Genomic DNA, 258,868 nt, shown 5'->3' on the forward strand with positions numbered 1-258,868 from the left:
AAGCCCAGATGACAACCCGTATGTCACATCCGCTCCTACCTACCTTTGTTCCCTCAACATACAAGCAAGATTTTCTTCAGACTGTAAGTATTTATCCTACAGTTGTTTATTTAGTTCCTTATTTCTGAGAGTATATATATACAAAGTGTATATACTACTTTTTGTGGAGAATAATAGGTTAAAGGTTGTCCAAATACATTATCAAATGTATGTCAGATTTAAGTACTCAAGTATGTAATTCAGTCATCGTATCCTCATACAACAATAAGTGATTAGATAAGAATGTTTTATTTTTCCACTACATTTATTTAAAAACTTTAGTTACTATTTAAGAATAATACAACATATTTTACTATAATCTATAGTAGATTAAGCTAAACAGCAATATTAAGATGCATCATTTAAGGTTAGCAAATTAGCAAGTTGTTGCATCAATACTTATGATCTAGTGAGACTTCTTTTGTTATTGTATTAATATTGTTGGTGAAGTAGAGGATACAAATATTGTTTTAATTTAGCAATGACTTGCCTGAATCGTGAAACAAACAGGTACTTTATAACGTGTGTTTATCCCTTCCCCTCTAATCCTGACCCTTGACCCTTTATTGTCTGGTAAACCAAGGACAGCATTTTCAAGCTCCAACAACCACAATCTCGGTTCATGTAGGCCTACTAATTGTCCATACATCTCTGTATGAATGAAGTGCTTTAAACAATATATCTCATTAATGGTCTCGGTAATAACAGCACTTGGGCAACGCCAAAATAAATATACAACTTTTTAAACATCAATAAAATACACTCATGGCATAAACTACAATTCACGTCAATGTCTCTCTTAAAAACCCTTCCCATGACGTCACTGTATACGGCCAATCAGCGCCATGGGAATCTCTCTCTCCCTCTCTTGATCGCTCTTTGTGCGTACGTGCGTGCATGCGTAGGTCCGTGCGTGTGTGTCAACTAGTTGTTAGCTAACGCTAGCTATACAGTTAGCTAGCTTGTTGAAACATTTTAACATAGGCTCCGTTTACACCAAGAAACAGCTGTCGTCCGTCATGAGAGAGGACCTCCGCTCCCGCTGCATGTCTGTCAACCTTTAATACCAAAGAGGATGGGGGGCCCTCAGGAAAAAATGACAAGTTAGCCAACGCAAGCAAAAAGTAAGCTACAGTTTTTGGACAGGCTCGCTAGCATCCTGAGAAGGAAAGCTCTGAGATTTTGCAAGGACTGGATGCGGAAGGAGGATATGAGCCAAGCTGGACAACTAATGCTAATTGTAAGGTTTGAGCCAAATGTGGAAAACATTTTAATTTAAGCACAATTATCAAACCTATCAAGCTAACATTAGCTAACGACGAGGAACTAACACTCGCCTAGCGACCAGCGGTTAAGCTAACTTGTTGTTTACGGTTGGCGTTACATTTCCCCTGCTAACGATAGGGACATTACCCAGGATGAAATGCTGATGTATGCGGCCTAGCATTAGCCGGTAACTCGCGTCAAGCAGTCCAAAAATGTGTAATGTTTGTCAGTCAGTCTGCAGTATTATGCTGCTGCTACCAATCGAGTTTTTATATTCACCGAGGTGGTTGAAGGCATTGTTGGTTGAACAGTTAGCATTTTACGGAGAATAAATGCACAGAGATATTCGTGGGCTAGGCTAAATTGCCTGCTAGCTTGCTAATGTCAATCAGAAAACTTAATCTAGCTGGCACACCATTAGCCTGGAGATGAGAAAAGGGAGTTTTAAGCTCTGTCATCCTCTTTGAAATCTGATAGATATATCGACTATTTTATATAGCTTCCCTGATGATTTGTTTTGGACAGAAGACATTGAATTGACAAACAAGTTTTTAATGATTGATTGTAACGTTAGCGTGTGCCAGTGTCAGTTAAAGGCATTCTAATCTGTGTTTTTAATACTTAAACATTCTACAACTCTATTGTAGTAGCAGCTCAAATTATTATTAGTGGTTGATCCATGGTAGAAGTTATACATGAACAAATATATAACGTTGTATATAAAACTCAAATATAGTCCCATTGATATGGTGATAGTTTCTGACTAATTAAAGATCAGTTGAAAATCAAAGGAAAACTACAATGTTTCGTTATTATCATTTCGAATTTAAGGAAGTAGCTTACTCAAAGTAAACAAAACAACTAGAAACACTCTTTAAAGTGTTTATCTCAAGATTTGATATGTGCATGTGGACAGTTTAATTTTTTTTTAATACATCTAAACCTTTTTTGTGACTTGCAGTGTACTTTTCTGAGCAATAATTTGCGTCCACTGAATGCAATGTTTAAAATGTTTTGATCTTTCTTACAGATGAATGTTTTTTCATACATTCAGTGGGTTACCAATGTGCCAAAAAGTCCCTCACCCGATTACCCAGCAAGGCTAGAGGGTGGCAGCGTTGGTGCAGGGAGAGAAGACATACTGGCTCAAGAATATGCAAGGACTCTTGACCTCAACTGAAGTGTACATATCCAAGACACAGAACTGTTGTCCTTGATGAAACAGTCTCTGTTAACCTGCCATTCCCAATGGAAGTGCCATCGTAGACACAGGATACTGTGGCTCGAACTGTTGGACAGTTTTTTTTAACCACGGCCTCGGAGGAAGCATTTTAGCTTCTGGTTAAACTCAAAGGTGAAGATGGGTTCCCAAGCGCTTCAGATATTGCGGCAGGGTGTGTGGGCTTCCCTCACTGGAGGCTGGTATGTGGACCCGCATCAGAGCACGTTCTCCAACTGCTTCCACCTCTACCTTTGGATATTTCTCCTGGCCTTTCCCTTTCTTCTGTACATGGTAAGCACATTTTCACAGCAGGTTGTTTGTAAGTGTATCCATATAAATTAAGGAACAACTAAATTCAAGCACATAACCATATAAACTATTTGTATGCAGTACATGGTTAATACATAGCTTATTTATATGATATTTAGATCTCTAACAATAAAAATGGCATGAGACTACACAAATATTCAACGATAAACACCTGTTCGGATACCACAGCATTTGCAAAATGAGGTCACATTTAAAGGAAACTGTGACTGTTTTGATATTGATTTTATAATATCCGTATGAGCTGTGTTAACATTCAGTTTCATTAGGATATCTTGGTGGCAGCAGTGACATGGAGTCCATTATGGCAAGCAACACATGTGGTGACACAACCAGTCAGATTCAAACAAACCCCCAGTTTAACCTAGTTATTATAAGTTCAAATTAAAGTGAATGCATCACATCATCTGTTGTTACTATAAAACCATGTGTATGCAAAACAGCAGTAGGTAGGTCATACACGTTTTACCAGGGAAGGATGCAAGAGCTTATGCAAATTCACAACTGACAGTGTGCAAACATTATCATCCTAGTTCTCCTATGTTTAAGTGTTTTAAACAATGTCAGTATTTCCCCTATATACATTCAGCAGCGGCGCTGCACACCTTTACACCTTTATCTATTTAATATAGTTGTAAAAAATAAAGTAAGAAATCATTCCAATGTGTACTATAGGACAGTACAAAAAAACATTTTAAAAGGGGAGTGATTAGTAAAATGCATAAAGAAAAAGAAATAATACTAACTAGGTAACATAAGATAAGAATAAACAAGTTTAAATGATTTGTTATTGGTGATCATATTCTAAAGATGTTTGGATTATTGAAAGTATACAGCTCCCTTTCATATGAGTGTTGAGAGCTGTATCCATAAATTCATTTTGTGCTCAAAGTGCACCAGATTGATGCATTTAACTTCAACATTTAAAAAAAAATCTTCCCCCGGACCCCCCTAGAGGATGTGAGGTCCACCCCCAAATAAAGCAGGTTAAAATAATTAAATTGCATACATTTTATTTTGATTGTTTGTTATGTGGATACAGTATAGTATTTGTGTTACTGTATGTTCAATAAAGGTGATTTAGCAAAATACACCTGTAGAGCCTCAAGAGCCTTTCTTGTGCTGGCAGACACATAGAAACATATTGGCGGGGCGCACTTCGCACGCACACACACTAAAAAATTCCCACGCGCTCCGTGCTCACATTTTGCTAGGCCCGCGTGTCTTAGCACCGCTGCTATGACTCCATCCTAGGGGAAACACTGAATGTGGATTTGTTTGACATTGGCCTAACGTATTGTGTTGCATAGTTGCTGCTTAGTAGTGACCATATATTGGCCAAATATTTAGTAAGTGAAAGTGAAATAAGTAGGACCGTTTTTTACAACCGGGTTAAAAACTAAATAACCTTAATAACCTATTCAATTGTATTGGTAAATAATCTAACGTTTGAATATTTGAACAACTATTTTCTAGCTTCTTAAGAAGTGTCATGGTATTATAATCAAGCTGTCCAACTTCCTATTTGAAATTAGCAATAGACATTTTCTTTTATAAATGTGGAATTTACTGTTTGCCAGCTGCTGTCAAATGAATGTCTCAGTTACTTTTATTTTGCTTTTCCACTCCCTCTCAGGCTCTTCCTCCTAGCTTGGTGGTTGCAGGCGTATACTCTGCTGTACTGGCAGTCTTTTTCACGGCCATTAAGGTGGTGAACTTCAGGCTTCACACTATGTTCGACCTTGGAGAGATTGTAGAGAAGAAGCATGCCTCACTCACAGCAGAAGCGCCAAAGACAGAAGAAGGAGATGAAGGTTCAGGTGCCCATGATGGGAATCACCGCAGGTAAGATGTTTTCTGACTCATTTTTCGTGAACACTTATTAAATCCCAATGCTTTGACATGCTACATTATTTCAATTGTCTGTATGTGTAACAGGGATAGTCATGTTGGTGTGGAGATGACTGTGTTTCGGAAGGTCAACTCGACACCCCCTGTGCGCTGTAGCTCCCAGCACTCTCTGTATGGATTGAACCAGGTGTCGGTGAGGATCACAATATTTTATAACAGCAAACAGTCTTCATTTATCTCCTTCCATAATTTCTCCAATCCTACTAATTGGAACATACTTATTTTTTTACTTCCTTTATTGATATATGTAAATATTAGTTAATTTGAGTTCACTAACCCGTTATTTTTTTTTGTTTATTTTTTAAATTGTCCTTTAAAATTCAGGAGTTTTTACCCCAGCTGGAGGATACAGGGGGCACTAAGGGTAAATATATGTGGTCTTATGTTTTCATACTGCTCATGAATCTAATTATGTCCTTACACACGTAAACCTAAGCGCCAGATCGATGTGAGTTTAACCTGTGATGAATGTGCACTATTTTTGATTGACTTTTTTTCCTTTTACATCAGATATCAAAGAGTTGATGCGGGAGCAAGGAAGCAATAATATGATTGTTACGTCAGCTCACCGGGAGATCTTACGCCAGAGGTCTCAGGACACCATTAGTAAGTTACAATATTAAGGGAGCAGAAACCAGCATCATACACAGTCAACACTGTCTAATCCTGCCTGTATGGAAACCAGTCACGCTCACATGGAGATTAGGCTATTGGCATACAAATTCTGTAAACACCCCATTGTAGACATGGCTCCTTCTACTGTCCATCAGTACAAATGGTAGTGCATGCATGCAAGTGTATAGGAAAGCAACACAAAAAGCAGTTGTTGGTCTTTGTTAGTGCATATGAATCTGATTTTGATCCGTTTTACTGTACAGGGGCCCCCAGTGTGGTTCAGTCCTGCATTGCTGCTGCTCTTGGAGGAGATTTCCCCGGACTCATGGGAGTGTCCGGTGGCTTTGAACCTGGAGTCTGCTTGTCTATCCCCCCTTCACCCTCCAGTCAAGAAGATGGAGGCGAGAGAGAACAGTTGCAGGAACTGAAGGAGTTACCAGAACAACTGTCTTTACAGAGTCCTGAGGACAATGGGTTGGGGGCTTATTCTCCCCTCGGGCCCTCTGCTGAATCTGAGAGCCTGGGGGATACTCCCCTCAGCCCCCTCATAAAGAGCAGCTTAAGTGAGGAGCTGAGTGAAAATCTCCTGGGTTTGGGCCTTGACTCCGTGGCGTTTGCACCTGGCACCGAGCACCCGGGCAGCCGCAGTGGAGTGGCTCTGGCTGCCGGGTCCACAGACAGCTGTTTCAGTGCGGGCGGAGCCACCACAGATCGAGAGACGCTAAGCACGGTTAGCAGTTACCGCAGTGAAAAGACTGATTCCACTCAGCTGGAAAGTCCTTCATTCAGCCAGCCACGGCCTGCAGACGGACAGGCTTATGCCTCAGCACCAGCAATAGGCTCCAAATTCCCAAAACCCTCAGACGATCCAGGAGGACAGGGTGGCAGTGATACTGATAATCTGTCTGATAGTGTGCTGCTGCGCTCGCCTTCCAAAGAATTCTCCCACAGCCAGGGGCTAGACAGGACGCTTGTTGAGGGAGAGGATTTGTCCCCAGTACCCTGTGATATTGCACACCACCGGCCTCGCCAGAACTCTTCCCCTTCGAGTAGTGGCCACTCAGAGGTTTGTGATTTAGACAGAAATGTCACTGTTCCTCCTCTTCCCCCTCCTCGGCAGGCCAATTCAGTGCCCTCAGGGCTGGCCCTGGGTCTAGTGTGTTCTGAGCCTGCTCTGCCCATATCCTCGACCCCCTTTTTACTGTCTGACCAGTCTGCTCTGCAAGCCCAGCAGGTTGTGCGCCCCAAAGACTTGAAGCTGCTGCGGGCCAGCGGCAGTAGTGTGGGGCACAGGCCTGGCCGTAGGAAAGCTCCACGCAGGCGAGCCGGAGCAGGAAGTAGTAGTTTCGACTGCGGCTCTTACAGGCGTCACCACAATCATAGTCAACACAGAGATTACATCCCAGTGCGCAGCCGACTGGGGGCCAAGGCTTACAGTGAAAGTTTGTTTGAGGATTCCAGCGACGAGGACGACGGCAGCGACATGAGCGCTGGTTCCAGTCTGGGCTCTCAGCGCCGGTACAGCTCTGATGATGACGATGATGACGACGACGACGATGATGACGACTCAAGTTCCTCTACCTCCTGCTACTCCCCGGACCTCGCTAACACTGGCGTTGCATCCCCCGCTGCTACTCAACTGCCCACTCCAAGGGAGGGGGATTTACCTGAAACTGCTGGCCCCTCACATTCTCGTGCTGCTCAGCGCTCTTCTAGCACTGCTAGTGCTAAGACTCATGCAAGGGTGCTCAGTATGGATGGGGCAGGTGGAGGCCAGAACAACACTGTGGCTTTGCCTTCTACTCTGCTTACAATGCCCTCCACCCCTGCACCTCGCACTCTCACCATCTCTAAGTCTGATCTGGAAGCCCACACCATCCATACTGACGGCTTTCCTGGAACTCATCATCATCACCATCACCACCATCATCATCGACTAGATTCTCTCGGAGGCTCTTGGACGGGTAACCAGATGGGCTGGAGGGCTGAAGAGCTCGTAGAAGAGGGAGCTGTGGGAGGAGGTGAGTTATTGTGACCTTATGATCGCTGTCCACACTGTGTGCTTATGTTCTATAGCGTGAAGGTAGAATCCTGGGATGTTTTCCATGTTAAAGGATCATTTATTGTTATTCTGAAAGTATGGCACAACACATGCTCGTCCATTTATATTCCATAAGGAGAAACAAGACAAAACACAACAAAAACACTAGTGTATTCCTGTAGTGCAGTTTTCTTATTTGCATCAGATGCCAGATCTTGATAAACCTTCAAATATTTATTTTCTGACATATGATAAAATATATTGGCTAAGGGCAAGTAAATAAGATAAGAAAAGGCTAAAAAAAACAGAAGGCAAACAAATCACATTGTGTTGCAAGATTATAAAAACTATGTTCAACAATTTTTAGTATTAAGGCATTTATTGCTAGCCAGTGAACTGCTAGTTTTACAAGAGTGCTTGTAATGAAATGCTTCTAATGTAGCAAGCTATCATCTAACTATACAGCGGTTACTGAACCACTATACATGGCGCAGAAGTATATGTTTACTTGGAAAAGGTTTTACACAACTACTTTTAAAATACAAATGTTACAATTGCAAAAGTAGATTCCAGTAAAGGGGCTAATGTTAATTATCTTGTGAACTGTGCATTGAAACTGTACAGGGTTCTTACGGTCATTAAAAACCTGGACAAGTCATGGAAATTCAAAATGCTAATTCCAGGCCCTGGAAAAGTTATGGAAAACAATATTTTTCACAAAGTTTTGGAAAAGTCATGGGCATTTAACTAAAGTTGCATCAAATATAATTTATATTTTATCTAATCGCCGAAATAGTAATACTATAATGATAATAAATACTGTATCGTATAGTAATGAAACTTAAAATGGCATTTAACTGACGAGGTATTTTGCTGGTGAGAGATGTTAGTTAGTTTTGATTTGTTTTAGATAGGCACAACATGTTTCATATGCAGACCTTATTTTCCTGTTCCATGTTAAAATAAACCATTTTCAGTGGTACCGCTGAGAAAGAGTACTTTTTGTGGTCATGGAAAATTAGGTAAAGGTCATGGAAAAGTTATTGAAAATAATTTGTGAAAAAGTGTATGAACCCTGACTGTAATATAAACCTTTGCATTGATGTAACCGATAACCCTTCTCCAGCCATGGGTCCGGAGGATGGGGGTAAACACGACTCAGTCAGCAGTGTGAAGAGGACCCAGGCCATCCGCAGGAGACACAATGCTGGGAGCAACCCTACACCGCCCCCCTCCACCATGGGGTCCCCTCCCAGGTGAGTCAAGGACAAGTGAGGGTTATAGCCAGGGGTGCACACAACTTTCTCAGTGAGGTACTCGGATGAGTACCTGGAGTAAGTGTTTGGTACTCCAACTTCTGGCGATTGTCAACGGGTGGTAGTAGAGTACAGAGCTTCGTGACCGCGGAGCGTGTGAACGTTGTGATCAGCTGTTTTAGCGCAGGGCTGCTGTACAGACCGACGTTAACAGCAGCCCTGTCTGTGCACAGCACACGGAGACCGGTGATCTAACCGCCTTCTGGAAAAGCTTCACAAGTAGGCCTACGTCGGTACGCAAATGCGCTTTGTGACACAAGTGACGGTACGCATTTCAGATTGTTGCCGCGCATGCGTACCTGCGTACCAGTTATGTGCACCCCTGGTTATAGCTGATGCCTTACCTACACATTGCAGTATTCAAATCTATCTACAAGATTAAAGCTGATGGATGTAATCATTAGTAATCGTAGTTGAATTAACTACTGTGTTAAGGGGAAATATTTTGGGGAATTTGTCATAAAATTAATATTCTCAGCAAGTTTTGGTTTTAAAATATTAATTTAAACTACTTGGCAAGACTTATTAAATATTCAATTTAATGTTAGACACTAATATTCAACCCATGCTTTTGTTCCTGTAGCCTTCAGGACCTCCAGCGGGCTCGGACCTCCTCTCATTCGCGGACCCGCACTCTTCCCTCAGCCTTACAGTTCGCCTCCTCACTCCTACTGCCCCGCAGCGGCATCCATGAGGCCTCCACCTTCGACGACACAACAGAGGGGGCCGTGCACTATTTCTACGACGAAGGTGTTGAGTCATAGGAAAATGAGAATATTGGGAACTCTCTCAAATCTGGACAAATGTATCGTCTATAAATGTGTCTTTGGAAAATTACAGCTTTCTGTCTTTTTTTTTTGTAACAGGAGTGAAGAGGTCCTACACATTTGGACCAGCTGGAGGTGGTTATGAGGATCCAGTCCAGTAAGTTATTAAGTTATTACTAGTTTAGCCTTCAATAGAGTGCCACAGTGACGCGTCCTAAAACCCGGAAGTAAACTCCTTCCGGTTCCTTCGACAAAAACGCAATGCAATTTCTCCATAGGATTTTGGAAAGTAGCTGGAAATAAGGTCTGTGGTTGAGACACATTTAAGAGGCGGATCACGTTTTTTTCAGCCGGATAATATCCACATGTCTACTCTACTTTTATAATTTTCGAATCATAAAGCTAGTCGCCAGAAGCAAAATGCTAACGTTATGCTATAAACAAACTACAGCAGGGTCGCTGCTTCAATGTCACGCCAACTTAAGATCCATATTCAAAACTACAGATTCGAAATGGTACAAGTTGAAGCGTTTGTTTGAACAGTTTGCAGGAGGCAGGTACTTGCTTTCAAGCAGAACAGGGCAAACAAACTTAGCGTGAGTGTTTACGTGTTCGGTGTAATGACGTACAACGGTCTCGACAACTTCTGTAGTCCTATTCAGCCACTTGTTAACAACCATCGTTTTTCAGAAATCCCCAGTGGGGTCACTGCTGATGTATTTAATGTCGTAGAACAAAACGTGATCCGTCTCTTGAACGTGTGTCAACCACAGACCTTATTTCCAGCTATTTTCCAAAATCCTATGGAGAAATTGCACTGCTTTTTGGTGAAGGAACCGGAAGTGGTAAAATGCTAACTTAGTTTTAGGACGCGTCACTGTGGCACTCTATTTGATTTAAAACTAATTGTGAATAAAAGCCATAATGAATGCCTTAACATTGCAGGGAGAGGGAGAGGGAGCGGGAGAGGGAGAGGGAGAGACAGTCCCAGTCGTCGAGCTTCACCTCCACTGAGGTCCAGGAAGGGGCTCCAGCCCTGTCCATGCTCCAGCCCAGACCTGTGGTTTTACAGGGCATGCAGGTGCGCAGGGTGCCTCTGGAAATGCCTGAGGTTAGCAGTCTATAAATGTTTGATGCAGCAGATTATTCAAGGAAAGATTGTCATGTGGATAAGTCAGGACTCTCTACATCAGAGCACACTATCACAGATTTTCCTTGTTGTTGGTTTTTCTTCTGAATTAATCACTCATTTCTCACCTCATCACTAGTTTGATCTGGATCATGAATCCCTACAAGAGTCCCAGGAAAACACTCTAATGATTGAGGAGAAAGCCAAACCCAAACAGTACTATCGCTTCTGGGTGCTGCCCGGAAAGTGGCTGAGGGTTCGATACGACCGATTAGCTCTCCTGGCGTTGTTGGACAGGTACGCAAGACTGTTGGAGTGGAGGAGAGATGACATTTAGTTTGGTCTCTCGCTCTTAACCTTATATTATTCAATGATGCGTTTCATGTCCATGCTTATTGATTTCTCTGCATTCTCTTCCCAGGAACCGGCGTGTGGCAGAGAACGTGTTTGCTGTGGTGCTGGCCAGTCTGGTGGCCTTCTTAGGGTTCCTACTGCTGTTCCAGGGCTTTTTCAGGGACATCTGGGTCTTCCAGTTCTGCCTGGTCATTGCCAGCTGCCAGTACTCTTTACTGAAGGTACATTATTTCTGGCATTTCTTTAACTCATCCAATTACTTTTCCGGATGCTTCTTTTGTCCCCTGGGTTTCTTTACTACTGATTACAATGTTGATCTACAAACAACTCTACAAAGACCCTAAATAAAACACGGACCCTTTTTTAAATCGGGTTTACGTCCTTTGACCGAGACAATAGGTTTGTAGTCCAACTATATGGCTGCAAAGATAATTGACAAACAAATGTGGTGTTACTTCATTCATAAGATTATTTATAGTAGCCACAACATGTAAACGATTGCTCCAGTAGGTTTGAGCAATTCCATGTCTACCCATCTTTCAACAATAAAATCATTTGATCTTTTCCATACAGTAATTAAGCCACATTTTGTTTTAATACTGTACACCAGGGCTATTCAATTAGTTTGGAATGGGGGCCGGTTGATGAAAATGATCCAAAGCAAGGGGCCGGGAAAAAGATGGCTTGAAATATGAGCAATCATATTAAGAGCTTCAGATACAGTAAATACTACAACAGCATAGTGGAGTGCATATATTGTGTTTAATTCAATCAAACAACATAGCCGCAAGGCCTTTCTAGATCTGAATGGCAAGTTCAGAACTCAGTAGGCCTACATGTGAAGCTGATTTAACCATCAACATCATTTGATTGAATTTAGGTGAAATGATCTAATCATTCACAGAGATGCAATAAATGACAGGAGTTGTCACTACAGTAGCTAGTAGGTGGGTTCAAAACCAGAGCCCCGCCGAAGTTTTCAGGCAATGTCTTTCCCTCTATCTCTCAATTTAACACCTTCTCTAGAATAAAGGCACTCTGGCCCAAAAAGAAACCTTTAAAAAAAATACAATTTGATTACTTTTTAACATTATACTCAAAGGGCCATCACCCCGGGGCCGGATTTGAATAGCCCTGCTGTACACTATACAATAAACCCGTTATATGATTGTCTCCACCTTTTTGTTTTTGCTTCTGTTGTTTTCTGTAATGCAACATTTGAAATCTGTAAAGCTTAATTTCTCTGCCTCTTTGTTCCAGAGCGTACAACCAGATGCAGCTTCTCCCATGCATGTGAGTATTGGTTACACCTTTTGATCTGCTAGAATGTACATGAAGAACAAACTAATCAAGAAATGTCATCTTCCTGTTGCAGTGTGTTTGTGACTCACCTTGTTATCTGATGTTTGACAGGGCCATAACTGGATCATCGTGTACAGTCGGCCGGTCTACTTCTGCCTGTGCTGTGTGCTGATCTGGATCTTTGACCAATCAGGGCGCTTTGGCAACCTGCAACCCTTCTCTCTCTACGGAGTCACCTTCTTCTCTGCACACTTCCTGCTCTGCATCAGGGACATGCTCATTGGTTAGTTTTCAAACATGAATACTTCGTAAGACTAACACCTTGAAAATGTCTATATTTGATGTTTGGAGTGGCACTTTGATTGGAGATTAGCCATTGTTGCATGGATAATAATAATAATAATTCCTTACATTTATTATAGAGCTTTTCCAGATGCTCAAAGCGCTTTACAAATACACATTACACACATATCATACATGTAACGGTCATGTACTGGGGACCACAGGAGCAAATTCAGGTGAAGTGTCTTGCCCAAGGACACATCGGCCTGACGCAGTGGTGGCGGGGGCGGGTTTCGAACTGGAGTTCCCCAACGCCCGCCACCCTTGATCTGATGATCAACGCACAGCCCACTGCGCCACTCCGGATAGCCGTCAAAATATGTTTTTCACCCATACATTTTAACCATGGCTTAATCTATCCTTTAAATTGAAAACAACTAATCCAACCCATTGACACTGCTTTATAGAAACCTTTACAATTATAGAATAGTAGTTTTCTGGGTTCGCTTCAGCACCTTAACCTTTTTCTCCTTATCTTTTTTTAATGTGTTCCTTTCTTTGTCCTACAGTGTTTGCCTTGTGTTTCCCGGTCATTTTCCTGTTTGGGTTGCTGCCTCAGGTCAACACGTTTGTGATGTGTCTGCTGGAGCAGATTGACATGCACATTTTTGGTGGAACTGGTAAGAACATGAATAGACAGACAGACAGGAAGATGGTGAGATGAGAAATATGACTGAAATCGTAAGACTGTCAGTTTAGAAACGGCGCATATGTTGTGTCAGGGATTAACCTGATCTTTTCTTTGTCTCTCCTCAGCCACTACCAGCCCCCTCTCCTCTCTGTTCAGCCTCATGCGCAGCCTGCTGGGGGCTGCTCTGCTCTATGGATTTTGCCTCGGGGCTATCAATGTAAGTGGAACAGAGACACTCAAGTAGGAAGTATTTTTTTTTTTTTTGAGAGATATTCTGATCTTAGAGGGAATTGATGAAAACAATTCTCTTTTTAATATTGTTTTGTTTACTTTTTTTCATCAGGCACCCTGGGGGGACGCCCATGTGCCAGTACTGTTCTCTGTGTTTTGTGGCCTCCTCCTGGCCCTATCCTACCACCTCAGCCGCCAAAGCAGCGACCCCACCCTCCTCTGGTCAGTATTTTGTGTTTCACATTGTCCATGTCCTAAGCTATTATACAAATTAAGTTATACATCCATGATTAAACATTTAAAAGTACCTGTAGCGGAGTAAATTAGAAAGTCAATACGCACTTCTAAAGATTCTACTAACCCAAAAATGAAATGCAGTATATACATTTTTGACACACATTGCTAAAAAATTATATTAAGAGTCATATATTTACGTCAAACCTGTTTTTGTTTGAACACATTTTAACCCATGGCTTTTCTAAACAGGGAGAATTTCATTTTTTTGTGGAATTTCCAACATATATCTACAAGTACTATATAATATGCTTTGAACACGAGTGTCCTACACACAGAAGTGTGCCTGCTTTCACTTTCAATCAATCAATGTCATCAATCAATGTTTATTTATATAGCCCAATATCACAAATGTTACATTTGTCTCAGTGGACTTCACAGTTTGTGCAGAATATCAGTATGACAATACGACACCCTCTGTCCTTAGACCCTCACATCGTACAAGGAAACACTTCCAGAGAAAAACCCCACAGTTTAAAGGGGAAAATGGGAGAAACCTCAGGGAGAGCAACAGAGGAGGGATCCCTCTCCCAGGACTGACAGACGTGCAATAGATGCCGTGTGTAAATCGAAGAGATAATACATTTTACAGCATAGGTAGACCAAATGTTTGGAAATGCATGTGTCTATAATAAGAAGATGAATCCACGAGGATGTCAACAATCCTGTGGGAGCCATCAGGGAAGTAGTATGATGAGTCAGGCAGGACCGCAGAGACAGGTTCAGCCACGACTCAGGATCCCGGCGTAGATAGACACCAAACATTTTTTTGGGGGAAGCTGGGTTATTGGGAACATGAGAGTACAGACAGACAGAAGGAAGAAGTAAGGTGTCCCCCGACAGTCTAAGCCTATAGCAGCAAAACTAACGTGTCTACGTACATGCACTCCCTTAGGATAGGTTGAGGGAAAGGGGTAGCAAGTAAGGAACAGAGGTGGAGAGGCACAGCGTGTCTGCGTACATGCACTCCCTTAGGATAGGGTGAGGGAAAAGAGTAGGAACTGAGATGTATGCACCACATCTATACCATGAGCGCATTGCTCCTAAAACGTTTTTTTGGCACTGACACCAATCAACAGTGACTTTGATCCTACACCTCAGCTTTTCTCACAGTTGCTTTTTGTATGTTTTTTCCTCTTACATCAGGTCACTGGTCCGGTCTAAATTATTCCCTGAGCTGGAGAACCGAACCCCAGAAGAGCCCCCTGTGGAGATCAAGGACCCTCTTCCTGAGAAGCTGCGTAACTCTGTGGTAAAGATCAGCGCTCACTCGCCTGCACACACACACACACACACACTGCAGTTGGATAGTTTCACTCCTGATTTCATGGTGTCGTTTTTACAGACCTGTACCTTCTCACTGTCTCTTTGTAGAAAGAGATTCTTCATTCAGACCTTGTCATGTGTCTCCTCATGGCTGTGATCACCTTCGCCATCAGTGCCAGCACAGTGTTCATCGCTCTTCAAGTGAGTTTGAACAGAATTCATGATCCTATACTTAATACACATTTCTTATTTTTGTGAAAAATGTTAACGCATCTTTCATCTTTTCCTGCTAATTCATCTCTTTTGATTTTGATCCACAGCCGGCTCTTAGCGTTGTCTTGTACATCCTGGCAGGAGTGGTAGGCTTCATTACTCACTATCTCCTGCCTCAGCTCCGTAAGCAGCTGCCGTGGTTCTGCCTGGCTCACCCTGTGCTCCGCTCCAGAGAGTACAGTCAGTTTGAAGTTCGAGGTCAGTGTCTTGATTGCTCTCTTATCTACGTTCACATACACAGAAAGAAGCAGAGGGAACTATCTTAAAAGTATAAGAAGAAACTCTACTATATTATCAGTCTGAACTCAAAGTATCCCCACAGGAAAAAGCTGCATGGAGCAAATGAAAAACAGCAAGATTTCTATATAAAATGCTATTTCAAAAAACACCTAACCTCAATTGTCTGTAGGGGAGCTTCATAGATTGCAGAGTCATTATCTTGAAACTATAAAAACAGCTGAATAGCGCTGATAAACTGCTGAACAGATCAGTAATATCAATAATACTAAGTAGCTGAATTATAATTGTAAGAGATGCAATAGACGCACAGCATTAGGTGAAGAAGGTAATGTGTTTTTTGGTGTGTAATATTTGGTGTTTTGCTCCGTCCCAGATGCTGCTCAGTTGATGTGGTTCGAGAAGCTGTATGCCTGGCTTCAGTGTGTGGAGAAATATGTCATCTACCCAGCTGTGGTGCTTAACTCCCTGACGACAGAAGCTCGAGCTGTGGGCCAGAACCACAAAGAGCTGGACATCTAGTAAGCCTTTCCACATTCTGTCTGCAAACCTTTTCACACCCATTCATCATACCTTTCCATCTCTGCTCCCCGGGGATATGTGCTGTTCTCTGTCTGTGTGCTAGAACATCAAAACGAATTGAGACGCTGTACCAGCACACAGGTGTATCACTTCCTACAGGTTGTGCTCGGAAAGCACAAGATAAAACTAAAATACATTCTCTCACTTGTTTCCTTTTTCCTTCCCATCTTCACCTTGTACACCAGTCTGTATTGTATAGATGTCAGTCTATGTAATGGTGGTTCCATTGTTCAGTTAAACTGTAGCATACGTGTCACTGATTTCCCCTCTCTCCCTCTCTCATCCCCCCAGCAGTCGAGCTCTCTTCATCTCAGTTGCCGGCATGAAGCTGATGCGCTCGTCGTTCTGCGCCCCGTCGCAGCAGTACGTCACGCTGTGCTTCACCACACTGTTCTTCCGATTCGACTATCCACACTTCTCAGAGACCTTCCTAATCGACTACTACTTCATGTCCATTCTCTTCAGCAAGGTCAGGATCATGCATGCAAATTAGTTGCTTTTCGGCGCCTCCCGCTTTTTTAACGCTGATTTGGGTAACTTGTGTAATTCGTAGAGAACCGAAGAGTTTGTTTTGGGGACGGACAACTTCTCACTTCAAAAAATGTTTAAGAAATCTAGACCGCAAAATAATTAAACAAGCGAGTGCCTGTTTCTCCTGGCCAAGGACAGGTTCCTTGAACACAACACGAGCGTAACGTGTCATCACGTGGTGTAGTGCTGACGGAGAGCATCAGAACCCCGCTCCAGCACTTTAAATATTGCACTACCCATAAGGAGCCGTACACATGCCGCAGTCTTTGCGTGGCTGTGTCTTTAGTTGTAAGCCCAGTGGCGATCTGTTGTTATTAGCATCTGGTTAGCTAGCTATGCTAACGAATATAAAGAGCTTTTTCTACAACCAGGTGGAAGAGAGCTCTCTCCTGACAGACTGAGAGGCTCAAATAACCTCAGCTCAGTGAGGTTAAGGCACACCTTGATATGATCATTATAGTTGTAAAAAAATAAGAGACTAAATGAAAAACAGGTATAAAATACTATATGACAGTAACAAAAAAGTTGTTAAAAATAACAAGAATACAGTTTGAAAGGGGAGTGATTTGTAAAATGATCCATAAAGAAAAAGAAATCTGCTTACTGTTCTGTTTCATATGGGTGTTGAGAGATGTATCCATAGATCTCTTGATTTTGCTCTCAAAGTGCACCAGATTGATGCTTTTAACTTCAACATTTAAAAAAAAATCTTCCCTAGAGGAGGTTAGATCCATCCCCCACTTAAATCATGTTCACATGGATAGGAAACTAAATACATTTGCACACATCTTGTGTGTCTATCTTTCTGTTTTGGTGGTCATACCACAACCGTGCACGAGTCATGGAAAGATATCTGGATTAAGAGGTTGCTTTTTCTTTGCACAGCATGAAAAAAAGGCCAAATGAATGGGCTGTGATTTTAGTATTTTTTTAAGCAGAGGTTGAGTTCAATAATTTGTACGGGCCCTCGGAGGATGTTGTAAAAATTGAAATGGCCCTTGAGAGGAAAAAGGTTCCCCACCCCTGCTGTAAATAATAATAAAAACCCTTAATTTATAACTTAACATCTCTGTTTCCTATTGATCTGAGTATATTATAAAGAATAGCCAGTTAATTGAAGCATTATAGCACAGGCCTTTGTCAGATGGTATATTACGCTGGTTTTTTCTTAAGCATTTCATAGCACATTCTGTTATATGATTGTATTGTATTCTACTCTAGAAGCAGTTATTTTTCATATTGGGCATCTTGTCAAAGTTGAGTTAACTACTGCCCTCTCTGGTTAAAGATTACGTGATGTCTGTGTAGTGCTGTGAATACATTTGTGGATGTTGTTTTGAAAGTCTTTGTAATTGTCAGATGTGGGACCTGCTGTACAAGCTGCGCTTCGTGTTGACCTACATCGCGCCCTGGCAGATCACCTGGGGCTCAGCCTTCCACGCCTTCGCACAACCCTTCGCCGTTCCCCGTATCCTTTTCTCACTTTGAGTTTACGTCAATGATTATCAGGGTTCTTACGGTCATTACAAACCTGGAAAAGTCATGGAAATTCAAAATGCAAATTCCAGGCCCTGGAAAAGTTATGGAAAACAATATTTTTCCCAAAGTTTTGGAAAAGTCATGGAAATGTAACTAAAGTTGCATCAAATATAATTTATATTTTAGCTAATCGCCGAAATAGTAATACTATAATGATAATACATACTGTATCGTATAGTAATGAAACGTAAAATGGCATTTAACTGACGAGGTATTTTGCTGGTGAGAGATTTTAGTGGCTTTAGCGTGTAGAAGCTAGTAAGCCTACTATTTGATTTGTTTTAGATAGGCACGACATGTTTCATATGCAGACCTTATTTTCCTGTTCCATGTTAAAATAAACCATTTTCAGTGGTACCGCTGAGAAAGAGTAATGTTTTTGGTCATGGAAAATTAGGTAAAGGTCATGGAGAAGTCATTGAAAATTAGGTAAAGGTCATGGAGAAGTCATGGAAAATTAGGTAAAGGTCATGGAAAAGTCATTGAAAATCATTGGTGAAAAAGTGTATGAATGAACCCTGGATTATGTAATGTTCACTTCACTGTATTATACCACCTAATTTCCTTAACTCATGTTACTTCAGACTCTGCTGTGCTTTTTGTTCAGGCCATCTTTTCTGCCATCTTTTCCACTCCTCTAAATCCTGTCCTGGGCAGTGCCGTGTTCGTCACCTCGTACACCAGACCTGTCAAATTCTGGGAGAGAGACTACAAGTATGTAAAAAATCATCTGTGCAAATATGACATATAATTAATATAAAAGCATTATTGTTCAGTTATAATATAAATGTGTCATGTTTGCAGCACCAAGCGCGTCGATCATTCCAACACCAGACTTGCCACTCAGTTAGATCGCAACCCAGGTATGCCATAACAAAAAATATATATTCTCCCGTCTAATTCTCTTTGTTTGGCTCGTATTTATTCGTGCTCCCTTGATGGTCTTTCAGGTGCTGATGACAACAATCTGAACTCTATTTTCTACGAGCACCTGACGCGCTCCCTGCAGCACAGCCTGTGTGGAGACCTGCTGCTCGGCCGCTGGGGGAACTACACCACAGGCGACTGCTTCATCCTCGCCTCAGACTACCTCAACGCTCTGGTGCACATCATCGAGATCGGAAACGGCCTGATCACCTTCCAACTGAGAGGGCTCGAGTTCAGAGGTCAGCAGCAGGGGATGATGATGGGGGGGGGGGGGTTGACCATATTTGGAGGCTTGTAAAATGGAACAGTTTGAGATGTTTACCTGCTGTTTTAACGTGTCACTACTTGGTTATCTCTCAAGTGTTACCCCAGAATAGCATTTAGTTATTCAAATGTGGTTATTGTAGCATAGTAAATAGCACTCATGTAAATGTGGCAGCTGGTCAAACTTCTGTGAAATTTGAATCATTTCTTTCAAATCTAAAAACCCTTTGTTATTTCTTTAATCAAATTATCTTTAAAAATGAACTAAAGTTTGCTTCAGTCTCTAAAGACATGACAATTAAGCAGTCTACAATTATAAAAGTTAAAGAGTTATCTCGAATATTTCTTCTTATGAGAATACTCTGCTTCTTTAGCTGACCTACATATTGTACATATCATATTCTATTTACATGTATATAGACTTTTTGCACTACTTTTATTTTGTATTTTATTATATATGTTGCATTGTTAGAGGAGCTCAGGTCATAAGATTTTCTTTGCCATTTCTAGACCGTAGCTTTGTGCACATGACAATAACACTCTTGAATCTTGACCTTGACCTGTTCTCCCCTGTCCAGGTACCTACTGTCAGCAGAGGGAGGTGGAGGCCATCACAGAGGGTGTGGAGGAGGACGAGGGCTGCTGCTGCTGTGAACCTGGTCACCTTCCCCACATGTTGTCCTTCAATGCGGCCTTTGGACAGCGCTGGCTCGCCTGGGAGGTCGCCGCCACCAAGTACGTGCTCGAGGGCTACAGCATCAGCGACAACAATGCTGCCTCCATGCTGCAAGTGTTCGACCTTCGTAAGATCCTCATCACATACTATGTCAAGGTAAGCCATAGATCAAGAGTCTTTTGTTGTTCTTTCTTAATTAAATGCTTTTGCTAACACTTGAAATGGCTGAATTTCCCTTTGTCTACACAAAAAATGTATATCATTATTTACTATTCCCATTGCTTTAGCATAACTATTGTAGCAATGTGAAATGTGCATCTAGTCACTTGTTTGTCTCCTCCAACAGAGCATCATCTACTATGTGAGTCGATCTGCTAAGATGGAAGAGTGGCTGACCAATGAGACGGTTCAGGAGGCTCTGCGGCCGTGTCTCGGGCCCAACTACGTGGACAGTGACCCCACCTTCAACCTGAACATCGATGAGGACTACGACCACCGGGCCTCTGGCATCACCCTCTCCTCGTTCTGCATGGTTTACCTGGACTGGATTCAGTACTGCAACAGCAGGCGGCAAACGGTTAGACTCAACATTTACTCTAGAATCCCACATGGGTCTTACTGTTATTATATATTGTTTACAGAAATGTTATCTTTATTATAACTTGTTATCAGAATACATATTTAACAATTTTTTGTAGTAACTGTAGAACAAAACATACACTGTTATAATTAATGTTTATTTCCATTTTGTGTTGTAGCCGGTGACTTGTGAAAGAGATTCTCCACTCGTCAACCTCTGTTTTGGTCTGTGTATCCTGGGAAGACGAGCTCTGGGCACGGCTTCCCACAGCATGTCTGCAAGGTAAGGTCCCACCCCCCCCGCTTGTCTCCGTGGATAATAACCCCCTGTCACTGCCCGATATAAAAGAGTTGTTGTTTATCCTTTTGACAGCTTGGAGCCATTTCTCTACGGCCTCCATGCTCTCTTCAAGGGAGACTTTCGCATCACGTCTCCCAGGGATGAATGGGTGTTTGCAGATATGGACCTGCTGAACCGAGTCGTGGCTCCAGGAGTGCGCATGTCCCTCAAACTGCATCAGGTATGAAGAGATAAAGAAAAGTTCCCTTAAGGCAGCGTTTCTCAAAGTGTGGGGCCCGCCCCACTGGTGGGGCGCAGAGATGTGATGGGTGGGTCGCGAATGGACACGATGAACGGGAGATTATTTTTGTATTAATTTTTTGGACCTCAGGCCGGAATCGAACCTGAGTCCTCGCGGGCGGTAGTGGACTGTTACAGCTGGAGACAATTGCATAGCAGGCCCTTTTTCTATATGTTTGGAACTCATCCCATTTGAGGAAAGGATTGACACCATTGCACTTTTATTTTCTCTATTTCTGAACTGTTATTTGTTATTGATTTTCTCCGTTTTTGAACTGATGTTATTTGTTATAGGTATATTGTTATATAACGATACATTTGACAATTTTAAGCTTGGCCTACCATTTTATGGGAGCGACAAGGGGAATGACAGAAAAAGTTGGAGGACCACTGGCTTAAGGTAACAATCATGACAGTTTTTTGTCCCTGATCTTACACCAAACTTGCATTGTGTGTTTCCCTCAGGATCACTTCACATCACCAGATGAGTATGAGGACCCTATGGTTCTCTATGACGCCATCACTGCCAACGAGGAGAAGATGTTGATATCTCACGAGGGCGACCCCGTGTGGCGCAGCGCCATTTTAGCAAACATGCCTTCACTGCTCGCACTGCGCCACATCATGGATGACGGCAGCGACGAGTACAAGATCATCATGCTCAACAAGAGGTTCCTCAGCTTCAGAGTCATCAAGGTTACAGCTCTCTCTCTTTATTACGATACGATAATACTTTAATGGTCAGATCAAGTCTGAAATGTGACTTTCATCACAGCAGCTCCATTTGTAACATCAACATAGACAAGCATCACCTGCTGTCTCCTCGTCTCCGGCTTGTTTTTAGGAATCAAAATAATCCATTTATCCCGGGGGAGATTGGGCTGAGTGACAGCTGCTCTATTTTATACTGACATTTGACAGAGATGTGTATAGGAGGGTGTTAAAGTTACATATGTCCAATAAAAGATACAATAAAAATGACAAAAACAATATAGTTAATGGAAAAATGTACATATTTAATAAAATATAAAATATGTATTTTAATTGATTATTGGTACATTTTTCTATGAAATGTAATTGCTTTATTTACACGATGCTGCTCTTTCTGCCCTGGACGTATGTATGTAGTTGTTTATATTCAGCCGTTCCGCCTCCTGCTCTCCTCTCACTTCTTCTTCTTCTGCTCCTGCAGGTGAACAGAGAGTGTGTGCGGGGGCTGTGGGCGGGGCAGCAGCAGGAGCTGGTCTTCCTGCGCAACCGTAACCCAGAGCGCGGCAGCATTCAGAACGCCAAGCAGGCCCTGAGGAATATGATCAACTCCTCCTGCGACCAGCCCATCGGATATCCCATCTACGTGTCCCCCCTCACCACCTCGTACGCCGGGGGGCACAGCCAGCTGCGCTCTGTGTGGGGGGGGCCTGTCAGCCCGCACAACATTTACACCTGGCTCATCAGCAGCTGGGACAGGTACGTGCTTTAGACTTGATGTGATAAATGCAGTGTTTTGGGGACGGGGTGTAATCCTCTTTTGAAAGCTCCTGAACCCTTGAAAAATCTCTCACTTATTCACTCTAGATTTCAAACTCTGATCAACAACACCGCCCACCCCCCCATTTTACTCCACACTTGGATTAGGACTTATGTTTTTGGTTTTCTTTGTACTGTTTCAGTTCATATTTTATGTAAAGCGTCTTTGAGCATTAGGAAAAGCGCTGTTTAAAAAAAATCCCATGTCTTATTATCGTAATGTATGACTGGTCTGTGCAGGCTACAGAAGGGTTGTGGTGCGGGATGTAACAGTGGAGGTAACATCGAGGACTCAGACTGCGGGGGGGGCTCCACCTCCATCTCCACCAACCCAGCAGTCCACACCACCCACAGCACCCCCGCCTCCAGCATGCCCCAGCCGCACATCACTAATCTCCAGCCTTTCATGGGTAAGACCTGAAACCAACCACTGCTTCGGGTGTTGTAAACCAATATAGTAGCAAAGTTATTTTTTGTTTGCTGAAATAATTCAATGTTTTACCTTGGTTAAGAAACACTTATTTTGCTTTTCAGGTACAGACAACCCTGTAGGTCCAACCCAGAGCTGGCCTCGCCACCCCCAGCCCCTCCCACTAGCTCTGCTCAGCCAATCAGAGGGCAGGATGGAGGCAGGCCTGCTCAGCTCCTTGCAGCGAACGTCCTCCATCCAGGGGCTCCTGGGCCACCAGCTGTCCAGCTCCCAGCTGTCCTTCAGCAGCTCTCTGCTCCCCCCCCCTCTGCCCGGCCCGGAGCGCTTCTGCGTCCCGAGCCTCCTGGAGACCTCGGGCCACAGAGCGGGTCAGCGGGCCGGCTTCGGGCCGGGCGGGGGGCTTCACTACGAGAGCCACTTCGGCAAGTGGAGCTTCTCAGGCAGGAAGGGCTTCAACGGACCAGCTGCAGTGGAGGGGGAGGCCCTGACAGTTCAGACCCTACGCACACAGGTGAGGAGCTGCTGTCACTGTTCACTCACATGTTACTTTAGTTGTCCGGGCCATATAAATTAATGTTGTTTTTTTTTTTAGATATGCTATGGAATTTGAATTATTGTATTCTAACTGTATTTGAGTCCTTGTGTTTTGTACCCATTCATTGGTATTTTCACATTTATCTTGTCATTTGACTATATTCTCAGATATGTTTGTTGTTTTTGTCGGGGAATAATTTGCCCTGCATGTCCTCCTTCGCCCTCTGACGCAGCTGACCAACCTGGAGCAGCCGTTATCTCCCATAAGGAGGGGCTGCCCTAGCATATTGTTGATGTTGCCAGTTTATGCCCGGGCAACTCTCGTTGATTATTACACTCTGAACTAGTTCAAACCTGGAGCTACAGGAGGGGTCTTCAGAATTGATTGTGGCATCTCAACCGTGTGGTCAACCCGTGGCCCCGTGACATGTCTTGTGAATTCTCCGGCCGTAGCTCCAAATAAACCACCAGTGTTTGCGATCAAAGCTCCAGCTCTCCTCGTGTCTCTCTGAGTCCTGACTCCTATTGCTTCAGAAGTTTCCCCCCACAGTTTTTACATTATCATTCATGTTTGTTGATTTGAGAAGCCCTCTGAGACCAATTTTGTTTTGTGATATTGAGCTATATAAATACATTTAAATTTGAATGATGAACTTAAGACTTATCAAAGAAATCCAGATTCTGGAGTCGGTACACCTAATCCTCTAAGACGACAATCAATCAGCTCACATGGCCTGTGAATCGTTAAATTACATATTACATATTTTGCATAAGATTAACTTGCTTCTTTCCGTGTTCCTTGGATCAAGAGAAATACTATTCACTAAGAAAAACCTTCTGCTTTTACAGAATCCATCTTCACGGTGTGCAAAAAGAAGCATCTGTGGGATGTATTAGTATAATGAATGAACAGCAAACAGTTCAGTTGATATCAATGTTTTCTTTAAATCTTTCCAGCCTCTCCCCCCTGCACCCCTGCAAGAGCTCAGTCTGAGCCAGGACCCTCTGGGAGCCACTCGGACGATGGACCCCACCCTGCTGAATGCAGCGGACCCCCCCACCCCCCGAGAGGAATCCACAGAGCTGCCTTTACTCGAGCACCTGCGCTGAGTCTGCACTGGGACTGGAAGCATGCTGAACTGATCAGATCATGAAATGATTTCAGCCAACCTGTTTATCCCAAAGTCAGCTTTCATCACCATGTTCTCATTCTTCACTTTGTTTCTGACAAAGGCACTCGGCGTCTCTATGGACCACCTCTTGGTTGTAACCGTATCGACGGGCTATGAAGGCCTTTGCAAATATAAGGGATATTTTGCCTGACGATTGAATATTTTTTATATACTGGAAATGAGGATCGCCTCTGTCTTTGTCCTCACTTGAGTGCATAACAATTTAAAGAAAGCGTGTATTGCTGTATGTGCAGGGGGAGGATGTGTGGAAACCACCTTTCGCCTTTTGTTTTGTGTCCACTTCTACAATCCTCACCGGGCCACTGCTGCTGCTTCTTCCCTGCACATTATACATATTCAACGAGAAAAACACCCCCCCCCCCCCCCCCCCCCCCCCCCCCCCCCCCTCCCCTTCTTAGTCATCTGGCCTATTTCCCACAGAGGTGCCTGACAACATCCACAGTTCTGTCTCGGAGCAGTTTCCTCAGAGGAACACGCTGCCCCCGTCCCGCCAACACGTGGTGCTTCAGCGCCGGTTTACAGAGGACTCGAGTCCTGAATGTGACGACACGGAGACGAGGGATGACTTCAGACAGAGCGGGAGCCCAGGATCAGGAGGTAGGGCGACTCCAATCTGTGAACATTGTGTTGATCACAAACCTAAAACAACTGGGAAACTTAAAGCCTTTTTCTTTATTTCGGTAAGTGGAATGTCATTTTCTTTTCTTTTTTTAAGAAACTTTACTTGAAGAATCACAAGTTCCTCGGTTTAAGATGCACCAAGTCTGATTTTCTTTGGATGTCTGATCAGCGACGCCCTCTACGATCAGACCCAATCAGCTTTCTCGATAGAAGGGACCCAGGCTGCTTTGTGTGGGGAGCTCTGTCCCCCCCCCCCCCCCCCCCCTCGTTACTATACTACTGCTTCTGCATCTCCTGCTACTACTAATATACCCACTACTACTGCTGTTTCGACAACAGTCAAATCCAGCGTTTTAGTTGGAAATAAAGTTGAATAAATACTGAAAGCAAAGGTGGTATATTTATTTGATTAATATTGTCTTACAGATATCTTTAACGGGGTTTGTCAATATGGTGTGATGATGTATCGAATTGGAAATCTGCCTTCAGTCAGCTGTACCCCCCTACCCCTCCCCCTCCCTCAATTTGTTTGCTGTCATCACTTTTGTATCATCTCACCAATGGCTGTCTTTTTTATTTGTTATATAACTGGAAGAATTGCTAAGAAGTCACTTTAAGTTGGTTTCTTTCCCACTCCTGCACTCTCTCCGTTCCACCGCTGCGAAAAGCAAATGAAAACACTGATAGGGGGTTGAAGTCTAGCTAAAAGAAGCCTGAAGTCAAACCAAACTCAGCCCGGTGTCTTTGTCCCGGTGTCTTTGTCCCGGTGTCTTTGTCCCGGTGTCTTTGTCCCGGTGTCTTTGTCCCGGTGTGTTTTCTGCAGTGGTGGAATGATTCTGGAATTAGCCTTGTGTGCTATTTTTCTCACTAAACTATCTAATGTTCCCTTTTTAGGAAACTTTAAAAGGAGGTCAGCGTTCTCAGGGTTTATATTGGGAAAGAAATTGACTTCCTCCACAGGAAGACTTTTTGTTCCAAAGGACGAAACCCAAAATGGGGATTACACATTTAGTTCAAAGTAATGAGGCAGGTTGAGGATTGAATTGCGATGAGATGTAGCGTTTCCCTCAACATTGTTTCCCCATGTTCAGCTTCTTAAGACAAGGCAGCAAGGGACAGAGTATAACACTTCCCCATTTGAAAGAAGTTTTTTTTTTTTTTTTTTTTTTTAGCAGCCATGATACTTCTGTCAGCTGTGAAGAAGCTGCGACAGATGTGCATTATTCCTCTCTAAACACGTAAGAAACTCCCTCCACTCAGGAACAACAGAGACTTTCTGATCAGTGCTCTTTTATCATTCACTCGTAACCAAATCAACAGGGACTTGTGTTTCCATTTCCTTTATCCTTTCTTTGCTGGGAGTGTGGAAAGCACAAGTTAACAGACGGACCTGGTTGTCGATAAAAAGGGATTTCACTATCTCTGATATTATGTACAGCATGTTTCGTATATAAATATATATTTAAAATATAAATCTATTTTATTATTATTGGATTTTGGGTTCTTTTACATTTAAGACACTATTTTGAGGTTAAGGGGAGGGTCTTGTGTGTTGACCTATCAGAGGGGGAGAGGCACTCTTCACATTGTGCAGTCTGGGAAGAATCAATTTAACACTTCTTTTGCACAAAATGTATCATACACCATCCCACTTTGTTGTTGTTTTATTATTTTAGTTGTTGGGAGGGGGGTCTTTTATTTAAGAACTTTAAGTCGATGTTCAATGTTCTGTACAGTTTTTTTATGTGATTATTTTCCTCCTATTTAAATTAAAGGGTTTTTGTGTCATCGTTTGCAAATCAACTGCTGTGAGTGATTTCTTTTTATAACTTCAACTAATTTATAACGACTTAGTAAAAGGTGCCAAATGTATCAGCAAAAAAAAGTCATATTAAATGTCTAAAAACAACATGGTATAGTGTGTTTGAAAATATTAGTAAATGTCATAGTATGTCAAAAAAAGATATTAAATTTTAAAAAAAAATAGAAAAAACTAAATAATACAGTGTGCGAGAATAGTCATAGCATAGTATGTCGAAAAATATATAAGAATGAAAAACAGTATCTCAGAGAAAAGGTATTTATATGAAATGTATAAAATAGCGTTGAAGTGTCAGTCATTTTAGAGCGTTTTGAAAATATTAGTTAACGTCTTAGAATAGTATGTCAAAAAATGTATTGTATGAAACATGAACATATTAGAGTATTTCTAAAAAAAGTAATGGTCTGTCGAAAAAAGTTATTATCCAACATTTCAAAAATATCATTGTATAAATGTCGAGGAAATCCTTTTCAACATTTTGAAAATATCCGAAAGTAAATTCGTAGTATATAAAATATTAGAAAAAAAGTATGTCTAAAAAATGTCAGTATGTTGAAGACTGGCGACCCTCTTGTTGGTGGACTTGGTGAAGGTGGCTCCATATCATGTGTAGGGATGCATATCGTTGGCTTTTTTACGATACCGATACATATCGTGATACTTTCATGTTGCATAAGGGAAAAATTGAAGCGCTTTATGATATAGTTAACATGTCAAATGAATATTACAATTAATTGTGGGACTTCGACCTTTTAGTACTGAACAAACAATGAAAAACACGTTTGACAACACAGGCTTGAAGACTGTACGTTCCTGTACTCTAATTTGATGTGACGGTAGCAAATGTTTTTGAGAGGTTGGATGTGTTGCCGCCTTTCCCAGAAATAAACTTCTTGCAGTGGTTACAGACCCCACCATTCAGACTGGCAGTGGTTACAGACCCCACCATTCAGACTGGCAGTGGTTACAGACCCCACCATTCAGACTGGCAGTGGTTACAGACCCCACCATTCAGACTGGCAGTGGTTACGGACCCCACCATTCAGACTGGCAGTGGTTACAGACCCCACCATTCAGACTGGCAGTGGTTACAGACCCCACCATTCAGACTGGCAGTGGTTACAGACCCCACCATTCAGACTGGCAGTGGTTACGGACCCCACCATTCAGACTGGCAGTGGTTACGGACCCCACCATTCAGACTGGCAAGACGCGCAATCTGATTGGCTGGCGGTTTGGGCGTGAGTTTAAAGTTATTACGCCTCACTTTATATATAAAAAAAAATCGAAAAAATAAAGAAAACCGGATCTGATTTCGGTACGGTATACCGTTACCGGTATTTCGGTAATGCCGGGAACTGGTATGCACCCCTAATCATGTGACCCAGTAAATCCAAAATATAGATTATTTGTAGTACTACACTTGACCAGCAGGACTCTATGAACATCTACATATTCCATCTATTCAATATGCCTACGACCTTGATACAATAAGAGACCAAAAGAGATGAATTGTTATTGCACATTTTTAATTGGTCTCAAGATACAACAGTGTTCTATGATCCAATACAGCCGCTAATAGATTTAAACTCTAACACATCCTCTACCTCCAACATCACAGCATTTTAAAGAGAACATTCTTGAGTGCTGCGAAACCACAACACGTACGGTTTGCTTTGGTGCTGTCGTGTCTCTCGTAAATTGAGATTATTACTACATAATACAAGAGTTAACAGAAGAGACTCCCAACATCAGCGGTGTGAAACAAAGCATGAGCATCACAAAGGGGAGGAAATGTTCTCCTGGCAAAACACAATTAGTTACCGATGGTTGAGGGTGTTTTACAAGGATGAAGAAAGGGAGGATTTGCAGAGGGGTTCTACTTCAGAGAATACAAAAAAGAAGTGAAATTTTAAAACAATTATTCTCATCATTTAACTTTTCCAATTTATTCAGCCAGTCGTCCCAAATGGAAACGCAGCATATCCTCCAAGCTGTGCTTTTGACCATTTTCATGATCGAATTAGACCGTTTATAAAATTAACAAATGCTATTTTATTCATTTCAGCACAAGTTTCTTTTCGGACGAGCAGAAAGCATTGTAATAACCCTTTTATGTTGGGACACAGGTGTTTAGGAGGACTTCACAATACCGTTTCTTCTTTTGACATTTTAACAGCACATCCATCGCCTTTAAAACCGTTAAGATACATTCATGGCATCTCTGAAGAAAGAAATCCTGGCATGACATTGAAGCAGATCTGATCAAATATGTTTAAATGTAACTACACTTTTAAACTGTAGCTATACGAGTCATTTGGGATAATTGCTGACTTTTTTTCCTGGCACAATTTTGTGAGAAAAGGGCAAAAATGCTAACTGTAATTTAAGTTAAGTGGCACATCTTCTATTCTTTAAAGCATTTGAAACATTTGAAACTGAATTCAAACCTGTAAACAGAAGCTTTGTTTTCTGTATTCCCTTTGCATTAAATAAGCATGTCAATTAATCAATACTTACATTAAAGAAAAATCATACGATGAACAGTTTTTAGGACACAACTGCAATAGAATTCATACCAAACTGAGTTATTCTGACATTACAGCATCATAATCCACTAAACAAAATGACAAAATATGCATTCGCCCAATATTTCACAAGTAGGCTTACATTTAATTTTTTTTAAATATCAAAAACACCACAAAACTAGTCTCTGTCAGACATTCATTATTGTAAAACTATGTCAATTATTTAACATTTACAAACAGTAAAAAGTATTGTCTAGTAGACAATGATAATAATTATACAGCCATTTGAAACAAAGACACAAAATTGGCCATATCGCTTTGGTGGAACATTTAGTCTTCATCGGGTTATTTAAATGGGTCCAAATTGTTTCATCATTTCCATATAAAAGGACAGAGGAGCAGCAGGTATATAGGAATAGAGAATATGCAACACACACACACACACACACACACACACACACACACAAATGTCAGCAATTAGGTATTTGCACTACACCCTGGCTCTTCAGTGATTCATGCTCTTTTAACCAAACTATATTCTGTGTTACAATTTCTCGATTTTACACATCAAAGACTGTTTACAGGACACACACACACACACACACACACACACACACACACACACACACACACACACACACACACACACACACACACACACACACACACACACACACACACACACAGTGCTGTTTCTGTCCTCATCTGAGTGAAAATGTCCCACCAAAGTGAAATCTTCGCATAAAATGTACAAGAAACAATACAAACATCGATTGTCGTACCTAAACGTGAAGTTTTACTAACCTGCACTCAGAGTCATCAAAGTATGTGACACTCATAGAAGAACATTATTTTTAAGATTTCATAATAATAAGACTTCTAAAAATACTGTAACACTAGGTTAATCTCTTTACGTACATTAAGATGCACCAATACTTGCTTATAAGTAGTTAGGCAAAAACAATGTGCATTTTCATGTTAAATTTCTACTGACACACACATCATGTCCTCTACAGTCGGACTAGAGAAGCTCTCTGTTCAGAGGCTGTGATTTAGTGCCGTCTGCTACATTTGAATGCATGTAAATATTTCCACACTAATGGTAAAGTCAGCAAGGTTTTACATTCAAATACATACAGGGTGTTCACACCCAAGGCCGACGGACGATATTAATCTGATATACTTTTTTTAATCTTGAACGGTAGGTCCAGGCATAACGTGGCAGATTAAAGTATCTTTTTAACATCTGTACAATCTGCAGGTTTCAACCATTAATGCAAAGTGTACACAGTGGCCACTAAAACCATGTCAAGTATATATTAATATTTGTATATATAAATTCCTTCAGGTACTTTTTATTTCATCCAATAAATATAGTATTTTTTTCACCGGAGCCAACTTTATCCTTCAGCACATCCTGGTCCCCAGATTAAATTGATAAAACAATTTGTTCAGAAATATAAACTAGTAGGATTTTTATCTATATTTTCGCTAGTAAATCTCCTCTGAAACCTCTCCTGCTCAAACAGTTTGATTGCTGAGACACTAGTGAACACTCCTCACCAGCATAAACTGATTATATGTGCATATACTCTCTATCATAAATAACTTTTGATTGCTTTGTTGTCGAGGACATCCCCTCACTAATCACTCTGTAATGCATCTGCTCGGCTGTCAGAGCACAAACACTGAAAATATAAATAATAACATTGAACAAATGAAAACAGGAAGCAACAGTCGTTTCCAAATCACTGTAAACCTAAACTTTTAATGGATTATTGCTTTATTAAAATTGTGAAGACGCATCATTAGTCAAATTAAATAGTTTAAACTAGTTAGCTGGTATGTTAACTTAGCAGGAAGTGATCCCTCCTGAAATAAATCATCTTATTAGACAAGGCATTGTGATGTATTAAAACATAATCATTGTTACATAATATTTAATATAGTTATGGATTCTATTTATCATACAGATATTTGTGAGCCATTCCACTTCCTGTTTCATATTGTTATTAAAAGGCCCAACAAGCCATCTGCTATGTCATTAAATATTTTCCTTGGTCACCATATGTGATGCTTAAGAGATTGTTTTCAACACTGCGCTGTACAAAAAGGAGAAAATTGTGCTATTGATAGAAGACTTCACTGAGCGTTTGTGTGGATGCAGGTGGAAAGTATTGACCGAGTCCTAAAGACGTGCACGGATACTCTCACGAGGAACACAACGAAGCTCTCACTCTTTTTTTGGCTTCGGGGGAAAGAGGACGTGTGGTAGGAAGGAAGCTACTCATCATGAGAGGGTCGACCTTTGACCCCCAGGCCTCACATCTGGCCGAAGAGGATGGAGCAGAGCAGGAAGATGGAGTAGAGGAACAGCAGACCCAGGCCCAGCCGGCGGTCCAGCCTCCAGTTGTTCAGGTGGACGCTCATCACCTGAAACAGAGGCAGAGGTGAGGAGGAGCCAAAAAGATTCACCTGAGAAAACATTTCTGACAACATTATCGTTCTACTATAGTATTTATAAATGGTGGATAGGTAGAGAGATTGTCACCACTTATTCTGATGTGGAAATGTAATAGAGCCAGAAGGATAGAGAGGCGAAGTCCCGCCCATCTACTTCCGACCCATGGGACCTTATTTCGGAAAAATTATGTATTGAAGTCAATGGAGAGAAAGATTATCTTTCGATCCCGTTTGAATTGTGCCACGAATTACACATATGATGTTTGTCAATCTTAAAAAATCATTTCCATGTCAAAAAAGTCACAGTTTGTCGTAAAACTGTTGAAATATAAGACTATGAAAAATACGCAACTAGAAAGACTACAAATCCCAGAATCCCGGTCCCGCATGCTGGCTCTTACGGAACCGACTAACTCCCCTTGTATGTACAGCTCTCAACATGCCCAGACTTGGAGTGATTTTCACCTCTTTTAATACTTTCCGCCTCATTCTGAAAGAAAGAAGTGAAATGTGCCAACGTGACGGCCGTCTAGGTGTGTGGTGCGAGACGGGAGATGTAGTTCATTGAGCGGTTTCACACAAAAAAAAGTGTTACTTCACAGTTTTACGACACATTTTTTTTTTTTTACTTGCAAAATTATCTTTTAAATTGACAAACATCATATGTGTAATTCGTGGCACAATTCAAACGGAATCGAAAGATAACTTTTCTCTCCCCATTGACTTCAATACATACTTTTTCCTAAATAAGGTCCCATGGAGGTCCCCCGGAAGGGGAGGGGCTTCGCCTCTCTATACTGGATTTTTTAAGGCTGATGTCTTTTTAATGAGGGTTAAAAAATACAGTAACTATAAATCGAGTGCTATTCATTTTATTGAAGAGGCCCTATTATGCTTTTTGGAGTTTTCCCTTTCCTGTAGTGTGTTATATAGATTTGTGTCCATGTAAATGGTCTGCAAATGCTAAAATCCCAAAGTTCCCAATAGAGGAAGTTGTCTCTCCCACACACTCCCCCCTCTGCCTGAAACGCCTCCATTGGACTCCTTTTACTTCCCCGGCATAGTGACATCACTTTGTAACACTAGCGCTTCTATTGGCTAACGCTCCAACACATTGTACGTGATAGGCTAAGAGGCGTGACATCTCTTAGCGGTTGACCAATCACAACAGAGCTGTCCAGCTAACCAATCAGAGTAGACTGGGCTCTGGTTTCAGACAGAGGGTGAAAAGAGGTGCTGCAGCACAGGCAGTATGAGAAAAATAAAGAGATTTCTGAACATTAAAGCTTGGAGACATGTCCCAGTAGAGACACTACATAAATGTTGAACCTGGAAATCAGCATAACGTGCCCCTTTAACATAAGCGTATCAATTCGATAAGTATCCCCTGAATCTGCATTTACTCAATGGACCACTTGGTTGTTCAACATGCTGTTAACAGTAATACATAAACAGTAGTGCATATAAAACTGCATGGTTTGAACATGATGTCAATTACAAATCTACACAATTATTTTAGAAACAGTTTTTGCCTTTTCACACTGAATAGGAGATATTGACATGCAGGTAAATTCTCATTAGATAAATGCAGTTAAACATATTTTCAATTTTCATAAAACAGGTTCTCCTCAGGGATCCAATCATACTGATGTATCTTGCATGCTGACACAAGATATTAAAACTGATTTCCTTACCGTCAGAAACACAGATGCCAGCAGCAGCACGACAGAATACACCAATCCTTTATTATTGATGTACACCTATAGGGAGAGAAAAGGAGGTATTACATTTGCATGACCACATATGAGTTAGTATAACCCAGAATCTCAGTTTCTATCGCCCTCTCATACACATGCAGACTTCAGTAGGTCACAAATAAGAAGAAAAAGAGATGTATGGGAGATATAGAATATGCATACTGATGATCCGTGCTCCACCACGAGGGTACGCAGAGCCCAGGGGAAACCCAAACCCAGCAGGATGTCAAAGATATTGCTGCCTATGGAGTTAGACACCGCCATGTCCCCCATGCCTGGAAAGAGATGTGAGAAATGCAGATGTGACGCACGTACACCACAGACAGAAAATAATAATGATAATAATAATAAAGCTGTATTTATATAGCACTTTTCATACGACACATGCAGCTCAGAGTGCTTTACAAAATGACACATCACAAGATAAAAACAAACAAGAAGAAATTCCCCTTAGATTATTTGTTAAGAATTTTAAAAGGTACAAGGTTAATAGACACAAGGAGGTCAAAGGTATGATCATTCAAATAAAATTAAAATAAATAATGGTTTCTCTCCGACAGATAAGACACAAGACAACTGAGTCGATGCAACAATAAAAAGCCCCATAAAACAAAGTGTACATATAGGTACAACAGAAATACAAATAAAACGATTAAGACCTATAAAATAAATAAAACAATATAAAGGTAGGTAAATAATCAAATCTAAAAGAACATTTAAAGTGCGGGGTTGCTGTGTCTTTAGCTGTCGTTTAAAAATGTCCACTGAGTTGGCCTCTCTGGGCAAATAGGCAAAGATAGGTGTTTACCTTGTCGAGCTACAATCAGACTGGCCATGCAGTCCGGCACGCTGGTCCCCGCGGCCAGGAAGGTGATGCCCATGATGTAGTCTGGGATGTCTAGTGTGTAGCTGATGATGGTGACCTGATGGAAACATTAGGATGCATCAGGGTCCACTACTGCTTTGAATCTGTTATTAAGGTTGTGTTTTATATATTTTATCTGTGTTGTTTTTATGAATTTTTACTCTCTAAAGCAGGGGTGTAAAAACTCAAAATAAAAAAATGGGTACTAGTCGAGGGCCGGACTGGTTCAATGTTTATTGCAAAACTTATTGAAATGAACTTATTGCACATATTAAACCTGGAACTAACAAAGCTTAAATGATTGCCTATAAAAACAACATTAAACATTAAATAATCAGTTGCATTCATTTCTCATGGCTCTATCTGCAGAGTCATTTCTTATGATTACATTTTTCCACAGGCCAACAACAGCTTCAAAAAAACAATTCCCCTCAAAGATAAAACCAAACATGCCCTGTTGTCACAAGAAAAAAAGTGCAGAAGGAAACATCCATGTAAACTCAGTGTGCTGCTCTGTGATGCTAGTTCAAGCCAGATACTTGGCATCTCATCTTGGGTGCAAGTTCATCAATGTTTGGGGTCAGGCTCTGAGCTGAGGAGACCCTCAGGATTGAGTGAAGGTGTGCGTGCAATATACCGGCGGGCCAGATCTAATGGTAATTAGAAATTATTCTGCGGGCTGAAATTAAATCCACCAAGGGCCTGATTTGGCCCCCGGGCCTTGAGTTTGACACATGTGCTTTAAAGTGTCTTTGAGTTTCAAGAAAAGCGCTCTATAAATAAAAATGCATTATTATTAACTATACATATTAAGCATTTTAAAAAGGTGCTAACTTGAATTACAATCACCCTCTGTCCTGTACACCTTTTAGCTGACCCCTGATTTGTAATAAAAAATACATCTATATATTGCTAGATGTTGTTAAGAGTACAAGGCATTCTTGAGATAAGGTGTTTTAAGCCTTTTGTTACTTCAGGCCCACTGATTGTAACAATTTTGACGAGGCCCACCTCAAAATCATAAAATGCTTTGTACATTTAAAAAATAAATCGTATTTATCATGTGATAGTACCGCAGTGGGCCTTTAGATGGCGCTATGAGGCTGCTGTAGACTATAACTGTTGTGTTGCAATAGACCAATATGAAGTGGCTTTAACAGTTTTTCTTAAGAATCAAGCTTGCGTCCTTCTTCACTGCCTCCTTACCATCCACACCATGAGGTAGGAGAAGATGGCGATCCACAGGGTGGAGGCCAGAAACGTGACCATGAACCAGCGGTGCCAGCGGGGCCGGATGCAGTTCGGCACGGTGCAGTACAGCAGGAGACCCAGAGGCCATTTGATCAGCCACTTCACCCGCCCACACCAAGTACCTGAGAGGAGCAGGACGGGGTCAAGAGGGCGCATGGTTTTAAAATTCTAATTCAAAGGTTTAATTGTCATATGCACAAAGCTACAGTGTAGAAATGGCAATGAAATTCTTCTGACCTGAGCTCCTACAACATATATAATAAAATACAAAAATACAAAATAGTGTGCAAAAAGTCTATATACATGTCAATAGAATATGATATGTACAAGAACAGAATATGAAATTAAATAATGTACATTAAGACAAAATTAAATACAGTTTATTGCGGTGATAAAATGTTAAAGCAGGGATTAGCTACAACATTAAAAATAAATCATCCTCTTAAGTCTTACTTTTCACAGATCCTCCTCACCTGGTATGCGCACAGGACTAAAAATCCCATCTTCTTCGTCCTCCTCCTCTGTCTGGCACACCTCAACCCCCGGCTTTTCTCCTGACTCTGCGTCTCCTATTGCGGGAGTCTTGCCTCCGTTCTCCACGCCGCAGGAGCCCGATCTCTTCAGGCTGTTGCTGGTCGACCCCCCCCGCGACACCGGGCCGGCCTCGCCGTCTTTCGAGCTCTGGATCAGCCTCTGTCTCTGTGAGAGGAGAGTGGGAGGTTATTATGTCGTTAAACTCTGAGAAGATATAATGTGCCTTAAAGGTCACCTATTATGCAAAATCCACTTTTTCATGTCTCTTCTACATCAACATGTGTCCCCTCTGTGTAAAGAGACTCTGAAAGTTTCAGGAAAAAAGATTCTCTCTCTTTTTGTCCTGATCTATTTATATAAAAACCTGTCTGAAAATGAGCTGATCAGATTTTGGCCACTTTATGATGTCATAACGATTTTTTTGGCTTGTGTAACTATTAGCCAATCACCAACCAAGGTAACCCCCCCCCCCCCTTATCACCTGAATCTCCTTCTAGAGTTCTTTTTAACCAAATATCTCTCAGAGGGGCGTGGGGAGTGGCTCCTTATTTTCATCTAAAGTAACAGACAGAGAATCAGCACTTTTGAAACAGGGCTGAAACAGAGGGGATTATGGGATGCTGCAATGATCTGTTTGGTGTTTGGAGCCAAACACTTCAGAGACATGTTTTGTATATATCTGAGTGTGAAGTCAACTTGGAGAATCCACAGGAGAGCAAAGGGTTAAAAAGTCGGGCTGATTGACAGAGTGGCAGCTGTCTGAAATCAGTCCCTAATTGCTAATCAGCGTCGCTGCAGCTTTAAAAGCACCACACCTGAAAGGAGGGCGGTAATTCAAAGCTGGAGAGGGACAAACTAAAAAGCGTGCGTCCAGCAGCAGCAACAACAAACCAGCAGAAGAAAACTACAAAGAAGCAGCACTGGTGCAGCCATAAAAAGCTGGAGAGGCGGCCGGTGAGAAACGAACTGTGTGGAACTAATGTGATTTGTTTATTGAGAGATGTGGTTTGATAGAAACGGTTTGAATGCTGCTAAAAATTCAGTCTATTATATTTGCATTTTTAATGAGACTGCATAAGTTAAAAACTGTTTAAAAACATAATTCGTAAAAATACACTAAAAGGAAAAACAATATTCACAAGTGTTAAAAAATATATGTAAAGCATGTATTTTTGCATTTATTATTTCATGTGCATTGTATTTACAGTAATTATTTTTATTTTTCATTTAAGGTTTTTCACCTTACAACCTTACGCTGTACTGCAAACAACAAAAACTAAAGTAAAGAAGAACTCAAAAGAAAACAAAGTTGTGGTCATTGTATGAGTGAAACCCAGTGAAAACCTCCTATATGGACTGTACCATCCCTTTCAAGCGGGGAAACTGCAAAAATACCCAAGGGCTTGACACTGAGACCTATAATATATTGGTGAAAAACAGTATAATAGGAGACCTTTAAATGTGCCTGGAAGTACCTCACTGATGAGCACGCGTCCTGCCATGGAGAGCCTGGTGCGGGGGGAGAAGTGAGGGCTGATCATGACGCGCAGCCCGGCGTCGGAGAAGGACAGTTTGTGAGGGTTGAGGATGAGGAGCTCATCCACCATGATGACTGGAGCGGCCTCTTGGTTGTGGACTTGGCCTGTAAAACAAAACGTTGTAAGTAAAACACATGACAAATGGAAGCAACGTTTTATACAATTATACTGCTGGGAAAATACTGAATGTGCTCTTCCAATATCAGAGTAGCACATGATAACAAAGGCCCTACGTAGCTGTGTACGTAACAGGATGTATGATTACCTAGAAGAGCATCAGGACTGTTTTAGGCATATGATAGCTATGTGATTAACATGATGATTCAGCCTCTATGGAGATAGACATATGACTGTCATATATATGAATACTGCTTTGAACCGGTATTCTGCATCTTGTGACTGAATAACACCCTCTCTTATATATCAGCATGTGAAGGACACTATTCGGGGAACTAATTGTCCCATGCAGCTCTGTGTGTGATGACTACTTCCATTCTTGCAAGGATAATAAATACATGTATCCTGATATTGAAGACCAAGCCGGTGACGAGTGATATTTTTCCTAACATATACAATTTCACTTTTTTCCCATTTCCTGACCTTTGTTGAGGAGCACCATGGACGTGTTGCAAGCAGTGGCGTCCTCTGCCATCTTGTCTTCTCTTTGGATGTCTGCTGATCCCAAGCAGCACGGCCCGGAGGTGCTCAGCTGCAGCGTCACAAACGCCAGAATCTGGGAGTTGAACCTGCAACCAAACAGATAGCATTTGCTCACATCCATTTATACCATGAGTACAGAGTGTCCTCAGAGTTTAGACAGTAGTAAAGGCATGATGACTCTTTAGTGTTTCGGTAAACTCACTTCATGATTATAATGTAGATCCCATACATGGTCATGAGAAGCAAGGACTCCCACCTGCACAGCGAGGAAAACATGTGTGAGTCTGACGTAAACCTCCATTCAATATTATACATCACATATAACACAAATGGTAATATAAATTCAATATTTTATGATCTCAATTATAGAGCATAACATATTGTATGATAGTTGGAATCATAGATACATACTGCACTTAACGTATTGTGTAAATAAATGTATCCCTCCACTCAATTAACTAGATTTTCAAGTGTGTAAAGGGTTTTTTGTGTCTTCAAGACATGGAGACAAGACCAGGTTTGGTTATTTCCCACCACAGATTTCTCTATTTCTGTTTTTATCCCTTCTTTTCTCACTGGTTTGAAATAAAAAGGGCTTAGTTAAGAAAAAACTGACATATTTTTCCAGGCCAATTAGACTTAGAGCAGATTAGTTGAGTTGTTGAATTTGAAACAGTCTTTTCGTCATGAAGTTAGCTGTCTTTGTCTCTGTTTATGAATTGTCTTTACGATCGCTTAGTCATATGTATAACTATAAAATATAAACACAGCCCTTAGGACACGGTAAAAGATACCGGTGAATGAACACAACGTTACTCGAGAAAACACTTCATTAACCTCCCAAACAAACAACAGTTCCACTAAGCCACCATTGCTCTTACGCAGACTTATGTCTCAGATAGACGGAGCATGCAGGGATTTGGCAAAGAAAGCTAGGACACAAATCTGAGCGAGTGTATTTAGAAGACCCTTTGGTGAGGTGAGATATACTAAGACAGCTGAGGCTTGGCACACAAGGACTCAATAAACAGCCTGCCATATATCACTGATGAATCCACTGCAACAACCCACATTAAGTCCACGTATAAATCTTCCCTTTCATTTAAACTGCTGACACATACAACAATGGAGACCCATCTTTCTTATTTATTTTTACAATCATAGGTTGACAAAACAGAAAACATTCAGGAGAGGCAGCTAAAGCTAAGAAGACCTAAAAAAAGAATCTCACAGCAAACCGAATCATTAATCATGTGTGTGATGACCTATGGGGATGACAGCTCCTCCACACAAATTAAACAAATAGCAATTAATAAGAAATCACAGATTTTAAATTGAGCGTGTTCCTCGTCACCTCGCCTAACTCTGAATTGAGCTGACGGGAAATCAATATTCAGATGTTTTGTCATTCGAACCAAATCTATTTGACATGTTCAACTATCACTGATTGTGAGACATGTTGACGCCCCATCTCCATGATTGTAATTGTCCTTTCAGGGGGGAGTACTTGACACCAATCAGAGAGGCCATTTTAGATCTTTGTCGGTATGAATACAGATACCTACTGACCCAGAAAGAACAAACAGAACTTAAGTAAAGTCGACTCACCAGACAACTGTGGCATCATAGATTACCTAGAGAACAGAAAAACAGATTCTTTAAAAGACAACGTGGAGGTTGAAACACAATAATTGATTATTTGACAAAATGTTCCATCTCACCATGATGAGAGCCAGAACAGAGAGGATGTAGTATGTGGAATCTCTAAAAAGAGACCACCACGTTAAAACCACTGTCTGTGGAGAAAGGTAAAGAAAAGTCAGTGTTCATTCACTCAGGAGCAGCTGGGCGACAAATGTTTAACACAAAGTTTTCCCCACATGGCCCGCAAAGATCCCACACAGTCCAATGATGACCAGGATGTTGAAGACGGCAGAGCCAACAATCGTCCCGACTCCAACGTCTCCTTTGGTGATGAAAACACCTGGAGGGAGGAGAAGAGGAAGTCACATGTGTGCATTTTATATCTGGCTTTGTTTTGTTCAAGATGAGATAAAAACCCTGCAGTCTGTCATCTCAAACGGGTCATCTAGCTTTCTATTTGGAGTTCACTTGTCACTAATCTCAAAGAAAATACCTAACAAAATAGAAAATCCCTCCGGAGGTTTTCAATTAGACTATGCTGACATCCTATGGAGGGTGTTTGCACTGCAGAGGCTGAAAGACTATTTTAAATTCCAGCATTTCTCAGTTGAAATGTTCAAAAATAAGCGAGAACACATTTTAGCATGCTTTAAATGTGCCACTGTTACTTGGTCCGTGATTGGATCAGCTACTGACCAATGAGAGACGTGAACAGCTCTGGAGCAGAGCTTCCTGCAGCCATGAATGTTGCTCCGGCCACATCTTCACTAAGCTGCAGGTTCTGAAACATGAAAACAAAAATAATAAAAGCTCAGAATAAAATGAAAAATAAACCAATAAACTAATAAAATAGTATCTGTAACAATAGTCGTTAGCTCACCTCAGATATTTTCTCAAGAGACGGGACAAAGTAGTCATCGCAGACGAGGGCCAGAGCGTAGAACATGTAGATGGCCTGGACACAATAAGAAAGAACGGGGTCACACTCTCACTAAGTTATGTAGGTCTTGTTTTGTAAAATATGTTGTTGATTTCAGGGGATAGCTTGCATAATACTCACACAGAGAGCATGCAGACAAACGGCCCCCTTCTTCCTCTGCTCCTTGGTAAAAATGTCCTCTGGAAACTCATGGATGGCTGAAGGGGAATAGACATAATGATGTTAATTTTCTCAGGGTTCTCAGTTACACATAAGAAGAGCCTTATGCTACAATCTGCAAACGTAATAAAAAAGCCTGATTGTCTTTGTCATCAATTCACTGAAAAAACTAATACAATAGGTAGAAATAGTCTGTAAGAAAGTGATATAACATATACTGAAGAGAAGTATAAGCACAAGGCTAACGTCAAATAAAAGATCTTAAGACTATGCAAACCTAAGGCTTGTTTTTCTAAAATGTTGGTAAATGATGCCAAGATGATGAATCCACATGACAGGTGTTTCTTATCAAAATGGCGATCAGTGTATTATAACACTGTCATGCTTTGGGCTGCTCCCAATAAAAGGCCACTCTGAAATGTGCAGAAGATTAACACAACCAAATGCTGAAGATGAGCAAGACTTCAGTGAATTGGAAAAATGGGATCAATAACAAATGTGTGCATTTTAAATATTCTGTCCTGTAAGGCATTTGTTCATATTTGAGGCGTAAACGACACTTTGAGAATAAATGACATTTTTATCGTCTTGCACATTTTTGAAATTACCAGATTAAATCATTTGCCTGAGTTCCTGTACTGTTGACATTCAAAGATTATTTCTTAAAGTATTGCTAACTATAAATACAAGCCGTTATTTTTAAAATAAATAAAAATATTTTAAAGAAGAGTTTTTCTTTTTTCAAAATGTGTGGCATCATATAAAATAAAATGTATCTCCTGCATGGTAAAACCCACAAGAACATCATGTTTGTCTTGAAGTGAAGTGTGAGACAGGAAGTGAAACTGGCAGCTGCTTCCTGTCCTCCGAGTGTTAAGAAGAAAAAAGGGCTAATGACAGCCTAGCTCCCCTCTGCTCCCTGAACGTTACAAAGGAGAGCCTGGAGAGTGTAGTGCAGATCTCATTCTCAACTCAGAGCCGAGCTGGATGAATTTAAACTACTGGGGAGCATGGAGCTATAAATAGCTCTTCTGCTGTGAGACAACAGTAGGTCGACAGGCACACAATAAGCAGAGAGCAGCCGTCACGATGCACACTGCACCGCGGCTGCATGGAAACTGAACAACAGACTGCGTGGATTAGGAGAGGGTCCCTGGTGATCGAGGACATGAGATTTGATCTTTGACATGGCAGTGTGAGAGGCGGAGGCCATATGCTCCAGAGAGGGGACAGTCATTTGGCTATGTTCAGTTAGAAAATATAAATGTTTGTGCAGCAATGTTTACAGATTTGTGTCTGTGCCAGAGCGAGCACTGTCGGCTTATTGTGCCATAAACTGAGGCCCAGTGCTCTCTGTTCCCCTCTCTCTTAAGAGGAACAATCCTATTTTCCTTGTGCCAGCTGTCATATTCTATCCGCTAAATCATCGAGGCTTAGCATGTAAACTTTCTGTCATCTTATCGCACGAAACAGGGAAGCCTGAATGCGAGCTGCACAGTTTGAGTCTTCTCCTCTGAAGCTGATCAGCGGCTGGACATCTGGGGCTTTATTTTTTTTTCACCTTCTTCTCTGCGTCCCGGCGCTGGAAGATATCCAGTCTCCTTTCTGCCCCGAAACATAAACTCTCAGGTTATTCTGTCGCTGGAAACCGAGGGCTGCAACATGTACCTCAGATAGATGCTTTGCGGAGTTGCTCTGGTGAAGGCAGTTGCTATGGCGACACTCTCCCTGGGGGCAGCTTTTTTTTTCCCTTTTTTTTTTTGGATGGGTGGCAGTAGGAAACCAGAGGCAAGGCAATTGCCTGAACAGTGAGAAAGGGGGAGGTGAATATGTGTTTCCCATGGTTTGGGGTTTATGAAGAATGACAAAAAAAAAGCTAAGTGACAGCAGCTCCGTCTAAAAATATTTATTTTTCCTTACAAACCCTCAGGAGAGGTCTGAGAGAGCGAGGCAGGGGAGGGAACGGCAGGGAGATACACAGCGTCTCTCAGCGCACTGGTTTACTAGAGGCTACTGGACAGGAATGTGCTTTGCCCCGATTTCACAACACAACACCACACACTGAAACACAAACAGGTTCAAGATGATCACGTGCAACTTTCCACATTAGGGATTTAAGCCAGATGTGCCTTCAGCTTGATGAAGTCACTCGTTTTGTAAGCAGAGGTCGACTGTTGATGTGCTCGTACTCTGACAATAGAAGGGGTCTCTGTACTCGTCACCTCTCTCTGTGCTCGGTGTCTTTCTACCGTCAGAATCATGAAATGTTCCCACAACGCTGTCACCTCTGATCCAGTTCTGTCTGTCTTCACAGCAGCTCACATCAATGGCTTTCACTCCAAGCTAGAGTGCTCTTTAAAAGATCCTTCACAAGTAGCACCTCCTTAACCTTCTTCTATGTATTGTACACATAGTGGTGCTATGTGACATGTGAAGCCTAAATGAGCTGGTTATCTATGATATGAATCACCTTGCACAGATAAGTTTAAACTTCATTCATTTTGATCAAATCAGATGTCTTATTTTCAGAAGGTATTGAGGTTGTGTGATGATTTCTTCAAACGCCACCAGAGGCGACGCTTTCATCTGCTCAGCTTTGAGGTTGCATGTGAAGTGACAGTATTGGGTTAGACGTGCTGACTGGAGCAGACCTCTCCAAAGACACCAAAATATCTTTTTGGGAAATACAGATTTTTTTCAACATCTTTTCAAAATGAGTCTGTGTCTGTTAAAGGTTCAACTATGCAATGATTAACAATCGAGAACAATTCGACTCCACCATCCAAAACCTTTTCCAAAAATGTGCAGAACACCGGATGATTGAACCACTCTGTAAAGATGGAGATCTGGAAAAATACTAGGACTCCTTTTAGACATTATTATAATCCTGTTACCAAAACATATTATATAATATATAATAAATATATATAAATATTCAACATTATTATTTTTGGTAATAATGTGTTTTATGCAAAGTGGATTGCCGTTACCTCCACTTCCTTTTTCACATTTTAGTCATGAATGAATGAAAAATAATGAACAGTCTGGGGTACAGCTGGATAAAGAAGGTTTTCTTTTGCACATCACAAATTCACTAGTCATTTTTTTAAATCCAAGACACCACTTATTTTGTCCAAAGCAGATACAGTAATTGTATGCAGACTGCAGAGCAACAAAAGGACAGAGGTAAATTAGACCAGAAAATAAGGACACTGAAAGTGAACAATGATTTAATATATTAACTCCACGGCATTGGAAAAGCCAGGAGGCACACATTCAAATCACACTGTTCAGAAGCAACGCATAAATGTACCCCTAATGCATCTTCCTCTAACACACTGAGTGTCTGCTAGAGAAACGTTTATTAGCTTTTAGTTGAATTCACTACAAGATTTATAGCAATCATAAACCAGTGTTGCCTATTTCAAAAAGCTGCTAAGCATTAACCAGACACTGCTTTATGTTGGGGTCATTTTGTTCACATAATAGTGACATATAATCATTTCTGTCTTGATTATATGAAGCAAATGCAGTGTTGATATAAGGTAAATCAAAAGAGGTTCAAAGGTGTGTTACATACGACAGGTCCTATCTTCCTTCTGTATTTTATCTGAGTCCAGATCAATAAGGCCAGTGCAGCAGATTAGATCTTTAAGTGAAAGCCTTATAAGGTCAATGCCGAGCATATTCTTCAGAAGGCAAGGAGGGAGATCTCCACTGAGTGAGAGCTGATGTGAGGCGCTGAGCTCTCTGTGAGTCAACGTGCTGCGGGGGGGCTTCAGTGGAGCTGAATGAAGGGGCAGTGGGCGGTGCAGAGTAATGCTATCGATCTGAGAGGCTGCGGGCGTCCTGGAGTCAAGCTACGCCATCGACATTCCATGTATCAGCCCAACTGGCTTTGGAGTATCGAGCACTCACCCTCTCACACACACACACACACACATATATATATATATACACAGAGAGCTCTGCAATGAGCTTGCATTTTTCATGAGGAATCAAAAAATAAATATTTCATCCAGGTGTGTAATGTAAATTCAATTATGCAGTTGTTCTTTGATATGCTTTCCTTTGAGGCAGTTTCAATAAGACGATGATGAAACGAAAGCAAGGCTTCCAACCGCACCGACCGCCTCGCCTGTCAATACATACACTCTTGTTACACTGGTGTGACACGAGGGCTCAGACAACACCGTGTATCATCTTCAGCGTTGTGGGTGACGAAATACAATGTAAAGACAAAGGAAAGGGTTTTTTAATCCTCTTTTTAATGACAATCAATCATTTTATGAGGAGGTTTATGATAGGCTTTAAATAAAGATGCCTATTTGTGGACAGAAAGTGAAAAAGTTCAATCAGTATTCTGAAACCCTACAAATATTGGTTGCATTAACTACTGATTGCTTTGTATTACATCCATAATCTGACTGCCCTGAATAACCATTGGAAGACAATTTCTGTAAGATTATCTGCCAGATTCCCTTTCGCAACACTTTCCCAAAACCCCCTGAAACATGGCTGTGGAAAAAGAAAACCTATTCTGAGCCGACGGTCGCTGCCAAAATAAACAACAAAACAAGCCTCGGCGACACACACACACACAGTATGAGCCACTTTCTTCATTTACATCATTTGGATGCACCCCCACCCCCCTCTACTCAGGGTCTAATTTTAGCTCCTTGGACCTTTTTAATGCTTGAAAGCCAGAATTGTCTGGGTTTCAAAATGTAGCATTCAGTCGCCTAGCAACTACGGTCTCTCCGAGGCTTGTCAGATGAAGGCGGGTTGCACCGTCTCCATCTTGTTAAGCACTGAGGGGATGAAGAGAGAGAAAGAGAGCTCGGGGCTGGACGTTACGGTGCAATCCCCCAGATAATATCCCCCCCGAGGTCCAGGGCAGGCTTTTTAATCACACCACAGATTATGTAATCACTGTCTGCTGAGGAAGAGGGCGGCAACCTGAGCCTGGTGCCTTGCTCACTGCTGCGAGACACTACCTGTCCAGCCCTTTGTTCGCCTGCTCCTCTCCCGTGTATTAGTACGGGGAAGTATCCACCCGCAGCACGGTGGTTTCTTTGTAAGAGATAATGAGGAAGAGCCGTTTGCAGCCAGGATCTCTATAAAGGTTAAGTGTTATATCGGGGAGCAAAAACACAAATTGCTGTATATAGCTCTGCTAGAGAGAGCAATCATTTTCTCTCTCAAGGGTAGAGAAAAAAAACACCTCTAATGCAATGTCACATAGGAGGAGGTGCGGTGACTGTGAGGAGGCTGTAATGTGTGAATCTACTACAAACCAGTCCCTGATGAGTCCGTGTCCGCGCACCTCTCAGATGTAAGCTCTTCAAATACAAACCCAACGATGTGTCACTGAATTGTGTGATTATTTTATCAGATGAGATTATCAGGAGCTTAAACTGTTTGCTATATGCCTATTTAAGATTAAAAATGGCTTTAGAGATTGGAGATTTTGGAGATAAATTACACCTACAATGCACTACATTTCATACAGAGAAGAAGCCAGATGCACATTATGTAAACATGATCTTCTCCATCTGCTGTCAAAAACTAAATATACTGGAAAAGTTCTGGGAATCCTCTTAAGATTCTGAGATGCCTGTCTGACATTGTTGCAAGGAGGAGATGTCACGAAAGCGCCTTTCCCTCAAATCTATTTTTAAAAGCTTAAAATTATTCATTGCGCGCAGGCTTTTTTTTTTAGGTTTCACATTCTCACCAGGCACAGTACATTATAGGGTGGTACTGAGAGGAGTGTTGTCGGAACAGCTCATTTGCATGGTATATTATTAGCATAACTCGATTTGCATAAATCTCTTAGGGAATACAATAACCATGCCCTTCGCATACAATGCAACATTGTGACTGCCTGCCTAATAATAGCAGTGCCTTAGAGCAAATGCAAATTATGAGGAGATAGAGAATTGTATTGTGTCAGTGAGGTAAAAGATTTTTCATTGTGCAGCCGTGTTATTTTATCTACTCTGTATTATTCTCCCCAAAGAGATTTCCTCTCCGATCTGAATTTTTTATAATAAAACTGTCAGCAGTGATGAATGCGGCTCATGTCAGCCAGCTAATCAGCCTGGGAACCAGAGAAACAGAGCTCTGATTATGGCTGTCGATCGGCTGCATGTCTCGTGATAATAAGGAGACGTTTGAATCTGTCAAAACTATTCAGGGTGCATCCAGACTCCAGAAACAACTTGAAGGAAACTTGGCGTCTGCTGAAGACAGGCTACCGTAGAAAATCAAATCTGACTTTCACTCTGGCAGCCTTCTCTCTCTCCGTCAGTGCACAAGCTTGACACTGACCACATACACTCCTGACAATAGACACAATGCAGCATGACCTTTCAGTTCACCTGCAGGGGAGAGGCAGAACTCTCCAGGACACTCCACTTTCCTTTGTATACCCCCACACACCACACATGCATGTAAACTTCGCCAAACCCCTCCTGACCTCCTACACTTTCAACACACAAAGCATCCAAACTAGCTCCTACTGTTCATCAATGCAATGCACCCTATGCAGCCTCTATGGTCTTGTGTGTGTATGCAATTCCAAATACTTCCCAAAACACAAAAATAGGCATGGGGAATATAGAATAGAATAGGGAGGGATGAAACCCTCTTTAATGGTCACACATGCAGAGCACACAGCACACAGTGAAATGTGTTCTCTGCATTTAACCCATCCTAGTACCAGGAGTCTAGTACTAGGAGAAGTGGGCAGCTATTGTACAGCGCCCGGGGAGCAATGGGAGTGGGGGGGGTGAGGGGGTGTCCGGTGCCTTGCTCAAGGGCACCACGGCAGGGCAGGAGGTGAACTGGGACCTCTCCAAGTAGCAGTGCACACTCCATATTTAGGTCTGGTCGGGGACTTGAACCGGCGACCCTACGGCTCACAGTCCAAGCCCCTACTGACTACCCAATATTAAGATATTCTGTTTGATATGATACACACTTCAACAGCACCACAAAGCATCCAACAAAAAGACTAAATTAAAAACTGTTCAGCACAAAAGCAGGAATTAATATGTCTATATCTGAATGTTGAGTGGAGCAGTGATGACGATTTGTTTAAAGGCCACTCCGGAAGTTAGCATGGCAAGGGCTCCCTTGACAAAAAAGCAATGGGATTTTCTCATTGCTTTTCTGTAAATTGCTAAAAAATAAGCTTTGTGGCTAACACACATTGATGATACCTGATACGTTTTGTTCAGCAGGATAATCCCCACATATCACTTTTTTTAAGCGTAAATAGAATCAGCAGAAATAAAATAAATAACATCAAAGTCAGACAAATGCACATCACTGCCGCTAAGCTAAAGGCGGCTAATGTTCGACGTAATGACGTTTATACAGTCACTTGTTAGCCACCGCCATTTTGAAGCCATTTTGAAGCTTCGGACATTTAGGGGTGGGGTATTTACTGACTTATTTGATGTCGTAGTACAGAACGTGGAAATGCAGTAAGCTTGTGTTAACCACAGACCTTATTTCAGGCTTCTAACCACAAACCTGGTCAAAGATAATTGATCTTGAGACTCGAGATCTGGATGTGGCAAAATGCTAAGTCTTTCTGGGTTTTAGGACTCATTCGTGCAACACATTGTGATATATTGTACAGGCTTTTATAGAATGTTTTATCGATATGGCCGACACTGAACAATGAAGTGTTGGACTGTGGGAGAGTTTGCTGGTCTGACCTCAAGAAGCAGAGGTCATCCATCCAGGTATAAAACAGTGACTAACTCACCTGCCCGCTGGTCCTCGCTCTGGTTGTCTGACTTCTCCTGCATCAGCCGGCGAGTCCATCGCAGCTCCTCACCGCTCACGCCTGGCCCAAACACAGAGGACTCCGTCTCTGTTACAAAACAACACCAGAGTCATTTTAGCGTCAAACCAGCCAGGCACATTTGAACAACAAACCCTCGAAGAACTCAATCTGTGTGTCGGACCTCTATTCTTCATGTTTAATTGTTGAGTCAATAAAAGAGCTGAAGAATAATGTTTGTTTGTTTGAAGTTAAACTGAACAAAACAAAAAGTATAATTGGGCTTAGTGATTACAAATCTTTTATAAAAAAGAGAACTATTAAGCCAAATGTGACAAAAAGTCCACAGTTTCTATAAGCCCAATGTCTCTCAATGTTTTGTGTCTCTCTTTTGTGTCTCTCAAAGGTAGTGAATCCTCAAATGTGAGAAAAGGAAAACAGTGAAATCATTGGCATTTTTGTGTGAGAAATTACCAAAAGTTATCTTCATTTTCTGTTCAATTTCCAAACTGATTTGATTCAGAGTTTCTCTTTGCAATCAAAGAACCTCTGACTGAACTATAAAAACCACATTTCTTATTTTACAAGGTGGCCTTTTTAATAATAAAATAAAAATGAACTTGTCCTCAATCGGTACTGTTACGGCAACTGTTTTTGTCAATGTAGTAATTGTCTCCGGAGTTATTCTTGTGTCAGGTCCGACTCAACAGCAGTTTAATGTGTCTGGCTCTTGAAGATAGCGACACGTTCAGTAATTCAGTCCTAGCTGCCGTCAGCTGTCCTGAGCCATCAGCACTGAAATCTTTATGGTGTGTATTTCATTCCTCGAAAGCTAATCTCTGTGTGGGTTTCCGTTTTTACAACAAACGAGGAACTCCTCATAGATATATCTGTTTTATCATCTCTCCTATGGGGAAGAAAATACAGATCTCCTTCAAAACCACCCAGGATATCTTTCAGAGAAGACAGTCAGATGTTATATATGTATGTATTATCTCTACACTCTACACTGTCCTTTATTTACGAGGCAGCTTGGTGCTTGTATCTGATGCATTTCCTGATTGCTAGGCGTCGTTGAGTCCCTTTGTAGCTCGCAGCTCAATGAAGCTGTTTCATGAGGGCAGCGGTCGTGGCTGAGAGGAGACGTGAAGGCTTTCATGTCGAGCATCAAGAGGAGCTCTCCCCGTATGAAATTCAAATGGGTTTTTGCCACAGATGGCTCTGCACCATTTTCACACTTATCACTGGGAGAAGTATCTAGCACCCAAACCACATTGTGACTCATTAGGAAAGGGAGAGATAAAAACATGCTAATTCTGTTTCTTCTCAAGATTCAGATCTTGTTAACGCACAAAAAAAAGAAAAAGAGATGGGGATGCAGAGCTCCTCTATAGAGCTAGAGAGACCCACTTCTCTGGTATCATATACATTATAACAGTTGCAGTGCTGACATATTCAAGTAAAACATATATAAAGGACTTGTACAGAAAAGTAAAGTCTTAAGAACGCACCTCACCTGTAAACTCATCTGACATTAATTCCTTGATGAATCTGAACATAAATAGACAAGTTAGATGCCGCCTATCACAGTGCGCTGAGATTTGTGACTAACTGTAAAGCACTTACTCATCACTGTACCCTGTATGCCAGGGCAGGTCTGCCTTCACTTACTGTACGGAGGCTCAGTCATTGGTACTTGTTCATCTATAAAGCCATGTTGGGTAAACTACCATCTTATATCTGCTCTTTGATCTCACAGAGAGTGGCAAGTAGCTATTGCCTGAGATCCCAGGATGTGTTTTTATTACATGTGCCAAGTGCTAGGACTGTTTTAGGTACTAAAGTTTTTATGTGCGCTGCTCCTCTAGCTGGAACACTCTGCAAAACATTTTGAAACTGAGCATTTTGGTTCCCCTGCATCATTTTAAAGCTCGGACAGATGAAATGTTATTTGATACCTGTCATTGTGAATAGGTTGTAATTTGTACCCCTGTAATTATGTTGTATGATGTCCTTTTAGTTTTCTGTTGTTTTTATGTGTAAACAATGTGCTGCAGGTCTCCCTTGAAAAAGAGATTGTTGATCTCAATGGGATTTTACCTGGTTAAATAAAGGCTACAAACAAACAAACGTTCAAGTCTTTATTCACTAAGCTTGCATTCAGGAGGCGTGTGGTGCAGTGGGCTAGTGCGTTGGTGTTGGGATCAGGGGAGCACAGGTTCAAACCCCACTGCATGTCGTTGTGTCCCTGGGCAAGACACTTCACCCCAAATTGCTCCTGTGGGGATTGCCCACAGTATTGAGTATGTAAGTCGCTTTGGATAAAAGCGTCTAACAAGTAACATGTAATGTAATGAAACGTAATATATATCAAACAAACATGGGATACTTGCCTCCTGTGCAGTTGTCATTATAAAAGACTCTCTTATTAATTTCCAGTCCTTTATAGTTTCCAGTACGTTAGAGCTCTGGTGGTTCTGTTGCTTAAACTAAACATTGTTTGACTAAGAATATCTTTTAGCTGAGGGTTTTAGCAGCACCTCTCGTCCTGAGATCAACTTGATCCACTACGCTGATGACACACTTATGTAATATATAGCATTTACTGCTTTAAATAGCCAATTTTACGCTTTTCCTGAAGGTTTGGCTCATTTCATAACAGTATATGATATGAAATGCTTCAACTACAATCCTCCCTGAAGCTACACGAATCTATTTGAATTTGACTTAAGATCACAATCTCACACAGTTTTAACTCCCAGAGCTTTGCATTAATGTTGCTTATCATTCTGGTGATCCATGGTGTTTAAGCTAACATTACTGTTACAGTGATTGTTCCTCTAGATAAGACCACCTAAAAGGCTTCGAATGTAAATATAGAAAAATAAGTAACGGAAAGGATCAGTGATGAAAGTTGATAAATCATAATATGTGGTGTTTGTATCTAAAATACTTTAATCCTGCTGCCTCATGCCTCAACGTAAACACACCGGTTCAGTGCAGAAAGGTAAATGTAAATACCATAATGTTAAGAGTAAACACCGTAATTCATTGTTCCTATCTCTACACATCAGAAAAAACGCAAAAATGTAGGGACCTCCAAGTGAAATGCTTACGTTTTGAGATTATTTCTCATGTCTTTGTATTGATGTAGAGAGACTCAACACTGCATTAATTTATTTTGTTGCAACACAGACCAAAAGAAGTCACTGTGGCATTTTCATTAAACAAAACCTATTTTATCTTTACAATGCCTGCAAGACAACATTTTATTTTAAAACATGACAAAGCAAAACAAGTCTAAAGTCATACATATGTCACTTTCCACGTTGAGGTACAGTAGAAGGAAAACCAGTGTTTGCTCTTTCTTTAGCAGAAACAAGACATTTGATCCTGTCAATTACACATCGACTGGTAAGACCGGCTTCCTCAGGATTTACCCCAAACAGGGTCAGTGTTTCCACAGGACAGGTCTACAGGCGGGAATCTAAATGTCTCTGATGGTGACATAATCAAAAGTACAAATGCAGATAAGATTGGCTTATTCTGGAAATCAAGTCTTTATTAAAAAACGAATATTTGTATTTCCGTCCCACACACTGAGCTCCATTTCCACATATATTCCCACTGACATTTACACTGAACATTTAGGAAGTGTCGTGTTGCAATAAACAGAGAACTGATGAACATTTGTATTAGATTTTCCCTTAAATGGGGGCTCAGCCACAGTTATTCAAAAATCTGAGAGAAGACCAGTTCACAACTCCAGTGTGGGACAAAGTTCAAATCAGGATTATGTCACGAGGGCAAGACTTTATTGTACAGTTATGACGCTTTAAGGGATAATAAAGTATCTTCTTCCTTTAAGTCTACGGTTGTTAATACAACATTTTAGGATAGCTACTTTGGCTTGATTTTCCGATATCAATACAAATTAATTTCCTCTCTAAATACTTTGACTTCTACAGTATGGGAGCAAATATAAAATTATTCTGATGGCATTTGAATCTTTTTGTGTGTCTGCAATGAAAGTAATTTTGTGAATATTTCCAAGGTGGAATCACACTGTCAGGGGAGGAAATAATAGTAACTTTAAGGCAGCTATGATGATCCAAATCTAAATTGTTTTAATGGATTCAAATAAGATGTATTTGAAAGGATGGCTACTAGTGAAAAAAACTACTGACATTAAAGGTGGGGTAGGTCATTTTGGAGAAACCAGCTCGAGTGCGCTAGAATTTGAAAATACACAGCCGGAAAAAATCTGCCACTTCCTTACAGAGCCCCTCCTCCAACACACACGAACGCGCACATGACCAATGAGGGCACGAGATAAGTTTGTGCACAGATGGAAGGCTGACAGGCAGGTAGGCCATCCAGTTATTTTAGCCGGGCCGGCTCAGATGATTGGTCGTGCTTTTTACAGCGCCACGGCTTCCACAGATGACATTTTTTAATGTATTTATTGTCAAAGCATTTAATATATTCATTGCTATCGGGATGTTAAGAGCATTCCATGGAATATAACAAAAAGTGTTTCTGAAATAAATGACATACCCCACCTTTAAGCCTGAAGGGACGCCTAAACGCAAAAAGGTAAATATCAGCATTATGCTCCTTGTCATAAACAATTGTTGCTAACACTTTTCATATGTGCACTTTAAAAGATGACCATAAAATCAAAAATCAGTTTGTGTCAGTTCAATGTTTACTGAACTGTTTAAAAGCTAAGCTAAAGCAAAGAAGGGAAACTGTCGTACCTTTTCAATCAACGCTCAACTTTAGTCTGTCCAGTGTGTTGACATGGGACACACAGGGATCATTAAGTGTCAGCTGTTAGAACCACGGCTGCTGCCTTTTATAAATATCTCAAAAGGAATCCACCACTTGCTTGCACAGTGTAAACAAAACGGAGATATGTTTGAGATAAAAGGTTTGCTAGAGAGGCTTGAATGTTGTGTAAAGGATCAAAACCCCACGTTTGCAAACATGAAAAATGGTTGGCGATCTTCAGCAAAGAAATGTGTTGAATTTATTCATTGCTTCCAACAATGATTGCAATTGTTTTACTCTTGAAGTGTTTCCTTCACAACTCCAACATACATTTTCCATCAAGTTAATGGTGTTATTGTAAGTTATTATGATATTAATCCAATGTTTTTTCCTAGGGTCGACCCACATTGATACGGCACATCCATAAATGGTTGTGCAAGCCATGTTGTTCAGGATGCTACAGTATGTGTAATATTTTCCAAGCATTGCAAAAAGAACCTGCCTGTCCCCGTTACAAACAGCAGACCACATGCCTTGCCGCGTGCTTTTATAAGGTTTAAGTTGAGCGGCCTTGATCTCGGTTCAAAAAACCTCTTCTGGTTGATGGTCCACTCATACTCTAAAGGTGAAGTATAAATATTAATGACATGGATCATTCACTGGGAAACTCTTGCAGTACTCGCATGCAATACTAGGGTGGTACCTACATTTGAATAAAACACATCCTGAGAGTTCAATCATTCATATCATTCTAATGCACAAAGGATGACAGGGAATGGTGTTGTCGGGGCTGAAGCTGCGGATGAGTGTGTGTGACCGTGTGTGACAACATCAGCAAAGGTGATGAGAGGATAATGAGCGGGGTGGGGATGCCTTTAGGTGCACTGCTGAAAATGAGGCATCATCTAAGGAGGAAACATCACCTCATCCTGGCTATGAATGGATTATGATGCTGGGTTATAAATAGAAGGCTCCAAGACAAATAACAAGGATTTACTATTTATCTATTTATGCTATATAAAACCTATTAGTCTCATTAACAGCCAGAGAAAAAGGCAGGAATTAAAAGGGCAGGCAGTCTGTTTCAGAATACGTCAGATTCACAGACACAGTGTTCCTGCTGAGACAAAATAACCATGGTCGATCCACAAATAACTAAACCCAAATGATTGGATTTATACATGCCACAATGTCTGTCTGCTTTATGTAATCAACAACCTGTCACCTTCCTGCAGTGTGAGCGGAGCACATTGGACCAGAGGGACAGAAGCTGGGAGACTGTTAGGAGTTAGAAAAAACTCAACTAAGATTTCAATATTTAGAGCAGTGATTCAGCCGTCTCACACGCAGCACTATTTGCTACTTCGTCTTCGTAGACCATATTTGCCTCCAGAAATGGCCCCATTCTGCACAGTAATCAGAAGTGTGCTTTTCAAATGATGCTCCTTTCTTATTTAGACAATTACATGGTGGTGGTTTGATGGATGAATGTAGCACCTGTCAATTGTAATATTTCTACACAAGACACTTAAGATGTTCTTATGTTCAGCCTTATTACAGATGACATTTGGATCTATAGATAAGGGGAAGGGGAAGTATATTGGATCCTTGCTCCAAATGAAGACAAAGCACCACATGTTGTGCCCTACATTATTGTTAATGCATCAATTGTCTACTCATTTATCAAATGTAGCTATCTATTAAGACAGTGACAGTTAAATGTGGATCTGTTTTAATAGGGGTAAGACAAAATTAGAATTGATTTGCTTTTGATTTCATTCTAATACAAGAAATATAACTTTATGTGCAGCATCAATATAAAAGGTGGGCTCCTGATAGCAGCCCCTTTAGGGCCACACACATAAAATGTCTAGATTCACATAAAATACACACATTGTGCACGCTGTATAATCAGTAAGTGAAGCATGTTGAATGGTGCATCCTTAATTTCCCAGTGTGTCTAATAATATCCATAGGATTATAATTGTTGTGCACGCTCGCAGGCGCGCGCAGCCTGTAGTCTATATTAAGGTCTCACCTGGTGCCTGGAGGACCTGAGCGATCCACATGACAGCCACCAGCCCGAGTCCACAGCAGCAGAACCGCTGGAAGGGCCGCCGGTGCCTCGCTGCGGCTCTCATTCCTCAGCCGGCCGCATATCCTCCAGAAACATCTGTTGCTCTCTTTTTTGACACTTGTTTCACACTTTATCTGCAAACAAACAGCTCCAGCACCAGCAGCAAGCGACTTCTCTGCCAAGTTGTGTAAAAAAAAAAACTATCCCCGCAATGACAAGCAGTGCTTTCCCCCCCCCCCCCTCGGAACTAAGAGCAGCCGCTGAGCTGGTTCACTCCGACAAACCTCCGGGTTTCACATAGCGAGGAAACGCGTAAAAAAAGCTTTCTGCGTTCATGTGTTCAGTCTGAAAGGTCGACAGCAGATCCCACAGTGAGGCTCAGCAACAGGAGGCGACATGCTCCGAGCTCTGTGTGCCTCCTTTTCTCTCTCCCTCTCTCTCTCTCTCTCTCTTTCTCTCTCCCACTCTCTCTCCCTCCCACCCTCCGTCTCTCTCTGCTCACACACTGTGTTTCCCTGTTTGGCCACCAGGCGGCGACAAACTCACGACTCCCTTTGTGACACCTCCGCCTTTTTTGTTTAAAGGTAGGGTAGGTAAGAATGGAGAAACCAGCTAGAGTGCGCTAGAATTTGAAAGTAGGCTACACAACCGAAACAAATCTGCCACTTCCTTCAGACTTCCTTACAGAGCCCCTCCTCCAACACACACGAACGCGCACATCACCAATGAGGGCACGAGATAAGTTTGTGCACGAGATGGAAGGCTGACAGGCAGGTAGGCCATCCAATTAGCTGACCCGGGCCGGGGCAGATGATTGGTCGTGCTTTTTACAGCGCCACGGCTTCCACAGATGAAATATTTGTATATATTTATTGTCAAAGCATTTAATGTATTCATTGCTATCGGGATGTTAAGAGCATTCCATGGAATATAACAAAAAGTGTTTCTGAAGTGAATTACCTACTCCACCTTTAAGTCTATTGACCCTTGCTATGGGAGGCTAACCATGTTTTCACTCCCATGATTAAATCATACACACTAAAAAGCCCGTGTAGCCTAGCAGTGGTGCCAACAACAGATCCTGAAGAGCCATAAACACTACATGTCATTTTCCATCTTACCTTCTCTGCACCCAACAGCTCTTGATTAGCAGAACACACCTGGTGCTGCTAATTAGATGTAATAGCTAAGTGAAAAGAGGAATCAGCTACACCAAAATTCAAACTAATAATCAGTCCCTCATATAAATAAAGTGTAGAGAACCTTAAACAGGGAATACATCAGTAAATCAGTAATGTTTTCAGGTTTTAAGAAATCTCCCCCTAAACTGATATGTGATTATGACATCTTTATGTGGGGAGTTCTTGTCAAATAAAATAAGTGAACCTATTATGTTTAGCATTTGGCCCGTACATTTGCATCCTCATAAAACATTTGGGAATTGTTTTGAATTGTCTTCTTCTTCTTCTTCTATGCCTTTGTGGGTGCATTACCATGCTTTCTGTGTGTGTTATCGCCACCAGATGTCAAGCAGTGGAATAACAAGTGCATGGGTGTGGATGTACGGGATTAAGGTGGAGAGATAACAGCCATAATAATCATATACTGCTATATAGTACAAACCAAAGTAGGTGAGGTCAGATAAAAGTAGGTGAGGTCAGATAAAAATGTGTTTACAGTTTGGACGTTACTCAACAAGAGATTTCACCTTTTTTCCCTCATCTTTTTTACTATACTCATTTCCAGCTCTACTTGTATTGCTATAGATAACAATGCTATAAGTGAGGGGCCATCCCTGCTGTCTGTTTTATGAAACTGACTTCTTGTCACATGGAGACCTTCCAGAAACATGGTGAAGATTAAGAAACACTGCGGCATAGCGGTCTGCTGCCAGTTTCCCAGAAAGTAGGCCTATATTAAAGTACACAAAGCCTTTTGCATAAACGTGCATGAACTGTGCAGTGGAAGTAGTCTGTTTTATGTCTCCTACTCAAAATTAAGCGCTTAAAAAATACCTTCACTTCAGTAAAATGATAGCCGAGAAAGTAGCCTCGTACTGCACCAGGCCTGCAGTGTCCTGGAGTTTTTCATTCTTTAATGTTTAACTGAGTTTATGACAAGAGGGCGGGACTCATGGATTTATGACGTACATGGCTTGTTATATGAGGTGCATCATTTATTAACAGGTTGCATTCTGTACAAAGTGTTTTTTCCACAGAAATGTGTTGAACCTGCATATTAGTTTTGTTGCTACAGAGTCCTAAAACTTCAAGGTCAAAACATAAAGAAGTTTTGCATTTTTAAATCCAAGTATAACTAATGAAACGTGTTAAATTGTTTATATAATTGCATGTTGGGGTGGATACATAAACTATTGGGCGTATTTCTAAACTTTACACTAACACCTAACTTGTTTGTAGTTGTAGATGTGTAGTATGGATCAAAGCTAAGAAATCTGACTCATACAAGTGATGTCAAGTCTAATTTATGGCAGGAAAACAGACGTGATGATGCAGGCAGACTCACATTAGGCCTCATACTGGTTGTATGGGGCAACAGTGGCCTGGCCCCACACACACACACACACACACACACACACACACACACACACACACACACACACACACACACACACACACACACACACACACACACACACACACACACACACACACACACACACACACACACACATGGCCTCTGTATTTACAGAACACGGGTGAGTCAAACTGCCGTAAAGCCCTTGAGCTGTGTGTGACACATCGCCCCTAGTGAAGAGTCCGTCCTGCGCTCCAACCCCAAATAAAGACATCGGCCAGCGCATTGTTGTCACCAGTGCTCCTCCTGCTGTCAGGCCAGGGAAGATGAAGCGTTTTTCTGCGGCTGGTGTTTAGGAAAACCTTCCAGAGCACAGAGTCCTGGAAAATGTTTGTATGCTGTATGATCATGGAAGCAGCTTTGGAAAGTGTATTTGTCTTACCTCGTGCTATTTCAATTCAGGGAGATGGGAATGTGCATCCAATCAAACTGTTTTTAAACTCTCACTTTAAATCTCTACATATGTCATACAGGCTGGTTTTATATGTTGATACTAACTATAAAGATAAATCAGATTCAACTGAGGGGGCTTTATAGTTTACTGTCAGCATTTTTCAGATGTCACATGACAGAGGATATCTATACAAACAAAGCTGTGCTACAACTTTTCAGCTATTCTGGGGAGATTTGAAGGGTCAGGGACACCAGCGCCCCACTGTGCTTGTTCAGCTGATCTGAGTGACAAACAGGAAGTTAAACTGTCATGTATTTGGATCCTTTCAAAGTGTGGTGGTCACACAGAGCTCCAGTTCTTTACTGCTGCACCCCTTCAGCGTCCACATGCATTGTCACAATAAGTCTTGCTCACAGTCACGATTACAAGTTTTCTCAACAGTCGTATTATTCTAACACATTAAAGTATTTTCTAAAGCAAAACCAGATCATTCAGATAAATATGAACGACTAATGAGCCGTGTTATGTTTTCCGTGTGTTGTGATATCACCTCAAACATCTGATTTAGAGCATGAAACAGTTTGATTGTGAAGAGATGAGTGTTTTCTATTCCTCATTCTCAGCGTTGATGGTTTTCATTTCAGCTGTGAGATTGATTTACAACTGGAACATCACTGCAGTATACTCTGGGTGTAGAGAACCACTCATATATACGTTTCAGGTAAATAATGAGGTTTGGCTGATCAAGTCTAAGATGAACCATAACCATTTCAGCTATTTGCTATTCTCTACACACTGTGTCCTGTCTGATGCCTGTGCTGTATTCTTCCTTGGAGAATTAATTTGCCGTGAAGATCCAGATCTAAAACGAATACTTCTTTAAAAGTACCTCAAGCATGACCTTCCCCATGTGTAACCAAGTATATTTAATCTAGTACTCTACTGAAAGCAAAGGTGTAAAATATCCCAGAAGCTAGCAAGATTCAGTTAAATTAAAAAAATATCCAGCTGAAAAACCCAGCCCAGTGTTGCTGATTCTTGTCCTGTGATAGTAGCAGGCACTTACTCCAACATAAACAGGCTGTTGTTAGTACTCACACCTGTTCTGTGAGTAGCTTCATGAAGACTGGTGAAGGGCATTGAGAGCCGGGCAGAGTGCGAGCAGCTGGTAGTTTGTTCAATCATTTTTTCCTGGCTGGATGAAATTCTTGGAATAATATATAATAAAACAAGTTATTTTACATTCATATAGGATTTGGCGTCATCTATCATTGAGGTTGCAGATTGATACCAACTCATTACCCATCTGCTCACACGCCTACTTTCATATTGTTTACTCAAACATCTGCATGGATTTAGATGAAACCACTAAACATGATATCCCTATATTTTAAAATGTGCTCCATGACAATATTAAGGAAAAGTTTAGACCATAATAAATCAGGAACACAATTGTTAGGGTTAAGCCATTCTTCATAAAGGGGACTATAGATAATTTTGTTCAGGTGCTAATACGATTTTGAATGCAGGATTTTTTAGTTCTTATTCCACTGCTGGACTTTCCCTTTTATACCAAAAATACATTTTTGTATACCTATGTAAATCTACATTTTTTTTATTAGAACCACATTGTGAGTCAATTTCTATTTGCACATATTTCTTTTGCTTTCATTCTATTTTATAAATTGACATATACATTTTCCTTTTGCAGCCAATCGGATTTGGCCATGACACCCACTTTGAGAAAATAATGTTGATGCCTTAAATCAACATTGTTTTAGGAAACAGACAGAAGGGATGGCCCCTCACTTTTAGTATTTATATCTAGCAATATAAGTAGAGGTGGAAATGAGTATAGTCTATATGAAAAAGATGAGGGTAAAAAAAGTGAAATCTCTTGTCGTGTAACGTCAAAACTGTAAAATCATTTTCTCCCTGTGCTGCTTTCAGTTGAAGATTCGGCTCTATTTCAGCTCCAGACTCCAGTCCAACATGTGAGACCATCAAGACGTCTGCTCCTGGACAAATTATCCAAATGTGTAGTCCCTAAAGTCGTGACCATATCATATTCCTAATATGACAACATGAACAATAATAATTTAAAAAAGGGTTTAAAGGTAAAACACTTTTCCCTCTTGGTAATTTCACTCATGCAAATAATTAAAAACGTAACATATCATTGCGCTTTTAATCGTTTTCTGTTCAATCTAAATTAAATAGAGGTGTAAAGTAAGAAATTGATTGCTTGAAGTCTTAAATAATGTGCAAATGTTGTTTTTTCTCTAAACTACCCAATTAAAACCCTTTTTTTCCATAGTGGTCTTCTCTGCTGTCTGTGTTGGATAGAAAATATTTAAAAATCTCTGAACTTTTACTCGATTAGTTTTAGTTTATCCTGTTATCTGTCTTTCAACAACACCGCCCAGCATCATATTTCTAAGGAAGCTCGCCTGCCTTCGGGAAATTTGTGGCGCCGTTGACAAAACATCTGTATCAACTTATTTCCATATTAGTAGATGCATGTGATGCCCAAAATATTGTTGTTTCTCCCCCCCTCCCTCCTCATCCCTCTGAGGTCATTGAGCCACAATCAGATTTGTTTTTCTCCAAATACTCCGCTGGATTTTCTTAAACCATTTATTTTTAAATACCAAAATAATCATTCCTTAGAGGAAGCGTATACGCCATTCAACACATTCATATTTCAACTGGATTTCAATGCATCATCAGTCATTTTCAGCACTGTTTTTCCTTTTAATTTGCTTTTAAAAACCATATATTTGTCGGTTTGCTTCTTGAACAATCGGTACTCAACGAGCTTATGGTAATTCTTCAGACCAACAACACACATCTATTATTATTATCTGTTCTTTCGAGTGTAACTTAATGACTTTTTCCTTGCACGGCGGATGAAAGACCAGATGTTGTCACAGTCTCTTAGAAAATCCTACATCTGCCACAAAAAACCCTCAGTTAGTGAAACCAAAGACAAAGAAATGAGGTCACTAAGCTGGGTTAGCATACATTACATTTTCTGATAGGCACAAAGTCAAAGAAATAAGCCTTCACATAATCAGAGCTATGGCTGAAATAGCTAAAAACTATAATAATAAGACCCAAAGTCACATTTAGCAAGATTAGCAGATTTTGTCATATCATGGTTGATGGTCTCTTACAAAAGAAATGTATAACCAACCTTTCCTTTCTGCCCTGTTTCACATTTTGTTTTCCTCAAGCCTTCCCTCCAGTTTAAACAGCTACAAGAAAATCCACATTTGCATGATTAATAAGTTACATTTTATACATACACACATACAGAGGGGAGCCTGGAAGTTGCTTGGCACATTCTCATGCTGGACCAACCTCCTACAATCTAAATAACTATACTGTACAGGACACAGTAAAACAGGTCTTCCCACCCACCCCCCCCCCCCCGTCTCCCTGTTGAGTCGCGAGGCTTCAGCATGTACAGGAGAGGAAGCAGGACGCCTGCATTAGCACTTCTCTGCATAATCGTCCTGCAAAAAGGAGGGCATACACAACCCCAATGCACTAGTTAACATGGAACAGCTGTACATACAGTATCGTCACATACTGATAAAGTTTAGATTCATAATTTAATCTGTATATACTGTTAATATGCTGGTACCAGGTATTCACAGTGACTCTAAAATTAAATTACAAGAGGAAGTTTTGTACAAGAAACAAGAGAGTCTGAGTGAACGTTTGGCATCCCTTTTTGTCGGGGTTTAGTTTGTGGACAGTTCGGTTTTATTTCGGTGGGATTCAGGAGAGCTGCCTGGGCTTTTTTCATTGGCACTGGAGGAGAAGAGCTCCGACTCCTCTGAACACGCATTTCAGTATCAGCGCCATCAGCAGTGGACACAAAAAGGTGAGGTAAGGGGCGAGATCATATCCACCTCCTTATGTTGACATAGCCTGGGCTAAATGAAGTACAGTACAGTATGTGCCCCATCCAGTGATGATTTAACAACAAAAAAGTGCAAGAACGACACAGAAACACAGTTACTCACACATCAGGGTGGAATGGTAAGACGTCACCTACCTCTACCACTCATAAGCCATACTAAACAATTACCCGAAATAGTCACTGTAGACATCCGCCAAACAATATTCTGTATTATCTCCAGGTGCTTTATTCTGACACCTAAAGCTATTTTGCCAGCTGGAGAAAAAAGAAAGCTGCCTTTTGGCGTTTGTGTTTCAGGCCAGCAGGAGGAGGTCTTCTACAGTATGACTGCTACAATAGTGAGGTTAGAAGAAAACAGCTACAGGCAATCATGGGAGGAAGCTGAAGCAGTTCTTTTCCTGCCATTGTCTGCGTCTTCACGAGAGGTTTGACCCTTTTCAGTATCCCTTTAATACTGTTTTCATACATACTTCCAGGAGGAATAAGCATGCTCGGTTCTTTTTGTTTCCAGTTTACTTCCTTTTCATGTACGAGCTTTTTAAAGATAGTCTCTCCCTAATAACTGAGACGTGAATGGGCAGAGAGTGATGTCCTTACATAACAGGCCTTGCTCTGAGGCTAGTCAGTTAGCATCATTACATCTTTTGAAGTAGAATGCTGCCTACAGGCCTGTCATTGTCACGTTCCCTTTTTTTTCTCTCAAGGCCTTCCACACTATCAGCGCCGGGGCAGAGCCACACTCAGACATTGCGACTACACGCGTGGCAGAGAGGAGAGCAATTACTACCGTTCACATATATTATCGGTGATATATATATACACTTTTGGTCATTTCAGATAAGACACCACCAAACATGCTATACAGTGTCTCTCAGTCTTAATTGCCACTTTTTATGCAAGTGCTATTTAGCCAAGCTTGTCAAGTATTTGAAGCAAGGTACAGGAAGAGATGCACACAAACAGACGCACACGCACACACACATCCACGCACGTGCTGTATGGCACACACTGAGAGAAGCACTCTGGCATAGCAGCAGCCCCAGAGCTGGTCAGTCTATGAATGTTGAAAAATGTATTTTCTTTCTTTTTTATGGGTTGATTTTGCATACTCCCTCACCAAAATGCAGGTCCAAGATTCAGGATTTAAGACTGTGATAATACACAGATCGAAGAGGATGCGTGTGTGTCTGCCTTACGAGCAAAATAAGTATACTGAGCGTACAGTACAAGCTAGTACGGTTTGCATCTCTACGCTGATGTGTGTGTCTCTGTGTGAGGCTAACAGGGCTTGTTGACGTTGCACAGCAGCTCGGTGACTTTGATGAGGCGAGCCACCGTGCTCTGAGACTCCTCCTGCAGCCGCTGGTTGTTCTGCCGGAGGCTCTGCACCTCGGCCTGCAGCACCGCCTTGTCCTCCTTCTCCTGAAAGACATCGGCACACAACAAAACAAAAGCCGTCGCTCAGATCGCTGTGGCAGGCACGGGAGGGGAGCGACAGGTACAGCGGTGGCTTTAAGGAAACTAGTGGGCACACATAAACACAGAGCTTGAAATAAAACAACAGCAACAGTGTAGACCACGCTGCAGTGGAGGAAAAGAAACCCACAATCCAAAAACTGAACTACTGAGACACTGAACTGATCATTTCTGTGGTGGAAAATCAGATTTGAAATGACAGGAGTCAAATTTGGGTTTAAGGCTGCTGGTCAGACTGAGTAAGAAACAAATCAGCGGCTGTAGGGGATGATTGTTTTTCATTATTGATTTATCAGATGATTATTTGTCAATGAATGAAATGTCACGTCAAGAAGTATTGAAACATTTACAACATATTAGCCCAGAGCCCAAGGTGACAGCTTTAAATTGTGCTTTCCGACCAACCACCCAAAACCCAAATATATTAGATGTACTGATTATATAAAACAGAAAAAAAAGCAGCACATTTGTTTCATTCGTTACTTCATAAACGACAGACGATTTATCGGTTATTTTAATCAGTTTAATTTTCTTTTGAGCAACTTACTGTTTGAGCATTAAATGGGTATTTTATCATTATTCTTGAGTGTTCATAGACTCAATGAATTGTTGAAAATATTCATTGGATGAATCAATAATGAAAATAGTATAGTTAAAAATAAATAGAAAATGTTCCATATAGTAGGGAGAAATAATATGTTTATATAATATGTGTAAACACAGAGACAAATACAATATTTACCAAAAGTTCTCAACACAAGATCGTGAGATGTGGTTGACATCTCGACTTTGTGTTGAGAATTTTCCATTTCTGTTTCTGAATTTAAGAATAAGACTAAGGAATTCATTACATACAGTACTTTTACATACATACATTTTTAGAAATGTACTAGAAAATATTGATAACAGCATTAAAGGAGTTGTCGTACATACATTTCTTTTAAAAGTATGATCTTTTAATATTTAAAAAAAAAAATCTTAAATGTTACTGTACAAATTTACAACAACATAATAAATAAATAAATGCTTTTTGAGTGTTTTTTTGTATTTAATGCATCCACAGTGAGCCCGCTGGAACTTAAAATGGCCGAATAGCCGGGAGGTTTTCTACACGTAAACAAAAGCCTGCATGAGAAAATACAAATCGTCTCGCACAGAAGCGATAGAAGCTGAACAATCGAAACTCTTTCTCCTACCTGCTTACTCTCCCGTGGGGCTCACTGAAAAAGTAACTACAGAACAGAAGAAACATTCATGAAAGTCAAAGCACCTTTTGCAGGTCATCCTGCAGCCTCTTCAGCATGGACTCCAGCTGAGACACCTTCTCCTCCAGGTGGCCTGGAGAGTCACTGCAACGAGAGAGGCAGTGACACTTCGTCAACAGCAATCACAGCATTCAGAATCAAAAGGGCAGACATGGGTTAACGAGCAACGAATCAACAAGATGGATGTCTTCACTGTTGCATTTCATATTAAGTATTGTATTTCTTTAGTAAAGTTATATTCTCCTGTTATCCAGCCATTCTTCGTTTCATACGGATTCAACTTTTCAATTAGTGTGATTGGTCGTCGAGCCGTGGCAGAGCTGAAGACTTCATTCCCGTTCCATTAATGTTCAAATTATAGATCAATTGATAGTAATTGCTAACGTTGACAGGCAGACCCTTTTCAAGTGAAAAATACCATCCCATCATGCATTTCCTCTGACTGCTGTTATACAAAACAACGCTCCTTGTCTCCTTGTGATCGGAACAGCTTGATAATGCTTTGGATTGAAAAACATGACATTGTCGACACATTTCTTCGGGATTTAAATGTATTTTTAAGTTTGAAAGTTAACCATCAAGCCAAATATATTTGTGTTATGATTAGTTTAAAGCAGGGGTGTCAAACTCAATTTCATCGCGGGCCACATTAGCATTATGGTTGCACTCAACGGGCCGGTGGTAACTATATAAATATACATATATAAATATATATAAAATAATGTATTATATGACATTATTGCCTCTGAATTGGATTATTATCGGATAGGATAATAACTTAGTAATTAACTACGTCTGAAAGCAGAAGTCCAGGGCAAATAATTGCAAGTTTCTTCAGTGCGCATGTCACAAAACGAGATGCATTGTGGGACATGTAGTTTATGGGCAACCTGCTTCTGTAAAGTGGCATGTAACCGTATAATAAACGTATTATATTCTTTGCAAGCTCTTGCGGGGCCACATAAAATGAAGTCGCGGGCCAGATTTGGCCCCCGGGCCTTGAGTTTGACACCCCTGGTTTAAAGGGACCGTGTTATCTTTCTGGGGTTTTCCCTTTCCTGTAGTCTGTTATATAGGTTTGAGCGATTGACCAATAATAGCAGAGCCCGCTAGCTAACCAATCAGAGCAGACTGGGCTCTGGTTTCAGACAGAGGGTGAAAAGAGGTGCTGCAGAACAGGAGACATGTCACAGTAGAGGCGCACAATACTAATGTGAACCTGAAAAGGAGAATAATTGGGCCCTTTAAAAGCTTATTTGTACAATTTATCCAAAAGTGCAATTTCAAAGAGATTATTTTTGCAGATGTCTCTTTTATTCCACACATATCATCTGAATCTAATTCTGTTATTCACCTATTTTTATATTCTGACCTGTACACTACGTGGGAGGATATAAACTGTGCTTGTAAATCATTCAGACCTCTTCTAAGGAAAAGCTTCACATTGGTGCTTGCTTATTTGTTATTGACCCATTTTTCTGTTTTACTTCTGACCGATAGTTCTGCTCACTTGCCATGTTGAGACACAGCACGGAGGAGAGAATAATGCGACGCAGGGGCTGAAAAAAAACCTGGAATAAAATGGATCAGAGCTGGAGTTTAACAAAAAGAAGACCACAGCAGTGAGTCAGACAAGCTGTGCGTGTGCATGCAGAAGTGCATCGCTGAGTCAGCATGAGCGCTCTCTTTATGGGGGGAGAAACCATCGCATTGACTCAAACAGTTGGACGTGGCCGATAAAGTCTAAATAATTGAGAGAGAATAAAGAAGTAGAGCTGAGGAAAGGGACGTGTGCAAAGACTCAGTCAAAAAGAAAACCAAGACACTAAGGACAGAGGTATGGAACCGTCTGGATCCCCCTGAGTGTTCTGTAGCAACCCACCTGTCCTTTGAGTCTCTGAGCTTTCCGTCCGTCTGGTCGACTCCGGCTTGGGAAGGGTCTCCGGCTTTACGGTCTGTGGGAGAGAACATCATCCACATTATTGTAGTTTAAAATAATGAAAAGAAAAATCGGAGGGAGACAAAAGTACGGATAATCTTTCTTAGTATATGCTGAAATATATCAAAGCCAACTTTAGTGTCAATTCCTCTATTTGTGTTACACAGACAGGGGGATCGAAATTATTTTTCTCACCATCCCTCATACATACAAGCCTTTACAGCCCCTTAAATATATATACACTTACTTAAGCAACTAACCTTCATTTAGAGTGTGGATCCATCATACTTGTGTTTTTTTTATATAGCCAATAGTACACCAATTACTGAAAATCACACTCGAAAACCCCCAAAAGTACCTACTCTATATAAGTAGAAATTAAAAGTACTTGTGTTTTATTTGAGTATCCTCCTCTGATACATATTGAGAAAAAATGACCTTAAACTATTTAAAACCCTTTTGAAATCGTCACAAAACTGACCAGTTGACATTTAACAGATTTCATTCTTTGGACATATGAGGATCTTATAACAATTATGCATTGCTGTGGATTAAACAAGCCAGTATACAAATGTAAAAAAATAAGCACAACCTTTAACATCTACACAAGGAAAATGCAACATACACCTCAATGCAGCAGTAATACTAATCCAAATATTACATTTTCATTTAGCTGACGCTTTTATCCAAAGCGACTTACAATAAGTGCATTCGACCAAGAAGATACAAACTAGAAGAAAACAGAATCATATAAGTACATCAGGTTTCACAGAGCCAAAACATTTAAGTGCTACTCAACTAGCTTTAGATAAGCCAGTCCTTTGTTAGTATCTAAGTGCGTTTTTGTTGTTGTTTTTTTTTCATTTTATTGCTCGAAGTGGAGTCGAAAGAGATGAGTTTTCAGTCTGCGCCCGAAGATGTGTAAGCTTTCTGCTGTCCTGATGTCAATGGGGAGCTCATTCCACCATTTTGGAGCCAGGATAGCAAACCCACGTGTTTTTGCTGATGGGAACTTGGGTCCCCCTCGCAGTGCGGGTGCAGCGAGCCGTTTGGCTCGACCAATTATTATACACAATAAGTACTTTTGATTTTTCTTTGTACTGATAATACTTACACATATTTACTTAGGTAAGGTTTAATTGCAGGTCTTTTACTTGTAGTGGTGTTTTTCCCAGTGTAGTTTTTGTACTTTAACTAGAGCCAAGGATAAGAATACTGCTTCCACCCATGATTACCACAAAGACATCTTATTATACTATATTACAGTAAGAGAGGTGATCTTGCACTAATGTACATTCCCAAAGATATTGAAGTGACTGTTATTTTGTATATATTGATTGTTGTGCTTTTATCTTAATGTGTGCATATGTATAAATGTGTCTGTTGATTGTGTATACATAGGATATACATATTTTATACATATTTTTATATATATTGTATTTTTGTATGCGGGATTGTGGAAAACGGTATTTCGATCTCTCTGTCTGTACACACAAACTGAAAGATTGACAATAAAGTTGACCAATTATTATATAGAACGAGTACTTTTGATAATTTTTTTAACTGATAATACTTACACATATTTATATAAGTAACATTTAATTGCAGGTCTTTTACTTGTAGTGGTGTATTTCACAGTGTTGTTTTTGCCCTTTAACTAGAGCCAAGGATAAGAATACTGCTTCCACCATTGATTCTAATCAAATCAAATCAAGTTTTATTTATAAAGCACATTTAAAAGCGATTTTTGGTCGAGCCAAAGTGCTGTACATGTAATAAAAACACATTACTACAATCACAATAAAAGACAATAAATTACAACAGATATATAAAAAACACAGGGAAAAGTCAGGAGTCGTGCTCCGCTCTGACTAGAAGGCCAGGGAGAAGAAGTGTGTCTTAAGAGTAGATTTAAAAACCCCTAGGGTCTGGACCGACCTCACATGGAGGGGCAGAGTGTTCCAGAGCCTAGGGCCAGCAAAAGACATTACCACAAAGACACCTTATTATACTATATTAACCCTTGTGTTGTGTTCAAAAGCTGTTACCGTTCATGGTGTTCGCGGGTCAATTTTTACCCATGATTTATCTCAGTCCAAAACACAAAACAAAAATGACTATCATCCTATATTGTTTTAACTACATCATAACTAACTTATTATGCATTCATAACCGTACAATCCTGTTGTAATTTAATGTTATGGCTCAAAACACATTACACCACATATTGCACACGTGCATATGTGTGTTCAGGTTCAAGTGTTAGTGTACATATTCTTTGAGAAAGGTTGAGTTCCCGTGGGGGGAGGGGGGCAGAGGGAGGGGAGACCAGGTGCATGTTGCGAAAAATTATTGTTACAGTTGATGAAGGGGGTGGGGGAGGGGCGTCTAAAGTCAAAGATGAATCTTGATAGAGAGGCGAAGTCCCTCCCTTTCCGGGGGACCTCCATGGGACCTTATTTAGGAAAAAGTATGTATTGAAGTCAAAGGAGAGAGAAAGATTATCTTTCGATTCCGTTTGAATTGTGCCACGAATTACACATATGATGTTTGTCAATTTAAAAGATAATTTTGCAAGTCAAAAAAATAAAAATGTGTCGTAAAACTGTGAAGTAACACTTTTTTTTGTGTGAAACCGCTCAATGACCTACATCTCCCGTCTCGCACCACACACCTAGACGGCCGTCACGTTGGCACATTTCACTTCTTTCTTTCAGAATGAGGCGGAAAGTATTAAAAGAGGTGAAAATCACTACAAGTCTGGGCATGTTGAGAGCTGTACATACACACAAGGGGAGTTAGTCGGTTCCGTAAGAGCCAGCATGCGGGACCGGGATTCTGGGATTTGTAGTCTTTCTAGTTGCGTATTTTTCATAGTCTTATATTTCAACAGTTTTACGACAAACTGTGACTTTTTTGACATGGAAATGATTTTTTAAGATTGACAAACATCATATGTGTAATTCGTGGCACAATTCAAACGGGATCGAAAGATAATCTTTCTCTCTCCATTGACTTCAATACATAATTTTTCCGAAATAAGGTCCCATGGGTCGGAAGTAGATGGGCGGGACTTCGCCTCTCTATTGGGCCAAATTTGACCTCGAGTCACCCAAAACAATGCTGATGGGCCTTCCCAGACCCGAACACCAAATTATCCACTTTTTTTTTTTAGAGACCTTCAGACTTGGCAGAAATGGTCAAAATCAGTTTTGTAGTGTTTATAAAGCTGTTGTGGAGGATATCATGAAGCCTTGTTCCGATAAAAAAAACTAGAGCGTAGTTATTATATAATTTTAACTTGAAACGGGTCACGGGAGACCCGAACACAACATAAGGGTTAAGGTAAGTGAGGTGATCAATATCTCCAGTTCCTCACCCTCTCGGGACAGAGCCTCCAGGATGCTGCGGCAGGCGGTTGCCAGGTCTGCGATGGACTGCCACTCCTCCTCCGTGGACTCTGTCGTCTCTGAGAGAACTGAGAGAGAGAGAGGAGGAGATGTGTCACGCTTTCTAATTAAACAAACCTGAGTGAAGCAAATACAACACAGCAGGGACGATACAGTGGCACCGCAGACTTTAATCAGCTGTTCTACAATAACAAAGAGCCACCACTGGGGGATGCTGCTGTGTTAGAGCTGGTCACAAACAGGGGCAGAATACAGAGGGGGGGGAGGGGGAGGAAATGTTATAATGCCTGCAGACTTTATAAGACTTTTATTTGATATATTATATTGGCAATATAATGTTCTACCTTTTGGCTGCTACTTTGATACCTATGTTCACTTATAATGCTGCTACTTATTTTCTACCATGGAAGTGTACTTATTTGATTTGAATACTTATCTTATTTATTTTAGCTTTTTATTTTGCACTGTCCCTTTGCTGTGAAAATGTAAATGTCCCCGCTGTGGGACAGATAAAGGATTTCTGATTCTGATTTACATCACTTTAAAAATAATTTAATACAGCTTACCAAAATGAAGTAGATTGAAGTAAAAATGTAAGATCATGACCCAAATTGAATTTGAATTTAGTTGTGCTGTGATTTCAACCATCTGTCTGTCTATCATTTTAAAGTGTTTTTGTACTATTAATCTCTTGTCTTATTCTGTAGGAGGGGGGGGGGGGGGGGGGGGGTTAACAAAAATTGACAACTTGCACACCTGTTTTTTATTTGTCCTTGAAACTGTATGTGTTGTTTAAGAAAAAGGAAAATAAAGTTAAAAAATAAATTTAAAAAATAACATCATTTTTTGTAAATATCTGCAAATCTAATCCTTCATTTAAATTGCTCCTTTTTTCTAGATCTATGTAGGCCTTTGCTCTGATGGTTTTGCATAAGCGAGGACTTCCTGTGAAAGAACGCAATGTAAAACAATCAGAGGCGGCCCCCGCACAAAATCAGATGAGAGGACGAGCCAGCGTGCTCTTATGGCGACTAAATGATGAGTCTCAGGGTCTCAGCGGAGGCAGAGCAGATGGTGGAAGAGGGGCTCCTTGATTTGGGGCTGCCTAAAACTCCACCTCCCATCTGTCCCCCTTTTATCCCAGCCCTGGCAGGGGGTGGCAGCAGAGCAGGGGTGATATTAGATTAGCGGAATAGGGGGCAGCGGGGATGAAAGAGGAGGGACAAAGGGGGGATGCAGTGGGAGAGGGCAGGGAGCATAATGAAGAGAGGGGTTTAAATCTGGAAAAAAGGGACTCAAATCAGGCGGGGATGATTCGCTAACATGTGTAATTGTTCCATTTTGGCTTTATAGGAGCAGTCAGCTGTCTGAGAAGGGAGCTTTGTTTTAAGTGCATGATCAGGGTCACATAACAATGCTCTTTGTCTCCTAATTCAAGATTCAAGGCTTTTATTGTCATGTGTACAGTGTAGATATATCAATGGAAATCTTAGGTCACAGGCTCCTCCAGCAGTGCAACACAATATAACAGATAAAACAGATAAAATAGTGCAAGTCTAACAGTCTTATGGCCTGTGTGTATTACACATGTATTAATTGATGTAACATGCCATTCCTTTTGTTAATAAGATTTGTGATGTACATTAGCAGGAAGTACTTACTCTTGGTGATGGAGTTATGAAGACTTAGGGCTCGTGAATTTCTTTCGGCGCGGTCTAAACACGACAGGCGGGTCGACGAGTCACTCACCGAAGCTTTGTCATCGCCAAACTCAGCGGCCATGAACTGAAGACAGAAGATATAAAGGGGAGAGGACACTGTCAGAGAGGGGAGGGGGAGAGAAATCACTCAGATGTCCTCTCGTCTCCGTCCCTCACCTGCTCGTCCTCCAGGGGAACTTTGGGTTTGACAGCCAGGATCAGATCAGGCGTGGCGTCCCTCAGCTCGCCGTCGTTCTCGTAGATGTGGCGTTCCCCCTTCAGCCCCACGTTGTCGTACACGTGCCTGACAAGGTGGTGGAGGTGGTGATGGGGGGAAAAAAACACAAAGCAAATCTGCTGTTGATGCTTCGTGACATTTTGTTTTCATCCAATCCAGAGGACAAAGCAGAAACTGGAGCACTTAGACAAGTAATCTCCGACATGGCTTAGATTTAGGCCTGATTGATGTTTGCTACGCTACACTCACAAAATCATCTATCAAAAATATCATATCTGATGCAGTTTGGGGTCAAAATATTCTGTTCTGCTTTGCGGGAAAAAGCATTTTAATATTATCCTCATGAATATTTCCTTTATGCACAACTTCCTCTTCAATCTCTTGTGGCTTTTTCAGAGACCTGATGAGAAATGATTTGTTCGACAGATACAAATATGTTAAGCTGTTTTAAAATATGACTTTATCTCTCTTCTTGGAGCTTAAAACTTCAGTTCGACTGCCAGATAAGGACCTTGATACTTAAGAGGATGAGGAAATAGTGAACAGAGACCATAATATAAGTGATTGGTTAATAGAAATGTGTTTTTTGTTGTTGCTGCCAACCATTAATGGTCTGGACAAAAAGATAATCGATACTGATGAGCTGGATTTATACTGTGCAACCGTTAAAAAGTTACACAGAAGAGTAAAAACAACATATCAATGGAAAAAGGATAATTGAAGTGAAATGTTCTAATGTAAAGCATCATTCTCAAATGTTTGCATTAGGTTAAAATGTTCAGGCAGAGTGACACATCCCTCTGTGTCCTTTCTCCATGCCTTGTCCTTCGCAGGAAAAGTGACGCACCGAGTGAGATTGAATTGTGATGAGTCAGCCTCAGTTTCAGGATATGTTCGGCCATGCTTGACGATTTAAAAGCACTTTTACCTGATGGTCTCACAGTGTAACTACAAAGATTAAAACATCTTGTTATGTCTATTATCTCTCCCCCACTTACCTATCACACGTGTCGGTGTACGAGCAGCTGCGTGTGAGATGTGAGACGCCTCCTTCTTGGCTCTGATTGGCCGGCTGGTCCTGCAGGGAAGTGGCTCGTAACAGAGGGAGGCTGGGGGGTGTGAGGAGCGACCCGGGACTTCTCTCACTTTGCCCTTCATCACACGACCGCCCTACGTCCTCTTCGTCCTCCACCTTCACCTCTGTCACATCCGCTTCAATGACCTCACTCGCCTTCAGCGTATCCTCTTTCACTTCCTCTTCCTCCTCCTCCTCTTCCTCCTCCTCCTCCTCCTCCTCCCCCTCTGCTTCCACCTCTTCCTCTTCCCTCTCGTCCAGCACCCAGGCCTCTCCGGACTGATCCTCTCCGGGTTTACACTCCGCGTCCTTGATGGCCTTCTGGTAGAGCTCGGAGAAACTTCTGCAGCACACAAAAACAACAACAAGCTGAGTAAGAAGAGAGTCATCACGCCTCGTCCAGCTTCTCATCGCACTATTTAGTCATCTCGAAGCCAAAAACAAATACGAGGCGTGGAAACAAGTGCTATATTTGTCTATTTTATTCCCTTGGAGATTACAGAGCAACACTTCCTATCAAGACGTTTTTGTGCTTTGTTGTTACAGAACAAGCATATCAGGACTCAAACATAAATGAAGCGGTAGGATCCTCTGAGGATGCGGCTGCTGCCAACTTTGAAACGCCGCTCTGAAGCGAAGCGCTCGGTCCACAGCTGCTTCTTGCCCTCCCTCTGATTTCAGTTTAATGACAAGTGTGCTGTTTACATTGGGACCGACTGTGCCAGTGTGATTAACGATGATTAGAGGGATTGATTGGTTGTCAGACAGCTGGTGTGACACTGACTGCGGGCCGTCATCAGTGACCCTGGAGTGACACCTCTCCTGCTTTACTGAACTTACTACTAGCCCCCTCCTCCTTATTTGTCTACCTCTCTCTCACCCTCTCACTGGGACTACTCTCTGCTTTCTGGAGCATTCTGTATATGAACCCTTTCATTGGAAAAAATGCTGCTCCAAAAACAAGTTAAACTATAATGAAAACAAGCTGTTTTTACTTGAAATAAGTACAAAAATCTGCCAATAGAACAAGTGAAAATGTGCTTGGTAAGGTTTCTTGAAATAAGACAGGATATTTAGATAAACCAGATCTTGTAATTAGCTGGGAGAACTCATTTTGAACTATATTTGACCAGAATCAGGAAATGTTGTGTTACAATATGAGCCGCAAATGCTCAAAGGTGTTCTGTTATCTGATGTTAGTTGGTGATTTTCTGATAAATATGTAAACAAATATGTGTTTCATCTGAGATACAACTCAAAATAAGATTTTTTGACTCAACAAGATGATGCATTGTCTAAAAAAAAGACCTGACATCTCACTGCAGTGTTACTTCTGAAGTTATTATGTCTTGTATCAGGTGTAAAGAGATATTCTGACTAGATATTAGACAAATATACTTTGGATTTCGTGTTTTTGTAGTGTTCTAAACACAGATGAAATGCACGCTAAAGGGTCATTGAAAATGTTTTCTCTCACTGATTGTGCTGTTATGTTAAAAAAAAAATTGTTTGTTTTTCATGTATTGTCTCTTGATATCTGTCTATGTTGATGTTACACATGGAGCTGCTGTGATGCAAGTCAAATGTCAGACTTGATCTCGCCAATAAAGTATTATCGTATCGTATCGTATTCTCTGTGTCTGTTGACCCCAAAGTGCCCTTGTTAGAGTTCCCTCTCCTTATCCTCAACCTCACCCACCTGCGAGGCTTGCCGTTCTCGTCCGGAGGGATGACGGTGATGTGGATCTTGTGTGCCGTGCGGAGCAGCCGGACCCTCTCGTCGGGGCTCAGGTGAACCAGCGAGTGTCCGCAGAGCCGCACCACGCGGGCCCACAGCTGCAGGCCTCCGCTCTCAGCGTAACAGAACCGCTGTAGCTCCGTCACAAAGCCCTCCTCGTTCATCAGGAAGCCGGGCTGCCCCACCCCGTCGCGCAGGGGCGTGACCTCAAGAGCCTCACAGCCCCGCGTCACCAGCTGTGGATGAGCATAAGAAGGGAAAGGAATCAGAAATATGTATACCTTTTAAAGCAAAACATTAAAGATCTCCTATCATGCTATTTTTAGGCATATATTATGGCTCTCAGATATATACAAATATATAAAAAACATGTCTATGATGTGTTTTGCTCAAAATACCAAACAGATCACCCATTCTAGCCATGCCTCATATCGCTCTATTTCAGCCCTGTTAGAGAAGTGCTGATTCTGGGTCCTTAGCTTTAAAAAAACAAAAAAAGAGGGGGGGGGGAGCTTATGCCTGCTCAGAATTCTACCGAGATACTCAGCTAAATGCTGCCGTGATGAAACGCCATATCATGTTCACAACCACATCAAGGATTATTTCTGAAACAGTATGGAGCGGGTTTACCACAAGGTACCTTTTTATATCCTTTTTACACATACACTCACCAGTGTTAGCTCTCAGTGTTAGCGATGCTTGCTAATGTAAACAAAGACCATATTACGTCCAAAACACGTTGCGCATTGTTTCTGATAACAACGTTTCTGATAGGGCCGTGGACGTAAAGCCAGCCCACATTTCCGATATGACGTCATATCGGACGCAAATCTGGATCTGCTCCGTTTTTCCCCCGGTTTTTGAGATTTGGGTACGGAGGAAAAGAGAGAGGGTTTTGTTTTCTGGCACTTTGTGAGTCTCCTGACACACCGGGTACACATTTATGTATAAAAGACATAGAAAAGTGAATTTTGCATGATAGGAGACCTTAAAATCCGAGCACAATCACCCACCTCTAGCCTCTGCACCACCTCTCGTATGTCCTCCGCCTGGCTCTCCATCACACTGATTGACACTGACTCCCCACGCTCGTAGAAGATATCCAAGTAGGGCCCCCCCTGCTTAGTCTCTGTCACCGCCTTCCAGCCGATGACATCTCGACAGGAGCAGTTGAACACCACCCTGCGCGTGCACCTCTCAATGAGCACCACGGACTCAGCGGAGACCCCGAGCAGACAGGGCAGTCTGTGCTCCCCCGCCTCCGTTTCATACCCGCTGTTGACCATCACGGCCCACACCAGCGCCCCCGCACTGTGCAGCTCCGCCCCTTTGGCGCCCTTCAGCTTGTCCTTGCGCTTTCCTCCCAGAGAGAGCAGGGGGAACTTGGTGGAGGAGTCGATGGGCGTGGTGGTCACATAGTTTTCTGCCAGGTCCTTCAGGTATTCCTGCCGCGTGCGGGTGGCCATGGAGCGGAACTTCTCCGACTTCTCTGCAGCGTTTTCAGCGTTCACCGCCTTGGCCAGGAGGAAGTCTCTGAAGGCGGAGGAGCGAGGGAATCGTGCGCCCTTAGGGAACAGGGGGCCAAATAACGGCATGTCTTTAGAGCGTGTCACAGCCACCCTGAGAGGGAGAGAGGGAAAGAGGAGTGACAGAGTAAGAGACTGGGTGCAGCAAGATCGATCAACGTCTTGTTCTGGAGGGCTTCACTGGTGTGAAGTGCTCTCTAGAATTACAAACATCTACAGTGAACCTGCTGCAGGGGAGCACAGATCTGTGTCCTGAGCTGCCCCACAAGTGCTATAATGTATTCAACGTGTGAAAGAGAGCACATAGTAACAACAATCCCAACGTTGGAGCCCACTGGCTGGAAATGATTTTATTGATATGTCAGCCTGTAATACGAGGGAATGGTATTTTTGGGGTGTGAAAGGGTGTTTTTAACAGACCTGTAATAGGTGTTGTCAGTGCACGGCTCATGAACCTGGATGATGATAAAGACATGTTGGAAATGGGAGCGGATGGTCTTTGGCGTGAACGGCAGCGCACCCGGCTCCTGGAACACGATCGTCACGATGTCGTTACCGACGTGTCGCTTCCTCAGCAACTGGAGAGTAAAAACACAGAGAGAGAGAGAGACAGTTATTAAACCATTAAGAGAGAGTCGTTATAGTAAAGTGAGATGAGCCATATAAAGGTGACACAGTTTGACGTGTTTTATATATCGAGATTCAGCAAAACAAGGTTTTAAGAAGGATTTTAAGAGATAATCTTAGTAGGGGAAGCAGACCTTCTTTCATTTCTTTAATTCTGGTGTGCAACAACAATTACATTATTATTGGATATCATGTATTTATCAAGCAATTTAAATGGTTAAATGTAATGTTTTAATATAATGCATTGTTGGATGCAGTGTTCATGTTGTAGCAACAGTATTTACTGTATGTAGTGTAAACATTTGTTTATGCATTTTCCTTGAATACAGAGGGGGAGTAGTTGCAAAGGAATTAATGAGCATTAACTAACACTAATGTGCATCCATACACAAAAATCAAACAAATCAATGCTTAAATAAAGGCTTGATTGGGAAAATAGTTGTTGTAAAATAAAAATAAATAAAAATAAGTTTCAATATATAGGTTTCAATATTTTTTAAATAGGCTTGCATGACCATGTGATCACAACTCAAATCGAAACCATACTGTACTTAGAAAAATACAGAATTGTGTAACTAAAAGTTCCTTTATTGCACATTTTGTATGACAAAGTAAAAAATAGAACTGAAAAAAAAACCTTACCTAAAAGCGGACAGTTTGTGGAGTAATCTCAGGGCTTTGTCACTACCATGATTTGTTTTATTTAAACCTTTAATCTATATAAGCATGTCATGTCCAGTGTCTTTTGTAATTACATCCAACAGCCTTAAACCGCACATAAAGAAATAACGTCAGCTGTGAGGCGACTGTGAAACCCTTCCTGGTGGGAGTGAACACTGGGGGGCAGGATTTTTATGTCATGCTTTTTACAGAATAAAGAAAATGTTTTAAGAATTAAGAAGAACATGACAGTGTGAACAGAGATTGGTATTGAAAGGTTATACCAAGACTGATTTTTTATTTTTACGAATAAGCAGTGAAGCAAAAGTAATTCCGTGAATTCTAAGCGATGAAATTGGTATTGAAGATACACAAAAGGCAGGAGGAGGGAATCAAATCTCTGGTGAAATATATATGGGTTTTATTTTGTACCTGTTGTGTGTTGTTGGATGTGTAGGGCAGCATCGTGGACACATGGAACATAATCTCATAGTCCTGGTAGCGCGTGTAGAGGGAGTGTGTCCCAGTTGAGTCCGCTACACAAGGACAACACACACAGAAAAACACATCACACATCGAAACAGACATTGGTCAAAATCAGTCCGCGTCTCTGATTGAACGAGTCAAACTCTCCGTCTCATTTGCTGTTCACTGAGTGGAGAACAGCTCTGAGATAGCAGCAGTGACTATGCTGTTTTGCAGGCATTACTCAGATTACATGTGTCTAGATAGGGGTTATCTCATGCTTTCAGCGGGGCACTGATGCCCTTCGGATAATGATCCTGCGACAAGGTGAGATACAGCCAATACGTGTGGGTGTGTGGTGTGATTTTTTTTCATCAGCTCACTCTTGTTGTCCAGTTGAGCTCGGTATTTCTCCCAACCCTTCAGCCGCACGCGCTCCCCGAGCAGGTCCAGGAACTCTTCGAACGCCGGGCCCGAGCTCTCGTTGTTGTACATGTCTTCCTCCGAGCTCTGCCCCGCGCGGCAGTACATCACCCCGACCTTACGCTGGAAATTCAGCTGCGTGAAGAAGACAGAGAAGTAGAGTTTATAATTACCCTGCCGAGACCTTTCATCTGATAGGGCATATTGATCATTTGACATCTTACTCGCAGCTCAGAAAGCTTGTCTGGAAGAATGTACGCTGTGAAATGTTATACTCCTGCACAGCACACATTACACTAATAAACCTATTAATCCCCTTTCATATTAATGCGAGAGTTCAGGCTGCAAAATGCTTCAAACTGAGAGTTTATTTAAAGAAGTTGTTCAGTCCTATTGTGAAGTAATTAACCTGAAAGGTGAAGCAGGTGTGGGTTTAAATGGTTAATTCTGCAATTAAATTTAAAGGGATATCAAAAATTAATTGTATTTTAGTGGTATAGGACTTAAATGACTATGTGATAAACAGAAAGTAGTGTATGTATTTAATTAGTCTGTCTTAGATGTCAATTGAGAACAACAGAAAAACTGTCGAATTGAAAAATACGGACGGATTTAACCTTAAGGAACAAAATTAAATTGAGGGGAAAAAAGTCGTTCTGTGTACGACTACACAAACATATTGAGCCCTTTATATAATGGAAAACGTTTTAATGTTGAAAAGGTGTCAGGGTGGCACATTTGAAATCTTAACACACCTGATTGATCACTGTGGAGACTTCAGAGTGTCAGCTTTTCCAAAATAATGTTTGAGTCTGACCTTTGTCACTATCCGATGTCCTGGAAAGCTCTCTGTCTGACACATCTTTGGCGTCAGCAGACGTATCCGTACTCACCCCCTGTTCGTCCAGCTTCAGCAGGGTGTCCCGGACCTTGGGGGAGTTTGAGGCCAAGCGAAGGCAGTGCAGGTTCAGTTCAGGCATGATGAACTCCAGCAGCCTCTTTGGAGACAAGCCCCGAGGGGTGGTGTGACGCGCGGCAGAAGGCACGGACTCCTCGAAGATGGATCCTCGCAGCGTCTTCATCTGAGGAGAGTCATCACATGCAGTCAGATCGATTTAACACACACTGAACTCTGAGGACAGAAGAGCGCCGGCTTACCTCTGTGGTGCGAAAGATGATTCGGTAATTGTACTGAGCTCCGCTGGATCCATCTTTCTCCTCCCGACGGAAACTGATGGCCACTGGACCGAGGCGATCGTCCATCCCGAAGAAATTCTGGTGTTCTGCGATCACAATACAATCATACGTGTATAAACACAACTGTGTCAGATCTGAAGCTCATAGAGCACTGTTTGACAATTACTAGAGTGCAGAGGGGGGTTGAATCTTATATTTTATTTAGATCCTCCCCAGAGTTATGAATATTTTCTTTGAACCCTCCTCTTAATGGCAACACCCTCCCCCCTAATATATTCACTATTTCATTCATTCCTTTATTTATACTCAGGAGAATATTGAGGGGCAATCCCCACTTACTATTCGAGTCAATTACAAAAGAAACAAGGAAATAAACAAACAATATTCAACACCATTATAACAATAATGAAAGCCAACATGTGATAACAGAAGATGTTTTTGATAGATACGATGGATTTTTAAACATATCAATTATAATACTGTATGCAAAAAAATAGTACTGGGCAATTACGGCTGTATCTAAAAAATTATATTTATATTTATAACCATGTCCTTTTTCTGACCTCCTCTCTCCTTCTATTTTTTACACAGTCCATAAATGGTAATATAAGATTTTCTTCTTTTGAACATTTGCAAAATAAATGCTCTGATTTATAATTTTTAAAAGTGATAACAGCACCCTCTGTGTACTTCCACTTTTGTTAAGCTAGATAGATATTAAGTAGTATTCCTCCTTTCCATTGCCTAAACAGAACCAGCAGGAATTGAACTTCACTACACGTACCTTTCATGTAGAAGTATTTGCGATAGTAATGGGCTCCCAGGTCTGCGTGCTCTATAAAGTAGTTGCTCTTCCCCTGCTGTTGCACGTGACTCTCTCTGGGCTCCTCCAGGACCGACACTGCATCGTTGGGGGTCCTCAGGCAGAGCCCCCTCCTCTCCTGGGACTGGTCCAGCCCCACCTGCTCCTCTCCGCCCGTCTCATTGCGGAAGTGTGGGCAGCTGAGCAGGAGTTCGTTATCGTTGCCGTCGCCTTCGTCCAGCAGCAGCGACTGCTCGGGGTCGTCTGCGTTGACCCCGTTGCCCCCCCCTCCCTGCGCGGGCGAGGACGGGTTGGCCTGGGACAGGGGGCGCAGCTGGGAGGCGGCCGAAGCCCCCGAGGTGATGTTCTTTTTCCGTCCGATGCTGTCTCTGTTCATGGCCGCCTCGGTGAGGTCAAACAGGATGCTTTGGACATCATAGTGGGCGAAGTTCCTCACCCAGGCCCCGCCCCCGATGTTATCAAAGGGACCCGGTTGAGGGATATGGGGGGGTTTGGCCTTCTTACTTAGACCTTCAGGCTTTGGAGGCTTGGGGGGTTTTGGGGAGTCCCCTAAAGACCCAATCAGACCCCGAAAGAATCCATCCGGCTCTGGAGGGTTGCCCTGCAGTCCCAAAAGCAAGAAAGGGTCTTTGAAGCGCAGGGCGTTCGGACTCAGGGGCCCCTGATCGTCTGTGCTCAGCTCCTGAATTTGAGTCTGTCTCTCCAGTGAGGACAGGCTGCCGTATTCCCTGTGTAGCAGCACCCCCCCATCCCCCTGAGCCCCCGCACCCACCTTCTCACCAACCACCCGGGCTGTTTTCCCCCCTGCCTTCCCTGAGGAGTCCAGGTCTCCCAGGGTGACGTCGCTGTTACTCCTCTGCATGATGTGGCCCCGGCCCACCGACCTCAGCGTCAGCCCCACGCGGCTCGGAGTCAGGCTTTCTCCGTCAACTACATCGGTCTCTCTCCTCGGAGGCCACTCCACTACGCCTGCCTCACGCTTGGGGTCAAAGTTGACGGTGGCAATAGGCGGCCGCATGTTCTGCCGGCGGAACTTGCGGATGAAGAGGTCGTCTGACTGCATGGTGCCTGAGAAATACACACCAGTCCAACAATCGTTTTCCCCACTCTGCTCCAGAGCGTTCTGCTCCTCCAGGAAAATGTCTGTCCTGTTCTCTATGGTGCTGGTATGAAACAGGAGCGATTAAAAAACCCCACAAATAAGCTTCTCATTCGCACAAATTACAATCTTTTAACTTTTTCCACCCTTGGGCTCTCATAGACGTGTCTGTGAGAGGCCACACTTTGTAATGACAAGTCAACAAGTTCTTAAGTGCAAATGAAGAAGATGGAGGAGAATATGCAGCTGTGTCTGTTGCGAGACCCCGACCCATGAATCAGTCCTTGTCCTGGAGAGCAGATGCGTGTTTTGGTGGTGCTCCAGTTGGGGGTTTCTCATTCCTGCAGCGTAAGGATGAGAGGATCATCGCCCGAGTCCTCTGTATCTGAGAGACTCTTTTAACCCTTCTAACATGGCGACCATTCAACTGCACTCTTCAGTGCCTGCTGCTTCCCTTTTGGTGCACCTGTAGAAAAACACAGAGAAACATCTTTATAAACTTCATCTTTCCAATCGTTCACCCACACTGCCACTATCTTAATCGACAGCTTTATACTCAACCCTGAGCAGCTTGTGAGTGAGCACACAGAAACACTGAGAGGAGGGAATTGGCTTTGATAAACAAGTATTGAATTTTAACAATAAAGCAGCAGGTAGGTCTGACGCGCTGTATTGTTGAGTAATGCCTTGTTTTCTTTCATTATTATTCTTTCCTTTACACACTTCCCGTTCCAAAAGTTTCCTAAAATAGTTCCATAGCAGACTTAATGCTCACCACGTCGCCCTGCACACGCTCACAATAGACACAGTATTAACACAGGGGGGGGGGCTTCCTGGCCCTCTGACACTCTGCCAACATTCGAGAAGTACAAGTAAACTGTCTCTCACCCTCACATACGTTCACACCAACACACGCAGCTTTGTTAGTTCACTTCTGCACCAGTAGTTAAGAGTACAACCACAGAAATATTGATACCAATACAGTATTTCAGATCAGCTGTTATTCATCATTTTGAGTCATTTAAAGCAACAGTTTTGCCCTAAAGAGAATCCGCCGGTGCACTTCCCTTTTTTAAGCAATAATATAGTTTATAATTCCTTGTTTTGACTGCAACTCACCAACAATGTGGGTTTTGTTTCAGCCGGTTCCTGTTATCATTCGTTGCAGATGGCCCCGTCTTTGACAAAACTGACGTCAATCGACTCAAGTTGAAATCAAGGTGCGAGGCTTCTTCCTGTCTAGCGTTTTCACATGCATCTCCTCTCTCACGCTTGCAGCCTAAAGAGCAGGTGCAGTGGTGCAGAGCTGCTACCAGAACAGCTTCACACACACACACACACACACACACACACACACACACACACACACACACACACACACACACACACACACACACACACACACACACACACACACACACACACACACACACACACACACACACACACTATAGGAAGTCACAAGAAATCTTTGTTTCCCTTCCTTGCTTTCTCTCACTATCTCCCCAGTTCCTCACAGTTAGACAATCTTTCAGCGGACATTTCTATAAGGCTGCAACCAAAATATGGCTGTAACGCATCAAAGGTTATGCGTAGTTCTATGAGTGCATCATGAAATGCTTATGTGCGTAGTTATGTTACCATTCGTACCTTGTAGAAGCTATCTCTGACACGGTTAGCAGGAAGTGTTTCTCGCTGCTGATTTTGCTCGTGTCTCTTTAAGGTCTTTGTTTTATTCTGAAGTGGATAATGTCTGCTTTTTAAAACGTGGAAAAGAAAGGCTTTTATTATGCTCGTGACACGTTATTGTTCTATATTGTCTGATGCAACATTTGATCATTTTCAGCATTGTCTTCTGCGGCTCTATTCTATAACAAAAGCCTGAGCTGTGTGACATCAATATTTAAAAGTCTCCATTGAATGGGCAAACAAAAACATGTTTATAAGTAATATTTCATTCAATATAAAAACGCCTACAATCTCTCAAAAAGCTTTAGGTGTAAAGTATTTTATCGGAAAGCTTAATCAAAGTAGGGGCTGGGAAGGTGTAGTTTTATTTTGTCATAACTGTCAAAATGTGCAAATACTGCCATTTGTTGTAGCTTGTGCTTATGTGCAAGCAGATACAATGAGTGTCAAACGATCATATAGATAGATATAGTGTTACAAATAGTGGTTGTACATTATTCAACAATAAGTGTGACATTTTACTCCAATAAACTTTAATTCATGTGTCTGATCGAACATGATGCGTTATTATTTTGTTAGCTTGAAATGATACAGACAAGGAGAGCAATACAAAATGTGATAACCGTTTTTTAACATCTCTTACTAGTCCAGGCTTCTCTTGAATCTGACAATTCAAGAGATTTCGGCCATGTTTGGTTCCCTATCTGAGACACTGGGTCACATAGACGCCTCTGTGCACTTCCTGCATCGTGCCAGGGATGCGGACATTAAAACCCCGCTCATGTATATTCCTGGGAGCCTTTGAATGTTCTCAAACATCATTACCCATGTGGGCACAAATGATGTTTGTCTACGCCTTTCTGCAATCATTAGGTGCAGCCTCATCTGCATGTTTTCCTTGAAAAGGTGCGAGCAATCAATTTTCCTGCTGTCTCTAAGTGGGAGTGTTGATTATTGGCAGCATTTTATATTTTTGAAAGGAATCGCAGATTACCTTCATGTTGTTCCAACAGCAAACTGAACTTCAAGAAACACTCGCACTCTCCACCAATACTTGGACCCTTATCACTCACTCCCTTTGTGTAAATCACATACTGCTGAGCTTCTTTAAACCCCCGACCCACAAATCAGTCCTTGTTTCCATAGCAACCGGTATAGTGCCACCCTTTTTCAATGTGGTATCCAGTCGAACAATGCTATAAAGCTCACTAAGAGGGGAATAAGCCCCCTACCAAACAAACTCAACACTTATGATATATAAACTACGACAACAGAGACAATATTTGAGTCTTGTCATGGTGGTGGTTGACTAAACAAATATTTTAGAGAGTGTAAACATGTTGTCTCCATAGATATACTGGTTCTGCAGTGGCAAAAGAAGATGATAGGCACATATAAAATAAACAGATGGACATTTTAATTGTACAAAAACATAAAAAAGCTGGCACTTCACCAGGAAACACATGAGCATGTTATATTTTAGCTATGCTACTAGCATGCCTCTAGGGATGGTCTAATTAGTTAATGTTAGCATGCTAATGCGCTAAACTACAATATATAACAGGGAGAAGGTTATAACCTGCTTTACATCAGCATGTTAGTTTTGCCTTTGTGAGCATGTCTGCATGCTGATGTTAGTATTTAGCTCAAAGCACAGCTGTGCCTGAGGTTAGCTTCACAGAGCTGCTAGCGTGACTGCAGACTCTGATAGTGTGTAACAAGAGCACAGTGTATTCAGCACTAACCATGTTCCTTTAGTGTTAAATCATAATCTACACATGAAGCATATCTCTGTGAAAAGCCAACAGTATGCCAGAACCTCCATAACACAGCCAAATTACATTAGCTACCTTTCTTAATATGACACAGTGAGCTGTTCGACACCAGTGATATAAATTGGCTGCCTAAAAACCTCTTAATGTGAAAAATAGTTTAAAACTTTTAGTTTTTAATGAGCTGTAGCTCCTTAGAACCTGGTGCTGACTGAGAAACGGGGATATTATACAATACTTGTAGAAAAAAGAAAATAGTGTTTCAGATGTGGAATATTTTTTAGGTTTTAGGAATGAATTGTAACCAGCTTTGAAGAGGAGCCAAACAGAACTTGGATCACCAAATCATTTGAATGATTCACATTTACATAATCTGTCCGGTGTTTTAGCATCTATCTGTTACAGCGATATTCAGTTATATTGCATCTAGGTTTTACCACTGCAGTGATGGTAATAAACACATTCCCTTTGATTGAAGCATATAAACAGAAAATGTTACTTTGTGTGAAGAAGCCAAACGATTTAAAAACATTTTCTTACCATTATTGATATGTCACTTCTTCAATCAGATCTTTAGACTTTAAAATCCACATGAACACCAGATCACGTCGACACTGACCTTTCTTTGAATAGGAAGTGTCCTCTGACTGCGTTACCTCTACAGAGAAGTGTGTGATATACCTCATATAGAAGTACAAAGTGAAGAGGAACTGTTGTGTTATGTCCCTGCCCCCGCAAGTTTCAGCTCAATCTATTACAGGGAACTCAGTGTCTGTTCTCTGTTTTCTGCTGCATGTATTAGCCTGACAACTTAAATGTCATTGCATATCCTCCTAATGCAAAAGCAGTGAATCAGTGAAGCTAATTTTAGATCCTAAAATTGCTAAAAATAAAACCACATCAATTATTGATCACTACCATAATGTTTTTCGCAGGGTAGTCTTACAAGTCTGGCTTTGACAAAACCCTAATACGATCATAAAAGGATAATTTTGTACCAGCAGGACTGACAAAGTGGCAATAAAAAGAGAACTTGAGGATATTATAAAAGCTTTAGTCAATAAACAGCAACAGGAAGCTCTTTCCACAGCTTTTAATACAGCTGAATGTTCTCTGATAATACAAGTGTATCACTTTTGCTGTGGTTATAATGGAGTAGCTGCATCTCACTGGTTTGAAAACTGATTCCAAACCGGACATAACTTCAGTCTTGATCCCTCTAAATACTTCTGGCATGTTGAACTTAAAATAAACCTGTGCAGTAACATATTTTTTAATACAACTTAAAATAACTAATTATGGTGCAGTTACATTGTTTTTTGACAAAATAAGTATATCATTCTAAATCAGAGAAGCAGGTCAATGCCCGTAGAAAAATCACTGATATCTATTTTCATCATATCTGGTAGCAACAACTACCGGATCTCCTATAAAAATAAAGCAATTACTCTATACAGTTATAGTTATAGCTCTCGCCCACGTTTGCAGTAAAAGCTCTTTTCTCAATGTCAGTCAGCGCAGCAGTTGATGAAAACCGTGCATGACCTCTGATGCTCCCTGAGCCACAACTGTACCGCCACATCAACAGAAATGTGACCCTTCACTAGGCAGGGACCACTTACACGCTTTGTATTGAATGTTTCTGAGGAGGGACTGCACAGAATTTGATTTGCTGACTTTTTGGCATGACTTAAATCTCCATCATCTGGTTGTTTTTGACATACACGTTCATTGATATTACCATATGTTTCCACAGCCTATAGAAACAAATCTCCTGCCTTTAATCCACAGTGAAGCACATTCACCACATGAATCCAATCATGGATTATATTGTGACATGCATTCATATGGTCAGACTATTTCAATGACAACTGTTATGTTAGACTAGAAATGTTCTTACCATTACTGATATGCAACGTCTGTGCGGTGCTGTCTTCTTTTTTTCTCTCTTTTGCCACAGGATCAGTCAATAAGAGATGACCCAGACATGCAGCTGATGCTCTCCAGGATTGTTTTTAAAGATTTGGAGCGTTCACTACTAAAACACTTGGGAAAACGCTGCCCTTCGAAGATCCTCTCGCAGTACCAGCGCCATCTCCGTCCCAGAGAAACTCAATAATGCATGTGCACAGCAGTGTTTAATCCTGCGTCTCAGAGCTTAGAGCTATGTTAGCAGCCAGTGGACAGCAATCATGCCAGTATTGCGCTCACATGCTCCGGATAAACAAGACTTTATTTTAGTGCCGAAATATTCAATTTGTTTTTCTGCTGAGCTCAAGGTGAAATTAAACCGTGGAGCTGCATCATTTTATCTGCTTTTAGGGATTATATCTATGTTGCTTCCGTTGTTTTTGTTGCACCGGATTCACTTTAAAGGGCTTTTACTGCCCGGGGTTGATGTTCGGTTAAACTGATGACAGCGAATGAGGTCCACTTCCATAGCAAATCCAGGACAAGGTTAATGGGCCTCTGGTGTACAGTATCAGGACACAAACTGAAGTCAGCGGAGAGTTTGCATCGTTTTGGGGAAGTCAGGGTCGCTTGACTTATTTTGCACTCGCTCATGCAAGTCTGCGTCCTGTCAAACAGGAAGAGATGACTGACTTTTGGACCCTGAGAGGATGCGTGTCGTCATCGTTTCTACTCAACACTTCCACACCTATGGCTGCCCCGCTGCAGCATGAATGAGAAGCTTTCTGTCAACTTAGCCTCAGCCTGGTGCTTTGAAATATCTAACGCTGAAAGAGAGATGGCGTGCTGATAAAGACAATTGAGATTGGATCTGTTTTTCTCTTCAGGTGAACAGGCGGAAATCGGCTTAAGAGCTTAGCAGCAATTAGATGTGATCAGTGACAAATGTTGTGCGCTTACTGCAGCCTTATCAACTCTATCACATCGTTGCAGCAACTGTGCAGACTGGCAACCTTATGTCGTTGTTCTCTTTCTCTAAGAATTGAGGACTAAAGATGTGAAATGCACCTCATGCCTCTACGTATTTGGCAAGCGGTCTTTCAAAGCAGGTCACTGTTCGAGATGGAGAAACTGGCAAAGCGAGGTTACTGCACCTCAATGACTATCTAACCAGGCGGGTAAACGTCCACTATCTGGATGTCAGCTGCTGTAGTGTCGCTGTCTATCTTTGTAGTTAAAAGCTGCCCTGCCGATTCTTAACCACAAGGTCTAAATCATCTCCTAATAGTGATTGATTTGGGGAAATTTAAAGCCAGGCTCAGTCTCACTCTCATGTATTGATCCCACACAACCCTGTTACTTTTGGGATCGGGTTGCATCGCTGCTCTGCTGCCGATGTGTCACACTGAACTGACTGCAAAGCTTTTAGGAAAGTAAACATGTATTAATGTGGCTGGATCTGAGAATGAGTTCATTTTGAATGCACAGCGTTTGCTCTAGGCATCCTCAATGTACCCCAGCTAACCCCTCCCTCCACCACACTGCGGACAGTGAACTGGGCCAAGTCCAGAGGCTGCTAAGTGGATGGTACTGCAGCACTCTCTTTTTTCCTACAAGTTTGATCTCCTCTTATTTATTCAGCCAATTTACAAACGGCAGTCTAAACTATTGGTCCCCAAAGACACTTAGACTTAGCAACCTGTGCTCAACGGGCCAATTTAAACAAAAGAAGATAACTGTCAAGGTGGCATGAAAAAGAGCAGGTTTTCAAAAGGATTTATATTATTGTGAGCAATGTTTTGCAGACTGACACTCCAGCCAAGTATGACTCTAACCCACAATTTGATCCTGTCATTGATAATCATTCGTTTCCCCGCATGCGAGCACTTCTCCACACGTTGCCTTAAATTGGACACATGTATCATCACTTCTACTTTGAGTTCTGGGCCTCATGACGTTTTCACAACACTTCAAGGTGATACTGACAGATAGCAAAATAGAAAGTTACGTCATTTGAAGAAGTTGTGGTTATTTCCTTCACATATGCCAACTCAGGCATAACAACTTATATAAATATAAAGCGAACCATGTTTCTCTTCTCAGTTTAGCTACAGCATATTGAAGCTAATCGGATCTTTTAGGGTTAAGGTTTTCCCTTCAAATAGCTGTCCAAAAAAAGGGATACTTACTTTACTATTTCAAAGAAGTGGCATAATAAGCTCCTAAAAGTCTGGAGTAGAAAATATTTCAATGAATGGAAATGTGAAAGGATCAATCAGCGAAAAAGAGTCAGTAAAATGCTTGTCTTTGTGGGCATCAGTGCTGCTGTATAACACTGTTGTTATGGTTGTATTTGGAGGTCAAAGCTCCCTCTGGGCTCCACAGCAGGATAAAGCATCATCTCCTCACAATCAAATACCTTTTCAAGGAGAGCTGTCCTACTTTAAATGTGTCCTTCAAAAATTGAAAATAAAGTCTTCTGCCTTATGAATTATTAATGAGGCTGGGCGAAAGGGGCCGAGGGTTACTATGACGTTAATAATTCATTGGCTGGATGCTCCCTTGTCCACTCTCGGACCGTCTGGGATGCACACGCAGACGCACATAAAGACTTGTTATGACTTATATCCACGTCTGTGTCTGACTTCCTTGTGCACGTGTGCCTCACGTCTTACAGTAAACCGATATTGTTGAGGTCATGTACCGGCGCCTGGTCCAGTTTCAGTTCTTTTTTGGGGCTTTTTTTTGTCAAGATACAAGGTTTTTAATAATAAAACAGTTTGCTATAGTAGATGACTGGCACACTGTCACTGGGTGCCTGAGCAGCACATGTGAATGATTCACAAATCTGAGCATGTAGACACTATTTTGTATTATGTTTTACTCATGGGTCATGCATGATCAGTGACCCTACCCCTTTTGGTAAATACAAAGAGGAAGTATTCTCAGAAACGCTCCGTCAATAGTATTAATACCTTACTTCCTCTTGTAATAAATAGTACAACAGAAAACTGATGCACCTTCAAATGCAAATTTAAGCACCATTGTTTCGAACAAAACCTACGTGCTGTTTTGCAACCAAAAAAGAACCTAACTCTATTGTTTGACGGGCTATTTGCCATGACATCAACAGTGTGTGCTGGCGGAGCACTGCCACTTCCTGTGTGTCTGGAAATACACCTTGTGGCCGGCTATGTGTGTGACGGAGGGGCAGGCAGAGAGATTTGAGGCCTAAATAGGAGATATTTGAGTACATGTGTGTTTTTGTGTGCCTTTGCTGATTCTACAAAAGCCTTATAGATGAAGCACAAGGTCCACACAGTGACAGGAAGAGCAGCTGTCCCTCTTTGACCGTGCTGTGTGTGTGTGTGTGTGTGTGTGTGTGTGTGTGTGTGTGTGTGTGGTGTGTGTGTGTGTGTGTGTGTGTGTGTGTGTGTGTGTGTGTGTGTGTGTGTGTGTGTGTGTGTGTGTGTGTGTGTGTGAGACAGGGAAAGGAACTGACTCTCAGCTTCATGACTGCGTCTATTATGTTGAGACAGGGTTCACTGTAGCTCCTCCGTCATCAGTGCAACCAGCTCTGAGGCAAAGGATGGGAGATATTGCTTTAATAGCTGTTACCCTACCTCGTGTACTTTCAGAGGAAGAGCCGCTGACCTCCTCCGCTTCCTCACTGTCCCTATTGTCTGCCAAAATGTAGCTGAGTGACTATGAAATGGCCGCAACGCTCACACTACCCAAAGTAGCCCCCCATTCTCAGCTACAAACCTTTATTTATGGGAGAAAATCTGTAAAAGCCGTATTCAGTTACTCTAAATAAGTGCTTATAACTTGAGGGTGCTGTAGTGGGGAAAGGCCACTTCGAAATGGTTGCTATCATTTTGAGGAATGGACTTCTGTCTCTTATTGACAGAGCTCTGGCATCAGTAAAGCCTCCTCTCACATTTGACAGAGACATAAAGATCTTTCCATGGAAGAGTTGACTTCTAACAGGAGATGACTGTTACAATGATAGCCTGAGTGATAATCAATTGAATAAATGGATCGTCAACAAATGTAATATCCTGTTTTCCTCACCATAAAACAAACAAATAATCCAAGTATGCTATCTCACTCAAATGGAAGGCGTATCTGTCTGTCTTCCCTTCGATTTCCTCGAAAACTATTAATTGGATCGACTTCACACTTGGCGTGTGTGTTGCTGAGGACCCACTTCACACTTGGCGTGTGTGTTCCTGAGGACCCACGGCCCGAGTTTCAGCTTTTTTAGATTTAAGGAACTTATTGAACAGTGTGTTATGTGCTTAATGTTGAACAATCGTAAAGGGGTGTTCATTTATTATCTTGCTGATAAACTTCTGTTTGCCACACAGCTCATTCTCGTCAAGAAACAAATGACCAATTCCCATTGGCTTTTTTGTCAGGGAACCAGGGCAACGCAAACAAAATGTGTCATCCCTGCATCCTAATGGCATTCTGGATACAGCTTTTGTACCCTGATGACACATATACTCTAGCATTGCTAGGGGATGCAACTATTCCATGGCAGCTTTATTGCTCAGGGTTATGGAAGTTGTTTGTATGAGCGGTTGCAGGTAGTTAAGCAATACCGGAGGAAAGGCAATAGGCCTGTTCTGAAGAGGCATGTTTTTTAACTGTACTGCAGTAGTAATTATAAACAATCTCCACAAATAAGCCATTAAACATCTTGAATAAGCACTCTTGCAATAAAGTATAACAAGGACGTTAGAGAGTAGATGAACCGCAGAACTGTGGTCAAACTAGCACCACCAAAACCTGCATCTTTAGAGTAAAATATAAAAATATATATTCTGTATTCACTATAGATCTGCACATTGCAGATAAGCACTGTCTGCAGTTTCAGCCTTTCTTGCCTGGTGGCCTTGTGTCATGTTCACCAGCGGCTCTGCACCTTCTGACCTACATAAACACGGCTCATGCACCAATACGCCAGCTGTGGTGATGCAGAAACCGTCTGATTGACTGTGATGCTACATAGTCTATGACCATAAGAAGGAGCAGGTTGTGTATGAAAACACACGACACCGTGCGTCACCAGGAGACCGCGATGCATCGTGTGAATTACTATAGCGTGCTCTAATGCTTGCATGGAATGATTCACTAAGCCATTACAGAAAGAACCGGCTCAGAAGTTTATCGGTGTGCCTGGGGCCCATATATTTCTGTTTTTATTTATTGAAAGGTATGAAATTGACACATTAACAATGTGATTGCAAGGCACATATTTGTGTCATGTTAAATAGAAATGGCAGAGAATGTGAGAAGTGTGGCAGAACTCCAAGCAGACGTCAGCGAGGGGTTTCTGTTTGGTGCTGTAAGGTTAGACACTCTGAAAGCCTCTCTCCTCTCACTTCTTCATTATCGCCGCCTTTTAAATGTAAATGAAACAGTTGAGGTTGCAACTTCCTCCTCATAGTTGTGACAGAACAAAGAGGCCCCTCAGTCTTAAGTAAATACATTGATGGTCTCTAATATTTCCAGAATAGAATATGAGGGTATTTTTACACTTCTCTCCGGGATGTTTTCAGCCTTTTATTATCTGCCAAGTATGGCGATGAAGTGACATGGTGCGAGCATGAATGGTTGGTCCTGGTCTGCTTTCAGAGCCTCTGAATGCCCCTGAGTGCACTCCTCCTGTAATAGCAACGTGAACAATGAGAAAGAGCCACTGCACCACTTGATGGTTTAATGTATGTATGACATAACTGAGAGGGACATTGTGATTAAGAACAATAAGCTCCGATGTATTTCTGAAAGGGGGCATTTTATAACATGCAAACGCGGATTATGTTGAGAGATTTTGAGTATAAAAGCAGATGCTTACATAAATATGTGTCATGAAGGAAGCAGCTTCTGCATATTTTAGGACTATTACATCAGGGTTTTGTTGAAAATCACATTTTTTGTTCTCTTTTACTGGCTCAATTGAAAGTACAATGATTATCCAAACCATTACGACATCATTTATTTAAACAGGACCAATTCATCAACAATGAGAACGTTCTTTGTACTTGAAGGACCTCGTTTCCTTGTTCACACAGTCGATGGCTTTCAGAAAGGATATTAATGACTACTATTCCTTTGTGTCATTTTAAACATTTCACTGAATTGTCCAGGGACATTTTTAAAGTCTGCAAATGGACATTTTTCTAAAGAGACTAGAGACTTTGCTGCCACAGAGAATTAACTCCCACAATGATAACACTGAATATTTGTCATAATCTCAACAGAGCAGAGCTGAAAGAACTACTAGACAGAAATAAAACCGCAGCAAGCCTCGGACCAAACCAATGAGGCCTGAAACTTTAAGAGCAGTGGTCAACAGGGGCCAGGTGACAACAGAGAGCCCCAGCTGTGAGGATCCACCGGAGGCTTACACTGCCAACATCCTGCCATTTGATGAGGAGGAGGCCCCCCCTCGCTGAGCCCCCCCACAGGGAGCCCGCCGGGGTGTAGCCGTGCAAAATGGCTCCAAATGAGAGGAATGATAGGATGCTGACTCAGAGCAGAACAAAATCTGCCCGGTAACCTTGCAACGTGCAATCATAATGACTGAGTGCAAAGACAGAACAAAGTCACTTTGCTGGTTTCTATGCTGGGTTCAGACATGGATGTTCTGTAAGTTTCAAATGAACTTTTTTGTAATCTGTTTTTTTCTTGTATTATCAAGTAACGGCTATTGGCTGAAGCTGATGTTTTGTGGACATGGAGATTTACAAAAGCAGGACAAACAATGTGAGCTAAAGTTTAAATCCTTTTAGACAAAAAGCATCAGTGACTCAATCTTACCGCAGAACTGTGATGCCGCTAACACGCGGTTATCATCATTATTCAGTGCAAGCACATACCTGCATTTCAACGGCAAACGACAACAACATGGCTGTGTTCGGAAAGTCTTAAGTATCGCTCTATAATTTGCTTTTACAACAATAATGACTGTTTTTAATGGCAGGGGTTGCAGTTGACTGATGGAGCGTTTAAGATTATTTGAACGGCTCTGCTAGACAATAGGAACAGAATCTGAATCCACAATATGACACACACACACACATGTACCGTACACACACACAAGCTCAGTTGGCTCGTTTGGTGCAGGAAATAAAAGTAGGCCGATCGATTGAAGAGTCTCCTCTGACTCGGCTCCCCTCCTACTCAACCTGGAATAGCACCACAGAAGAAGCCTTTCAGAGGAAGAGCCGGCCCTCGGATGTAAGTTATTAATCTAAAATAGCAGAACTCTTGCGCATGTATGCTATTTTGGGTCATGGACATTTTCGTTTATATCTAAGGGCTTGGGCCAAAAAAAGTACGGGAGTCTTTTCTGTTGGGTTGTTTCACATTTTAAACTTGAGCTGTGTTAGCTCCAGTGCGACTGTTCCCTCAGTCAGGCAGAAACCACCGATCGTCAAGTGTCAAATAAAACTCAAAATGTGCTTATATTCTGAATTTCATTGTATCAAGCAGAAACGATAAGTGAGGTAAGAAAACGAGTTTCTATTCATTTATTTTGCTATGATAGTAAACTATATAAACTTGGGTTTTACACTGTTGGGTAAAACAAGAAATCTAAATATCAACTTGTGCTCTGCTAAATTATGATTTAATCAGCCAAACTATAAAAAAGTTAATTGAGAAAAACAGATTAATCAAAATGGCAAATTCTGAAATGAACTCATTATTTTCAGCCCTAATCCACACATCTATTATCTCTTATCATCACTGAAAAAAATATGTATTCCTTACTAATAACATAATGGCTGACACGTTACGGTCATACATGTTGGAGGTGATTCAATTATGGAAAATAACGAAAACGAACGGGCGCTAATTGCTAAACTACTTTACCAATTGAGCGCATTTCATTATGATTTGGGAAACACTTCTTTACGAGAGAGGGCAATTAATAAAGCAGTAGTGTTTGGCAAAAAATCAATCATTCCATTTTCATGGGGATAATTATGGACTAAAAGTGGCTTCAGTTATAGCAGTGTTACTGTAAAAGGCCTTACATGTTGAATCTGTGCCACTGCTTTGACAAATAACACTCTGGATTAAGGTATGGTTAGTATTTTATAGATAAAAGGTATACTGCTTGAGTAAGAATTCGACTATTCTGACACATACTGCCGAGTAAACGCAGCGCCGTGTTTGGCAGCAGAACAAAAGTCAGTGTTGGCTGATCAGCTGCATACTGTTAGCGCCGTGATGTCATGCATTCACCATAAAGAATAACTGCATGTACAGGAAAACCCATTCAAAGTTGACCCTGATGGAAAACATCACACCCTCCTGCCAGTCAGGAACACTCACACAATGCCTTCAGGTCACACTCACTTATCCCTCCTTCACGTCAGGTGGAACTGCATTTATTGTTAAAAATGCTAATGTCAACCACAGTGAATACCACATTGAATGAGGTAGCTATGCAGCTCAATGTAAATTAAATGGCCTGTCCTCTGAGTGCACTGGCTTATGTAAGCTGCTTGTCTCCACCCCCCCACCCCCCCCAGCTCTCCATCCCTGCCTTTCTTTCCCTTCAGCAGCCTTATCCATCCCCTGAAACCCAAATGTCTCGTAAACACACAGCCCCGTCCTAAATTGGAGAGTGCAGGGGGTAGAGAGGGGGCTGAGGAGGGGGAGGCCTGACTCACGCAGCCCTCATTTTTCTCTGCCACCTTGAAAACAACACCCCAATCCCTTGGTTGTGGTTCTCCATGCCATCATTGTTTGTGCACAGTAGACTCACAAAGCTCTCCATCAACACAAACTGGCCTTTTGTTGTCTTAGAAAATCAAAGATCTAGGAAAAATAAACCCTGTTCTTCTTTTTGTTACTGCATCTTCTTTCTCTCTTGTCTCCCCTTTCATTCTCTCAGTGTCCCTCCATCCATGCCTCCCCTCCCCACCTTCTCCCCCTCCTCCTCCCCTCCTCCTCCCCTCCACCTTGCCCTCATCTCTGAGTCCTGCAGCCGAAAAAAGCGCTCCATGGCGAGGCTTTCGCAGTGGCGTCTTGACAATGTCACAACTGCGTTTTCTGAGACAATCCCTGTCTCATCGGAGGGTGCACAACGGAGAGAGACAGGAGAAGATGATGTGGGGGGGGGGGGGGGGGTTAATGTCGGGAGAAGGAGGAGGAGAGGGGAGGGTGGAGGGGGGGGGGGGGGGGGGGGGGAAGGCCGGGGATGAAATGCGACAAAGGTTGTGAGCTGGATTCAAACCTACAACGTCGCGTGTAAATGCTATGTGAAGGGCTGGCTGAGTGAAAATGCATTTGTAAGCTGGCAGCGACACAATGCGTAGAGAGGCAGAGGAAGGACAAGCTGGACGGGGATATGATAAAGCCAAGCCATTATTTAATATCCTCTACACAGCTCTCACACATTGTCTCTGAGCATAAGAGCATGCCTGCACAGAGGTATGTGGCAAACACGGTGTGCGGATCCATCCATCTGATTTCATTATCATCAGGAAGAGGACACGGGCAGGCAGGAATGTGAATCCTCAGTAACCTCATTACAGAAAGAAAAAGGCTTACCTCCACATTTCAGCTCAGCTCGACCCTGCCTTGTTTCATCCTGTTCCTCTCTGCCGACTCCCTCCCCTTCTCTCCCCATGACAGCATTTTTCTGCTATCTATCTCCACGGTGAGGCTCTTTCTCCTCCTCCTGCTTCAGTTCCTCCCGTCTGCCGCTCTCTTCCTCTCTCCAAGCGTACAAATAAAACAGAACCGACACACAGACACACACACACTTCCCGATCTCTGTGTCTACCGGCTCTTCTATTCTGTTGTTGAAGTCAAGAGGCAGGTTGATTTGTGCCGTCCTCCTCCTCCCTCTTTCTCCCTCTCGCGCTGATTCTATTCCATTCACATCGCACTAAAGCCAACCCCCTCTTTCTCCTCTCTCTCTCTCTCTCACACATACACACACACACACAGGCTCTCTCTCCTCCCCCCCTCATCTCCTTGTCAGAGAGAGGTTGAGGCAGTGACGGACAGCAGCGGCCAACAGAGTAGAGCTCCCTGTGACTGCAAATTAAAAAATGTGCTGAATCAAGGACTCAGGATCCCCCTTAATAAACGTTGACACGCACACGCAGAAATGTGGAAGATTAGATGCTGATGCAACACTGTATCAAGATCCAACAATGTCAATTTCTCTGCCGAAACCGACACTTCTGCACGAGGGAGATAATAGCAGACTCGGGGGCATAGGTTAAAATGGCAGTGTGTGTGTGTGCGTGTGTGTGTGTGTGTGTGTGTGTGTGTGTGTGTGTGTGTGTGTGTGTGTGTGTGTGTGTGTGTGACAGTCTGTTTATTTGTAGAGACCTCTGTGTACTCCCCAAACGCAGCCAGTGTGGGTCGAGACCATAACAAACAATCAACCTGCTTTAGAACAATGAGAGCACAGCAGTGTAACAACACAGCTTGCCTTTTTGCTTCCCCCTCAGTCACTGCATCTTTAAAAAAACACATACCTGATCATTTGGGTAAAACCATTTCATGATTTTAAGGAGAGGAGATGAATCCCTGCAGCAGGGCCAAGTGTCCGGCACCATCCCCCTAATTACTGCATGGAGTCCCGTCCTGGACGTACCATATGGCTGTGTGTGTTACCAGGTCAGTGGCTCTGGTCTGTTGGGGGAGGAGGAGGAGAAGCCTGCGTTGCTGGTGGTGTGTGCCTTCAAGAGATAAGAGAAATAAAAACAGAGGCACGAGTTGATAACCAGTTTTCTTAAAAACAGGAATACCTCAGTGTATGTCCATCCGCGGTCACGAGGTGTTTCTGCAGATTGTAACTTCCTCCGGTATTCAGAGTTGTTCCAATCTGAAATACAAGACAATACAAATTATTATATTATATTAATAATTCAAACCAAACATTTCCATGTCATAACTCGTGGATTTTTCACAAACATGAACTAAAAGATTTAAATTAAATCTAAGTTTGAATTTGCTGGCACTGATTTGAATTCTGATGCCTTGAATACATTATTCACTTGATTTATTGGGATTAATTTTTGCTAGAGCACAACTTGTGATGCTCTGAGCCAGAGGTCATGTTGGACCTTTAGTGCTACAGTGACACCGTGTGGAGATAATCCATTAAGACTCTTTCCAGCTCAGCAGAGGAACACATTTATCTTTCTGAAGTTGTCTCATTACACATTTTATTGTATGTGCAAAGGCAGTCAATAGGGTCTCCTGAACCTAGAGCACGATAACAACCAAGACATATTCTCAAACCTTTGACAAACTGTTGAAAAACAAAATACATACTTTACTACATATCCTGATAAAAACTAAGAAAACCAGCAAATAATGACAATAAAAAGCTGAAAATGTTTGCCTGAAAAGTGACTCAAACAATCATATTTTCTTGAAATAAATGTGTTGATTTGATTGATTAATTTACTAATTCCTTCAGCTCTGATGTTTTAAAAATACAACCAGTAGGTCATGGACATATATAATGCTACAACACATGTACTAACCATATTACATGCATACTTAGCACCACCACCTCCATGTTTTCATTTATTTTAATATTTATAGATACATAGCAGTCCCCTATTAATATATCTCTATTTGATAAACATCTTTGTATTATACTGTATGTAGATTAGAGCATTACATATATATATGTTAGCCTCCTTACATCTCTTTAAGACATCTATTATCAGATGTACTTTTGTTTGACTTGCATTTAAAGTATTTTAAATTGTACCAATAATAGTTTAATTACTAATCGTTTTTTGTTAAATGTCCTTCATTGTGGTGCTTTGGCAACACATGTCACACGTTTTGCAGAAAAAACCTATTGAATTGAACAGAAATGAATGAAAGTAAAGTAAAAACACATGAAGCCACATATGAATATAATCTCAGAGGCCCAGATAACACACCACCTGGCTCCAGTCAGGAATCCGGAAGAGGAGAAGCTGCCCAGGTGAGTTATGTGCTGCTGTGATATTAGATTAGTGTGAAAGTCTCCTGCTGTGGCTCTGCAAGTGGAGAGGGAAAGGGTCTGATGGGATGGAGGGAAACTCAGCAGAGAGCAGAGATATAAATAGTTTCCTATGTGTTTTAAATGTTTTGTTTTATTTTCATATATGCACCAAAACACTAAGTCAAATTCCTCGTATGTGTTAACCTACCTTGTAATACACGCAGGGCCGCCCCTGCAGGGGGGTCTGGGGGATTCTCCCCCAGGAGATTTTTTGAAATACTAACATAAAATACACATTCTGGTACTCTCTTGAGAAGAAAAATACATAAATCTATTACTACACATTTAAAAAAATGAATGCCATTTTAGTTTGTTGTTACTTTGTTCTGAAAGCTGAACCTGCTGCTCCTCACAGAGAGAAGAGGGAAGAGGCTGTGTGAATTACTTTACATTGTGGATAAGGGTGGATAGCCCCCATTGTTCTGTGGGTCAAAATGAAAGACAGCCCACACACCTATCAATCATCAAACCGTGGGGTCTTATTTCATTACGTGTTGATTTCTATCAACACGTAATGTTGTATCGATGTATATAGAGATGTACTACAGCAAAAGTATTCTCCGTCGGGACTTCCTGCAACAACACCACGCCGCTATCGTGATTCTGATTGGCCAGAAGACATTATCAAAGATGTTTTATTGAGAAGACACTACGTGACAAAGGTTTTCAAAACCGTTTCTAGTCTTCGGTATTTCCAGACAAGTGGCTACTGAAATCAATCTCACTAACTGCTGTCTGTACAATTTACTCCGCGCCAGTTGGCGGACTTTATTTTGCTTACTTTAACATCATTTTTCATGGTGGGGCTAAGCAATTTCTTGGTATGGCTGTAGCCTACCCCAGCCATACCCTGGCGCCGCCACTGCTTGTACTTGAGTACTCAGATCTTGTACTTGAGTAAAAGTAGAAGTACTCAGATCTGGTACTTGAGTAAAAGTAGAAGTACTCAGATCTTGTACTTGTTAGCTAAAACTAATGATGAAAGAACTGAAAACACAGACTAAAGGTAATGTGTGTATATGTAGTGACGGTGGAGGAAGAGACTGCTAAGGAAAAACTCAATTTACAGTGAAATGAAAACATATAGAGTTTGAGTTTATCATGTGCAGGAAGATAAACAAAATGGTGAGGATAACATCGGTCCAGCTCAGGCATCAATGGTTCACTTTTTATTTGATGTTTTATTTGTTCAATGGTGGGCTAGAACTTTGAAATCATAAATCAATGAAAGAAATGTGTTTTGGTGCCAAACATAACAAAAAAGTCCATTCATATTCTGGGAGAATACAGTAATAGATGCAATAAATGCAGCAGGGTTAATAATCCAGAAACAAATGTATATATATAATAGGGAACAATTGAATGCACAGTTAAAGGTGGGGTAGGTAAGTTTGAGAAACCGACTCGAGATCGCTAAAATTTGAAAATACACAGCCGGAAAAAATCTGCCACTTCCTTACAGAGCCCCTCCTCCAACACACACGAACGCGCACATGACTAATGAGGGCACGAGATAAGTTTGTGCACAGATGGAAGGCTGACAGGCAGGTAGGCCATCCAGTTATTTTAGCCGGGCCGGCTAAAATGATTGGTCGTGCTTTTTACAGTACTACAGCTTCCACAGAGGACATTTTTTTATGGATTTTTTGTCAAAGCACTTAAGATATTCATTGCTATCGGGATGTTAAGAGCATTCCATGGAATATAACAAAAAGTGTATCTCGAGCCGGTTTCTCAAACTTACCTACCCCACCTTTAACACTAGAGTACTTAAATACCTCAACACTTTAACTTCAGAGAGGTTTTGAATGCAGGATGTTTACTGGGTTATTTTCACACTGTGGTATTCATGTTTTCTATAACTTTGTTGAGCTTGTTTTTAGCTCTATTTCTATCTCACTGAACAGAGTCCCTGGATGTGAACTGGTTCAGCTGATAAGGCTGGTTATAAAACAAAGAGGGAGGAGTTGCAGACAGGTGAAGGTGTTAAAGTCCAATTAAGAAGTCAGACTGCTAGACGCCATTTTACAGCTGGACGGAGCAGAAGGAGAACAACAGGGTGAGTGTTAACACCAGGATCTGCTTTAAACACATTCATTATTTACTCTGTTAGACTGATAACATAACTTCTTTGTTAGAAATCAGCGTCCTAGAGTCCAATGAGACTTCTGCAAACTCTTTTTATTTCCTGTTAGCTGATTCATCAGAGTTACATAACATGTGACAGCGCAGTCAAAATGGAGAGCGGCCTGTCTGAAGCATCTGAAGTCTGACCAACCAAGTTTATTACTATGCTGGTTTGGATTGAAAAAAGTGTGTTATTATAGTGTGTGTGTGTGTGTGTGTGTGTGTGTGTGTGTGTGTGTGTGTGTGGTGTGTGTGTGTGTGTGTGTGTGTGTGTGTGTGTGTGTGTGGTGTGTGTGTGTGTGTGTGTGTGTGTGTGTGTGTGTGTGTGTGTGTGTGTGTGTGTGTGTGTGTGTGTGTGTGTGGTGTGTGTGTGTGTGTGTGTGTGTGTGTGTGTGTGTGTGTGTGTGTGTGTGTGTGTGTGTGTAGTGTGTGTGTGTGTGTGTGTGTGTGTGTGTGTGTGTGTGTGTGTGTGTGTGTGTGTGTGTGTGTGTGTGTGTGTGTGTGTGTGTGTGTGTGTGTGTGGAAGATGAGTGATTTAAAAGATGAGGAAGAGGACACACCTTCAGTCTCCAGCGGTCTGTCTCTGAAGAGTGACTGGTCTAAAGAATGGTTTCCAGACTTCAGAAATGAACCTGGACCCTCAGACACAAAGTAAGAGTTTCTGCTGTAAACTAACCTGAAGAGGATTCAGCTTTCATAAAACCTAATATATTAAGGATATTTCAATATGCAATCATTGTATCTGTGGCATTACATGGTTTTAAATGGCACAAATATTGATAAATACTAACTAAAAACTAAATATATCGTCTAACATTATTCACTACTTGGGCATGTTTGTGTATTATTAAGATGTTTATTAATAATAGTGATAACCTGGTGAGCTGGTTGTGTTTAGCATTAGCAGATATAATAATAAATTATATTTATATAGTGCTTTTCTGGAATTCAAAGACGCTTTACTAGGGCTGTGCAATTAATCGTATTTTAATCGCAATTACGATTTTGGCCTGCCACAATTACGAAAACAACATAATCGAAAAAAACAATTATTTTGCTTTGCTAGGTTGTGACTGCACTGCAACATATTTGATCGAATTAATTTTGGTCTCATTTATTTGTATTTATCATATTTATATATGTTTAGTAGCTTGTGGAAGTGCGCTCCAAAATATTTGTTGATCTTGTTTATTGGTATTATTTATTATTTTGATATTATTTATTTAAATGTAAATATAAATGTATCATTTATTTCATTTATTTTTGTATTGGTTTTTCAGTTGAATTATACGTTCAGGGTAATCAACAGTTAAAAAGATACTGTTCAAATTATTATTTGTATTTGTTTTAAAGTTCAATAAATGGATGTTTTTTTAAAGTCAATGAATAATCGTATTTAATAATCGTGATATCAATTATTGACCCAAATAATCGTGATTATGATTTTTGCCATAATTGCACAGCCCTAGCTTTACAGTATGAGGGAGGGTAGACAAACAAGGACAGGCAAAACAAAAGAATATATATATATAACAGAGTTTTGTGAGATTACATGTAGAGTCAATGCAAAACCCCAGATCTGTGTCTGGCAACACACAGGAAGTGAAGATGTGAAATTCATGTCACCTGCGTATTCGTGCAGCGTGAAACATTTCATCTTGAGTGTAAAGTGACGCTCTGCCCATTGGTGAGAGTCAGCTCCACTAATGTAAAGTGCTATAAAGGATGTGTTCATCTCCACAGAGCGAAGAGGAGGAGTCCTGCCAGTCAGACCAGAACTGTACGAGGTAAGAGGCCGAATTCATGCAGCGCTTTATTCCTCTTCCTGGTTCATTTGTTTTTGTTTAGGTATACTGTTGTAGAGCATAGACATTAAGCTGTTTTATAAAACATTTAAACTCTGTTTTTTAATTAGATTCTCAGCGCATTTTCCTGATTCTCTCATGTTTCCTTCTCTTTCAGCAGATAGTGGTCTGCAGGAGGTTTTAGATGAACATAGGCTCAGTCTGAAGAGGAGATGTGAACGTGTGACTGAAGGAACTGATGAAAGTGAAACCCTCCTGAACAGCATCTTCACTGAGCTCTACATCACACAAGGCCAGAGTGAAGAGGTTAATACCCAACATGAGGTGAGGCAGCTGGAGACAGCTTCCAAAAAGAAGACCCTCCATGACACTCCAATCAAGTGCCAGGACATCTTTAAAGCCTTAACTGACCAACAGGCTCACATCAGAGCGGTCCTGACCAACGGAGTCGCTGGAGTTGGAAAAACCTTCTCAGTGCAGAAGTTCACTCTGGACTGGGCCGAGGGTTTGGAAAACCAAGATGTCAGTCTGGTGATCCCGCTCTCCTTCAGGGAGCTGAACCTGATCAAAGGTGAGCAGTACAGTCTTCTCAGGCTGCTCCATGTTTTCCATCCAACCTTACAGAAGGTCACAGCAGAGCAGCTGGCTGTCTGTAACGTGCTGCTCATCTTTGACGGCCTGGATGAAAGCAGACTTTCTCTGGACTTCAGAAACAATGAGGTTGTGTCTGATGTCTCTCAGCAGTCCTCAGTCGACGTGCTGCTGACAAACCTCATCAGGGGGAAGCTGCTTCCCTCGGCTCTCGTCTGGATAACTTCCAGACCTGCAGCGGCCAATCAGATCCCTCCTGAGTGTGTGGACAGGGTGACAGAAGTACGAGGCTTCACTGACGCCCAGAAGGAGGAGTACTTCAGGAAGAGATCGAGTGATGAAGACCTGTCCAGCAGAATCATCTCTCACATCAAGAGCTCCAGGAGCCTCCACATCATGTGCATGATCCCAGTCTTCTGCTGGATCACTGCTGAAGTTCTGGACCACATGTTGACTACAGACCAGAGAGGAGAGCTGCCCAAGACCCTCACTGACATGTACTCACACTTCCTGCTGGTCCAGACCAAGAAGAAGAAGCAGAAGTATGAAGAGGGACATGAGACGAGTCCACAGCAGCTGACGGAGGCTGACAGGGAGCTTCTTCTGAAGCTGGGGAGGCTGGCGTTTGAACATCTGGAGAAAGGACACATCATGTTCTACCAAGAAGACCTGGAGCGCTGTGGTCTTGGTGTCACCGAGGCCTTGGTGCACTCAGGAGTTTGTACAGAGATCTTCAAAAGAGAGAGAGTGATCTTCCAGAAAACAGTCTACTGCTTTGTTCATCTGAGCATTCAGGAGTTTCTGGCTGCAGCCTACATGTTCCACTGTTACACCAACAGGAACACAAAGGTACTGAAGGACTTCCTGAAGAGTGACTATAAACGCAGCAGTGATCAGGATTACTCATCCCTGGATGTCTTCCTGAAGAGAGCCATGGAGAAATCCCTCAGAAGTAAAAATGGCCACCTGGACCTGTTTGTCCGCTTTCTCCACGGCCTCTCTCTGGAGTCCAACCGGAGACTCTTAGGAGGCCAGCTGAGTTACAAAGACAACCAGCCAGAAATCATCCAGAGAGCCATCAGCAACCTGACGGAGATGAACAGTGAGGATATCTCTCCTGACAGGATGATCAACATCTTCCACTGTCTGACAGAGATGAAGGACCACTCAGTACATCAGGAGATCACAGAGTTCCTGAAGTCAGAGAACAGATCAAAGAGACTCTCTGTGATCCACTGCTCTGCTCTGGCCTACATGCTGCAGATGTCAGAGGAGGTTCTGGATGAGTTGAACCTGAGTCAGTACAACACATCAGATGAGGGACAACGGAGACTGCTTCCAGCTGTGAGGAACTCCAGGAAGGCCAAGTAAGTCCAGATGTGATTAACTTTATAAACTAATGTGGATCAGAAGTTTAATTATTCAAATGAACACGATAACATTTCTGCTGTTTAAATACTGAGAGCAAAATAAACCAACACTGTTCTTCTATTTATTTATAATAATAGTTAAATTGAAGCGTTCCTCTCTTCATATTGAGTGATGGAGGCGACATGTCAAACACATGAAGGACTTTAGAGGTTTCTCAGCATGTGATCACACCACACAGCAGGACTTACAGTTATCAGAGAAAGCACTTATTACTTTCTAGTAGTTTCTTTATCATTAAACACACGTCTTTATCACAATGTGTTAAGAGTTTAAAATAAGATCTATATAATGTCCCACCAATAACAGAGTTATGTATTAATGCTGATATACTGGGAACATCTGATGGTATTCAGATGAAAATATTGAAACTTTATTGGTTTGTTAATTGTGTTTGTTTCTACAATAAATGTTCAGATGCTCAGAGAAGCCAAAACATCCTCCATTCATCATTCACATCCACATTGAAATATGTGCATCTCTAATATTGTGATTTAATTAATTTAATTTCTGTTTCTTTGGTAACAGTCAGTGACAGCAGGAGCACAGACATGTGATCAGATCACACTGACAACACATTCAACTCTTATTATTATATATCATATTAAATGGACTAACAGCAAATATCAATCAGAACATATGTCAAATATTTTTTCTTCAAATGCTTGAGGTTAATATAATGTTTCCTCTTTTTAACACATGTTGTAATTTATATGTTATTATAGACTGACTGGCTGTATACTCTCAGAGACTGAATGTGAAGTCGTGGCCTCAGCTCTGAAGTCTGACCCCTCCAATCTGAGAGATCTGGACCTGAGTGAGAACCCTCTGCAGGATTCAGAAGTGAAGCTGCTGAGTTCTGGACTAAAGAGTCCAAACTGCAGACTGGAAGCTCTCACGTCAGTTCACTGACTGCAGTTCATATAAATCTATTTGTGTTTATGATTTACTGAATTTCCCTGAGAACAAATAGAATATTATTGTTATTTTGTCCACTGTTGCTAATGACTGAATATTGATCAGAATAACAAAGAGAAGGTGAATGTGTGAGGGAGAGTGTTTGAGCTTCCACAGACTCACTCTGTGCTCCATGAGTCAGTGGAGATGCTGTCAGTACTGATGAGCTGTGAGGGAGATGAAGGAGTTGTTAAACATCTGATCAAAGTTCCAGATTATCAATGGATTGTTTCTACATCATCTCTGACATTAAAACCCTGTTTAACTCTGATCAGATTATTAAACCTGGAGTTATTGCAAACAGGAACATTGTTTTCTAAAGTTACATCATGTTTTCTTTATTCAGACTGTGGGACTGCAGTTTGTCAGAGATCAGCTGTTCTGCTCTGGCCTCAGCTCTGAAGTCCAACATCCATCTGAGAAAGCTGAACCTGGGTTTCAACGATCTGCAGGATTCAGGAGTGGAGCTGCTGAGAGATCTTCTGGAGAGTCCAGACTGCAGACTGGAGACCCTCAGGTCAGTAAGGGGTCTCTGCTGGTTCAGCAGTATTGTATTAAACACAGGGAGGTGTTTCTCTCACTGGGGAATCACAACAGATCAGTGATGTTACCCACTGACTGCAGGCTCTCTCATTCTTCCATCAACTATAGAAGGCCAGCTGGAAATGCAAAGCCACACTTTAGTAATCAACTCTCTAACAGACATATGGGGTTTTACAGAAGAGTGGGAAAGGTAGTCTGTTTTTTATTTGAATGTTTTTTATGTGATGTTTTTTAGTTTGTAGACTAATGACTGGCATATCATCACATCTGTATGTCATCATGCTACCATGAGCAGCTGGTTAGCTTGACTTAGCAAACAGATGGGGGAAAACAGCTGGCCTGGCTTGGTCTGTTTTTTGTTCTTTATCCTTTAAAGGTAGGGTAGGTAATTTTGGAGAAACCAGCTCGAGTGCGCTAGAATTTGAAAATACACAGCCGGAAAAAATCTGCCACTTCCTTACAGAGCCCCTCCTCCAACACACACGAACGCACACATGACCAATGAGGGCACGAGATTAGTTTGTGCACAGATGGAAGGCTGACAGGCAGGTAGGCCATCCAGTTATTTTAGCCGGGCCGGCTAAAATGATTGGTCGTGCTTTTTACAGTACTACGGCTTCCACAGATGACATTTTTTTAATGGATTTTTTGTCAAAGCACTTGATGTTAAGAACATTCCATGGAATATAACAAAAAGTGTATCTCGAGCCGGTTAATCAAACTTACCTACCCCACCTTTAATTTTCACACAATTGTTCATTTGAGCAATGCAGACTTTTAAAAATATGAAAATTAGAATCACAAGAGAAACAGACAAGCTAACTCTCCAAAATATGTCTTTCTATCCATTATGAATAATCACGCAAACATAACATCTAGTAAAATGATGTTCTCCTCCAATGCATGGGTCTATCCCCAGAGAAGGACTTCTAGCAGCTCTGCAGTCACAGAGCAGAATAAGGGAAACCATGCCTCCCACATAGCCTACCACAGTGTGCCTATGGGATGTGATTGCGTATTGAAGTTATTCGCCTTTGGTTATGGACCAATCTTGGTGCTCCACCCCTTTTTACCAATTGTACCTGACCTACCAAAAAGGCAACCTTAAGAGCTGAGATGAGATATAACAGACTAACTCTGTGCTCCATGAGTCAGTGGAGATGCTGTCAGTACTGATGAGCTGTGAGGGAGATGAAGGAGCTGTTAAACATCTGATCAAAGTTAAAGTTCCAGATTATCAATGGATTTTTTCTACATCATCGCTGACATAGAGTGGTGCAGGGATGACGTATTTACCCGGAAGTAAGCTGCTGGTTCCCTCGACAAAAAAGCTATGGGATTTCTCCATTGGATTTTGGAAAATAGCTCGAAATAAGGTCTGTGGAAAACGAACCTGTTTGATAAATGCACGTTTTGTTCAGCCGGATAATCTCCACATGTCTACCCTACTTTTATAATGTTCGAATCATAAATGTAATGGCCAGAAGCAAAATGCTAACGTTATGCTATAAAGGAACTACAGCCGAGTACAGCAGCACGACTTCAACGTCACGCCAACTTAAGATCCATATTCAAACATACAGATTCTAAATGGTACAAGTTGAAGCATTTGTTTGAACAGTTTGCAGGAGGCAGGTACTTGCTTTCAAGCAGAACAGGGCAAACAAACTTAGCATGAGTGTTTACGTGTTCAGCGTAATGACGTACAACGTCCTCCACAACTTCTGTAGTCCTATTCAGCCACATGTTAACAACCATCGTTTTTCAGACAAGTCAACTCTTCAGAAATCACCAGTGGGGTCACTGCTGATGGGTTTAAAGTCGCAGAACAAATCGTGATCCATCTCTTAAATTTGTATCAAACACAGACCTTATTTCCAGCTATTTTCCAAAATCCTATGGAGAAATCCCATTGGCTCTGAGACGAGGGAACAGGAAGTGGTGAAATGCTGACTCACTTCCGGGTTTTAGGACTCGTCCCTGCAACACTCTATTAACTAGGGATGGGAATTTGAAAGCAAATTTATATTCGAATATTCGACCCCCAAAAAAACAGTTAACCGAATATTCGAAATGTACATATCCTATAATATATATATTTTTAATAATAAATGCATTTCGTTTGTTGTGTAGGACTCTCCGTTAGAGCGTAACATTCAGGGGTTAAGTTGGTGTTTGATATGTGGGGGGGGGGCTCTCTGTGGAGGTGCGAGGGTATATATTAAATTATTAATATATAAAAAAAAAAAAAGGTTTACAAATATCCAACCTTCAAATTACTATTTTAAATCAACATTGCTCTGCACACTTGCTAAAGATCATTTGTGTGGAAATCTCAGTTCATTTGTAGGGCTGCACGAGTATAGCCAGAAGTATGTGAGTAAATCTCACTGCAAACTATTTCATCATCACCAGATTCAGTGATCATAACTCAGCTTTATGCACACACACACATTTAGCATGGCTTAGGAAACGGGCTCCGTGTTACAGGACGGGTCGGGGGGGTTTGGCACACACACACACACACACACACACACACACACACACACACACACACACACACACACGCACACACACACTGATCGCAGCAGAGACACGTTCCTAAGCCGAAAAACTATATCTGGTCACAGAGATCTGCTATTTTAAATTAAAGTCAACACATATCGACCTTAAATATAGTCTATATTAGAACGAGAAAAGTTTTAACATATATATATATATTTTTTTGTAAACATATGACAAATGTGCGAGGGTGATGACGTCAGAGCATCGTCCTCTGTGCTGAGCCCTGGTAACGTTACACGTGTTTTTTTGTTGTTGATATTTTTCTTAAGATATTTTAAATGGCACGGTCGTAAACATTTAGTTAATCCATTTGATAATATGAAATCAACTTAGGCACCCCTCCCATAAAAACAATAATAATTACAATACAAATATTCATAACTCATATTCCAATACCTGAATCATTTTGAATATTCGATGAATCATTCCCATCCCTAATTCAAACCCTGTTTAACTCTGATCAGATTATTAAACCTGGAGTTATTTCTAACAGGAACATTGTTTTCTAAAGTTACATCATGTTTTCTTTATTCAGACTGAGTTTCTGCAGGTTGTCAGAGATCAGCTGTTCTGCGCTGATCTCAGCTCTGAAGTCCAACTTCCATCTGAGATATCTGGACCTGGGTCACAACGCTCTTCAGGATTCAGGAGTGGAGCTGCTGAGAGATCTTCTGGAGAGTCCAGACTGCAGACTGGAGACCCTCAGGTCAGTAAGGGGTCTCTGCTGGTTCAGTAGTATTGTATTCATTTTAATTCAAAAATTAAAAATGTTATAGATACCATTGCTCCAACTAAGGTAAAGGAAGTGATTAGCAAGAAAATATCTCCATGGAGAAAGGCCATGACCGTGAGAACAGAAAAAAGAGAGTGTCGAAAAGCTGAACGTAGATGGCGAAAAACAAATCTCCAGGTTCACTTTGAAATCTATGAAGAGAGACTTGGCCTTTATAATTTGGAATTGAAAAACGCACGACAGTCTTTCTTCTCTGACATCATTACCAAAAACAAAAACAACGCACGTGCCTTGTTTGCTACCGTCGACAGACTAACTAACCCCCCAGTGTCAGTAGCCTCTGAATTTCTATCCACCAGGGCGTGCAATGATTTTGCCTCCTTCTTCACTGACAAAATTCAGAAAATTAGACAAGCAGTCAGTGCCTCTACATCAGGTACAGCAAATGTTTTGTCCCTATGTCCACCTAATATCAATTCAAACACCATGACACAATTCCATCAGATTAATGGTAAAAACTTAGAGGACATTATTCAACTTCTGAAATCCTCCTCCTGCTGCCTTGATATTATTCCAACAGGATTTTTCAAAGATGTTTTTCCTTGCATGGCCTCAGATCTACTTCATATAGTAAACACATCTCTTCACTCAGGTATTTTTCCAGAGGCCCTGAAAACTGCAGTCATTAAACCGCTCTTAAAAAAGAATAATCTAGATGCCTCAGTAATGAACAATTACAGGCCAATATCAAACCTGCCATTTCTAGGTAAAATCATTGAAAAAGTAGTATTTCAACAGTTGAGTAACTTCTTGCATTTAAATAACTCTTTGGATGTGTTCCAGTCAGGATTTCGTCCAAACCACAGCACTGAGACTGCTCTTGTAAAGGTCTTCAATGACATCCACTTAAACACAGACAGTGGCAGAACTTCAGTGTTAGTATTATTAGATCTCAGTGCTGCATTTGACACTGTTGACCACAACATATTACTAGACCGACTAGAAAACTGGGTGGGACTTTCGGCAACAGTTCTAAATTGGTTTGAGTCCTACTTAAAGGACAGAAAAAACTTTATTTCTATAGGTAAATACACATCTGAGTTGACAAATATGACATGTGGGGTACCTCAAGGCTCCATCTTGGGGCCTCTTCTCTTTAACATCTACATGCTACCACTGGCTCAGATAATGAAAAACAACAAAATAAGTTACCATAGCTATGCGGATGACACACAAATTTACGTAACAATTTCACCAGGAGATTATGCTCCAATTCAAACACTGAGTAAGTGCATTGAACAAATCAATGACTGGATGTGTCAGAACTTTCTCCAATTAAACAAAGATAAAACTGAGGTAATGGTTTTTGGAGCCAAGGCAGAACGTATAAAAGTTAGCGCTGAGCTTCAGTCTGCAATGTTCAAAACAACAGATAAAGCCAGAAATCTAGGTGTAGTCATGGACTCTGACCTGAGTTTCAACAGTCACATTAAAACAGTTACTAAATCAGCCTACTATCACCTAAAGAACATATCTAGGATTAAAGGACTAATGTCACAGCAGGATTTGGAAAAACTTGTCCATGCTTTTATCTTCAGTAGACTCGACTACTGCAATGGTGTCTTTACAGGCCTCACTAAAAAATCTATTAGAAAGCTGCAGCTAATTCAGAACGCCGCTGCTCGAGTCCTCACTAACACTAAGAAAGTGGATCACATCACTCCTGTTCTGAAGTCTTTACACTGGCTTCCTGTGTGTCAAAGAATAGATTTCAAAATATTGTTGCTGGTTTATAAAGCTTTGAATGGTTTAGGCCCAAAATACATGTCTGACCTACTGCTAAATTATGAACCATCCAGAACCCTCAGGTCTTCAGGGACTGGTCAGCTTTCTGTCCCCAGAGTCAGAACTAAACATGGTAAAGCAGCATTCAGTTATTATGCTCCAAATATCTGGAACAAACTCCCAGAAACCTGCAGGTCCGCTGCAACTCTTACTACTTTAAAATCCAGGCTGAAGACTTTTCTTTTTGCCGCTGCTTTTAATTGAACTATTCACATCTTAAACTGCACTGTAACTTTTAACTTTTATCCATGTATTTTTTCTTTTAATCTTTATTTTATTATCTTTCCTTTTTAATGACTGATTTTAAATGCCATTTTTAAAATGTCTTCCATTTTTGTAAAGCACTTTGAATTACCTTGTGTTGAAAGGTGCTATATAAATAAACTTGCCTTGCCTTGCCTTAAACACAGGGAGGTGTTTCTCTCACTGGGGCATCCCAACAGATCAGTGATGTTACCCACTGACTGCAGGCTCTCTCATTCTTCCATCAACTATAGAAGGCCAGCTGAACATGCAAAGCCACACTTTAGAAATCAACTCTCTAACAGACATATGGGGTTTTACAGAAGAGTGGGAAAGGTAGTCTGTTTTTATTTTAATGTTTTTTATGTGATGTTTTTTAGTTTGTAGACTAATGGCTGGTATACTGTATCATCACATCTGTATGTCATCATGCTACCATGAGCAGCTGGTTAGCTTGACTTAGCAAACCGATGGGGGAAAACAGCTGTTTTTTTTCTGTTTTTTGTTCTTTACCCTTTAATTTTCACACAATTGTTAATTTGAGCAATGCAGACTTTTAAAAATATGAAAATTAGAATCAGAAGAGAAACAGACAAGCTAACTCTCCTCCAAAATATGTCTTTCTATCCATTATGAATAATCACGCAAACATAACATCTAGTAAAATGATGTTCTCCTCCAATGCATGGGTCTATCCCCCGAGAAGGACTTCTAGGAGCTCTACAGTCACAGAGCAGAATAAGGGAAACCATGCCTCCCACATAGCCTACCACAGTTTGCCTATGGGATGTGATTGCGTATTGAAGTTATTCGCCTTTGGTTATGGACCAATCTTGGTGCCTCACCCATTTTTTGCCAATTGTACCTGACCTACCAAAAAGGCAACCTTAAGAGCTAAGATGAGATATAACAGACTCACTCTGTGCTCCATGAGTCAGTGGAGATGCTGTCAGTACTGATGAGCTGTGAGGGAGATGAAGGAGCTGTTAAACATCTGATCAAAGTTAAAGTTCCAGATTATCAATGGATTGTTTCTCGTCATCTCTGACATTAACTAGGGATGGGAATTTGAAAGCAAATGTATGTTCGAATATTCGACCCCCAAAAAAACGGTTAACCGAATATTCGAAATTTACATATCCTATAATATATATATATTTTTTAAATGTTAAAGAAAAATATATATTTTTAATAATAAATACATTTTTGTTTGTTGTGTAGGACTCTCCGTTAGAGTGTAACGTTCAGGGGTTAAGTTGGTGTTTTATATGTGGGGGGGCTCTCTGTGGAGGTGCGAGGGTATATATTAAATTATTAATATATTAAAAAAAAAAGGTTTACAAATATCCAACCTTCAAATTACTATTTTAAATCAATATTGCTCTGCACACTTGCTTAAGATCATTTGTGTGGAAATCTCAGTTCATTTGTAAACTATTTAATCATCACCAGATTCAGTGATCATAACTCAGCTTTATGCATTGCACTCGCATACTTTTAGCAAGGTTTAAGAAACAGGCTCCGTGTAGGACGGGTCGGGTGGTCTCACACACACACACGAGCAATTTGGGGTGAAGTGTCTTCAGGGACACAACGACATGCTGACTGCAGTGGGGCTCGAACTTGCTATCCTCTGATTCGAAGATCAGCGCACTAACTCCCTGCGCCACACGCCTCCCTGAGAGACCCGTTCACTAAGCCAAAAAACTATATCCGGTTACAGAGATCTGCTATTTTAAATTAAAGTCAACACATATCGACCTTAAATATAGTTTATATTAAGAACGAGAAAAGTTTTAACATATATATAGTTTTTTGTAAACATATGACAAATGTGCGAGGGTGATGACGTCAGAGCATCGTCCTCTGGGCTGAGCCCTGGTAACGTTATGCGTGTTATTTTCTTTTCTTAATTAAGATATTTAAAATGGCACGGTTGTATGCATTTAATTAATCCATTTGATAATAAGTAATCAACTTAGGCACCCCTCCCATATTCTTTTTTAAGTACAATACAAATATTCATAACTCATATTCCAATACCTGAATCATTTTGAATATTCGATTCATCATTCCCATCCCTAATTCAAACCCTGTTTAACTCTGATCAGATTATTAAACCTGGAGTTATTTCTAACAGGAACATTGTTTTCTAAAGTTACATCATGTTTTCTTTATTCAGACTGAGGGGCTGCAGGTTGTCAGAGATCAGCTGTTCTGCTCTGGCCTCAGCTCTGAAGTCCAACATCCATCTGAGAGAGCTGGACCTGAGTACGAACGCTCTGAAGGATTCAGGAGTGGAGCTGCTGAGAGATCTTCTGGAGAGTCCAGACTGCAGACTGGAGACCCTCAGGTCAGTAAGGGGTCTCTGCTGGTTCAGCAGTATTGTATTAAACACAGGGAGGTGATTCTCTCACTGGGGAATCCCAACAGATCAGTGATGTTACCCACTGACTGCAGGCTATTTCATTCTTCCATCAACTATAGAAGGCCAGCTGAACATGCAAAGCCACACTTTAGTAATCAACTCTAACAGCAAGGCCGTAAAATCACATGCGACCCCAAACACATCCTGTTTAGAGTTTGAGTTGCGGCAGAAGGTATAGATTACCAAACTGTAAATTGAACAGGTATAAGTTTTCCTTTATTCCACTGTCAATCAAGCTGCTGAACAGTCAGAAACAATTGTGATGATGCGGTGTTAGGAGTTGTTGGGAGGTGCAATGTTTACAGTGTAGTTTGTGCAATCGAGAAGGTTAAATAGGGAAAGTGCAATATGTGTAAATAGGTATGAATACAATAGGGATATGTGCAATTTGACGGACACTATGCATAGGTGCAATAGGGAAAGTGCAATATTTGATTTGTGTAATACAATAGGGAAAAGTGCAATATTTGATTATGTATGAATGCAATAGGGAAAGTGCAATATTTGATTGATGTATCTGCAATAGGGAAAGTTCTGTACCTGTATGTTGCTTGTTTGTTTCTTTGCCATGTGATATGTGATCTCTGTTCTGTATCTATGACTGATTGTCCTAAATGTTTTATGTTTATTATCTCGATGCCCAAGACAAATTTCTCCTAAAGGAGACAATAAAGCTCTATCTAATCTAATCTAAAACAGACATATGGGATTTTACAGAAGAGTGGGAAAGGTAGTCTGTTTTTTATTTTAATGTTTTTTATGTGATGTTTTTTAGTTTGTAGACTAATGGCTGGTATATCATCACATCTGTATGTCATCATGCTACCATGAGCAGCTGCTTAGCTTGACTTAGCAAACAGATGGGGGAAAACAGCTGGCCTGGCTTGGTCTGGTTTTTGTTCTTTATCCTTTCATTTTCACACAATTGTTAATTTGAGCAATGCAACATTTAAAAAAATATGAAAATTAGAATCACAAGAGAAACAGACAAGCTAACTCTCCTCCAAAATATGGCTTTCTATCCATTATGAATAATCACGCAAACATAACATCTAGTAAAATGAAGTTCTCCTCCAATGCATGGGTCTATCCCCCAGAGAAGGACTTCTAGCAGCTCTGCAGTCACAGAGCAGAATAAGGGAAACCATGCCTCCCACGTAGCCTACCACAGTCTGCCTATGGGATGTGATTGCGTATTGAAGTGATTCGCCTTTGGTTATGGACCAATCTTGGTGCTCCACCCCTTTTTGGCCAAATGTACCTGACCTACCAAAAAGGCAACCTTAAGAGCTGAGATGAGATATAACAGACTCACTCTGTGCTCCATGAGTCAGTGGAGATGCTGTCAGTACTGATGAGCTGTGAGGGAGATGAAGGAGCTGTTAAACATCTGATCAAAGTTAAAGTTCCAGATTATCAATGGATTGTTTCTCGTCATCTCTGACATTAACTAGGGATGGGAATTTGAAAGCAAATGTATATTCGAATATTCGACCCCCAAAAAAACGGTTAACTGAATATTCGAAATGTACAAATCCTATAATATATATATATATATTTTAAATGTTAAAAAAATATATTTTTTTAATAATAAATACATTTTCGTTTGTTGTGTAGGACTCTCCGTTAGAGTGTAACGTTCAGGGGTTGAGTTGGGGTTTGATGTGTGGGGGGGGGGGGGGCTCTCTGTGGAGGTGCGAGGGTATATATTAAATTATTAATATATAAACAAAAAAAGGTTTACAAATATCCAACCTTCAAATTACTATTTTAAATCAACATTGCTCTGCACACTTGCTAAAGATCCTTTGTGTGGAAATCTCAGTTCATTTGTAGGGCTGCACGAGTATTGCCAGAAGTATGTGAGTAAATCTCACTGCAAACTATTTCATCATCACCAGATTCTGTGATCATAACTCAGCTTTATGCACACACACACATTTAGCATGGCTTAGGAAACGGGCTCCGTGTTACAGGACGGGTCGGGGGGGTTTGGCACACACACACACACACACACACACACACACACACACACACACACACACACACACACACACACACACACACACACACACACACACACACACACACACACACACACACACACACACACACACACACACACACACACACACACACACACCGGAGCAGAGACACGTTCACGAAGCCGAAAAACTATATCCGGGGAAGATATTTTCGTTTGGATTACTGGTCTGGGGGAAGCTCGCGTGTATGTATGTATGTATGTATGTATGTGTGTGTGTGTGTGTGTGTATGTGTAATTTTGCATTTGTGTGTATTGTGTTTGTTTCCCGGGGAAAACACTCAGGAGAAACACCGGCTGTTGTTATGCCTGCTGTGACGTCAAGTTACTCCGTTCTCCGCTTGTAATTATGCCGTTACAAGCTTCAAAGTTGTATTTATCATCTGGATTTGCCGAAAGAAGTTTAATATTCTGAAAGCCAAGACTTTGTTTATTTGAAATCAGATGAAAACAAACTGTAACGGAACCTGCCGTGTTTTCTATGATTACTATACGCCTTTCATTCATAATGTGAGCCGGAGGGAGGGGGAGCTGCGCTGCGGAACAGCAGAGTGAGAGCTGTCTTCTTCCCTTTACAAGCTTCAAACATGTATTTATCGTGTGATTTTGGAAATAAAAGTTTCATATTCTGAAAGCCAAGACTTTGTTTATTTAAAATCAAACAAAACACCCAATCCCCGAAAAACTATTTTTTTTTTACGCGTTTATTTTGAACGCCGTTTATATCGCCGTTGCGATTTCCGACTGATTTCGATAGAGCAGGTCACATACAGTATGTAATCAACTTAGGAACCCCTCCCATAAAAACAATAATAATTACAGAACAAATATTCATACCTCATATTCGAATACCTGAATCATTTTGAATATTCGATGAATCATTCCCATCCCTAATTCAAACCCTGTTTAACTCTGATCAGATTATTAAACCTGGAGTTATTTCTAACAGGAACATTGTTTTCTAAAGTTACATCATGTTTTCTTTATTCAGACTGAGGGGCTGCAGTTTGTCAGAGATCAGCTGTTCTGCTCTGGCCTCAGCTCTGAAGTCCAACATCCATCTGAGACTTCTGGACCTGAGTCTCAACGCTCTGCAGGATTCAGGAGTGAAGCTGCTGAGAGATCTTCTGGAGAGTCCAGACTGCAGACTGGAGACCCTCAGGTCAGTAAGGAGTCTCTGCTGGTTCAGCAGTATTGTATTAAACACAGGGAGGTGTTTCTCTCACTGGGGAATCACAACAGATCAGTGATGTTACCCACTGACTGCAGGCTCTTTCATTCTTCCATCAACTATAGAAGGCCAGCTGAACATGCAAAGCCACACTTTAGTAATCAACTCTCTAACAGACATATGGGATTTTACAGAAGAGTGGGAAAGGTAGACTGTTCTTTATGGGATGTTTCTAGTTTCTAGTTTCTAATGACTGGTTACTTCCTGTAATGCAGCTGAGAGCTGTGGCAGGCAGTCGTAGTGTTTGCAGAGAAGATATGATGGGATGTAAAGCATGAAATCAGAGGCCTGTACTACGAAGCTGGTTCAACCTAACCTGGATATGTTTGAGTTAGCCGGTTGGCCCAATCCAAAACATACGCGCTCTCGCTAAACTACTACGACACTGGTTATCAAGTGGATCGCTCAAGCCAGCCGTGTCCTATCTAGTTAGGTGCGCGTTCACATGAAAGGGGTGGTATTTGGAGCATTCGACCAATCTCAAACACGGACAAGCGTACTGACAGCGCAGCGTCATACTTCCTGAATGAAAAGTGAACTTTAATATTAGTCAAATATGAAGAAGTTAAACTTTAAACATCCATGACTTAAACACTTTATCCAGGATAAAAGCCACATAGCTGCACCTGCAAGGTGAATACACAACACAAAAGAAAAAGTGTTTGAATGCGTACATTAACAGGTTTATGAAATCACTGCCCCGTCCAAGACACGAGTGGATCTGACTTTAATTAGGAGAATTTGACTCGAGTGTTTCGTCAACTTAATGTGTTGCTTAAAATAATACTTCTGCATACAGTATGTGACACTGTGAGTGTTGCACGGCCAGATACGGCTCAAGAAGCTGACTCAAATAAGGAAATATATGATACATTATGATGTGATATGATATGAATGATAATGGGACACATCGACGTCTGCACTCACAGTGCCGCGGACTGTACTTAATGTTACTCTGATCCGGTTACTTATGTTGTGGCAGATATTTAAGTAAGCTTTCTTAACGCTAATATTATAATAGTCAGATTGCTCTGAAGATGGGAGGGGATATTCTATTAATTTTCACGTTCACACAGTCAGTTGATTTTGGCCGGCCGTCTTTCCTGCAACGGCAGTTTTTCTGTATTTCCTCTATCCTGTAATATGAATTGATCGCTTTAAACTCCGCACACACGGAGCTCTGATTGGTCAGCAGGCGGTGCTTTCACTGAGTTGATCTCTTAGCCTGCCACCTAACCTGCTCCGGAGCAGGTTTGCCGCTCAGCATAAGTTACCATGGAAATCTAGCCTGCTAAAAAGAGAACCAGCGTCGTAGGACCGGAAAGCCCGAGATTTCCCTGAAGTTAGCCGGCTAAGCGAAAATCCAGCTTCGTAGTACAGGCCTCAGGACTCTGAAGCTGACTCAAAGAACACACACTTATTTAAACTTGATCTAAAACTGTTAGATTGTGTTCGTCCCTACAGGATCACAGATAATGAGACGATCAGAGCCACGATCCAGAAGACCTGTGAGTACTGAAACCATATCCTCCATTCAGCAAGATATGAAACTCTTTAATGGAGCGTGACCTCAGAGGAAAACAACACTCTTGTTTTTCTCTCTTCATCATTCTGTCTGTTTCTCTTTTTGTTTTATCATCATTATTCTCTCTCTCTCTCTCCTTCTCCTCTCAGGTGACAGGAAGTGAAGAAACACAGAGAGGTGAGAGGTCGTACCGTGTGAAGTTTAGTCATTGAGGTTTCACTACAGAATAAAATGTAGTTATTGGTCAGTGTTTTCTGGGATTCAAGACAAATCTGTAAGCTCAGGTTTTATTTGTTCAGTTTATTTATCACGGGGCGAGTTTGAGACGTACAGAGGATCGTGGAGGCATTTTGTATATTTATATAACCATCCTTCTTTCATTTCATGCCATGTTTGCACACGTCTGCACAGCCCTCCACTTTAAAATACAACTCTCTGTAGTTTTAAATATATTGTCATATTTTCATTCTCCTAAGTGGTGTAGCTTTTAAGGTTCTTAGTATATTTACATTTAAATTTGGTGTAAATACTTGTCTAATTCTTTTTTTAATGGTAAATAGTTTCTTAAAAATACTGATTTTTATTATCTTTATATTTTTGACCTTCTATTGCAACTTATTTTGTTATGTTGTTTATGTTCGCACCACCAGACACTAAATCTACTTCCTTGTGTGTGTAAACGTACCTGGAAATAAATGTGGTTCTGATGAGGGGACTGCATTCAGGAGAACCTCTGCTATACAGTACACTAACCTAGGATGGGGTCAGCCTAACATAAACATTGATACGTTCAGATAACAGGTTCAACCAGCAGGGATTCTGAACCAGAGGCCTGTAAATACTCAGGTAGAGCACATCAAAATGGTACTTTAGTACAGTACATGAGTATATATACTTAGTTCCTTCACACCACTGTCTGTATATACAGTACAGAGAGGTGAGAGCAGATCAGAGAGAACAAATACTCTCTTCTATCAGTTGAAGAAGCCCGTCTACAATCTACTGTTGGTTTTATAACCAAAGTATTTCCCTGTTTCTCTTCCAGGTCCCAGAGGGTTACCTGTTGACCCGTGTCCATCTCAAAATGGTCCGCAGGCATCCCATAATCCTGCGTTTGGGGTGGAGACGTTCTCCCTGTAATCAAAGCACTGGGTTCTCTTGGAGACGCTCTCAAAGTCTTTGAGGACAAAGTCAGGAAAAGCCAAGAAGAAGAAATTATTTGAGCTGTTCTTTGTGTTCATCACCCTGGGTTCATTTAAAGGTCTCCTATCATGCAAAACGCACTTTTTGATGTCTTCTCTACATAAATATGTGTCCCCGGTGTGTCCCTATGTGTCCCCGGTGTGTCAGGAGACTCACAAAGTCTCAGGAAATAAAACCCTCTCTCTTTTCCTCCTTACCCAAATCTCTAAAAACGGGGGAACAACGGAGCTGATCCAGATTTACTGCGTCATGACGACACTACTAAAATGTGGGCAGGCTTTCACGCGATACTTAAGCCACGATACGATACTATCGCGATACCCAAGCCACGATACGATAGTATTGTGATTCTACGATATGCTAAGTATTGCGATACGATATATTGCGATATTGCAAATCACATGGGTCATATCCATGTCCGTCTTCCCTTCCAGGTTAAAACATGTATTTTCAATATGAATAGTTTATGTAAATAACCCAATGTGTGTTCTTTGAACCTGAAAAGGAGATGGCATTGTTTTTGTTATTGTTACTTTCATTGCAATTGTATACATGTCTTAACGTAACTTCCTGTTTTATATACGACCATCTTTCGGAGGGATATGCTAGTTTATATAATAAAATATCGATACTTGGCATCCGTGCATCGATACAATATCGCCGCCCAAAGTACCGCGATACTATGCTGTATCGATTATTTCCCCCACCCCTAATAGACATGTTTTTTTGTATATATCTGAGACCCATAATATATGCTTAAAAATAGCATAATAGGAGACTTTTAATATCCAATCAAATGTTTCCGTTGATTTGTAACTCTTCTAAAGGAGCTCTGCCTGGTGTCATTGAAACTCTGCTAAAGCTTTGTGTGCATGTAGTCTTTATGACATGTGATCAGATGTTGTTGAAACCTTTAAGATGTGTTCTCTTCAGAACCGCTACAGGATGTGTATTTTGTAAATTGTGCCATTTTAAAAAAAAAAGAAAAGTATCTTTAATATTTGTATGCATGCTTCTTAGTTAACGTTAAGCTGTCTTTGGCTCTTTTCTGCTGGAACAAATGTACATTTCCCCTCTGGGACTAATAAAGGTTTTCTGATTCTGATTCTGTGATGTCTTTAAAATGAAATGCATGAGCAGCTGAGCAGAGAGGGGATTCAGTTTATTGACAGGTGACGGGGGTCGGTGTCCACGTATAAAGAATCAAATAATAAATTCATAATGATCTTTGTTATGGATATGTATAGAGTTATGGATAAAACAATACAATGATGATAAAGAATCCATAAAAATGTAATATAAGTAAATAAAAAATGCATACGGTAAATTCTCACTTTGTTTCTGAGCTGTTTATGTAACACCTCCTTCTTAATCAGCAGATTGAAACTAAAGTAACCAGCCTGTTTTGAAAATGTAAGAATTAGAAAGTACAGGTATTTGTGTGTGTGTGTACTTTTATATATATATATTTTCCACGTCTGTCAGAAACACAGACCATTTCCAGTAATTCACAGTCTGCTGTTGGGCTCTAAGTGTGTGGGTGTAGTTTTCTGTTTGTCCACTAGATGGTAGTCCAAGCTCTGTTTTCTCAAGTCTTTTCTGTGATTTCCACCTGAGCAATGAACAGAGGTGGAAGAAGTACTCAGATCTTATACTTGAGTAAAAGTAGAAGTACTCAGATCTTGTGTAACCGGTGTCGTTAAGCGGTCTCTGAGTTGTGTTTTGCGTTGTTCACTAATTACGCCGCATATAGTATCGTATCGTGGCTTAAGCCGCATTTTCGGCTCAGTTGAGGCTCCCTAAGCAAGATGAGGCCCCCTCCGCAAGATGACGCCCCACGCAGTCTGCATGATCGGCCTGTAGGGAGGGACGGCCCAATACACGTGTTTCTGATTTTGAGGCAGGCTGATCACAACCATGAAATGAAACAGCATCAGGCCTGAGCTCTGCCGAGAGAGATACAGATTAATTTAAACGAGATCAAACTATACTAAACAGGTTAAAATACCGCGTATTAGACTGTTTAAGTTGTACCTATTTTAAAAAGTATTTGGGCAGGATCTAAAGTTAACCGGGAAAACGACTGAAGGTTCTCGGTTTAGCATCACATTTCATTAGTTCTCCACCTACCTGTACTTGGATAACCACATTTGACCCGCTGTAGGTGTCCATTTGTTGTTTGAATTTCCGCAGCTGGAGCAGAATAACACGTTAGGTTGTATTATTACACTTTATTTTCAACAAGCATGCCTCTTAACCAATTTTGACTTCTGTAATGTAATTCTGCAGACTCAGGCAGGACAGTGTGTGATGCTGCCTCCTGGTGGCTGTTATATAAACATGCTAACGGCTAGTGCATTGATTTTCAATTTGTTAATGTGTTTCCAATAATACTCTGTCACGATCAGACACAATATATATTCTACACAGTTGTGCACGGCTTTAATTGTAACAGTAAAAGTGATGTCTTTACTAATTTGAGTGACTAATACATTATTTTGATTTCTTACCTGTACCTAAAGTTCATAAAGCTGGTTCTCTCTGCCAATAATGATGCACACTGAATGGGGAAAATCGTATTCAAAGACATATTCAGGACACTTTTATGCATTTTAAGGTTGTTTTTATCAATTCAACAAGCTTTTTCCATATCAAACGTTCAAATCATACTCCCGACTGTGTTTGACTTAAAGATATACTAAATCAATTCAACAGGGTAAACTCAACATCCTTTGTGACGTGTAAACAAGAAACACAAACTGAAAGTAAGATACCACTTATTATTAACATCGTCTTCTCCTGTTGATATTGTGCAGCCAGTTATTTTACATGAAGTAAAAAAAGACACTAGACAACTGTACACCAAATTTACATTCCTCTAACAGTTCAACATGGCTTCTGTCTTCTAAGCTTTTTTTTTGTACAATCAGGTTCAGTATGTACATTTACAGGAAACAATGTGTAACTTGGGGATTTGATTTGTCTCATTGCACGCTGTACAGATGATAACGAGGGAATTGTCTGGAAAAAAATTAAGAATCACCTGAATGATCACAAACAAAACACAATAAATACTTCCAACTATTTAAAACATAGGGGAAATTAAGCAGAGCTACTTCTGTAAAAGATAACCCTGAAATGACCACGCATGTTTATTTGAATATTTTTTACAAGAGAACCATATTACTACTAGAACGTATCGCTGTTTGCTTGAGACAATAAAATTCAGGCACTGGAGGAGTATCGCAATAAACTGAAAATTACTATCTGTACGTTGAGATGAGGATTTACAGTTTGAATGTTGTGCTCCTGAAAGAGATCTTATAACTTCTCTCCTTTAACACAATAACAATACGTTTTCCATCGAGTCACTGTGACACTAAGCTGTTAATCAGAAGGTATTGTTTTCTGTGCAATTTAGGGGAAGAAGCGTATGAGAGACTTTCCGGAGCCTGCACACTTTGTACAAAAATGTATATTAAAAAAACGAAAAAGAAGTGATGAAAATATTTTGGAGTGCTGATCAAACATATGATAACGACATGTCATGTTGTTAAGGAGTGCTACAAGTCTTTTTGTAATTAACTATATTTTAAGTATGAGTCAAATTAAAGTGGTTATTGGATGGAGTCACACAGGGAATTTGACTTTTTGGGGGATATACAACGAGAACATTTCAACTCCACTTTTTTTGTGGTGCAGATACAAAGGACGAAAGACAAAGATCACACACTTGCATTTATGCCAAAGAAAATAAAATAAAATGTCTTGTTCAATTTAAAGAAATTCATTTCCCTTAGTGGTTTTTTTCACAACAAATCCCTGTAGAAGTCAGATTCTTTTCAATACCAAAACCATCTTACATCCATTATGTGGCCTGTATGTTAGGCTTTAATTTACACTTTTACACAAACACCATATTTCACTTTTAACGCACTGTTGGTCGTGAGCAGGATCTTTTACGCAGCAGGAGGTGTGTCTTTACATGTTGGCGGTGTCACTGTGCTAACTCGTTTCAGAATTGTCCCCAAGTTTTGACAGCTTTTTCAAATTCACAATATATAAAGAATATTCACAATAAAAACAATTGACAAGTTGTGGATCCAAAGCGGAGTCCTTGGGATTAAAAAGGTTTAGAAGTCAAGGGTTTCAGCGAGAAACTTTGACAAAAACCTTTTTCTGATCCACAATTTGCTTCAAGTCTGATACTGGCGGTTTGGGGGTGGGGTGTCAGTGAACCAGGGGGGGGGGGGGGGCTTCTACCACTTCCCCCTCTTGCTCCAGTCCTTAGGTGTGAAGTGCAGGCATTTTGAATCTATGCGCAAGTGTCTCTTCTGCATCGCTCTTTCATGTCCGTCCACAATGTCCTCTGAGAGAGTCAGGATGTACTGACCCTGCATTCAAGACACAAAACAACAATTTAAGAAACAGAAAATCACATTTTCTACAACATCGTTATGGGGGGAATTACCACACTGGTTAATCAATATGTCATGTTAGTAGAAACAACAAGTTATTTTTAGGGATAGCAGTTCCCTAATTTAAGCGATTTTCATTTGAGCACCTTGAGCAGCTTTTCCCTACCATGACATTAAAAAGTAACAGGAGTAAGATTTAAAATCAACAGTAGAACATAAAACTGTGTAAAGAGAAATTACAGAAGTGCGCAGGGCCAGTGACGGTCAGATCGTTTATCCATGATAGCCGTTTAAGATGTTTTTACAATTTTTAAAGTTCATAAAAACGTGTTTATTCAAATAATATTAACTGTATTGCTTGCAAAAAGTGTGTTCATTTCAATGCTTTATCTGACGCTGAGCCACGCTCGGTGCAAACGTTGCCGTGTAAATGGGGTTTTAGTGCTGTGATATAACTCCCCCTACTCCTGCAGCCCCCCACCAACAATGGGATTCCTTATCTGTGATCTCTAGTAACGATGATTGGTCGATATGAAACGTAAACGACGGTGTAAGCCATCGAGACAAAACCTCTTTTGTTCATTCATTTACATTCACCTATTTGCAAGCCTTTTCAGAAAGCCTTCCATGCCAAGTTAAAGTAAGCAGAGGGGCGTCTGCTGCCATGTTTATTTACACAGCACAATGTTGCAGATACAATCAGAAAGGGCCATCACAGACTCTATTTCTCACCTTGTAATAGTTGATGAGGTTGAGGTACTGCAGCGTTGAAATGACGTCTTCTTTCTTTACACTTGTGATCTCACTGATCTCACTGGAGGGTTAAAGCAAAGTCAGAGTCAATCATTAAACTGCTGTTATATACGTGATTTCCAAGGTTGAGATAAAACGCCAAGAGTCACATACTTGATGGTGATCTGCGGCCTTTCTCCGTTGTCCGGTTTAAGTTCCATGAGTATTTCCAGGATGGTCTGGGACCAGTAGGAGCGGTAGGACAGAAGGCCGAGGTCAGAGAGCGGCTTCTCAGGAGTGCCCGTCTTCCCTTCTACCTTCGACAGCTCGTAACCTGACAGAAACACACACAGAGAACAGATGACACGACTACAAGGTGAGGGAAACACAGAAAACACCGTAAAACTGGATGTATATATAAGAATGATGTAGATTAGCGCTAGGGATGGGTACCGAGCCCCGGTATTAAACGGGCCCCGGGGCTGAATTATTAAAGACCGTGGTACCGTTAAGCTCCGACGTTATCTGTCTTTTTATCGGTACTGGAGACATGTACAAAATATGTCATGTATTATTGCTACACAAACATTATATTGCAGTTTTAGTGTCGCCAACTCCGTTTCTAATACGCAAAAAGACTGCAAAATTAGTCTATGATTATTTTTAGTATTATCGATCTTTCCAATCCAGACGAGAGATCTCTCTCCCCCGTCTGTGTGCGAGGGGGCGGGGCAGTTCACACACACGCAGCTGCTACATGCAGCAACACACACACACGGAGGAGATGGCGGAGAGAACGCGCTCCGAGGTGTGGTTAAACTTTACCCGTCTCGCTCGTTGCCTAAAGTGCAATAAGAGTTTAGCATGTAAGGGCGGTAACACGAGCAATTTGTCGAAACATTTAGCAAAAGTGCACCACATTCAGACGGAGAAATGCACCGGGTTCGACTGTCTTTCTAGTAGCTCTGTAACCCCATCCACGAGTAACGTTTCCACGTCAGGTGTTATGTATGCTAGCAGCAACACACAGAGTTAACTCATTATTCAAACATGGGCTAATGATTAGAGGGAACTGAGTTATTTATTTTGTTAGAAGTTTCAGCTATTCTGTTTACAGTTCTGTCATCACATTATTTAATACGATTTGTTAAAGGTCCCATGTCATGGCCATTTCTACTGATCATATTTCCATTGTTGAGGTCTACTAGAATAGATTTAAATTGTGCAATTTTCCAAAATCACATTGGTTTCTCATCTCTGTATAGTATGTGTATTCACCAGGTATTCACTCTGTCCTAAACGGCTTGTTGGAGCTCCTGCCCCCCCCTCCCTGTGAGCCTAGTGTGCTCTGATTGGTTGGGACGTTGCGAGCTCGTTGCTGCTGCGAGGAGCGGACAGATTTCCGGGTCGGCGATACAGCGAGAACAAGCTAAACTCATCCTGAGCACACACAAAGACTCACAGCCGAAGTAAAAACAATAAGTGTGGCTTGATATTGAGTAAGAAAAAGGTTTATAACGCTGTGAGAATGGGTCTGCGGAGAGCATTTCTCCGCCATCCCAACTCGTCTATTACCAGCGTTCAGGGAGCTCTATGCAAGTCAATGGGGACTCCCTGTTAGTTAGCCAAGGGATCCTGGTGTGTGAGGTGCTCCGCGGATTGGTCCATTTGGGCCAATCCGGTCATTTGTTGTTGATTTGGGTGTTCACACGCCACAGAACCCAGGAAGCAAACAATGGAAAATGAGAAATCTCCAACGAGGCGTTCTGGGGCAGCATAGACAGGTCTTTTCTGTGTTAGAGTTTTACTCGCTACAGGGTGTACTTTGAGGGTTTGTGACTCTGCAGACAGTTTACATGCAGAAAAACCTTCATAACACACAAGGGGACGGGTAATAACCGGAAAAGCATGACATGGGCCCTTTAAAACACTGTTGTTTCTTTTGATGTTAAATATTATGTATTTAATTTAAATAAAAAGCAATGTTAGTTTTGTTCACAATTTGTTTAGTTAATTTACCTTATTTCTTTCTCCAAAAGAACCGATAGAAGTACCGTTAAAAGACCGGATCGATAAGCAGATAAAAGTAGTAGTACCATTAAAACCTTAACGATACCCATCCCTAATTAGCGCCTAAATGATATATGTTGCATTCTTTTTATATCTTTACGGGGTTCAGAAAGGGGACGCTGTGTTTTTTAGTTCAAAAACTGTCCATGTAAAGAACATATTCTGCTTTTGTTCAAAATGTTTAAGACAACAATATATTCCAAATATAAATATATGGATGTTTGTTGTAATTGTACAACGCTTTGGCAACACTGCAAGTCATTATGGCCATGCCAATAAAGCTATTTGAATTTGAATGTAAAGATATTTACTGAATATTGTGCCTCTGTTTTTTAATACCACACTTACTGAACTCGATGAGCAGTTTGCCGTAGCCCCTCCGCTGGTAGGGGGGCAACGTCAAGATGCAGGCCACGTTATAATCTTCAGTCGATTCTTTCTCCTGTGTGCAGAAAAGAGAAATATAATTTAGTTTGGGGTTTGTTTAGATATTGGACTTTTTCCAAGCTGTATTAAGTGAACTTCACAAGGAGATTTGCATAACGTGTGTACCTTAGAGTAGTATCCCACTATGTGGAAGCCTTTTGAGTCATACTCGGTCATAACATAGAACAGGAAAGGGTCCGTGTCGTAATACAAGGTTTTGTGGTCCAGGAAACATTTAGCGAGTAAACACAGGTTCTGGGAATAATTCTGGAAAAACATAAACAGACGTACATCAATCAGTAACACAATAAAAAAACATGACTTTTGTGAAAAATTGAAAAATAGATATCTAAAAGCTTACTTTGTTTTTCCTGCCGTCAATCTCAAAAAAAGAGATGGTGCCTTTGCGGTAGATCTCGTTGCCCGGCGGATGTCTGAGATGGCATTTTGTCTGTGAAAGAAACAGGAGGATGAGTGCAACGATCTAAGACCCCATTTACACGCAAACGCAAACGAACCGAATACGATATCAAAAAAGTCTTCCGTTCAAACGAGACCGCTCGAAAGCGCTGGAGACGCTGTAGTACATATGCCGGGCCTGTAAGTGGCGCTGTACTACCGCCACAAAATACACCAATAAGAAGAAACAGACTGACGCGTAAATACCAAGCCCCCAGGAAGTGCGCCGGACTCTGAGGAAAATATTCGTTGTGGCCAAACGGCGGTACTACACTTCCGTATCAGTCGTTGGGCCCGGAAAGACTTTTTCCCATTGACTTACATTGGGAAAGAGCCGTCTGTAAATCGTTGGATAATTTTTTTTAAACTAAATAAACTACCCAGTATGAACATTTGTATAGCCCCTATTAAAAACATTCGGTCCTCAAGTTGTAAAATGTGCTAATAACGTTATTCTGAGAGTTATTTTCCTCGGCATTATGAACGCGGATCAAACCCACGGGACCGCGCCGCCCGGCACGTTCATGTGACGTGTTCAGTACTACATGAGTTTTACCTTTACCCATGGATGCACAATAAGAACGGATTATACTTTCGTGACGTTTCGCTCTCTCAAAAGTTGGGCCATTTTGTGTTCATGCGCCAATGAGCAACTCTCATAGCAATGAACGAGGCCCCGCCTCCCACGCTGTATCCAGTTCTTATTATACATCCATGGTAAAGACACACTGTTTTCACACACACATGTAAATAATATGTACACATGACCAAATATGTATATATGTTCATTTTAATTAATTTCTTATTTTATAGTTATTTATCATTTTAAATGTGTTATCTTGTGACTTTATCCTGTTTTTCCAATAGTACCCTGTTGCTGTTGAACTACTGAATTGCCCCACGGGGATTAATAAAGGTCCATCTTATCTTATCTTATCTTAAAGATGGAGACACGCTGAGGATTCTTACCAAATGCCTCTGGAGACACTTGAGGCTTTTGAGGTACTTGAGACAGAATTCACAGAGGTAGAGGATGGGCAGCGTGGTGAGTTCCTGCGGGTACGGAGAGAAGTACCAGGGCTTCAGCCTGTGGCGTCCCAACTCTATACACTCGATGTTCTTCATGCGGGTCACGATGTCGTCATGGCTACGGTCCGACACCAGACTGCCCGTCATGCGGGGCGCCGTCGGGACGCCGTCAGAACTGTCCTGCGAATCCTGATGGGGAAAAATGTCGACATTGTTGACACTCAGTTATTTCAGGTTAATTGTGCTAAAACACAAAAAGCTGCTTGATCAAATGGAATTGCATTTCTACAGATCTAGATTTCTTTAAATGGTGTATAATCACAGTGGCTGTACGTGTTACTAAAAGGACTGGTCTGAGGTAAGCAGCACCTCTGTTTTATTGGTGAATTTGCACAGTAACACACAATCAACGACCAATAACAGGAAGTGAAACAGACCTCTGGTGGTGGTAGAAAGACACTGGCACTTTGAGGGTTGTTGTTATACTGCAAAACCTTTATCATCTATCAGAAAAAGAGAAAAAAAAGACTTGCTTTTGGAAACAAAAAAGGGGGATAAAACGGTTCTTATTGACACTGAACAGTTTGGTTTGATTGAAAGCAGAATTTAAGTTCAGTGTCACATTTGATTTAGAACAATCCAGAGTGGGTTCAGCCTCATATTCTCAATCAGAGGTAGTAGGGTTAGGGTTAGCTTCCCGCTTCTATTGAATGAAGCGGGAGGTAAAATGAAAACACTTAGGGCTGCACGATTTGGGGAAATAATCTAATTGCGATTTTTCTGACAGATATTGCGATTCGATTTGCGATATTTGTTTTTAAGCGACCCAACGGAAGTGTATTGTAAAATGCGGCCATATCTCCGGCTAGGAAGGTCGTATCAACGCGCTCGCGTCTCTAGCACCCCCGCAGCCCGAGCTACGAGTGAAAGAACTAAACTTACATGAAACTTCCGTTGGGTTGCTTTAAAGTCAAGCTTGAGTTTAAGATTCACCCTGTAATAGAAACATGTGATGGAGCATTACTAACCTGACTCAGATGCTTTGTTTCACCATCTAGGAAAGCTCCATTGGAAGCCATTTGGAAAAGTATTTCAAAAATACTTGGCAGGTGATTGGATCAATCTGTCTATCACCTACTATCATGGGCCACTTCTGATTGATTAACAATGACTGGTACATGTGGAGCACAGCACTTCTGATTGGTGTGGATGACTGACACACAAGAAGAACAAAACTAAAAAAATCGCAGGCTTTGCGATTTGATAATTGCATCATTTCAAATCGCGATTTCGATTTATTTATTTATTGTTTTGGTAACTTATGACACACGCAATGTCAAGGTCATTGGAGATGATGTGAGAATGTGGGAGGACACAAAATCTGAGCTGCTCATGTCAAGTTTCCAGAAAGAGCAAACCCTGCAAATCATGGTCTGACCTGCTAACATTGTTTAGTCTCATTTAGTGATATTAAATATTTGTTTTGTTTAGAACTGTACTGTTACATGTAAGCAATGACAAACGGTCAGTTCTCATGAATCTCTCAAAAACCAAGAACATAGATTTTTGATTATTTGTCATAGGTCGTAAAAATGTTCTACAATACATTTTTTATAAATCTAATAAGCTTGCAAATGAAAAATGTCAAAATGTCAATAAATTCTCTCATTGTACATTTGCAATAATTTATTCAGTCACAGTATAGAATTTAAAAAATCGAGCAAAACCAAATGCCAGTATAAACAAATGTAACTTTGCATAACATAAAACGTGCTGCTATGTTGCTGGTCATGTTTATTTCTAATTATTTAAACCAAGTAAAACCTACCAACAATGTTTTAGGCTCAGGATCATGCTATCAAATCACGTTCACAGTTGTGACGTGTAATGCACCGCTTGAATGCGACATTACTTATCCAGCAAACACTTTCATAATATAACTAATACAAAATATGAATTGGAAAATATGCTCTTCATAGCATGTCGAAAAAAGATAAGGGTAAAGCATGTCACTTTTAAAGTAAAGGACGATAAAAACAATAATGTGAGAAAAATGTTTGGACTTTTCTCAAATTTGAAAATGAAATAACTTGAATAATTCTCCATTTTATTCAGGCAGTATTTGTGATCAATTTGGCTTGAATTGAAAGAAGTGTTTAATGTTTCAATGTTTTAGTTTGAACATTCAAAACAAAAAGATGAAATCATTAGGGCTGTCAGTCGATTAAAATATTTAATCGCGATTAATCGCAAATTAATCGCACATTTTTTATCTGTTCTAAATGTACCTTAGAGGAATATTTTTCAAGTTTTTAATACTCTTATCAACATACGAGTGGACAAATATGCTTTATGCAAATGTTTGTTTATTATCATTGGAACAATGACAAATATTCTCCTGAATATTTTCAATACAACAACCTGGAACCTCTCTCTCTCTCTTATGGCGCGTTTCCACTACGGCGCGGAGCACGGTTTAAGAGGGCTGTGACTTCAGCGGCCCGTTTTTGGTTGCGTTTCCACTTGGCCTAGTACCGGCCGGCGGGTCCTAATTCACAGTTTTTCTGGCCTCATAAAATCGTGGGTCCAGGGCCAGAGACAACGAGGCTGAGTCGGGCTGAGTATGCTAAACTAGAGAGAGGAGCGCTGCAAGGGGGCTACAACTACAACAAGATGGACATATTTGACCGTGATTTAATTGTAATACACGTTTCAAAATGATGCCGAAGTAACAACATACTGATACCGGTTAGTAAAAACCATGAATTAATGCTTTGACAAGTCTGCAGACAGACGGCAGGCGAAAAACCTTTTAAAATGCGTGTTTTCTAAATGGAGATTGGCTAAGCTAACGCAGTATATGCTCCGACCGTCCACACTCACAACAACGGCCTATACAGACATAAATAAAGCAGCGACTGTATTCACCATGACACAGGCAGTCTGTGGTGTGTACTTGTTTCACTTTTGTCTAGTTTCTGAACATATATGAGGAGCTGTGAGCTCTGAGTGCTAACAGCTAACGGCTGTGTTGTTTTTCTGGGGTTCTCATTGAAGATGACGTCACGGCTCCGCCTACACTGCGTTACTATAGATACTACCCCAGTTCCTAAACTGTAATGGGAATGCGCCATAAAGTGAGCCAGTCCTAACGAGGCCTAGCCATACCGAGCGAGGCCGGCGAGGCCGTGTAGTGGAAATGCGCCATTACACTCTCTCCCAACCCTGTCTACTTCTTTGCACTGAGCCAGTTGCTCAAACAGACAAGCCTGTTTACAGTTGTCGGCGAAATGCCGCTCCTCTGTCATCATCTTCAGTCAAAGCATGAGACTGAAGTTCCCACTGTGGGTCAAAATAATGCGCTGTGATGTGCAGTCGACACGTTGGATGCGATCCGAATGATCTAACGCAGCCCCTCGTCCTCCACAATGTTAAGCTGTAGCCACCCATTTAGCTATCGTTGTTGTTGTCCAGGCGTCTCCCCAGCAACTTTCAAGCGTGGTCTGCCGCAAGCGAGCGGCAGGAGCGGGGCTGTCAGCATCAGCTGTGTGCTTGGCTTGCTGTTTAAAAAACACCTTTTTTTGTATCCATATCTCTCGCTAGAATCTCCCACCATCCAACTAACAACAACAACGTCAAGCCTTTGGGCTCTGAAACTACGGGGCGGACCGAGGACAAATACACATGCATTAACCGCACGTTAAAATAATTAGTGGCGTTAGTTGACAGACCTAGAAATCATGCATCTTCAAAACCAAAAAGCAGCAGAGACATGGTAAACACTTAAAATAAGAAAATAATAAGATGCCTGTAACGTTTTAAATATATTGAAGATACACACCTCGTCCGCTCCCCCACAGTTGGCTTTCCTCTTCCTCCCGGGCTGCGGGGGGATGAGTCGTCTGGCGGTCCCGTTCTGTCGATATGATACAAAGATAAGTGGCGAATTAGCCAAGAAAAAGAAAATACAAAAATGTCCACAAGATTCTAAGGTGTTGTCATATGCACATTATCTACAGTGTAGAAATGGCAATGAGATTCTTCTGACCCGAGCTCCTCCAACAATGCAACATATATTATAAAATACAAATACAAAATTGTGCAAGAAGTCTATATACATTAGGGCTGCACGATATATCGTGTCGTGACGATAATCGCGTTATACGCATGCGCGATATTCACATCGGACGTACGATTTTTTTTTTTTAGGACGTGCGATATTAAGTAGGCAAATTAACTCAAACACGCCATGTTACAATTATTTTGCTGCTTGCTACAAAAGGAAAACTCGCGCGGCTCTCATGACAGGGGTACTTGAGTGAGTGATCAGATCACAGCAGGATAACCGAGCTAGCTCAGCTTGTTGCTCTGATAACTTAAGATCCGGACGTCTGTGACTAAAATCCTTCATCCGGTTAAATATAGTTAAAAAAATACCAATTGTATTGCATTAAAGTTCAAGAAATGATGGTTTGCGGACAAAAATAAATGTATTTTCTTCAATTCCTGTATTTTTTCATATATCGCAATATATATCGCAGGGGAAAAAAATATCGCAATGTCAGTTTTTTCCAATATCGTGCAGCCCTAGTATGCATGTCAATAGAATATGATATATACAAGAACAGAATGTGAAATTAAATATTGTACATTAAGACGAATATATGGTGAGAACTATTTATATAAATTAGTCGATTGCAAGAGGACAAACAGATGAATGTTTAGGGGCGTGTCTTTACTGTAGTGAGCGAGGCGATGGGTTCATTGTCTTCACGGGACTTGAAGGTTTCTCTCACGGCGGGAAACACCGCCGCCTGAGAGGCTTCGGCTGAACTCTGCAGCGACGGCACGGGAGTGGCCGGGGGGACCTGCGTCGCCACGGGAACGGCCTCTACTTTCCTCTTCTGGAAAAACAATCAGTGTCAGGCATTTGTCTTCAAATAAGTACAAATAGAGAAAAAAAAGCTTCAGAAAAGTTTTTCTCCAAACGAACTGTTTCCAGTCAAATCAGAGGCATTTTTTTTTATGCCACTCAGAATTACATTTTAAACTCAAATTTGCACACTTTGGCATTTGGTTACAAAAAGTTGGTTACATGTTACCAATATTTTTTGGGAAGAATGTTACCTAATTCCTAAAATACCAATTCCCAAGTACTTTTTAAAGATTTTAATACCAATTATGGTCTTATTTTACATCATATTTAGATAATTAATTCTCTCTAAATATACTCTGCGGGTATATTTTAGATAGGCTTCTTTAAAGTGCACCTATCATGCTATTTTAAGGCATATATTATGGGTCTGATATATAAAAAGATATAAAAACATGTCTATGATGTGTTTTTCTCAAAATACAAACAGATCATGCATTTTAGACATCCCTCATATCCAGTGGTGTAGTGGGCGTTGGACGCGGGGGTACGCCGTACCCCCACTTATTTGAAGCATGATTTTTTTTTAATAGTCTAATAAATATAAAATCATTGCCAGTGTTATCAGTTGCAAGTGTGTATTTGTTGTAATAATGACGAAAACATAATAGGCAGATTTCACAGTAATTATAATAAAAACGTAGCTCAAGCATTTATGCAACTTGATTTGAAGCGTGTGTGTGTGTGTGAGGGGCAGCACCGTGTGAGGGGCAGCACCGTGTGTGTGTGAGGGGCAGCACCGTGTGAGGGGCAGCACCGTCTGTGTGTGTGTGTGTGTGTGTAGGGTGACCAGGTGTCCCGCTTTGTGCGGGACTGCACACACAGCATTTTTATTATTTGTCCCGCGTCCCACAAATTGAGACTATGTCTCGCATTTGAGTGACAGTCGCGCAGGAAGGCCGGATCGGTTCGCTGACGGCCGGCACCGCCCTTTATTATTATATTGTTTAAACGGCATCATGTAAGTTGCGCTGACAGGCGACACAGAGGTCCACAGTGTACCCCCCCCCCCGAATTTCTGAAACAGTATGGAGCTCAAATGCTTTTTTTCTTGCGGGTTTATCACAAGGTGAGTTCCTTTTTTTATTACCTGCTTTTTAAACGCATGTACTCTCCAGTACAGGTTAGCTCTGAGTGTTAGCGAGGCTTGCTAATGTAAACAAAGACGAGATGACGTCCAAAACATGTCAGGCATTGTTTCTGATAGCAACTTTCTGTGGGTCCACCATCCGAAATTACGTCATATCGGCAGCAAATCTGTATCCGCTCGTTGTACCCCCGTTTTTAAAAGATGTGGGTACGGAGGAAAAGAGAGAGGGTTTTATTTTCTGACGCTGCGTGAGTTCCCCGACGCACCGGGGACACATCTTTATGTATAAAAGCCATAAAAAAAGTGCATTTTGCATGATAGGTCCCCTTTAAGCTAAGGGTTTCATCATTTTGTTTTACACCTCCAGATAATAAAAGCTCATGAAACAATCCGTCTTCAGCACAAGGTGAACGATGAGACACAGAGAGAGCAGCTACCTTGAAGGATTTGGGGAAGTTGTTGTTGAAGTGTGGTTTTACGAGTCCAGTGCAAACACCCGACAAACATTTGGAGACGTTGTTTGTTAAATCACTTCTAGGAGTGATCTGCACCACCGGATCAGGCTCTTCTTTTTTGATTTCATGGTTGTTTATTTCTGGAGTGGCGTGCAGTTCATTGTGAGCCGAGAGCTGTGTGATCAGAACAAGATAAAGGTTAGCACCAAGTTCAAACAAGATCTCAGACATTTCTACAAGGTGTGGATTCAAGTCGTACCGGTGTGGGGAGAGTTTTTCCTCTGGATGGAGCCGAGGCCGACTGTGCGTTGAGCTCTAAACTCTTCCTCTGAAATAAACAGGAAAAAAAAGGTTAACATTCATATAAACTAGGGATGCTCCGATCAATCAGCCGATATTCACTCTCGGCCGATCGATCGGTGCTCTCTATAAAGGCCGATCAGGAGAGCCGATCACATGACGTAAAATACATGACACTTTTCTCTGTGCGCTGCAAAACAAGCTCGCCAAAATGGCTTCACCGGTCTGGCATTATTTTAAGGTGTCCGTAAAAGACAATAAAATAGCGGTATGCAACGTGTGTGTGAAGCAGAAATCCTGCAGCTCCGCCCGCTGTGACGGACCGGTGAGCGAAACACACACTAAGAGTTAGACCTAACACACGTAGCTATTTTATCTACCTCTGGAACAAGCTAAACTAGTTATACATATATTTATTCTTCACTGTCGGGTCACTCATTACTGGATCAGTGAGCTGCATGAGATACTGACGGGCTGTCAGGAGAGAGGGAGGGAGGGAGAGAGGAAAAGAGAGCGCTTCTGCTCATTTCTCCCGTGTTATTATCCAAAGTTAATGTAAACTTAAATAATGTACTTCATTTGAATGTAATAATTATGTTGGTTGTTGTTTGTGGAAGCGCATCATGTATTGAAAAATGTATCTGAACTTTTTGATCCGTTACGATTATAAACTGAAGCAATATAAAAATGAGCCCCATTAACTGAGTTTTAAACATCACTTTAAATGGAAGATCCCCATAGCCCCCCCCCCCCCCACCCTATGATCGGTATCGGCCGATACTGATTCCGGCGATCGGCCCCAAAATTGGCGATCGGAGCATCCCTAATATAAACCTTGAGGGATTCACTCTTTACACAACGTACATATTGTTGCGCATCAAGAAAAACAGTTTGAGTGGAAATCGAAATAAGAGGAGTAAGTGTTTCTTTAAATATTGAACACTTCGTAGAGGTTTTGCAAAAAATAAGTGTCGAGGCAGGGTTAAAAATAAAAGACAACACATATAATCCTGCGCCCAGTCGGCTATCAAATGCATCATGTATTGACGGAACATTTTTATACTAAAACGACCACATATTTGCTAATAATTTGTAGATATTATTGTAGACTGAGTTTTTGCAAACCAACCACCAGTTAAAATGATTAACTTGTAAAAAACAGTTACTTTTTGTCTGTGTTTTCTCTAGTAGCTAAAGATGAATACGAATATACATGTATTTCCATCTACACCACACAGATAATAATACCCACTTAGAATTACTTATAACACAGTGATTGAGATTGACATTAACTCAACTCTGTGAGAATTGCACTTTTCTAACAGCAATAGCATCCACAGGTTTTAACACTTCTCAGTTTCGGTCGTCAAAAATGCTGGGATGTAAAATGAAGGCCAATGTATGAACTAGTGTCCTCACAATGGTAAATAAGATGCTGACAAAAGCTGAGTTGGTGATGAAATGTTTCAGGGTATGAGATCAACATGTGGCAGAGCACGGGCTTACCACGTCTCTCTCTGGGGAACCGGGGCGGGATCCTGGAAGACCGTTCTTGGTTGGCGTTTTAGCTTCTTTCTTTGGGAACTGAAGCTTCTTCATGTCCAGCCGGTCTCCTGTGACCCACTCATCCAGGCGCTTGTTGACTTATAACGCAAACAAGAAGGCATTAGCTGTCAGTGTAATTTAATTGAGTCTGTAAAATGACTGTTACAGGTAAAGTTCCTCAGAAGAAACAAGAAGTGACACAAGCTATACTCACAGTCAATGTAGTGAACATAGTAAAGCTTTCTCGAGGAGACTTCCTTCACGCTTAGAATTTCAGCCAATGCTGCGAGGAAAAAGGAGATATGTCAAATAAAACTTGCAACAAACGTTATTTCAATTAACAAAATGATTGTGATAGACTTCAATTAAATAGCTGCTAAAACATTATGGATCTGCCATCATGCTTAACAACAATTCCTTACTGTGAAATAGATTTAAGGCGACACAAGGTACTAAAAATACTGCGGAAATAATTGAAATATAAAAAAGAAGACATAGCCTCATTTGCATACATCTATGGTTATGATGGACCCTTGCTCTTGATAAAATATTGTATGGAACAGTCAAATGAATTGTATTGTAATGAATCTGAACCCCCAGCTCAACTCGTTTGTCTGTTTGGATGCATTTGCTTATATAATGTCTACAGTGTGTTGAACAATATGGTTTTAAGTGAGTTTTATGTTGTTGAACATTGTCCAACCATACCTACGGGTCAGTGGTATGGCCATTATCATATATTTGATTGCAAAAACATTCAATTAAGAAGGTGAAAGAAAATAAAGAATTGATACACAAATGATGTATGACATATTCTTGTTTTAAACTTTTAGATTGCATATGAGTGGATAGTTATACCTCTATTATACATTCATTTAAATAAAAATAAGATCATAAATCGCAATACTCATCTAGACACATGCAACCTGTAACAGGGGGAAGTAAACACAAAATTAAGCTAAAACGTTTGACAACCACTGCCAAAAACAAACTTCAAGATGAGGTTGAAACTTGTGTCAAAGGGTCAAATCGTGTGTATTTCTTTGTGTTTTGCTGAGGTGTTAGGACCTTTCTGAAGCTCAACAATGACAGTTGACTGAAAAAGTGTCACTGAAATGCGAGACTGATTTTTATGTGGCACTAACTTTTCTCATCTTTCGAACTATCATAACAAATAGGAGCACTTATACTCTTTTGAGTGAGCCAAACTGCATTCAGAAAACCAAACACATCACCTGAAAAATCCGTTTTACATTTGTAAACAACAGCCTGCTGTCAGGTGGATTTTGCTCAAGTAAGTCTTTCCCAACAAAGTATTTTATAAAAATGTCCCTGGGAGCTAGCTAGCTAGTATAATACGGATTTACTAGTGGCTCTGGCAAGTGTTTAAGTTAACTAGAGTCACAATGCAAAGCGACATGTGTGCCCCGTGTGTTTACAGCGCTCCGACTGAGGCCGTCTGATAACAACAGCTGAGGTCCGCTAGTTAGCATTAGCTAGCTTAGCACGGGAAAACAACCGCACAATACTTACGCCATTCGTCTTCGTGTTCCTGGTTTTTACGAAGAACGGGGAGGCGGCAGCCCTCAACGATATCCACCTGTCAGAAATAACACGTTAATTTGCACCCTGAAAGTGGTCAATGGCTCTAAAATAAAATAATATCGCTCGAAAACCTACCGATGATGCGTTGTCCGCCATTTTCGTCATCTGTGAGAGCAGCAGCAGGGTGTTGTGGGAAAATGCCGGTCCACAACAAAGACGACTTAAAGAGCAAGATGAAGCCGTTTCAATCAACTCGGAGACCGGAAGTCGTAAAACCAAACCGGAAAAAGAGAAGCAGGGGATTTCTCTCTATGAACATCCATGTTTTTAAGGGGTTTTACTCTTTGTTCACTGTTTTTAATCAATCGTTCCTTTTCTTTCTTTCTTTGGATAACATATATATATAATAGTATTGTTATTATTATTATTATTATTATAATCTGTGATATTTTTGATATGTGAAGTAAACGCTATTTTTCAACACACTTGCAAACTTCCATTTACCCTTGTATAAATTAAATACTGGGGTCCTTTGCGAAGAAAACGGGCAACATGTGAAAGGGTAATCATTTGTGGACAACATTTCAATGATAGTCAATTCAATATCTTTAATCTGTCCAAAAGCTGGTCCACCTTGAAAATTGGAAACGGACATATAGAGATAACCAGGCATAGCAATACAATGGTGATACAGTCATATACCAAACAGAAAGATAGATAGGTGAGAAAATAAGAAGTGGCCATTATTATCATATTTTTGGTGGAGTTCTCAGACCTGATCTGTCTCTACTTAGTGTATTCACGACTCTGGAACAATCTTTAGATACATAAAACCAGGCAAATACATTACATTTTACATATTCACCCTCATACATACTGCTTAGGCACTTTCTTTGACAACTTGATGAAGTCCTGTATTATTTTCAAGATGGATAGTATACACTTCTCGCCAGTAGGGGTCCCTCTTGTCTACAAGCCAATCAAGCCCAGAGGAAAACAAATAAACAGGCTTTGAACAGAAGGTGACCTCCACAATGACTTTCACTGACAACATTAATTAGGGCATAATACACAGCTTAATGAAGATTAAGATATTAATAAGACCGTATGGGTTCTGAGTCTGAATAACAGCCATGGATACATAAATCCATAACGACTTAATATTTATTTGATGTTTTCAATTTTGCTTTTGCCATTTTATCTCCCCAAATCTTTCTGCAACAATAGATGCAGCTCATGGTTTAAGACAGCAAGCTAGTGTCCTAACATGACCCAATCTGTCTTTGTATATGAAGCTCCTGTGAGAGTGTAGAGAACAGCACTGAGATTACAAAATCAATCAAATCTTTCTTAAAGTCCCATTGCCTTTCTTTTGTAACCTGCTCTCCGCTTCCTCGTGTAATGATGAATATAAGTTATTTTTGAATACACTGCTTCACCACTATATAATAGAGGCATTATGCACATTTGCAGAAGTACATCCCTCTCAGCATGCGGCATTGTGTTTGCTGCTTTTGCAATCATCAGGACAATGGTGCCTTTCGGGATGAAAATGCTTTAAATAAGTGAGCTTTCATGGTTTTTGGAGATACTGACACCCAGCTTTCCTTTTTTTTAAAGAATACTTCTCATAATATTTGATTCATTTAATTCAATTGACAAGAATAGCGCTTACATTATAAAGTAAGAGTTAGTTGCTGTAATAAAAGAGATGTTTTCATATTAATACATTAAACCCCAACCAAGCTTCTGGTTTCAGGCAGAGGGTGAAAAGAGGTGCTGCAGCAAAGGCAGTGTGAGAAAAAAGAAGCCATTTTTTTAACATTAAAGGTGGGGTAGGTCATTTTGGAGAAACCAGCTCGAGTGCGCTAGAATTTGAAAATACACAACCGGAAAAAATCTGCCACTTCCTTACAGAGCCCCTCCTCCAACACACACGAACGCGCACATGACCAATGAGGGCACAAGATAAGTTTATGCACAGATGGAAGGCTGACAGGCAGGCAGGCCATCCAGTTATTTTATCCGGGCCGACTAAAATGATTGGTCGTGCTTTTTACAGTACTACGGCTTCCACAGATGACATTTTTTTATGGATTTTTTGTCAAAGCACTTAAGATATTCATTGCTATCGGGATGTTAAGAGCATTCCATGGAATATAACAAAAAGTGTATCTCGAGCCGGTTTATCAAACGTACCTACCCCACCTATAAAGCATGTTAACTTGGCAGAAAATACAAATATGAACCTAAAAATGAGCATTAAAGGCCCCTAAATTCCATAGTACATCAGTGCCCAAAGTGTGTATGGAGAAACTGTAATTAAGTGATCTGACTGTACATACACTTGTGATATATGATCGACCAAACAACAAATTACCAAATAGATATTCACTTAATTATCTTTGTGGCCTTGTATATCCTCACACATGAATTCAGTCTGATGTTTGAGCGAATCATCTCACTGAGCAAGGGTAAAGGTTATAAATGATCTTTATTATAATCCTTGGAACAGCGTTCAGTACAGAGAACTTGCATTTTTTTGTTATGAAACCATTAGTTAATCTGTAAATGATAAACAAACTATATAAAACAAAAATAAAAAAGACAGTCAGTGTTAAACAGCCTTTCCAACACTTATATTCAACCAGACCATCGAAACGTTCTGTAGGATTAGCCTGCATATAATCATTAACCATGCATGTTAGAGTGCACTGTCAGGTGGCTTATTATGGCAAACAGGTGAAATAGTGACATGATCATTCAAAGTGTGAAAGAAGAGTGAAAAAGCATCGACCATACGCTCATCAGCTGCATCCTGCACACTTCCACAATACTGCTCACATGTGATTTTCTCCACTGGAGCTAAATAATATTTGTCAGTGATCACTTTTATGACCTGGAAATGACAATGGAAAATCTTAAGAAACAATTTCAGGATAGATTGAAAATCCAATTAGCAGGAAAATCCAGTTGGATTTAGATTACTACAAACATTGTGGGCGACTTTTCAGAGCTAATTCTTTGGCCAGAAATGTAATGAGAACATTTGCTGAGAGATGAACCCACTTCTTTTCACATTTCGCAGCAGAGGAAGGATCATTTGTTTTCTTCTTTGGTACCACAGTCCTTAAGCCCTGAGGCCAAGACGTTCCCAGACTTGTTAATGACTGCAACACTGCTAATTATCCCTGCTTTTCTCCAGGGTTAGAGCTCTTTATCTTCCTCATGCAAAGTCATCCTTACAGGTCTGCTACCAACACTTGAGCTTTTCGTGTAATTTGTGGAAGAATAAAACACATATCTGCTGTAATGGCCCTAAAAGTCACTTTATGCAACTTTTATACATTTTCCTGCACTAACTAGAGAACTTTGACAAAGTCGGACATTAAAGTGGCAAAATATTACTACTAGTTTCAGCTTATTCAGACCCGTCTACAGTACGTTTTAATATTATTGTTCTGCTTCTGTCCCTCTAATTAGACCTAAAAAAAAACATAACCAAAGATGAGACAGAGACAGACTGCATGATTCCCTTCATGAAAACACCATCGGATGGTTATTGCACATAATAAAACTGTTAGGAACAAAAAATACTCAAATCAAGCTCTCAGTAAAAAACATATGACTGATGCCACAGCAGTGGGAGGTATAACTATATCACAATGTTAACTATTGCTATTAATGACAGAATCCAGACGTCTGCAGGACTCCACCTGCTGATCAGTGAAGCAGATCAGCGCTCACGGCTCTCTCTCCAGTCTGTTTCTAAAGAGACCGCCACTCTCTTCAGCTACATAATTATACATTTGTCTCTTGTTAATCCTTCTTCCTTCCAGCACATTTCACACATTTTCTACATTACATTCTCACTCCTGATTCTTTTTCTTTTTTTTATCTGCACCAGTGACGCACTCTGTTCCAGATATTCTAAAAATGTTCAGCAGAAAGCAGAGTATTTGCATCTCCACGGCAGGATACATTTGGATGAGAAAAAGGAAATCGTTACACTTTACCCCGAAATGTACTATTTCATAATTCCTAATTTGGACATGCAACATTCGGTTGCTGTTTTCCCGTTATACTATCAAGCAGCGCTCATCACATAGATATATAAAAATTAAATTAAATTAAAATAAATAAATAAAAACATACATTGAAAAGTGCAAATGTACATTTGTTTACAGCATGACATACTCACTGTACAATCATTGATTATATACCCACATCGTTTTATGCATTATAATAAGGATTACTAAGTAGCATAGTTTAAGTAAGAAATATTTCAAAGCAAGTCTATTGGAAAATATTTGCATTGCCCTGCAACAAGGAGAGGCTCTTCTAAACATTGCCAAGGGTGTGTGTGTGTGGGGGTGTGTGTGTGTCTTTGTGTGGTTGTGTGTGTGTGTGTGTGTGTGTGTGTGTGTGTGTGTGTGTGTGTGTGTGTGTGTGTGTGTGTGTGTGTGTGTGTGTGTGTGTGTGTGTGTGTGTGTGTTGACATATGGGTGTATGTGCAAACAATGAAGCAAAGTGAAGGCAACTCAAATCATTCTATTTCAGAGGCACGAAAAAACTGCCCAGCCAGCGTTTCAAGATATCTAGCATTGTTTAGGACAACACACATCTGTCAGACGTCAGCAAAGCAGAGGGAAAGAGGAGTTAGGGAGGAGGCAGCTAAAGAGTCATACAATGAGAATGAGTGGAAACAAGCAGTTCAAAAAACTGTGTCGAAAGAGTGACACCGAATAGACTTTTTTAACCATAACAGCTTGTTGCACTTCGCCCCACTCTCTCTGTGCAGCAGCTTTCTGTCAGGCTGGAAACAGCAGTCATGCAGGCTTTCTGAATGCTTCCACGATGATGGTGAACGTGTTATATTATGGTAATGAATCACAGGCCTGGGTTCTACCACCGTCAATGGTAGGGCTGCAAAAATGATTCAGTGGTTTGTTAAAGTCTCATTCTGTAAAGAAAAGCCATAAAGTTCAACGTCCTGGTACCTGATGAGATGTTTCTACAGAAGAGCAAGACAAGTTTTCTGTTCTGGCACTGTGAGTTTGCTTTTCCTGATGGCCTTTTGAGGATGTCCGTCTTGAGATCTGGTTCCTTGATAGGTGCTGATGTGGAGTCGGATGTGATGATTGTCTTTCCAGGCATTGGATTGAGAAGCTACGCGATATTGGACACTCCGGCACCAAGGTACTATGGCTCCCCATAAACCCGGAGGCTTCAGCTTATGATTCACTTTCTCGGACTGGCCACAATTTCTCAGTTTAAAGAGACATGCTTTCTGTTACTTTGTTGGGTATTCTGTTTATGTATAGCGCAGATAGTTTCGGAAGGTAATGGTGATTTGAAAAATACTATTACCTGTAGGATAAGGGATGTTCCCTTTCTTCCAAAAACAAACCGTTTAAAAGATAATATTACACTGTACAGTTTGGTGTTGCAGCACAGCTTCGGATGTTTTTTATGAGCTGGACTTGTGTATGTCTTTGTACATGTACTGTATGAAAGTTTGAGACAAAGAATGAAGACATTATATGTTTGCTAACTATCTCACACTGGTGGGATATGTGCAAGCATCCAAATCCATCCGCCTCCGGACGTCTTAACGCTCTGACTTGACCTTGTAGCGCAGAACCAGGTAAGTTGCCAGTCTGAGGGCCAAAAAGAAACCCCCCAGCACCATGAAGTCGACATAGAGCTTTGCATCCGCCACATTCAGCAGCTGCAGGACCTCCTCCGGTTTTTGGAACTTACACACCACGCCCGGGCACTCCAGCTCCGACCGGTTCATCCCGTAGATGGAGAGTATCACCCCCTCAAAGCCGTACCTGAGAGTGGAAATGGTTAACTTGTGAACCTAGGTTCGTTCAAAGAGAGTTATGTCACATCATAGAAAGCCTGAACACTAAGATCAATGGGCAAAGCGAATTTAGCAACTCTTTTAAAATGCAATAAGTTGATGACAGTACCTGACATAGGAAACATACGAGCTCCACTGTAGGTATTTGGGAATGGTGTCAAAATTGACAAAGAAGCCAGAGAAGAGGAGTACTGGTATGGCTGTGACTGGACCCACAAAGGTTGCCACCTGTGGAACAAATGCGTAATATTTAATAAAAAACTGGCACAGGGAAACATCTTGTCAGTATATACTTATATAATGTGTTTCTCTGCCGTTAAAGTAATGAGTTATATTGCTATGTTACTTCACCATCGTAACTCATCAGCTGTCCCTCACTTCAGCAGATACATATGAAAACATTATAATAATAATAATAATACATGGGATTTGTATAGAGCTTTTCCTAATGCTCAAAGACGCTTAAATAAAATCAGAACAGAAACAAAACAAAGGAAACATAAACAACAACAATGTGACATTACTGGACATAAAATACACACTGTTTCCACACATTCATGTAAATATATCTAATATGTATATATGACCCAACATGTATATATGTTCATTTTAATTCATCTCTTATTTCATAGTTTTTTATAATTTTTTTATTTTTATCTTTGATTTTATCTTCAATTTTATGAATCTGTGTGAATCTGGGCTGTCCTGTTTTTCATCCTTACCCTATATTTATATAAGGTCCATCTTATCTTGTCTTATCTTATCTTAAACAATAGTCATTCATAGTCAGAACATTCTTCTTGTGTCAAACTGCACATACATTACATTTCACAGTGAAGGTCAAACACCAAAGTTAAGTAACGAAAAACCAAGCATATGTGTATAGGAAGGGGACTTTAAGCCTACCTGCAGAGATGAAGATGCAGCCCCTATAAGCAGACCGAGGGATTGGGCCACTAGGGCCGTGGAAGTGGACAAAGCCATAAAGAGCAGGTAGCGACTCGCCTCTGGAGGCTGCTCAGTCATCCAGTACACAATACTACAGTAAATGATCGGACAAATCACCTGTAGAAGAGATTGTGTAGTTTGAAAAACACTGTACTCCAATGTCCAAACCATTGTGTGCACAGTTATACGAGCATTACCTGGAACGGTATGTCAGCCATGGTTTTGGCCAAGTAATAGGCTTTCAGGCTGTACCAGTAGTTGAGATGTTCCCGCATGAAGACGGACATCTCCAGAGGAACTGGGGAACAACAGCAGCGTTAAAAGACTTCAACAAGAACACTGCAAATCAAAGTTTCCAAACTCTCAAGAGACAGAGCATCTTACATGTTAGGATGGTGGGCATCAGGGCAGCAAACATGAGGAACAACATGGAGAAAAAGAGGAAGCCAGTGTTGTTGAACACCTTGCTGGCATCATTTCCAATCTTGAGATAAAGCAAGCCAATCAGCACTCCAATAAAAATATGGGACATCACCCTTAGGTGGGTCAGCACCTTGAAAACAAACAAACCAACATCACCACGACTGAAAAGCCCATTGATTATTTTATAACAGTGTGAGTTTGAGCAGGGATAGTTATATATAATTATTATTACCATGTCCCTGCATATCGTAATGAAGGTTCTTTTGAAGAGGATGCAGAACTGTGTGAATGTACTGGTAGCAAAGCTATGTTTCTCAAGGGTTCCTGTCTCCTGTGGAGAGAAATGGGGACAGCGAGGAGTTAGTTATGTGATACACACTCGATACAAGAAAACTGTTAGCAATAAAGATCAAAGAGAACATCATACCCTTTCTTACGGCACGGTGCAAACAGTAGAAGAATATAAATGCACACATCTGCAACACTAAGTGATTATAAACGGCAGATATTTTTAGCGGGAGAGGAAAGCGACCAACGTTATAATAACATCTGAAATTAGCATTCAAAGACAATATTTAAAAAAAAACACCATAATCCCTGCGCAGAAAAATCCAGATAGATAGAAAGGGCAACAGAGAAAATCCATAAATTGACGATATGTTTAAAGGACTAACAGGGCAAAACTGCACCATGCAGGAGTAATGGTATATCAAAGTGCTCTTGGTGGTTTACATTTACCATTTTAGCATTTAGCTGATGCTATTATCAAAAGTGATCTACGAGGTGGAGAAAGAAAGAGTGAGAGGAAGCTGAGCGAGGCGGAGGAGACGGATCGATAGAGTGGAGCAGAGGAACAGTTTGGATCATATAGACAGGAAAGATTTAAGGGTGTTTTGTTTGGATCTAACATCATTCCCTGTGTGCTCAACTTTGATGTTCTTTTTCTTGCTGTAAAAAACGTATGTGAACCCCAAAAGTGTTGTGATACGAGTACTGTAGGTCTAAATGGATGCATCCAATGCTATTATGTGAAAATGCATGGTCGGCAAAAGGGTCTCTTTTCACCCTCTGTCTGAAACCAGAGCCCATTCTGCTCTGATTGGTTAGCTGGCTCTGTTGTGATTGGTCAATGGCTTAAAAATGTCCCGCCCCTTAATGTATCACGTACAATGTGTTGGAGCGCTAGCCAATAGTAGCGCGAGTGTTAAATAGTGATGTCATTATGTTACAGAAGTAAACATAGGAGTCAAATGGAGGCTGGGGGGGGGGGGGGGGGGGGGGAGAGAAACTTTGGGATTTTAGCCTTTGCAGACATGCACAAAAACCTATATAACACACTACAGGAAAGAGAAAACCCCAAAAGCGTAAAAGAGCCCCTTTGAATAAAACCAAAAGGTGTGTTACTTGAAGAGAAGGGTGGTTTTACTCACACTGGGACATGTCGAGGGACATGAGGAGTCACTTTTGTCTCCGGAGTTCTTCTTGCTCTGATCTGAGCACAGTCCACCCTGGACCGCCTCGAACAGAATTGAATTCAGATCCCCATACTCCCCTGACGCCACCTCGATGACTGTGGACGGAGAGGACACGATGGTCAGAACAACAACACACACACACACACACACAGACGTACGTAAGGAGATGCTTGACTTACTGAAGTCAGCAGGATTGTGATACGTCGGGCAGTGGAGGCCCAGGCTCTTCAGATAAGGGATGAGGTAAGGGACCGTGCCCTTGTATATGCACTGACCCTGACTGAGGATGTACAGCTGGTGAGGGAACACAGGTACAGAGTAATCAACATTGTTTCCAACACACTGACTCTCTGAATAATATATGAACGACTGACAAAACAACAGGCCTGCGTATCGACTCCTACGCAGCTGGACAAAATGAATCATGCTAACCAGCGCCCGGGCTAATGGAAATATAGACGTGTCCGGCACTATAAGCACTCAAGTTACCTTATCAAACATCTCAAAGAGCTTGGCACTGGGCTGGTGAATGGTGCAGATGATTGTCCGTCCTCCCAGAGCCAGAGACTTCATGAGGGAGACCACCTGGTAGCAGGACGAGCTGTCCAGACCACTGGGACGCAAGGAGAGACAGGAAACCAGACAGATCGATGTGTTAGAGACAGCTTTTCGGCATTAAAAAACAAACCACTGATATTGATGCAGTCTGGAACCCATTCATTGATACATTGAATTCATAATCCTCAATCCGATGTCAGCCACCACCCCTTTCTACTTCTTTAAGGTCATGCTACTATTTACATATCCCCCCCCCCTAAAATACATGACTATTATATTGTTACTCATATCATTTTAATTATAACTTTGTCATTTATTACTCTCTTTTTGTCTAATCCCTCAAACGCACGCACGCACGCACGCACGCACGCATGCACCCATGCACGCAACATAAAAGAAAGAAAGACAATCCTAGTTTGTTTATTATATTATTTGTGTTATGCTTCCTTTGTTTAGATTTGTTCGACTATTGCAAAGGCCTATTTTCTTTGTTGAATGTGTGTGGAAAGCTTTTTATCCTTTTTTTGATAAACCACGAGACGCATTACTTCAACACATCATCTGAAGCCAAACAAGCAATCATTACTCTGAGGTAAACCAATTAAATAAAAGATAACGCATTAGAAATGTCTAGTTTTAAGCCGCGAATACATGCACCCTTTAATCTGGAAATGAAAATACACTCCCTCAAAGTAGCTGAATATTATCCTACCTGGTGGGCTCGTCAAAGAACATGACGGGCGGGTTGTTGACCAGCTCCAGGGCGATGGCCAGTCGTTTACACTGACCTCCAGAGATAGCGTTGGTGCGTGTCTGAGCGCACTCCTGCAGACCCAGAGCCGTCAGGATCTCATCCACCTGCACACACACAGAGACGGATGTTCGTACATGATGACACCTAACTGATGAGAGTCCTACAAATGACTTTCATGGTGTGAGTTTCATTGACAAATACGGGCCTCTTTGTTTGTGTTGATTCACCTACACTGTGACAGTAGAGGGTGAATTAAATATGAACCTATTTGTATGATAAGATCTTTAGTACATATCAGTTCATATAAATGGTGCCTGGTCACCTTACCTTCAAAATGACACGCATAATTTAATTTCCTATTCAATCTTTGCCGATAATTCATGTGTGTTTTAGTGTTTAGGATGGACTAGGGTATTAATGCCATATTTTCTTTATTGTATTCGAAGACAATCTGTACACATCTATTCCAGATTTAATTACATTTGGATATTCTTTTCCAGAGATACATTTGGTAAGGCTGTCCCTTTTGGAGAAGCCTACATTTTTTGTTATTTAGGTTTTGGGGAGGATCCACATTACAAGCAAATAGACTCATTTTGCAATAAAGTAAATGTATAAACCATCCATTTCAGAAACTAAATACATTAAAGTATATGAAGCTAATGTTGTTGCTTAGTTCTACATTGGATAGGGGTATGTATGAAACTAAAGCCAAGAAGGACCTCGCTGCAGAGAAGATGGACATCAACGAGGATTGTTATCAATAATGTGTTATAATAACTAGTGAAAGAACCAGATGAAAAGGCCTCTAATGGCGTATACAGTGAAACAGATAGCTTACAAAATGAGTACATCATTATGTTGATACACAAATCCTGTAAATCCATTATAACCATACATTTGGCTGGCTCATCAATATGCAATTACACACATGACAAGACATTACATGGATAGGTACTTTGCTATACTCTTGCCCATAGTTGAAATATTGCAATGTAAATACAATCAATATATATTCAGACTTACAAGTTCCTTTTTGACCTGCATGGACTCGTTCAGCTTCAGATTGGCAGAAACCTGAAGACAGAGAGAAGTCGGCACGTTAATATTCCACATTAGGATTTAATGAGGTGTTTGTTTTCTGTTATCTTTAGAGGACATTACCATCATGGCCTCCCGCACGGTGAGGTGAGGCAGCAGCATGTCGTCCTGCATGATGTAGCACGACATCTTCCTGAAGGTCCTCAGGTCCCTCGGCCGGCCGTTCACCTTGATCTCCCCCTTCATGCCCGTCTCTCTGTTTCCCACAAGAAAATATAATGATATTTGTTAGAAAAATATCACTCGTCACCGGCTTGAGCTTCAATAATCAGGATACATGTATTTATTATCCTCTCCAGAATGGAAGTAGTCATCATACAGAGCATCAACTAGTTCCTGAACAGTGTCCTTCACATGCTGATATCCAAGAGAGGGAGTTACACAGTCACAAGATGGAGGAATATAAAGCAGTATTCAATGTTTACTTCAGATTAGCTCCACGTCAGAAATGATCATGCTTGTCATATGTCTATCTCCATAGAGGCTGAATCATCATGTTAATCACATAGCTATCATATGCCTAAAACAGTCCTGATGCTCTTCTAGGTAATCATACATCCTGTCATGTACACAGCTACAGTTGGGATACCTTTGTTATCATGTGCTACTCTGATATTGGAAGAGTACATTCAGTATTTCCCCAACAATATTGCTGCCATTTTCTAAGCTCTAAATTAAATCAAAAGTACGATTCTTCTAATCTATATCTTACCTGTACCCCGCCAGGATATTCATCAGAGTGGATTTCCCGGCTCCAGAAGGACCCATGATGCCGATCAGCTCTTTGTTTCTGAATCTTCCAGACAGACACTTAAGTAAGGCTTTGTAACCTGACAAAGATAGGAGAAATATATATTATTTATAGTGGTGACATTGCTCTGAAATTGCTCTTATCAATAATTCTCAGACATTTTTATGTAACTTAATCTAAAACAATGAGCTTTAAAGTGATTTGTTAAATGTAGTTATATGTTTCTAGCCAATTTACTAGATTCTAATTAATATTTATTGTGTGGAAAATATTTCTAGTGTCTTTTTCACATTCAGCAATCACTGACAAAAAGGAGACAATATTGGAAAAAGAAAGCAGGGTGAGAAAAGTTACAAAATTAAGCACAATAACAATAAAACATGTAATAAAAGTGAGGGAAAAGTCAACCTGTTACTGAAAGCATGTTTTACTCACACATTACAGGGCAGAACAGGGCAACTATTGAGGTATGAAATGACATGTATCGTTTATTTATACCCTATATTCTTCCATTGGTTTACAGTGTACTCATGTGGGAAATTACTAAGAAAGATTTAGAGCCATGAGAATGGATGTGTGCTCCTTACACAAATAAAACAGCTGACACAATATTAATTTACATCCTGTATTCAGTTTGCGTTTACCCAACAGTTATATAAGTCATGGTCCATCTGCTTTATCATGTATAAGTCTGCTCACTTAAATATCACCTTCATAACATGCCAGTGGGAAAATAAAGCAGGTTGAAAAGCAGAATAGCAGTCGAGTGTAATGACCTGTTTCTATTGTTGTCACTTACTGAGCTCTGTTGCACAGTGACACAAGTGTTTCTGCAGATCATTATGCAGACACTGAGCCTAATTTCTCTCCAGCAGAGAAGGTCACAGCCTATTAAATCTGAGTACAAGGAACCATGATGCAAGGCCACTGATGCTGCGGATCTGCAAAATTAGCAGGCTACACTACAGCAACGTTTTTCTTCTAGAAATTGTGTATTTTAGGAGCAACAATCAGATGGATAGATAGTCTGAAGTGTAAAGAAGATGCCAATGTCATATTTGAAACAACGTGTACACCCACCCACTCAGGTAACAACCCTTTTGTATGCAATTGATATATTTTTCTTAAAGGCACCATGTGATTTTTAGAGTTTTCCCTTTCCTGTAGTGTGTTATATAGCTTTTTGAACATTAAAGCATGCAGACATGTCACAGTAGAGGCACACAATACTAATATTAACCTAAAAATAAGCATAATATGGCCCCTTTAACACACTGACACAATAATTACTTTTTCTTGGATGTAATATATGTATTTATATAATATATTTGTTAAACAATTAATTAGGAGAGTTAGACAGACACATTTGTGCAAGCTGTTATTTATGTCTAGGGAAAATAAATAATTCAAGGTGAAGTTTGCTGCAGAGAATACAAAGCTTGCATTTTATGTAGCTGGGTATCAGGTGTGCTGCGAGACATTACTGTAAAACAGAAATAAAAAAATATATATATATATACAAGACTAGATCATTGCTCCCTAAGTGGCGCCAGGAGATGAACCACAGGCTGTAGCGGTTTTAAAAAAGGTTGAAGTTGTGTGGCCTTCTAATGAGGATGGCTCAGGTTTTAACACTTTCAGAACTGACAGATTCTGAAAGCTTCCAGATATCGAAAGTGCAGGAGCCCTCACCCATTTCTCCACTGTCTTCAGGGATGCTTCCTCCTGTCTCAAGCGTTGTAATTAGGGTCTCAACAGAGCCGCCAGCCCCCTCAAACCCTCACTCTGGGAGTAAAGTATAGCCTAATGGCCCCCTCCTCCCACGCAGTGTTATTACATCAGACAGCCTCCACTCAGACAGCAGAGCGGCCTGCTGTCAGGAAGCAGCCCTGCTCTGGCATGTGCTGCATACTGATGGTCTAACCCGGTGCTGGGAGGTTGTGCATAATAATGGACTTATCTGTGAGAGCCACAGAGGAAACAGCTCACCTCACTGTCAAAGACACGGCGATGTAACAGCATGTGACAGTGTACATCCAGTCTGATCTCAAAGGATGTTTCACAGTAATTGTTAGACAAATGATTATGAGTCACAATTGAGGTGGATGGCACCCTCAAATTGGTTGTTTGAAAGAGATGTCAACTCAAATCTCTCACTTGGATTATAATGTGTTCAAAAGTAGTTATTTCTCTCTTTTTCAATGAATCGTTTCTTTACTACATTTCTTTAACCCTTCTATTGTCTTCGTTCCCCCCCCCCTTACTTTGGTGTTTGCGGTCAAATTTGACCGGTCCTGTTTTAGCTGCTATTACATTAACACAAAAACCATGAATCAACACCAAATGTCATTTAACACCCTTTCAAACTGTAAATATTGTATCAGACTACTGGTATACATGAAAAACTGCAGTAAATATACAAAGAATAGACACTGAACATGTATTGCGTGTGCCAGGTGTGATTCACATGGGGGGATGGGCACATAAGGGGGGGGACACACATCTAGTGTATGTGTGTGGGTGTGGGTGTGGGTGTGGGTGTGGGTGTGGGTGTGGGTGTGGGTGTGGGTGTGGGTGTGGGTGTGGGTGTTTGTGTGTGTGTTTTATCTGATCCCGATGGTTACTAATTCCTTTTCTTTATGGTGGGAACATCATGGGTGTTACAAAGTTGACTAAATCATCCAAAATTCAATGAAAGTGGTGATCAGCAATTGTATATGTTCAAATGTCTACTGTGAAGGATATCATAAAGCCTTAATGCAATCGAATGTAAAACAAAAAAGTTATGATTGATGGAAGTAGTAAATCGGTCAGATTTGACCCGAAGATAACAGGAGGGTTAAAGGATAGACAAATCTGGCGAATAGGCTCAATGATAACCTTTGCTGGAATGCAATTAAAATACTAGTACCTTTTTTATTTGTACATATTGTATTATTTACCTTGTTAAATAAACTATATGCAAACATCCAAAGGTAGTGGTTGCTCCTTGAATCTAATCCTTTTCGCCCCAACAGAATTATAACCTGTTTACATAAAATGCAGTCATGTGCACATGATAGATACATGTTTAAAAGACTAGACCACAGATTAAGCATTCACTTGTATGTACTTTTGGATGTAGATGTGCAATAATTTATCATCTTTTTCACCCCACACTGTGTTTTTCCTTATCAAAACCTTGTGCCTACAAAACCAACAGTGCGATCAGTTCTGTTGGAGGATCAGGTGCATGATGCTAGTCTAGTTATAGAGGTGTGATACTGTCTGCAGACTTTTTTCTAACTCGTCTCAGCGGGCAGATTTTCCAAAACATGGTCTTAGGCTCCAACTGACGCTGTCTCATGTGACATCACCAGAGACAATTTACCAGATTGCACAGCACCCTCTGGAGCCACAAAAGGTTTTACACAACACTTTCAATTACATGTAACAGGCTTTGATGTGTAAAAGTTGGACGTCTCTTTTAAGTAGGGCTATTTAAACTTCAGTTAACTGCATAAATCAAGCCCATTTGACTCACCATGGTCAGTTGCAAGCAGCTTTAGAGAAAGGGCCACGTATTTTAAACAAATCCACACACTGAAGAATGAAAATGACAGGATGAAAGAAACCAAAATGAAACAATAAGATCTGTCTCGTGCCCTAGATCATTTTCTAATCTTACATCAGTACATTTAGCACATCCTCTGTATCAGGGCCGTCCCTGGCCAGCATGAGGCCCAGTGGCGGCGCCAGGGTATGGCTGGGGTAGGCTACAGCCATACCAAGAAATGGCTTAGCCCCACCTTAGCCCCACCATGAAAAGTGATGTTAAAGTAAGCAAATTCAATTAAATAATAAGCTAAATGCAAAATGTTGAGAACACGGATTGCGAAAATATACGGGTCGTGTCCACAACACACAAACTGATCCTGCTGTAACAACAAGTGCACGTTACTGATGCAATATGGTTGAGACCATTCGGGTTTATAGAAGAGGGGTGCAAGGAATAGTCTAAGTCTACTGATTGAGATCAATCGGAACCGCCATTCAGTATCCCTATTGGATCTTCAACGTGTACTATCATACGTCCGTTCACAGTGATCCCTTTCTATTTACTATAAGACAAATGTGCCGTTTTATTTCATACAGTTCCATTTTGATTGAGAAAGGGAAATAATCTAAACCTCACGTGTGGCATTTCACTGTTTCACGGGGTGCGATATAGCGTGTATGTAATTCAATTGCAAATACTGACTTGAGCACCACCACTGTATGGGTTAGCCCTACCATAGATTACCCAACAAAAATACCCTGGCGCCGCCACTGATGAGGCCCCACGCAAAGTTATATGATGTGGCTCAGTTGAGGCTCCCTCCGCAAGGTGAGGCCCCATCCGCAAGGTGAGGCCCCCTCCGCAAGGTGAGGCCCCCTCCGCAAGGTGAGGCCCCCTCCGCAAGGTGAGGCCCCCTCCGCAAGGTGAGGCCCCACGCAGTCTGCATGATCGGCCTGGAGGGACGGCCCTGCTCTGTATAAACTGCAACCATTCTTCACAAGATAGAGCATCACTTTGCCTTCTGTTTCACCCTGTCTGACCATAGGTTTAACATTACAGGACAAATAAGCAAACATTATAGTTAAAATAACAATTATTTTTAACTATCTTCAATGTCTTTATGAATTGCCTTTTCATTTTTGCTTCATTTGAATTGCCTTGAAATTAGCTATATAGATAAACTAACCTTAACACAACACTGCTTTCATTTCAAATCCAATTAAACCTTATCGTACATTTTCATAACCGTTCTGCAAGAAAATGGCACAACGCTGGTGGAGAGGTTATCATAAATCATTTTGTGTCACGGTCATACATTTGAGTTATGGTGTGCAGGCATGGTGATGAATTTTAAAGCCAGTCGAAGCATGTTAAGTAGAGGATGTGATTTTATCTGTAAGATGACCGCTCTTCTTCTTCCTCCTCCTCACAAATGAGCAATGCAGGTGCAGAGACGCACTTGGAGTACAAAACAAGAGCGGAAATCACCTAAAGGCATGTAAACATCTCCTGCTCTCCTTTCACTCCCTTCCCTTCCCCTTTCCTGACTGGGGTAGTGTTTCACCAGCGAGGAGAATACCTCACCAGGAGGAGAACACCCTCAACATAAAAAGCAGGTCATAGCAACTCCATCCTGACGGAGATTAACGGCCACCCTCGCCAGGAGACATCCACAATAACAAATGGCGGGCAGCTCATACAGCACCTTTATGCCCTTTGACAATAAAATAAACGACTCCTTTTACACTATCTTCCGCTTGGTAATCTCTTCCAGGTCGACCGCAGACATTTTAAGGAATGACTCATGCATAGTGTGTCAAGGACTTATTAAATTACAAATAAAGTGCATTGTTCACGTCACCCTTTTTTCCTCTACAAGCTGTGTAATTGCACATAAGTCAGCAGGAATAACATCAAATTAAGTGTTCTTTTAGGGAGTAATCATCGACTTCTTGAGCCGCAGCAGAACAACAGCCTTTTAGCTCTGTGTCATTTATTTTACAGCTTTGATCAGGCAGACAGGAACTGCAGTGGATCAACTCTGAGCTCAGCTTGTGAAATGAGACCTGAACACAGACAAGTCCCTCAGAATCTACAGGATGTGTGAAATGTGAGCAACACACTGACTATATTATTTCATGTGAGTGGCAGAGGTAATCGCAGGGCAGACAGGGGTTATGAGGAGCACGCTGTATGTGACAGGGGGGTTTGGGAAAGAGAGTGCGAGCATCTCGATGAAAGGCAGCGCTTCATTAGTAAAAGCTGAGGCGCTTCCTGCTCACACATCATCAGCCTGATGATGCACTTTATTTGTCGTAGCTGCTATATACTGCCATGTGGTAAATGCTTGTATATGCTGCTCATGCTCTTTCTGTATGTCATGTATTTATTGTTGCTATGTATATAAATGTCATGTTCTTAAATGTTGTATGTGAGGGAAAATCCGGCATATTTACATTTGAAGCATTATTTGTTTAAAGTGTTCATCAATGTGCATTGTCCCTGTTCAAATAAACAATTAAATGAAATTAATGAAATGAGCAGAGGCAGGCAGGGAAGAGACAACATAAACAAAAAGGGGAAATCACAGGTTGATCTTATGAAAGCATTAAAGGTCTCCTATTATACTGTTTTTCATCAATATATTATAGGTCTCAGATATACACAAAACATGTCTCTGATTGGCTCGAAACACCAAACAGATCATTGTAGCATCCCATAATCCCCTCTGTTTCAGCCCTGTTTCAAAAGTGCTGATTCTGTGTCTGTTACTTTAGATGAAAATAAGGAGCCACTCCCCACGCCCCTCTGAGAGATATTTGGTTAAAAAGAACTCAATGGTGCTCTAGGAGGAGATTCAGGTGATACGGTGGGGGGGGTTACCTTGGTTTGTGATTGGCTAATGGTTACACAAGCCAAAAAATCGTTATGACATCATAAAGTGGCCAAAATCTGATCAGCTCATTTTCAGACAGGTTTTTATATAAATGGATCAGGACAAAAAGTGAGAGAATCTTTTTTCCTGAAACTTTCAGAGTCTCTTTACACAGAGGGGACACATGTTTATAAAAGACATGAAAAGGTGGATTTTGCACAATAGGTGACCTTTAAAGGGAAAAAACATGTGCATCAAAAAGCTTTCTCGCTGTGATCCTCCTCATGAATGCTCTCCATATATTCAGGTTCTAGAGCGAAACTACAAACACTCCTGCGCCGGGCTTTCATGATGCACATCAATATTACACAAGACTGAAAATAGCATCCTGTAAGGGCCTCCTATACTGTGTGGTGGGGCAACGTGAATAAAGGAGTGCTCTCGAGTCCCCACCCTGCTAAATATACAGAGAAGAGAGGGTTATAGTGTACAGAGTGCTGGTTGAGTTGACAAGCAAAGATGACCAAAGGTTGGGGGCTCATCATAAATAATGGTGGTAGGTTGGAATGCTGTTAATATTTCATGAGCCGATCAATCGTGGGGCTGCCATCGCCCGTCGTCAGACAACACGGGGAAAAGAGAGGAGAGCAGTGTGCCAACCTGAGAGCGTAAATTATTTACTATGTCTAAACTCTGCTGAGCGCAGCAAAGCTCAGGCCTGCAACAACATGGTGGAAAAACTGCAAGCGTGTGTGTGTGTGAGTGTGAGTGTGAGTGTGAGTGTGAGTGTGTGTGTGCGTGCGTGCGTGCGTGCGTGCGAGAGAGAGAGGAAAGGGCTTGGCTACATGTGTCCGAACAAAAGAGCAAAGCAACAGAGACAGAATACCGCTGAGGGGAACAAATATTTGTCTTAAATGTCACAAAGGCTATTAAATGCCTCCCTTGAAATTTCTGCTCTCCAGATATCGATCACCATGGGTGGTGCTCGCTTGCTCCTCATCCATCATGGTAACTATGTGAGCTGTGTACAGTACCTCTCCTCCTCCACCAGGGGCCCTCCCGGATGGTGTAGGACAGCTCGTTGAACTCCAGGTCCACAGCAGAGCGGCGTGGGAGGTGGGAGAAGCGCTGAGCCTCCGTGATGTGGTTCTCCACCTTCTTCAAGTGGATGAGCAGCGGGGCCTCCGGAGGCGCTCCACTGGGAATCTTGGTCTCCTCCATGGGGATGCTGACGGGGACCGGATCAAGAGTCCTCTCAGCCATGATGAAGGCTGCAAGGAGGACAAACATGGCAGTGTTTAAAACTGTTTCCACTCCACTCATAGAAGGAGCCTCAGAACATGCGATGCTGATTACGCACCTTCAAGATGCGTTAAAGCTAGGTCAATAATTAAATTAGTCAATAATCAGGACAAAATTATGTGGCCAAGGGAACCATTACCATCATTACAAAACACTCTGCTATATAACATGTGCAATATTATTACTATTATTATTATTATTATTATTATTATTAATAATAATGTTCGATAAATAACGTGCAATTACGTAGCCTAACTACCACTACGGTTTGTGCACTACTAAATACTAAATACTGTGAACATTTACATTCATTATGTGACCATCTATGCTTCCTGTTATTGAATTGCTCTTTTTACTGAACTGTTAGTGTATATTATTATTGTGTTGCTGATGTGTTTATTGTATTTTTGTAACTCTGGCACAACAATTTCCTTCGGGATGAATAAAGTCCTATCTTATCTTATCTTATTGATTAGTTTTGTTTTTTAGTTGGTTCATTGGCTGATCCTTTGCAAACCGGTGCCTCAGCAGATGTGGTAGGTTGCAGAAATGGTTTTAGGATGACTGCAGACACCATCTTGAAACAAGGTGATGGATTTGATCTGATTACACTTTATTTTATGGACTGGCTGAGGGGAATGAGATTTTAAGTGTGAGGGGTTGGGATCTGGTTTCAGTCCTGCAGCATACTCAATCTGCTGATTCACATACATTTCCTTTTAGGCAAGGCGGCTCATCTGAAGTGTTTTTTAAACCATAGTGGCTGCTGATCCATTAATTTTGTAATATTAGGAAACTCTTTCTTCTTCTCAATATTTCCATACTGAAGATGTGTGATAGTGGCTGAATCTTGTTATTATTTCATTAATTCAACAACAGAAAATATTCCTGTATTAAATGAAGGAGGATTATGTGCATGATTCAAATTAGTACATTAGTAGTCCGAGCTGTAAAGAGCCTTATAGGTTGAAAGTTTATACCTGGAAATGCAGTCAAGAAAAGTAATTATATGTGAGATTCATTGTAAAGCAACTGTGGGAATGGTGTGAAGTATTAGGAAAATAATATCAAAACCACATTTTTGTGTCCAAACAGTTGGGACACAGTTGGAAAAACCTCATATTCATTTACATGAAGGCCTAAGATTGGCATAAAAATGCTACCCCAACCAAATAAATTATAACGAAACACAGAAATAAACACAACAATGGCTGTGTGGGTCCGAGATACATTACTGAGGCTTCGGTTTTATAACATATTCACACCAATTCATCTATTGCCAAAGTTAAGATTAGCTCGGGTGCATTTATCCTCATAAAAAGATCCTCTTGTGACACCATTCATGTCAGAATCAAGGTTCCTGTGGTAAATACCGACTGATATGGCACAGTCAACACTGTATACAAACATCCACTGCTATGCAATGCCACATAGTCTTGTATTGTCCATCTGACCAATGTGCAGTAAAATCTCCTCATGTGAGGAGGCCCAGTGAAGGAAATTGACCATGGCTCCTATTGATCACCCTGCCATTAGTGAACTTCCATTACCAGCCTGCATATAAGCTCAGTAAAACCCTGACAGGCTGTAATGGCCTCTCCGTCAGATTGGAGGCCTCCTTGTTCTGTAATGCCGCCCTAAAGCTAGGACATGTGAGCACACACACGGCCATCATTTTAAAGTCTTCCATAAGGGGATGAAATATGGTTATTAAATGTGGCTTTGCAGTGGTGTGGCGACTCTGCAGTGACTTCAGTCAGAGAGCAGGGATGCTGCCAGCTCTCCAAAAAGCACCTGTTAACAACAAACTGATGGGAATGAAAACATGAGACACTATTTATGCAAAATGAGGAAAAAAGATGCATTTAAAACAAAGGTAGATGAGTCATATGATTCTGAGGACAAATATAAGGCTTTACCAGTCAGTCCCTAAAATGTGTTGCATTGCACACACGCACACACAAATTGCACATACTTCTTATTGTGTTGACAGGTGAGATGCTCCTGGTCCTCCTCTCTGGTTCAGAGCAACAGTGCTCAGTTGATCCTTTTAGTCAAAACGGCACAATCCCGCCACATCAGAAGATCCTCCAAAACAGTTAGTCAATGCAAACAAATAAATCAAAAAGAAAACAAGATGCTCACTGTGCGCCACAGTCCAGGAAAAATCCGGTTTGGCTAACAGGCGTTTAATGACAGAGCTGTTTGATCACCTTATCAATATATCTCGGGGTGCGGCGTGCACCATCTCGCATCCACTAAAGCAACTCTTGAGATTAAAATCATGTCCGGCCTCAAACTACGACTGCATACCCGAGAATCGTCAGGGGAGCAGGATGCCTGTCATGGTTTTCCTCCTGGCTAAGATTATTCCTTTCATTGAATCCATCCGATCCGAACTCGCATCGAAATACTCTCACACATCCTCAGCAGCAGTGATAATGACTATCTTCAGTCCCGGTGTTAGGGATGGAACAAAAAGAGGCGACCAGCTCTGCAGATGCTTCAGCAGCAGCTCCGTTATCTCTCACCGGGCAGTGCGTCTGTGTGGTACGCACGCCGGTCTGGGATACAGGGCGTTGCTGTTTGCTGGCAGGATGCTACTGGAGGGGGGGAAATAGTGCTTTGGTTTTGAACGTTTCATCCAAATCCTCCTCCCAACCCTATGTATAATAACCAGGAGTGGATAGGGCATTATGTTAATTCACTTAGTTGATAATAGTCCATTTTAGGTCCATTTAAGGATATGTTAAGGATTCCACATTGATCAAAGGTAATGGGAGTGACAAAAAAGTTAGAGTTAATTCAAAGTTCATTAAGGTATTCCGGATAAGATTAGCTAATTTAATCAAATTAGCCCCCCAGGTGCCAATTTAAACCTTGTAAGTATATTATGGAGATACTTGAGGCTGCTGTCTCTGGGGAAATGAGATGAAAGGGAATACATTAGGATAAAGCTCTCGTGCGCATTGAAGTTTTTTTTAATTCTCGTGTTTCCATACAGCCTGACACCGATTATAAATTCTATATACGGCTGTTGTCAGTCTGTGTAAACACGAGGAAGGTTTTGGTGAGCTTTCAGGCCACGCTGTCTCTTTAAAGGCCGCACCTGCGCAGCTGCATGGTGCTGATGCTGCAGTGCCCGGGTTATTTTCAGTAAAACTGCCGGGGTTACTCGCGTTCAAGCAGGCCCTCCATGGCTTACATCACCCCTGAGAGGAAATCAAAACCATTTTTAGCCAATCGCACCTGCCTTTTAATCAGAGCAATTTAAAACGAGCCCTTCCGTCGCAGCATGAGCAACTTCAGCACAGCAACCCCTCTCTCTCTGTGTGCCTCCGAGCCTCCATGGCTGTATGACCATTTTGTTAGACAGAGCAACACCTAAATACATCATATTAAGACTGTTTTGGTTAGTAAAAAAATATAATTTTGTTGTCATTTTGTCAATAACTCAGCCTTGGTGTGATCGAGTCAGTATACACAATAAAGACGAATTATTCGTTTCTTGGCTTCAGTAAATGGCCATTTTACACCTTGAGAATGCCACAGCCCACAGGGACAGATGATATGCTACTAACATATATAATTCAACTTAAAAGGGCAAAGACTCATTGCATAATGTAATATTTGCCTCCAGGAGATAACCTATCTTTCTCTCTCTGCAGAATAAGCTTGAGTTTGCACACATCAATTATCTAAAGACAACCCTTCTCATACATGCCCTGAGAGAACACATAAATCATGAATCAACTCAATGATCATTAAGTCAGAGATACCAGTGTTTCCCTATTCATAAAGCTCAGATTAATAGTGACTGTGTGTCAACATGTGTGAGGTAAGAGCAAACATAGTTTCAGTATATGTGAATGTGAATAACTTAACAAAGAGGTCCTTGCAAAGCGACAGGCAGACTGCAGGAATGTGCTCATAAATGAGGGTTTGGCCGTCTATAAGTACTGAGTGGGAGTGTTGGTAGACATCTGAAGGGAGAACATTGTACAGGATGGCACTACGAACAACTGCTCTCCTCTCTGTGGGCTTTCTTCTGTTCTTAGCACGAGGAGCTCCAACAGATGCAGGTGAGAATTTAAAGAGGAAATGTCATGCTCATGCTTTTTGTGTTTCTAATGTGACCTGTCTCCATGCTTCAATGTTCAAAAAGGTCATTATTTTTCTCCTATACTCATACTTCTCAAAATGCAAGCTTTTTGTATTCTCCACAGCCAACTTCACCTTGAATGATTTATTTTCCCTAGACATAAATTACAGCTTGAACAAATCGGTCTGTCAAACTCTCCTAATTCATTGTTTAACAACCATATTATATAAATGAATATATTGCATCCCAAGAAGGTAATTATTGGGTCAGTGTGTTAAAGGGTCCTTATTATGTTTATTTTCAGGTTCATATTTGTATTTAGTGCTACTGTGACATGTCTGCATGCTTTAATGTTCAAAAAGCTCTTTATACTCATACTGCCTGTGCGGATGTCACAGAAGTAAACCAAGGAGTCCAATGGAGGTGTTTCAGGCAGTGTGTGGGAGAGGAACTTTGGTATTTTAGCTTTTGCAGACCATTGACATGCACAAAAACCTATATAACACACTACAGGAAATGGAAACCCCCACAAATCATAATATAGCCCCTTGGAGAAAATCTAACCCTTAATGACTCACTTTGTGTTCATGCATTATACAAAGCGTCACTATACCTGAAAACACCTTTGTGTGCAGGTCCGGCGACTCTCCCTCTCAGACTGACTGTGGAGAACGACCTCTCTAACGTGACTCCTGAGACCCACTTCTGCTCGGTGGTGGAGGGAGGCGTGCTGCTGGGCGCTCTGAGGACACTGCAGGAAACTCAGCAGGACTTCAAGTAAGACCCCCCATGACATCCTCTTTAATATCTCTGCATGACATCCTTAAGTATTTTCCTTTCATGGCAATTTCTACTTAAACTCGACTGAATTTCAAAGGGTGATATCCACTACACACTATTGACAGCGTTATAATAGTTACTAGTTGTTTTTTTATATTTTTGCACAGATACCCAGTAACAGTTAATTCAAGTACAGCTGACACAATTCATCCACCAATAAGTCACTTGACAGAAAATCTATTTATTTTGATATTTGATTAAGTCATTTTGTTGCATTTGAGTCTCCGGATTGAGGGGATTTGCTGCTTCTCCGTTGAATAATATGTACAATCTTTAATGTGTTTTTGAATAAGCTTGAGGTTTGGACTGTTGGTTAGATATAAACAATGTGATGGTGTCACCTTGGGCTGTGGGTAATTTGTCATTTCTCACTATTTTCAAAATGGATTGATTAATGAAGAGAAAAAAATCAGTGAATAAATCCATAGCAAAAATATTCATTATTTGCAATAACATTAGCTCAATTTTTTTAATGGAAACAGTGAAATTTTTTTCTGCAGAGTATTTTTAATACTTTAAGTGGACTACATTTTCCTGATTATACTTACATAACGTAACACATTGAATGCAAGACTTGTACTTGCACACAGAATTTGTGTTTGGTATTTATATGTTTACTATAGTTCTGTTGTAGATAGATAGATAAGTACTTTATTGATCCCAATTTGGGAAATGTTTGCGTTGCAGCAGCATAGAAAACAAGGCAATGTACATAAGAGAAATTAAGACACAAGAAATAAACAATCCAAAATATTTCTGAAATAGAAATAAAATAGCATTAAAAGTTAAACATAATATATATATACGTGGATGTGGAAAATATACAGTGAAAATACAACTTTCCAGAAACTAATATAATGCAGGATATTGTTGTGCAAGTAATGGATTATTCAATATGTACATTGGGAGTTTAAGTCCAGTTACTCTGACTGTGTGTCTCCTGCAGGTTCTCGGTGAGGCAGGACCCAGACTTCGGCCTGCTGCTGCTCAGTGTGAACGGAGTATCAGCAGACGAGCGCGAGCAGACGTACTGGGAGATCCTGTCAGAAAGCTCCGGAGAGATCAGCCGGCTGGATGTGGGTGAGTTGCATCCCCAGAGATTGAATAAAACACATCTGATTTAATGAGCTGTAATGCGGCTGGAGAGTTGCTTGTGATTTCACTTATTGTCCCGAGGACGTCCCCTGGTGTGATTTTTCTAAAATAGTAGTGTAGACACAGTTTGACTTTAATATATTTGAGTGATTTTTGTTATTCTGCACAGGTGGTGCAACTATTGGTTATTTTAAAGTGCTTCCTCAGAGTTAAATGATGTGTCCTCATTATCTTCTATTGGCTATTAATGCAAGAACACTCTGATGATCTGAGCACTTAGTTCCTCTCAGAATCTGTGTTTGTGTATTCATTAAAACGTCATTGTTACTGATCCAATCTCTTCTCTTTTCACAGGAATCGGTTGCTACAAACCCAAAGCAAATGAGCACATTATCCTCAGGTTCAGCAGCTGGACCCAACAGTGATGAACAAGCCGACGTGTTGAGGACTTGTGGAAAACAATCAATCAATACATTCATTATATATATTTGTTTCATGTTTGCCATTTATGGTTGTCTCTGGATTATCAAGTGTTGAGACCTGATGTGTGAGAATAAAAGAAACAGCAGCATCTAGTGGCAGGCAGGAGGAATGTCCTTTACAAGTCAAATTATTATTTAGATATTTATGTTGATTGGAAAAACACATGCAACATTTATACATATTTTTTGTGTGACTTCTCCTTTGAGTTAGTTATGATAACATATGATGTTGTTCCTAAAAAATGATAGAGGTTGGTATATAGGGGTTTTAGAAATAAATACAAGACCAACAACTGTTTTAGAAGAAATTCCAGGAAGTGTACTTCCAATCCGTATGAATGCAGAAAGGTAAATTAACACTGTTACAGTGGAATTGTTTTTTAGCTTATACAACCTAAAGTTAAAAAAAACTATTGCGAATTCAGGAAGTTTTAAAATGTTAGATTTCCAAAAAAAACATACTCTGTCACAACTCAAGAAGGTGCTGGAATAAAACAAGAATAAAGATGAATATGCTGCATTGCTGAAACATTAATGAATTGTTTGTAATTGAGATTTGGGTGCTTTGACTTTAGATAGGGCAGATTTTTTTTAAAGTTTAAAATTAATCGTTTCATATTTAAACAATCCATGTAAAAAAACACCAACATTTTTATATTTTGGCAAATCTTTGCTACTTTCCACATGGTTAAAACGTTGCACATAATCTACGAAAAAGGTATATAATCCACAACCTATAACATCAATTTGTTTACAAATTCTACACCACTCTTCGTGTTGACTCTCCACCCAAAGCTCCTCCCTTTGTAACAAGATTAAGGTTTCATCTCCTTCCAAAACAGATGGACTGAGAGGCTAATCTCTGAGCTTTCACTTCCTTTCTCCTTGGATTTATCTGTATTTCATTCCTTTCTCTCTTCGTAGAAACAAGTTAAAAAGAGCAAGTCAGATAACCATAGCTTGAGTTAGTTCAACCATCTAGAAAATGCTGTCCGAGCAACGTTATGATGTCACTTGTCTCTCGAAAATCAGCTTCCTATCTAAAATAAAACATCAACATCTGGCTCTCCAGATTAAACTTTTTATTTAAGACAATATTGAATTCTATTTCAAATAAATATTTGACCGAAGTCTGACACAGCCTCTCAGAGACTGTTTTAAAAGTCACCCCACTTTCTTTTCATGACCCTTCTGCCACCTCACATGACACAAATCGACTGAATTTAGCAGTTAGGCGTTGCTAATATTTCCTGACACGGAGGGATTTGAACATGAAATCTTTTTGTCACGGTGTAAAATCCTTAAATAAAAACCAAGATGAAATTGTTAGCTTCCGTGTGCCAGAGATACAAAAGTAATGTCTCAAAAGATTTGGATTTAAGTCCTCTGATTTTCCACAAAATAGGATGAAGCAGCAAAAACATGCGTGGCTCTGCAGCGTACAAGCTGTCATTGTGTTCACATTTTAAGCAATAATTAACCACATGGAAGTGCATTGGCAGTGAGACAACATTGCAACATGGTCTCCTTATACAACAGTTCGTCCTTTATGTTTGACAGAGTGGCGGGGAAGCAACTCACCACATGACAAAGCACATTCACATATGCAAGGGACACACTGTGCAAAGAACCGCTTCCAGCCGGTCTCTTTGCCCCTACAGTTGTCTAACCGAGAGCAGCCCAGTTTTGGCGGGCCGAAGTAGCTCTTGTTCTCACAGGTGGAGTTACACGTCCCGTTTAGTTCCCTCTCACTGACCTCAACGCGTCCCTGCTGACACATTCCTGAAAGACAGACAGAGAGAAATCACATGATGAGATCAAATCAATTGAATTATTACAAAAATAAGTAATAACGCTGATCACACAAATCCCTTCTTTGTAAAATCACATTCTATGAGATGAAATGGTATATTTTAATATATGTAAATAATGTTCAGAGCTAAAACAAAGTATGACAGTGTACAAAAGTATTTTCAATACATGAGTACAAAATTCAGCTTACCTTACAAAGAGCTAAAAGAAAAAAAGGGAATACAAATATATGCTGTTGGGATTATATTATAGAACAATGCTAACAAAAATATAATTCTTCTTAGACTTTCAAAATAAGTCTTTATAAAGCTATTTTTTTTATAAGGATGTAGGACAGGCATATTTAAGAATGATGCTTCTGCCTGTGCCTTTTCAGTCATATTGAAGCAAATAAATCCCCAATAAATTGAGACGCTAAGAGGCTACATTTGGAGAACGGTGATACGTTCAAAATAAAAGTCTGTACTGAAGTTAAAGTTATCCAAGGTTTAATAAAGAAAACAAAAACAAACAATAACCAAGATTAAACCATATGGTCTACCTACCCATAGACTACTTTAGGTTCATAAGGGTCCTTGTGTGTCCTTGAGCTCAGGTCAGAAGGATTTCATTGCCATTTCTACACTGTAACTTTTTGCATATGACAATAAAACCTTTGAATCTTGTGTTTGGTGTTTACTCACTGAGGCAGGTCGGTCTCGGGGTCCAGAGGCCGTCAGACTGGCAGGTTCTGGTCGGGTTCCCCACCAGCATGAAGCCAGGGCGACAGGTGTACCTCAGCACAGAGCCCACCCACCAGTCGGTACCAAACACCTGTCCGTTATAGTCCACATCAGGCCTCCCACAGTTCACTGCCACGCAAAGCAAAGGAAATGCAAAGGCAAAGCATGGCACACAGCTATATCACTACAAAAACTCGAAATCTTGCCAAGTATATTGGTCTAATATCTATGTATTTACACCTGATATAAGACATAATAACTTCAGAAGTAAAACTGCAGTGAGATATCGGGTCTTTTTTTTAGACAATGCATCATCTTGTTAAGTCAAAACATCCTATTTTGAGTTGTATCTCAGATGAAACACATATTTTTTTACATATTTATTAGAAAATCACCAACTAACATCAGAAAACAGAACACCTTTGAGCATTTGCGGCTCATATTGTAACACAACATTTCCTGATTCTGGTCAAGAGTTCTCCCAGCTAATTACAAGATCTGGTTTATCTAAATATCCCTTTTTATTTCAACATGTTCTCTTGTTCTATTGGCAGATTTCTGTACCTATTTAAAGTGAAAACAGCTTGTTTTCAATATTGTTTAACTTGTTTTTGGAGCAGCATTTTTTCCAGTGTAGCAGCTCACTCAGACCGATGGACTTATGTTCAAGCTCAAAAGAGTGTCGGACATTGTTGTGGTTGTCTCACCTCTGCACAGGGACTTGTATCCGAGCCAGCAGCAGCTCGAGTCTCCACAGCGGTCCTTCCTCAGCTCCGCGTGTTGAGCCTTACAGCCTCCTAAACAAAGAGGCGCTGACCCGGACCAATAGATGTCCTCTATGAAATCTGGTTGGGAAATCCATACCGTCTCACCTACAGTAAAAAAAGAAATGTATCAGCTGTTTACCATAGCTGGACCAAACTATGTTTTAATGCAAATTACAAACTGGAAACGATTTCAGGCTTTGCCACAAAGAGTTTGTATTCCTTATACAGAGAGAAAAACTATTAACCAGCCTACCATGGATACATATTGAGGCTGGCCAACATTATCTCTGATCCCAATCATGTACTGAACAGCAAATATGAATTGTTACCATAAAATCAGAGACACAGGGTCTCACGACTCAATAAAGTTAGACTAAACCACTCATGTGTGCTCCAGTCAATCCTATAATGAAAGTTAAATCCCAGGTGAAATGTACGTCAAAGGGTCCTGAACATAGTCTTCAGTGATAGTAATGTCATGTTAAATGTGTGTTTCCTTGCATCTTAATATGTGTCCTTGTTGATGTTGTGGAGCTGCTGTTATGCAAGGAAAAATTACATCTAGATCTGACAATAAAGCATTATTGCATCGTAACCATTTATCCCGACTTAGAAAGCATGATACTTGCATTAGAGGACGTCTTACCACTACCTTCCATCTCACCAATCCACCCAGGAAACTGAGAAGTGGTTCTTTGAAAGACCCCGAACATCAGCAGCCACAGTGGAAACAACCTCATGGTGCCCAGCTTCAAGATGCTATCAGTTTCTGTAGAAAAGCTGCAGATGGCTCTAATCTGAAGTCATATTGCTGTCCGACATTATTCCTGCGAAGTCAGCAGACATGAAGCCATTAAAAGCTGTCCCAGTAGAGTGAAGGAGCAGAGAGCGGTAAGTAACAAGTCAACTAAGCTCTGCTTAATCTTCTACACACAGCTAATGCCACACCACACACCCCCCCCCCCCAGACACACACACACTAAGTAGTAGAATTTTTAGCAGAAGAAGCTTTTTTAGGAATATATCATGAATGTATCCGTTAGGGGAAAGTATGACATATACATACAGTATTTTTATTTAATCATAGCATGGAGCTGTAGTCAAGCAGTTAGATCCAGCAGGGGGCGCTATAATTGAAGTACAGATGGTGGATATACTATCTATTATGTTACCAGTAAATCATGACCAATAAATAAAAAAGGCTTTTTCTGGTATGAAATAATTAAGTCATTTAAATAACATCTGATTAATACCAAAAAATAAATGTAGAATGTGATTTTTTCAAACATTTAGATTTACTAGTTTATTTGAGTTAGAGATAAAGCACTATGAGGTAGGCCCTCTTTGCCACATGTCAGTGGATATTAATGCAAACACGCCATTCTTGTAAATCATATCTCTTACATTTCACCTCAAAGTCAAAATGTCTCCATCGTATCTATAGTGCCATTTACTCAAATTGAATGGGATGTACTTCAATAGAAAGACAGTGTTTCCTACATGAAATTGTTCACAACATGTCTGTGGGTTATCTTCAGTAACCGGGTCATGAAGGCTGACATCTCTACGACTGATATCACCAACACGCAACAGAAATATCTAAATGAAGAAATAGCAGGTAACAGGAAAATGTGTGTTTTTCAACTAGGGGTGAATTCTTCAATAAAAAAGGCGGCTTTCCCACTTGGCAGTGTAGCATTAATATCCAACCCTTTGAAGACTTTACAGTATAAACTATAATGCATGAATAATGAATTACAAAAATACTGGGCACATTTTTTTCCGCACGCTCAATATCAGCAAATAAAAGCACACGTAAAACCTAACATAGGCGTATAGTCAAAATGTCTTCTCATTCTGACGTTTTAAATTATTATTACGTGCTTTCAACCCCCATTAAAAGGCTCAGAAACACAACAAGATTCTTCCAACATATATCATGATATGTGAAACATTACAGATTGTCTTCTCGTCTATGGTACGTGTACGCAGGGCTGTAGCAGTCAAAGCACCTGCGCTCCCTGATCACTATCGTGGATCTGCTGCATGTCCGAGTCCTCCGCTGGTGACAAACCCCCCGTGAGGACGTACATCATCCCCTCCTCCTCCTGACCTCCCTCCTCAGCGCTGGCTTCTGGCTCCTCCAGTAAAACCCCTCTCAGTTCTACCTGCAGCTCTGAGAGAGCGGCCCCCGAGGGTTCTTCCTCATTCATGCCATCGTCCTCGTCCTCCTCCCCTTGCCTACTCTGCCGCTCCCTCATCAGCTGCTCGGTCAGCTCCACGCTCTCGTAGCGGATCAGTTGCAGCCGCAGGAAGCCGTCGTCGTGCTGCTTATACCTGGCAGGGTGAGGAAGAGATCATACATTTGGTCAAAAAGATACAAAATGCAGCATTCAGGGGTTGTTGTGTTAGTTATATCAATATTCCAATTACTTGTATATAGACTATTCTGCACTATTTCTATTATATTACGTTTTATTTTATTTACTTGCACTATTATCTGTTTTATTGTTGTTGCACTGTGGGAGGAGCCTGTGACCTAAGATTTTCATTGTCATAACTACACTGTAGCTATGTACACATGACAATAAAAGCCTTGAAACTTGAATCTAGACTCACCTGAACCTTGGGTGTCCTGAGGGCCATTTGAACTGGTGCTTTTTGTGCAGGTGAACGGTCAGGTTGTTGCCTCGGGTGAAGCACTGATCGCACACATGGCACTTGTAGCGAGCGACGAAGTTCCCCTGATTACAGAGAGGAAACACACAAGTATAAATTACATTTAAAGGTCACCTATTAGGCAAAATTCACTTTTTCCTGTCTCTTCTACATCAACATGTGTCCTCTCTGTGGAAAGAGATTCTGGAAGTTTCAGCAAAAAAGATTCTCTCTCTTTTTGTCCTGATCCATTTATATAAAAACCTGTCTGAAAATGAGCTGATCAGATTTGGGCTACTTCATGATGTCATAACGATTTTGTGGCTTGAGTAACCATTAGCCAATCACCAACCAAGGTAACCCCCCCCTCCCACCTTATCACCTGAATCTCCTCCTAGAGCACCATTGTGTTATTTTTAACCAAATATCTTTCAGAGGGGCGTGGGGAGGGGCTCCTTATTTTCATCTAAAGTAACAGACAGAGAATCAGCACTTTGGAAACAGGGCTGAAACAGAGGGGATTATGGGATGCTGCAATGATCTGTTTGGTATTTCGAGCCAAACACTTCAGAGACATGTTTTGTATTCTGAGACCTATAATATATTGATGAAAAACAGTATAATAGGGGACCTTTGAAACTCCCTCGCTGAGTATAAATAACGAATATTTTTCACCTCATGCTCCTTTTTGTGGTGGATCTTCATGGTGATGAAGCTGCGGGAAGTGAAGCCACAGCCGGGATCATCGCAGTGAAATGCCGGCTCGCTGCTGTGGGTGTCCAGGTGTTTGCGCAAGTCTACCAGATTCTTGCAGCTAGAAAACACAAAATCAAAGATGGGAGTATGAAGAAAACAATCCTTTCAGTGTGTGTGTTCATGTTAATCTAGCTTTGAGTCGCTGCAGCTCTGTGTGATACCTGTACTCGCAGTATTCGCAGCTGTACGGCCTCTCGTTACTGTGACGGAACTTTATGTGGTTGCGCAGAGCGGAGGGAGTCGGACAAGTCATGTCACACAGCGGGCATTTGTAGTGGCTCACTGTAGCGACAAGACAAAACGAAAAACAAGTGATGAGATTTAATCATCTAGAAATAGTCACATGATCAATCTGGTCAAAAATGTAATGCCAAGGAACCATGATGAAATGAGTTTTCACTGTTGTTATAACAAGACAGACATCTATCAGAATAGCTTTTATTGAATGCAAGGGTATCTCTTGAAATATTAAGGCATGGTGTGTCAAATGGTTGTTAGTAGTAAGAGAGTGTGCGGTTCAAACATGCAGATGAATAAACTCGGCACTAACCGTGGGTTCTCATGTGATCTCTCAGAAGTCTTTCTGTTGCAAAACGTTTGGAACAGTGAGAACATTGGAACCTCTGACCTGCAGAACATAGACAAGCTTAGGATTACTTCAAGAAGACATATTATGCTCATTTTTCAGCTTCATATTTAAAGGGACTGACTTTTTCACTTACGTCAACCAACGTATCTGTTTTTTTTTTTTTAAATGTCCGCACATCTAGATCTTCTATGGCACACTCATATTTATTCTTATGAAAAAACGGTCCATAATATATTTCAATTTATTCTGTATTGTGTCTTATTTATACCATATATATATATATAGTGTATCAATTTTCTAAACTGCTGTTTGTAATGTAATTTATACTGCCTTATACTGTGCGAAGTAATGTAAATACTGTCAGATGTATATTGATACTATACTTAAGATAACTATGCACTTCACTGTTTTGCACATCTGGTTGGATGTAAAATACATTTCGTTGTCTTAGTACTTGTACTCTGTGCAATGACAATAAAGTGAAATCTAATCTAATATTTGCATTTTGTGCCTCATTGTTATTAATCGTCCGTTCATGACTTTGGTTTTTACCTTCCATGGCACTCTGTCGTATGATGTGGTCAAAGAACTTGGTGTTGTTTGCATACATCCCCCCGCAGCCGGGACACGCCACCAGCTTCTCCTGGGTGTGGCTGCGCAGGTGCTCCCGGAGCTTAGCACGCCCTTTAGTCGTGGCTTCACAATCTGTAAAGTGACAGGCCCAGAACTTAGAATAAACAACCCAACAATCCTAGTTCATAGCAGAACATGTCAGCAATCACAAAGGAAATGGCTTAAACCGGACATATCATATAAAAAAACTGCTATGATATAATACACAAAATATTTGTACGGGAAAGAATTACTGTCTTAATGACACACAAGACCAATTTCAGGAAACTTACAAAAAAAAGTTTAAGCAATACATATTTTAGAGATGGCTATCCTTTGATTGAATGTGCTTTTGTTTCTCCTAAAACAGATAACATCCCCTCGGTTTTTTTGTGGATTTATTTGTTTATTTGAAATGTCAATTGTGCAAACTGTAATTGTAATATTACGTGACTCCATATAAAGATTTTACAAACCTGTTTGACCATAAATCTGTTGTTTAGTCGATATTTACATTGATATTTTAGCCATAAATCGACATACCTTTCCATCCACATCGTATTGGAAGTTCATATTCTCCTGCTGGTATTTCTATGCACTGGCTGTGCATCTCCACGTGGCGATAGAACCACTCTGGGTTTTCATATGGTGGTTGCTTTAAGAAAAAGAAACAACACAAATATTAAGATTTCATGAAGCAAGGCTTAAATTGTACTTCACAAACACTTCAATGAAAGAAAGTATCTGACTATGTGCACATGAAAGTGAAGGCAGTGTCTAATTGCTTTGCTCCCGATATAATTTGCTCCAAATTCCCCAAACAGCAAAATTAGGTGAACATATAGTGTTTCCCACAGAATTTCGTTGTTAATGAGTGAGACACACCGGAGTTGAGGATCTGTGGGGTTTATTCTCCCAAAAATATAATTTACAATTTAGGCATTTAGCAGACGCCTTATTCCAAAGCGACTTGCAATGACCAACGGTACGTCCACACAGCAGCGTTAAAAAAATCTTGGAGGTGGGCGTATCTGAAGCTTGGGGATTTTTTGCAAGCAACGCGACCAACAACCAATCACATGAATCTCCCGCCCCCGACATACAAAGCAAAAAAGCCCGAAGTAAACTGGATATAAACTCCCCAAACAGGCGAAAACCTTCCACTGTCTCTGCCACCTCCCTCCATGCCTGGCTCCTCCGGTTTATATCCCGGTAGGTAAATAGGGACTGGTCATAAAGCACCGGGTGATTCCCTACCGCTAATTTCTCCTCCATTTTTTGGAATATGAGGAAATGACCTGCGGTATGTCTCTCCCAGCATACACGCGGTTTGATTGGCTAGCGCTTGAACTGTCAGATTTGCATAAACGGGATTTGATTGGCTGATGCTTCCACCTCAGCTTCAAAAGTTGAACATTGCTCAACTTTTGAAGCCTGAGATGCCTGGATATCTCCGCTTTGCTTCCCACAATGCAGTTCGGCGAAAAGTGAGGCAAAGTGACGTCACCCCATTCAAAGTGAATGGGCAGAAGCGTTGGAAGATTTTTTTAACGCTGCTGTGTGGACGGGCCGTAAGGGACATTCTCCCTGGAGTAACTGAGGGCTAAGTGCCTTACTCAAGGGCGCACTAGTAGTGGTGTTCCAGGCGGGATTTGAACTCGCAACCTTCCGATCATCAGCCCACCTCACTATCCATTAGACCACCAAAATAAAAATCAATGTATGGGAAACACTGCGTATAAATGTAACTGAGGCTGACAGTGTTATTTATTTTGTTGTCGTGTCACAGATGTAGACTGCTGCAGAGAGAAGTCTTTCCTTCTGATGTCTGCTTTGCTTTCTTGCATACTAAATTGACGACTGTGTGGGAGTAGGTGGTTTAAAAACAAGATATACTGTAAGGAATCTTTCCTTCATTAACAGCAGCACCAAGCTTACCTCACATTCCTCCCAAAGACAGATGAAATTGTCAGGGATTTCAGGGATGATGTTGCGGTTCTGGTAGCCGATGGCGCAGGTGCCGATTTTTGGCCGGGTGTTAAGCACCTGCTGACCCAACTGCTTCAGTTTTGTGTGGTAACAGTGAAAGAAGAGATGTCGCCGCATCTCCTCAGGACCCTCCATAGAACAGAAACCACAATCTCTCCAAAGGCAGTTTCTTTCTCCTTGAAACAAAGAGCAAAAAGATTGCATTAGTAGGCAGGAATCAGTCTTTTCTTTTATGGCTACACAATGCAACCGCAGTGAAGTGAGCTTTAGGTTGGATATTATGCAGACAGTCACTCTGGTGTCCTGACTCAGTTTCAGAGACTTTCAGCAGTCAGAGGATGGTTATTTTAAGTGCTAAATGCTCATAATGTATGCTTGAATATAATAAGTGAGTCATAGTTAGCACACATTTTTTGATTACTGATGTCTCATGACTAGATTTGATAAATATTTGAATAGCTGCCGTGTCATTCAATAGCTTCCATGTCATTTGACCCATTAACTCCCAATCCATAGCAGATATTATTAGCACACTGTACAAATGAGACACTTACTCTTTTTATTGGATTGAAGGGCTTCTTGTAATTTATCTAAATATTGCTGTACAAATCCATTCAGTCTCATGTGTCGTTATGACTCCAAATAAATGCACAACTACGAACCCTAACCCTCAATAGCTTTCAAAAGAGGTTGACATACTCCAGTGTTGTAATACAATGCTGTATTGATTTGAAGACATTAGGTCACATAAAGACGATTGCAAAACCCATTACAAAAAACACACTGGACGCTGCACTAGGTCAGAAACCAGAGGAGACTGTGAAGTCCACTGCAGACGGACCACTTTTGGACAAAATGTCCTTTCCATTAAAGGCAGCTCATTGTGGAATAGCCTTCCAACTGAGACACGGGATTGTCCCACTCTCAATAGCTTCAAAGGTCAACTCAAAGAATGGTTGAGAAACAAACAGACGTGCAATCACCGCTAAATGCACTTTAACACAGGGGGATCTCCTCTTGCACTTTATGTAGCCCTTGTATCTCCTCTTGCACTTCATATGTCGTAGCTGCTATATTGTATTACCATGTGATAAATACTTGTGTATGCTGCTCTTGCTCTTTTGCACTTTTTGCACATCATGTATTTTGTTTTTGCTATGTTTGTAAAAATGTAAACTTCTTAAATGTTTTATGTGAGGGACTGCGGATGGAAATTAGCTCAAAGCTAAATCTGGCACTGTTACGCTTGACACATTTGAATGTTTTAAGTGTTCCTTACTGTGCATTGTCCCTGCCAAATAAACGATTAAATAAAATAAAATAAAAATTACTGATTCCTTTCTGGTCTCCTGCTACTTTATGAACCATCCAGAGTTCTCAGGTCTTCTGGGACGGGTCTGCTTTCTGTCCCCAGAGTCAGAACTAAACCCCGAGAAGCAGCGTTCAGTTATTATGCTCCAAATATCTGGAACAAATTACCAGAAACCTGCAGGTCCGCTGCTACTCTGACTACTTTTAAATCCAGCCTGAAGACTCTTTGAACTATTACTGTAACTTCTAGTCATGTATTTTATATATTAGCTTGTTTTATGTTTATTTGATTATCCTTGCTTTTTACTGAATGTTTTTAAACGCCATTTTATAATGTGTTTCCACTGCCCTATTTCTTTCATTTTTGTGAAGCACTTTGAATTGCCTTGTGTTAAAAGGTATATAAATAAACTTGCGTTGCCTTCCTTCTTATTAAAGAACAGCCACATTTTCATAAAAATATTCATAAAAGTAGAACAAAACACTACACACCTATGAGAAGAAGTGAGTCATATTGGTAAAGTGTAAATACAGTCTGTGTAGTCAATATTTCTTATCGATGTAATATGTATTGGCACTACATCACAATTAAAGAGCCAGTTTAGTATGCATTATTTCCAAATAGCTTGCTACAGCTCTGAATAAACAATATAGATATACTTTAAACAATAATACTAATATAATAAACCTACTCACCTTCTATTTCCTCTTCTGGCTGCTCCTCGTCCAGAGCACTCAGGTGACCGTCCGCGTGCCTGCACAAGTTGTCCATCCGACTGAAGGACTCCTGGCACGAGCTCCATTCGCAATCCACCTTCAGCGTTTTCTTCAGAATCCGTTTGCTTGGAGCCATCTCTCTGGGTCATAAATACGTGTAATGTGTAATGTGTTTTATCCGACTAAAGCTATAACACTGGACCATAACCTGGAGCTAGCTAGTCCTGTGTGTTGGTTGGCAAGTTGTGTTTATAGACTCTAAACATGTACAAGCTCTCCGTACGTTACACCGTTACAAATAACATTCTGGAAAACAAGAAGAAAACACTGAGACTGTCGAAATATTACCAGCATAGGTCTTTCAACACAATAACGTGCTATTAAAAAGCACAGACGTGATGAAAAATTGAATTGTTTTGGCCAGCCGCAAAAAAACTGAGTGTGCAGCGCAAATGTCTCCCCAGAAACAACGCATTATTCAACAGTTCCGACCTGTCTTAATATGTTCTGCCCATAGACAACAGAACACTAAAGAGTTTAATACAAATCCTTTGCGATTTGATGTACGTCAGTGAAATATTAAAATATAAAATATTGTAAGTGATTACTGTAAGTTACTGAGTCATTGTTTTTATGATACTGAGGTGTTTCTTTTAGAAAGCTTCTAATTCTGAATTTCTAAAGCCAATACTGACGTGAAATATTTGTTTTAAGTCTTTCACGTCTATATATATTTAAAGACACATAATCTAAACATTTATGAGAATGACCCCTGCCTGTACATTTAGCATTAAATAATTGTGAACAATATATTTCTGGACTGTTTTTTTACTTGTTGGCCAATTTATACACTAATAATATCTCTGAAAATGTTTAATTATGACCTTTTGATAGTTGATACATATCCTGATAATACAGTTGTCAATGCATGCCATTTATTTGTACATTGTCATATTATTGTTGCTATCTCTTAAGAAACTGAATACTTTTTAAACGACTGCAAATAATGACCCAAACCCTCTTTATTTTAAATGTCTTAGCCTTTATTTCTCAATTTGAGGCTTCCATTTCAACAGTAAACAGTTTCTCACTTGTAGATACATTCCTTAGAAAGATAATCCAGTGCGAGTTTACTTCACATTGATGTATGCTGAACGCTTAGGGGAAAAATGCATATCAGTCACAAAAATACAGCTTTGTATCCAATAATATCAACAAAGGTATAAACAATCAATTCTTCTTTTTCTCATCAGGACACCGTTCACCTTCTATAGAACTTAAGTAACGTTGTATGAACAATCGAGACATCCCCTCTATGAACCTGTATTCACCTTATTTGCTGTTTTCACGCTGATAAAAGTATTTTTACCTCTTCACAATGACATTGTGTGTGCGTTTGTTTAGAGGTAAAAATAACAAACAAACACAAATCATATATTAACTTATTCATTCATATTATGCATGGATTGAGTCATGGAAAATGAAGTGAACGAGTTCATTTAACCATAGCCATTTTTGCTTTAACAGCAGATTCGAGCAATAGAGCACTGCGTGAATATTTTCCGTATACCATAACCTCCTTATATCTGTTTTCGAATAGTAACAATTTAGAAGCAGCCATCAGTTTATGTTGGCTGCCCTGATTACTGAGCATCATGCCCACCTACTGTACTTTCCTTTAAAAAACCATGTACAAAAATATACCTTCATTAATCACTCATACCCAGTTACTTCTTCCTGCTTGTATTTACTGACATTTAGGAACACAACACTGCTGTTGACCCCTTGCAGTTGATGCTGTATGTGATACTGTTCTGTGAATTAAAATATATATTTGAACCTTGCCCTTTGTCTTTACTGCAGGTAAAGTCTTAGGCGGAAAGTAACAGTGAGGTAATGGAAACTATCAAAAGGCAGATGAAACACAAGCCTGTGAAATAGATCCATCGAACAATATCATTTTCTCAGTCAGCGTTCGCTCCTCCTTTCCCAGAAGGCTGTCTAGACGTCGTAGAAGAGACGCACCAGATGGTAACGGATCCCAAAAGCCACTGCGCTGCCCATCACCTGGGAGGGAAACAGAAAGGATCATCCAGTGTGACAGTCACATCGTAACACTATTCCCTTGTCATTTAAAAACAGCAGGAGCTTTGTTGTACCTGCATGATGAGCATGATGACTGTGAGGTTTCTCTCATGGATAGGACCGAGACATTTCAGAACCAGATTTATTAATGTCATGTTGTTGCACTCAATAAATTCATCATCTCCCTTCTGGCCTCGTCGCACCTCTAGCAGCTTTAATAACTCTGCTACCTGTAGAGGATAACAAAGTATATTGTTAGAAATGAATAAACATAGCAGAAAGCCTGCCTCACATGTGATTACCCACCGAGAGTAAAACTCAATACATGCACTTTTTCTTTTTTCCGTTACCTACTATAAGATCTATGAATTGCTGCCCACATGTTGAAATTATGCTGCTAAAATGGTACTCCAGGTTTAATCAGGTCAAGTAATGTGTGCTAAACAGAGCATGAACAATTAGTGAATTCAATGATTATTTCAAATCAAACTGATTTTCTTTTCCTTTTTCAATTGTGTTGTGAATCAAGTGAAATGACCAGGCATTCTCTAGGTCCATCTAATCAAAAGATGTTCTCTGTTTTATATACAATTTTGTATTAAATAGATTTTGTTTTTCACCGTTGGTCTGACATTACTTGGGGCTCTGGGAAAATGTGTGATTTCATACCATTTATTATTTTTCTCTTGACAAAATGTTCAAGCTATTTTTAAACTAGAGAATCATAGAACAAGAGCATTACCTTCAGAATGAGATGTCCTAACTTAGAGAGGTCTTTTCTTTTAAATTTAGAGTAGCTCATCTCCAGTTTGCCTGTGTCTGGATTCAGCCTTTCATTGGGAGAAACAAAGGAACAAAAAGGCAGACAATGAGAGTACATCATGAGGAAGAAACCATGTTAAAAACCCATTTTAAGTGCATGCCTGGTTACCTGGGAAGCCGGTGTCTGGGACAGGGAATGACGTGAAAAAGCTGAGGCAAGGAGTAGACAAAGTTCACCACTTGAGGAAGGAAGAACAGCAGCATTGTTTTGCTGAAGTGTCCCAGGATGCCGACTACAGCGAAGGTCATCCCAGCAAAGTAACAGAAAGTGTCTCCAACAAACACAGATGAAGGGTACCTGGGACCAAAAAAGGTTGCAAGTTGAGATAATATAGAGGCACATCACATTGAAGTACGTTTTGTTCTACGACATTAAATACATCAGCAGTGACGGTGATTTCTGAAGAGTTTACGTGTCTGAAAAACGATGGTTGTTAACAAGTGGCTGAATAGGACTACAGAAGTTGTCGAGGCCGTTGTACGTCATTACGCCGAACACGTAAACACTCCTCTAAGTTTGTTTGCCCTGTTCTGCTTGAAAGCAAGTACCTGCCTCCTGCAAACTGTTCAAACAAACGCTTCAACTTGTACCATTTAGAATCTGTAGTTTTGAATATGGATCTTAAGTTGGCGTGACGTTGAAGCAGCGACCCTGCTGTAGTTTGTTTATAGCATAACGTTAGCATTTTGCTTCTGGCGACTAGATTTATGATTCGAAAATTATAAAAGTAGGGTAGACATGTGGAGATTATCCGGCTGAACAAAACGTGATCCGTCTCTTCAATGTGTGTCAACCACAGACCTTATTTCCAGCTACTTTCCAAAATCCTATGGAGAAATTGCATTGCGTTTTTGTTGAAGGAACCGGAAGGAGTTTACTTCCGGGTTTTAGGACGCGTCACTGTGGCACTCTATTAGGTTTAACTTACCAGTTGTGGTAAAAAAGTGCTAATGTGGTGAAGAAGAATGGTATCATGAAGTAGAGGGAGAAAACATGGTCATCACGGTAATCTCCTGAGAAATAAGATTAAGACAACAAACTGATAGTTAGAATACACATTTCAGTATTTTGAATGCTAAAAGGATTTTCGTGCAACAGGAAAGACTATAAAACATTCATAAATGATCACTTTCAATCTGAAAAAGGGTGACAAATTCTTGCGGTGTGATACAAAAACTCCCCTACTTATTATTCCTTAACTGTATTTAATTATTCAAGGAATGTCAAGTTTGATCAATCAATGTGCACAATACACTCATGACATCCAGAGGGTATGATCTGTGATGCCCGTGATGAGAGAGTGAACAGCCACACACCGCTGAGCTCCAACAGGTTGAAGACAATGATGGAGCCTGAGATGAAGAGGGCTTGACCCGACTCGATGCCGTTGATGCCTGCTAGGATGTTGATGGCATTTGTGCAGAACACCGCAAGCATCCCCATGTAGACGTAGTAGAGAATACCTGCAGAGTAAACATACATTAAACGAGTAAATATGAAAATTAGAGCCGAGACTAAGATCTTGTGACGATAAAATAATGTTCACAAGCAGATAATGCTCTTCTCTGAACTGTAACTAATTGACGCTAAGCCAATGGGGAGGGGCTATGTGTTTATCAGGGACTGTGTTGGCCCTGGACTGCCATTCTGATATTGTTGCAGCGAAGGCAACAGCTCTTGGATTTTGTGTACTGAATATTTAATTGAAAGAAAACCTAATTTTGATTAACCCTGACTTTGTTTATTTAATTTATTCTATTTCAATATTCTGGTCAAACAGTATATATTTTTTTGTCTTTGTAAATCAAACTTTTTGAGCTTTATTTAACCGACTACGCCTATGTTTACGGACGGACAAAGAGAACCCCGTCGCATCTTGCTTGAGGGATTATTCATCTAATCTGGCCTGGGAACATCTTGGGACCTTTTGGGAGCTGTACGATGTGATTGTTGTATAAAAACAACCACATGACTCACCCAAATCCAAGTGCAGCCCAAGCAGGGCTCTGAAAGGCTTGGGCACCACGATGACTGTGTTGCCGAAGTTGGTAAAATAGACCATGAGCAGCGGCAGGGAAGCCAGGGTGGGAAGCAGGAGTTTGTGTCTCCATCGCAGGTTCAGCACGTCGTCAGCAAAGCCCAGGAAGATCATGCAACAGATGGCCAGAAGTGCGCCTATCAGCTGTACTAACTGAGCAAAAACAAACAGCAGTTGAGTTTCAGATTTGATAAAAACACACAGGTTTTTTTATGCATTGATAGACCCACCTCATCATGTGGGAAGCCCATGCACTTGTCTCCTACAAAGCAGCTAAGGAAAGGCACTGGGATGAAGCAGAAGAGGATAATGAGGAAGACCGTGCCACTGATCACTCCTTGGGACTCTGGGCTGCAGCACCAGGAAGAGAAACAAGAGGAGAATTAGTGAAGGAATAACAATCACATGTGACTTCCAAACAAGAAGTAGCATATCCAACTTAAAACTTTATAAGGATATGTAATGATAGGTTAGATAAGATATGACTCACACTTCCTTTTTGGACGTTTTGTTTAGGTCCATTCCGTACAACCTGGCTGAGATGAAATGGTCTTTGAAAGCAGGAATGAGTTTCAGTGTGGCCAGACAGCCGAGCATAGACAGGAAGCAGTTGATCACCAGCGGCAGGACGGGAACAGGTGACATGTTTGCAGGCATTTCGGTGGTCCTTTTCTGACAGATCAAATCACGTTTCAAGCTAATCTGACGAGGCGATCGATCAACGAGCTTTGGTTGTCCTCACTGAGGTAAACACATGTCATATCGTTATTTTAAAGCAAAATACAGCTCCGTGCTTCCGGTGTCACGGAGAAATAAACCAACAAGTTGCAATGGTAATCCATACCATCTTTAATTACATGTTATTAATGCTAATATCTACTCACTGCCTGGTTGTCTAAACTCCACGTCCTATAAGCAACCGGAGGAGGTACTTTCGCTCTATCTTTTCAAAATAAAAGTGTAGATTGTGTAATAATAATTCAGAACCTTTATTATATTGTTCTTAAAGCGGATATTTAAAAACAAACGGCCAAGTGACGAAATAACAGTGAACCCCGTGTTGTTGCCTGCTTTGCGTTTGCCAGACTGAACTAATTAATGTTTCATGCTTTTATTTTGAAAGCTCCACCTTTCACTTCCGTTTTACTGCTGCGTTCCTCCTCTGCAGCGCCACCTGTGGGCCTCCTCCGCATTGCTCTTTCTTTATCAAACCATCATTGTGGAGAGGTGACAGAGGTAGGAGGGTACGAGCAGCGGAGAGCCTAAACCCTCCGGACTCTGTCGGTTTTTACAGAGGACAGGAGGCTTCATTTTGAATCTATTAATGACCGCAGGGAGACCTCAGTCAAAACGTCGCTTCAGATTTGGAGATGGGACAAACACATTTGCTGTTGGCAGGTCATCGCCATGAAACCAGCTTCATGTTACCAATGCATCGCGTTCGTTACCCTGCAGCCTGCAGCACGGACTGTTCAAGTTAAACGGTAGGTTGTTATGAAGCTACAATTTATAATCTGTTGTTATATTTTCCGAATAAACCTGCTGCTACATCGTCCTCTTAGATAATGCACAATTAATCCTTATCTACGTAACGTTAACGCAGGTTCAAGGGCTTTTGCTTCATATGCATGGTGTGTTGCATGGGATATAAAACCAAGCATATTAAAGTCAAAGTGGTCATAGCCTCCGTGTCTGTGCATCCCCTTTGCATTTTGGGTTATACATTGTTATGACACATTGAATCAAGATGACTGACTGATGTATTTTGCCTCTACTCACAGGGTTCTTCAGCGGTTCTGCTCTGATTGACAGTCCTGATATTTCCATCTGGACCTGGTGGTATGAGAGGCTCCAGGAGACGGTGATGGAGCTCCAGGAGTTGGGCTGGCTGTGTCTGGTGGGTCTCTTCCTAACCTCCCTGCTCATTGTGCTGGGATGGCTGCTCCAGTACTTGCTGACCGTGCTGCGTCTGTGGAGATCCAGGAAGACAGCCAAGCAGGACAGGAGAGATATAGCCTGGCAGCAGCTCTCCATCACACAGCCCCAGCAGAGCCTGGCTGGAGGAGCGTGGGGCTTCCTGCTGAAGCTCCGCTCGGGCCGGGGTGCAGGAGCTTCATCTGAGGCAGGGGTCAAAGGCCTGTTGACCTCTCTGTTCTCCTTCAAGTCCTTCAGAGAGCACTGGCAGAGGACCTGGGTCAAAGCTCTGAATGAGCAAGCGTGCAGGCATGGGGTGAGTTGTTAATTTCAGATATTGTTACCACGGCTATCACAAGATTTCTGAGGAAAATACTTGATATCTAGGGCTACCAGCTCTAGTCGATAAGTCGACACAGATTTCTGTCGTCCATGATTCATTTTTTGGACTTTTTTTCCTGCTAAATGTCTGATGTTAAAGAAAATTATGAGCACATCTCATCTGATAAGATAACCAAAATCCAAAATGTATGCTAGTCGACTTAACATTTCTTAAGAAGAGGACAGACCTATATAAATATTGGGTTGTTCATTAATGCTTTAACAAAAGTTACATAATGACATTTGTATTATTAATCCTCAGAAATGTGGATAAAAACCCTCAGTGGCATATAACAGAAGAGATAAAACAGTCTTGATGTACAGAAAGAAGCCAGAAAACATTTATGAACAAAATGTACCACTTCTAGGATATCTATGCTCATGTCCCAATACCGACTTAATATTAATACATGTCCCAGCCATGAATTGGAGGAGGTGTAGCACATATCATACTGCATAGGAGAGATGAATAAACATGATGTCAGTGTGTAAAGGAGCACGGCTAAGGTTACTCCGCTGAGCAGAGGCATTAATAGTTAAGCAAGAGCTGATACAGTCGGTGTGCCCTTGTGCGCTGGAAGTGTGTGTAGGCAGCGAGGTGGAGGTGTGGGAGTTGGAGTGTCTAATCCGTAAGAGGATGGGGGGCAGAGCGTTGCGTAACAGCTCTGAATCAATGCACATAAGAGAGGAGAGGCAAGACCAGTCAGCGTAGTCACAGTACGAACACCCACGGCTGATAAAAATAGTTTGATACCCCGGCCTGTGATGGGGGAAATGGATGATTTTGATCGAAGTCTATGAAGAATAGTTGTCTCTCACCTCCCCCTGCAGCTCATAGATTGTATTAAAACTGCAAGAGGTAGCTGCTTCGACCAAGAATGTGGGATTCAGTCTGCTGAGAGTCCAGACGGTCGGTTGTCTGGCACGTGTTGGAGGATTAGAGTACGTTTCGAAAAGGTCTTTCTCCTTTTAAATAGCTCCTTTTGATCTGTGTGAATCAAAGTCTTCCACACGGTTAGATGTGAGCACTGCTGGAAGAGGAGGAGGATCCTCTGCACCCCCCACTCAGAAACCGTGTGTGTGTGTGTGTGTGTGTTGCATGAGAGATGAGTTGGCGGCGAGTTTAAATGGGTCAGTTCAATCCACAAAGCAAACATGCACAACAAACGGCACTTGATTCTGATTCAGAAGGATCAGCCTCGCCTCAGATGTTCGAGTGAACTCTTTGGAGACAGAACAATTTGGTGATGGTGCAAGTTTTGCATATTGGTTTGATAAAAAAATAAAGAAGGAGACGATTCAATAAATAAGCCAGTACTTGTTCAGCACATTTCTTAAATGTATTGTTTTTTAGATACCCTGCTAACAAATATTGAACAGTATTTTGCATGCATTTGCAATTTCATATTGGTTATATTGGTTATATATGTCGTAGGAGTCTGACTGTATGACCTAGCTCTGTAATAAACTTGATCTTCATGTAGTGCCATCCAACCAAATTATAGATGTGAGGAACTGTAGTGGCCTTCAGGTATAGACAAAAGTGGAAGGCCACCTATAATGCCAGTTTTTAGTTTGTCCTTACTAAGCTACTGTAGAAAGATGGCAGTGCGACATGGAAGAATTTGTGGTAGAGGACCTGCTCCCTATGTTGATATAAAAAGCTCATTCTGAACTACAACAGTTGTTAGTTTGAGAATATTACAAATGTAAATGGCCATCTCTGCTAATAGATCCCAGTGTTTCCCATACATTGATTTATTTGTGGCGGGCTGCCACAATTAAATATCGTCCGCCACAAATGGATCTAATACATTTTTTTAATTTGAATGGATAGTGAGGTGGGCTGATGATCGGAAGGTTGCGAGTTCAAATCCCGCCTGGAACACCACTACTAGTGTGCCCTTGAGTAAGGCACTTAGCCCTCAGTTACTCCAGGGAGAATGTCCCTGTAATTGGTCATTGTAAGTCGCTTTGGAATAAGGCGTCTGCTAAATGCCTAAATTGTAAATTATATTTTTGGGAGAATAAACCCCACAGATCCTCAACTCCGGTGTGTCTCACTCATTAAAACACAGAGCAACAAGAACGTTGTCTACAGTAGCCATGAACTCGCATGAATTTTCTTATTTGAGGGGGGGGTGGATGCGTGGGCCACCCAAATAGGTTAAGGGGCCTTTGGCTTTTTTTGCCGGGGGGGGGGGGAGGAATCAAATTCTGTGGGAAACACTGGATCCCCCTAAATCGTACATATTGGTCCCTTCAAGGAATACTGTCTAGTCTTTATGCTAAGCTACGCCAACTGTAGTTAGATTATAAATTAAGAGCGTGGTATTGATCGTAACATTTAAAGCCAAAATTATACTCTCCGCATCTGTGAGTACACAAGGGTCCCTGTGACGTCGGTGACCACAGCTGTCGATTTTCAGTCTGCTCTGGAGTACATCAGTCCCTTTAGTCGGTGCAACACGATGCACATTTCCAAAAATGGAAAAGGATGCCTTTAAAGTCTGACAGTGTTTGTGTTGTTTAGGATATCCATTTAGTATAGAGAGAAAAGTCCTTCAAAGCCAGTCTGTTCCGTGTAATATACCGTACAAACTGCTTTAGTTAGAGCTTGAACATGTTTGTGATTCTTTGTGTGAATCCTTCATGGTCTTATGTTATATCACATGTCTTTTGGTATGCAGCATTAAGTTAGCTGTATTTTTTTTCTCCCAGTGTTACGCATTTTTGAGCTTGTAATAAACAGGTCAGTGAACTGATCGAGTGTATTTCTCCTGTAACTGCTTCTCTCTGATATATGGCGGTAAATTGGAGCGTCTCCCAGCTTAGTTTTCTTTCTAATAAGTTGATCTATTGCTCTCGGTTACCAAGAAACTGCACAACATTGGAGTGAACCTTGGGTGAACTGTGGACATTTATTGAGGCTTAGTATAAAGGAGATATAAATAGAAATCCCTATACAACCTAGCTGTATTTGCTCTTTGCACAGCTACTCTGTTTGTGGTGGAATTAGCATCAAACACATGAGGGAGGCTTAGAAAGGGTTTTAAAAAAGAAAGTTGCCATGGAGATTTATTGCACGTAAGAACCTATAACCTTCATGTTTCTTCTGCTCTTCTATGACCTTTAGGCGTATGATTGCAGGGCTTTTGCCCAGCAATCATAAAACATACAATGTTTTTTTAAGATAGTTCTCCAGACTGAGAAAATGCGTCAGTGTGTGGTGGAGGAGCCAAGCGGTCCACGTCTGTCTGTCCATGTGTTGTTAGTTTGTGAACTGAGGGTGTGAGCCAAAACTTCCCGAGTTTACTCATCACAATAACAAATTGTTTCATGCAATCTGTTATTGTTAATGTGTTTTGGGGCGTATGCAAATCACAAACGCGTTTTTTAACGAAACTTTGAACGAGATACGAATATAAGAAACATGTCTTGCTGTATTTAGAACAGCTTCTTCCAGTAGTCAGTCTAAAAGGCTAGCTTCGTCCAATCACTGTCCTTATCCTGTCACCTAGGTTTGGCATCTGCAGCTTTTATAATTAAGATATAACATGTGGTAGTATCTATTTAAAGAAGCCATATTATGCTTTTGGGAGTTTTCCCGTTCCTTTTGTAAAATGTAAATGGTCTGCAACAGCTAAAATCTTAAAGTAACCTCTAGAAGGAGTTTCTGCCCAGACACTCCACCCCCTTCCTGCATGAAACGCCTCCATTTAACTCCTTTGTTTACTTCCGTAACATAGTGACATCACTGTGTAACACTCGCGCTTCTATTGGCTAGCTCTCAAACACATTGTACGTGATAAACTAAGGGGTGGGACAATTCTAACCGATCACAACAGAGCCGGCCAGCCAACCAATCAGAGCAGACTGGGCTCTGGTTTCAGACAGAGGGTGAAAAGAGGTGCTGCAGCACAGGCAGTATGAGACAAATAAAGAGCTTTTTGAACATTAAAGCATGGAGACATGTCACAGAAGAGACACAACATACAAATATCAACCTGAAAATGAGCACAACATATCCACTTTCATTATTTTCTTGTTACTGTAGTGTTGAAACTTGGCCTTGGTTTTTTATTTGTATTTCCTTCATAAAAAAAAAAGTCGGGAAAAACCTGTTGTAGGTTTTTTTGGATACATGGCAAGTATTTAGTGGTCACAAGTGAGTCACGTCACATTCTCAACCTCTCACACCCAGTAAACACCTGCAGGCCATCTGCTGTGGGCACTAAGAAAAAAGACACTAGAGCAGCCTCACGTTCTCACCTGACTTGCATTTCCTGATTATGTTTCTGCATCCGGCAAAACATGAGCTTCTCCGCAGGGAAAAAGCACAATGAAGATACGGCTTCAATGTCATCATGTGGGGATTAGGACGCAAAGCCTTTATAGCATTAACCTAAGTACTTGTGCTGCATTAAAAATGGATGCTGACAGCGGTCTTTAAATAATTATGTTGAAATGTATCCAAATAAAGCAAGTTGAATAAGCCTGCACAGAAAGTTGTACTACTAAAAAAAAATAGCTTTTCGGAAACTAGAATAAACATAAATCCATAACCAAAAATCAATCTGGTGGTAAAAAAGATTTGATGCATGGCAGCAGGAAAAGATACATTCACAAACTATCTATTGTACATTAAATTGGTACAAATATACCTCCATCAAATCGTTTTATGTAAAGCTGAGACAGGAAATTAATCGGCAACTATTTTGACAGAAGGATTAAGGGATTTTTGTGATTGTTTTTGTCCTCCCTGGCTTTTCATATGTTAGGTCAAGCTCATGTAATTCTTCTGAAATCTGGCTTTAAAGACAAGGCAGTAAAGGATGTAACACACGTTCGTTTATCCGTAGCATTATACGCTGACTTTGCGGTGCTCTTGGGATCATTTTGTGAGAGGATATTCATTTCAGTATTGGTTTTCTGCCCCAATGACACATGACCTTTTATTCCAGTGGATAAACATGAGGGATATTTCATTGGCAGTCAGGGAAAAGAAGGTTTTGCTTCCGTTGTTTACACCTCTTACTGTGTGTATTGGTATTCATCGAGCTGCGATAGATTACATTTGATTGTGAAAAGTAAATTCATGGTTTCTTAGGATGTTCATATATTGTTGTTGTACTTGTATTGTCATTACACAGTACAGGTACTATGTAACAAAATGGTTTCTCTGCATTTGACCCATCCTAGTGTTAGGAGCAGTGGGCTGCCATTATGAACGGCACTTGGGGTGTTTCTCAATCGCGAGTACGCTTGCTTGGTAGCACATGTCTGCCGAGCATCTTGCTTCAGAAGCAAGGCAAGAATACTTCCTGGCATTCGGAAAACGCTAGCAAGTGTGCGTCATATGAGAGGCCCCGCCTTACATTTTCCACAATGCACAATTTTTAAGCATTTTAAGACCGCGGAGTCTACACATGTGCAGCCTCGAAATTTCTCGCTACGAAGTACGCCGGGCTCGGTAGATTTCCAAGTATGCTGGAGATTGGAACAGTACTTCGGCGGCTTGAAATAGTGGCTCTGAAGCAGCTTTACTCGCGATTGAGAAACACCCTTGGTCTTGCCGGGACTTGAACTGGTGACCTTCCAGTTGCCAAGCCAAGTCCCTATGGACTTCGCCACCACCACCCCATATATGCTATGTGGTTGAAAAGATTACACATATTACATGGTACATATAATTGTATATCCTGAAAGTGTTTGGAAAATGGTTTGAAAGAATGTAATTGATATATATTTGTTAGTATTTAAAAGGAAGTTAAGGTGTTGATCTGTTAGATAGCAGATTGTCCTAAAGGGGCCATACTATGCGCTTTTTGTTGTTTTGACTTTCCAGTAGTGTGTTATTTAGTTGTTTTTTTTGCATTTGAATGCAAATAGGAAGCTGGAAATGAATAATAGGGCCGCTTTGATCTAGTATCCTGCGATCTATTGCTTTTGTCTTCAACAACATATCTGGGGATTTGAGGTATTTCCTGGTATAAATTACACGTTTACTCTTGTGATTGTTTCTCCACTTCTAAAAGGGGCGTAACACCACTGTGCAATCTTCTGTGGGTTTCATTATGAAGATTTCATAAGTATCACAAGGTCACTTTCTGTCATTTCAAATAGCAATTTTCAATATGTGGATCACTTTACCTTGTTGATATTCCACTCACTGCAGCACATAGTAACGTAAGCCAGAACCCTCCAATACTCATAATAATATTTTAACGCTGCAAATTCACAGAACAGCTCATACCTTGACCTCAGAGGAGACCTGACCCTGACCCCTGAAGTCAAGTATTCAAAACAACAAGAAGAGACAAAAAAAATCCCCCCCCCCATAAGATCTTTTTTTGAGTCCAACCAGGGGCATTGGGGGTTATATGACATGTGCTGTAACTAATCTGCTACCAGGGGGCTGAATCTTGACAGGTTGTTACATAAAAACAGTAGAAAATTGTAAAAGGTAAAACATCATTTTTGGGTTTCTAGAGACGAAGTGTTAGTGACACATTCAGCTCCTTCCATTCAGCGATTTGTATTTTTATTTCCGCCATTTTAATTCCAAGAAGAAACATTTATAATTATATGATTTGTGAGATATAGATAAGACAATTGCAACCTCAGGGTGATAGGCAGAGATGCTGAGCACTTGTGTTGCAGCTGTGTTTTTCACAAATCTAAGGATATGTCCAATCTACCTCTACTCTAATGAGACCCCACCAGCCCCTCCTCACTCTTCTGTATCCATATAATCCAGGGATTTGACCCGAGGCTTCATCGCAGCTGGTTATATCCGACAATGTAAATAGGACGCCCTCCGGTTAGTCAACAGTTCACCGGATTTACTTGTATACCCATAAACAATCAATAAAATAAAGCGGATTCAGCCGAATGCCTCTAAAGGTTTAAGAGCATTCCACACAAGCCGGAAGCGCCACTTGCACACTGTGCAGAAATATAAGCTGCTGCCCTTTTCCAAAGTAATCCTAGGATGCATCTTTGTTTCATGACTCAGTTGTTTATCCAGAGGAAATGTTAGAATTACTGCAGGAGCCTCAGGATATAATGCCTTTGGCCGGCGGGCTTGATATGGAGCTATTCGAATGTTTCCTGCTGGATTATTTTGCGGAGGAGGCTTGAATGACTGAACAGGCTGGCCCCTTCAGACCTGCAGATCATAGCAGCTCTGTCATGCACGTGATGAGAAGCCATTGTCACGGGGAGCAGTGGGTGGTGGAGGAGGACTAACAGAGCATACGAGTGCATCTGCTGGGACACAAGCTCCTCGTCCACTGAAGATATGCAATTATAAAGAGCCTGGTGATTAGCTCGAGGCCACAGTTCACATCTTCCCTCTCTGACTGTTTGAGCTGCCGGTAGATGATTAATGCCGTGTGATTATACTAAGTAAATTCTCCTTAAGGACAGGGAACGTTAAGCACTCAGCATTCATTTACAATGACAGCGCAGGAAACTCTCGTCACAGATGAAATTCAAAATCAGCTGACAGTTAAACGACCTGAAGTTTTACTTTTAAATTAACAATATTTCTAGGTCAGGGATAAATTCCATTATTCTGTTATTATATCGAATTTGAACAAACGTTTAAAGTCAGGCTAGATCTTAAATGCTTGTCCTTGTAGTTGTATTCAGTCCCATCATAAATGTAACGTGCTGTTATTGAATGTTAAATAATCTTTGGTATTTGACAGATCACCTTTAGTAGTTTTATGCTAAATACTTAACAAGTGTAAGAATGTATAAAGACTTATGAAAAGGCAACAACTCTCAGCACTAACAATAGGCTTCAACGGCTGATGATTTATTTATTTTAACAGTCCTTTTTTTATAACACAAAAACAAAAGTAGTATGAAGGATGTTTTCTTGTATCAATTGTACAATCAAACTGAGATTTGACAGCTAAATGGTGGTTGTTTTAAATGTTGCCACTGCCGAAAATAATTGTGTGATGGTGGTATTTTAGCCTCTTTTAGCCATCTTAGCTGTGTTAGCATGCAGTGAGTAAGATGAGGGTCAACAAATGCCACAGGGGGATTGTTATTCTGGTTGACCCACATGCTTTACATGGGGGGGTCTCTGATAAAACTGAAGTGACACCATGGATGTCCTCAGGAACTGTCTCGTTCCAGAAATACGTTCCACACACTCACACTCATGTGAACAGTGGTGGTTCACAAGGACACATCAGAGGTTATGAGGCCAGCACTGCACTCTCATGACAAAATGCGTTCTGTAGCTTCCGCTAGGAGGATGTAGAACACCACGGAGCACCAGATGGCTGCTGAAGAAGCCAATGAATGCAAAAATGATAAAAAACCCATAAACCAGTCAATTTTAGGCACTTGCCCGACCTATAAACTGGATGATAGCGGTTTCATTTCAGCTTCCACGCATTTACACATACAAATGTTGAACTAACACTGTGGTAAACCCCAAAATATCTATAATATATAAAGATGGGATTATATTTCAGCCCAGAAATTGATTTAAACAGGACATTATATCAGCAGAAACATCATCTGAGCCAACCTTCTTTAAGGCATGCAAGATTTTGACTGACACATTTTGGCAAGCCTGTGCCGCTTTGTGTCCTCAAGCAATTGGGAAATATTTTGTCATAAATTTAGATCCGGAGTGTTTTTAGACTCGTCATAATGGGAGGTCTGGTGGCCTAGTTGTTATGTGCAGAACACACATTTGTGGACGTCATACCGATAGCCTGAATATGATCAACATCCCCCATCCCAGGCTTCTTGTCTTTATGAGATTTCTAGTAAAGGCGAAATGCATAGTGTAAAAAAAAAAAGTGACACTATAATTGAATTATTGCAGAATGTGGGTGTCCCAAAAAAACTGTCACTTAGAAGTATTTACTCACAACATTGTAACGATTACAATTTCCCTCGTTGCAAATATCCTAGAGGGGTTTTGAGTGTATTGACGCAGACCTTTGGTAATACACGTCTCTGGGCCTCACACATTCATAACCTTGTGATAATGGCTTTATCTAACCCCACTCAATACGAAATGCATCCCATCATGTTCGTTCTGCACTTTGGATGTAATGAACGGTTGGGTGGCTGAACAGTTTTAAAGGCTCCAGCCAACCAGAGTTAACACAGCCGGTTGTACGCTCTCGTGTTGGTCCATGAACCTACGTAAGCTTACAGCATCGTACTTGGCTTTCTGCCCTACTGGCTACCACACACACACACACACACACACACACACACACACACACACACACACACACACACACACACACACACACACACACACACACACACACACACACACACACACCACACACAACACACACACACACACACACACACACACAACACACACACACACACACACACACACACACACACACACACACACACACACACTGATTGTAGGTCACTGGTGCTGCCATGCTTCTGGTGAATCTTCTCTCACACTGGAAACTCCTTTTGTTGGAGGTGTCTCCTGTATTTATGTAGGCATGACTAAGAATTAACGGATGCAGTCTTGATAACGGACGAGGCTGTTTGAGAGGGGAAACCCGAAAACGTATTATTACAGAAATTCATATTAACTTGTACTCATTACCACCATTTGGTCAAACATATGTTGTGGTGCGTATGCCAGTGTCTTGCAGCACTGTTCATCATAAAGCCAAGGAGCCGCCTGGACTTTAACCACAGTAGTGCTCTGCCACGCACGATAATTACAACAGCCTCATGATTGTTGGCGTACACATTGTGGCACCTTACAGGTTTATTGATTCATTTAAATGTCCTGTATCAAACTTAACAGTGTGACCTGGAAATGGTTCGCCTTTGGCAGGAGAAATATAGTCATGCATTAGTAATCTCGACTCAGTTACAAAATGTGCCAAAGGGAACAGGGAGATTGTGAGCTTGCTGTATTCTGAAGTGTTCAAAGCAATGTTATTTTTTTTAAGGATGTGATTAGCCTGTTAATGAGTTCAATCACTCTGCGCAAATACCAATAGGCGATACGGTACGTCCACACGGCAGCGTCTCGTTGAAGCTTGCCGGTGGGCGTGTCTGGCGTGCGAGCAACAACCAATCACATTCATCTCCAGCCCCGGACACACAAGCACGCGGTTTGATTGGCTAGAGCTTGTACTGGCATATGATTTCAACGGAGACGCTTCCCATTTACTTTGAATGGGGTGACGTCACGCTTTGCCGAACTGCATTGTGGTTCCGTCGCGTCGCTTTGCCTCCGTTGAAAAGTTCAACTTTTGCGTGACTTGTGTGTCCGGGGCGGGAGATTAATGTGATTGGTTGTTTAGACTGTGATCTAGATTTATTAAAGACTGTATCACTGCAGTACAACATCTTTTAAGTCGTCCCCAAGTGTGTGTTCTTTTTCTCTTATGTAATATTTAGGACATTTTCTTCTCTTCCTCTGTTTCTCCCAGAGCTCCATCCAGATCACTTTTGACAGCAGCCTCCAGTTATCGGCTAACTCTGCAATAGAGAGTGTGACCTGCACTGACCAATCGGCAAACCGCATGGTAAGTCATCTTTATTATTTAAGTGTGGGCAATACATGATAAACCTCCTGGGCCATATTTCTGCACCATAAAAATATCAAGGTTTGTCATTTTTTTGCCAACTTCCTCTTGTTTTTCCAGGTTTTACACTGTAAATGTTGGGTGGACACAGTGACGCTCCCTGTGACCGTCACCCTGCAGTCACATGCTGCCGTTTCCATGGATACCTACCAGATCACTATAGCACCTATGGTGGCACAGGTACACAAGCACACCACCTGGATTGTTTTGCAATTTGCACATTTGAGGGCAGGACTATAAAACAAATCTCAAAGCAACATTTGCATTCTCATTCAAATTAAAAAAAAAAGGCATCTGGCTGTCGCCCGTCATTGTGATGAGATGATGATTAATGGGCCCTGTTCACACCTGGCTTTAACATCGACCCAATCACAATGGGGCAGCTATAAGTACGTCAGTTCACACACACTAGAATGTGTCTCCACATGCTTTTCAAAGGGACCACTTTAAATCAAGTCTTACTTCCCCGCTCTTCATGCAAATAGACACAAACATCATTTGCAAAAGCATTGTTGTTTTTAACACGCCAGAGGCACCATCAAACTTCCCTGCCTTGTGTAACGGAAATTAAAAGAAGAGGAATCAAAGTGATACAGACATGTCTTGCAATGGTCAAGATAAACCACATTTCCCAAGATGTACAACATTGTATTACATTTCTTTGCAAATATTGTAGATGTTTTGTACAGTTTACACAATAACACAATGCTTTCTTATCTCTGCAATACAAGTATTTATAAAACCCACAGTAAGAACCCATTTCACATCCTGGTGCTTTCTGCATCAGTGACCGTGTTTCTTCTCTCTTTTTTAAACAGGATAATCATGTTGGAATTGTTTTTCCAGCTACCCGTAACTCCTTTCACCATCTAGCATAATGAGAAATGTGTTATCGTACCAGAAAATTCTTCATGTTATCTAGCTCCAAATGTTAGCTTGTGTTGTCGTGTTAAATGTATTTCAGAAGCTAGCAGAGACTGCGTATCCTCTAGAACTGCTAAGCCTACTAAATACTAATACTTCTACTATTCTAATACCTTTAATTTAAGCCCATACCAATAGAGTTCTTCATCAATACCATCATGTTCATGGAAGCCTAATCTCCCTTGTTTGTACTAAATTATAAAAATGAAGTACTGTAGTGAATATTTATAATTAGATAATGAAACGTGTAGAATCCTTATAATATTCCTTTGTGCAATCTGTCTGCATGTTGGTTGGTGTGCAGTCTGCAACTAGGTGTGATGTGTTTTTCAACCTTGCCCCCCTTGTCTCTCTCCCTCAGGTGGTGGTGTGTCTGGAGGAGGTGGAGGACGAAGGTCTGCTGATGTCTTGGACTCTTTCCAAGCAGCCGACATTTTCTCTGAGCGTGTCTCCATGCAGGCTGCAGAGACAGGTGAGAACATGTGACACTGATATCATTAATATGAGATGTCTGCCACATGCTGTCAGCTGAGGCCTCGTCTCTGCACCGGTCTGGAGTTTACAAGCTAAAAGGTCACATGTGTTAAAAAAATGACTAGACAATATGAAATTCTTTCCTTACTATGCTCATGCTTTCTGTCAAATTATGTTTCTAAATCTCAGTCAGCATGTGATGATTTGCTTGTGAGTCACGACCCCCCACAAAACTAGCCATGAGTCATGAGGGAAAGGCCGTTCTTGAATATTGTTACATAAGCGTGCCTGCAATTTGATGCATTTTGGCAGTAAAAAAATAGAGTTGTACCAAATGTCTTTTTTACATGTTAAGCTTTTATCGTTTTTTAAATCAAGCTTTGAATGCTTTGTCATATTTATCAAAACCCTCACACTTAATAGATCATCTTTATATGCAACTGAGAAAAATGAATGAATGAAAATGTCCTTGAAAATAATAATACTATATAGCGCAATTAATAGCAGGGGATACCCGCTGAAAGAGTCTACAATATGTATCCAAGCCAGCATTGGTATTGAAAATGGGGATTGGTTAGATAAATAAAAAAAAGGGGTAAACGTTTTTTTTTATTATTATGCAACAATAAACAGCTCTGTTCTATTTGTTCCTACTGGATAACGTAAGATAGTATCAGGCAAGAAATGTATAAAAATCCATAAGTTATGTCCATAGATCAGTTTGTTGACACATACTAATCAGCTGTTTGTTGTTTGTGTCAGGGCACGGAGGGCCGGGCGGACCTGGACACGATTAAAGGACTGATCGAGGACACGCTGTTCAGCGCTCAGCCTGCCATGGTTCTCAACCTGAAAACCTGTGCGTCCAGTCCTTCGGTGAGAAATATGTCTCATTTGCTTCCTTTGAAGCAGTAAGACAAACACAAACAAGGACTTCTGAAATAAATAAATTGCCATGACTCGATGCTGTGTGATAGATTTTGTACCTTTTTTACTCACGCTCCCAGGCCCCCATGGACCATCCATCAGTGGGATTGAACTCTGTACCCCAGAGTGTCGTAGTGAGACGGCTCCTGCTCCGGCAGCTCACGGCGACCTTAAGTAAAGGTCAGATATTTTCCCTCGGCGTCAGATCCTTTCCGCCCGGCCTCCTGCAGATTGCTCACTGTCTCGCTGTGTGCACGCAGGTCAGTGGTCCAGATCAGGGGAGCTGTGCTGTGTCCTGAGCCTGGACCCCCCCTCCACAGAGAGGACCACCCGCTTCCTGTCCGCACCCGGAAACTACAACGCCCCGCTGGAGTGGAGTGAAGAAATCGCTCTGTAAGATGGCTGCTGTGATGAAAAAAAAATAAGCTGTACATTCATGTTAACATAGAAATCCCCAGACGTGTATCCCATCAATCAGCCAGAACACTTTTGGTTATGTTGCATGAGAGATTTTGTTATAATTGTTTTGTATCTCTCTGATTTTCATGCTAATTTGAATGAGGGGATGTGCTTTATTATGTGACAGGGACTACAGATGAGAAACAACGGTGGCACAGAAATGTCGATTAATTTGCAACGTCCCTGTCAAATTAACAAAATACATAAATGTGCAGAAAACAAGGTTGAGGAGAATCTGAATCAGAATTTGATTGCTTTACTGTCAATCAAATATGACCAAACTACACCCACACACGATGAGGAATACTCGCTTTATCAATACGTTTAATAAATAATATGACTGTTACTTGTAAAGGGATACAAATGTTTTCGTTATAGGACATTATTTACATTTTGGAGGCAAGTTTTCAGGGGGTTTGCGATACATTTTCCAAATGAATTCATTTGTGCATAGTCAGCTTTCCCTTGAGATCTAACACAGTTGTTCCCTGTGTGTCTAAGGGAGGTGGGTCTGGAGTCCAAAGAGCTGAGAGTCAGACTCCTGGAGCGGAACGGCACAAGGGAACGTAAGGCATTGCACAATAGCAATTTAGTGTTGGCCGCTGCTCAGGAACCTGATCAGCAGGAATGTTTAACTGCTAAAGCAAAATCGATGAGGCCTGAAATGCAATGTTGGCAGGCTTTACTGTAACTGTAAGCGTTTTTTTAAATGCCAGGATACTCTCCCCAGAACTACAGTGAAAAAAACGGTTTTCATGTTGTTTGTACAAATAAACATTGTTTTGTTTTAAATCTGGATAGAGTTCCTGCCTGGCCACGCCTCCATCCCTTTGGACCTCCGGTGTAAAGCTCCCACCGGACAACACACGCTGTCCATCAGCCCCGGACACGGCTTGGCTCCAAACGCCACCATCACAGCAGAGGTGAGGGACAAGATGCAGCTCATTTCTGTCAAATGATGGAAAGCTCTTTCAAAGCCGATCTCCAGCTTTTGAAGTGCACAGTTACATCACACTTTTATTATCTAACATCAAGCGAGCTGGGATGAAACAAAGCTTCAACACAAAGGGAGAGGCAGTGTTGTATAACAGCTGATACAAAGTCCATTGTCTCTCATCTCTTCTGGCATTTTTTCCGTTCAACTTGACATTTACATATTTCTTCAAAGATAACAAAACGTCTGCTTCTTCTCTGCACGGTAACATTTCCTCCTACAACCTGTTATACCTGAACTGATTACTCATCTAAAATGTGCCCTGCAGGTCCAGATTTCTATTTAAATCAAGTGCTGACTTCTTTAATAGAGTGCCCATCCACACTTTACACCTTATTAGCAAAATCAAGTTGTTTTTCTCCCTCCTCTAGCTGGTTTATGTGGAAACAGAAGAGCCACGCAGCCCCCACAATGCTTTGCCACTTCGTTCCTCCCTCACCCCGAGTAAGAAAGTCGACGTGGACCGAACCATCATGCCGGATGGAACCATCGTAACCACGGTCACCACCATCCAGTCTCGACTCAAACTGGACCGCAGTCCAGGTAGATAAACAGAGTCATCTATAACATTGTGCTGGGATAGTTGTACGAGAAGCTATACATAACGTAGAGAAACAATTGAGATAACATGGTTGTGATTTCAGGTGAATCCCCTTTGCGCTCGCCGTCTAAGCTGGAGGTGACGGAGAAGAAAGCCACCATCCTGACAGACGGCAGCCCCAGCCCCAACCTCAGCAGTGAGTTTGAGAAAGGACTGACACGGTTTTACATAACAATGCAAAGTAGGATAAGCAGCAGGCTGCAGTGTAACAGGAGATGAGAGGAATGCACTTCACAGCACACATCTCTCCTGCAGGTACTCCTGATCAAAACCTTAATGTAGTTTCACAGAAAAAGGACTTGCAGAAATGTCTGACGGACATAAAAGACAATGTTTGATAATTTACTTACATATTTGAATTTTCTTAGACACAAAAAAGGAACAAAATTCATTGTAATAATGCTCACCCTTTTTGAGAACCTCTATTTCGCCTTTTTACTAGTATAGTGCTGATTTACATGTGTGTGTGCTCTTGTTGCTCAGAGAGCAGCCGCCTGTCTAATGGCCTGGATCCTGTTGCAGAGACGGCCATCCGGCAGCTGACAGAGTCCGCCGCCAAAGTATCACGGAAGACGCCAACGAAGAGGAGCACGCTGATCATCTCAGGCGTGTCAAAGGTCAGAGGATGGAGACTGTGTCAAATGTAGTGGTTGTTGAATAAGTGCCATTACTGGAAAAAGAAAAACCAGACAGTACGGTGTCTTTCTTTTAGAGCTATTTTGTGAACATATATCAACATGGTATTGTTTGTAGATGATTTACCTAACTTCTCTTCAGTAAATGAGTCATTGACAAGGTTTGCGAAACCTACCTTTAAGGAATGACATGGAGCCAGGCAAAATGAGTTTGATCTAAATTTAGCCCACAGCCCCAGTCCCCCATTGGTCCACATTATAGGGGAATTAGAGTCCTCTGACCTGATTTGTTTTTGCCTGAAAGACTGCAGAAACATATTCAGTGAAAGAGGCTATCCTTCACACAATTCACTGGTATGTGTCACGATTTTAAGTGTCCATGATATATTTCAAGTATTCATAATAAGCAGTGTTCCAGGTCCAACAATCAGTTACACACGTCCCTCACTCCTATCATCCATTCATTATTCATGCTCACATTTCTAAAAGGGCATCATTTGAGTCAATATCCAACACTCGGCAGGTTCCCCTCTCAGAAGATGACTCAGCGTTATCGAGCGGCTACGCTGCAGCCATGGACGCAGCGATGCATGGCAACCATTACGGGGCGGGGCAAAACCAGGAGGCCGATGAAACCACACCTTCCGATGTGTCGGAGCGCCCCTCTGTGGACGATGTGGAGTCGGATACTGGTTCGGCTGGGGCCTTGGAGACCTGCAGCCTCAAGGACCATAAAGGTAACACGGGGGTCATAGTCTGCTGCTTGGTCTGCGCACTGAAAACATTAGAGAACCAGTTTCTACTAATATTGTTCATTAATGCCTTCTACTAAGTGTAAACACATGTTTTAGCTATTCTAATTATGTTTTTGCACATGTTATGATTGCATGTTGCCACATTTCTCGTCATTAGAGCATCATTTCAATAGATTTAGACTATTTCTCTCCATGTATTTTTCTTTTTCATCCCTCAATACTAGTTTATTACATAGTCCAGTTTATTCCATGTGAAAACAAATCGATTTTAACCCAGCATCACATCAAAACTTAATTTGTGCTATGACAGATTGAAAGGCCATATAGCATGACACACTCTGCTGCCCCCTGGATGCTGTGCTGCAGAATGAACACAGTCAGACCAACGTGGTATTAAGTGGATCTGTGCTCAATTGAATTATCAATTCGATAAAGGAGCTATCTCATAATCTAATTTACATTAATTTATTAAACCAGTAGTTATGTGATTGGTTAGCGTTTTTCTCTATAGCCCGAATATTGTAACTGAGGATTAAATACACTGACAAATCTGTCTGCTTCCTTTAGTGGGCTTTCTCCAAAGTGGAACGAAGCTGTTGTTCCGCAGAAGACATCGAGAGAAGGAGTCCAGTCTCAGCCAATCCCACGAAGACATCTCCAACATGGGCAATAACTTTGCTGCCGCTGCAACTATCAACCGTAAAAAGTCTGGCAGCTTCTCTCGGCGTCTGATAAAACGCTTCTCTTTCCGCTCATCGGGCAAATCAAAAGGCAAAGCTACCAACGGAGGGGCGAGCTCACTGGATAACTGATCATCAACCTGTTTTTGGACGGACTGAACACCCCTGGTGGGTCGGCACCTGGACGTCTTGAAAGGAGGATACCTCTGGGAGGACTTTCCTGTGGAGATAAATGATTGCACCTTCGGGACAGAAGGCATGTTATATCACACCACTGAGGTTTAAATGTGATTCATTTTCTTTTGAGGAGAAATCTGCTGCTTGATGAGGAGAAGTCACAATGAAATGTCTTGTGCCTGTTTGAACACAAACTACTGCAGGAGTGTTTGATTGTGACCAATGCTGAAAATGCTCTAACGCTATTTATTGATATAAAAAAAGCCAGTATGATGCATTTGATTGCACTTGAGACTGTTTTTTCTATCAGCACGTGTACAATTCCCTGGATGTATAACAGTCATTCATTATGTGGTTCTCGTGAAACAAGTGCTATTTATTTTACCCCCCAAAAAATGAAAGTCATCGTAGTTTCTTTACACTGTAAAATAAAGCCATTTCTGTGTTTTTCCAAGCAAATGTAGATTTAAGCCCATAGTTTCAGTAAAATAACAAAGATCGGTCATAATCTAGTACGTCAATTCATAATTGCTTTTACATTGGTTTTAAAAGATTGTTCAATGTTGTATCTGATAAGAAAATATCCTTTTTTATTGTAAAGGTACTTTCTGTGGAACATAAAACATATAATGCTTTTCCGTTTGCTTGTGAAACTTCAACTAGCAAGGTTCTCGAGCAGACTCAAGCAGGGCAATAAGTTTGATATAAATTATGTCGGTAAATAATATATGTTCAGGTATTTCTCTCCTTGCGGCTACTTTTAACACCCATTAAGTAAAATATACGAGTATATCATAGTGAATTCAGTTGATGTGGACATTTCATTATTGCAATAATGGTCATTACTTTGCAGCAAGACTGCATACTGTATATTGTGCAAAATTCCTCACATAGGTTAAGTAATCATAGCAACACATTCTGTATTATATATTCAGGAGCATTATCGGAGTGATTCATTTGAAATAAATGTCAGTCTCAAATGAGTGACAAACATGCAACAGTTTAGACCAAGAAAAGGTCTTTGGAAAGGTTTTAAAAAGATAGATGTGATTTCACGACAAGCGGATAGGTAGAGAGGACATACTCAGGGCTAGAAGACTTCTAGCAACTAGACATTAGTAAACCTCCACCTAAAGGAAAACATAACCCCAACCAGCATGTAAAAATGTACATGTGTTTTTGGCCATATATTTTTCTGATAAAAACTCAACTGACTGCATTAATTTTGGGACTTCAGAGCAACCGAATCAGGGTTATTTGCACCAATAAAATAATAGATATGAAAAGGGGATCACATAGGTGGAGCCACTGCTATCAAACTGATCATGTACTTTACAAAACTACTCAAAACACTGAATAAACGAACAAAGCTATTTTATTGTCTGAAGACACATTATATATGGCTGGAATGTTTAACATGAAGCAGGTGCAACATTTAAGATATGTAGGATTTCTGATGTTATATTTGAAATGTTTAATTTATTGCAAATAAATTATTTTTGAAGCTTCACTAAATGTTTACTGAATATTTATTTTATTTTTCAGGAGGTGCCAAATACTTTTTTTAAGTTATTTGTTTTCTGGTGTAAATACTTTACAAAATGTAGTTGTGTAGAGTTACTTTAAATACAAACATAGCCTACAATGTCATAAAACAAGTACCTGCTGATTTTAGATCTGCCCATGACTATGAGTTTTTGACTCTTTTCAGGTGTTCAATTTTCTCATGCCACCAAAGTTCATGAAAACGATTTGCTTTACTTTTACTGCAGCATTCATTAAAGCGCCAAAAAACTTAAAGCTGGAGGGAAGACACCCGATTGGTCTTTATTATACGCCTCTTTTCAACAGGACCCACTCACATCAAGCAGGGAAAACAACAGCCAATCGCTTTAGCTTCAACTACAGGGCCCATGGTGATTTGTTGACTTCAGAGAAGATACGCCAATCGTCAGTGACTTCCGGTCCCTTGTGATCTCTCAAAGCCAATCATACTTGACTATGTTTATTCCAAGAGCCAATCACGTCCTAAGGCGGGACCAAGCTTGGGGTTTATATCCAGGTTGTGCGAATATCTTCCACATCACTTGTAGAACGCACGATTGCAGTATTACCTTGCTGAGGATAACCACAACAAACAACAATGTCTGGAAGAGGGAAAACCGGAGGAAAGGCCCGTGCTAAGGCCAAGACACGAAGCTCCCGTGCCGGTCTGCAGTTTCCAGTAGGCCGTGTCCACCGACTCCTCCGCAAGGGTAACTACGCTGAGCGAGTCGGCGCCGGAGCCCCCGTGTACCTGGCCGCGGTGCTGGAGTACCTCACCGCCGAGATCCTGGAGCTGGCTGGCAACGCCGCTAGAGACAACAAGAAGAGCCGCATCATCCCCCGTCACCTCCAGCTAGCTGTCCGCAACGACGAGGAGCTGAACAAGCTGCTCGGCGGAGTGACCATCGCACAGGGCGGTGTCCTGCCCAACATCCAGGCCGTCCTGCTCCCCAAGAAGACCAGCCAGGCTGCCGCGAGCTCCGGCAAGGCGGGAAAGAAGGCCTCATCCCAGTCCCAGGAGTATTAGCTTTCTGGCTAATAACTCTTTACCCCAAAGGCCCTTTTAAGGGCCACCCACTTCTCATCCAGAGAATGATTGTTCCTGAAATGTTTCTTTTCGCATTTTATTTAATAAAGGATTGTTTTGTTAAAGTAATTGGCACTATTGTGGTTCAACGCTAGGCTAACTGATGTTTCATGCTAACTGATGTTAACTGCTAATTATGTGAGAGAAAGTTAGCCGTTGTATTAATGTAACACTAGCTATCCTTACAGTGTCCACATGTCGTCCATAGTTACTGATTTCTAGTGTTCATCTTTCAACCCTTACAGTAACCACCTAGTTTTCTAAACAATAGTGCTTATTCAGCAGGCCATTCACATGTTAAGGAATAAACTAAACTATTTTTAGGGATTACTAAAATGCACTGCAAAGGGTTGCAAGTTGCAACGTTACCGGAAGCTGCTACACAAACTGCAGCGTTCATCCGGTCGATTCCAGCATGACTGAACCTTTTGTGGAAGTCTGATTTAATATCCTCAGTTTAAGTTGAACTAAATTAAAATTAACCAATCCTCCAGTGCATTACATTTCATACACTGCAGGTCAAATTATTATTTGCTAAAAGCATAGTAAATAGTCTCAGTCAAAGAGTAATCCATGATTCCCATAATGTGTACACTTAAAAACACGTAGTTTACATTTATTCATAGTGTCAAACACTAAACCATAGTTTCTGTGGTTATTTATGGTGATATTTAGCTAGAAATAAATAAGAACACAGCTGTGTATATATATTAGCTGTAGCTGGGAGTACTCAAACTGACCATTGCAAGTATGTTAAAAAGCTCAATGTAACTTAGAATTTGGGCACTTTCTCTTCCCTGACTTTATTTGGTAAAACATGTCCTCAGCTAAATATGTCATGTATAGCGCTGCAGCTTGTGCATCTGTGCGGTAAACTTCTGCATAAACCAGTAACGGCTCTTTCTGCTTGCAGCTCCAGGTGTTTCCTTATTTACAACTGAAGATGCAAACATCCGCAGACAGTTTACAAGCAGGAGCACAGTGACATCTGATAAAGTACATGTGGCATACAGAGTTATTTTACCCCATATAATCCTAAATCCAAACTTCAGGTTGGAAATTGTTCAATAAATCAGAATTTAAGCAAGAGCAGTTTTCTATTAGAAAGGCGTAAGAAGCATTTAGATAAAGTTAAAATACATAAAAACCATACATTACCAATGGCTATATTCCTTATAACACATTTACTGTTAGCTCCCACGACATAACACATGAATTTACCCTGTATAGTCCTAAATACAAGCCTCTCGATAGAAATTGAGAAATAAATCCGAATTCAAGCAATAACAGTTCTGTATGAGAAAAAGGGCCCAAAGAAGCATTTGGATAAAGTTCAAGTACATCATGTTGTTTATTAAGAAACTCATACAATACCAATATACATTATAAAACCTTAACTGTTAGCTCCATGTACATTTGTGTTGTGGAAGGCGTTAGGTTTACAATATTTGTCCAGTAAGGATGTTGTTAAATTATACCAGGATAGGTGTAAACCCCAAAAGAGAAAAAACTGTCAACAATGCACAGCAGATACAAATACAAGTAATGGCTTCTTTAACATTGTTAAAATGCAGTACAGTGATTGGACTACAAACATATCCAAGATTTGCAAATACACTGAGACGGTTAATCCAATCAAACATGTCAGAACAATAATGTTGGGGGTGAAATTCACTGGCTTTGCCACCAGGGGTCAACGGTTTCATGCCTGAAAATCTCTGATATGTGACGTGTCAATGCCCATGTGTGTTTCCATTTAATAACAATTGAAGACAGCTCACTGCTCTCATTGTTCCAACAGATATTCAACATGTGTGCAGATGTTCTCTGCTCGACATGAAAGCAGTGACAGTAAAAGAGTGAAGTGTTTGACCATCTTTAGGATCCATTACTCCTCTTAGCAGTCACACTTTCTGCGTGTGAGATTTGGTTGCTAACAGGAGCGGTTATTTTAATGTCATCTGTGGTGGGAATTGCTTGTTTAAGTCATTACGTTTCAGACATATCCACCTAAAATAATCCCCCAAAACCATTACGCAAAGAAGGAGGAGAGCCTGCAGGTATTTCTGTCTGCTTCCACTGTTTTATTAGTGGCAAAAGCAGCATGACGCACCGGGTTTGAACTGAGCCCAGGACAGGCTGAACCAATTACTCAGGCCTTGACAACGTGTCCAACACCGGCAGCCGGGCTAAAAATTCCAGCCTGTGAGGAAAAAACCCTGTGTGATAACTATAATTTCCTGATTGGCACTCTGTCAACGGCTCTAAATGAACCTTCTCCTCTCAGCTGTTAGTGGAAAACAAACAGATATGCTGAGTTTTTTTCAGTTATCCTCTGCTTTTGTGGTTTTACAATATATATGTAATTTAAGGCAGGAAGTACTTTCTGTAAAGTGACAGAAATGGTTGACTTGAGAGAAAATCAGTCACTTGTGCATCTCTCAATCTATCCCTTCATGAGTCTGAAGTGATGTCATCTTGACTGCTTTTCCATGTTTTGTTAATTACAGCTAATGGACTAATACAAGGAACAAAAAAGTAACCTGAAGGGAGTTAAGGAGTTTAAGTGTATACTGGGTAAAGTCTTTACATCTGAAAAATAGAACACATCTAACTTGTGGGAATCACGGGGCAATGTAAGATTCAAATAAATGGGGAAAGGAAAAAAGGCCCTTTTTATTAGGTACAGTCTGTACATCTGAGAAGAGAACACATCTAGCTTGTGGGAATCATAGGGCAATGTAAGAAAGAATGGGGAAAATAAATGATAAGTGGGTAGAGGAAAAAGGGCCGGACAGAGGGGTGGACCCGGCAGAAACGTGTGTGTGGAGGATCTGACTGTTTCACTTTGAAACTGTCCCAACAGCAGGGAAGAGCTGACAGCATATTTCCATCCTCTAGGAGAGAGACTTTTTCTCATGAACACTTGGGAAGATGCCTCGTCTGCTGTGTTTCTAATCTTTGGACTGAATCATCCCACAGACAAGAAGATGTTCATCGCCAGCTCTGGTAATGAGAAACAAAAATGTTTGCTCGAATGTGTGTGTGAGCGTGTGTGTGTGTGTGTGTGTGTGTGTGTGTGTGTGTGTGTGTGTGTGTGTGTGTGTGTGTGTGTGTGTGTGTGTGTGTGTGGTGCAACGAGAAGCAGAGAGAGTGGGAGAGAGAAAGAGATAATGGAGCCATTGTGGCAGTTTACCCTCATGGTTTTCAGCCTGACACGACCCACTCAACGTGTGTGAGAGAGGTCACATACTTTCATTATCCTTATTGCGTGCCAATGTATAACTTCACCACTACAGAGCAGGTGGAAAAGAGAGTTTAGGAGCCAAGCCCAGCCTTCTCTGAATGAGCATTTTTATGTGTGTGAGATCCGGCTGCCTTCAGGGCTCACGCGTCCAGTTTTGTAGTTGGAGTTATAGGCTGGTGCAGTATTTCACCTGACAGGAGTGTGAGGTAAACACAAGCCTCGGTGAGTAGATATTTTTTTTAAGTGCCTAAAAACCCTGCAATGTGATGCATTTCTATATATTATGTATATCTAATCTAATCTAATTTAAATAGGTAAAATATGCCATATGATTATGACTTGTTTGCATGTGCATTGTCTTGGTTGAGACAGAGAAAAGTAGGCAGAGGATAAAAAGGAAAATAAAATCTTAATACGCGCAGATTTCTGTTCTTAGTTGTTGCTCATGTTCGTCTGGGAGAGTGCTCCATCAAGGTGGTATAAGGCTGATCTCATGACACAAGTTGGATCTAAGATGGATGCAATATATGAGAATATGGGTGTTGTATCAGATAAGACATTCATGTGCACACATCGTTAATTTGTGGCTGAATAACAGATACCACTGTCCTCCAAATAACTGGGTCTTTCTTTGTAGATGATGATAATCTGTATAACTCATCTGTGAATCAGACTGTCATCACACGGCTGCCTCCGGATGAGGGTCTTTCTTATCCTGATTTGAGTCTCACATTCATGCAGCATTCCTCCAAGCCACAACAAGCTCCACAATTCAGTTACGGGTCAACGTTAGGTCAGAGTTCATGTTATGGCCTGTCAATGTTAGCGGAAGAAGGAGGATGTGTGCACTCCAGAGAGGAAGTGCAGACAGGGTTCAGGGCACTGAAGTCCCTGTTACCTGAACTAATGCGAAAAGGAAAGCTAAATCTGTTTCTCATTAGACTTTTACACATTCTTCAACTTTAGGGAATGTTATCTGCGTCTGACTGTATCCTGCCAAAGCATTTTGAGCATGCTTCCACCTGTCTGTGTTGGGTTTCATTCAGCTGTTTCCCTGGTGATTCTGATCTCCTCTCCAGGTTTGGTTTCCCAGAGGTATGAGGGAAAACATCCACCCTTTGACTGGTTTTGTTTTTAGTCCTACTGGGTGTCCACTCACCCCACAACACACAGCTCAGGGATCCTAAAGTTGTGTGGTGGCTTGACGTGATTCGCAAATGTAACAGTGGTTCGGACACATTTCAAAAACAAAGAGGTCCAAGGCAAAATACCACCATGCACTGGGCATCCGAGGAAAGAAGAGGTGCAGGAAAGCCACGGGGTGAAGGGCTGACGGACATAACAAGGTGTCTGGGGAAAGTGGTGGTGGAGTGCATTAGACTAGCAGAAGACTGGGATGTTTGGAGACTCCCAAATGACTCAAAGGCTACTCGAGTAACTTGACCACCTGTCTACCGTCATGTCAGGGCATCCTTCTGCTCCACAGCTTTAGACAGAGTGTGTATCTAAGAAAAACTCTACATTCTGAACCAGACACATGACTCAAGAACTAGAAGAAATCCTCACATCAGTGCGATCAGTAAAGCACACATGCTGACGCTGCAGCGAGCAAATACTCTTGTAACGGGGAACTTGTATCCTCCTTTAAATCTTTGTGTTACATTTGTTATAATAATGTTACTTGCTTGCTTTAGCTAGATTGACTAGTGTAGATTTAAAATCCACATTTAAATGACATGCAGGAATGTTTCACCCCCTCAGCTGTAACCTCCACATCATCACTGCTCCAAGTCCATCTGGTTACTTAGTTTGCCTCTCTTTGTTTGTTTGTATTCTCCTCAGTGACTCATCATCTCCTTCACTTCCTCCATCTCCTCTCTGGCCGCCGACCATGGGAAAAGCCTTGAGAGATCAATAGTGGAGTCTTTCTCCCACTCTCTCTTTCTCTCTGACTGTATAATAGTTCGAAGTCGTTCCTGTGGGACTTCTGGAAAGATGGCTCACACATGTTCGCCCACTTCCTGTGGATCTTGGTATTTCTCTATCCCATCATCATGGATGTTTAAAGCACAGTAGACACAGTATCCATGCTTTGTCATATTATCATAAAGAGTTTTCCAGATTGGAAATACCCGTTTTCAAGTGTGTTACATCAGAGCAGGAAGTCAGAGCACACAAGGTATTTTCCATCTCCTTACTCCTACACTTATTTGTATTTCCACCCTGGATTTGTCTGTATTACCAACGCTAAGGAGCATTTAAGAGGTCTCCAGCCTCCTCTGATCCTCTGGTGTGGTCCATCTGATCTTTGAATCCTGAAATGCAAACCCCGTAGGAGTGAATACAACTTAAGGACTCTCTGAGGAGGATCTGGACTTTAACCCCCAACTCCTCTCTTAATATGGGGTGTTTTGAAATTGAAGTTGAAGGGTTTATCTGCCAAGGGAGGGAGTCAATAAGGAACATGTTCTTTGGGGAGATGTAATAGCACATTTCAGAGGGCAGTGCCGACGGCGGTTCCCCCTCTGTAACTCTGCACCGGGATGGGGAGGAGGGAAATAGCAGAAGAACTCAGTAGGTGAATGAAGAAAGCTAGGAGCAAGACGTAAACAATTATGTGGACACTGCTTTATGGATTAACACAATTCACACTTATCATGGAACTAGCTGTTGTCTGGACTCTGTAGGAGTAGAAAAATGGTAAGAGCTGCATGCCTCTCCGTTAAGTAAGTTGTGTTTGCAGCACTGTTGTGTTTTAAATAGTTTTCTGACTATCTGTGTGTCCACCTTAATAAAGTTACACTCTCTTTTATTTTATGGACCTTTTAAAATGTCAAATGTAATCTGTTTTGTCAGTGTTCATTCTGAGCAGAAATCATTTCTCTTTCAAAGTAGCAGCCCAGACTGTGTGGCTGGCGGTGTCTATTTTCAGAAGCTCATGGCAACTCTGAAGGGCATAACTGCTCCCATAATCACAGGTTACAGTGGAAGGCCCTGCATTTGCAAGCACTAAAACTATTCTCCGGCCTGGGTGTGTACGTCAAATCACTGAGGCTTGTGGGAGCAGAAGCATGTGTGTGTGCACATGTGTGTGTGTGAGTCAGACAGCGAGAGACACATTAGCCTGCCCACTCTCCTGTCCTGTGTCTGACTGCGTGGCTCAAAGAGGGCCAGTGTTGACAGGCAGTGGGCTGACGGCAGAGCGAGAGGGGTCCAGTGTCAGCGGGGAACAGAGGGGACGGTCTGTTCCCCGTGTCACTGGGTCCCTCTGAGACTCTCACACAGGACGGGATTGTCAGATATGTGTGGCTTCACGCGGCGGCTTCGTCTGGAGTGACATCAGACGCAGATAAAACGCCCTGTTGTCTCAGCCAGGGCTAAAATTGGAGCAAAACAGCTGTGGATGGTTTTTCATGAATTTTAATTGATCAGTGATGTCAGCATGGAGCGACAATGAGCTCAGGCATTTGATGCCACAGTCATGTGTTGGTGTGCTAATGGGCTGATGTGGTCACTTCCTGGCAAACAGACTGGTGAGACAATTAAGGAATAAGTAGAGTAATGCACCAAGCTTTTATGTCTTCTTTACTTGACCAGAGAGATATAGAGGGAGAGCAGACTTGAATTCACCTGATCAGATGACATGAGAGCCTTTTCAATAAAAAGAAATATTATTTAGATCATACAAATATTCATATAAATAGAAGAATCATGAAAAACGAATACAAATAGGTTTATGTAGGTATACTTTCTGGTATGGATTTAGAGTCACTGGGTCACATGACATAGAAGCCATTGAACAATCTGAAATGATCTAATAGGATATTTGTGTGAAATCAATTCATGACACATCAGTAATAAAAAATGGTGTGCCACATTACACCAATTTATTACAAAAAGAATTAATCATTATTTTCACTAATATTAGCATGTAGACATGAATAAATAACATTGTTGTCATTCAACATGTAATTTATTGACGGTCCCCAAGTGAAACCCTTTGGTTAAGAGTGAGGGATTCAATCTAATTGACTGGGGAAGTTTTAAGATGATTTATAATAGTTAACAATATACCCAAGTGACATTACAGGTGGTAAAATAAAATGAATTTCCTCAAAATTTGTATTTTTTCCCATACTCTAGCAGCTATCTCAACTTCAACGGCACTTACATACATCAAAAAGTCCTGTTTTTCATTCCTACCTCTATTCTAACGCTTTTTACAGACGTTCGACGAGTATAAGTGAATCATATACTTTTGCCTTTAAAGTCATCATATCTGAAAAAATGGATTGTTTGGAGAGATGGTGTAATTTATCTGCACTTTCCCTCCTCACCTCATACCTCAAAGACCGCACCTACAGGGTAACTTGGAGAGTCCGACCCTTGTCAATTAACTACAGGGGTCCCTCAGGGCTCTGTCCTTGGTCCCCTTCTCTTCTCTCTGTACACAAACTCGCTCGGATCAGTCATTAGCCCGCATGGTTTTTCCTACCACTGCTACGCTGACGACACCCAATTCATTCTGTCTTTTCCCCGCTCAGAGACCCAGGTCGTCGGACGCATCTCTGCTTGTCTAGCAGACATCTCTCAGTGGATGTCTGCTCACCACCTCAAGCTCAACCTTGACAAGACTGAACTGCTTTTCCTTCCGGGAAAAGATTGTCCCACTCTTGACCTAACAATCAACATCGGCCCCTCTGTTGTTTCCCCGACTCAGACTGCAAGGAATCTGGGTGTGACCCTAGATAACAACCTGTCCTTCACTGCAAACATCGTTGCTACAACCCGCTGCTGCAGATAAACTCTTTACAACATCAGGAGGATACGTCCCCTCCTGACCCAGAAAGCGACGCAGGTTCTGGTCCAGGCTCTCGTCATCTCACGCCTAGACTACTGCAACTCCCTACTGGCTGGTCTACCTGCATGTGCCATCCGACCTCTGCAGCTCATCCAGAATGCAGCGGCTCGTCTGGTCTTCAACCTTCCAACATTTTCCCACACCACACCGCTCCTCCGCTCCCTTCACTGGCTTCCAGTAACTGCTTTAAATCCACTTCAAGACACTGGTACTTGCGTACCATGCTGTGAATGGATCTGGGCCTTCCCACATCCAGGACATGGTTAAACCATACACCCCAGCACGTGCACTCGCTCTGCATCAGCCAAACGGCTCGCTGCACCCTCACTGCGAGGGGGACCCAAGTTCCCATCAACAAAAACACGTCGGTTTGCTATCCTGGCTCCAAAATGGTGGAATGAACTCCCCATTGACATCAGGACAGCAGAAAGCCTACACATCTTCCGGCGCAGACTGAAAACTCATCTCTTTCGACTCCACTTCGAGCAATACAATTACTAACAAAGCACTTATAAGCACTTATATACTAATAAAGGACTGGCTTATCTAAAGCCAGTTGAGTAGCACTTGAAATGTTTTGGCTCTGTGAAACCTGATGTACTTATAAGATTCTGTTTTCTTCAAGTTTGTATCTTCTTGGTCGAATGCACTTATTGTAAGTCGCTTTGGATAAAAGCATCAGCTAAATGCAATGTAATGTAATGTAATGGTGTTTACGACACAAGTCAAACATCACATATAGTCATTTAAGTTCAGTCCATCGTAGACAAAACAGACTCTAGAAAATAGTTGTGTCTGTTTCAGTTTGTCTTGGTATGCTGAGCTGATTAAATTGTTGCCAGGGCGATTAACCCATGTGGGTGATAGTGAGAGACGTGGATACCAGCTTTTAGTAGAAAAATATGGTGAGTCATCTGGGCTGCTTATGTGTCTGTGTGTGCTTGTTTGAGCCCCGTCTGGTCCCTGTTTCCCTCTCGTCTGATGAGCAGACAGCTGGATCTAATCTACGGCATCTGTCTGTGTGTGTGTTTGTGTTTGTAAGGTCTGTATATGAGTCACAGTGACTCATCGCGGCTCGAGGAAGCAGTGATCTGACCCCTGATGTGCGAAGGACCTGCAGAGCTTACCTTCTGCCACACGTCTTAAGGACAATTGTGTGTGCTGTCCAATGTGTAAAGTGTTGTTTAGATTGAGGCATAAATCAGTGCCAGTTTTCTTGATACATTATTTTGTCTGGTTGGTGCGAGAGAAACAATTACCCAGTATAATAGTTTGGTCACATGGGCTTATAAGTGGGGCAGGAGGTTTCTAAGGAAAGCACTGTTCCTATTGTAGTACAACTGTAGTAGCAGTATTCCCAGTGCTCCCATTCATGCCCTGCTCTCCCTCCTTCCCTCCCTCTCGTATGTGTGTGTTTGCTTCAGGATCTTCATGTGTCAGATCCTTCTGACAATCCAGACGAGATGGAGCGTGTGAGGACGAACAGAGTGGAGCATGGGAGACAGACGCACCAGGTCTTACAGGTAACAATTTAAGACGTTTTCAAGAATTTTGTATATTGTATATTTTATATTAATTCTGCCAATCCATGCTTGCTGAAAGAAAGACCCTTTTTTTTGTAATATGCCATCATGGACATTTCTATCTCCTGTCTCCCTTATGTAAATATTAAATGTTATGCTCTTTATTCCTAAGTAAGTCTGACTAAATACATTCATTTAAATCTGACCGTGTTCAGTCTTTTAGTGCATAAAGCTCATATCTAATGGAAGGCTCTATCTTATTCAATGGTATGTGAAAGGATTTCAGGACGAGAGTCTTGACAGTTTGAATCAAGATCAGATATTGGACTTCTTACGAGAGCGTCGTTTAGCCCTTTATACATGTAGTGTCACTTTAAAGATTCAGTAAAAACTGATGCCTCACTGAGTGGTAAGATGTGTAATATTGATGTGCAATGTCATGTATTTACATTATCTATTTGATATGGATTTCACAGAGCATTCCTTTGGACTTTATTGAGCCAGGCAAGTCCCTGAAAGTCCAGGCAGAGCGCCCCCACCTGGTTAGTTTGGGAAGTGGACGTTTGAGCACAGCTATCACCTTGCTGCCACTGCTGGAAGGTAAACACCTGTGTGTGTGTGTGTGTGTGTGTGTGTGTGTGTGTGTGTGTGTGTGTGTGTGTGTGTGTGTGTGTGTGTGTGTGTGTGTATATATTGTCTTAGTAAAGTTGTGCACTACTTACTGTTTATAGATTTCCTAATATCCTTGTTGAATATAACTTAATGAAACTTTATTAACAGCTTGTTTAATAAATAGTCTTGCCTTAGCATCCTGTACCATTAAACAGTGAAGGTGACTATAAGAGGAGCTAATAAGACATATGTAACCTATATTGTAAAATACTGTTTGTATTGAAGCCCTGACCTCTCTGTATCTCTGCGTTCTTTGTTTTTGTGAGCACCTAAAGACACCCTCATAATCAAATTATACAAAAGAAGTCACTTTATCTGTAATAGGTTAGAACAACACTTTTCATGAGTGATGAACTTGTACAAACTGATTACACCTTACCTTATAACCATGTTGTTGTTGCTAACACTGCCCCACAGTTGCAATTATACCCTTGTCTGGGATCTTCTTGCACTGAGCCCATAAACACCACAGAGGAAGAGAGGGTGTGACAGTAGTGCTCCAGTGAGAGCCGTCTCCTTGGATTTACTTTGTGCTCCATCTCTGTGCTGTCACATAAAAACAATAATGTTAAAGGTTAATTCTATTGCACTCAGAAAGCAATATAAAAACAACTGATATAAATGACAACACAGAAAATAGTAGATGGTTATATTAACTCATTCTGACACTATGCCTTTCATCTGCCAGGCTAAGCACACCTCTTGTTTTTAGAAACTGCCGCATGTGCCCATGACCCCTAAGATGACACCAGTATACCTCGAACTGCTAAGAATACTTCACCGAAGTGTTAAAATAGCAGGTCCACACGGATCTCCTGTAACTGACGCTGGGAACATGTTTGCTGTTGTTGCAGGGCGGAACACGCTGGGCAGCGGGGCCACAGACATACCTCTGCAGGGCCTGGGCATCGCAGATCAGCACTGCTACATCGAAAACCAAGCAGGCAGCATCACGTTGCACCCATGTGGAAGCCAGTGCTCTGTCGATGGCCTTTCCATCACCAAACCCTATCGCCTGACTCAAGGTAGCACTGCCACAGTCTTAAGTGACTGATGCTAAATGAGTGTTGGTATTAAAGATTTTTTTTTACTAGCTTCCTGCATCAATAAAATAACTTGGTTTCCTTAGAAGAATAAAACAGATTAGCCAATAGTGTTGATTAGTACAGATGTGCGTATCGTGTCTGCTATGGCCGGAAATTTAGTAGCAGTTTTCATTTTTCAACAACAAAAAATAAAATGTTCAGTTTGTGCTGAAACGTCATGATCCCCAGAGGTAAAAGGATTAGCTTATTTTTCTTTCTTTTTTTTACCTGTGCTACCATAAGGTTTGAAGACTGTAGTTTTAAGTGTAATAGCCAAATAAATACAGTTTGCAATGGAATCCCATAAAATGTAGTCCCTGCCAAGTTTAGTTTATGACTGTAACTGCAAAACTATTGACATAACAAACGTTAGCATACTAGCATGCTACGCTAAAATGGTGATTGTAACATTGTCTGCTAAACATCAGAATGTTAGCATTGTCCTTATGAGCGTGTTGAGCATTTAGCTCAAGGTACTGCAAATATCTTAAGAGCAGCTAGCATTTCTTTATACTATTCTCGTGTTTAACCCTGTTATCTGTTGAATCACATTTATGTTTACTCAGATATTTTATAATTAGCTTACTATCACACATAAACTAGGAGTTGCTGAGTATTAAATACAGTGAAGAAAAAGTGGACACAACACTGTCAAGCTGCACAACAACAAAGCAGTCCCATGTCTTTCCAGTAACATGCATACTTGCCATGAAAAAAAGGCACAACAGTCCCACCCTCCTCAGTCCCCTCTGGATTAAGGCCAGCAGCTCGACCAGAATGTCATTTGAAGCCGGGTGATCAGCCAGTGTGTGTGGAGGCAGCAGCTGCTCAACAAGAATACTTCAGGCTTTGCTTCATTCACAGGACTCATGTCAGGATGGCATGTTATAAACAACCTGAGAAGAGAGGAAACTTCTTCATTTATATCATAAAGAACAATGTTGCAGCCCTATGGACCTTTGACTTCCATTTATAGGATGAAATAAAAGTTAAACTCCCTGTGGATTATCCAGAACTGGAAACAAATCTTCTGGGATTATATCAGGCAGGAATGCAGGGAGAGGAGAAGGAGATGATTTCACTTACTGGTTAATCACACGTGAGTTAAACTAGTTTGCTTTTCTGTCAGGTAAACAATCAACACACTTCCTGTAGTTGAATAATAGACAAATAGACGACAATAGTAGTATGTATGAGCTCTTTTCCATGCCTGTGTCACAATGTGGGTGACTCGTTTTCTACCACATGCTTTCACTCTCAGATCTCCTCGTTTATCAAATGTCAAGATGAAATGTGGTTCAGCTTCAGGGCATTTTAAATAAATCTTCCAGATAAATGGGTCTACACACCCCCTATTGTTTTCTATCAATCAAAATCGGTTGTGGCAGTGCATTTTATTGTGGTGACAATACTCATCCTTTCTTAAGATGTTAACAAACTCATCACTGTCAGGTTTTTACCCACACTTTCTTTTCTCCTGGCAGGGTGCATGCTGTGTTTCGGTCAGTCTGTCTTTTTCCGCTTCAACCATCCAGAGGAGGCCCTGCGGATGAAGAGCATGCTGCCTGGAGGAAGCCAAGGACCTAACACCACAATAACTCATCTTACAGGTAAAGACCCTGCTTAAATAATCATAAAACACCTATAGCCCCAGATAGTAGCATTCCTGTGATCCAGTCACTGGAAAAAACACAGAGATTGTGTTAAGTAATAATACTTAACAGGGATCCAGAAATAAACTGGTATGCATTACATGTTTAACAGTTTCCTCTGTAGCTATTCTAGGCAGAACAAATACTTTGGCCTGAAGGATATTTAGACACAGTTGGTTACTCACCTTAGTGTACAACAAGTTCCCATTAATGCTGAACAACAATCGTACATCTGTTGTATGGAATTACAAAACGTTGGCCTTTGGTTAGGATGACATATTGCACATGCCTGACTTGTTAAGACTATCTGAGTTTTAGGGATTACTTCTTAACAAATGGTTACTTGACACATTGGTCATTATCCTAGGCGGGATGCAGAAATAGCTTTCGCAGGGCTAATTATCTGTGGCCTACATTGTGATCTAGTTCATTTAAATGTGTGGTTTTTGCTCAAGGTGTGACCCCATTGTGACAAATGATTGTTGTAACCTTTCTTTTTAGAGTTCCATTCATGTGGTGTAACATTGTTCTGGTACGTTAATTGCTTTCACTGTTGCCTCGTGCCGTGGATGATATTTAGACTCCATTCTCCTCTGACCTTATTAGTTTGGCTGTCGGTGCCTGAACATACAGTTAGAGCCACCACACCCTTTCCAGTGTGTATGACCCACTCTTTCCTGACCAGGCCCTGATTTGATCTGCTTTGAATGAAGTACACTGCTACAGCTTTTATATTTAGCAGCTCTAGATCCCTGTAGGATTACATCACTACTGAGGAGCACAACATCCCAATTGCTGGGTTCCTATAGGAGAACATCAGCTCTTAGACATTTACCAGTATTTAAAGTGGGCCACCGGGACACTGTGGGTGGCTCCCCCTTTATCTTGAAGCACTGACTTTGTGGTGAATGCCAGTAGGACAAAGATGACACAGGACAGATCCCTCCCACTGTGTTTGTTTATGTGTGTTTTTGCAACTGTCTTCTCAAGTGTCCTCTTCCTTAACTCATCAGGAATGCTCACTCACAACCATTTCTGTCTCCCTTCCCAGATTCTCACGGTGTCCTGAATGGGAACCATCAGTCTTATTCGAGCAATGGCGACTCCAAAATCAACAACAAAGCAAAGAATCTCCAGGACTCATCGGGGCTGAAGGCTGGATCTGGTAACCAGCCTTTTCATGAGCCCTCTCCTCCGAGGATGCTCAATGGGAGAAACGAAGAGGAGTCCATTTATGAGAACAGCAGCAGCTTTCAGGGCCAGACCCTCAGCAGCAAAACTCCTCCAGTACCTGGGCATTCCCCTCACACCAACTACACTCCTGTCCCCCATCCACGGACCTCACTCTCTGTGGCCTCAAGCGGTTCTAGTGGTGGTCAGAGGGCCCAGGAAAGCCCAAAGCTTCGTAGGAACTTAAGAGCCGAGGCCACATCAAGCCCAACACCTCTGAGCAGGGGGTCAGGGCAGGGCGCAGAGAACTATAGCCACAAACCATCCCCCATAAAGCTTTCCTCAACAGCTCCATCCAGCCCTCGAGTGCGAGGCTCCTCCCTACAGAAGAGATCCCCCAGTCCTAGGCGAGATCAACACCTCTCTAATGTGGAAGTCCCTCAGAGGTTGAGGACCCCGGAGCCGATTGGTTCCAACAGCTTGAGAGAACTTCCTCCTCTCAGTCCTTATATGTCCCATAGGGGTACTCAAGGATCACAGGGCTCCACTTCAACCCTTGCATCACAGGGCCACCTCAAACTCGCATCTAATTCGAAAGCAGAAGCCATGCGGGCCATGTATGCCCAGGGTCCAATGTCTCTCTCTGGGCTGGAGAAGGAGCCGGGAGGAAAACAGTTAAGGTCCGGCCCGGGAAGTGCCATCGCGTCAGGCCTGGGTTCTCTGTCGGGATCTCCTCTCGCTAGCCCTCGTAGCCAAAGAAAGACTTCCTGCATGACTATGAGGGAGCAGAGTCTCATGAAACCATATACCCGGGAACGCAAAAACAGCATCTCTGAGATAAGTGACAATGAGGACGAGTTGCTGGAATACCACCGATGGCAGAGAGAGGAGAGGATGCGTGAGCAGGAAATGGAGAAACAGGTAAGTGATCAGCACTTTAGATATTACTTTACAGTAGAAAACAATTTTACTATGACAGGTTTAGTTTAAATATAGGTGTAAACTTGGCTCAGGAATTCAAAAAGTATCAATTTTCTTTTAAAGGTTTTTTCTTAATGACTGTTGCTTATGCTATTTCCTGTTAATGAGTGGAATTTGTACATACCTTATTCTGCTATAACTTATTTTCGTCAATTTAACACCATAACAAGTTGACGGTTACAAAGCCACAGCTGTATCAGGGTATACAAAATGTTAGCAAAAAACATTATTTTAACCAGCATATACGGAGTCACAAACATGTGACAGTTAAGTGAAGGTGGTGAGAATGCTGGCATGGCAGACACCATGTCTGCATTCAGATATCTTGTTTAAATCTCCTGGCGTACGGCCACTTGCTCATCTCCCCAGAGCATTTCGGGCATGTTCAGCCCATGTACCCCGATGAACACGGGGTGAACATTCCTCCACATGTCTTAAGGTCCAGAGCCAAGGGCCAGCTGCTTATTAATCAACACTATATTTATCAAGAGGGCGAGCGGCTTTTACTTTCAAAGCTGCCCATGCTTGACTGAAAGCTTTTTATTATCTGAACCCACGCTAGCTCATAGACTGCATACTTGTTATCCATCCTCAGTCCACACCCACTACCCCCCCATCCCCATTCTTCAGCCCCCACCCCTGCCTGCGTCTGACAGCTGAAGCGACCACAGGGGGTGGGGGTTCCCAGCCCTCCACAGACTATTTCAGGAACCAAAAGGTTTCTGGTAACAAATAAGAGAGTTACCGACAACGTGCATCTGAGTTGGACCGACAGAGGTTTCAATGCTGTGGATACAGTTTGTGCACATTTGTGTTCAGTCAGTAGATAATGTAAGGCATTACCAAGTACATTTACAGATAAATCACTGATTCTTATTGGCCTAATGGTGGGGCGATGTGTTTTATCCACCATTAGAATTTCCCCCATTACATGATTTTCATTTTGCATGCGTTGATATTATCCTGGATTCATGTGGTAGTTCAAGTTTAAAACATGTCCTATTTTGTCAAACCAAGACCCTAATAATTAAGCTGGGTAGAAAAAACTATACTGTACAGATTTGTAGCTGTAAGCTGAACATTTGAGATGTTGGTTCAGGTTTCCAGGTTTTCAGTGATTCCTGGCTATTGGCTGTGATGTGCTATGTCAACCCAGTCTCACGGCATTTCATGTTATTAGTCACGAAATTAATTTAATCTATTGATTCGTGTTCACCAACACGATTTTCACCTTTTTTTCGTGTCACACAGAACGATTTTAAATGCAATGTATTTCTATTGGTAGTATGTTTCGTGCCTGCAACACGTCTTTTTGTCCGGTTGGGTCTTGGAAGACCAGAAGCTGTGTGGTTTATAAAAACATGTTCTTACTCAATATCTTACCCTAAGCCTAACCCTATCCCTTTTATTTTAAATTGTATAATGTCTGAGTTTTTTTGCCGTCAGTGAGGAAAAGAAATGGCTCAGAGCCTCAGAATACTGAAATCTGTATTTTATGTCATCTTCTTTTCCTTCTAATTTGTTATTATTTGGTGCAGGCACGAAACATACTACCAATATAAATACATTGCTTCTAAAATCGTTCTGTGTCAGAATACTTAAATCTGTATTTTTTTTAATGTCTTTTTCCTTCAAATTTGTTATTATTTACATTGCTTTTAAAATCGTTCTGTGTGACACGAAAAAAATGGCGAAATCGTGTTGGTGAACACGAATCAATAGATTAATTTCGTGACTATAACACGAAATGCCGTGAGACTGTGTTGGCTATGTAGCTAATTGACAAATATGGTATAATGATTTTAAGTCTTAATCTGTTTTTATGGTAAATTAATACTTGTGTACACAAATGACACAATACACAATAATGTAAATAGGCTAACCGATGTGTGAACAAAAGTTCCCGAATGTCACATTAAACTGAAAATGACCTCATCCACGTACCAAGGGATAATGTTCAGGTTTGTCTAGCTTCAAAATGAATGATATCCAGGCTCCAATTAAAGGAATTGTTTGACATGGTGGTGAGGTAGGTTACACTTTCTTGCCAGAAGTTAAATGAGAAGATTGATAGCACTCTCTCAGTCCATTAAGTTTGAAGCTAGAGTCAGGAGACGGTTAGCTTAGCTTAGCAAAAGCAAACAGCTAGCCTGGCTCTGCTAGTTAGCACCACTTATGTGATGTCATTTTATTTTAAATCTGTACAAATACAAAGATGATAAATATTAAGACAGATACTATGAAGTGCAACATTTTGATTTAGGATTAAAACATGAGATGCAATGTATTAATACATTAGCTTCCTTGGCGCTAGCTATAGCCTACACCTATAGATGAGAGAGACAAAGAGAGGATTTCCTCTCAGTGAAATGAATGGACTACTTTTGGCACCCGGCTCTCTCAGCACAGTAATGTCACTTTACTGAACCCTAGCTACTTATTTTTGCTCTTTAAAAATACAAAACGGACCATACAGCAGCAGCAAAAGTAAAGGGCATAGGCTAGCTAGAGAGGTGAGATGAGGGGAAACAGACTTCAAATATTTCTATCACTAAGATGGTTTTTGTTAATTGAGAATCAGAATACCTTTATTAGTCCCACAGAGGGAAAATGTACATTGTTGTAGAATAGATGTATATGGTGAACACTAAGAACAAATATTTCAATTGGAAAAAACTGCAACTTTTCACTAATAATGAGAGATGTTAATTTCAGCGTTACACTTTTTTTGCTCCTTCAACTGACCTGCAAATCCATGTAAAAGCAAAGGATTTAAACATTTTAATTAAAAGCCCGAAATACACTTACTTGCAAAGAGTTACATGAGATCTTTCTGTTGAATGCAATTCTGTTGCTGCAATTTTGATTTAGTCTGACTAATTTAAATACCAGACAAAAGTGGGCTTGTGGTTGTGGACATAGGATAATGGGACGATACCACACATCAGGCACAAAAGTTCCCAGTCTTTATTCTAATTATTGTTTCACACACTGCTCTCTTATTTTGGTAGATAAAAGCAAGCATCCCATTGTTCGGAGTGATGGGAAACAACAGACCAGCCACAACTAGAACCATGTGGCTCTAGTTTTGGTAGTGGGTGTGGACTGAAACAAATACAAAACACAATAAAGAACTATATTCTTTTACAGGGTAACATTTAAAGCATGTCTGATCAGAAAACAACCAAAGTCAGCAGTGTCTTACAATCATCGTTCTTTAAAATGACTACAGTCAGATTTTGATCTCATAAACTGCCTTGATAAGTTTTACTATGAACCCCCTCCTGAGCGACAAACTACGTTGGCCCTCCTGCTATCAGGTTACAGTTGTCCCGTGCCAGTGGCCGAGGGACAGCTGCCTAAATGGAACAATGTCACACAAGGACACTTGCAGCGAATCTGCAATTTGATCTATAAAGTAGGACAGGCCCCGCTTATGTCTCCCATCTCTTCTGCAGGAGCGACAGAGGCTGGAGACCATTCTCCATCTGTGTGCAGACTATAACTACGAGGACAGTGCTGCGGAGCTGGCAGAGGTGGTGAGGAGTGGGCTGCTGGGGGGCGCTAGAGGACCCTCCAACACAGCAGGGGGGCTGACCCTTCAGGAAGTAGACAGACCCCAGAGGGTGAGGGAGAACGATGAGGAAACCCAGAGAGAGGAGTCCAGCAGCACAGAGAGCACACATCAAGAGGTAATGAACTGATCAATTATTATTATTATTATTATTACATATTACACATCATTTAGCTGACGCTTTTATCCAAAGCGACTTACAATAAGTGCAAAAACCATAAAGAATCAAACTTTGAACAACAAGGAAAGTGCAGATATATTCAAGCAAGATCATACCATAGTAAGTGCTGGTGAATCAGTTAAAAGGACTAAATTAACTCAACAAGTGCTTCGTTTTTTAAAATTTATATTTATATATATATGTGAAGGCATGCTTTAGATTTATTTTGTATGTGTCGGTCTGATTAGTACAGAAGTTTTTTAGGGCCAGGTGTAAGGGAAACAAATTAAACTAGAGAATGCAATTCCTGAAGAAATTGCTAGTGGGAATGCTTTATGCTGAAATGCTGACGCTGAATTGCTATGCTGAAATGTAATGTGTAAGAAGAAAGTGAAGAATTTAGATTGAAATGATACATGAACACTGGGAGCTTGAATGTGTGATAAGAGAAGAAAAGAAAGTAAAAAGGCTTGGAAAAGTTTGGGGACGATCGGACCGTGTCCATTGGAGTTACAGCGACATCGTGTTTCATGGCGAGGGATGCGTTTCCATGGAAACGGCATATGATGACACCCCATAATTGACATAGAGCTGTTGAGGGCCGGACCATTAACCATTATCTGAAGTCTGGTGCTGTTTTAGACCATTTGCATAGGTATCACGACAACATCGTGTTTTACGGCGAGGGACGCGTTTCCATGGCAACAGCTTATGGTGATATCTCAGATTTGGCGTAGAGCTGTTGAGGCATGGACCGGTGATATACAAGCGAAGTTTGGGGGACGATCGGACCGTGTCCATTGGAGTTACAGCGACATCGTGTTTTATGGCGAGGGATGCGTTTCCATGGAAACGGCATATGATGACACCCCATAATTGACGTAGAGCTGTTGAGGGCCGGACCATTAACCATTATCTGAAATCTGCTGCTCTGAGCATGTCAGTTATGACATCATCGTGTTCCATGACACAGGTGTTTATATTTGAGCTAACGACATGTCCAGAGATCAATGGTTTCCATGGTGATGGAAACCTTTGAGAGCATTTTCATTGTTCTGAATGAGAGATAAACCTCTTACATGTGAACGTTTTGTTGAAGAACCGTAACAGATATCGGTGAAATTTCAAAGCGTGAAGCATGTCAAGGAACTTGAGCATCTGAAGTGTACTTTTTGTGTACTTTCGGGTTAATAATGTGGCCTTTTTGGCAGATTAACTAAAGGTGTGCGGCTGCTGTGGTGGGGAAAGATGAGGCTGAACTTACAATGGGGTTTAATGGAGACATGTTGAACGTTTTTGTCACTTCATGCCCTCAAGAGGCATTTTGTTTAATTATTTTGCTTAATATTTTTAAATTTTTCAAGCTACGAGATGTTTTCCTACGTTTCTCATGAAAAATGGGAATGGGAAATTTGGGAATTATGGCAGGTTTAAAAGAAAATATGAAGGCAAAATGAAATCTCTCCACTCTAGCTGTGACATCACGCACTCTAAATCTGAAGAAGGCCTCTTTACCAAGGTCTGAACAATGTTTAATATCTCTAAAAGTATGAATCAGATTTAAAGGTTGTGTTACACGAATAATGTCAGAAAGATGTGTAACATTTTAAAGTTGGAATGAGGTTTCTGAGTGAAAGTATGAAGGAGCAGTTTGCAGTTGAAGTTGCATGAAGATTGTTCAAGTCTGAAGAGTTTCTCCATTGACTTCCATGTTAACAATTTGATGAATTATGGGATGTATCTCTGGAATTATGAAAGTTATGAATAAGAAAAGTAATAGCCATCGATTCCCGACCGAGCTGAACGTTTTGATGTTTGAACGGAGTTTCTGCGATGTGGAATGCGGGAGAAGAAGAGGTGCAAAATAACCCGGCGGAATAATAAAGAATTTCGTGCGTAGCATAACAGATAGTGGGAATGCTGTATCAGCATTCCCACTAAATAATATTCTGCATTTCAAGAGTAAAGTGAAAATGTTGAGATGACGTCAAGCTTTGTGTATGTACTAACGCTGGTAGTTTGATTTATTTACAACATTTTGAAACAGTATGTCAACTTTATTTTGGACATTTTTACTAAAACTGTAAAATAATTACCAAATCCTGTCCTTTTTCTTCTTATGGCCCACATACTCTCCCAAAGATTAGACATCTTATAGAAACATGTTTCTTTTAAATGTGCCCTCAGTGTGAAGATCTGTTCGCTGGTCAGGAGCACGTGTACCTGGAGGAGGAGAGGAGCAGGATCCTGGCCAGAGTTGATGACTTGAAGCACAGAGTCACTGAACTGGAGCTGCAGCTACAAGAGACCAAACAGGAGGTCAACATAATCACATACACACATGTTAGCTTGTACACTGTAAGATCAACCCTGATAGTGAGAGGACTGGAATCCATTTCACCTGGAAGTATTTATTCAGCTCGACACGATTGTTGTTTTCAGACTCTGACTCCACATCTGTCTCTAGGTGGAGATGGAGCAAGCCCTGCTGCAGGCGGAGAAGCGGGCCGAGCATGAGCAGGTGGAGGCTGAAAATGAAATCATCTCTCAGCTGCAGCTCAAGCTCAGCCAGCTGGACAAGGCCACCCAGAAGGAAAAGGACAAGGTGGGCACTCAGGACTAAACTATGTGACAAAATAAATACTGTCAGACTGCTCCGAGCTGTCTGCCTTTTACGTACGGTTTGCACGTGAATGTTCTTGAACATCTGTGTTTGACTTTTTAAGAACTCACTCGTTCCTGTATGTGCAAACAGGCTAGATATGTGCCTCAGATATAAACTGACATGCACTGCTTACAACACAAAACTGTCCTATCTCGGGAGGTGGGGCATTTCTTGTGTTTCCATGCATCAGGCTGGATATGCCCAAGACTCAAATGCTGTATTAGATGTGCATACACCTTTTCATTTCCCTCCAGTTTGAAAATGAGCATAATATGTCCTCTTTAACAAATGTGTGAGGCATTGTGATCCCTATAACACCTGCCAACCTAACCTCTGCTTCAATCCTCTAATACTTTAACTGCGTTATCTTTAAAGCTTGGCTGCAAAGATTTGAGTTGTGTGTGATCTTTTTTTGTTTCTACTTGGGGTTGTGCGTGAATGTGGACCCAACTGTTGCGTATGTGTGTGTTTCTATGTGTTTTTAGGGGAGGGCTAATGTGTCGGCTGAGAGGAAGGCCCTGGAAAAGCAGAGGAATGAGTACAATGAGCTGAAGAGGCAGATTGATAAGTGCCCCTTGTCTCTAAGGGAACAGTTACAGGAGCAGCTCAGCAGGGTCAGTGTTCTCACGCAGCCCACTGTCTGGCAACAGTGAGTTATAATATACCAGTTCTGGAAGATCTGCACAGAATCGTCTGCAGACAAAACACTGACTCTGTTTTGAAGCATTCGGAGATACTCTTACGGCCCGTCCACACGGCGGCGTGCGTTGAAGCTTCAACCCAGCTTCCCATTCACTTTGAATGGGGTGACGTCACGCTTTGCCGAACTGCATTGTGGTTCCGTCGCTTCGTTTTGCCTCCGTTGCTCGCTTCAAAAGTTGAGAAAAGTTCAACTTTTCAAGCTTCGACGGAAGCCTCAGCCAATCAAATCATATGCCAGTACAAGCTCTAGCCAATCAAACCGCGTGCTTGTGTGTCCGGGGCGGGAGATTCATGTGATTGGTTGTTGGTCGAGCTTCAGACACGCCCGCCGGCAAGCTTCAACGCACGCTGCCGTGTGGACGCTGCGTTAAATCTGCAGTCTGTGCATTTCCTCTTTTTCTGCTGTTGCCACTCATGATTTATAATCACACAAAGTGTAGCGACACAGTAAGCAATGCTTTTAAGACTGTGGCTTTATCTCTGCTGTTCCCTCATTCTGGATGCTTGAAATGTCAAATGCAATCAGTAATCATTAATAATGTTATTAACAGCTTTGCTCTAAAAGTGTGCATGCCCTTTATAATGAGTTATTCAAACCACACAACATTCACATGGTATCAAATTCTGGTTATTTCCTAGCAGACATTTAAGGATATGGTGGTGTTTATGTTTATTCTTCTTGTTGTGAACAAATCCCATGAAAACCCCAAACGAAAAGAATGTGTAAGTCTGTCTCTCAATACTTTACGACCATTTTTAAGGCTCTCTGTAACGCTCCATCAAAGATTTACAATACTGAAGTCGTAAATCTTCGATAATGGGTCAAAAATGTGGTTTGATTTTTAGAAAAAGGCTGAGGGAGGGACTTATATTATTATTATTATTATTATTTTTGTATGACCAAAAGTTAATCAAAGAGGAGTTAACAGTGCTTTTGATTGGGGACTGTTTTCTACTGTGGATGAATACATGCAGCAGTGCTGTGTGCATCATAAGTAAGGCAGATATGAAGCTTAATATACACAGACAATACGTGTTGATCATTGTTGGTTTTGGGCTTTTCATGGGCTTTTGTTAAGAATAATAAACATATGGAATATACCCACGCTCATCCTTTGATAAATAACCTGCATGTACATCTGCATGTGGACAGAAAGCAGAGGCTCTGGAGTCTGGGACCAAGCAGTTTGAGGAGCTGGAGTTCTGCCAGCTGGAGGAGGAGAGCAGTTTGGAGGAGAAGAAAGACACGAAGAACTCACAGCTTCTCCAAGAGCGAGCCGAGTATCACCGCAGCGTGGCCAAGAGGAAGGTAGGGGGACATTTCACAAGAAGAATCTGTCAAACCCTCTCTGTGACGCATGAAATACATTAAACACATACCTATAATGCATTGTAATCTGCTTAAAGCACTGTGTAATTAAAGTTATAAGCACTCCTAAATTATAAGATCACTATAAAAATTATAATACACTGTGTTCCTTGCAAAAGAAAACCCCCACCAGTTACGATACTTGACATTACAGGTCATTATACAATATTTATTTCAATTGCAAAGTACTATAGAAAATTATTTAACACATATTAGTATATTAATAGGGCTTTATAGACATGAAATACATTAAAGCATACTTAAAATAGATTGTAATCTGCTTAAAGCACATGTGATTAAAGTTATGAGCACTTCATCAATTATAAGTTCACTATAAAAAATAATGCATTTAACTATAGGAATGATAATACACTGTGTTCCTTGCAACAACAAAAAACACCAGTTACGATACTTTATAAGTCATTGTAAAATATTTTAATCCATTACAAAGTGTTATAGAGAACTATTTAACACATATTAGTATATTAATAGGGCATTATAGACATATCCGTCATAGCAAGGGTTACCGAAAAATGTGTAAAATATCTCACCAACGTGACATCAAGAAACGGGTTGATTTTCAGGAGAAAATGGCCGCTATGGAAGCTCAGGTGAAACAGATGGGAGTGCAGGCGTCTCAAGACTGTGACAGAATGGCTAAAGACAGGATAGTGACTCTGCAGCTGCTACACAAGGTGGGTCCTACACCCTAAAAACATCCAACCTCAACAGCCTCACAAACAGCCTGTATTTAATCCATAAAAGTGAAGCATGGTCAGCTTTGAAAGCCCCTCTGTGTCCATACTGGTTTTGCCTTTTAGGAGCAGGACAGGTTGTGCGCCCTGGAGAAGAAGTACCACACCTTAACGGGAGGAAGAAACTTCCCAAAGCCTAAAAGCAGCATGGCAGAGGTGAGCAGGAAGAGATCATATAACACAACCCTCATTTAGAAAAAAACATCTTCCAAGTGGATCTTTTTTACTTAGACGACCTTTTTAAACAGGAATTTCTCCACATCAGCGAACCAGACCTTGCTAATGTGGACGGTCCTCCTCATAGCCCCTGTCCCTCCTCTGCCTCTTCCTCTCACATCCCCTACCCTGAACTCTACCCCGTTAGGCTACAAGAGGTAAATCTCTACAAAAGCTTCTTAGTAACAAACCTAATAAACGCCTGTGCTGCGATAGAGACTGGGCATGACGGTGTGTTAGCAATTACTGAAACACAACAGTACGCTTGCAGTGTGTATGATGGTAGGTCAAGCTTCTGCCTATCTATATATTATGTTAAAGGTTGGTATAATGTCCAAATTGTAGGGTTATACAGTACTATCTATTACAGCGTTAGATGATAAAGAAAAAACTTGGATCATATAACTCAGCGCCATCTATAATCATTTCAAAGACAGGGACCCCGTGGGTTGTGATTATGGGTATATACAATATAGTACACAGTGTAGGGGAAGCTACTTTGAAAGCTTTGCATACTACCAACTATTTAAAACTGGAAGAAGTCGAACTGCATCCAACCTACCCTAGGAAGAAATCTACTTTTGTTAACCTAAGCTACTTAGGTCACATATTTCAATAAAGGGGCATACGTTCGTTCCAGAGTTATTTGTAAGATTTGACAAATGCATTGAAGGAGATAGGTAAAAGTAAAATAATAAATACAAATTTCTATATTTTATGGCCCAAATTGTTTGTCTGGAATGATTAGTAGTGAACAAAAAACATAAAAGGAAAGTAATTAAACTACAAAAAATGCAATCCAGTTAAACTAACAGCATATACTGCAAAATGTAGTTAAACTAGTTTATTTCCACGTAGTGCACCACTCCCAACATGTTTGCTTGTGCATCTCTGCATGACTTATCATAGAGTTGACTTTTTCCACCCTCTTAAAGTTGTGTTCTGGCTGTCGCTGCAGGAGTACCTCAGGCTGTCTGATGTCTTTAAGATGTATGGAAGCGCTTCTATGCAACCTTCTTCCCCCGCTGCTCTCCACTGCCTCTCCCTGGCTGTAGCTCCAGCTCTGCCATGTGAGGTAGACACCCTGCCTGCATTCTGCCAAATGGTTCTCTAACCAGCAACATCTCAAGACGTCCTTCTCAGAGATCAGCTTCCTAATGGTCTTCTATTTGTCTCCCTCTTTTGTAAATGTATGTGTGTGTATCTCGTTCCTGTGTGAAGGAGTACATCACAGTCAGTCAGTTAAGCCAGATCTTTGGGATGCAGAGACTCGATCCCACCTCTTCTTCCTCTATTCCATCATTCCAACTCGCCTCCTCTGAATCCACCTTCTCATGCCACTCAACAGCATGTGGTCCTTCCTCCTTTCTCTCTGCCCAGGTTTGTTCCCGTCTTAGTTTTTCCACTCAACATTTCTATCTCTGCGAGGCCTGTTTTCTGTTTATCTTTCCTACCTGCTTGATGCTTCTGTCGCTGCTGTGCTGCTTCCCTCTCCTCTCTCTGGCTGAATGCTTTTCCGTCACCTCAGAGCCATCCTGAGCTGAGCAGGAACACAATGGCTCCTATTAACCTGGAGCGCTGGTACCAGGACATCATGGCTGCTGGAGAGCCTCGGCCATGTCCTCCACCACTGCCTGCAAAGTCTTTTTCTGCACGCAGACACAGTCAGGTAAACTCTCCACTCTTTTTCAGCGGGCCAGATGCTTACACACTTTCTTGAACCCCAGATCCTCACACTCACTCTCCATTTGTTATGGCTTTAAGGCCCTCTAGTGGACAAAACAGGACAAGGTTATTTTTATGTAGTTATTTAGGAACTCAGATCCTACAGGTACTCCGATCCTTTTATTAAAGTGGACCTATCATGCTATATTTGAATAATATAGTGTAGGACCATACCTATATAAGGCATATTTATACTTTTTTTTTTTCAAAATACCAAACAGATCATGCATTTTAGCCATGCCTCATTTCGCTCAATTTGACCATTTCTAGCTCTGTTTTTGCAAGGGCTGATTCTGTGAGAACAGCACCACCTACAGGCCTGGCATATGTACTATAGCGTCTCCAGCGCTTTCGAACGGCAATGGCCGTGGCTGTCTCCTCCTGATCGGTGGAGTTGGCCCAATAGCCGTAGCGCCACCGTCCTGACGTCAGGACAGTGTTCAAATCTGGATCAGTTTTTATCAGATCCGTTGCAGCCCCTTTTTTAGAGATTTGGGTATGGAGGAAAATAGAGAGGGTTGTGTTTTCTGACACTTGGTGAGTTCCCTGGAACACCGGGGACACATATTCATGTATACAAGACGTACAAAAGTGCATTTTGCATGATAGGTCCCCTTTAAGTAAAAGTAGAAATACTATGGTCTTAAATACTCCAAAATCAAAATGTTACCTAAATAGAAGCAAATTATTATTATCAGCTAAATGGACTTAAAGTATCAAAAGTATTCAAAATGCAGAATGGCTCTTTTCACAATAGTATATTATTCAAGGTTATGTTATACTATTGTTTTATCACCAAAAAAACATGTAAGAGCATTTTAGCCTTTTTGTCAATGGGAGCCAGTTTTAGGTTATTTTTCAAGTACTGTGTTTATTTGTTTAACACCACTGATTTATATATCATATCAGCATATATCATGTGTTTTTATTTGTTAAATAAATATAATGGAGTGAAAGTAAGATATTTGCCTCCTAAAGGCAGTGGAGTAGAAGTATACATGTAGCATAAAATGGAAATACTCAAGTAAAGTACCTCAACAAAAATTACTTAAGTAACATCACCACCACTGTATTAGTCTAATCTTCTAATTGGTACTTGATCCTGCAGGCATAAGGTAAAGCATTTTGAACTTCCTCTAAAGAAAACACACCATGTAACCATGTCTTACTACCCAACATTGTTACATGACGCAAGTTGTATGTCCTTCTGTTGGCGGTACAAACATGCTTTGGTAAAGAGCTTTCCTAAATCACAGTACTTCAATAGACACATAATGACACTAATAGTCACTGCTTGGCTCAGTGGAAGCAGAACAAAGGAGAATGAAGTACCAGAAAATTAAAATACTCAAGTAAGGTATCTCAAAAATCAATCTAATCCAAAATCAGTTTTGTTATTTTTTGAAAGAATCTTCCACTTTCCAGGACAAGTAAGTAGAAAAGAAGGGGATTTTGTGTGTGTTCCTAAGTGGGGCAATAGCATATCCACTTCCTACTCAAATGTAACAAACATAATAAACAGACCTGTCCTCCTCCTCCTCTCAGTTATTGAGGTCCAGATCAGATGCTGAGGTTGGACAGGCAGCATCGGGCACCCTGCCACACTCCAGTGGTGCTAATGAGAAAGCCAAGGTGAGCTCATCACTTTAACACGTTTTTTGAAGTCTCCAAGTAGTTAAATGTGCTTGATGCTCTCTATGTGTTTTTCAGGGGCTGCAGTTAATGCTGTCGAACCCCTTAGACATGGAGTCTAGGAGGCAGATGGTGCTGCAGAACAAAGGTATGGAGTCCCATCTCATCTATTTAGCACACTTAAGGGTCTCTGGTATAGTGGCATTGAAGTGTCTTTTAGATTTTTATTTTGGTGTTGCTGAGTTGGCAGTTGTTTTTCTCATAAGCGTTAAATGCTCTCTGTACACCGCCTGCTCAGCACCAAGAGAGGAGAGGAGCATTAAGCAGCTAAAAAGCCAGATATTTCCCACAGGAGTTTGTTAATACACAATTAATCTATTAATCTAGGTATGAATCTAAATAATAAGGTTGCAAGACTCACTGTTAACTTTCTAAATCTGCAAGAGCTAGGTTTATGGCTGCCGGATTTGGCAACCCCTCTGTAACTTTGGCCAGGATGGTTATAATCTCACCAAAATCACACTGGTGTTAGTTATTCCCCTCTAGTTTACGCAAACAAAAGCAATTTACTCTGAGCCTATCATGTGAAATAATAACAAATACATAAGACTGTATCGCAGGCCTTGTACTGCCTCACTTATTTAATTTGTAACCCCATGTATTGATTGGTTTGCATCTAGAAAAACACAATGAATCCAGGTTTAAGTCCCAATACGACCTAATAAAGAGTCTCATAACACTCTCTGGTAGCAGTGACGTGTCTCTGTCAGCAGAGGGCACTGTAAGTCTGTGACGCCTGTCTCCTCTCCACAGATATATCTCCCACAATGCATCACTCCATCCTGCACCACCAGGCGCCCCCCAGCGGCAGCCAGGCGTACGACACTCTGAGCCTGGAGAGCTCCGACAGCATGGAGACCAGCGTCTCCACCGGCAACTCCGCCTGTACCCCAGAAAGGTGAGAGAACTGGCTCTGTTTCCATGGGAACACTCAAGTCTGCCCCGTCTCCCAGGAGAAGGGTCACTGCGCTTTGTTCCCGTGACAACATGTTTTGTTACACGTCTGCTCCCCCTGTCTACCAGCAGTACGACGGCTGTTGCCATGCCAACCTCTTCAAGTTTTTCCCAGTGTTTGATGAAGCTACGAGTTCAAAGCCTCGTTAGAGAGAAACCTTTGTCTCCCGCTGCTGTCAGTGTTTGGTTTCCAGGCGCGTCTGTTTACTTTGTTTCATCCTGAGACTTGTTGCAGACGTGTCATCAGACCCTCTGTGTTTCAGTGCCTGTGGGATGGAGGCCCAGAGGATAGAGGAGATGGAGAAGATGCTGAAGGAGGCACAGCAGGAGAAAGCCCGACTGATGGAGAACCGAGTGAGTGTCAGAGCCACAGTTTAACCTCAGTTATCACTTCCTCCAGGGATTAAGGTCAATTACTCAAATGGTTAATCAATATAAATATACTTTTTGAACATGAACGAGCACACTCTACACCAAAAAATACGAACAGAAAACCATGAAATACATCAATGAGAGAAATAATTGTATCTTAAAGGTGGGGTAGGTAATTCACCTCAGAAACACTTTTTGTTATATTCCATGGAATGCTCTTAACATCCCGATAGCAATGAATACATTAAATGCTTTGACAATAAATCCATAAAAAAATGTCATCTGTGGAAGCCGTGGCGCTGTAAAAAGCACGACCAATCATCTGAGCCGGCCCGGCTAAAATAACTGGATGGCCTACCTGCCTGTCAGCCTTCCATCTGTGCACAAACTTATCTCGTGCCCTCATTGGTCATGTGCGCGTTCGTGTGTGTTGGAGGAGGGGCTCTATAAGGAAGTCTGAACGCTGTGTACTTTCAAATTCTAGCGCACTCGAGCTGGTTTCTCCATTCTTACCGACCCTACCTTTAAAGAAGTGACAACAACAGTTTATCCCATCACTTCCGCCAAGGGTTAACGTCAATTACTAAAATGGTTAATCAACTTAAACATACTTTTTGAACATGAACGAGCACATTCAACACCAAAAAATACGAACAGAAAACCATGAAATACATCAATGACTAAAAATAAAATTATTTAAAAAGTGACAATCCAAAGCAAACTGGAAAAGGTAAAAGCCTTAGCTTATTAAACCTGATTTAATCAAATTTAAAGCAAAAATGCCAAAAGTGTTTCAAGTTCAGACTTGCTGCTTCTATGTGTGATATATTTGTGTTTGAATCGTGAATTTTTACTACAGATTTGGTGAAAGAATGACATGTTATGATCATATCAGAACCACACAAAGCAATTCCCCTGAGAGTTGATGAGCAATATCTTCAAATGATCGCAGGGGACCCAAGTTTCTCCTGCTTTCATGAGTTTGTCACAGTTACAACTCAGCTCGAGGTGTGGTGTTGTAAGTACTTTGTTTACCTTTGTATTATTCCACATGTTGAAACAAAGCATGCAAGTATCTGAAAGCAGCAAAGGATCATTTTACATCAGCAAAGCTCACTCTTTTATACAAACTTAAGGGATATATTCTCCTGCGCCTCCCCTGACACTCGCTCACTTTGTTTTGCAATATTTGCCTACTATTTACATATGTTCCCCATCTCCCTTTTGCCCCTGTTATTTTCTCTTCTCCCCTCCCCATCTGTTCCTCTCTCCCCACGCTCCCAGGAGAGGGAGGTGCAGGCGCGGCGGCAGATGTTGGAGGAGGAGCGGAGGAGGAGAGAGGAGGCCGAGAGGAGGCTGCAGGACGAGACCACCCACAGGCTGAGGCTGGTGGAGGAGGAGGTGAAGATGAGAGAGAAACACTTCTCACAGGTCAGTGGAGCAAGGGAGGAGGGGAGGAGGAGAGAGGAGACTTAGGGGAGAGGAGGGGGTGAGGAGACTTAGAGGAGAGGAGGGGGAGAGGAGACTTAGGGGAGAGGAGGGGGAAAGGAGACTTAGGGGAGAGGATGAGAGGCGAGACACTGAAGAGAGGCTGGGAATACGGGAAGATCAAAGTTTGTCAGGAAGGAAAAGAATAGGAGGGAGGAGGAAGAGGAGAACAGAGAGGAAGGTGGGGGTGCACAAAATAATATAATGTACACATCATTAAAGCTTTAATCTTTACAAAGTGTGTTTAATTATCAGTTGCCTGTTGTATGAATGCTAAGTAAACAAACATCCTCAAATCAACAAGTACAAAGGCGCCTAGTTCTGCTATATAAAGTTACTATAATCCTATTTTTCTTATGATACATATTGGAATTATACATAAAATGTAATGTAATGTGAATGGGGTCGCTGGTAGTAGCATTATCCACATGGTATAATCCTCAGCCCGAACATGTTTAGGCAGGCAGCTGTTTCTCCTACTGTTTATCTTAAAAAGCCCTCTGAGCACCACCTGCTCAGCACTGAACAGCAGGAGGGAACTGTTGGCAGCTACCTGCAGAGGAGAATTAGGAAGCTGAATATCCAAATGTTTCCCAAAGGGTAAAGACCAAATAAAACCAGTATTGTTTACAAGTTGTCGCCCCAAAGTGGCAAAAAATACCCCGAATGGATGTATACACACTGTCCTCACAGCACTTGGACAGCAGTATTCAAGCAATATGAATTAATGCAAGTCTTAGTCGAATACTCGATTCTGATTGGTCAATTTGGACATTCCAGAGGTTGTTTATTTTGCACTATTACACCGTTGCTAAGGATGATCAAGGGAGTCATATCAATCAGAAATAACCATGGAATCGTTTTGAAAATATAAATATATATTTGAGGAGGGCCAGTGTGCGAAAAAACACGTCCGATCGTCCGGGACGTGTTATTTACAATATCGGACAAGTACATCTTTCCATTGACTTGTCCGATGGACAAGGGACGTTTTTCGCCCTCATTTATTGACAAATTATTGATCAATTCAAGGCAGAACTCATTCGCAAATTGTCCGTGTCCCCGCGGACCGCAGCTCTCTCTCTCTCTCTCTCTCTATGCTCCGGATCAACTGATCGGTGCTGATCGGTGCAGCTCAGCGTCTGTCTGTCTGTCTGTCTGTCCAAAGTAAAGAAAAAGAGAACGAGAGAAGGAACGATGTTAGAAGATAAAGCGAGATGCAAGATCCCTTTTTGCACTACTTTTTATTTTGTATTTCTGTATTTTATTATATATGTTGTATTGTTGGAGGAGCTCAGGTCAGCAGAATTGCATTGCCATTTCTACACGGTAGCTTTGTGCATATGACAATTAAACCTTTGAATCTTGAATCTCAGCTGTCCTGATCACCATGTCAGTGTTCCATGACACTATTGACCAACTCACTGCTCATTATCTCTTATATATTTCCTCCGCAGGCTCGTCCAATGACGCGCTACCTGCCGAACAGGAAGGAGGAGTTTGACCTGCGAGCGCACGTGGAGTCGTCGGGCCACAGCGTCGACATCTGCCCCTACGTCATACTCACGGAGAAGATGTGCAAGGGCCACCTGGTGAAGATGGGCGGCAAAATTAAATCTTGGAAGAAACGCTGGTTCGTTTTTGACCGTGTCAAGAGGAACTTCTGTTATTATGGGGGTGAGGATATAATGAAGTTTATCATGAAATAAGGAATGTTTAATCATTACTGGTTTCTTGTTTGTTGAGCCTTCCTCACTCTGGAAGTCTTAAAAAAGAGCCTATCCTTTCTCTATGGAAATACAGGTGGTACTAAAGCAGAAATACAGGTGGTACTTGTTCTGGAAAAATAAGTAGCCAAAGTTCAACATTTGCATATACTGTACGTAGAAAGAAAAACAGGCCAAGTGCTTCATCAGTTTCACATACAATAAGTCGAGGGAACCTTAAGGTGCCCTTGAAGATAAAAAAGGGATAACATCACACACACAGTCCGGTATATAGGTTAAAACACTGAGCGATTCTACATCACAGGGTCTTCATCAGGGGCGAAATAGTAAAAGCAGATAACTGAACACACCTGGTACTTTAAATGGACAATACACAGGAAATAAAAAATATCGCAACAAATACACCTCGTCAAACTATTTTAAAAAGTAATTATGAGAATGCAAATGAAATCCCTCAGAATAAGAAGGATACTCGGGGTGCACAGTCCTCGCCAAGGCCATTTCAATAAGTGATAAATAGTGTGTACACCAAAAATGCAATGGCTCAATACTTCGCATAAACTGGCCAGTAGTTTTGTCCGGTTAAAACGAAAACCAACAAACCATGACTGCAGTCGCATCGATAAATACAATGTGTAAGGATGTTCAAAAAAAAGGTTTGTAAATGATTTCCTCACATAAATCTGGATATACGAGGTTTTTTCTACACCAAAGAGACTGTCATCACACACACATAATGTTAAAAATGTTCTCTAGAAAATGTTTTAACGGCCTTTGCAAACAACACTTCCCTCTCTTAAGACTTTGTCCCTAAACGCTACAGCCTCTTCTAAATACTAGATCAACTTCAAAAGATGACGGACGCATTAATATGAACTTCTTTAGATTCTCTATAAAAGGATCCTATTGTGTTTAAATTCTGCAATGTAATGGCGCATTTCCACTGCAGCGCGTAGCACAGCAAGTGTGCCGTGCCAAACCCGGCCCGTTTTTTGTTGCGTTTCCACTAGGGGTAGTTCCGGCTAACGGGTACTTTTTCACATTTTTTCTGGCCCTCCAAAATCGTGGTTCTTTCCGGGCCAACAACCGGGCTGAGTATGCTAAACTAGTGAGAGAATCGCTGGCAAGGGGGCTACAACTACAACAAAATGAACATATTTGACCGTGATTTAATTGTAATACACGTTTCAAAATGATGCCGAAGTAACAACATACTGATACCGGTTAGTAAAAACCATGAATTAATGCTTTGACAAGTCTGCAGACAGACGGCAGGCGAAAAAGCTTTTAAAATGCGTGTTTTCTAGATGGAGATTGGCTAAGCTAACGCAGTATATGCTCCGACCGTCCACACTCACAACAACGGCCTATACAGACATAAATAAACCAGCGACTGTATTCACCATGACACAGGCAGTCTGTGGTTTGTACTTGTTTAACTTTTGTCTAGTTTCTGAACAGATATGAGGAGCTGTGAGCTCTGAGTGCTAACAGCTAACGGCTGATGTTGTTTTTGTGGTTCGCATTGAAGATGACGCCACGGCTCCGCCTACACTGCGTTACTATAGTTACAGCCCCAGCTACTAAACTGTAATGGAAACGCAGCATAAAGTGAGCCTGGCCTACCAAGGCCTAACCATACCGTACTAAGCCCTGTGAGGCCCTGCAATGGAAATGCGCCATTAGTCTCATTTTAAGGCCTTGTTCACACAACCATTGCAGTGGTCAAACCAATTTGCTCACATAAGAATCGTCTCATATTTAGTATCCATAATAACTCAGATCTTCATGTTGAAAAGTTTCCGTACGGCAGGCCAGGATCTGATTTATTCAGTTCAGCCGAAAGCAGCGTCGGGGCTCTTCTGCCAAATGTAAACTTATCTGGCGCTCTTTGCTCTGTTTTTCAATGAAAACCAAACTTCTGTCCCGACAGCCGTTTGTTCATCTGGAACCAAACACTAATTAAAGCTGCACTAAGTGGGATTTCGCCTTGGTCTTGTGTGTTAAAAGTCAGTTTGTAATTCCCATCTATCACACTGTCCTCTGAATTTGAAAATGCGAACAGTTAGTTTTCTGAATAATTCATGAGTGTGTTTTGGGGAAATTATTTTACAATCAAGTACAAAAAGAGAATCTGAGGATATTTTCATTACTGTCGCCCCCCGTTCTCCTCGCTCCTCTCCCTCTCTCCCCTCACTTGCATAGCCTTTTCACCCCCTTACTCCTGACGAAGATGATGGTGATGATGGTGATGAAATAAGATGCAATAGTTTCTCTAGATGTGTTTTTCTTGGGGAGGAGGCTAGCTTCTGGCTTGTTCGTGACTAATAAAACGAAACTCACATTTCAAAAACATTTATCTCATTACTAAGCAGATTTGACTTTTGTAAAAGGGGGAAAGCAAGAGAAAGTGTCTGACAGATTTCAAAAGACTGCTTTTAATTCCTGCTTGACGTTTGTTTTTTTACAGCCGGACGCCCCAGTGTGCAACGAAGGCGCAAAAAAATAAAAAATGATAGTGTTTATTTGAACAAGGTTGGAATCCGGAAATTCTTTGAACTCATTTTATTTGAAGAAAATTGAGACGTGAGAAGAGCCTACAGTTTAGCCCCAAACTAAAGAAACCCATCAGTCCAGAGAGTGTGTTAGATGAGCTTCCTCCGCAGGTTTCAGTGTGAAGTGACTTTCAAATGCTCAGAGATATTCTGTGAATAAAGAAAAGGACTGGACAAGAAGGCTTGACCTGCTTTAAGGGAAATGTTCAACAGATCTGCTTCACAAGAGAGAGACATTTCTTTTAAGTTTTACAAAAAGATCTCAAGTTGTGAACCTCGCCGGCAGGAACAAAAAAACACTCCGGAAAGTACGACGGTAGAAAACAAGTCAGATTAATGGGTTGGTAAAGACTTCAGGCATAGCTTGAAATAGACTTGCACTTTTAATTAACTTTTACTTGCTGCTCATACCTATTCATGGATTATGTGTTGCTGGGAAAAGGAGTTAACACCTCAATGCGTTACAGATGTTTGTCGGATTTTTTTTACTTAGTGTTCCTCTGTTTCACCTACTTACAAACTGCTCTGATGAGGAAACTAACAAGAAGAAAAATATCGTTATTAAGCAATACACATTTCCTCTTTAAGGTAATTGAATAAAGTCACAACAAACAAGTGCCAAATATACCTGCAATTAGTTAAAATGTGTATAAAAGGAAAATCTGTTTTTCCTTAGTTAATAATTATAGAAAAAGCCTCATCGTATAAAATAATTACAATTTATTTATTTTCATTTTTGCACTGTTTGACAAAAATATCTATTGAAGCCCCTGCAACATTTGAATTAAAATGTATATATTGTTTTTACAGATTATTTCAGAGATGAAAAGCTGAAGTGTAATTGAAAAGGCCACATTTCCTGCGATGGAATCTTGTAAAATGAAATACATTTTACTCATTTACCTCCTGTCTCCTACAGGTCTGTTGTATTTGTTTTCAAACTGCCTTTTTTTTTACTTGACCAAAGACAGATATAAAACGATCCTCACCGGTCGATTACACTCGGCTGTCAGAGGTCTTGCATCAGTACGAGGCGTAATGAAATGTTTCTTAATATGTTTCTTTTGCTCCTCTCAGACAAGCATGAGACCAAGCTGAAAGGACTCATTTACTTCCAGGCGATTGAAGAGGTGTATTATGATCACCTGCGCAGTGCCACCAAGGTAACACGCTCTTTTTTCCATTATGCATAATTCAGACCTTCATCCGTTTTGCGTGGATGTTTAACTGTTTTTTAAATGTATCAATTAACAATATCATATCAAATCTAAAGGGCTTAATTAAAATATTTTACCATAATTCATCTAATTTTAACAGTTTTTTGTATTATTACTACAACTATTATTTGTCTAATTAAGATTGTTATTAGTTGTATTATTATATATATATATATGATTTGTATTAAAAGGTCATTTTAAAAATAAAACTTAATTTTTACAGTCACACAAATTATTTTAACTTTGAAAATATTGTAAGAAATATAATTAAAACGACAAAATGGATGTCTGTGTTATTAAAGAAATATGATTGTTTTCAATGTTGTGCTATTTTAATATATACAGATGTATATTAGACTGGATAAAGTAGATGTTTTTCTTATTCTTAATAGTATAGTATTGAATTGTTAAGGTGCAGGATGTTACCGTCTTTTTTAAACTGTTAAAAAACGCTGTTTATAACAAACGTCCCGGAGGAAAAAGATGCAACAGGTGCAGGTGAGTCTAAAACGTCTCCCCCTCTTCCTGTGATCCTCCAGAGCCCCAACCCGTCTCTGACCTTCTGCGTTAAAACCCACGACCGCCTGTACTACATGGTGGCCCCGTCCCCGGAGGCCATGAGGATCTGGATGGATGTCATAGTGACGGGCGCCGAGGGATACACGCAGTTCCTGAGCTGAGGGACAGATTCGGAGGAAAAGGGAGCGACGCAGACACCTTAAAGGAGGCGGGAAACAAGAAGACCTGTGGCGTGAAAGTAAAGGACATTTGACGAGATCATAAAAAGCCTGATGCCTTCTGAGCAAATGAGGGCTGACTAACGACAGATGTGCATTTGATAGTATTTAGGAGTTGTATATATATCTTCCTGTGGCTTTAGAAGGGGATAGTTTGTGCAGCCTGTCAATGAAGGGAACTCTGAAATAGATCACATTTTCCTACCAAAATCTATTGTTAAAAAGTGCAACACTTTATATAAGCATGAACTGATTCCACTTCTGAAGCCGATCCACTGTTTGCATGCAGTGTTTTCACTCTAACCGATGCCTTTTTGATACATTTGATACACCTTTCTCTTGAGTTTGTTACATTTTCTCAGGTGGAAAAAAGAATATCTTAAATAACATATTTTAGAAGCAAATATTTAAAAAAAATAATATGTTACTTATTCAAATAAAAAATATTACTTGGTGCCAAATACTTAATGTTTATGTCAGATTTGTACAATACAAATGTTAATATAACTATATATATTGTTTTATTCAGGCATTTAACACAGCATTAATCCAACCATGTATTTTACAAAATATGACACCAAATAAAACTAAAATGTATAGTCCTATAATCATTTTGTAAAACTACCATGTACATGAAATAAATAAAATTATATGATGAATCTGTGGGTTCGTTGGTCTGATGAGCTGCTTTGTTTCTGACAAATGTGTTAAACTGAGGACAATCTGTTACAAAGGCTTCCTGCTTCCTTAATGACTGTTTCTCACAAACAAGTCGTTAATTACCGGCTTCTCTAAATAATCTCATCCGCCCTAATAAGCTGAGAGCCTTTCATTTAAACAAGAGGGGTTCCTTTTAAGAGCTGCAGCCTCTGTATTTACCCAAGAACAGTCAGGTGGTGTAATGAGTCAATTGTCTCGTTAACTCTGATTATCCACAAAAGTGTCTGAGGAAGTTTTTAAATCATACTCCATGTGTGTGTGTTTCTGGTCGTGTAATTAACTATATGACTCGCCTCACACTAACCGCATCAAAATACAAAAACACCAAGTGAAATGACATGCAACTTAACATGCATGATTCAACATCGAGAAATTTGAAATAAATAATAAAAAAAATGGAGAAGAAGAAATTCCCGCCCCTAAACAAGTTCTCGTATGGAAATATATTCACTCTTTTCTAATGCTCTTGGTTAAACTGTGTGACAGAGAGGTGTATGTGCGGCGTAATTATAATATATGGCTGTTGCTGCGTGATTAATTCATTATAACTATAGCTGGAATATTTAACAGAGACGCAGGTAATCATGAAAACACACCTTTCCCCTGACAGGTATCAATTCGATTTAGCGCTTTAAGGGTTAAAGTTACATTTCCTCTATTATGTTTAGTGATATTTATTAAAATGACTTCCTACTTCATCCGATACTAAAGGTCTTTATCTGTCATTGACAGCGTTCACTCCATTCCTCTGACCTTGGGAGAGATTTCCACACATCTTGCCATTCAGTATCTTTGAGTATATGGCGCACCCGGCTGAATTATAAACAGATCTTTAGGAGGGCAGTGTGAGCTCATTACCGTGGTGATGATCGTGAGTGACACCCAGCGTTATTGTTGGTGAAATATTAATGAGCCACGGGTGATCTCCCTTCACTTTCACACGCGCAGACTGGTCTTTCCCCACCGGGCCTTTAGAGCATACATAAGATAGCCAAGCTGTGAATTAGCACGGGTCTCGCATGATTTAGTCAATATTAATGTGAGATATTAACCTTGTCTGAAAACAAGCTCTGATGAAACAGATACATCTTTTTTTAAAGAGAGCATCACCTGTCAAACACTTTCACAAAATGTCAGCACAGACGTTTGTAAGTTTTCATATCCGCATGTGGATCAGAGTAATTAAGGAGATTAAAGAGAAAAATATCCTGCCCAACCCCCGAACACACACACACACACACACACACACACACACACACACACACACACACACACACACACACACACACACACACACACACACACACACACACACACACACACACACACACACACACACACACACACACACACACACACACACACTCAGACAGAGCACATACACACACTCACACACACTAAGACAGAGCAGATGAAAGAAGCTTTCCCTAAATGCATCTGATACAGCAGTGAAGTTCCACTCTTAATGTTTACCGCTTTGAACAAATCATCCTCATGCTCTTTGAAGTCAACGTTAAATGACAGTCGTGAATTCCAAATAGGGTACACCATGTACAAATCATTAAATTACAAAAGAAACATGTTTTGGGATTTCATGGCAAGCACAGCAATGATATGTGAAAAATATCCAGAGGGGAGAATGAGCAGAAGCACCAGCGCTGACCTAATGAGGACAAAACAATAAAAACAGACTGGAAACTGCACCCCACTGAGGGATATGTTCATGTTGTTATCTTGTTCACTAGCAGCCATAAAAGTGAAATATCCCAGCAGTTTGATAAGCGTGCACCATACTGTATGGGTTCAGTTGTACTTCTACTCACCCAATCTTTAAATCACAAATTGTTGTTAAAATTGTGAAAGATAAGGGATATACAATATTGGATTATTGCCGATATGATTATATTTTCCTTTTGGATGATTGACAATGCCTTTACCGATAAACTCACATATTTTTCCACCCATGCAGATTACATGAAGTCTCTCCTGAAGTGGACTTAATGTATTATGTCTATACTAACACACAGAAATAAATAATAATGATTCAAATGTACACTTCCACTAAACAAAACGACTTTAACTTAGGTTACATTTTTTTAAGTAACATATCTGCCTGTTATATCAGAGGAAATGTTTCTTTCTAGCCGATGCTGGTGTTTAATTTTAAAGCTGCTGACGTGCCAATATCAAAGTGAATCCCTAATAAAATACAAACACACCTCCTAATTGTATCTTAATGTTTTTTTTAAAGTATGTTAAATAATCTTTATGGGAACCATTGTTAGGGCCTTGACCTTTACCCTCAGTAAATGTGGTGACTGTATTGAATTAGATTTAGAGTTACATGTTGATACAGTAAAGCCAGTTGTTTTAAACGTACTTTATAAGCTCAGAGTCAATTTAAAAACAAAGTGAGTGTTACAGTTAAGGAAGCAGGAGGCACATTATGGTCTGCATGGATATCGGCTGTGCTCAGAGGCGATAGACGCTGAGCCTCGGGGGTTTAAGAAGTTCTGCTGGGCAGCGTGACGGAGTCTGAGTGCTGCGAATGACACTGAGGGTACATCTGGGACCCGTTTGCTTAAAGAGCTAACATTTTGCAGAACACAAGTGATGCACGAACAGCGAGCATCTGTTCTGCCGTTTTCTCCTCCTAGAAATTGCATATAACACTTTTTTTCCATCCAAAATAAGTGAAAATCTATCGATCCGCCATAATTAAAGTTACATTTAAAATTATTATGTTTAATTTTGTACGCCAGGTCAGTATAGTCTGAGCTGTGTGTGTTCTCATGGTGCCTTTAGGAGTTAGAGCTAGTTAGGAGTGATCTCCTGAAAGCTGTGACATCCCAAAGGAGGACGAAACAGACGCTGGAGTCCTTTCCATCAAACACCTCTAATTTACCGCACAGTCCTTGAGGAATAGTAAATAAACATAAACCTGTGACTGTCTGGTTCACATCTGTCATATATGAATGCAAATGAACATAGCCTAGATCCCATTCATGAATGAAAATGATATCACGCTTGTCACTTCTTCTTCTGCAGACTTGATTAACGGTTTTCGTGCCAAACAAATGGAAGCGATTTGTAGTCAGAACACACACAAAAACATCCACAAATCCCCCCCGAGAGGCTCCCATTCACAAGTCGTAACTGAATTCCATGTTTTCATCGTATGTTCAAAGAGGGCCAAAAGTTGAGGACAATAAATTCTGAGAGAGATGATGATGAAATGATGGTGTAACCCTCACTAACGTGCCATACGTGCACTTGGCATGCAAGCGTCAACTTTTTCCTGACTTCCCGCCTCATAGACAACATTCAGACAATGATTATTTGGGCATCAATTGATGGACAGCCTTGTCTCGCAGCAGAACATTATATTAAATGTATCAAACAATCAGAAGACGAGGTAATGTAAAGTTGAACAGCTTTCCCGTTAAATATTAGGAGAGTGTTTTGCTGCATATTTAACACAATTATTATCATTACCTAAATAATGACAACTAAAATGGTACCTAATAGTAGAGACAACAGGTGAATAAAGAACTGCTGTCATGAGCAGCACCTTGGATTTCTCTCATGAAGCGCAAACAGGCGACCCTCAGTGGACCAATTAATCCAGACGGATAGAGAAGTCAGCGTTTTCCTGGGAGACCTTCCAACTTCACCAGCTACATCTCAATCTGGTCTCCATTACAACCACATTTATCTAGATTGCATCAGGTTGCCCTTCTACAAATCTCTCAAAGCTCCGATCATATGATAGTTAACACACGGTGGGCATTTTGCTGAATAGCTCCTGCTGTCCCTCTGAATGACTCGGATTAACGCAGTCCTATACCAGAACGTTACTTTCAATTTACATGCAAGTCCATTCAAAGGACAGGTTTCGCTTTGTGTTAAAACAATTCCAATGTAGCCCTTCTGGATAATGTGATTTTGGGCAATCAATTTAATTAAGATGTTCCCAGACTTTCACTCGACACGCAGTCATGCTCAGTGGACAAATCTATTAGAGGCCAGACACTATACTGTCCCATCAATATGCAAATTCAGCAGAACTGGAAATAAGCCTATTGGTTTTGACAAAATGATATTGTCGCAGAGATGCAACTCAGCAAATGAGATGGAGGAACGAGGAGGGGTGCAGACACATAGGTGAGGTGGAAGGAAAATGTATGGAGGGGGAGAGGGAAGACAAAAAGAGAGACAGGAAAAGAGGGAGGGAGGAAGAGAGAGAGAGAGATGCAAATCCCATGGCAACAGCAACCAGAAAACAAGTCTAAAATAGGGGGCAGTGTCCGCTATTACTATAGCAACAGGAGAAAAGCACATTCACTCAGCTTTGGGATTTGCTGAATGGAGAAAAACAAAGATATAATCCTCACGTAATTGAAATCGACAGTTATTACCACTAAATCAATTTGCTTCCGCCAGCTTTGTCTCACTAAATTAGCCTGGGAAATAAGGACTCTCAAAAGTAGCCTATAATATAATAACAGTGAATAATAAGAGGATGAATATCTTGTATTATTCAGTTATTCAGTGTAATGGAACATAGCCTCTTAAATTAAATCCTATATATATAATAAAGTAATTAGACCGCATACCTATGATGACAACGTAGAAGATTATATAGAAGTTATAATATTTGTATTATGAATAGACTTCAGAGAAACTCTATATCTTAAGTGTATAAATAAATGACATTCACAGTCATTTTGTTTGCTCAACTGTATAATCAATCAGACAGACTTCATTACCACAAGCTGTTTGGTAAAACTGTTACACAAAAAGCTTTTCTCAGCTTTAAAAGCTGCAACACTCATATCCACGCCCGGTTTGTTTACCTGAACCATGTGCACAGTCTGCAGTGCAGAAAAAAAGATTACAACCGAGTGATGCTCTGCCTTGCCTACCACCGACCAATCAAATTTCACATGTAGCCAAATCCAACCAATGACAGAGCGGCGGTCTGAGCAGGAGCAGCCAATCGCTCTGAGCGTAGACCACTGATGCAACGGAGATGCAACAGACTTCTAACTGAAAAACAAAGTCTGTTGTGAATTAAATAGTACCCCTATCAAAACAATACCATGCCAAATAAAGTACATAAAGTAAGTCTCTGAACTGTACTGGTGTGTGAGAGAGTTGTGGTCACGTAAAGCAAGGCTATCAGCAGCTAATGTTCAGTAATATAAGGGAGCGGTATACACTGTCAAGCTAGGAAACAAATGTCACTGTCCCTACTTCTCCGTTGTCTCTATAGCAACAACGGGTTATAGGTAAAACAAACGACCACGTGTAACGCGTTACATAATGTGATTACTTTCAGATGACCACTGAGTTACGAAATATACAACGAGTCTGACTTGTTACTTCACTTTCGCTTGGAAAAGTCCCGTTTCATAGAATTATGAGCCAAAATGTGTTCTCTTACTTACTTACTCCTCTTACTAAACGCGTATCTTTTACGTTTTTAAGCTAGTCTGGGGGACCAAAATGCTCTCCATGGACCGTTATCTACTGCACACGGTACTGTTTTGTTTCAGGGCTACTTTACTTTTTTCCGGTTATGTTTTCTTTTAACTAATCGCAAATGTATAAGCAGCACCACCATGTTGTGGCTGTATTAAAACAAAACTTTAATACATTGCAAATAATCATCACGCAACCTACTATATTAAATGTAGGCTCTACTTTTGAAACAGGCATTAAGAAACAGTAACGAACGGAAAATTGTCATTCGAACGGAGCCCAGCCAGCGGAGTTTGTGGGACGTCCTTCGGTGACAAACTGAGGGAGGGGGCGGAGGGATCTGCTCTCAGCAGCACGCTCTGCCTGGTGACGCAGTTGGTTGCTAGGTGTGAATGAACTGATGCTTTCTCACAATTAAGCAGCTCCTCAGTTTACAGGTCGACCACAACAAAGCAACAACTCGTCCTTTTTTGCGGATATTCCGAGCTAAAAGATGGCTCTTTGAACTCGTGAAGTTTTCGGACCCGTGAAGAAACCGTGCCTTGCTTCAGCAACGCACCTCAAGTGCTCTACCTTTTTTTCTGCAAGGATGGAGTAAGTCAAACTACTCGTTATTGATACAGCTGTGTCAAGTTTGTTTTTGTGTGGTTGTTTGTGTGTCTCCAGAGGTCCGTTATTTCACTGGTTTCTCTGCTTTAAACATGTTTTTATATTTTAATATATTTATATAGACTATTTGCCTGAATATTTAATGCTTTTTAAGAGCGTTGCATCGAGGTTTAAATCAGTTTTGTGTTATTTATTTGCTAACAGAGCGTGTGAGGATTATTATGTAAATTTGTAGCCTTCATCCTATGTTATGTACACTTAAAATACAGTAGCAGATTAAACTACTGCCACTTTCAGATTCACACCTTGCCAAGTTTGCATTTAGATACCACATTATTGTCACCTAAGCTGCTTAGCTGATCAAACATGTGATTATTTAAAAAGGAACATGGGATTTGTAGCAGTTGATCTGCAATAATCCCATTTAATGCTCAGGTTGTCTCTCACTCAAGAGAGTTACTGTACTATTGAGCTTCTTGACAACAGTTGGGCAGCGTCACTGGGTCCCATGTGCTTTCAGGGCGTCAAGTGCATTTTTCAAAGCTCAAAGGACTCTCACTTGTGTATCACTGACTGTGTCAACTCCAAGGGTTAGTTTTGGAAATAGTTTGTTTTCAATTTGATTATCATTAACATTTTTTTTGTATGTTTTGAAGAGTTATTATCCTTATTGCTCAAAACGCCACGATAATGATGACCTTCAGAGGATTTCTTAATTGTGACACCTCCTTAAAAAGCAGCATCAGAAAAACTTGCTAAGTGCAGCAAGAGTGACATTCCTGATTCCCAGTCGACAAAATAAGTTGTTGTCTTTTTAGTAGCATGTCTCTGATCCATGTTTCTGTTTACCTTCCAGGTTTCATTATGCACACCCTGCCCTGCTCTCTGTGGCCCATCTGTCAGACGCTGCTTGCTCTCAGCATATGCTTGGACTTGGACTGAATCAAAGCACCATCAGACAATATGATGGCAACATCAGCTCCTGTTTGGAAGACTCTTCGTGTCTACCCGGCAGACCCCCTCGCTCTCTCTCACCCACAGGCTAGCCACAGCCAATCACAGGGGTGCAGGGGGGAGGTGTCAGAGGAGACTCAGCACTTAATTGGTGAGTTGCAGCCAGTACGCTTTTTTATATTTTTCCCCGTTCCAGGTGGGATCGGCACTGCAGCACATTCGTCCTTCTCGAACAGTAAGTTAAAAACTAGCTACGCCTAATACGTTGATGAGCTACAACTATAATTTTAAGAAATCTGGCTTTGCATTTACAGATTATGCAGATGAAAAAACAGCTACCTGCAGTTTGCTATTTTTATAGCGTTTGCACAAACTAGGTTATTTAGCATCTAACGATTGCAATTTTTTCCTCTCCTCGATAGGTGATGGTCTCACTGACTGGATGACGGAAGAAGTGGATTTCTCCTCGTACCTCCCAAACCCTCCTTCCCCTCCCTCCTCCACCAATGCCTCCCTTCCCCCTTCACCCCTTCAGAATGATATCCAGGTGCCCTCGGACTTGGAGGTCATGACCTCTCTGCTGCAAGAGGAACTGGCCCAACTAGAGGACTACTTCCTGTCTGAACCACTGCCAGAGAAAGGGCCGAGGCTGGGAAAATGGGACAGGGGTCCACTGCCGACGGGTCCTCAGCCGTTCACTCAGCTGCCATATGCATCATACTCCACGTCCAACCAATCTGAATCCAGCCCACTCCTTGTTACCCTGGCAACCGGTGAACTGGACCTGCTGAGCATCTGTGGCGGGCCCATTGGGCGATCCAAAATTCCTAGACACGCCCCGTACAGCTGCAGTCGCCCCACTGGGTGTGTGAGGAAAAGAGTTCCTGACGGGACAAGGTTCCTCGAGGGCTATGATAACAGTTTGTTGAGTTCCAAAGGAAGTAACTCAGGTAACTCGGCCGTGACCCTCACCGGTAGCTACGACTGTGTAGAGGACGAGCAGCTGCTAGGGAAAAGCTACTGTCTGGGTAGTGCAGTCGAGGTCAGAAGATGTGCCGCTCTACCAAAAGACGAGAAAAATTGCTGTTTCAGTCAAGATGTCATAGGTGGTTCGAAGGTTGTCGGCGGTGGATTTGGCTTTGGTGGATCACTTGATGTCCCGCACAAAAAAGAGGATCTGCTGATGTATAGCATGAGGGAGGTCAGCGGAGTCTCCGGTAACAATGAGGTGCTGAATAATATCAAAGCTAGTATGGAGGTCACCAAAGCCTCATGGAAGACAGAGAGCAGTGAAGGTTGTTATCTTCCAGCAGCACCGCAGTCAGAGGCCTTTCATAGCTTCTTAGGCAATATCAACGAACAGGTGAAATCAGAGAGTCTACGGATAGGGCAGCATGATTTGCACTGTAATTTCCTGGAGGATCAGGGCCCAGAGTGTCTTTTAATGTCTAGGGAGAGTCTGAACATGGAGTCTCCGTGTCACAGACAAGCATGCAGGCTAAATGAAGAAGACCACTGTGCTTTAAACTACGAAGACGACCTCATTCCAGGTGAAGGCGGCGAGCGCAAACAGAAGAAGAGAGATCAGAACAAAACTGCCGCTCACAGGTACGTTTTCCTTTCTGCGTTACAAAAGACAGTTTTCAAGATTATTTCACAGGTCAATTAATGTCATCTGTTTTGCTTAACGCAGGTATCGCCAGAGAAAAAGGGTGGAGCTTGATACTTTGGAGGGACAGTTGCATGGCCTTGAAGGGAGGAACCGGGAGCTCCGGGACAAGGCAGAGTCGGTAGAACGTGAAATCCAGTACGTCAAAGACCTGCTGATTGAAGTTTACAAGGCCCGCAGCCAAAGGCTCAAGCAGGACACAACAGCGTAACACCGAACTCCTGCAAGTATATTTAAAGTGGGCGTAACAGGGAAGATTGTGGCGCCTTTTTGTGTCTTTAAGATTGTCCAGAAGTGAATGTTTGAATTTTTTTTAAATGCATGCTTTGCTAACGTGAATTATTTTTGACAGTTAAAACCAACACTTTATCCGATGCGTCCATTGCTTTTGCTCTCTCTAATCACTTGAGCCTGCACTGTGGCATTGCAATGCTTTAAATGACAATCAATTAAAAAAGATATTGCACTGCGTGGATCTACTAATTGAAGTACAGTTATTTCTGGGAAAGTATTTTTTTTTCATTATGCGGGTTTAATCATTTAACAGCCTTACATTTGAATTGATGTCAGCAATAGAAATTCATCGTCTTTTTTCAAATTTTAATTTACAATAACTGTACTATACTTTTAATAGTTGAGGTTGTTAAACCTGTGGTTGGTGTGAAACTGCATCGCTTACTTTTTTATTTCATATTTTAAACCAAATACTTTTCTACAATCATTTTCTCGCATCGCTTGTACAGCAAATGTTATTTTAACCGCTTTGAATATTTTAAAATACACGAATTGGGCTTGAAGATGTATTGACTTTTACAATTGCAGCTAATGTAAAGAAGGGCAAAAAATTATTTCTTCAACCTTAACTATTGGTTGGCAATTTTAATAACGTTTTTGGACAATTTATTTGATTGACTTAAAGGTAGGGTAGGTAAGAATGGAGAAACCAGCTCGAGTGCGCTAGAATTTGAAACTATGCAGCCGAAAAAAATCTGCCCCTTCCTTCAGACTTCCTTAGTGCCCCTCCTCCAACACACACAAATCAGCATTCCATGGAATATAACAAAAAGTGTTTCTGAAGTGAATTACCTACCCCACCTTTAAGGTTATACAACCCAAAATTCCTTTTTTTCCAATTTATTTTCCTAAATGTCAAACATTTAGATTTACCCTGCTTTGTTGGAAACATTATTTCGTCCACTGTATTTACATTTGTATTTTTTGTCCTGATATTTGCATTATTTTTTATGTAACAAATGACTCATTTTTCTCTCCAAATTATAAATTTGTGACCAAAAAAGTTGATCAATGATACTGTTAAAGGAGGAAACTGAAATGTGATTGTGTTTGTGGGGTATTTGTATAAATGTCTTCTATTGCAAATTATACAATCTACTTTGCAGCTCAGGATATGCAATCTGTCCTCCTGTCTTATGTCAGTGGATGATCCAGGCAGACTTCCATCCTTCATTGTACACGCTAAATATTTCAGTGCTACTGGCGTACAGGTTTTCCTTATGTAAAAAACAATTTTTCTTTGTATAATATTTTAACTAGTGGAGTTTTAGCAGCTTCCCTCTGCATGTTTTTCCATAAACGGAGTAGAAAATGTAGATTCCAGAAGTTGGGGATTGTTTCTCTGAAGTACTTGTTAAGGCAATAACTTTTATAGGCCTCTGGCTGATCTGCACTAATTTGTAAGAACTTTTGTATGTTCAGGGAGTGGAGTGTGTTTGTAGAAAGTTAGCTCAAAAAGAGTCATTAGGATGTTTGTTCAGGCTTTTGTGTTAGCTTTGGTGTAAGGGAATTGTGTATAAATTATTTTTCAATTTCATTTGTTGCTAAGCAAATAACCACTACAATTACTGCCTATATCGTTATATATTTTTGCATATTTATTTTAAGACAATTATGGATATGAAAGTTCTCTTTTAGAGATTTATTTATCATGTGTATTTTTTGTAGTTTTTGGCAAAAAAGGTATCTCACTTTGTTCAACCAGTCTGCGGTGTACTATCAACTCCCGATTGTTAAAACCAAAAATGTTATGTTCATTTAATCATATCTGCACATTTCCTTTTTGTGACGTAAAGTTTTTTTTCTTCTAAAAGAAATAAAGTGTGGCTCGAAGAAGCGGTCCTTTGTGTTTGTCTTCCTTTTTCTGTCCGATTTGCGAAATTGACTGCAAATTACATTTACCTGCATCAACTTAAACAAGTTTCATAAATTAAAAGCTCCTGTGTAATTCTTTTTGGAACAATTAGAGCCGTTTTAGGATTAAATATAACAGATTAGTTCAAACCATAGACTGTATATATAAAGGTCCAAACCTGCAGGCCGGGTGGACGCCGACACGCCCTGCTGTTTGATCCGACCCCGCGGAGCATTCATATCGACTACATGATTTAAAAGAATTCAAAATAGTATTATCATAAGTATTATTTGTATTGTTATTATTATTATTATCATCTGTAGGTTAGTGTTAAGTCTAAGTTGCTGCAAAAAGAAAACAGTTACAAAAATGTATTCAACGTCTTTCAAAAACTGCCTGCCTGTTAACGCGATATTTTACTGTCAGCGGCCCGGCAGTTCAATACATCAAGACGATTTCATTTAGAAAGAAAGCAATCACTTGAGCCTCCAGCTGTCCGATAACCCGTTTTGCCTTAAATGTCTTTTAATCCGTGCATGAGACGAAATCCTCTGTACGGTCAATTCGGGTAAGGAAACACGACTTTATATCAATAAGTCAATGACGTCCGCAACACATGAACACAACAAACACACACAACTACTTTCGCTTCTATGACAGCAGAGAAAAAAATATATAATTGAGACGTTAAATACCCCCAACCACGTGTTGCTCTAATAACGATTAATTGTCATTATTAGATTATTGAAGAGTACTTAGGTAAATACAGAGGTGGGAGAAGTACTTTTAGACTTTTGAGTATCTTTTAGTGAAAGTAGAAGTACCAGAGTGTAGGAATACTCTGTTACAGTAAAAGTCCTGCATTCAAAATGTTACTCAAGTAAAAAGTATTAGTATCAAAATATACTTAAAAGTACCAAAATTAAAAGTACTCATTATGCAGATTGGTCCATTTCAGAATAATATATATGATATGTTTTATAATGATTGATCATTAAAGTGTTCTCAAAGCTGGTAAAGGTGCAGCTAGTTTGAATGACTTTGTATACTGCAGGGTAGCTTGTGAATTTACTCCAGGTGGAACTAAAGTCTGATTTAAGACTTGATTATATTTCACATCATTCATCCAGATCTGTGAAGTAACTAAAGCTATTAAATACATGTAGTGGAGTAAAAGTATAGGATTTACCTCTGACTTGTTGTGGAGTTAAAAAGTAGCATACAATGGAAATACTCAAGTAAAGTACAAGTATCTCAAATGTGTACTTAAGTACAGTAGGCCTACTTTAGTAAATATATTCTTGCTTAATTTATGTGAAATTTCGATAGGCCTACATTTGTTATTTTTCTTACAATGTTTGAACAAACGATATAATTAAATAAAAACATCAAATAAACTATTGTTTTATTTGAACACAATTTCAGCTGTGCCAACAAAGATCTCAATTTATAAAAGTTAGTTTTTTATTCCATCATTTTGATTCTTTGTTCACAAAATCTTTGAATAAAGAAAAAACACTAGAAAACAACTAGGTCTGTATTCCTCTACGACACACTGCAGGAGGAAGACGTATAGTTAGGTGAGGAAGGAGAACATTTAAGTCTGCCCTTATTCCTAGACTGGACTCACTTCCAGCTGTCTGATGAGCTGATGATAGTCACATTGTGGAGGTGCATGTTGTGAAGCCTGAACAAGTTTCTTACTGGCATCCAGAGATCTAAGGACCTTCAAAGGGATAGAAAAGAAAGTTACTAACACAAGAATATTTGTATACAGGCACACAAAGCCATGACAGGTAGAACGCAGGTAATAATACAAGTAAAACAATTGTATGAAGGAATGAAAGAGAAAATACTGATAGTAATAAAAGGGACATTAAAATAAAAATATTGTGGCTTGTTTTTTCCATAAAGAAACTATACATACTTGTTGCTTTCTTTTAGTAATTAACACGTGTTGATTCCAAATAGGTAATTTTAACCAAATTCTTAAAGAGGTAAGAACCTCATTGTAATGTCATGATCAGAAAACTGACTTTACTGTCGACATCGTCCCTGCTATAACCTGTTTATTTATTTACCTGACGTACTGATTCCTGCTCGCTGTACAGGCACAGGGTTGCAATGGCAGCTTGCCTCACTGCATTATGGGAATCCATGCATGCGGCCCTCAGAAGTAAGCTGCACATGTCTTTCTTCGACAACGAGGAAACAGCGCTGTCATCCTTCACCAGGTTTCCCAGGGCTGCACAACAGTGACGCCGTGTGAGGGCGTCGCGGTCGTTGATCAGAGGCGCCAACATGGCCGCCGCCCTCCCTGCTCCCTCCATCCACCTGCACCGCTCCTCATCTTCCACTCCCTGTTCTGCTATAGTACCCAAATCACCCTTACCGAGTTGAAACTTGTGTTCCTTCTCTCTGCCCCTCCCTGAAGTGTCACTGCCCTTTCTATTGGACTCCTTAAACCCTTCCCCCGCTGCAATATACCCCAGCCAGTTCCCCACTGCCCTGCAAGCCATCCTCCGGACAGGCATGCAGGGATCATGAAGACAGTTTATCATGCTTTTGAAAATGTCAGGTTTCAGTGTAGGAGGCCTGAATGGATCCACGTTTCCTATCAGTCTGCAAGCGGCAGCCCTGATCTGGTCACAGGGGTGAGTCAGAGCCTGGTGCAGTGCCGAGGCTTCCAGGTGAAGCTGAATGTGGGCGGGACAACGGGAACAACGGGCCACAAGAGACAACAGAGTCAACAGCTCCACGGCAGAGTCCCACAGTGTGTCTAGCTGCAGCAAGTCAGAGAGCAGAGAGCTGGCAGTTCTGCTCAGTGGAGTCGGGCCTGCAGAGAGCTGGATGTCCCTGGGTGGCGCGAAAAAAAACACAAGCAGATTTTCCGAGGCGGGAAACAGAGCGCTCGGGGTCACACAGGAGCAAACGGCTCAGCAGGGACAGAGGCAACTCTAATAGCGGATGAGGAAGAGATTGAATTACCTGCCAAAAAACACAAAAAACAAAATCACCCAGACAACTCGTCACAGATCAAACAGCCGACAACAAACAACGTTTTCACCAAAGCACATTAAGATGTGGAGTAGCGTGCGGCTGATGTGAGACTATTGCAGTGTTGCATCAGAGAATTATGTTTTGTCAGTGAGGTCTTTATCGGAGCATGGTGAAGGCCCTCACCTGCAGGAGGCTTTCAACAATACCACAACTGTCATAGAGCTGTAGGATTGTGGCCATGGTGTGTGGAGGCGGGTCCAGGGCGAACGGAAAGCACAACAAGTGGCAGCTCAACACCGACAGGCTGTCGTCATGTCTCTCAGGACTGCCTTCAGCAGACAACTGAAGACTGCAGGGTACACGGGATGTTGTTGTTAGCTGCAGGCGTAGTAGCGTTGCTGCTCTAACTTCAGTGGTACAAATAAAAAGGGTAACACTAACCTGTCAGTGCCCAGCAACAGACCAAGGGTGTACACGCATTTTGATCCACACTCAGAAAGCAGAGGAATGCATGAGTATGGATCCTTGGTGAAGACAAACAGCGCGATAGAAAGAAAGTCATCCAGCCCTGATGTAAACAAATAAATACAAATGTTTAAAGACATAAGTGTTTTTTTTTGTTATATGATGGGTCAATTAGAGGCATATATTTACCATGTGTTGAACAGAACCCTGTGTCTGGTGTTGTCTTAGCTAGTGAGGTTCCAATCTTTTTCCATAAATCCAGAAACAGTACTGGATCTAAACATGAAGGCCTAGAGCTATTATCATGCTGTTAAAAGAAAAGAAAAGAACAGGCAAATCTCAGATCAAGAATTCCAGGTCTATCAAATTGTTTTCATCACATAGTAGTAGTTGTCTGACCTCAGTGAGTGTATCTAAGAGTAAAGACAGGAGGCCATCACAGAATCCCCAGCCAGAAGGGAGTGGAGGTCGGGCCTGAGGAGGCACAGGACACAATGATGGATCATTTTAAAACTTGCATAAAAAAAACGGTCACATTTCTGCCAAAATACTTCTCACGGGTTTAGTACCTCATATGAGTCCAAAAGCAGATTTTTCAGCAGAGATGTTAGGTTATCCATATCAACTTTGACATCAACTTCGTGTTGCGTAAACAGAGACAAAACAGAGGCAGCCAGCGTCTAAGAAAGAGATCACAAAATCAAGTGTCACACTCACTAAATCCCCCTAACCCTATATATACACACACTGACTTCAATACTTACTGCCAAAGGAAGGAGGTTTGGTTGACTGAGAATTGTGATGAAAGGCTTGGTGAGGTCTTCCAGTCTACAGTAAGAGAACAGTCGATGAGATTCTGACTGATGTATGCTAGTTACTTTTATACTTCTTTTATACATACCGTTAATAACTGTGTAATATATACCTGGCT

The 258,868-nt window shown here is 41.1% G+C and overlaps 14 protein-coding genes across 33 annotated transcripts in view; 6 read left to right on the forward strand and 8 right to left on the reverse strand.

Moving 5' to 3' along the window:
- The first annotated feature begins 933 nt into the window (after positions 1–933).
- Positions 934–25,284, forward strand: LOC117490261 (pecanex-like protein 3). 4 transcript variants are annotated; one of them, XM_034139915.1, is made up of 36 exons: positions 934–1,279; positions 2,336–2,818; positions 4,491–4,699; positions 4,793–4,898; positions 5,090–5,129; positions 5,276–5,371; positions 5,644–7,401; positions 8,548–8,677; positions 9,321–9,487; positions 9,604–9,661; positions 10,450–10,615; positions 10,773–10,930; positions 11,055–11,208; positions 12,248–12,280; positions 12,401–12,572; positions 13,141–13,251; positions 13,388–13,479; positions 13,606–13,715; positions 14,934–15,039; positions 15,162–15,254; positions 15,374–15,524; positions 15,940–16,084; positions 16,437–16,614; positions 18,036–18,144; positions 18,800–18,929; positions 19,020–19,078; positions 19,166–19,381; positions 19,985–20,238; positions 20,429–20,659; positions 20,841–20,944; positions 21,035–21,182; positions 21,707–21,937; positions 22,434–22,708; positions 23,009–23,178; positions 23,303–23,709; positions 24,690–25,284. In XM_034139915.1, the coding sequence occupies exons 2-36, from the start codon at positions 2,666–2,668 to the stop codon at positions 24,840–24,842; spliced, it is 6,873 nt and encodes a 2,290-aa protein (XP_033995806.1). In that variant the 5' UTR covers positions 934–1,279; positions 2,336–2,665; the 3' UTR covers positions 24,843–25,284. The 4 variants fall into 4 exon arrangements, with proteins under 4 accessions (XP_033995806.1, XP_033995809.1, XP_033995808.1 ...); XM_034139918.1 differs by having other exon boundaries at positions 10,450–10,585; XM_034139917.1 differs by having other exon boundaries at positions 10,456–10,615.
- Positions 25,285–30,551: 5,267 nt separating this feature from the next.
- LOC117490455 (sodium/potassium/calcium exchanger 3-like) lies at positions 30,552–56,788 on the reverse strand. Its single transcript, XM_034140209.1, has 17 exons — positions 56,317–56,788; positions 49,488–49,595; positions 41,669–41,745; positions 41,489–41,563; positions 41,305–41,389; positions 40,845–40,948; positions 40,686–40,760; positions 40,573–40,598; positions 39,167–39,220; positions 38,905–39,050; positions 38,242–38,408; positions 36,706–36,931; positions 36,188–36,354; positions 34,925–35,039; positions 34,279–34,391; positions 34,054–34,119; positions 30,552–32,329 (listed from the first exon to the last, which is right to left on the reverse strand). Exons 1-17 carry the CDS (start codon positions 56,417–56,419, stop codon positions 32,219–32,221), a joined length of 1,818 nt encoding a protein of 605 aa, XP_033996100.1. The 5' UTR covers positions 56,420–56,788; the 3' UTR covers positions 30,552–32,218.
- Positions 56,789–61,968: 5,180 nt separating this feature from the next.
- zmp:0000001168 (signal-induced proliferation-associated protein 1) lies at positions 61,969–98,951 on the reverse strand. 6 transcript variants are annotated; one of them, XM_034139856.1, is made up of 17 exons: positions 86,941–87,077; positions 84,059–84,260; positions 81,802–83,405; positions 80,979–81,103; positions 80,714–80,902; positions 79,781–79,955; positions 79,365–79,468; positions 78,066–78,223; positions 77,133–77,739; positions 76,081–76,355; positions 74,305–74,724; positions 73,246–73,372; positions 73,030–73,153; positions 71,338–71,436; positions 67,902–67,974; positions 66,025–66,103; positions 61,969–64,700 (listed from the first exon to the last, which is right to left on the reverse strand). In XM_034139856.1, the coding sequence occupies exons 3-17, from the start codon at positions 82,901–82,903 to the stop codon at positions 64,557–64,559; spliced, it is 3,801 nt and encodes a 1,266-aa protein (XP_033995747.1). In that variant the 5' UTR covers positions 82,904–83,405; positions 84,059–84,260; positions 86,941–87,077; the 3' UTR covers positions 61,969–64,556. The 6 variants fall into 6 exon arrangements, with proteins under 6 accessions (XP_033995747.1, XP_033995748.1, XP_033995749.1 ...); XM_034139857.1 differs by lacking the exons at positions 84,059–84,260; positions 86,941–87,077 and adding an exon at positions 98,826–98,951; XM_034139858.1 differs by lacking the exons at positions 84,059–84,260; positions 86,941–87,077 and adding an exon at positions 97,885–98,358 and having other exon boundaries at positions 61,969–62,865.
- Positions 93,596–121,562, forward strand: LOC117490563 (protein NLRC3-like). Its single transcript, XM_034140329.1, has 10 exons — positions 93,596–93,669; positions 97,226–97,410; positions 104,228–104,271; positions 104,536–106,247; positions 107,034–107,207; positions 107,612–107,782; positions 110,909–111,079; positions 115,377–115,530; positions 120,572–120,599; positions 121,468–121,562. The coding sequence occupies exons 1-10, from the start codon at positions 93,596–93,598 to the stop codon at positions 121,560–121,562; spliced, it is 2,808 nt and encodes a 935-aa protein (XP_033996220.1).
- Positions 121,563–124,385: 2,823 nt separating this feature from the next.
- On the reverse strand, positions 124,386–140,811 carry LOC117490535 (histone acetyltransferase KAT5). 2 transcript variants are annotated; one of them, XM_034140303.1, is made up of 16 exons: positions 140,763–140,811; positions 140,616–140,682; positions 139,297–139,365; positions 139,044–139,180; positions 137,497–137,565; positions 137,220–137,411; positions 135,499–135,663; positions 134,601–134,675; positions 131,197–131,262; positions 130,700–130,948; positions 129,633–129,722; positions 129,398–129,538; positions 129,194–129,287; positions 126,950–127,109; positions 126,776–126,857; positions 124,386–126,019 (listed from the first exon to the last, which is right to left on the reverse strand). In XM_034140303.1, the coding sequence occupies exons 1-16, from the start codon at positions 140,790–140,792 to the stop codon at positions 125,885–125,887; spliced, it is 1,821 nt and encodes a 606-aa protein (XP_033996194.1). In that variant the 5' UTR covers positions 140,793–140,811; the 3' UTR covers positions 124,386–125,884. The 2 variants fall into 2 exon arrangements, with proteins under 2 accessions (XP_033996194.1, XP_033996195.1); XM_034140304.1 differs by lacking the exon at positions 135,499–135,663.
- A 4,310-nt stretch (positions 140,812–145,121) lies between these two features.
- On the reverse strand, positions 145,122–162,746 carry abcg4a (ATP-binding cassette, sub-family G (WHITE), member 4a). Its single transcript, XM_034139852.1, has 15 exons — positions 162,197–162,746; positions 159,954–160,190; positions 152,468–152,585; positions 151,819–151,951; positions 151,681–151,731; positions 150,613–150,758; positions 149,832–149,955; positions 149,522–149,636; positions 149,298–149,437; positions 148,100–148,198; positions 147,829–147,997; positions 147,642–147,742; positions 147,403–147,561; positions 146,606–146,724; positions 145,122–146,464 (listed from the first exon to the last, which is right to left on the reverse strand). Exons 2-15 carry the CDS (start codon positions 160,180–160,182, stop codon positions 146,239–146,241), a joined length of 1,929 nt encoding a protein of 642 aa, XP_033995743.1. The 5' UTR covers positions 160,183–160,190; positions 162,197–162,746; the 3' UTR covers positions 145,122–146,238.
- A 5,068-nt stretch (positions 162,747–167,814) lies between these two features.
- Positions 167,815–169,546, reverse strand: si:ch211-117m20.4. Its single transcript, XM_034140586.1, has 2 exons — positions 169,236–169,546; positions 167,815–168,522 (listed from the first exon to the last, which is right to left on the reverse strand). Exons 1-2 carry the CDS (start codon positions 169,303–169,305, stop codon positions 168,269–168,271), a joined length of 324 nt encoding a protein of 107 aa, XP_033996477.1. The 5' UTR covers positions 169,306–169,546; the 3' UTR covers positions 167,815–168,268.
- Positions 169,547–171,317: 1,771 nt separating this feature from the next.
- hinfp (histone H4 transcription factor) lies at positions 171,318–179,115 on the reverse strand. The gene is made up of 9 exons (XM_034140585.1): positions 178,653–179,115; positions 176,595–176,821; positions 175,200–175,311; positions 174,597–174,749; positions 174,006–174,083; positions 173,617–173,737; positions 173,375–173,513; positions 172,661–172,785; positions 171,318–172,378 (listed from the first exon to the last, which is right to left on the reverse strand). Exons 1-9 carry the CDS (start codon positions 178,807–178,809, stop codon positions 172,045–172,047), a joined length of 1,446 nt encoding a protein of 481 aa, XP_033996476.1. The 5' UTR covers positions 178,810–179,115; the 3' UTR covers positions 171,318–172,044.
- A 579-nt stretch (positions 179,116–179,694) lies between these two features.
- Positions 179,695–184,673, reverse strand: dpagt1 (dolichyl-phosphate (UDP-N-acetylglucosamine) N-acetylglucosaminephosphotransferase 1 (GlcNAc-1-P transferase)). 2 transcript variants are annotated; one of them, XM_034140351.1, is made up of 10 exons: positions 184,504–184,673; positions 184,110–184,360; positions 183,850–183,970; positions 183,559–183,772; positions 182,898–183,044; positions 182,510–182,594; positions 181,690–181,878; positions 181,501–181,588; positions 180,833–180,988; positions 179,695–180,740 (listed from the first exon to the last, which is right to left on the reverse strand). In XM_034140351.1, exons 2-10 carry the CDS (start codon positions 184,274–184,276, stop codon positions 180,675–180,677), a joined length of 1,233 nt encoding a protein of 410 aa, XP_033996242.1. In that variant the 5' UTR covers positions 184,277–184,360; positions 184,504–184,673; the 3' UTR covers positions 179,695–180,674. The 2 variants fall into 2 exon arrangements, with proteins under 2 accessions (XP_033996242.1, XP_033996241.1); XM_034140350.1 differs by having other exon boundaries at positions 184,110–184,544.
- A 153-nt stretch (positions 184,674–184,826) lies between these two features.
- Positions 184,827–204,660, forward strand: c2cd2l (c2cd2 like). 2 transcript variants are annotated; one of them, XM_034139860.1, is made up of 15 exons: positions 184,827–185,103; positions 185,401–185,849; positions 196,375–196,470; positions 196,591–196,710; positions 197,816–197,926; positions 198,691–198,804; positions 198,936–199,035; positions 199,116–199,248; positions 199,816–199,880; positions 200,116–200,237; positions 200,680–200,851; positions 200,953–201,045; positions 201,393–201,526; positions 202,068–202,281; positions 202,867–204,660. In XM_034139860.1, the coding sequence occupies exons 2-15, from the start codon at positions 185,484–185,486 to the stop codon at positions 203,109–203,111; spliced, it is 2,085 nt and encodes a 694-aa protein (XP_033995751.1). In that variant the 5' UTR covers positions 184,827–185,103; positions 185,401–185,483; the 3' UTR covers positions 203,112–204,660. The 2 variants fall into 2 exon arrangements, with proteins under 2 accessions (XP_033995751.1, XP_033995752.1); XM_034139861.1 differs by having other exon boundaries at positions 201,432–201,526.
- Positions 204,661–205,167: 507 nt separating this feature from the next.
- LOC117490230 (histone H2AX) lies at positions 205,168–205,857 on the forward strand. Its single transcript, XM_034139862.1, has one exon. It carries the CDS (start codon positions 205,300–205,302, stop codon positions 205,726–205,728), a length of 429 nt encoding a protein of 142 aa, XP_033995753.1. The 5' UTR covers positions 205,168–205,299; the 3' UTR covers positions 205,729–205,857.
- Positions 205,858–208,622: 2,765 nt separating this feature from the next.
- phldb1a (pleckstrin homology-like domain, family B, member 1a) lies at positions 208,623–243,550 on the forward strand. Of its 8 annotated transcripts, none has more exons than XM_034139865.1 (25): positions 208,623–208,797; positions 215,321–215,419; positions 215,896–216,019; positions 216,946–217,116; positions 218,661–218,786; positions 219,880–220,919; positions 224,438–224,671; positions 226,901–227,032; positions 227,181–227,318; positions 227,864–227,992; positions 229,234–229,389; positions 230,034–230,144; positions 230,271–230,360; positions 230,453–230,578; positions 231,379–231,495; positions 231,642–231,800; positions 231,949–232,089; positions 233,691–233,777; positions 233,856–233,925; positions 234,591–234,735; positions 235,055–235,145; positions 236,448–236,594; positions 238,109–238,328; positions 242,011–242,096; positions 242,690–243,550. In XM_034139865.1, exons 2-25 carry the CDS (start codon positions 215,360–215,362, stop codon positions 242,828–242,830), a joined length of 4,041 nt encoding a protein of 1,346 aa, XP_033995756.1. In that variant the 5' UTR covers positions 208,623–208,797; positions 215,321–215,359; the 3' UTR covers positions 242,831–243,550. The 8 variants fall into 8 exon arrangements, with proteins under 8 accessions (XP_033995756.1, XP_033995757.1, XP_033995754.1 ...); XM_034139866.1 differs by lacking the exon at positions 208,623–208,797 and adding an exon at positions 209,036–209,257; XM_034139863.1 differs by lacking the exon at positions 208,623–208,797 and adding an exon at positions 211,529–211,735.
- A 5,834-nt stretch (positions 243,551–249,384) lies between these two features.
- On the forward strand, positions 249,385–254,456 carry atf5a (activating transcription factor 5a). Of its 2 annotated transcripts, none has more exons than XM_034139877.1 (4): positions 249,385–249,685; positions 250,557–250,889; positions 251,077–252,262; positions 252,348–254,456. In XM_034139877.1, the coding sequence occupies exons 2-4, from the start codon at positions 250,664–250,666 to the stop codon at positions 252,532–252,534; spliced, it is 1,599 nt and encodes a 532-aa protein (XP_033995768.1). In that variant the 5' UTR covers positions 249,385–249,685; positions 250,557–250,663; the 3' UTR covers positions 252,535–254,456. The 2 variants fall into 2 exon arrangements, with proteins under 2 accessions (XP_033995768.1, XP_033995769.1); XM_034139878.1 differs by having other exon boundaries at positions 250,557–250,805; positions 252,348–252,620.
- A 1,449-nt stretch (positions 254,457–255,905) lies between these two features.
- Positions 255,906–258,868, reverse strand: part of stk36 (serine/threonine kinase 36 (fused homolog, Drosophila)) — an 11,211-nt gene continuing 8,248 nt past the window's right edge. The window contains 9 exon segments of the mRNA XM_034139821.1: positions 255,906–256,198; positions 256,554–257,351; positions 257,353–257,460; positions 257,656–257,821; positions 257,914–258,040; positions 258,127–258,244; positions 258,337–258,411; positions 258,507–258,617; positions 258,702–258,765. Coding sequence (XP_033995712.1) covers positions 256,088–256,198; positions 256,554–257,351; positions 257,353–257,460; positions 257,656–257,821; positions 257,914–258,040; positions 258,127–258,244; positions 258,337–258,411; positions 258,507–258,617; positions 258,702–258,765 — 1,678 coding nt within the window. The 3' untranslated portion in view covers positions 255,906–256,087.

This window comes from Trematomus bernacchii, unplaced genomic scaffold (genome assembly GCF_902827165.1).
Source record: "Trematomus bernacchii unplaced genomic scaffold, fTreBer1.1, whole genome shotgun sequence".
In the NCBI taxonomy this organism is placed as follows: domain Eukaryota; kingdom Metazoa; phylum Chordata; class Actinopteri; order Perciformes; family Nototheniidae; genus Trematomus; species Trematomus bernacchii.

Excerpts from the sequence above, each read along its gene's own strand:
- LOC117490261 (XM_034139915.1), top strand. The coding sequence starts at position 2,666 with ATGGGTTCCCAAGCGCTTCAGATATTGCGGCAGGGTGTGTGGGCTTCC. Across the intron at positions 21,183-21,706 it reads TGTCCCTCAAACTGCATCAG|GATCACTTCACATCACCAGA; the intron begins GTATGAAGAGAT and ends TGTTTCCCTCAG. Across the intron at positions 23,179-23,302 it reads TAATCTCCAGCCTTTCATGG|GTACAGACAACCCTGTAGGT; the intron begins GTAAGACCTGAA and ends TTTGCTTTTCAG.
- LOC117490563 (XM_034140329.1), top strand. The coding sequence starts at position 93,596 with ATGGCAGAGAATGTGAGAAGTGTGGCAGAACTCCAAGCAGACGTCAGC. Across the intron at positions 97,411-104,227 it reads AATCCCTGTCTCATCGGAGG|AGCGAAGAGGAGGAGTCCTG; the intron begins GTGCACAACGGA and ends TCATCTCCACAG. Across the intron at positions 107,208-107,611 it reads TGCAGACTGGAAGCTCTCAC|ACTGTGGGACTGCAGTTTGT; the intron begins GTCAGTTCACTG and ends TTCTTTATTCAG.
- c2cd2l (XM_034139860.1), top strand. The coding sequence starts at position 185,484 with ATGGAGCTCCAGGAGTTGGGCTGGCTGTGTCTGGTGGGTCTCTTCCTA. Across the intron at positions 185,850-196,374 it reads AGCAAGCGTGCAGGCATGGG|AGCTCCATCCAGATCACTTT; the intron begins GTGAGTTGTTAA and ends TGTTTCTCCCAG. Across the intron at positions 200,852-200,952 it reads CAAACTGGACCGCAGTCCAG|GTGAATCCCCTTTGCGCTCG; the intron begins GTAGATAAACAG and ends TTGTGATTTCAG.
- LOC117490535 (XM_034140303.1), bottom strand. The coding sequence starts at position 140,792 with ATGACGAAAATGGCGGACAACGCATCATCG. Across the intron at positions 137,412-137,496 it reads GAAAAACTCTCCCCACACCG|CTCTCGGCTCACAATGAACT; the intron begins GTACGACTTGAA and ends CTGATCACACAG. Across the intron at positions 126,858-126,949 it reads AGGCCGCAGATCACCATCAA|TGAGATCAGTGAGATCACAA; the intron begins GTATGTGACTCT and ends TTAACCCTCCAG.
- LOC117490455 (XM_034140209.1), bottom strand. The coding sequence starts at position 56,419 with ATGAGAGCCGCAGCGAGGCACCGGCGGCCCTTCCAGCGGTTCTGCTGC. Across the intron at positions 41,564-41,668 it reads TTTGTCTGCATGCTCTCTGT|GCCATCTACATGTTCTACGC; the intron begins GTGAGTATTATG and ends TATTGTGTCCAG. Across the intron at positions 36,932-38,241 it reads GACGCGTGCTCATCAGTGAG|AGACAGAGGCTGATCCAGAG; the intron begins GTACTTCCAGGC and ends CTCCTCTCACAG.
- LOC117490230 (XM_034139862.1), top strand. The coding sequence starts at position 205,300 with ATGTCTGGAAGAGGGAAAACCGGAGGAAAGGCCCGTGCTAAGGCCAAG.
- dpagt1 (XM_034140351.1), bottom strand. The coding sequence starts at position 184,276 with ATGCCTGCAAACATGTCACCTGTTCCCGTCCTGCCGCTGGTGATCAAC. Across the intron at positions 183,045-183,558 it reads TGGGCTGCACTTGGATTTGG|GTATTCTCTACTACGTCTAC; the intron begins GTGAGTCATGTG and ends TTTACTCTGCAG. Across the intron at positions 180,741-180,832 it reads TCATCATGCTCATCATGCAG|GTGATGGGCAGCGCAGTGGC; the intron begins GTACAACAAAGC and ends TTTCCCTCCCAG.
- abcg4a (XM_034139852.1), bottom strand. The coding sequence starts at position 160,182 with ATGGCTGAGAGGACTCTTGATCCGGTCCCCGTCAGCATCCCCATGGAG. Across the intron at positions 150,759-151,680 it reads TGCAGGTCAAAAAGGAACTT|GTGGATGAGATCCTGACGGC; the intron begins GTAAGTCTGAAT and ends GTGTGTGTGCAG. Across the intron at positions 147,743-147,828 it reads GATGCCCACCATCCTAACAT|TTCCTCTGGAGATGTCCGTC; the intron begins GTAAGATGCTCT and ends GTTGTTCCCCAG.
- phldb1a (XM_034139863.1), top strand. Across the intron at positions 218,787-219,879 it reads CACAATAACTCATCTTACAG|ATTCTCACGGTGTCCTGAAT; the intron begins GTAAAGACCCTG and ends CTCCCTTCCCAG. Across the intron at positions 231,496-231,641 it reads CTCCAGCTCTGCCATGTGAG|GAGTACATCACAGTCAGTCA; the intron begins GTAGACACCCTG and ends TCCTGTGTGAAG.
- zmp:0000001168 (XM_034139857.1), bottom strand. The coding sequence starts at position 82,903 with ATGCAGTCAGACGACCTCTTCATCCGCAAGTTCCGCCGGCAGAACATG. Across the intron at positions 81,104-81,801 it reads CAAATACTTCTACATGAAAG|AACACCAGAATTTCTTCGGG; the intron begins GTACGTGTAGTG and ends TTGTGATCGCAG. Across the intron at positions 78,224-79,364 it reads CATCCAACAACACACAACAG|TTGCTGAGGAAGCGACACGT; the intron begins GTACAAAATAAA and ends TTTACTCTCCAG.
- hinfp (XM_034140585.1), bottom strand. The coding sequence starts at position 178,809 with ATGGCTCCAAGCAAACGGATTCTGAAGAAAACGCTGAAGGTGGATTGC. Across the intron at positions 174,084-174,596 it reads ACGACAGAGTGCCATGGAAG|GTCAGAGGTTCCAATGTTCT; the intron begins GTAAAAACCAAA and ends TATGTTCTGCAG. Across the intron at positions 172,786-173,374 it reads ACCACAAAAAGGAGCATGAG|GGGAACTTCGTCGCTCGCTA; the intron begins GTGAAAAATATT and ends CTCTGTAATCAG.
- si:ch211-117m20.4 (XM_034140586.1), bottom strand. The coding sequence starts at position 169,305 with ATGCTGGTGGGGAACCCGACCAGAACCTGCCAGTCTGACGGCCTCTGG. Across the intron at positions 168,523-169,235 it reads CCCGAGACCGACCTGCCTCA|GAATGTGTCAGCAGGGACGC; the intron begins GTGAGTAAACAC and ends TCTGTCTTTCAG.
- atf5a (XM_034139877.1), top strand. The coding sequence starts at position 250,664 with ATGATGGCAACATCAGCTCCTGTTTGGAAGACTCTTCGTGTCTACCCG. Across the intron at positions 250,890-251,076 it reads ACATTCGTCCTTCTCGAACA|GTGATGGTCTCACTGACTGG; the intron begins GTAAGTTAAAAA and ends TCTCCTCGATAG. Across the intron at positions 252,263-252,347 it reads AACAAAACTGCCGCTCACAG|GTATCGCCAGAGAAAAAGGG; the intron begins GTACGTTTTCCT and ends TGCTTAACGCAG.